The sequence below is a fragment of the Bos indicus x Bos taurus genome, chromosome 11 (assembly GCF_003369695.1).
Source record: "Bos indicus x Bos taurus breed Angus x Brahman F1 hybrid chromosome 11, Bos_hybrid_MaternalHap_v2.0, whole genome shotgun sequence".
In the NCBI taxonomy this organism is placed as follows: Eukaryota; Metazoa; Chordata; class Mammalia; order Artiodactyla; family Bovidae; genus Bos; species Bos indicus x Bos taurus.
Window position 1 is genome coordinate 90547180 of NC_040086.1, and position 288358 is coordinate 90835537.

The 288358-nt window shown below is 41.0% G+C and overlaps 1 non-coding gene across 1 annotated transcript; it reads left to right on the top strand.

Annotated features, from left to right (window-relative positions):
- Nucleotides 1–54004: 54004 nt before the first annotated feature.
- TRNAS-ACU lies at nt 54005–54076 on the top strand. The gene has a single exon. It is a non-coding gene; the product is annotated as a tRNA-Ser (tRNA).
- Nucleotides 54077–288358: the final 234282 nt, after the last annotated feature.

A 288358-nucleotide genomic window follows, 5' to 3' on the forward strand; every position in this document is an offset into this window, starting at 1 on the left:
ACAACACATAGCACACAGTCTAATTCCCTCCATTAAGATGCCCCTGACCTGCCAGCCTGAATTAGTTCATCTAAATGGCCTTTAATGTGATTTCACTTGTGACAATGTTTACTTTAATGCAGTAGTAGCTGATACTCAATAACTGGTAATCACAGGTAGTCTTCATTTCACATTCTCCCATGATCTGGTGGGTACTAAGATTAGAAATTTTCTCCTGCTTATGTTTGCATTATCATGGCACCTGACTGAAAATCATATGCCAGGGAGATTCTCAGCAAATGCCAATGAGTAACCTGAATCTTCCAGTGACTATTACGGCAAGAAAGGGCAGCAGGTTTGAGACTCTATGTTGAAGGATGTGACCAAAAAAAAAAAAAAGGAAAAAGAGAGAATTATGATTTTTCATGCTGAGGGTAATCCGGAACCAGAATTCATGTTTTTTATGCAGAAACTCTGATTAGCAGTTAGTTGATGGAGATGGTTCATTCTCATGCATCTTTTTGACTGACTAATAGAGACATCTTCAAATTCAAATGGAAGAGATTATATTGTTCACAGGCAGGGAAAGTAATTTTTTTCTGGATCAAGTTAGAAAAATATGACTGAGTGCCTTGAATACTTTGCATCTTATCGTATATTTAACTTTAGAGTAGAACTCAGTCCTAGACAGTGTATTAAAAAGCAGACATCACTTTGCCAACAAAGGTCCATATAGTCAAACTATGGTTTTTCCAGTCATCACATACAGATATAAGAGTTGAACCATAAAGAAGGCTGGGTACTGAAGAATTGATGCTTTTAAATTGTAGTGCTGGAGATGACTCTTGAGAATCCCTTGGACTGTAAGGAGATCCAACCAGTCCATCCTAGAGGAAATCAGTCCTACATATTCATTGAAAGGACTGATGCTGAAGCTGAAGTTCTAATATTTTGGCCACCTGAGGTGAAGAACTGACTCATTGGAAAAGTCCTTGATGCTGGGAAAGATTGAAGGCAAAAGGAGAAAGAGGTGGCAGAGGATGAGATGCTTAGCATTACCGACTCAATGGACATGAATTTTTTTTTTTCAAGGATGACTTCCAGGCTTTTTGTTTGTTCGTTTGGTTTGGTGTTTTTTTTTTTTTGTAAATTAATTTATTTATTTTAATTGGAGGCTAATTACTTTACAATATTGTAGTGGTTTTTGCCATACATTCACATGAGTCAGCCATGGGTGCACATGTGTCCCTCATCCTGAAACCCCCTCCCACCTCCCTCCCATCCCATCCCTCAGGGTCATCCCATGCACCGACCCTGAGCACCCTGTCTCATGCATCGAACCTGGGCTGGTGATCTATTTCACATATGGCAATATACATGTTTCAGTGCTATTCTCTCAAATCATCTCACCCTCACCTTCTCCTGCAGAGTCCAGAAGTCTGTTCTTAATATCCGTGTCTCTTTTACTGTCTCGCATATAGGGTCATCATTACCACCTTTCTAAATTCCATATATATGCATCATTATACTGTATTGGTGTTTTTCTTTCTGACTTACTTCACTCTGTATAATAGGCTCCAGTTTCATCCACCTCATTAGATCTGATTCAAACGTGTACTTTTTAATAGCTGAGTAATACCTTGTGTATATATACCACAGCTTTCTTATCCATTCGTCTGCTAATGGGCATCTAGGTTGCTTCTATGTCCTAGCTATTGTAAACAGTGCTGCAATAAACATTGGGGTACACATGTCTCTTTCAATTCTGGTTTCCTTGATGTGTATGTCCAGCAGTGGGATTGCTGGGTCATAAGGCAGTTCTATTTCCAGTTTTTTAAGGAATCTCCACACTGTTCTTCATAGTGGCTATACTAGTTTGCATTCCCACCAACAGTGTAAGAGGGTTCCTTTTTCTCCACATCCTCTCCAGCATTTATTGCTTGTAGACTTTTGGATTGCAGCCATTCTGACTGGCGTGAGATGGTACCTCATTGTGGTTTTGATTTGCATTTCTCTGATAATGAGTGATGTTGAGCATCTTTTCATGTGTTTGTTAGCCATCTGCATGTCTTCTTTGGAGAAATGTCTGTTTAGTTCTTTGGCCCATTCTTTGACTGGGTTATTTATTTTTCTGGAATTGAGCTGCATGAGCTGCTTCTATATTTTTGAGATTAAGTCTTTGTCAGTTGCTTCATTTGCTATTATTGGAAATTCTGGGAATAGTGGAGGAGAGGAGCCTGGTGTGCTGCAGTCCACAGGGTCACAAAGAGTAGGACACCACTTAGCAAGTAAACAACAACAAAGCACTCGGAGGAGCCTCAGAAACCTGGCAGTCCCAAATTGAGTCCCTGACCTGTCCTCTCTGGTTGTGACATCGGTTGTTACTCCTTCCCTCACTGCCTCGGTCTCCTCTGGGAAATGGTAACAGACATTCCAGCTACCAGTGGTGCATGTCAGCTCTGTGAAGTGTGTTAAGGATCTGGTACATCATGAGACATCACTTTGTCAACAAAGCTCCGTCTAGTGAAGGCTATGGTTTTTCCAGTGGTCATATGGATGTGAGAGTTGGGCTATAAAGAAGGCTGAGTGCCGAAGAATTGATGCTTTTGAACTATGGTGTTGGAGAAGACTCTTGAGAGTCCCTTGGACTGCAAGGAGATCCAACCAGTCCATCCTAAAGGAGATCAGTCCTGGGTGTTCATTGGAAGGACTGATGTTGAAGCTGAAACTCCAATATTTTGGCCACCTGATGCAAAGAGCTGACTCATTTGAGAAGACCCTAATGCTGGGAAAGATTGAGGGCAGGAGGAGAAGGGGACAACAGAGGATTAGATGGTTGGATGGCATCACTCACTCAATGCACATGGGTTTGGGTGGACTCCGGGAGTTGGCAATAGACAGGGAAGCTTGGTGTGCTGCGGTTCATGGGGTCGCAAAGAGTCGAACATGACCAAGCAACTGAACTGAACTGAGCTGAACATCATGGGTGCGTGTAAATGCTGATTTCTCTCTGATCTTCAAGCCTGCCAATCTCACAATGAATCACAAGATCTTTGCACTATGTCTTTGAGAAAGAACGAAATGATCCATTATGAAAACTACTCCATTAAGAAAAATAGTTCATTTTCGAACAACTGACAAGTTAGTCTAAGAGAATAATTTGGGAGTTTTGAACATACAGTTTTTCTGTCCTGGAAGAAATTCATACATTGTCAAGGGTAAATACCCCTCAGTAATTATTAATAGAAGATACAAAAGAAGAGCTGGCAAAGGGATGCACACTTGAAAAGGTGGTCTCTTGGGACTTGCTGTCTCCCTTAATATAATTGAAAAAATATTACAGTAAAACTCTTGTGAATATCTCCCATTTTAAAAGCAAGGCCTGTTAAGTGGTTCATGAATTGAAAAATAGAGATTACAGGGCAAAGAATCAGGCAAAGTTTTAGTATCTAAAGGGAGTTCAGGCAAAGCCTATACACAGAATTTACATACTAAGCTATAAAGGCAATAGTAGTCATTTATAAAGTCATATTGAGTATATCCGAGTTTTTACAGATGTTTTTTCTGCTTCTCCCTTACTTTGTTCACCCAAGAATAGATGTGGCTTGATGAACAGGTGCCCTAAGAAAGCTTGAACTCCATGAGGGAACACAATACTTGTGAAGCTTCAGTTCAGTTCAGTTCAGTTGTTCAGTCATGTCCGATTCTTTGCGACCCCATGGATGGCAGCACGCCAGGCCTCCCTGTCTATCACCAACTCCTGGAGTTTACCCAAACTCATGTCCATTGAGTCACTGATGACACCATCCTCTGTTGTCCCCTTCTCTTCCTGCCTTCAATCTTTCCCAGCATCAGGGTCTTTCTCAGCATCATGGTCTTTTCAAATGAGTCTTTCATGTAAACTTTACAAGTTTACATGAAAAATTTAGATGGAGAAAATTATTTACTATAGCACATTTTTACTGGTGAGAAAAGAAATTAGGACATGGAACCAGCATGTCTCATTTAGTTTGAGCCCATTTTGCATAGTTTTGGTTCTCAAAGTGTGGTCCCTGGACCCATTTGTGTTTTCTTGTTTTGTTCTTGTTTGTTTTCACTGTGGGCTATTTTAAAGTCTTTATTGGATTTGTTACAATATTGCTTCTTTTGTCTATGTTCTGGGCATTCGGTCACAAGGCATGTGGGGTCTCAGCTCCCCCATCCAGGGTGCAACCCCTACCCATCCTTGAGTAGCATTTGATTCTCAGCTTGAGCTTGAGAACACTGAATTCTGTTCTCAGGCTCTGGGCTGTTAAATCTTCATAATGACTAAAAGGCTTTCTGTATCTTTAAGGGAGTAAACTCGCTAAGTACCTCTTTCTAAAAGCAAAATATTTACACTCTTATTTAGAAGAGTGATTACATTAAAATCTTAGTCAATGTACAGTATGAAAAGCTTTCCTAGGAAAAATCTTGGATGTGTTCTCAAAATTTTTTTTATAAATTAATTTTTTTTTACCAAGCTTAATGAATAGAATTAGAAAGCTTAATTTATTTTTTTGTCTTCAAAGGCTTGCCTAATATGTGGAATGTAATGGATGTTCACACAGTTTTTTTAATTGAACAATTGAATAAATGAATACAGATCAAAGAAGCCATTTCTTATGAGTTGAGTCTCCATGTCTAAGCATTCATCCACGTAAGGCTACTTATCACATCACCGCCTGCGAGAAAAAGTATTATTTGATTCAACAAGTTACTACTGGATATCTACTGTATATACTCCACATAGGCTTCTAAACAAATAAATGTCAATATATGGTGATAAACATGTCAAAAGTAGTATTTACAAGGCAATGAAACAATGCAGGTGGTGTGATTGATTTTTTTCTGGAGGGTCAAAAAGTTCTTCCACCTGCAAATGAAATTGAAGCTCGGATTTCAGGGGCGTGTGCGAGTTGAGAAGGGCAGTGGGTGGAAGGCATTCCAGAGCAGGAAGCCTTGCTTGGAGGTGGAGGTTCGGAGGTGTGCTCCAGCAGGCGTCTTGCCCCCAACCCGCCGTGCTCCTTGCATGGGCAGCAGTGGTCCTCCTTCAGGAATCGAACATCATAGGTGCACTTCTTACACATTCTCGGGAGAATGCCACAGCCACCCACTGTGGTACCTGCCCCCAGCCTTCCTCTGACTATTCCCTTGGTTACTGTGTTCAAACATCTTCCCAGAAACCAACTCCTGAGTGCACACACAGCTCTTTAAACAAACTTGGCTACCTTATTCATTTGTTTGTTTATTTATTTTGGCTGCACCTCACAGTCTGTGGGATTTTAGTTCCCCTGGTCAGGGATCAGACCCAGGGTCCTTGGCAGTGAAAGCGGAGTCTTAACCACTGGACCCCCAGGGAACTCCCATAGTATTGCTTTAATAATAAACTACCTGATGTTCTCATTCCTCCCAGCACTGCTGTGGGCTTTTCCTGTAACTGTATTAAACACAAGTGTTCTAGGAACACCTTTCACTATAGTGGTTCTTGTTAAAAAGCCTGCTCTTCACATGTGTACCCAGACCTGCAAGATGTTGTCTCAATATCAATGTTGAATTATGAGATGGTAATGATGGATAATCTGGTGAGGAATAAGCAGATGTAAGCCAGACTGCAGAGACTGAAGGCCAAAGGAGAAGAGGACGGCAGAGAATGAGATGGTGAGATGGCGTCACCAACTCAACGGACATGCATTTGAGCAGACTCTGGGAGACAGTGGAGGACAGGGGAGCCCAGCATGCTGCAGTCCATGGGATCACAAAGAGTAGGACACCACTTAGCTGCTGAACAACAAAAGCCAGACTACGGATACAAATAAGCAAAATCTGAAGACTGAAAACCCACCGGTGAAGTCATGCAACAGGCATCAGGCTGCGTGTGGTCACCCAAAGAACTGCCATCAGGTTCATCAGGATAAAATATCCTCGGAGAAACACAGGGTCTCGTGACCAGCCTACACTCACACCAGGGAACAAGGGACCATGTTCTCTGATAGCGTAGACTCACAGAGGTTTTTATTACATTTAGAATTTGGAGAGATATTTTACAACATTCGTTACAAATACCACACAACACTAAATTGTGTTGTGCTTTTCTTGTGAAGACTGTCACCAAAACCAGTTGCTGTGCCACCGTATTCTGCAGATGGCTCCTTTGTGGATGAGATGAATTCCTATGGTGATAACTTGTAGCAAATGACAGATCTTCACTGCTCATGAAGTATGGTCTTTATCCCAGTGTACCAGGTAGACATGTTCATCTCATGAACAGAGGGCTCGCTGAGGTAAGTATTGCTTTCTTTATTTGAATAAGGGACCTAAAAAGCACAGGTTGTTGAACTTATTGAAACCCCAGTTAGTAAGTGAAAGAGCCATGGTCCAGACTCAGCTGATATCCAGGCTTTCCACTTGGCATTCTCAAGATGGCAGGGGAGGTGTTCTGTGCATGACCAGAAGCACATCTGTGTGTCTTCACCTCCTCATCCTTCTTCTTCCCTTTCATCACTTATCTTGGTTCTTGTCCTTATCTTGGTCCCATGTCACCTAACCGTTCTGAGCCCCAGTTTCCTTATTAAAAAAAGAAAAAAGGAATTAATAATTCTCATTGCACAGGGCTGTTCTGAAAGCTCAATGCATAATGCCTGCAGAAAGCCCAAGGAAGGCAATTGGAATTCCTTCCCTTCTCCATGATGTACCTATCACCAAATCTACCCAGAGGATGTGTGGCATGTGTTTCTCATTGCTGCTTCTAACTCTTTTGTGCTGCCCTTTAGGATTATCAAGGGTCCACCGCCTTCCAGGTGATAGGCTGGGTTCTGGCTACAGGAAAATAAACTGGGAGCTGCCCATGTCTTTGCAGTTTCCACGATGTGGTTGCATGAGCCACGGCAGGGCCTCTGGTGTGTGGAGTCTGTGCAGTCACAGAGAGGACAGCGCCTTTGCAGGCACATCTGAGCAAGAGGTGGTCCTGACTGTGCACACCCCCTTCCCTCTCTTTCTTGTCTTATGCTGTCATTTATTGACTGCACAGCCCTGGGAAGCCCTGGGAAAAGTTGATTACCAGGGCATTACAATTTGTGGAACGATTCTTCTCTGGCTCTTATTTTTTTTAAAATATATTGTTGGCTTTTAAAGTACACAAAGATAGAAACAGTTGGATCTCCTGCTTTAAACGAGCAAAGTAATAGCCATTTATCTGTTCCTTCTTGGCTATGTTAACTTATAGCTTCCATGTATCTGCAGACAACATGATTGTTAGGACTTTTAAAGAAAGAGTCTGGGCTGTACAGAATTGCTGACACTTGCTAAACAAAGAAACAAACAACCAAAAATGACGTCTCTCTCAAATGTACCTTTTCCACTATGGTTCCCATGATTCTGACCACATATTATTGCAATTTTGTTTTCTGTGTCATCAAAGCTGGGGCTTTCATTTTTGGCACTGGATACTTAGCACAGTGCTTCTCCGAGGCGAGCACCCACAGCTGATATACACTAGCCCCGCGCCAGCCGGCCCCCCACATCCAACGCCCTCCAGATGTTAATCATCTGACCCTGAGCAGGTTTGTAGCAGCAGCTTTATCTACTCTTGGGCGTGAGATAACAGAGTTGATTTTTCTGGAATAAAAGCTCTCAAAGGTAAACATTCCGCAAGCTTTGTATATATGGGTCTAGTTTTCTTTAACCTCAGATTGCAAACAGGCAAACATTTCTTGGGGAGTCTTGATAGCACAAGGGTGGTTTGCAGGGTAGAAAGGGTTTTTCATGTTACCATGGGGATACCTAAGTATGAAAAAAATATAACCTTTCCCTCCCCTTAGCCATAAGTGCAGAGCTTGAAGCCTTTTATCTGTGGTCATCTGTTTATTTTTATAAGAAAAAGCACAACCCGCTTCATTTTCTTTCTTTACGATTTGAGGAAAGGTGGTTTTTTTTTTTTTTTTTTTTTGCCGAGACAGCGGTGCAAGCTTTCACTGATAACGGCTTAGATGGGCCCAGCTGGGCTTCAGCTCTGCCTCTCACCCACGTCAGACCCCAGATCAGCGACCACCTTGCGAGGCAGGGCCATGAGCGAGGGCGGCTTCATGGGTGCAGGTAGAGGCACAGACATCCGTGTCCAAATCCTGAGGCCTGCTTCTTACAAGGGTCGCTGAGACTCTTTCTTCCTTGGCAACAAGAAGTTTGTGCAGAGCCCAACACAATCAGCTGTGTCGATAAATGTGAGTTGTAATAAATGATGTGCCTTTTGACTCAGTATAGACCTCAGCAGATGACACAATCACCCTGGACCCTGAGTCAAAAGAATCTGACTCTTTATAAGATTTCCTCCTTCCCCAAAGAGAAAATGCTGCCCTTCAACCCTCCTCCACCCCAGGAACGGGAACACAGAGGGCATTTGATAACTGAGGACCTCTTAGAAGCTGGATTTAAGAATATTTCTGTGTCCTGGTGAAATCCAGGCATCTCCAGCTCATTTGAGGGAACACAGAACATCTTAGGATGGTCAGCAGTTCTCTCAAGAAAGAGCCTGTTTCAGCACAGTGTTGGTCTAGATGTGCAGGTCTGTTTAATGAAATGAATCTGAATTTATGAATGAGGAATAAAGGATCCCATGCTTGAAAACGTTCGTTCCAGAAACATCTAGGGAGAATCTGTCTGTAGCGGAGATAAAGTGCAGCCGGAAAACGTGGCTCACGCCTATCAGGGAGAACACAGCTCTCCAGCGACAGAAGCGCATCTCGCAGTCCACTGCAGAGCTAACCGGCCACCAGGGAGACGCGGACACAGGACGCCGCTTTCCTTCGGCAGAGTCTGCGAGCTGAAGGGCGCTGATGCGAAGAGAGCCGCCCGCACATCCTTAGGGACCTCCGGGCCTAGTGCGCGCAGGTCACCGCGCAGAGTAACTGGGACCCGGTACCCACGGCGGGCCCCGCTCAGGTGCGCCCCCGGTGGCGCAGGTGCTGCTTGGCGGCTGCCCGTCAAGGGGGCCAGACCTCTAGCCTCCCAGAAATGGCCAGGGTGCTAAGAAGCTAGGGAGAGGCAAGGAGACCCCCAGACCCAGGGCATGAAAAAGCGCTTGCTGCTTCTAGGGAGGCTCAGATGTAAAGCCGTCTGTCCTGGGGGCGCGGCGGGAGTGAGGGGTCGGCGATGAACCTGACAAGAGGGAACTTGCTTCTTCATAAGGCAAGTGGGCACATCCGAGACGTCCCCAGGTGAGAACTCACACCAAAGAGCAGGCAAAACCAGAGGGCCAAGGGCAGGATGGGGGCCCCTGTGGGTGCAGGCATGGGGGTGCAGCCGGAGCTGAGAGGGAGTCGCAGCCCCGGAAGGAAAGCTCCCACTCCAAGCGCCCTGCGGCGGGTGGTTTTTTTCTGACGTCACTGACTTTCACAAATCAGGTTCACTCCCTTCTCCTTCTGGAAGCCGGCTAAGCCCTGTGAGTGCTTGACCCCTCCTCCCGCAGGATGTGTTCTCTGGGTACCACCCAGTCTGGGGGCAGTAATGATGGAAACGCCTGCTTTCTCCGCTTGGTCTGCACATGCAGATTTGAATTAGTTACACTGCTAGGTGCATTACATTTCTGTTGGGTTGTAGGTAGATGATAGATCAATATGGATATATAGATATTGCACATAATCTTGTTATATCGTTGTAATAATTTTAACACTGCATCATTGAGGAAGTATGTTTCATAATGATAATTATTTTCCATGAAGTGTACTTTGTCTGATATTAAAATTTATACACTAACTTTGTCTCAGTGGAAAATTGCCAGGATGTATTTTTTTCTCTGCTTTTTAGAGGGTTTTCTTGCTAAAATAATCTAGTGATGTTTTAATGATTTAGTCAGACTCTGTGCTTTCACTGCTGGGTTTCGTCCATTACTTTCATGATCTGGATTTACATCTGCGGTCTCCTCTGGTATCTCTCACAGCTGCCTGTGTTTCTTCTTCTCTCTTGCCTTTTTCGGATTGACTGCTTTTGTCATCCTTTTCTTTTCTTCTTTGACTTTGGGAGCTGTACTCACCCTTTCTCTTCTTTTAGTACTTAACCTGGAACTTACACACTGTGTTCTTAATTGGTCAGAGCATAAAATTTGTGGGTGCATTTATCCTCCTTCCAAAACAGAAAAGCCCTAGAATGTTTTAGTCCCTTTTATTCCTTTCCTGATTATATGCAATTTTTTTGTGTATTTTATCCATATTACATTTTTAACCTTGTAAAATGTTGTTATTTTTATGTCAAAGCTTATTTACATTCATTTAAATTAAGCTGCATTTAAACATGTAAATTTACATATTTATCACATTCTTTACTGTTTATTCACTGTCGTGTCTTAGAACTTCCAATCTGGGGTTACTGTCTTTCTATCAGAAATATAACCTTTAAAATTTCTTTTGGGGCAGACCTCCTGATGGAATAAATTCTCCCAGTTGCTTTGCCTTGGCATAGTCTTTTTTATTATTATTTTTGTCTGTAGGTTGGCAGCTGCTCTTCTTAGAGATCTGTTTCATTATTGATACTAAGAATCATGCCACGTTTCTTCTTTTGGCAGATGCATCATGTCTAGCTGCTCTCGAGATCTTCTCTTTGTCTTTGGTTTTCTGAGTTTTAACAAGACTGTGTCCCAGTGGACATAAGCTTTCCTTTTGGTCACAGTGCACTGTGGAGGTAGAGAGACAGTTGGCTGTCGACAGGTCCTCACGAGAGTCCCAGCTTTATGGGAGATTCTCTTGCATGTGACTCCTTTTGTCTTCTGCCCTTCACACCTCTTATACTAAGAAAATAAACTCACGTGCACCATGTCTCTAAATGAACTTGGGCAACCTTCAGACTCCCTTGGAGTCTTGTGGACGGCATCCTGTCAGCCCTTCCCTGTGTCTGAGTGTCCCGCTGATGGCCCAGAGCTGTAGGTTTCTTATTCTTAGTGGCTCTCAGATCACCTCCTGTGCTCCCCAGGTTCAGGTCCATTCTTCTCCTCTGGCTTCCAGAAGTCGATCTCAGATTCACACACATGGCTGCCTGCGGTCTCATGGGTCTTCAGTGCTTTCCCACTTTCCCGTAGGGCAAACGCTGTCCTGTGAAAGGCACACCCTGCCGCTCTCCTCCGCACCTTCCTGCACTAGCCTCTCTCTCTCTCTCTCACATACACACACACACACACACACATACACAGAGACTGCGGCTCCTGGTCTGTCTGGACCCCTCCTCTCTCTCAGTCTCTTTAGTTCTCTCTTTCTCCCTCTCTCTGCTTTGTAAACCTACTCATTTTTATAGGAATTAACTCAAGAATCTGTTCTTCCACAGAAGACTCTCCTTCCACAGAAGACTCTAACTCTGCTCCCAGTCCCCAGACCAGACCTCACCTGTCCTGCCTTTGGTGCCTGCAACCAGCTTGCTCCGGTTTTTCCTGCCTGGAATTCTCTTCCACAAGAGACTTTCAGGGATCCCCTTTGCTCAAATCAGAGCCTCTCCACAGTGCTATCCAAGGCAGCTCTCTTCCCATACTCTAGTTCCAGTTCCTGCACTCTTTTATTTTCCTTTCTTTATAGTTTGTAGTACCTGTGCATTGCACAACCCCAGACTGTAGCTGTAATTATATGCGGGAACAGTTGATGAGCTGAAATGAATTTAACTGTGCTTCATTTGATTTCTCTTTAAGTGGATCTTTGCTGCTGTTTAGTCACTCAGTCATATCCGATTCTTTGCTACTCCGTGGACTGTAGCCCGTCAGGCTCCTCAGTCCATGGGATTTTCCAGGCAAGAATACTGGAGTGAGTTGCCATGCCCTCCTCTGGGGGATCTTCCCAACGCAGGGATCAAACCTGGGTTGCAGGTTCTATTGCCGGCAGATTCTTTACCATCTGAGCCACCAGGGAAGTCCAAGAATACTGGAGTGGGTAGCCTATGCCTTCTCCAGGGGATCTTCCTGAGCCAGGAATCGAGCCAGGAATCAAACCAGGGTCTCCTGCATTGCAGACTGATTCTTTACCAACTGAGCTACCAGGGAAGCCCAAGTGCCTTGTTGTATCCTAATCAAAATGACAAAAGCTTTATAAATCTCTTCCCATTAAAAGTGGTATATATTATTTGAAATGTTGCAAGATACAGAAAAGCACAAAAAAGGAAAAAAGCTAGTTACCTATAGTTCACTACTCAAAGACAACCATTCTTTCTAGTATTTCTATTGATTTGTAATCCTTTTAGCACCTAGAGAGTCATCATTCTATCTAAACGTTTGTGTTTCTTGTACTTTTCTAGACATATGCCATATACCTTTCCTCGACACTGTAAACTCTCTATAAATATTATTTTAACACTTCTCCACATTACTCCACTAAATAGAGACATCAAAATATACTTTATCATTCTCCTGCACTTGGAACCATAGGCTGTTTCCAATATTTCATTAATCTACATGAAGTTGAGATGCAATGTTTTTTGCAAGATTTTTCCTATATTTGTATTTGTTCTTTGGGAGAGTCACATGTAAGTGTAATTATAAAAATAGTGATCATAAATGCTTTAAGTTTATTTGTATTATATACCATTTTTTAAAAAATAACTTTTTAAATGGGGGAAAACTCAAATAATTATGGAGCTCATTACTAATGGGCTTTTCAGGTGGTGCAATGGTAAAGAATCTGCCTGTCAAGGCAAGAGACTCAAGAGACATGGGTTTGATCCCTAGGTTGGGAAGAGCCCCTGGAGAAGGAAATGGCAATCTACTCTAGTATTCTTGCCTGGGAAATTTCATGGACATGGAGCCTGGCGGGCTACAGTCCATAGGGTAGAAAAGAGTCAGATAAGACTGAGTGACTAAGCTTGCATATTATTGATCCTATTTTCCTTTTTCGAGAACAATGAGTTGCTTTATTTGTATTTATGTGAATAAAATTATTAATACTGTTGGTTTGTTTACACAAGAGGCAAGATCAAAAAGAGATTCTGATTTTATTGTCTTGCTTCCTGAACTCTTTAGAATGGTGCAGACTGAGCAATCGACCACCTAAATTCTATCATAACTGTCAATATAACTACAGAGTCTCTACCTTTTCTTACCTTAACAGTGTTTAGCCAATGTTGATTTCAACTTTTCAATCTCTTTACATACTGCAGAGCTGGATGAATAAAATGTTTATAATATATTCTATGAATTTTATATATTTAATTTAATCTCTCCATTTACAACCTATATAATCTATAGTATATAGTTGTATTTTAATAAATAGGTGTCTATGACCTATTGATTCTACAAAAAGGGTTTTGTCTTTCAGCTGAACTAATTTCTAGGACATGACCTGCACAGAGAGAGTGCAAGCTTTTCTGAAATGGGTTCTACTGTAGGTGATCACAGCTGAGTGGGCATTAGTTAATGGCTTTTATTATCAAAGCCATAATGCATCATAAACAAGCGTAATTAGCTCAGGTTAGCTGGTGCTTTCCCAGTAGTTCTTGAGAGTCATCTGTTTTATTTTCTTTACATAGCTGAATATGGTGGTAACAGATCTGAATCTGAATCATCACTAACTGCATGTCCCAAGGCAAACTGGGCTGACGTGTAATCAATGGAAAATAAAGAATAAAAGCTATGGAAGTCATAAAAAGGACACATTTCTATAAATTACACCAAAGAAAAGTCAAAGTGTATGTTAGTTCCATTTTGGATAATGCCCAGCCAAAGCTTGTCATGAATAGTCAAGCATGATTTAATCCTCACTTGATTTACATGGTTAAGGGTGGTTTTGCCTTCCTGGCGTAATTTATGGGATAGTTTTAAGAATCTCTTTTATTGGATAAAAAATAAAATTAGAATGGTAAATGAAACTCTAAAGAAATACTTGAAAGTATCTTTTTTCATCTCTAAGGGAGGTTTTCCTAAGGGGGTTAAAAAAAGCCTCGCTTTGAAGTCATGAAATGAATATCCTATTGCACAATCTACATATAGTACTATATTTCTGAATCATATTTTTCCAGCTTTCTATTTTCAACCTCTATTTTCAAAAAGAAAAAGGAGCATCATTTGTATGTTTAAAAACCTGAAAATCACTTTTTCCAGTATTGTAAATGTATTGAGATGAGAAGTTGAGTAGCACACAATTTTTTAAGCAAGGGATTATGAATTTTTACCTTTATTAAAGAATATGTGAGTATTCAAAGAAGAGGGAATTCCTTCTTCTTTGCTATTAATTGTTGGCCTTAATGCCATCAGTCAGCACGCCATTTTTTTCCTGTTGTTGTAAACATCAAGGTCATTTTGAGGTTCTGCCAAAATGAAGATCATTATCTGCAGAGCAGGATTAAAGCAGAGTGGCTGAGGCCTGGGGCTGTCAGAAGCTCTGAGAAATGAGCCACTCAGTTAGCTCTGTTTTTCTACATATCAAGGCAGACTTCTGCTTAGGAAACATTCTTACAAAGTCAGATGAGCTGACAGTAACTACTACTGAAACGTCTCCACACTCATGCAAATAATTTGCACAGCACTGCTATCTCAAATTTTTTATTTTTGAAAGTCACTTAGTTGTGTCTGACTCTTTGCGACCCCATGGACTATACAATCCATGGAGTTCTCCAGGCCAGAATACTGGAGTGGGTAGCCTTTCCCTTCTCTAAGAGATTTTCCCAACCCAGGGATCGAACCCAGGTCTCCCGCACTGCAGGTGGATTCTTCACTAGCTGAGCCACAAGGGAAGCCCAAGAATACCAGTGTGGGTAGCTTTAACCCTTCTCCAGTGGATCTTCCTGACCCAGGAATCGAACCAGGATCTCCTGTATGGCAGGTGGATTCTTTACCAACTGAGCTATGAGGGAAGCCGAAAGCTACTTACTAATATACTGCATGCAAGTGAGAACACCCATGCTATGCTAAGTCACTTCAGTCGTGTCCGACTCTGTGTGACCCCATAGACAGCAGCCCACCAGGCTTACTCATCCCTGGGATTCTCCAGGCAAGAACAGTGGAGTGGGTTGCCATTTCCTTCTCCAGCCATAGCTAATGGATATTTTTAGAACATATGCAATTCTGTTATCTAAAATGTATACAAGTACTAGAAAATGCAGTAGAAAGCTCATCCACTCCATTACATTTTAGGAGTTTTAAAAGGTTTCCCCCTGGTATATCATATCAGTTAATAAAGGGATCCCCAACTTTGACCCCCAGACCAGTACCCCGTGTCAGATCAGCGGCAGCATCAAATTGGAAATAAAGTGCACAATGTGTGTAATACACTTGAACCATTTCCGATCTGTGGAAAAACTGTCTTCCACAGAATCTGGTGCCAAAAAGTTTGGGAACTGCTGAATAAATGTGCTGTTACTTTTTACTTTGTATTTTATTTGACCAAAATTAAGCTTTGTGTGTTGTGGCCCACTGAATAGTAACATTTTAGTTACCAAAATATACCTATGTAGATAGAAAATAATATAAAATATATGTACAGAGTACTACAATCATGTATATAGAAGCAGCCATTGTAAAGGACGAAGGAAAATCTGACTTAGCATCAAAAAATTTGGAATTAAATTCTAGATCTGTCTCCAAGATACTCACTCTGTGAGCGTCCATCTGTTTAGTCTGCTTATCTATCAAATACAAGTAACAGTCCTATGATGCCACATATCTATGTATATGCTCCTGAACTCTCAAACAGAAGCAGATCTACACCTCTCCCATCGACCTCTTCTTTCTCATCTGGTGTCTGAGCTCCATCCTCATCATAAACCTGTTGTTGTTGCCTAGTTGCTCAGTCATGTCCGACCTTCTGTGACCCCATGGACTGTAACCCACCAGGCTCCTCTGTCCATGGGATTCCCCAAGCAAGAATACTGGAGTGGGTTGTCATTTCCTCTTTCAGGGGAACTTCCTGACCCAGGGATCAAACCTGCTTCTCCTTCTTGGCAGGCAGATTTCTTTACCGCTGAGCCACCAGGCACTATCAGCTTACTTCCCTCTCTATCTCTCGTATCTAAAGAGCACACGTAATGGAAACTTTCTATAAGTTTCAAGACCAAAGAGCAAAGTGAACCTTAAATAAAGATAATTTATCACAACTGATGTCTTTCAACTTTGTGTTTCAAACACATTAAGTGCTTATTTGGTGTCACGAGCTCTTTAAAGCACTTTTACATGAAGTTCTTTAGTCCTAAGTTCTTGTCCTAAGACAGCCTAAGACGTAACCACTGAGGAGAAAGCAAACGCACAGAGAGCTAGAGTGACTGGCCCAGGTTACAGACACTTGATGCAGAGCTTTTGTTTTGTTTGCTTTTTAGTTATTGTTGTTTTGAAGTAAGGTAATTTGGTTTACGTCAGGGTGTCCCGACGAATGAACTAAAACATCATTCATGCAGCCACATAGGATGCTCACTGTCCAAAGTGTTAGGAGACGAAATGTCAGTTGAGAAATGCTCACTGCCAGTTATTTTTGTAAACATCCCCACACATTTACATGTGATAAGGAGATATCAAGATAAGGAGAAATCAATTTCGTTTTGCATCTTTACCTGAAATAACATTAAAGTTTGGTAAATAAATAATGGAAAGATATATTCTAAGGAAGGGTTATAATTAAAATAAATGATAGATATCCAAATCTGGAAGAGATTCATTTTTTAAAGTTACTTTTCTATTGAAATTGTGGATATCTGCTAAGAATTACCATTTCTCAAGCCTACATTGCTATTTTTCCACGAAATATTTCAGGATTTTTTTTTTCTCCAGAAATGCCTATAGACAGCCATTTGACAACAGGAATTCAAAATGGGAAGAAAAAAGAACAGTCCTCACATTGAAATTCCCAGGTGCATTTTTGGTTTTCAGAGTTATTCAATAATGAATGTATTACCCCAGTTTTTAAACAAATTAAATTATTTGACTAAATACATATTTATAAGGGGTAGACTTAAAATTTAAAACATTTGGTATTTATTTCTTTGGATTTCCTTGCTTTTTCTATGATCCAACGGATGTCGGCAATTTGATCTCTGGTTCCTCTGCCTTTTCTAAATCCAGCTTGTAATTAAAATAAATAAATTTATGTTAAATAAATAAATAAATCCAGCTTGTACATCTGAAAGTTCTTGGTGGTCCCTGGCACTCTAGAAAAGGTAGGCTCTTCTCCAAGACCCACAGACGGCTCTGAACCATCACATCCACCTTCTCAGCTTCTCCTCTCTTGATTGCTTGGCCACATCAGACCTTTGTATTCACAAGAGACCGCCCATCACCTGTCACAGGAATCAATGGCCAACATCCGTTTCAATGTGCACAGAGAGCCTCTTTTCTCTGCAAACTTAAGAGTCTCAGGCCCACGATCTGTGTGCTTTTGAGAAAGTGTGTGAATTTGAGCAGAGGTCAAGTGTGTGAATTTGAGCGGGTGTGGTAGAGAATCCTAATAAATTATTTGCCTTAATAAACATTTACTTGGTGTCCCTATGTCTAGAATTCTGACAAGTCTCTTTCCTTCTGGGCATGGTCAAGTGATACTTGTTTTCTAGGAAAAGGAGCTTTTCAGAGTGGATGACTGAAGGACAGGATGTTCAGAAGGAGGGTGCCCGCAGCAGCTATGTGTGTAAGTTAGAACCGGAAGCTTAGGCGCCCTATGCTTTTTTAGGAGTTTATACTGTGACCAATGAGCGATCAAGAAGTTTTTAAGGAGAAGAGATATGTATTTTCAATTTAATGTTTTTAACAGCAACTGCTATGCCAAAAAAAAAAAAAAAGATTGGAATTTGGGTGTGTTGTGTTTATTGATTAGATTAGACAAAAAGTACAGAAGAACTGAACTAACAAATATAGTTAAATGGTAGAATAATATTCATAAATTAGTTTGGTAGGAGAGTACTATGAGATTATTAAATGATGAGAAAAAAGAAGGGTCTTTAGGGAGAAAATTAGGAAGAGTGAGGCTTCTGATTTGAGTCAATAGCAGTAGAGACACTAACTAGTTGAAAAAGGAGATATTTGACAAGTCTTTAAGAGTTACTTCTTGGAACTGCACGTTGTGTTTTTGAAAGTTTAAATGAAGTTGCTATTGGAAATAAATGTCTATAGTTAGAGAGGGAGAGGTCAGCATATGAAAATCTGGGTATTGAGTAGTGAAGAAGGATTTTCAAATTAGATATGTATATATATATTAAAAAAACCCGTTTCTTAGAAATATACCTAGGATCAAAATAAACAAGTTATGTAAAAACATTAACTGATGACCCCTTTGTGCAAACATGCTGACCTTCAGTTTGAGAATTTGAGAATGTGCTTAAAAGATTTGCCGGATGGGAATCTGCTCCTCACAGACACTCCTGAGGCTCCGCTCTCCACACACAAACTCTGTTTAGTTGCTGACCCTGTCCTTTTTATTTCCATGCTTCCCACCTAGAGCAAAGGCTGTTTATTTTCCCCAAGATGTCTCACAGTTTGGCTGATGAGCCTCTGTCTTCTAGTCCGAGTTTCAACAAGAATATATCTTGAAATCCATGAAGAAATCTGACTCCCAATCAACAGCTTCCTGGCTTCAGCTATTTAAAATATCTCTGCACATTTGTACCATTTAATGACAGGAATATCTTCCTCCAGAACCTCCAGGGTCAAGAGAAAGGACCTCTCTGAATAGCACTTACCTGTACACGAGATGCATGTTAAACGAATAAGCAAAAATATTGCTCCCGTTTTGTGAAAGTAAGAATGGCTTACTTGACAGACGTGTAGATCTATTCCTGTTATTGAATCAGAGAACAGCCTTGATGTCAGCTTAAACTGTCCAGCTGAAGAAGGTGACATGAGATGAAATTTGCGGACCTGAGAATCCACCTGCCTAGGAAACACTGTGGAGCTGATTCAGGACCCAGTCGTGGTTCAAATGTGGCCCTTGTGAGAAGCAGTACTTGAAGAGAGAGGCAGGGATGGTGCTGCAGAGGCTCAAGGCGGGCAGGAGAACAGGGATATAGGGGATGTCGATGTGGCGGGAAGGAAGAGGCAACACAGTCAGCCCAGGGTGGCCAGATGCATCCGGGAAGGTCAAGTTCACAAGAAGTGACTCATTTTCTCAGGATGGTGTCTTGACACCTTCTGTCCAGACTTAAGAGGGACTCCCTAAATTAAAGCAAAACGAGAGTGTTTGCGGTGACCATGACAGCGTGAGCCCCCCTGAGGTCCAGCACCCTCAGGGAAGCCTCCCAGGTACGGCATCTGCAAGTGCACCTACTTCCACCAGAGCAGTTATTTTAGCTACATCTCCCTAAGTTCTTACTCACTTCCTGACCTAGAGAGTTCAGTACAGAAAGAGAAAAGAAAAGGTCATGTGTGTGCGTGGGTACATTAGTCTCTTCAGTCCTGTCCAACTCTTTGCGACCCCACGGACTGTAGCCCACCAGGCTCCTCTGTCCATCGGATTCTTTAGGCAGGAATACTGGAGTGGGTTGCCATGCCCTCCTCCAAGGGATCCTCCCGACTCAGGGATCAAACCCACTTCTCTTATGTCTCTTGCTTTGATAGATGGGTTCTTTACCCCTAGTGCCACCTGGGAAGCCCCAAATATGGCATACTAATGCATCTATGTGGAACTTAGAAAAGTGGCATAGATGATCGTATTTGTGAAGCAGAAATATAGACACAGATGCAGAGAACAAATGTATGCATACCAAGGAGGATGTGGGGGTGGGATGAATTGGGAGACTGACATATATACACTCTGATACTGCATATAAAATGGATAACTAATGAGAAGCTACTGTATAAAAAATAAAAATAAAAGAATTGCTTTACTAGAGCTAAAAAATAAATAAATACAGAAAAGGGGATTAATAGATCAAAAACCAGATTTCAAAAAATATATGCTATAACTTCTCAAAGCACAAAAATTACGTTTACCCTGATTGAATTTGCATCCAGAGCATTTAACAAAGCAATTGGTGCACAACAGTATGTGGGAAATGCATGTTGTATGTAAGAACATGCAATATATCTTTGCAGACTGTACCAATTTGCAGGGCTAGAGAATGTACGTTCAGCATGGTTACAGTATTGCTATTCTCCCTGGTTAGCTTTTGCTTTCATTCCATTGCTGTTCCATGTGAGTATTGAGGTCTTTCTTGTTTCTGAGCCCAAGGAGCATCAAACACTAATTGTTTCATATACAAAGCTTTCTCTGGTATAATAAGTACAAATTCATGTAAACAATACACAATTATCTGGCATAGGCTTTTTATGAGAAGATTTGTAATCTAAACAAGGTAGATTATCTAACTGAGGAAAATTTTTTCTGCCTCATTTCTTTATACAATAGTGACTGTAAGATAAATTGTAGATAATCAATATAATATTAATAAGCTATTTAAAATAAAATATTTAGAAGCTGCCACTAATTTCTATGTTAAACAAAGTGTGATTGGAGAGCCTCAGTTTGACTACTCAATCTGGGTTACAAAATATACAGAGTATGGCTATAAACATTATAGAAAGAAGTCCACATTACTTTGTATTGACACAAATCCTTCATACATGGTGAGGTGATGTATGTAAAGGTATCCAGCACATAGCCTAATTCATGGATGGTCAATATTAGTCAGTTTCCATCCCTTTTCAAGTTGGTCACCCAAAATGTGCCTCTTAGAAGTGTTCTTGGATTTCTCTCAGACGTGAGTTTGAACAAACTCTAGGGGATAGTGAAGAACAGGGAAGCCTGGTGTGCTGCAGTCCATGGAGTCACAAAGAGTCAAATACAACTTAGTGAGTGAATGAACAATAGACTAAAAATTCAAGGAATGAAGAAAATTATTTGTCATATTCAATGGTTCATTTTTCTTTTTTAAAACATCTTTTCAGACGTTATCTAAGTGTATAACATGCAATCATGCTATTATATCAATTACACATTGGTTATTTTTGCATTGGAGAAAATATGCATATGCATTTCCATCACTGCAGTTTTCTCCTTGACTTTCAAAAGAAAAAATGTATATATGTATATATATATATATACATATATACATATTACAATCAATTGTTTTTTATGAGCACCATGACTTTTGGGAATAAGTTTAAGTCAGACAAACTCTATAGCTCCTTCAAAATCTGTGACATTCTAATTTATTTTCTAAAGTCTTTTGAAATAAAAGAAAAACATTTAAAAACCAACCCTGGGAATAGTCTAAGAGATATAAAAATGGTTGTATTCAATGGTCTTTTGCAAACATAACCTCTAGTGTGTTTATGAAAAAAATGAATAAGAGAATATGATAGAAATGCAGAAAACATTTGGCCTTTGCATTTATCTTTCTCTGGACACAAATCTCCGCTGTACTTTGTGTCAACAGCAAAAATGTCACCAACGAAAAGCACATTAATCACAGGACACAAACTGTTCTTCCTTTACCTGCCTACCTCTCCCTCACAGACTCTGTGTAACTCCTACTAGAAGCAGCAATGAACATTTTTGTGGAAGGTTTATTGCCTGCTGGATCTTTTTTTTTTTTATTTTATTTTTAAACTTTACAATATTGTATTAGTTTTGCCAAATATTGAAATGAATCCGCCACAGGTATACCCGTGTTCCCCATCCTGAACCCTCCTCCCTCCTCCCTCCCCTACCCTCCCTCCGGGTCGTCCCAGTGCACCAGCCCCAAGCATCCAGTACCGTGCATCGAACCTGGACTGGCAACTCATTTCATATATTATATTATACATGTTTCAATGCTATTCTCCCAAATCTCCCCACCCTCTCCCTCTCCCAGAGTCCATAAGACTGATCTATACATCGGTGTCTCTTTTGCTGTCTTGTACACAGGGTTATTGTTACCATCTTTCTAAATTCCATATATATGTGTTAATATACTGTATTGGTGTTTTTCTTTCTGGCTTACTTCACTCTGTATAATAGGCTCCAGTTTCATCCACCTCATTAGAACTGATTCAAATGTATTCTTTTTAATGGCTGAGTAATACTCCATTGTGTATATGTACCACAGCTTTCTTATCCATTCATCTGCTGATGGACATCTAGGTTGCTTCCATGTCCTGGCTATTATAAACAGTGCTGCGATGAACATTGGGGTACACATGTCTCTTTCCCTTCTGGTTTCCTCAGTGTGTATGCCCAGCAGTGGGATTGCTGGATCATAAGGCAGTTCTATTTCCAGTTTTTTAAGGAATCTCCACACTGTTCTCCATAGTGGCTGTACTAGTTTGCATTCCCACCAACAGTGTAAGAGAGTTCCCTTTTCTCCACACCCTCTCCAGCATTTATTGCTTGTAGACTTTTGGATTGCAGCCATTCTGACTGGCATGAAATGGTACCTCATAGTGGTTTTGATTTGCATTTCTCTGATAATGAGTGATGTTGAGCATCTTTTCATGTATTTGTTAGCCATCTGTATGTCTTCTTTGGAGAAATGTCTATTTAGTTCTTTGGCCCATTTTTTGATTGGGTCATTTATTTTTCTGGAATTGAGCTGTAGGAGTTGCTTGTATATTTTGGAGATTAGTTGTTTGTCAGTTGCTTCATTTGCTATTATTTTCTCCCATTCTGAAGGCTGCCTTTTCACCTTGCTAAGTTTCCTTTGTTGTGCAGAAGCTTTTAAGTTTAATTAGGTCCCATTTGTTTATTTTTGCTTTTATTTCCAATATTCTGGGAGGTGGGTCATAGAGGATCCTGCTGTGATGTATGTCGGAGAGTGTGCTGGATCATTTTTAAGCTGTGACTTGATGATGCTTATGGGGAGTGGACTATCTTAGAAGATAGTTGAACTCAGGAATACCTAGCTTACCCAGCTGGTCATCTTATATTAAATAAGAACATCCTCTCAAAAACCCAGACTCCGAATTGATATTCATAGTTTTTCTGTGGCTTTAACCAGGTAACTCCTGAGGATTATGATTCTCCCGAGGTCCTCAGCTTTCTGGCCAAGTGCACATAGATTGAGTCTCCATTGTCTCATACCTATGGACAGTTAAGCTTCAAGGGCCAAGAAAAAGTCTCCTTAAGGCAGACTGAAATGAACAAAGGACTTGGTGTCGGGGTGGGGGACACTGTCGTGTCAGTGCAGGATAAAGTCAGAGTCTTAGTCTACAATTTAGCAAATTAATCCTACTAATGGTAGTCAATCTACTAGATGCTTACAGATGTTGGAAATAAGAAAAAAGTAGCCTTTGTTCTTGAAGATTCTAAGACAGTAGCATGGAAACACACAAAAATCATTAAAATGCAGTGTCTGCATTCATTAGGTGACAGATACAAAGAACGATGGTGAGTTGAGGGAAGGGAGACAGAAGAAGAGTCTGAGCTTGTTTGGAAAGATGAGTAAGAGATACCAAGTAGAATGTGAGGGAGAGAATTTCAGGCAGGTGTGGGGAGGAGAGCCTGTGGGTACCCATGATGGCAGGAAAGTTCTGGAAAATGTTTGAGTGGAACAAACCTAAGTATGGAGAGGAAAGAATGAGCCTGGGTCAACCTCATGATGTGTGAGATGAGACAGAGCATTTTGAGGATGATTATCCATGGCTTGAAAAATTGACCCAAAGAGCATGTATTTAATCGAGAGATTTCTGTCCCCTCACCCTCACAGTACTGTTCCATTTTAATCCATAAAGTTACCTGCAGGTCTGAGTACAGGCACCACTCAGCCATCTCTTAGGGGACTGGGCTAATTTCAGGTCAAACCTTGGCCAAGAAAATGTACGTCATATTTTCCCCTTTGGCCTGTGATTCTTAATCTGCTTCCATTTGGGGTCAGTTTCTTTATTGATGAAATATATTCTTTAGCCATTCCTTTATATATATACAAGAATATTTCAGTTAGATTTTTGAGATATGTGTAGGCTCACATGTGGTTATAAGAAATAATGAAAAATTTCTTCCACCTCGCCCTCAACTTTCTCTGATGGTACAGAGAACCACAACCAGGATGTCACCATGGACACAGTCCAGATAGAGAATGTTTCTATCCCCACAAGGATTCTTCCTGTTGTTCTTCTGTAGTCACACCCTCTACCTTCCTGTCCCCACTCTCTCTTTAATCCTGGCAGTGGATATTATGTTCTCCATTTCTACAGTTTTGTCATTTCAGATCTTATATGAATGGAATCCTACAGTCCTTTGGGGATTGGCTTTATTCACTTGGCACGATTCCCAGGGGATGCATCGAGGTTGTCACGGGCATTGATAGTCTGCTTTTTATCGCTAAGTGGCATTCCATGGTATGGCTCCAATGGGGATTGTTTAACCATCACCTGTTTAAGGGCACCTCCGTTGTTTCCTTTCTTGGCTGTTGTGAACAAACTCTTATGAACATTTGCATATGGGTTTTTGTGTGGCCTTGGCTTTTCAGTTCTCCGGCACAAAGGCGCAAGTGTGCAATTAACAGGTCTTACGGTAGTAGCAGTTTTGATCAAACAACAATAAGAAGGAAACCCAAGCTGCCTTTCAGCGTGTATACACCATTTTATGTTCACACCAGCAGTCTATTAATATCCTCACCATACATTCTCTGGGTGTTGTTACTAATTTGGTTAGCCATTTTCATAAGTGTGTGATAATACATCTATTATTGCAGTTCTTCCCCAGCTTTACTGAAGTATGATTGACCAATAAAGTGTGTTTGTTTAAGGTATACAACATGATGTTTATATACATATCTATATCTGTATCTATATACACATATAGATACACATTTTGAAATAATATCCCAAATCAAGCTAATTAATATATCCATCACATCACATAGTTACCATTTGTGTGTGTGTGAGTTTTGTTGTTGAAAACGTTGAGAACCACTTCCTTAGAAATTCATTGTGCTTATGGCTTCTATTGCACTAATGGCTAAAGTCGTGGGCTGAATCATATTCCTTCCAAATTCATATGGTGAAGCCCTAACCTTGCAAAACTCACTGATCCATCCTAGAAATAGTTTTGGTGTTTCATTCCTTCAGATTTTCTACATAGACAAACAAACCATCTGCATGTGAGCTTTTTTCCTTTATTTTTATTTTTTTTTCTTTTCAGTCTGCATGTCTTTTATTTCTTTCCCTTGTTAGGGTTACTGAAGGAAGTAAGTCCTCAAATATGTTGTAAGGGACAGAGACCACATGCATCCTATGGTACTATGCTGCATCATGAAACCTACAATTAGAGCACTCTTGTATTAGAAAGCTAATGCGATTCTTCACAATTGGCAGAGAAAGAGAGAGCTATCACTCATATCTCTATGACACTAGAACGACAACAACTATGAAAATATTGGTACCAGAGCATTTGGAATGTGTTAACATCCTCTTTCATGGGACTAGGGCAGTCAAGAAAGTGGAGTTCTGAATTTCAAGAAACTGCCTAGAATAGAATCAACTCTCCAGGATATACTTAACTACAGAAGCCAGTAACCTGTGTTCAAGTCCAAGTCCCCAGTGAGAGATCAGGACACAGGCACTGGGAATGCCAGCTTCTAACACCAAGTGTCAGAAGGACTGTGAACTAGGCACCGATCACAGTTGGCTTTGTCTTGGATATGTAAGATAAGCATCTTAGTCAGAACTCTCTTCATTGCAAATTACAGTAAACAACTCAGTTTGGTTTAAACCAAACAGGAAATACATTAATTCTAGAAATGGAAATGTCTGAGGAAGAAGCTCAGTGGGTCCAGGTGCTCAACTGTGGTCATTATTGTTCTTCTAGGTTAGATTATTTCCCTGTAGACCTTATCTGAGCATAGCGTCCATGGCTGTCAGCAATTCCAAGCTTATATTCTTTAAAACGAGTAAGCTTCAGCACAAGGAGAATGGTCATTTCCTAATATTTTCAGCAGAAGTGAGTGAGAGGCCTTCCTGACCTGGCTTTGGTCACATGACCCTCCGTGAACCAGTTCCTGTGGTTGCTGAATGCAATCCTATTATTAGACTAACATTTAGTTAAAATGCACTTGTGAAGAACTAATGGTCTATATCATTCTGTGAAAGGTTTTGTGCATGGGGGTTAGTGAAGGAAAACTAAGATATGGGGTTTCCCATTCACATAGAAACAATCTCATGTAGGGAAGTGCCAGCATGTGAAACACCTCCTCAGTTTCTCTCTGATTCTCCACACACAGCACGCTGAGTGTGAGCTCAGTAGCACACGAGACAGGCCGGCCACCTGACTGACAGTGAACACAGCACCCTCTGTTTGAGTTACTGTGTGCAGAGCGCATGGGAGGCAAAGACATCTTTATAAATGAGAGCACCACAGCTTCAAAATCAAAACACACAGCATTACATTTTATGGATCTGCAGCAGCAAAGTCAACATCTATGTGGAGTCATTTCCTCGAAAGACATGTTGCAAATGTTCAAGCAACCCTTCTCTACTTTCTAGAATATAGCACTCAGCACAGTAGAGGAGCCTTTGCAGGAGGGATCTGAATTTGAAAATGATCATGTCAATGAAACTTATCTTGTGAAGGGACGCAGCCCCTGAGATGACTGAGGACACTAGGAAAGGTCAAACTGCCTCCAAATTGCCAACATCGGCTAAAATACATCCTCACACTTTTTCCAAAGTTTCCATCAGGCGTCCTTCAGTGAACTGCAGCTGGCTGAGCCCATGATTCACAGAGAATCATGGGCTGAGCTGAGATGAACGATGCTTCCTCACATGGGCCAGGCCAAGCGCTCAGAGACAGCGTTGGGTTTTCCCCGTGAAAGCCGAGTACAAGACACACAGGCTTGTTGTAAAGTCTGAATGGCATCACCCACGGTGATCTACACAGCATAGTAGGTATAACACGGTGATTTTGAACATAAATAGTTCTATACCCAGAACAAAGAAATACAGAGATGAAAAAGGTTGTCTCTCCTTTGAAGGACCCACACTTGAAAGAGAGAGATGGCAAAAGTGACTGATCATGGACAGGAAGGATGCGGAGGATGTTCATACAGGAGGAGGAGAGGGCTCAGAGAGGCCTCCTTCCAGGAGGGAGGAGACCTGAGGCTTAACAAAGCAGAGATGGGAAGCAAGAGGGTTCAGGAAGATAGTAATTGTGAAGTTGCTCAGTCGTTTCTGACTCTTTGTGACCCCATGGACTTCCCACCAGGCTTCTCCATCCATGGGATTTTCCAGGCAAGAATACTGGAGTAAGTTGCCATTTCCTTCTCCAGGGGATCTTCCCTACCCAGGGATTGAACCTGGGTCTCCCGGATTGTGAGCAGATGCTTTTACCATCTGAGCCACTAGGGAAGCTGGTAGATGGATGAAACTACGGGGAAAAAGACACCGTGAAGGTAAACTGAAGGGTGCTGATAAGAAGAGGAAGCGTGGTGCATGACACGGCCCCCAGGGAATACGCTCAAGGTGCAGAAAGGCAGCTTTATTTTCCAGTGCCCTGGCGCTGAGTTTCCACGCTTCAGTCTGTGGGAAATTGGATGCAGAGGTGTGTATATTCCCCTTTGCTCCTGCATCCTTTTCCCTTTCTTCAGTTCAGTTGCTCGGTCATGTCCGATTCTTTGCAACCCCATGGACTGCAGCACGCCAGGCCTCCCTGTCCATAACCAAGTCCTGGAGCTTGCTCAAACTAATGTCCATTGAGTCGGCGATGCCACCCAAGAATGTATGTCTTAAGATGGGAGCCTTGGAGGCCTGAGAGCTTCATTTCAAGCCCTAGGAATTGAAAGCCCCGGGACTTCATTTCAAAGTCAGCGGGAGGGCAACAGAGTCAGGGTTGGGTGATGTACCTTCCACCTCATCTGATCCACAGGGAGCTGGGATGTTTGTCTTGTCAGATGGGAATTCAGGAAAGATTCAGACCTCATGACGTGTAACACCCTGAAGAGTGTGTCAGGAACTCCTAAGAAACAAGATCAGTGTCCCACTAACCATTCAGACCTACCATGTATATGTACATACAATATCTGTATTATATATAATGTATGCATACATATTATTACTAACAAAATATATGTACACGCATATATACATATACATGATATATGCATATATATGATATATGCATCTCTATCTATAATTAGTCTTAAGATGTTTTGTTTTTAATGAAACACAAGAGAAACATACTGATGGGTACCTTTGTTAATGCCAGTGACCTTCTGGAGAATTCACTATCAGTAACCCAGGCCCAGTGGTAAATTCCTGGAATCCCTTCCCACCTTGTGGACTGTCTTCTCTGGTGTTTGCTCATGTGAGAAATCACTTCAGGTCTTCCTGTCTGCACTGTTATTTCAGTTCCTTCCCAACAGATAGCCTGGCTCTAATTTCAGAAAGGAATTATAGCTATTCAGTTCAGTTCAGTTCAGTTCAATCGCTCAGTCGTGTCCGACTCTTCGCGACCCCATGAATCGCAGCACGCCAGGCATCCCTGTCCATCACCAACTCCCGGAGTTCACTCAGACTCACATCCATCGAGTCAGTGATGCCATCCAGCCATCTCATCCTCTGTCGTCCCCTTCTCCTCCTGCCCCCAATCCCTCCCAGCATCAGAGTCTTTTCCAATGAGTCAGCTCTTCACATGAGGTGGCCAAAGTATTGGAGTTTCAGCTTTAGCATCAGTCCTTCCAATGAACACCCAGGACTGATCTCCTTTAGAATGGACTGGCTGGATCTCCTTGCAGTCCAAGGGACTGTCAAGAGTCTTCTCCAACACCACAGTTCAAAAGCATCAATTCTTTGGTGCTCAGCTTTCTTCACAGTCCAACTCTAACATCCAGCTATACATCTCTCTGTGTAACTATACACATATATATATATATGAGAATAAATTTCCAGAAAGGAATGAATATCTATATGCATGTGTGCATGCTAAGTCGCTTCAGTTATGTCTGACTCTTTGCAACCTATAGACTGTAGCCCACCAGATTTGTCTGTCCATGGGATTCTCCAGGCAAGAATACTGGAGTGGATTGCCGTGCCCTGTTCCAGGGGATCATCCTGACCCAGGGATCTTTATGTCTCCTGCATTGGCAGGCAGACTCTTCACCACTAGCGCCACCTGGAAGGCCCATATATCTATTTGCAAGAGATGTAATAAGATTCATTTATTTATTATCACTCAGGCCCTTCAGAAGCTATGGTCTAGGATTGTCCTTGAATCTGTAAATTTTAAGATAAAAGCTGAACTTCTAAACCCACTGACAGTTAAAAAAGAAAAAATACACGTGATAGGCCAGTGGCCTAGGGAGAAATCAGAAGTGCTTAAATCTTCCTTCTAAATGATACAGTTTGGACCCTTTTAAAAGAGAACTGGGGAAAATAGCTGAAGCATCTCCTCTCCAAACTCTTTGCTGCTCTCTTCCACGAAGGCTGAACAGAGGCATGCGTGGTCACAGCCCACTGCATCCAATATGGAGACTGTGCACCTGCTCAGCACTTAGACTCATGTTTACGTGAAAACCACGAGTAAAGTTAATGAGCCATAAAGTTGGAACAAGCCAGGATCTGGTTTTGAAGCCAAGGTCCTATAGTAATACATTTGCTGCTCTGCTGTATGTTTTTAAAATTTGTATTTAATTATATTGCTGTTGTAATTATAGGGAGCTTTAAAATGCATGGGATGCTTGCAAAGACCTTCATTTACGGCCCCTAATTGCATCCTGAGCAGCAATGTCTTACATTCATCAAGAGGAGTGAGAAGAGAATGGATGAAGCCCAGAGGTGCTTGGTGATTCAGCTCATGCTGGACCAGTGCCTAGAGCCGCAAGCCTCTTTCTTTTTAAATATCCACCCTTAATATGTATCAAACTTAGAGATAAGCACAGTAGCCAAGAGAAAGATAGCATGTGCTGTATCTCTTTTTCCCTAAGTAGCATGGTCTCAACTGACCTCAGCATGCTGGCCCTTTAGAGTACTGATTCATTTTACCTCCATTCACAGGACAAGAAGGAACTCACTGGTAATTTAGCTCAGATTAGCAGTGAGTAGTTCTTTGCTGATAGTGAAAACCTTTACATATATTTAGTGGAGAGAGAATGGCAGTGACAGTCTACCAGAGCTGGGCATGATCCTCTACCAGGGACTTGATTTTGAGCATTCTGACTTTTATCATATTGCCCAGGCTTATATAAATGTATAAAAATATATATGTTAGACATCAACAAAAAGCCTCTCACTGGATCATTTATAACCCAAAGATCCTACCCAACCCAGGGATCAAACCTGAGTCTCTTATGTCTTCTGCATTGAAAGACAGGTCCTTTACCAGGATCACCACCTGGAAAGTCCCTTGAAGTATCCTGCTTGCTTTCACATGCACTTGAAACTTAGAACTACTACTGCATGAATGAATTTGAAATACATTTAGTGCTACCTGAGATAGAACCACTACCTTGATGAAGATGAGTACATTTTAAAGCAGTGTGGTCAATATTAGTATAATGATGATGGTGATGATGGTGGAGTTGATAGCTACTTAGTAATAACTATTTCTGTTTCCCAAGCCCCCTGATAAGCTCCTTGTATTGGTTCTATCACTGGCCTCTCAGAGTAACTTTATAAGATAGGAAATTTTAATGTCTTCATTTCATACATGAGGGAATTTGGATTCAGAAAGTGAAGATAATTTTCTAAGATTGCATATTTATTCATGAGTAAAGTTGGGTTAGGGTTTAATTCCAAGTCTAACTCTAAAGTGATAGGACTTGACCACTGAGACTCTGCTTACTTAAAAATCTACAAAGGCACCACCCCATTTTCACTCTATGCACACGCATTTATTTGGTCTAATGCAGCTTCGCTTTTCTCATTTTTCATCACAGGCATGTATCCAGTGATTCTCAATGTACCACACCAACCTTTATCCCCAACTTTTTCTGATTTCAACACAGACATTATATTCCAGAAATATACACTACTCTCCCAAAATATAACGGCTTCATTCCTTCCTTAACACACACACAGGATTTATGAATCAGTGTGCTGGAGCATTTTCACACATATGCAATTTTTCTAAATGTTTAAAAATACCAGAAAGCACGATGTCAAAAAGGCAATACCATGGAGACTTCTATAGGATCGTTCAGTTCAGTCGCTCAGTCATGTCTGACTCTTTGCGATCCCATGGACCGCAGCACACCAGGCTTCCCTGTCCATCACCAACTCCCGGAGCTTGCTCAAACTCATGTCCATCGAGTCAGTGATGCCATCCAAGCATCTCATCCTCTGTTGTCCCTTTCTCCTCCTGCCTTCAATCTTTCCCAGCATCAGGGTCTTTTCAAATGAATCAATTCTTCGCATCAGGTGGCCAAAGTTTCAGCTTCTTCTTTAGTCCTTCCAATAAATATTCAGTACTGATTTCCTTTAGGATGGACTGGTTTGATCTCCTTGCAGTCCAAGGGACTCTTCAAGAGTCTTCTCCAACACCACAGTTCAAAAGTTTACAGGATCAACAGGAGCTTATTCTTTTCCTGGGAGAAGAAGTCCAAGCGATGACAGTACCCTGAGGCCCGTGTGGGCTCACATTGCAAGGTCTCCAGGCCAGCAGCATTCACAGAGAGCTGGAACACCCACTAAGAGGGCGTGGCAACGGTGGGGGAAGGCATCCGACTGTGAATGAATTGTGAACAGCGCTGTAAAGTGGAAGGGAAAATGACCTTCGAGGCCAGAATCCTAGGCTGGCGGATTTTAGAGGCAGCTCCTTGGGAAAGTTCCTTAACCTCCCTCAGCTTGTCATTCAGAGAATGAAGTCTACCTATGTACCTTTCAGTGTCAGCAGGAGGATCAAAGCGGAGAATGGGTTTAAAATATGCTTCAAAGTCCAGAGGAATAGGCATGTGCTTGTTTTGTTGACATTGTTATTTGTGCATAGAGAGCCTGGGTCAGATAGTAAGGAATCTGCCTGCAATGCAGGAGACCCAGGTTCCATCCCTGGGTTGGGAAGGTCACCTGGAGAAGGGAGTAGCTAACCACTCTAGTATTCTTGCCTGGAGAATCACATGGACAGAGGAGCCTGGCGGGCTACAGTCCAGGGGGTCACAGAGTCGGACACGGCTGAGTAACTAACACACACAGTGAACACGTAGTACGCTGCACCTAGAAATGACCCCTGATGTTAACTCGTATCTAACATTATCTCTGGAGAAGGCAACTCCAGTTGCCTACTCCAGTACTCTTGCCTGGAAAATCCCATGGATGGAGGAGCCTGGTGGGCTGCAGTCCATGGGGTTGCTAAGAGTCGGACACGACTGAGCGACTTCACTTTCACTTTTCACCTTCATGCATTGGAGAAGGAAATGGCAACCCATTCCAGTGTTCTTGCCTGGAGAATCCCAGGGACGGCGGAGTCTGGTGGGCTGCCGTCTATGGGGTTGCACAGAGTCAGACATGACTGAAGTGACTTAGCAGCAGCAGCAACATTATCTCAGTCCTTTTTCTGTTATTATTAAATCATGGAGATGTCACTCTTAAATATGCTTTGATGAATTATAATCATGAAATTGGAATGACTGAATAATTTTATTTTTTCTCTCACTTAACTACCAAGCAGAAAATGATATCATATAATTGAGCAGATTCTGGGATTAAAAAAGAGCTAATTTGCTAGAAATAAAATTTCAACGTTGTTCCCTGAGAGAAGTTAACTTAACATTTGATAACTTTATTAAAAAACACCTGTAATTAATTTATAAAATTGTTAATTAGATTTTCACATTACACATTATTCTTATTACAAAGGGTTATAGGGAACATGTAGAACGCAATTGGAGACACATAGGAGGAAATTAAATACTTTTATCACTGATTTTTATTACTTTCTACACTAAGCTGACCTACAATTGTTTTTAATGCAGACATTTGTGTAGTTGTGGGTTCCTGTCTGTCAACACAGTCTCCTTGGTTTCAGTCACAGCTCAGGGACATCGTTATGCCTTTTCATACTGTCCATGGGGTTCTCCAGGCCAGAACACTGGGCTGGGTTGCCATTTCTTTCTCCAGTACTTTGGCTCCAATACTTTGGCCCCCTGATGCAAAGAGCCAACACCTTGGAAAAGATCTTGATGCTGGAAAAGATTGAAGGCAAGAGGAGAAGGGGTCAACAGAGTATGAGATGGTTAAATAGCATCACCTGTTAAATAGCAAGGGACATGAATTTGAGCAAACCCCCAGAGGTAGTGGAGAACAGAGGAGACTAGCAAGCTGAATTCCATGGGGTCCCAAAGAGTTAGACATGACCTAGTGATTGAATAACAACAAGGAGAAAAAGCAATAATAGGGACATCTGGTCAGTCTTGACTTTCAGCCCTGGTACAAACCTTGAAAATCTCTCACTTAAGTATGAAGCACCAAATTATATCATATAAGTGAGCATAGTCTGGGATTAAAAAAAGAACTAATTTGCTAGAAATCAACTTTCACCATTGTTCCCTGAAAGAAGTTCTCTCCCTAAGAGAACTCCATGGACAGTATGAAGAGGCAAAAAGATGTCCCTGAGCTGTGACCAAAACCAAGGAGACTGTGTTGACATGCATGCACCCACAACTACACAAATTAACTTCTCTCTGCTGCTGCTGCTGCTAAGTTGCTTCAGTCGTGTCCGACTCTGTGCGACCCCATAGACAGCAGCCCACTAGGCTCCCCCATCCCCAGGATTCTTCAGGCAAGAACATTGGAGTGGGTTGCCATTTCCGTCTCCAATGCATGAAAGTGAAAAGTGAAAGTGAAGTCGCTCAGTCGTGTCCGACTCTTCTCGACCCCATGGACTGCAGCCCACCAGGCTCCTCCGTCCATGGGATTTTCCAGGCAAGAGTAGTGGAGTGGGGTACCATCACCTTCTCCATAACTTCTCTCAGGGAACAACCAAGTATTGGAAAGTCTGGAAAATCTTGACTTTCAGCTCTGAATACAGATCTCTTTAGGCTCCTAGTAGTCTCCGTGGCTCATATGTGGCTCATATTCAACCTTCCTTATTCATATAATCATGATAATGAACAAAAAATGTCTCTTTGAGAAATACACTAAGAAAGAGAATTGCTGGGGTCATAGGTCACATTTTTCTACATAATCCCAACAGGCTGTCCAGAGTGTTTGCACCAACTTTTATTTTCACCAATAGAGTGTCAGAGTTCCCAGTCTTCCACATTGCATAGTACTTGATGTTAGAGACTTCTCAACGTATACCCATCATGGTGTCCTACAGTTTTAATTTGAATTTCCATGATCATAATAGACAAAAGGTACCTTTCCATTCATTTAATAGGATACTGTTGAAAATACAGTCCTCTCCTATCTGGTCTGCAATGCCAAAAATAACAAATGTCAAGAATAATACAGTTGGTATTAAAAAGATAAAAATGAGTAGAATATTTATAATTTTGAGTCAACTTGAATATTTATATCACATGGAAAAACTTCTAGATAACAAATAAAGCTAGGTCAAGAAAAAAACAGGAAACCCTAAATAATCCTGAATCCAATAAAATCACTGAATCTGAAGTTGTTGTTGTTCAGTTGCTAAATCATGTCCGACTCTGTGACACTATGGACTGCAGCACGCCAGGCTTTCCTGTTCTTCACTGTCTCCCTGAGTTTGCTCAACCTGAGGTCCACTGAGTCAGTGGTATCATCTAACCATCTCATCCTCTGTCATCCCCTTCTCCTCCTGCTTTTAATCTTTCCCAACATCAGGGTCTTTTCCAATGAGTAAGCTCTTCACATCAGGTGGCCAAAGTATTGGAGTTTCAGCTTCAGCATCAGTCTTTCCAATGAATAGTCAGGGTTAACCTCCTTTAGGATGGACTGGTTTGATCTCCTTGCAGTCCAAGGGACTCTCAAGAGTCTTCTCCAACACCACAGTTCAAAAGCATCAATTCTTCGGTTCCCAGTCTTTGTCTAACTCTCACATCCATACCCATGAATATGCAGTAATGTCTCACAAACAAAATATGAAGCCCAAAGCCTTCACCAGCCATTTTGTCAATTATTTAATATCAATTTTAAAGCTTTCAAAATTTTCCAGAAGCTGGAGAATGAGAAAGCCCTCCACGACTCATTTTATAAGGTTATCATGATCACTTTAATAAAAGAAAAATAACAAACAAGGGCACAGTGATGAAGGAATATTACAGACAAATATCACCAATGTTGACACAGGTGGAAAGCTATTAGAATATGGGCAATAAATGCAACAATATTTAATATAATGCAGTTACATCTCTCACCATTCAGAAAGGAAAACCTAATTTAACTTTTAAAAATCAGTAAACATATTGAGACAGATTAGCAGAGTACAAATCACAGAATGGGAGAAAAAATTTGTGACACAATGGATAACAGAGAACTAATAAAAACTACAGCAGACTATGTGAAAACAGCAGACTATATGACAACCAAACTATGTAAAAGCTATAGCACAACAACTTTAAAAAGAAAAATAGAAATGGGCACAAAAAGTTAATTTAATAAACCTGAAAAAGACAACTTTATGCCATTAGATGTATGAAAATGAGAAAAAGCATATGAGAATTAATAAAACTTATAATGCATTCATATGAAACACATACACGGGTCTTGGTAATAGAATAAATAATAGAATAACTACTTATTGTAATAGAATAATTATTTGGTAATAGAACAAACTCAGGATAAGTCCATCACCCGAGAAAGTGTATCTACAAAAAAGCAACATATACATGTATCTATTCTTTTTCAAATTCTTTTCCCATTTTGGTTGTTACAGAGTCTCCTGTGCCATATAGTAGGTCCTTGTTGGTTACCCATTTTAAATACAGCAGCGTGTACTAAAATCAATACGTATATATGTATAACTGAATCATTTTTGCTGTATACCTGCAACTAACACAACACTGTGAATCCACTGAGCCCCAATATAAAATAAAAAGTTAAAATTCATAAATGAAATATTTTAAGACATCTGCAGGAGCTCCTTCTCTCCTCCTTTCCCAAATCTTCTTATCTTCTCTCCCCTCCCTTTCTAGTCCTGAATCATTCTATGCAGAAACCATTGTTTCTTGACCAAGAAACTAGGCTTGAACATCTAGTTGGGGTGGATAGACAGTGGGCTGGGGAGAGTCAAGAGTGGATCTTAAAGGTTCTCAACGTGACAACAACAACTAAATGGTATTCATGTGAGGTGAAGGGGGTGGTAACTAACCATACTGTGGTTATCATTTTGCAATATATATGTGTATCAAAGAATCATATTTTGCATCTTAAACTTATGCAAGGTTACGTGTCAATCATACCTCAATAAAGTTGGATGAAAAAGGGAGTTTGGCTCTCAATGTTCACTGACTCATTTATAACCATTTAGTAGAAATTTGAAAGAAAACTGTACACAGAACTGCAAGAAAAAAATGTTTTCACTTCTTTCTTAGGTAACTACACTTTCTTACTAATGGTACGTGTACACTGCTGGACACTGCACAGTTTCTCAAACCTTGGAATTAGGTTTGGATACTGTGCCTCCATTGCATACTGTACATTATTTTTTTACATGGGACTTGTGTTTATCATATCTACTGATCTTAGTTTTGAAAGATAAAGCATCATTGAAAAGATTGCAGCATCCTTCAAGCTCATAGCTCACAAAGTGTCTGGCAGAATATGAATATCTGCCTTTCCCTTAAAATACCTTTTGGCATCCTTGTGGATTTACTGTGGTGCCCTGGGGCACCTTGGCACAGAGTTTGGGAACCGTAGTTCTACACCTATAACCAGAATCAAGTTCAGGTGGTTCCTGAAGAAACGGGAATGAAAGGGTACCCAGGATTAGATGCAATGCATGCCAGAAGAATTGCCAGATTCTGCCAATTTACACTGACATCCTGGGGGAATATGTGTAGGAGTGGTTTCTAAGTGAGTTAAATTAAGCCCTGCCCAAATGGCAGATCCATGTGCAAAACCACTCATTACTCTCATTTTACGCTACTACATTTTGGAGTGATTCATTACACATCAACAGATTACCACAAGTACTATTCCAGTGATAGTATTATATTTTCATTTTAGACAGACTGCATTGGTTTTGATGGAGAAAATGTATTAGAATGAGAGGGTCAGACAGGACACATGGGGATCAGGTCAGTCTTAGACACACATGACCAAGGGCATCCCTAAGCAACAGTCAGCAAATATTCATCAACACACTCTGCCGTGCATTGGAGATGTGGGGTGCATAGAACAGCCTCAGGCCTTATGGCTTAGAATTTATATTTAACTACAAAACTGGGTACTAGACAAGCAATTAAATAAATGTGAGAGACATTTTTACATGGCAAATGCAGCTGCCTAACTAGTCTGTAAGTCAGCGTAAGAAGCAGTGGTGTTTCATCTCAGGGGTTGTTATTTAACCTGATATCTTAAAGATCTGAGAAAGTGACCACTGAAACATGGTGTGCATGTGTGTGGGGATGGGGGCGCGATGGCAGAGAAGATGCTTCAGCCTCAGAAAAGAGCACAATGTCCATGTGGTTGTGTAGGTGGTACAGAGGCGTTCAGCACAGAGGAAGGGACAGCACGGAGAACTGAGGGGCTCAGACGGTAAAGAATCTGCCCGCAATACGGGGGACCCACCAGGTTTGATCCCTGGATTGGGAAGATCCCCTGGAGAAGGAAATGGCAACCCCACTCCAGTCTTCTTGCCTGGAGAATCTGCATGGATGGAGGAGCCTGGCGGGCTACACTCCATGTGATCACAAAGTGTCGGACACAACTGAGCGACTAACACTGACTGATTGACTGTGCCAGTCCTGAAATCGATTTCTGTGTAATCCTCCTTTCTCCAAACGTGCCAGATGAATGAAGCTATGACTGTAGTGGTTCTTTCTTTTTTTGAAAGGTTACTTCATGCAGACTTGGGATTTGGGGAGTAGATTTCACACTGGCTTTCCTTTCTATCTAAATGCGTACAGGAATGTCCTCTGAGTCCTTCCCATATGCCTTCTTGTCACATTAAAAACACTGGCAGTCACTTGTACATCTCATCAATCTCCCCCATTAATTCACTCAGAGCTGGTGCTAGACAGCAGATGGGCAAAAATGTGCTCCAACCAGCCAGCCGCTCCCCGAGGACTGTGGCTGTTACCGTCCCAAGCCCAAGAGCCATTAATCACCTGCACTGCTGTTGGAATAGGACCTGCTTCGGAGACCAAAGGCTGGCAGGTTCTCAGTTCTCCAAGGTTTGGGAAGGCAGTGAGTGACTTCTTTTGGAACCTTCCTGGTTCACTGCGTCTCTCAGCTTCCAGCCCTTCTGAGAACTATCTGTGTCTTATTGCCTGTAATTACAGTACAGCTCCAGAAGATGTTCAGGCTACCTCAGGCGTCACCCCACTCAGCTCCCATAGAAGATCATGGCACGTCATCTTAGGACCCATGGAACAGGCTTCAGAATTAAATAAGTGAAGTGGGCGTGAGGCAGGCTTTTCTGACAGTCTCAACCTGACTGTCAAAATAGAGGCAAGGACTGCAAAGTTGACTTGGGGAGCTGGTTGGCATCACCGCAAACCTTTCAGATGAGCTTGCTGCAGGATGAAAGTTTCACTTTGGGGAGAGCAGGTGGTGGATGCCTTGAGTGTGAGACCCTACCTTTGCCTGAGACCAAGAGAGGGCTGGAGAGTGGGGGAGCTTGGAACTCTCCTAGAAAGAGCTGGGTTTACGATGACAATCTGCAGTCAGCCTTTTCATTCATACTCCCTAAAAAGGCATCTCTATTATCTTTCCAGACATCAGTGAGAGTCAAGCATGGTGGAATACGTCTTTTCTCTGTGTCTGTTTCTCCATTGCTGCCCTGTAAATAAATTCTTCAGTACCATTTGTCTATATTCCGTATATGTGTGTTAGACTATGATACGGCTCAGAAAACTCCAACAGTGGCTCTGTATCAACCTAGAGGGGTGGGATGGGGAGGGAGATGGAAGGGAGCTTCAAAAGGGAGAGGATATGTGTATACCTATGGCTGATCTGTGTTGAGCTTTGATAGAAAACAACAAAATTCTGTAAAGCAATTATCCTTCAATAAAAAAAAAATTAAAAAAAAAAGAATGGTAGAATAAAGTGGGACAAGATAGGGACAGGGAATTAAGAGCTGTAGAGTACTATTTATAAGATAAGCTACAAGGATACATGGTACAACACTGGGAATATAGCCAGTAGTTTATAAAACTATAAGTGGAGTATAACCTATAAAGAATTGTGAATCACTATATTGTACACCTGTGACATATAATATTGTACCACAACTATACTTTAATAAAAAAAAAAATGTTGGAATGAACCAGCTAACCTGAGAGGTACCCTTCACACTACCCTTCTGTCAACTAGAATTTGGTCATGTTTTCAGTCAGGCTTTTGGGTTTTCTCTCTCTCCGTGTCAGTGAATTTTGACAGCACTGATCATGAAGCGTCACCGAGGACACAGACCCGCATCTGATGGCATGAGGACTCTATGTCCTGAGGAGGAAATGGGGCAGAGGACGCAGAGATCGCCGGCACTGGGTAAGTGCCCCGGAGGATGCCGCCCGGTGCCTTTAATGATCATTTTCAGGGAACTCGGAGTTGAGCGGAGTTTGAGGAGTGTAAGCTATGTGTGTCAGTAAATAAGAAACAGCCTCATTAAAATCAAGGGTATGTAAGCGTCCATGGCTTCTTACATAGCACGAATCCTTGTGTACACAATGCATGTCTGGTGTGGACCACAAGGGGACAGGAGACAAGACTGGAGACATCAGGGTCTATGACCAGGCTGTGAGGCTGCTTGACTTCTAGCGATTTCATCTTTTATTCTGTAGTCAGACTGTGTGTGTCTGAACAATGCTGAACAATGGAAAAATGGGGAAAGATTTCAATAATTTACAATTAATTTTGTTGTTGTTGCAGTTCTGTCACTAAGTTGTGTCTGACTCTGCAACCCCATGAACTACAGCACACCAGGCTCCCCTGTCCTCCACTGTCTCCAGAGTTTGCTCAAATTCATGTCCATTGAGTCGGTGATTCCATCCAACCACCTCATCCTCTGTCATCCCCTTCTCAGCCCTCAATCTTTCCCAGCATCAGGGATTTTTTCAGTGAGTCAGCTCTTCACATCAGGTAGCCAAAGTATTGGAGCTTCAGCTTCAGTTTTCCCCCTGAGAACCATGGAATCCCCATCACTGCCCTCATCTGAGATATATCCTGGGACAACTGTGTAATATTAATGGGACTACAGCAAAAGTAAGGTGTAGTCTGTGCTGTATTATGGTTTGGTGAAAAGAACAGAAGAGTCTCTTCTCACCTCAGAGGCTACATATCTCTGGTTTTCAGCCTGAGGACCCTCAACCTCCTGTGAATAGTCTGCCACTGGGTTACACAAGCCCTCTACTTAAAGTCAGAAAGGACCAGGAGACATCTTGCCTCTTTCCTACAATTAACTGGGAATTAACTCACAAACCAAGGCTTATGGGTTTGGACTGAAGCAAATCTGAGAGCTCTTAGGATAGAAACTTTTAGTTCTGCATCTGAGCAACTTTGGGAAGATCACTAAATATCCATCCTCTACTTCTCTGGCTCTGTACTTGGGATGAAAGAACACTTGTGCCATAGATGCGTGCTGTAAATGAAGGAGATGGTGCACAAAATGTCCTTAGTGTAGCACCCAGCTCATACAAACGGCTTACTAAACACATGTCACTCTGATACAGACAAATGCAAAGCACAAAATAATAACATTGTGTGTTCCCATATCAGCTTTTAAAAGGACCAAGTCTCTGCAGTGTTCTTTAAAATCCATGACAGCCTCCATGGGAGATGGTTCTAGACACTAAGTTTCTCAGACTGATGCCCGTTGCTCAACATAGACTCCTTGAGTGTGAAAATGTTAAGAATTTGCAACCAAATAAATGGAACCTAAAATACATTGCTTTTCAAAGGAGATATTTAGAGAGCACATGACTGATCTGATTGCCCTGGGCTTCCTGGGTAAGGAAGAAAGAAATAATTACCTTCCACAATTGAGCATGCTTGTAAGACCAGGAATAAAGTCAATCAAATGTCTAGAAAAAAACAGAGCTGCCTACAAGATTGGAATTCTTCTCTTCCTCTCCTCCTTACTACTTTCTTACTTTTTTTCCCACCTTTGCTTTTTCTTTCTTTTGCTTCTCCTGTGACTCTAAAGACTTCTTAGCTTGGTGTGAGATGGTTCTCTTACCAGCATGTCAAGTTGCCTAGTATTAACATGAGTCCATCAAAGGGCTAGTCAACAAGAAGGACAGAATTGGCTATTGACCTGTTAGTTGCAATTATAATCAACTCTGCTAATAGCTTAATGTGGAGAAGGCAATGGCAGCCCACTCCAGTACTCTTGCCTGGAAAATCCCACGGACGGAGGAGCCTGGTAAGCTGCAGTCCATGGGGTGGCTAAGAGTCGGACACAACTGAGCGACTTCACTTTCACTTTTCTCTTTTCATGCACTGGAGAAGGAAATGGCAACCCACTCCAGTATTCTTGCCTGGAGAATTCCAGGGACGACGGAGCCTGGTGGGCTGCCGTCTATGGGGTCGCACAGAGTTGGACATGACTGAAGCGACTTAGCATAGCAATAGCTTAATGGGAAGCTCTCAGAATAAACTTTAAGTTGGTCTGGAGACTAGAAGGGGTGAGACATAGGTTAAAGCCACACTATCCGCAGTCATCCAGCTTTTGCTGCTTCCCAGCTTATTTTCTCTAAATCCTACCCTCATGTTACTCTGATTATTTGTCACCTAGGTTGCCCATGCCAACTCAATTGACTTCCCTACCAAAGTATTTTCACAGTAATTCTCTTTACCTAATTCAAAGTTGAATCCCATCTGATTTGCCTTCCTCTCCAAGTTTTCGTTAGAATCTGGGCTCCCAAACCTGTGGAAGGTCACACTGGGAGTCTGGGTTCGAATTACTCTGAGGAGATGAATGGAACAGGTGAGCCAGGAGGTGTTCCTGGATTCCCGCCGGTCCAGGGATGTTTGGGATGAGGTCTCAAGGGTTGAACAAATAAGGCAGGTAGGAAAGCATCACCTGCTTCACCACGTGCCTTTGGCTGGTCAGTAAAGGGGGAAAGTCACCCTACAGATGACATAAGTGCCTCACAAGAAGCATCTGACCTAAGCTGTCACCTTCATGTGACTCTAGAAGTCAGAAGGGGGTCCTGGAAAGACAAGGAGGTCATCAGTGGCAGGATGTGGAAGGGAGGTGGTAAATGAGTCCCTTATGCCTTTGCCATGCAATATAATGATAATTATTTTAGTTATTATTGATATTATCATTTTTTTGCATTAATAAGAGTTGAGAAGGGTGCCAACAGCTTTGGAAATACTATTTTCTAAGCTTTACCTTGTGAGATAGTTTGTGAGTTACTAGTCCTCTTGCTATCCAGATCTTCTGTATTTTTTAACACTTAGAAGGACCCTCCAGCTTCTCTTTGAGCCACTCTGAAGCCATCAGGGTCACTCCAGCCTACAGATTATAAGGAGTCCTGTGTATCCTTTCCAGTCAGGGCAGTTAAAACAAGTGCAAGATGTTCTCATGATACTCAGCAGCCTCCTCTGATAGAAGGAGTCTGAGTCTCTGAGTCGCCACGTGGAGCATGGCTGTCCTGGGGGACTCTGACCTGCTTTGGACGTTCCAAGAGAAAAAGTCAACATTGATCATGTAAAGACACAAAGATTCTAAGATGTATTTATTACAGCAGCAGTCTGTCCTGAGTAATGCAAATAGAGGAAGCCATGACGTGTACAGGGTGAATAACTTAACCTAGGCCATGTGGTGAGCAAACTGTGGGACCAGGATTTGAAAGCACAGCCATATACCCCACAGCCATATACACAATCAGCGCTCTTTTCTGGATTCCTTCAGAAAGGGAACCAGCCCAGTCTCCAGGAACAGAGAAGAGTGAGAGCTCCTCAACCAGCAGGCTAGACATATGGACAGGTGGCTTCCCCGGCTTTCATGCACAAGACACCCAATGGGGGGATCCCACTCCAACAATTCTTCTTCCAGTTGGGGGACTTCTGATAGTGATTTAAGCCCATGTTTTCCTTAGAAATAATGTTAAAAATATGAGTTCATGACCTTTGCTAAGCTAATAGGTTATAATGAATGTGAATAACATTCAACATGTTTATTGTAGCTTAGAGGCAGAGATATTTATCAAAATACTTATAAACCAGTAAAGCAGGCGTGCCCACCAATCAAATGAGAGCTGCTTTGGTAACGTAACTACAGAATAACTGGTTTAATCTTATAAATACACACGGGTTGGATACCAGCACTCCCGAGAACAACTACAGACAACTATCTAAGAATAAGAGTGGAGATATCAAATATGTAGATCAAAGTAGAAAGTTAATAAACCCAGGATAAAATTGATTTTTTAAAAGTTGGCTTGCTTTTCTTTTGACTTTTAATATGAATATATTCAGAGTTTATTATTTCCTTTTCTATTCTAAAGGTCTAATGCAAGAAAACTGTCTAACTGATGATTTTTATTACTTGGATCCACGTAGATTACCATGTTGACCTTTTAGTGTGTATATGGTAAACGAATTTTTATTAATCATGTTGCTATAGCAATTTTAAGGAAAAGTCTTAACTTCTTATGTTCAAATGCATGAGAATTTAAAATATGTTATATGTGTGTGTATGCATGTGTGTGTATACCAAAAGTATATTTTGGAGATAAAATTCTTATAATTCAAGATTATAATGATGCATTAATCTGCCTTTTGCCATTACATTTAAGTTATAAAATGCCAAGTATCATTTAAATCCAATATTTAAACAGCTTGGGTCTTTCTAAATGGAGAATTGTGGCTGCCTCTTGATAACAGCACAGTTACTAGACAATGTTTGGGATATGCTGGAATCATCCATGACTACTAGCTCTCTGCCACATTCTGCTTTAGACTGGAAGATGGCAAGGTTATGTGTTGTTGTCTCTATGAGCTTGGTTCTCACTGGGGAAGGTGAAGGGACCCCCGCTTCCACCCTCCACAGATCACATTACGTAAACAGAACTGGGCCGCCTTCTTTCCTAAGAGCATCTGCTCCACAGATGGTCCCTCGTGTACCCATTTTGTTTTGTCCAAGACCGTGATCACGAGTAATGGATCGGGCTGAGCCCACTAATGCATGATGTAATTGTCAGAGGGATTTAATTATCAGCACATTACACGTGGGGTTACTGTGCCATGCAGTCTCAAGTTCACTCTCAGACAATTTAGAATCGGTGTGACTCACAGGAGGAGGAGTTCTCCAAAAAGCCCCTCATGATGCACTTGCTCCTCTCTTACCTGTCTGAAAACTTGGAATAGCAGTGGCTTGTTTAACTTGCTAATTTCAGTAGAAAATTTATGAGAGATTGCTGCTCCTCACATATCATCTCACCACTGCATAAAGACCATTCGCCTACCATGCAAGGCATTTTCAGGGCTTCCCTCTTAGCTCAGTTGGTAAAGAATCTGCCTGCAATGCAGGAGACCCTGGTTAGATTCCTGGATCGGGAAGATCCCCTGGAGAAGGGATAGGCTACCCACTCCAGTATTCTGGCCTGGAGAATTCCATGGACTGTATAGTCCATGGGGTTGCAAGAGTTGGACACAACTGGGCGACTTTCACTTTCAGACTTGAAGGTTATCACTCATTGAGTGCTGGCTACTCAACACAAGCTCCAAAAACAGTGATATCAAGAATCCTTTCATTTCTCTATAAACAGATCACTTAAATAATGAAGTATGACTCTATCTGGTTTTCAGATAAAGAAAGACTTAGTAATAAAGTTGTTTTATGTAAAAAATCCTACAATAATTATCGATATCAGCTATTGATAGCTGTAATTATCAGTTAATTTATAAATCACAATAGGTAAAGTGCTAGACTTAATTGTAGTAGAAGGTTTTTAAAAATTGAGTGCTTAAAAAAAATTGAGTGCTAATACTAAGTATGTATGTATGTAGCATATGGCTATATAGGTAGTCTATATATTAAATAGGTACATTCATAATTATTTAATTCATCATATAGATTAGGGCACAGATTCAGGAATGTCAGTTAATTTGTCAGTAGGAGATAAGAGATATGTAAGAGATATACAATGTATGTAAGAGAAATAAAGACAAAAGTCAGAGATTCACATTAAAGAATATAGTTAAGAAAATCAGCTTTTTATAATTTAGAATTTTTGAAACAGAGAACAGTTTGTTGCTGCTTTAAAAAAAAAAATTACCAAGCTAGTGTACAAATATATATCCATGCTCAGATTCGAAGTTTCTACTTTAGGATCTACAAGTCCTATACCATTTCCTTTCCATCCAAATTTCCTAACGCTCTTTCTCACAGGATAGTGCTCTTCTGTCTGCTAAGAAGCCCAAACAGGTTAATAACTCTATTAACCGAAAGTACAAAATGGATATAAACACGGTAAATCATTAGACAAATCATTAAATTTTTTTTCAAAGTAATGTCTAATTGAATGGAAATATAATAAAAATACATACTCGAGTAAAGAAAATAACCTGTTTATATATGAAGAGAAAAATAAGTTGATTTTTAATTATTCTTTACTGTATTATTTCAAATGTCTACAATGACTAAGTACTTGTTAATAACCTCCAGTAGTTAGTAAAATTAGAAAATATTTAACTTCATGTTTCATTCATCTTCTAATGTGTCACCTTATAATTCTCTTATAACCCAAATACATCTACAATTGTATCAATGCATATGTTTGTAATATATATCAATGAATGTAAATGTATATTTGTAAGTGCATACATGCATGCTAAGTCACTTCGGTAGTTTCCAACTCTTTGAGACCCTATGGACCTCTCCAGGCAAGAATACTGAAGTGGGTTGCCAGTTCCTTCTCCAGGGATTCCTGAGTTCCAGTCAGGTTCCTTCCTGACCCAGGGGTTGAACCTGAGTCTCTCACATTGCAGATTCTTTACCATCTGAACCACCAGGGAAGCCCCTAAACTAAGGTGCACTTTCCTTAAGCCAGAAGCTATTTGATCGGATCTTTAATTATGTTATCTGTTTAAGGTGCATGAATCAAATATCAAATAATGATTTAATTTTAGAATAACTTACACTCTTAAAATTTTAGATTCAAAAAGTAAAATTTTATTGAAATGCTGCTATGTTATACTGTTACTGAAATATTAGCACTAGCATAATGTCTTTCTGCTTCATTGAAGATATATAATATATAAAATCTCTCTTCTTGGATCCTATGTTCTAAGTTCTATAGTCCATAAACACTCTCTCAGTTTTTAACACTGGTAAGAAAGCCTGTGCTTAAACATCTTTGTTTTTTTAACATCAGTTGAAGTTTCATATACATAATAAACACTGGTTGATATGAATTTTGTTTGTTCTTTACAAAGTCAAGTATCTGTGAGCAAATTGACAGTACTTCTATTTATCTTATTATTCAGTTAATTCAGTCACCCAGTCATGTCCAACTCTTTGTGACCCCATGGACTGCAGCATGCCAGGCTTCCCTGTTCATCACCAACTCCTGGAGCTTATGTAAACTCATGTCCATCGAGTCGGTGATGCCATGCAACTTTCTCATCCTCTGTCGTCCCCTTCTCCCACCTTCAATCTTCAATCTTATTATTAGCTTCCATTAATCTTCAGCTTCCACAATCATCCATTTATTTTTTCACATCATTATGAGCCATCATTCCTGGAACTCTAAGTCTTCTATATTATACTTCTGGGAACCACTGCATTTGCTGCATTAATTTTCAGGCAATTCAAAGACTCATCACTTACTTGCTGCGTGATCTTGGGTAAGTCAGTATCTCTGAGCTGCAAAGGCCTCTGGAAGAAAACCCTCTGCCCATGGGGTTTCCAGGCAAGAATACTGGATATTATAGAATATAGGGACAATGCTAAAGAACTAAAGATGCTGTATCCTAGATAAATTCTTAGATAAAGGACATGAAATCTGAGCTGCTCAGGTAGGTGCAGGGATCAACTCCTCCAGAGGTATCCTGGGTCCAGGTCAGCAGGAATTAACAGGAAGACAAAGCATGGGGCTAAGATCAACAAGGCTAATGAACTGGATTTTGTGTACTTACTTCTCACACTTCAAAAATGCAAGTTCTTCTGTCGGCCTTCATGTGAATTTCCATGATGGTATGCTACCTGACCGTGTATCCCCATGCTTAGCTAAGGAAACCCTTGCTCACTTGCATTTCATCTATGGCCCAGGACAAGAGTTTTATAGTCACAGAGCTCAGGACTCAAGCCATAGATAGCTCTGTCTTTAATGGGCAGGGAGACTGGCAATTTATCTCTCTTAAACCATTTACCTCAATGTGACAACTGAGAATCCTAAATTTAGTTTTGAAAGGATGCAGTTTGACTTTAATATATGTGTTTATTTTCATTCATTTTCTCCTCCTTTGCCCCAGTCTTAGCATCAAAAGTCTCAATGATTTGTTTTTTAAAGACCAGATTTTCTGAAAACATAAAGAAAACCATGACTTTACTATCTGCTGCTGCTGCTAAGTCACTTCAGTTGTGTCCGACTCTGTGTGACCCCATAGATGTCAGCCCACCAGGCTCCCCCATCCCCGGGATTCTCCAGGCAAGAACACTGGAGTGGGTCGCCATTTCCTTCTCCAATGCATAAAAGTGAAAAGTGAAAGTGAAGTCACTCAGTTGTGTCCGACTCTTAATGACCCGAAGGACTGCAGCCCACCAGGCTCCCCCATCCATGGGATTCTCCAGGCAGAGTACTGGAGTGGGGTGCCATTGCCTTCTCAGTGCTAAACATGTACTCTGGGCCAAGATGAACTAGAAGAAAGTTCAAGGATGAATAGTCATTTATAGTCCTTGAGCTCATGGTCCTGCCACTGTTCAAATGGAATAAAGATGACTAGATTCCTTGTTTTAGGAATGGTTTATTTTTAGTGGCTAAAATGGAAACGACATGTTTCTTCTTTGGGAATAGCTTAAGGGCAGTGTGTCTTCCATCTGGCAGCTCTGAACCCTTGTCAATCTCAGCTCAGTCACTCCTACTTGAAGTCTTCTCTGACCCCCAGAAGTACAGGCATATCCTGTTGTGCTAACTGGGTTCTATTGCCGTATGTTTGCTCACCTTGTTTTGTGTGTGATCAGTCGTGTCTGACTCTTTGCAGGTTCACAGACTGTAGCCTGCCAGGTTCCTATGTCCATAGGATTCTCCAGGCAAGAATACTGGAGTGGGTAGCCAGTTCCTTCTCCAGGGGATCTTCCTGACCCAGGGATCAAACTCACATCTCTTGTGCCTCTTGCATTGGTAGGTGGGTTTTTTAACTGCTGCGCTACCTGGAAAACTCACCCACCAGTCGGCATAACTCTGGGGCTCAGACTACCATCCTAACTTGCTGTCCACTGCTTCCCTTCATATATTTTACTTCCCAAGTAAACTATAATCATGACAACATTGGGAAAAAAATATGGATTGACAGAGAAATTAATGAATAAAATGCTGAAGTAAAAAAAGGAAGAAGAGACTGGGGTGTGTTTTGACCAATGTCTGCTGCTGCTGCTGCTAAGTCGCTTCAGTTGTGTCTGACTCTGTGCGACCCCATAGATGGTAGCCCACCAGGCTCTTCTGTCCCTGGGATTCTCCAGGCAAGAACACTGGAGTGGGTTGCCATTTCCGTCTCCAATGCATGAAAGTGAAAAGTGAAAGTGAAGTCGCTCAGTCGTGTCCAACCCTCAGTGACCCCATGGACTGCAACCTTCCAGGCTCCTCCATCCATGGGATTTTCCAGGCAAGAGTACTGGAGTGGGGTGCCATTGCCTTCTGTTTCTTTAGATTATGTGCTGTGTTAGCAAGAGTTCAGAAGATAGCTCAACCTGTTTACTACACTTTGAAGGATTTTCTGTTTGTTTTATGTTTTGGTTAAAAATGTAAGACTTTAATAATTGAGAAATTGTATATTCTTTTGAGAGTCCCTTGGCCTGCAAGGAGATCAAACCAGTCAATCCTAAAGGAAATCAGTCCTGAATATTCATTGGAAGGACTGATGCTGAAGCTGAAACTCCAATACATTGACCTGATGGGAAGAACTGATTCATTAGAAAAGACCTTGATGCTGGCAAAGACTGAAGGCAGGAGGATATGGGGATGACAGAGGATGAAATGGTTGGATAGCATCACCGACTCAATGGACATGGTTTGGGTGAACTCTGGGAGCTGGTGATGAACAGGGAAGCCTAGCGTGCTGCAGTCCATGGGGTCGCAAAGAGTCGGACACGACTGAGCGACTGAACTGAACTGAACTGATATTCTCTTGGGAAAGGTAATTCCCTTTCTTATTATCTTCCTTTACACACTTTTCTTGTTTATTTTCTCTGTATACATTTCCATATTTTTCTCTACTGTTGCATTTATTAAATAGTACAGAGGTGAAGAGAGTTTGGATTTGGTATCAGAAAAGAAAATGAGGTATATAAAAGTCTACTTCATACTAGTTATATGACTTTTCAAAAATTATTTATCTTTCTCAGCTACATTTTCTAATTGGTACAGTTGGCCAGATTCTTCCATATTGATAGTTGAAGGTAGCCCCATAGACTCACACCACTTTGGGTGGGATCAGAAGTGAGGATCCAGGTCCTTACCCTAATGCACAGATGAGGTGTGTATAATGACCTTGCCTAAGATTCCACCCTTGTAGATCCCACATTTTTCAGCAGCCCAGACAGCTTTCTGTCTCTTCCCACTGTCAGGGTCACCCTCTCTTCTGAAGACAAGCTCAAGTGCACAGACTTGATCTTTCGCAGGTGTTCAAGATGTCCTCTCCTTATTGCAAAGTGCAGTTTCAGTTGCTTCAGGGCTTGTGTGCCTCAGCCTAATTGAGTGCTAACTGATGCAATACAGTCATAGCTGCTAGAGCTTAATTTGTGTGTTAAGTACTTCCCCTGAGCTTTGGGTACCTTGCTGCTGCTTCAGCACCAGGATGGATGGAGTAGTCCGCTCTTCCCCCGTATCTGACTGTGTTGCTGTCCTGTATGAACTCTGTGATTCCATTATGGCTCCTGACGGTGTCTGTGAAAGGGCAGGGGCTGGAAAGGGGTGGAGGGTGGTTTTGAGGATCTTATTCAAATAGTTTCTTCCTAACTTGCAGGTTTAGATTTCACTAACTAGGAATGTGACAGCGCAAATACAGGAAAACTATCTTTTTTTTTATAAAACCATCTTCAAGGATTTAAAAAGCAGCTTTTACAGGAAATAACATGAGCTTGTCTGATGTCAAGTTAATTTAAAATTATTCTCACCTTGTGCAAAGCCAGTATGAAGTCAGCTTCACTAAAAACTCTCAGCAGGAATAAAAAACTCCTCCCCAAATTCTTCTGTTAGGACTTTTTTCTGATTGCAACTACACCAAGCCATGGTGCAGAGAAGGCCATATCTAAATCAACAAGATTAAACGTCTAGATCCCAGGTTCATTTTTAGAACATGGTTTTCTCAGCTGGATTTTTAAAGCTTCTAGGTGAGGTCAATTTTAGTTGCACTTTCCTAAAGTTTCTTCATGAGTGTTAAACTCAGGTAACTGTCAAAGGATGGTTAACTCAACATCCCAGCCATGCTCTGAGTATGTGGAGTGCTATTCACACTCTAAAATCAAGTGGAATCTTTAGTCCCATGTTTTCCACTTGGCTTTCCTGGTGGCTCAGACGGGAAAGTGTCTGTCTGCAATGAGGGAGACCCGAGTTCGATCCCTGGGTTGGGAAGATCCCCTGGAGAAGGAAATGGTCACCCACTCCAGTATTCTTGCCTAGAAAATCTCATGGACAGAGGAGCCTGGTAGGCCACAGTCCATGGGGTCGCAGAGTCAGACATGACTGAGCAAGTTCACTTTCACTTTTCCACCTGCAGTACCATGGGATGAAATCAGTTTATCTCTGCAGCGCTGTCTAGAACTAACCTGGCACGTGGCAAGGGCCAACGATCATTGCTGTTAATACTATCAGCATCTCTGAAGAGGCACAGGATGTCCACTCACAAGTTCTTCCAAGGAAATGATGGCCTTTGAAACTCAAGTCTGAGGGCTGGAGAGGTTACCGGGTTGTGCCCCTCTCCCTTGAAGCCAGGCAGCACACCCACCATCTCCCAGGAGCTTGCAGGGCAATAAGTGCCCCCTGGGAGGTGGGAAGTGGGGAGGTGGTTGTCACTTGGCAGCATCCAAACCCAGGGCGTCTCCGAGGTGACCCAGCTGCCAGCTTCCAGGATGGGAGAGCTGGGTGGGTTTGTTTTTCACTTGAACTTATTGCATTTCATTCCCCAGTTGAGGCAGCCATGGTTCCCTGAGAAGGATGCCAGCAGAAGGAGGAGGCAAGGTGGGGTGGCCCTGGGAGCTTGGCCCCTCTGCTCCCGGTATGGGCTCAGCAGCAGGATTTCCTGGGAAGCACACTTGCTGGGGACTTTGCACTCGGCAGGCCCTGAGCCATGACTCCCAGCAACTCCCCCACCCCCTGCCCCCCGGGACCGGGCCCTGCTGGCTTCTGGCGCCAATGTGGCCTGCTCCCTGGTCCCAGCTGCACTCAGGAGGACCTGGTTTCCCCAACTGGCTCGGCAGGAGGAGGAAAGGAAAGGCAAGATGCCCAGGCCCAGGGGGCAGGAGGCTTCCCATGAAAGCAGTTTGATGGCATCAAGTTGATTGTTATTGCTTTTTATCCCTGCAAATCAGACCCTGATCAGAAACAGTGGTGCAACAGTAGTGCTCGAGGTGTGAAGGCAGCCATGGTGAGCGTGAGGAGGTGTCGGTGTGGAGGAGAGCAGGGCTGCGACCGTTCACCCTGTGTTGTGGGCCCAGCACAGCCACCTTCCATCAGCGTGTCTCCACCTGGCACTATTGATATTTGGGCTGGACAGTTGTGCGAGGTGGTGGCCACCCTGCACGTTACAGGATGTTTAGCAGCATCCCTGCCTCCACCCACTAGGTGCCAGCAGCACCCACTAACTGTGACAATGATGAAACATCTCCAGATTTTGCCAAATTTCTCCCAGGGGGCCGGGGACAAAATTACCCCTTTGAGAATGACGACATTTGATATCAGATCTCCTCTTTACAATAAGCCTGTGATTGACACATGCTTTCCCCATTCTTACATTATGGCTGAATAGCAGTGCTAATGGTATAAGAGTAGTGTGTGTATGTGTGTGTGTGTGTGTTAGCTGCTCAGTCGTGTCTGACTCTTTACAACCCTATGGTCAGTAGCCCACCAGGCTCCTCTGTTCATGGAATTCTCCAGGCAAGAATACTGGAGTGGGTTGCCATTTTCTACTCCAAGAGATCTTCCCGACCCAGCGATCAAACCCATGTCTCCTGCATTGCAGGCAGATTCTTTACCATCTGAACCCCCAGGAAAGCCTATTAAGTAGCTGCTGCTGCTGCTAAGTCATGTCAGTTGTGTCCGACTCTGTGCGACCCCAGAGATGGCAGCCCACCAGGCTCCCCCGTCCCTGGGATTCTCCAGGCAAGAACACTGGAGTGGGTTGCCATTTCCTTCTCCAATGCATGAAAGTGAAAAGTGAAAGTGAAGTCGCTCAGTCGTGTCCGACTCTTAGCAACCCCATGGACTGCAACCTACCAGGCTCCTCCATCCATGGGATTCTCTAGGCGAGAGTACTGGAGTGGGGTGCCATCGCCAATAGTAGCTAATACCCAATGGCTCAGTGGTGAAGAACCCACCTGCCAATGCAGGAGATTCAGGTTCAGCCTCTGGGTTTGGAAGATCCCCTAGCAAAGCAAATGGCAACCCACTCCATTATTCTTGCCTGGGAAATCCCACGGACAGAGTCGTCTGGCAGGCTACAGTCCATGTGCTCAGAAAAGAGTCAGACACAACTAAACGACTAAAGAAAACAGCTACAATGTCAGTTAAGGGAAGGAAGCATTCTGAAAGTGTTCCTAGCTGAAGCTCCAATACTTTGGCCACCTGATGCAAAGAACTGACTCATTGGAAAAGACCCTGATGATGGGAAAGATTGAAGGCAGGAGGATAAAGGAACAACAGAGGATGAGATAGTTGGATGGCATCACCAACATGAATCTGAGCAAGCTCCAGGAGTTGGTGATGGACAGGGAGGCCTGGCATGCTGCAGTCCATGGGGTCACAAAGAGTCAGACACAACTGAGTGACTTAACTGTGTCCCCATTATTCACTTGACCCTCTAAGAAGTCCTGCAAGAGTACTGGTGCCCCAAGTTAATGAACTAAGGTTAAAAAATCACCAACAAAGCTAGGCAGAGAAAGCTGTTTGATTCCAAACCCTTTCTACCCATTGATGCTGCTTCTTTGGAGAAAAAAATAATATTACTTTCATTCATGTTTATGAACCTGGACCACACAGTGTGTGATCTGAGTCATCCACTCCTCCTCTATGCAGTACCTGAACATCTGGAAATACGCTCAGGTACCCTGTACAAAAGCATGTCCTCTGTGGACACAGCCAGACCCCAGACGCACGCGGCTTTCCCTCCGTGTGTTGTCCCCACCTCCTCCACGTGCATGGAGTGTGGTTGACTGCCTGACTGAAGACCTGTGTGAGTGAATCCATGTGCAGAACCCGAGGATTCTTTCTGGTCTCCAGAGCATGCCAACAAGACTCAGGAGTAGGGTGGAAGGTATTTAAAGTCCCTGTTTGTGCTTTACAGCCCAGATTGGCAAGATTTTTACTTTCTCTCCTTCTGCCTCCCACTGCCTTGATTAACTGGTGTCATTGCTGTAAGAAAATATCATACACAAATGCACCAATGATTGCTGTTCTCTTAGAGATCCGTGCTGCATTTCAAAGAAAGTCTGCATACAGTTCATACAGCGGTTTCATTTTCCTAATAGCTCGCTAGTCCTTCAGAAGCCAGGCAGAGTTTTGTGAGTGTGTGTACGTGTGTGTGGACACCCCTGTGGGCCAGGCCAAGTTCACTGGCGCCACTGTCACTATTCACCGAGGTGACGGATGCTAAAGTGTTGTCACTCTATTCAGTCAGGAGCGGATGGGCTCAGGGCGGGGTTCCAGGGGGAACGGTTTCATGCGGAAGAGAATAGAATAGGGTTACCACTCTAAGACACGGACTTCCCTCATGGCTCAGGTGGTAAAGTGTCTGCCTACTATGCAGGAGACCCAGGTTCAATCCCTGGGTGGGGAAGATCCTCTGGAGAAGGAAATGGCAACCCACTCCAGTACTCTTGCCTGGAAAACCCCATGGATGGAGGAGCCAGGTAGGCTACAGTCCATGGGGTTGCAAAGAGTCGGACACGACGCACCTCCCTGGAACAGGACCACCAGGCAAGTCATCCCAGGAGATGCGATTGGAGTAGTGTCCTGACCGAGGATGCAGCAGTAATCAGGGAACCAAGCAGCAGAGCAGCATCTCTAAAATGAGAGCAGGTGTCAAAGTCGAGAGGTGTGCAACTTCATGGTGTGTGGAGGACACACAAGGAGTATGTGCCGTCCATCCGCAGTGGGGAGAGATGACAAAACGGGGCGGGGCTGGACCACTGAGGGCTGCCTTCCTTGTTTGCTGAATACCTGCTAGTTGCCAGGCAGGGTTAGACAGCAAACAGAAGAGCCAGAGCTGGGGAAGCCTAGCCGCAGGCCGAGTGCTGGAAGGAAAGAGGACGTCAAGGATGGCTGTGAAGTTCTCACCTTGGTCTTTGTCAGAGAATGTCTCGTCTGACTCAGGGATGTGATGTGCAGTTAGACAGCATGGTGGCTTAAGCCAAGGTGCTGGCAGAGGAGTACAATGATCCATCCTGAGGGCACCGTGCCTACTTTTAAGGAGCTTTCAAGGTGCCAAACAAAAGAAATTACTTTATATAGCAAGGTGAGGTCAATGGGGGAGGTGATGGGGGCAGAAAATCTGCTGGGTTCTCAGGTTTCATTTCTGGAAGCATTCACAGTGCATCTCTGTCTAAAGAGCTGTGCTAGGTTATGTGACAGTTCCAACATCAGGAGGCCATCTCTGCCCTCCAGGAATTTACTGGGTCAGAGGAGACAGAGACAGAGAGAACTGTTTGCAGCTCTCGTCCAGGGATGTGTCACTTTGAGATATACAGAGATAGACGTGGACATAGATATCCATCAGCGTCTCTTGGGTTATTGATGTTTGGGGCTGCAGAGTTTTATTTTCAGGGGGTGTCCTGGGCACGCTGGCTGTTTTCCAGTGTGTCTGGCCTCCACCACTAGATACTAGTAGTCTCTTCTCACCCGCCAAGTGTGACAACCAAAAACACTTCCAGATACTGGCCAGTGCTCCCCGAGGACAAAGTCACCATGAGTTGCCAACCAGAGACACATGGTCCAGATCTGGGTGGATGTATGCATAGATTGACATAACCTGTATCCACCCAGGGGGTATATCCAGTCCGCCTTCCCTCAAAACCCAGGCGGAGAAGGCTGAGGGAGACAAACAGACCCCCACAAAGGCATGCTTCCTGTGCACCAGAGACTGGGTGATTGGTCACTTTAAAGTAATGAAAGCAGAGCAATTGGCAGTCAGCAAAAAGCCATTCTCTCTCATTGGATTCCAGTCTAATTGTCATTGAGAAAATGAAGAGAACAGCGTAGGAAAAGGCAAGACACGTGGGGGAAGCAGACTGAGAGCAGGCGGGCGCTGATGACTCCGTAACTGGCAGTCAGCACGCAGAATACGATCTGTGCTGTTTCTCAAGTAAATCACAGGTGTCAGGAGTGTCCTTGAATATCTTCCATATTCAGACTCCAAAGCCAGAGTACACCAAGAATGAGAAATCTACGTTGGAATAAATCCGTGTTTATAATTATGAAATAATCTCTTGTCCCTAGGAAGAAAATGCTACTTTTTGATTTACCTTATCTAACACTAAAATGTCTTGAACTGCTTATCTAGAGAAAGGGTGCAGATGAACCTCCTTCCAGGGTAGGGATAGAGACACAGACATAGGGATGAATATGTAGACACGGAGCAGGGAAGGGGAGGGTGGGGTTAACTGGGAGCTAGGACTGTACATAGGAGTGTACACATGTACACTAGTATGTGTAAGTATAGTAGTGTGAAGCTAGTGGGAAGCCGCTGTATAACACAGGGAGCTCAGCTCAGTGCTCCGTGATGACCTAGATGGGTGGGATGGGGGTGTGAGGGAAGCTCAAGAGGGAGAGGGGATATTTATACACACAGTTGATTCACTTTGTTGTACAGCAGAAACTAACACAATCTTGTAAAGAATTATGCTCTGATAAAAATAAAATAGATATGTACATGATATCTATGTTAGAGCTCTTTCTAAAATAACTCTTTCAAAAGCCTTGGCTGTACCTTGCAGCTGGAAAGTTGGTGTCTCATAAGCACTTTAGAAAATAAACTATGCCAGGACACTAGACTCCACTTAATAGTAATAAGCGACCTGCATGATACGATTTGAATGAAACAGCGTAATCAAAAATGCCTTCCCCACCTGCCTTCCCAGCGGGGGAGGCATTTCTTTGGGTTAAGTCATTGTCTGCAGATGGTCCTGTAGAAATGTAAATATGATACTCAGAACAAGATAATGCATTAATCAACACATTATCACCAAGTTATTAATGAGGTAAGCCAATTAGGACACTCACTCACTCAACATTTATTGTAGGATTCCCATATGCCAACCACGGGCTAAATGCTGGGGACACAGAAGGGAAGCAGACAGGAGCTCTGAGGGAGGCTGCAGTTTATTGAGTCACACAGACTCCTGGTTCTATGAACTGCCATTGTGATATTTTATGCTTTCACTTAAATCATTAATTTTCCTCTAGTTCTGAGGCACCTCCAGTCTCAGTCCACCTGTCTGGGGTTCCCATCAGGGGCTGCACATTAGACTCTCCTGGGGTGCTCTTGAAACCTACAGATGTCCAATCTCCCCAGCTCCCAGCCCAAACAAGTGGAATCTGAATCTATGGGATGGCTGCTAAGCAACAGAATTTGTCCATTTCCCAAGGTGATTCAGTCACAGCGAAGGTAGGGAGACGCTGTTCTGCTTGGTCTCCCTTAGGTAAATACACTCCAAGTCAAGGATTCAAATTCTGAGTTTCCCAGTCTTGCTCACTTGCTGAATTATCATTTCACAAGCATCTCCCTAGAAGGACTAATCCAGTTCATTTGCGTTAAAACCAAGTATGCACTTTAAAAAAAGAGCCTCTCTGTGGTTCTTATGATGAGTTTGAAAATAACTGAGAAATATACTTGAAACTTCAAAATTGATTTCCACTGGTCAATAAGCTTAGCACCCTCTTCCATCAGCACCTGGGAGCTTACCTAAAATGTTCACTCCAGAGTCCAACATAATAGTCTACCTTACCCAGCACCGCTTCTCCCCTTCTCCCCTCCAGACATTGGGGAAGAGTCCCTATTCCTCTGATGAACTTCTCATCTCATCACCTCCCAGAGTGATGAAGAAGCTGGCAGCCCTCAGTGTGGCTGGAGTCTGCTTCTACCAGTGATGTATGCATTTCTTCTCAGCTTCAAATTTGGTCAAATTGGCTGTTTGAATTCAGCAACAGTGGGAGCATTTGCATCGCAGAAATTGGCAAAGACCACAGAAGTGGCTTTTCTAAAGGATAGGTGATAAGCATCCACTAATAACCACTGCTATCATCCATTTCCTCAAGGAGCAAGAGAGAGGTCCTTGCTGGAGTGCACTGGAGCAGTCAAAAAAGTCCAGAAAATGGGCATGGTGGAAAAACAGCAAACTTCTGACACTAGCAGTTGTCAGCATAGAGAGTGAATCCAGAAAGATGTATCACTGGCTTGAAATAGGAGCTTGCCAATGCAGGAGATGCAAGAGTCGCATGTTTGATCCCTGGGTTGGAAAGATGCCTTGGAGGAGGGCATGGCAATCCACTCCTGTATTCTTGCCTGGAGAATCCCATGGACAGAGGAGCCTGGTGGGCTATGGTTCAGAGGGTCACAAAGAGTCAGACACTACTGAGGTGACTTAGCAGTCACACAAACAAATATAAATTATCTATATCTTTATAATTTTTTTCTTTTTAATTGCTATTCTGCAATGACAGCTACTTTGTGATTGTAGCATTTCATTTGATGGTTTAAATCCTGAAAATGTTGTTTTACTCATACAGAAAATGTGGAGGCTAGTGGGGGCCACCCCTGGCATTCACAACAGTCTGGCATGACTGACATGTGTGGAAAATGGGGGAGAGGAATTTTTTTTTTTTTCTTGCTCCAACATGCCCTCCAGTCCTGTGTCTTTGCCATTCTAATATTTTCTCTTTTTCACATCAATAAGTAAATGGATGCTATCAGCCTCTATAAAATGTATAGTGACTATTATTGCTAAAGGTTTTCCAAAAAAATTAAATGAATAATAGCTAAAATGGAACGTGGTAAAATTATTATAGACAGAAGAACTGCCTAAGTATCAGATTGGTTAAAAAGTGGGTTCAAGAATGTTAGGGAAAAACCTGAACAAACTTTTCACCTAACCTGCTATTTATATCTTAATAACATTAAAAACTGCAAAAAAAAAAAAAAAAAAAAAAAGCTTCAGAAAAAGCATACATTTGAAATAACATAAAATAAACTATACTTGTTTAAAAGTCAATAAAACAATAAAAACTTCTTGGCAGTCACAAATCAGTAAAATTTTCTTGAAAAAGTAAACTTGGGAAAATGATTTCTATTATATATCTATATTTTATGAATTGGCTTTGCATTAAAATATAAATATAGTAAACCTTCTCTTTAAAATACATATGGTATTTCTTTAATAGTTAACTTTATTTGCACTTCAGTAAGAGCACAATGGAAAGAAAATAGAAATGACTTGCTGTGTTGTATGGAAATACAGCCTGGGAAATTGAGTTTAAGAGTATCCATCCTAGCAAATATTTAAGACAAAATTAATCAATGTAAGTATAAACTTCTTTTAACTTTTTGTATTTGCAAACATGTGGTGTCAACAGTTTTCTTGGTATCTAGTTTAGGGTCAAAATAGCTATTCTTATCTTATTAGGGTCAAAGAGTCAAAAATATTTGCATAATGATCTCTAATGGAATAAGTTCTTAAAAAATTTAATTCTCTAATATACTCAGTGTCGCTTTGCCTCATCAGTAACTGCGAAGAGGTCCACAGCTGGTAAAATAGGCCCATCTGGTCCCTATTTCAGCCCTTTGGTGGAGTGGGGTGGCCACATGGCACTGGTGAGACAGAGACCAAGTGACCTTGCGGGCACCTTGCATCCAGAGGGCAAATGGGCAGAAAACTCTTAGAGAAGAGTCCCTGAGCAAAATGGGATTCCTGGCACCCTAACAATTCTTGGTGGGAATATGTTACTCGTGTTATGTGATAGCAGGTAAAATATGTTACAGCAGGTACAAGCAGAGGCCCATCCTGGTGAAGCTATTATTCAAATTATCATGGTTTATTATTAAAGTGGCCCACAAGCTCCCAGAGCTTAGGGAAACTTAGTGACACGTGCCTCCAACCTCATCCACCGGCCCAGGCAGGTGAACACATATCCCAGATACATGGGTACTCTGGCTGGTATGTGTGCATACATGACAGAAGTATGTATGCATGTGTCATGTACGTGTCACTGTGCAGACCTAAACGTGAGCCAGGCTTCTCACCTGGCTTCTGTTTCTCAGTAGGGAAACAGGGCCTCACAGGAATGCTAAGTCAGCATTTTATCAACAGTCCGTTGCGGTGCGGTTAAGCCAAATTTAAGCAGATTTCCAATGGACAGAGGGTCCTCCATCAACATTTGTGCTTTTCCTACATTGCACTGGCCTCCTGGAGTTAAGGCTGAATGGTCCTTGGGGGGAAACTCGAGTCTCCCAGTTTACTATAGCTCATCTTTGATAGGGTTCTCTATTCAACAACAGCAAACATTTTTTAAGTTCCTACAGCATGTAAGCCTGTGTGCCGCACACTGTACACGTGTAAACCAGAATGACTCCCTGCCTCTGGGGAGTTAAATTCTGGTGGGCTTTCATATCGACTGGAGGTAATTCCACCCTCTATGCCGAAGAAGACAATTAGACCAGCATTTTCAGGCTGGAACAGTCAGACAGTAAAGGTCTTCGTGAGGCCCAACTAGGGCTTGTCTCACTGGAGCACCCCAATCCGGGACCTCAGTTCTGTTCCCCTCTCTCACCTTCTTCCGCCACTGTCCATCCCCTCTGGAGTGCCACGGCACTCGGGGGCCTCTGCTCACTACTGCATGTGAACAGATTCAGTTCAGTGGTCATTATCCATTATCTATCTCCCTGCTGGACTTTCATTTCCTTAAGAGCAGAGATTGAATATGTCTCCAAAGAATTCCCATTCTCGGATAGCCCAAAATAACAAAAAAGGAGACTCTAAACCTTCCTTTCAGGTAGAATTCACCCCAGCATCTCGTGGTTTTACACGTCTTCTTCCTTTTGGCCTTCTCTTTCTTTCCTTGACATCAGCACATGTCAAGTGCCATGGTTGCTCCTCACCTGCTGTCTGGGCCCTTCCTTCTTTTATGCTATGGGCACCTCCTTGGCTTGGTTTTCTGCGTAATCCATAAAGACTCCTCTGTTATTAATATTTTATTAAATTCATGTGTTTGAACTCAGAGAGGACTATGGTTACCATCTGTGCTCCAATTAGCCTGAGTTTTTTAATTATGGCAGAAGCAAAGACAATATTATAAAGCAATTATCTTCCAATTAAAAATAATTTTTTAAAAAACACAGTCATTTTAAGGTAATAATAGAAGATTATCTACAATAGGAATACAAGCCATATTTTCTGGAATAACTTTTTAGGGCTCTAGATATTTCAAGAAGTGTTTATTACTGTGAGCTGAAATAGGAAACTTTTATAGGGAGTGTTTGAGTAACTTCAATGTTTTTCCTATGCATTAGAGACTGTTCGATGCCTTATATTCTTATTAGATTGACTTTTTTCCATCCGTTTTGCCAGGTCAGTGTTATAACTACCATTGGCTAATGGGGGTTTAGGCTTCAGAGGTGTGAAGTGTCAGCTCAAGCTTATACAACAGAAAGGCGACAAACCCGATGCCCGGGGCTGTCCAGCTAGAAGCACGGCCCTTCCAGGGGCTTCCCTCCAGACTTCTCAGCAAATGCTTCAAGCTCCACCCAGCCACACTTCCACTCAAGGTAGGCAATCCATTCCAAATTCAATTCTCACTTTGTTACAGGTGCTAACTTCTAAATCCCTGATCAAAAACAGCTGCTAATGAAGACTCCTCAATATAATTCTCACCTCCAACACATGCTTCACTCCAAGCTCCCTGAAAAGACTGGAAATTGGTACGACCCCCCAGATAACTCTTTCTTCACTAAGATCACACTTTCTCACAGTGCTCCCTCTCTCCATTTGGGGGTAATTGTATTAGTTGTTGTGAAATTCACCATAACGGTCTACATGGAGATCGATTTTATGGAAAACATAACAATTGTGAAACCATGAAGAATAGATTTGGGCAAAGCATCCTCATGATAAGATTCCGTGTTCCCTCAATTTCTCCTCTAATTTTCTTGATGGCATGTCTAAAATGATAAGCAGGGGAACTTAGCAGCACTGGATTTGCCTCAGCTGTGGAAAAATAAGTATCTAATTATGAGATTGTCATAGATTTGTTGTTGTTGTTATTGTTAAAGTTAAAAGAAATAGCTGAGAAACCAAGAATACAAACTGACTAGTGAGAAACACAGATAATTAACTTTGCATACCTGGTATAACTTCCACTTTATAATAGTGTACTTTTTTTCTATATTGTTAGATGTAACTAACCAATATTTTGTTGAGGATTTTTGCATCAGAGTTCATGGAATATATTGTTATGTTGTTCTTCTTCCTTGCAGTGTCTTTATCTGGTTTTGTTATTACTATTAAGGTTATTCTGGCTTCATACACTGAGTTAGAAGAGTGTACCCTCTACTTCTGTTGCTAAGAGAATTAATAGAATTGAATTATATCAAGTGCTCAATGAAACTAGGAGGGGAAATGTGAGGAACTAGTTTTAAATGCCTCTTTCTCTGCATTTTGACATGGCTATATTGATTCCTTTCAAACTCACTGATACATTGTTTTTGCTTAGATATGCCCACTATGCTCCCCCGTCCCTGGGACTCTCCAGGCAAGAACACTGGAGTGGGTTGCCATTTCCTTCTCCAATGCATGAAAATGAAAAGTGAAAGTGAAGTCGCTCAATCATGTCCGACTCTTAGCGACCCCATGGACTGCAGCCTACCAGGCTCCTCTGCCCATGGGATTTTCCAGGCAAGAGAACTGGAGTGGGTTGCCATTGTTAAAGCCATCAAAAACATTCTTCATTTCTACTACAGCCTTATTTATTTGTAGCATGTCCTCTTGAGTTTTTCTTAGAATTTCTATTTCTACGGTTACATTGCCATCTTTTCTAATTTTTTTTATATTGAGCCCTTTGTATATTAATGATTAATGATACGCTGTGTACTCCATCATATCCCAACTCTTCGTGGCCCCATGGGCTGTAGCCACGAGGCTCCTCTGTCCATAGGATTTTCCAGGCAAGAACACTAGAGTGGGTTGCCATGCCCTCCTCAGGAGATCTTCTAAACCCAGGAATCAAACCCATGTCTCCTGCATCTCCTGCATTGGCAGGCAGACTCTTTACCACTGAGCCACCTGGGGAGCCAATATTAATGATAGCTATTTTAAATTCCCTATGGGATAATTCTAAAATTGAAGACAAATGCTGATGCTTGTCTTGTCTCTTCAGGCTGCTTTTCTTTGTATTTTTACCATGACCTGCATTTTTTGTTACTGTTGTTCTAAAGTAAACATGCCACATCAAGTAATAGAAACTGAGGTAAATAGACCTTCAGTGTGAGGTTTTGCTAATCTGAGTTGGAGCTGCGTATGTTTTAATGTCTGCTGTATCTGTAGGTGCCAAGGCTTCAAAGTCACTAGTTTTGCAACTTTTTCAGCTAACATTCAGTTATTACGTTGGAGCCCAGCTGTTGTGGTTTTAAGGCTCCAGAGAGGGGACGTGTTCTTTGACCCTACACACTTGAAAACCTCATGATTATATTTCAGAGTTTTAGTGTGACTGAGTCCCTGGGCTGTGGTCTTCAAAGATGTTTCTTAGGTCCCTCCTCCCCTAGGTTAGCTGAAAGGGTAAATCTAGAAGGGTCTGGAATTGGTGACATGCCCCTTCCCAGATGGGAGAGTCTCTGATAAAGTTTTTCCCTGGTGAGTAGGTCTTCATTATGGAGAATCCTCTGGTTCCCTGGCCTAGAGCCAGGACCGGGCCATTCTCTGGTCCTACCCAGGAGAAACTGGCAAAGTTCCTGTAGGTAAAACCCATGAAGTGTAGGGACCCCCCACAATAGCAGCTCCCCCATAGGCTCTTACCCTCATGTTTATCCAACTCAGCCCTCAGCAGTTCATAGAAATTACTATTACGTGTTCCTACAGCTTATGGCTCCAGCAACTTCTGCTCCAGGTGGGCTGATCTTGGCTGTGATGATCTGTTCACCTGTCCCTCCAGATTTCAGACTGGCAGCTTACCCTGAAACCTCAGTTCTCCAAAGGGTCCAAGAAAAGTTATTGATTTTCAGTTTGTTCAGCTTTTATTTTATTGTGAGGATGGGAGTGATAACTTCCAAACTCTTCACATGTCAAAGTTGAAAACAGGAGATATATCACTGTTTTAACTGTTTTATTATATCCCAGAGTTTGCCAACAAGAAAGTTTTTCAAATTAGCTTAAAAGATGTTTGTGACAATTAAAAAGAATTAAATGACAACTTGAATAGTTTTTTTTTTTTTATGTCAAGGGGCATTAATGTATATTTGCAAATTATTATTTATGGTGCTATGTTATATCCCATTTAAAGATACACATTTAGATCATTGCCTAAAAATATACTAGTGATAACACAGAACAGGAAAACCAAATCCAGAGCAAGTTATGCCATCTCTCTGCTAGATTCATGCCTTAGGTCCTTAGATAGTGACAATCTGCGATGTCCCAGGAGCTGACTGTGCATTTTGTTCAACTTATTCTCATTTGATCCTTTAAGAATGCCATGATAGGTTATTATGGTTATTTTCTTTTTACAGATGTAAACTTTAAAGCAAAGATATGTAATCTGACCAAGACCCTGCAGATTATATGAGATGGAGTCAGTATTTAAATACCTATGGATTATTTTATCCTTCCAGCTGCTCTGTGAAAGTAGGGCATTGTCAATCCGTTTCATTTCATTTTCATTCAGTTCAGTTCAATTCAGTTAAACACTGCTATTCAACTAGAAACTATTAGGTATTATGTGTGATCTATATTGGAAATAACGAGATGATTAAAAATTCCCTTTGACCTCAGGAGACCCCCAAGTGGAAGGGGGACAGCCATTGTTGATATCTTTCAACCTCTTGCTCTGGATGCAAAACTAAGGGTCACAAGCATTTATAACTGAGAGAGCAATGAAGTCTTGAAGGATAAACAGCAGTTCTTCCACACAGTCAGGTTAGAAGCTGGCAGGATGTCACAAACAGCGGAGAAAGAATGTCAGCAAAGACATAGAATCATAATGCATGGCATGCCAATGTTCTAGGAACTCAGGGCATTTGGTAAGACAAAAAAAGGGGGGATGGCTAAGCAGCAGTTGATAACAAAAACCAGAAAGGGATATATCATTTACAGTTTCAAGTATCAGGCACTTGGGTTCAGGAGAGTTTGACAAAACCTTGTTTAACTGTATCCAATCTGAGTTTTTGAAGCCTTTGTTTTGTTTTTGTGCTCAGTTTCTCAGTCATGCCTGACCCTTTGCTACACCACCGACTGTAGCCCCCCCCCCCCCCCAGGCTCTTCTGTCCATGTGATTTTCCAGGCAAGAATATTAAAGTGGGTTGCCATTTCCTCCTCCAGGGGATCTTCCCAAACCAAGGATCAAACCTGTGTCTCTTGTGTCACCTGCATTAGCAGGCATATTCTTTACCTCTGCTACGTCCTCCTTATAAGAAGAGGGGAGAGGACCACCTCAAGGCAGAGGCAGAGGGCTTCACTGGTGGTACCGTCGCTAAGACTCCCCCACCATTCTTTTAAACACAGATGCAAAACTGAAGCTAAAAAAGATAAGTGAAATTCAAGTTTACACTGTAAATTTCTAGAAGGTGCCTGTGTATAAGTCCAGGACTAGATAACCAGGTATCAACAGGCTTATTTAGTGGTCAACTCTTAGTGATATTTCTTCCATTTTGTATAAAACTGTTAATGTAGTTTGCATTTTAATGGAATCTTTCTTATTTGAAAAACATCAAGATCACATTATAACAAAGCATGTGCATAGAGAATTTTAAAGCTATTTAGTTGTAAAAATCTCCAAACTGAATCAAAAGGTCTATTACCCTCAAGAGAATTAAGACAGTTGAGTGATTAATGATCAGATATGTGTTTATGAAGATTTGAGATTTTGAAGAGAAACTCAAATAATTATCACTATTGTTTTTGCTCCAAATTAGATTTTTACTCATGTTATTATCATAAGCACAAGTTCTGGCATCTGCACTTGTAAAATCTTTGAGGAAAACATATTAATGGCTTCATGTTTTTCTTAGCTAATAGAACTATTACTATTCAGTCACAAACATTACTGATATATTAATAAAAAGAGATATAGTAAAACAGATGAGCAGGAACACTTGAGATGAATATCTAATGACTTCAGAATTTCATAGCTCTGCTGTCTCATTTACATTATACCCTCTGGTATGAGAATGTTGGGAAAAATTTCTGTAAGATAAAAAAGCTGGTCTCTAGTGCCAATGTTATATATGAACCCTTAATATTGTTATCTAATCATTCACTGAAAACTGAAATAGGTAGCCATCCTTACCTTCAAAATATCTCTAACTTAAGCCTCAAGCTCCAATAGTTTGGCCACCTGATGTCAAGAACTGACTTGCTGGAAAAGACCCTGATGCTGGGAAAGATTGAAGGTGGGAGGAGAAGGGGATGACAGAGGATGTGACGGTTGGATGGTATGACCGACTCAATGGACATGAGTTTGAGCAAACTCCAGGAGACAATGAAGGACAGGGAAGCCTGGTGTGCTGCAGTCCATGGGATTGCAAAAAGTTAGACACGACTTAGTGACTGAACAACAATGAACAATTCTTGTTTTAAATGTATTTTTTTAAGCCATAAGATTGATGCTATATTTGAGATGAACTGAAGTTTGAAGATTGGAATTCTGCAGTGTCATTTTTTTTTTTCTTTACAACTAAAAATATTGCTGGTACTAAGGTGAGCTAAGAGTACAGCCAATGCCTAGAAGCGTACTGTCTGAGACCAGAATTCGCTCTGCCTCAGACAGGGCTTGTGTCTTTACTGAACTTCACTTCAGCTTTCTTGTCTGTATAACAGGGACAACAAGAGAAACTAAATTTTGGAGCTGTGGTGAATATTACACTAAGAAAATTATTTAGCACAGTACCTGACTTTCCTTCCAAATTCAATATATGTTACTATTCTTTCTGTTATTATTTTATTATTCAGTTACTGATATTGAGATGAATAGGTTATGGGCAGTTTTATTGGGCTGGTTCTCAACTGGGGTTGTTCTAATACCTCAGAGGACCCTGGAGACATATTTGGTTGTCACAACTGAAATGATGGGGTGGTACTGGCAGGAGGTGGACAGAGGCCAAGGGTGCAACAGCCCCCAGGACTGCACCCTACAGAAGAGAATTATCTAGCCCACAGCTGTCAATCATGATAAAGCCGAGGAAGGCTGCTTCATTGTAAGCTTCAGCCCAAGGCATCATCCCTGAAGAGTAAAAGTCACAATCTTTAAATCCTCACTGTTGATCACAAGGGATGTGTTTCATTCCTTTCTTTAGTCATTGATTTCCTCCTTTAAAACAGACATTATTAAACCAGACAGCATACTGTCTCCTAGAGCTTGAAAGATCAATTCAACAAACTTTGCCCTTAATCAAAGAATGTGACGTCATACAAGGAGACCAATAACGACCAGGCATTGAGACAGGTCAGTCGTGATTACAGGGCTATTGCTCTTGATGAGAAGGACACAAAGATGGGGCTGAGAGAGAGAATGGAGCCAGGTCGTGCATGGTCCTGCTGCCTCTGAGAGTCTGCACACGTTGCTTTCTGGGCCAGGGGAAACAGATCTGAAAGATGCTGAGCAAGGATTAACCCTGAAAATATGTATGTTTTAGAAGGTTTTTCTAGTGTGAGTACATACGAAGGATGAAAAAGGAAAAATGGGAGAAATAGAAGCTAAACACGATGAAAATGTGGAGGCTAATGATGGTGAAATGATAACCTATGATAGGGTAACGGGAAGAGAGGGAGGGTAGCCGGGCTTGCCTTAATACTTGGTGATGGAGCAGATACAGAGGAGGAGTTGTAAGAATTCTGAGTCCCCATGTGGGAGACCAAATCTGTAGAAACAAGGGGTCTCTGTGGAAAGGAAAGAGGCTGAGGAGAAAGGGCAATGTGGTCAGTTTGGATGGACAGAGGAGTGGTCAGTGCCTGATGGTTACAGAATTCAGGAGAGGAACCACTCAAACGAAGCACAAAGAATAGAAAAAATCACCAATAGGCAAATTCAGTTACTGGGAGGGGGCAGCAGCCAATGCAATAAAAGCTTCAGTCTCATTAGGTTATGGTCTGGTCGCCTTGGGTTTGATTTTGTTAGCAATTCGATGTCGTTTAGGGTTTGATAGATGAGTCTGCAAAGCTCACATGAGAGAAGTTGGTAGGGATAGTATGAATATCTTTACTATATTCTTCTGAATCCACAGTTCACAGGCATCCTTTTTGTCTCTTCCACTTAAGGTATTTCCTGCAATTATTGTTCATTAATAAGCAATAATATTATTGTTCATTGATAAGTATTTATTGCTCGTTAATAAGGAGAAGGGGACAACAGAGGATGAGAATGGTTGGATGGCAACACTGACTCAATGGCCATGAGTTTGAATAAATGCCAGAAGTTAGTGAAGGACAGGAAAGTCTGGCATGCTGTAGTCCCTGGGGTCACAAAGAGTTGAACATGACTTAGAGACCGAACAAAAACCAAAAATTGCTCATTAACTGTTTGTTGAATAAATAACTAAATGACCTAACATAGGAAAATTACTTTCCTCAAGATTGACTTGCTCAGGCTTAAATTACATGTGTATTTGTACATATACATGTATATGTGCAAACACATTTGTATATATATATTTACATACATATGTTGGCACACATACAGAGACTACTTTTCTTGAGATAATGTTCAATCCATAAGAATGTGTGCTGAGTTAGCTCTTGTCAAGTGAGATGATGTGTATCTTTAAAGTCAAAGATATAGTGAAACAGTCCTGCATATTATATTAATATATCCCTTTAGTTATATACAGTTACACAAAACAAGGGAAAGGGAAACATAGTTCGCCTAGAACCTCAATCAGTGCACTGAGGAATAGTTAACGTAAGGGAAGGCATGGTAACTCCTTAAGGAAGAACCGAGGCTCAGACCCCAGGGGAGAGCTCTGCACACCTCCTGGATCCCGGGTATGTGTTAGCCCTTCAGATAGACGCCTGCGGGCTGCGTCTTCAGGCAGGTGTCTGCTCTCCAGGAAGCCTGCGCCTGTAAGTATTTCGGAGTGTGCTTGGCAGAAGAAGGGTATCCCAAAGTGTCTGAGGCCCGAGAAGAATGTGCAGATCACGTTATGTGTCAAGAACATTCTAAGCTGCAGTTTGGCATGTGTGCATGCTAAGTCACTCAGTCATGCCTGACTCTTTGCCACCTCATGGGCTGGCTGCAGCCCACCAGGCTCCTCTGTCCATGGGATTCTCCAGACAAGAATACTGGAGTAGCTTACGATTTCCTTCTCCAGGGGATCATCATGACCTAGGGACCGGACCTGCATCTGCTTTGGCATAAGATAAAATAACAGCTCAGGGCCATTTAGTATTTGACCAAGAGGTTTCAAAGGCAAATTAATTTTTTGGTGTGGATACTTGGAACAACTTTTCACCTTCTGATTCAAAGGATTTCAGAATAAGAGAGCTCCCCACACCTTTTCCAAGCCAAGCTTCACTGCTGGGAGGTGCTGGTCACTGGTTCTCGAGCTGAGACTCTGTCACTCCACAGCCTCACTGGACACTGTGTTTCCCTAATTCTGAGGTTCACATTCATTCAAGGGTCCCTTCTTCTTTCTCATAAAGGAGCTATTTTAGGGAACTAGACTCTCCTGTGTGGCTGGCTGAGATGTTCCTGGTGAGGGATGCCTGGCTGGCTCCTCAATGCTTTGCTCTGTTGTTCAGTTCAGTTCAGTTCAGTTGCTCAGTCATGTCCAACTCTGCGATCCCATGGACTGCAGCACCCCAGGCCTCCCTGTCCATCACCAAATCCCGAAGTTTACTCAAACTCATGTCCATTGAGTCTGTGATGCCATCCAATCAGCTCATCCTCTGTCATCCCCTCTCCTCCTGCTTTCAATCTTCTATCTTCCAGGATCAGGGTCTTTTAAAATGAGTTAGTTTTTCAAATCAGGTGGCCAAAAGATTGGAGTTTCAGCTTTAGCATCAGTCTTACCAATGCATATTCAGGACTGATCTCCTTTAGGATGGACTGGTTGGATCTCCTTGCAGTCCAAGGGACTCTCAAGAGTCTTCTCCAACACCACAGTTCAAAAGCATCAATTCTTTGGCACTCAGCTTTCTTTTTAGTCCAACTCTTACATCCATATGTGACTAGTAGAAAAAAACCATAGCTTTGAACTAGATGGACCTTTGTTGGCAAAGTAATGTCTGCTTTTTAACATGGTGTCTAGGTTGGTCATAGCTTTTGTTCCAAGGAACAAGCGTCTTTTAATGTCATGGCTGCAGTCACCATCTTCAGTGATTTTGGAGCCCCCCAAAATAAAGCCTCTCACTGTTTCCATTGTTTTCCCATCTATTTGCCATGAAGTGGTGGGACCGGATGACACGATCCTAGTTTTCTAAATATTGAGTTTTAAGCCAATTTTTTCATCTTTCACTTTCATCAAGAGGCTCTGTTGTTATCCCCCTATAATTAGGTAGCTCATTTGCTTACTTAACAGTCATCTTGAATTCAGGGTGTAAAGTCTGTGCAAACACCCTTGCTTCCAGGACTGGGACTTCTCTGGGCAGCTGCTTCGGGCTCGTCTTCCAATTGTCCCACCTGAAGGGAGAGCCTGGGGAGAGCCACTGAACTCATGATGCCATGCCTGTGATGAGGCAAGTCCAGCAAGTGAGCCATGAGACAATATGAACCAAAAACGAAATGTCTGGTTATTTCCCAATGACGGTTTAGGGAATGTCCTGGTTGGGATGTCATGTTTGGGGCCTGGCTCCACCATTTGGCATCTATGAAACTGGGACAAGTCTCAGCGAGCCTCTGAGTCCCTGCTTCTCATCTGTGAAAGAGGATGATAATTCTTGTCCCGCCTCCTTAGAGAGTTACGAGGACAATTGACTGGGGCTGTGCTGTGTGGACCTCAGGCCTGGCCCTTGCTGTCAGGAAAGGTGGGGTGCTCTGGAGCCAAACTCCCAGCTCTGCCTGCCCACTGAGGCTGGTTGTGGTGTCTCTCTGTGCCCCAGGTGATTTTGGGGGAACAGGGTGATTTAAGGGCATTGTCTATGCTATGCTTTTTAAAAATAAATTGTAGTAAAATGTATTTAACCTATAATGTTGTGTTAATGTCTTCTGTACAGCCAAGTGACTCAGTTATACATTTATATATATAATTATTTTTCAAACTATTTTCCATTAGGTTTGTCACAGCATGTCAATAGCTCCCTGTCCGATATAGTAGGACCTTGTGGTTTATCCATCCTGAGATATGTTACACTTTGATGTCAGTGCAGAGTAAGCTCTCAGTAAGCGAAGGACTGTGGTTGGCACCCAGGCTGCATCTGAAAGCAAAGACAGGGTTGCTGTCCTCGTAGCCAGTTTGGACTTGATTTAGAGACATCGTGGCAATGGCAAAACAACGTCTGTCTTTGTGTCTCCTCCCTCGGGCCTCCGCAGTCTCTCTCCAGGCTTCCTCTCCCTGGTAGAAGGCCCTTCGCTGAGACCCTGCGTCTCTGGGGAGGATATGAGAGGAAGGGAGGTGCTCACTCTGCACAAATTCAGTCTTTGGTTGAAACTGGAGAAGAATGATCCCTCAGACCTCCCAGGTGGCTCAGTGGTAAAGAACCACCTGCCAGGAGATGTGGGTTCAATCCCTGGGTCGGAAAGATCCTCTGGAGAAGGAAATGGCTACCCACTCCAGGATTCCCTGGAGAATCCCATGGACAGAGGAGCCTGGTGGGCTACAGTCTGTGGGGTCTCAAAGAGATGGACACGACTAAAGTGACTTAGTACACACGCACACACTCACTCATGCACACACTCACTCATACACACACTCACTCATACACACACTCATGCACACAGTCACTCAGGCACTCACTTAGGATCCTTTGGAACACCTCCATGTTATGGAGATGAAGTTACAAAGTTAGGACTTCGTTTATGACAGAAGTTACAAAGGAAATGGACACCACTGCTTTCTTGACCCACTGGACACAGTGTCTAGGTCTCATTAGCAGATGTTTGTCCTGTTGAGGAACATGGCCAGGCTGTACCTTTCCAACTTTCTGTGTTTATTATTGTTATTACAAACAAGCCAAACACTCAGCTTTGGGAATTAAGTCTCAGATTCCATTTGCAAAATAAATGTTGTACTGATGTGAGGCCCTAGATTTTTCACTCTCAGTGGTTGATGCCTGATCAGTTTCCTGGCATACCTAAGGTACATATTCTACTCTGTATTTTTTGCACAGTCAGTGGCTAACAAGTGAACAGAAGGGGCTCCTGGAATAATGGTTGGACACCCCCTTGCTCAGGTCATGGAAACCCTGAGACCTGGAGCTCCAGCCATGGAATTCTGCTTGCGATTTCAGTTTGATGTGTTTGTGTAACTTTGTTTGAAGTTTTGCGTGTGTGTGTGTGTGTGATGATTTATCTCTGTGCACACCACATCCATGGGGTTGCAAACAGTCGGACACGACTGGGCGACTGAACGGCAACAACAGCACAGCCCTTTGTGCACCTAACCTCAAGAAGGAAAATGAATGAACTACATTTCCTGTTATCATTAAGATCTGCTCAAAATTAAAATTACTTCAGGTATATAAACATTTTGGTTATATCATCCTCATTGATGAGAATCTAATATTTTACATAATTTTGAAAGTACCATGTTAAGTATTTGGTGGGAAAAGGTTACAAATTTGCATTGTAAGATGTAAGATAAAAATTTATTACACATCAGCTACATATCTGTGCATATGTATCTGGTATACACATTCACATATATACATATATGCTCTAATTATAACTGTGCATATATATGTGTACACATATATCCTGTAATTATAACTGTTTTCATCTTTTCTGATTGCTTTATCATAATTTATGTGTTGGGAAAAGTCACATCTATTTGAAAATATTTTAAATGCCTAACATCTATTAAGTTAATATAAATGCATCTGAACAGGATTCGGGGCTTACGCAGTTACACATGTGCACACTCCACAATTATGTTGCACACACGGAACAAGTTCTGTAAGAACCCAGTTGTATATTCACACATCATTTGTCCAAAAGCTCTGGAGATTGTTGTCTCTTGCAGAAGTGAATTTTTTGGATGATTGAACCTTGGTATTTCAAGTACAAGCATTTAGTTTTAAATATCTGCCCGGGAACCCCCTGTGGTTTACTCCCTTGAGTTCTTAGGAGGATAAGCAGAGCACACTGACAAGTAGGAAGGTTTCTGTAGATTGAGTGTGGACTACAGGGCAGTCACTTTACACCTTATTATGTGAGACAATCTTTGAGACTCAGTAAACTGAGTGTTCTCATTCATATTCAACTGCTGAGCAAAGTGGGATGCAGAGAACTTAAGTAACAAGGTTTAAGGCCGTAAAACTTAGAGGGACAGATTTAGTATTCAAAGCAATGTCTTTCTCACTGAAAATTCTAATAATGACTTTCCAAAGCATCATCTCCCAGTGAATGAATTATCACCCTAGGACCAGCGGTTCTCTGTGGGTTGTTACAGAACAGAGTGGCCCAAGACCTGTCCCCTGATGAGTCTCCTGCTCTGCGTATTTCTTTCAACGTGCTCTGCATTGCTTAATAAAAAAGTGAGAGTGATTAAAAAAAAATTGCAAAGCATATTTGGTAACCTGAGGTATGTGTTAGCTTTTTCTTTTTTAAAATATATTTTGTGTCAGTTTCTGTTTTCATAGCAATGAAGCTGCTGGGAAGCCTGACTTTAAAGCAAGCAGGGTTTCCTATATTTGTGGAGCTATATTGTACTTGCTAGCCATATTGTACTGAAAAGAGATATTTAGAAGGAGATGCAAATCGAGAATGACACGGCAATCTCCATAGACTGTGCTTTTAGAAACACTAAATACTGCAGGTCAGTTTGAGTTCTCCCAAAATATGTTCCCTTAGCAGCTACTTTCCAAATTGTTTCAGAGCTTCAAGGGAAATGTGTTAATAAAAACAACAGGCTTTCTCCCTCCGTCTCCTATTTTAAGAGATGTGTACAAACCACTACAGATAATATGAAGGTTTTATCTATGTGTTTCTGTAACTGGTTTGGCTTTTTTTTTTTTTTTTTTTTCTTTTTGGTAAGAGTAGAAAACAAATCTCTAGTTTCTTTGTAGCATATAATTGTAACAAAAGTCAAAGAAAAGAAGGGGCTTTGAGAGAGGAAAGTCATTCCTTAAAGTTTGAGGATTTAGCTGATTATGAGGGAAAACGAGCTCAGGTTCAAAGGGTTGTTAGAAAAATCTAAGAGGCCCTGACAGCAAGGCGTCTGTGTTGCTTTTCATGCACAGACTTCAATGGGCAGTGTGGAATATGAAATAGGATTTAAGAGCTCACTGATAAGAAGGACACAGATCATTGCAAAACTCCCTTTAATTAAATGTGGAATTTGGGTGGAGGGTGATGGGTTTGAATAGTGGAGGGATTTGCAGGCCCAGCTTGGTGATGAGAAAGCTTCATCTGTTCTCCCGAGGAGAATTTTACTTTTTCGTAAAGAAACGTGTTCAATTTTCAGATAATGTATTAAAATAACTTTTAAAAGACACACATTTGGTCCTTTACATCTCTTTATTTTTACTAATTTTTTTTTTTATTATCAAAATGTATTCTGACCAAAGTAAAATTTTACAAATCGGTGGGGAAAAAAAAAAAAGGTCTACGCAGTTGCATGCATCTGAGTCCACATCCACATGTGTTTGTTTTCATAGCCACCTTTGCAGGGAAACCTCACACTGCTTTTCAGATCAGTCAAGATCAGGACACTGAAGTAGAAAGCAGTTCTGTGGTTCCTGTATTCTGCTTGAACCCTCTTCAGAAGCGCCACAGTCCTCATCCCCTCGGCTCTGTGTTCCTGGGCCATCTCAGGGGATAGTGCGCCTAGAACATCCGTACTGACTCCACAGTTCTGTCTTTTCCAGAATGGCATATAGTATCATACAGTATGTAGCCTTTTCAGATTGGCTTCTTTCACTTAGTAATATGCATTTAAGTTTTCTAAGTTTTCATGGCTCAATAGCTCATTGCTTTTAAGAACTGAATATTCATTTATCTAGGTGTTGTTTCTCAGTTGCCAAGTCAAGTCTGACTCTTTGCGACACCAAAGACTGTAGCATGCCAGTCCTTCACTATCTCCCAGAGTTTGCTCAAAATCATGTCTATTGAGTGGAAAATGCCATCCAACCATTTCACCCTCTGTAGCCTCCTGCCCTCAATCTTTCCCAGCATCAGGGTCATTTTCTTATGTTAGTATCATAACATTTTCTTATGTTAGTATCATTGATTCTGATACTAACATAAGAACCTCTTCTTCTTAGGTTCCACCTAGCTTTTTTTTTTTGCTTGTTTTTTCCTCATCAGTTAATAATTTTCTGAAAGTGTGATTATTTCACATAAATGATTCAGGAGATAAAGTGTTTATGTTCAGGAATTAAGGAATTTACTCTCTCCTGTTCTTTGTCCCTTCCAGCTGCTGATTTGTTCAGGAAGTAGAATTCCAGGGATGAATATTTACCATCTTATTGATAAGACTTAAGCATGATGTCATTTATTTGCATCTGAAAACATTGCAGTATGTTGAAACTGAGCACTTGTGATGACTCAGCAGCACTTTGAATCAAGAAGGATGCTCCAGGAGCATCTCTGAGTTCTCCTTGACACTATGCAGGAACTTTCTGGAGCTTCCACTTGATTTTATTTGTGTAAACCAGTCAGCTGCTCTAATTAAAGAACTTTGAAGACAAATCTCAGAAAACAAATTCAATAAGAAATCAATATGGAAAAAATATTATATCTCCAACATCTTTGAAAATTCCATTTGAATTTCTTTATATTTATCTTTGTAAGTTTCAAACTCAAAAGCACTGGTAACTCAATGATGGATATCTAAATTCATAAATCTCTTGCTTTTTGAATATTTTAAACTATAGATCAGATCAGATCAGTAGCTCAGTCATGTCCGACTCTTTGCGACACCATGAATCGCAGCACGCCAGGCCTCCCTGTCCATCACCAACTCCCGGAGTTCACTCAGATTCACATCCATCGAGTCAGTGATGCCATCCAGCCATCTCATCCTCTGTCGTCCCCTTCTCTTCTTGCCCCCAGTCCCTCCCAGTATCAGAGTCTTTTCCAATGAGTCAACTCTTTGCATGAGGTGGCCAAAGTACTGGAGTTTCAGCTTTAGCATCATTCCTTCCAAAGAAATCCCAGGGCTGATCTCCTTCAGAATGGACTGGTTGGGTCTCCTTGCAGTCCAAGGGACTCTCAAGAGTCTTCTCCAACACCACAGTTCAAAAGCATCAATTCTTCGGCACTCAGCCTTCTTCACAGTCCAACTCTCACATCCATACATGACCACTGGAAAAACCATAGCCTTGACTAGATGAACCTTTGTTGGCAAAGTAATGTCTCTGCTTTTGAATATGCTATCTAGGTTGGTCATAACTTTCCTTCCAAGGAGTAAGCGTCTTTTAATTTCATGGCTGCAGTCACCATCTGCAGTGATTTTGGAGCCCAGAAAAATAAAGTCTGACACTGTTTCCACTGTTTCCCCATCTATTTCCCATGAAGTGGTGGGACCGGATGCCATGATCTTCGTTTTCTGAATGTTGAGCTTTAAGCCAACTTTTTCACTCTCCTCTTTCACTTTCATCAAGAGGCTTTTTAGTTCCTCTTCACTTTGTGCCATAAGGGTGGTGTCATCTGCATTTCTGAGGTTATTGATATGTCTCCCGGCAATCTTGATTCCAGCTTGTGTTTCTTCCAGTCCAGCATTTCTCATGATGTACTCTGCATATAAGTTAAACTATAAGATATCTTTAAACTATAAGATAAACCATAAAAGTGTGTGTCCAACTCTTTGTGACTCTATGAACTGTAGCCCTCCAGGCTCCTCTGTCTTTGAGATTCTCCAGGCAAGAATACTGGAGTGGCTACCATGCCCTCCTCAATGGGATCTTTCAAGGCAGGGGTGGAACCTGCATCTCCTGTGTCTTATGCATTGCAGGTGAATTCTTTACCCGCTGAGCCATCGGGGAAGTCCTATAAAACACATAGCAGAGTTTTAATTATGGATGGATTCTATAAGCCTGTTTCATGCATGTCCTTCCACTAAATTTTGTGTCATTCTAAAGGCTTGAGTATGTCAAGGCTGTATATTGTCACCCTGCTTACTTAACTTATATGCAGAGTACATCATGAGAAATGCTGGACTAGAAGAAGCACAAGCTAGAATCAAGATTGCCAGGAGAAATATCAATAACCTCAGATATGCAAATGACACCACCCTTATGGCACAAAATGAAGAGGAACTAAAAAGCCTCTTGATGAAAGTGAAAGTGGAGAGTGAAAAAGTTGGCTTAAAACTCAACATTCAGAAAAGGAAGATCATGGCATCCGGTCCCATCACTTCATGGGAAATAGATGGAGAAACAGTGGAAACAGTGTCAGACTTTATTTTTCTGGGCTCCAAAATCACTGCAGATGGTGACTGCAGCCATGAAATTAAAAGATGCTTACTCCTTGGAAGGAAAGTTATGACCAACCTAGATAACATATTGAAAAGCAGAGACATTACTTTGCCAACAAAGGTCCGTCTAGTCAAGGCTATGGTTTTTCTTGTGATCATGTATGGATGTGAGAGTTGGACTGTGAAGAAGGCTGAGTGCCGAAGAATTGATGCTTTTGAACTGTGGTGTTGGAGAAGACTCTTGAGAGTCCCTTGGACTGCAAGGAGACCCAACCAGTCCATTCTGAAGGAGATCAGCCCTGGGATTTCTTTGGAAGGAATGATGCTAAAGCTGAAACTCCAGTACTTTGGCCACCTCACGCGAAGAGTTGACTCATTGGAAAAGACTCTGATGCTGGGAGGGATTGGGGGCGAGAGGAGAAGGGGACGACAGAGGATGAGATGACTGGATGGCATCACTGACTCAATGGACGTGAGTTTGAGTGAACTCCGGGAGTTGGTGATGGACAGGGAGGCCTGGCGTGCTGCAGTTCATGGGGCCGCAAAGAGTCGGACACGACTGAGAGACTGAACTGAATGTAACTGAAAGGCTTGTTTACTATTAAATAGAGCTGTTGTAGTGTCTTAATTTTCCTGTTTGCATGACTACAGATAAAATACTTTAATATGATATTGACATACTCAGATGCTGGAACCAGAGAAACCTTTGTTATTCTGTCATCCCTTGTTATTCTGTTTCTATTGGGAAGCCACCAAGTTATTCATTTCTTTTTGCTTCAGTTTTCTCATCCAAAAATGGGTTTTAGTTATTCTAACATGACATGATAAAAGCATGGCATTCACAGGATTATTTTAGAAATAAAAGAGGTGATGCTTCTGCCACATTTTGCACATTATCTGGCAAACAATTCTGTCTTTAAAAACATATCTCATCATTATCATCATCATCTTCTTTGAATATTCTTTAATTTTGTGGTTTAGGTGAATCAGTTTTACTATTTATTGTAACTACTTTTCAAATAAAGTTTGGAAAAGTTTGACTCAGTTTTGATTTTGGTAAAATGTTTTTGTTGAAGACAGTATCAGAGGTGGAGCCAAAATTGGGCCAATGATGATTTGAATATTTTTTAGATGCTTTAAACTTGGATGATGCATGAAAGATTATTGGACTGAGCTGGGTTGTAACTGCAGTTCTCTTTGAGGTATTCTTGCTGTCCATTTGATCTGTGGACGTTGACATAAATATACACTGTCTATAAAACATGGTTGACAGACACAAGAAGGAACAAGAGCTTCCTTGAACAGCTTCTATTTTGATTTAATTACTTTTGTGTGAGAAAGTAAGTTTATCCTTAATAACCGATGATTCAAAATGTCATTCTCATTTTGCTATGAATTCTTTCAGTTTCTATCCACTATATGCTGTTCAACAATGAGTAAGATCATTGTACAATATTTTCATTCATTCTTAGTAATGAAAGAGCTGCTCTAATCATTTAAATATTATGGTTCTTAGAGAGAGAGCCCAAGGTTTCACATTTCTGGAATGACTAGTGGCAGAGCTGTTTAAGCAAGTTTGAAAAAGTGGAGTGTATCATTTAAATGCTGTTGGGCTGAAAAAAGAGCTGTGTGTGTATGCATGTATGCTCAGTCATGTCTGACTCTTTGCGACCCCATGGACTGTAGCCCACCAGGCTCCTCTGTCCACGGGATTTCTCAGGCAAGTATACTGGAGTGGATTGCCATTTCCTCCTCCAGGGGATCTTCCCAATCCAGGGATCGGCCTTGTTTCTCTTGCATTTCCTGCTTTGGCAGATTCTCGAGCACTAGTACCACCTGGGAAGCCTGAAGAAATGAGCTAATTAGGAAATAAACCCATATAGTAGTAATAGCTGCTGCAAACTAATTTATCTACTTTCTAAGTATCTTTGCAGCCATGAAATTAAAAGACGCTTACTCCTTGGAAGGAAAGTTATGACCAACCTAAACAGCATATTCAAAAGCAGAGACATTACTTTGCCAACAAAGGTCCGTCTAGTCAAGGCTATGGTTTTTCCAGTGGTCATGTATGGATATGAGAATTATACTGTGAAGAAAGCTGAGCACCAAAGAATGGATGCTTTTGAACTGTGGTGTTATAGAAGACACTTGAGAGTCCCTTGGACTGCAAGGAGATCCAACCAGTCCATTCTAAAGGAGATAAGTTCTGGGTGTTCTTTGGAGGGACTCATGCTAAAGCTGAAACTCCAGTACTTTGGCCACCTCATGCGAAGAATTGACTCATTGGAAAAGACTTTGATGCTGGGAGGGATTGGGGGCAGGAGGAGAAGGGGACAACAGAGGATGAGATGGCTGGATGGCATCACTGACTCCATGGATGTGAGTCTGAGTGAACTCCGGGAGTTGGTGATGGACAGGGAGGCCTGACGTGCTGCAATTCATGGGGTTGCAAAGAGTCAGACACGACTGAGCAACTGAACTGAACTGAACTGAAGTATCTTTACACACAGACAAACACACACACGTAGGTACCTTTGTTCACCTTTCCCATGTCCGTGCCACCTGGCTCCTTCTTAGGAGGAAAGAGGTATGTGAAAGGTTCCACATCCCCCTATGGAGACAGGTTCCTCCACATCAGCTGCCTTGGCATTTCCTCCATCCTTTCAGACCTGCAGGATGCCTGGGCTCCTGGGTGTATAAGGTTCATAAAAATGAAGTGAAACTGGTCTCCTTTGTGTTTCCGTGAGGTGGCACAGCTCTGTAAACATTGTAAAGGTCAGTAGCCATGCACACTATTTCACAGGGTTATTTAATGAATTGAATTCACTGTTGTCTGCAACTAAATGTTGCCTTAAATTCACGGCAACGTATGGAAAACTTTGCAGATGCTCGCTTTTACCCTTTGATATGGAGCAGTGTGCCCTTCTATCCTACAGTCCTCTGATCCTGTCAATCTAGACACTGGACAGTCCAGCCACCAGTGATTTCCTGGAGGCTTCTGGGTGCACTGTGGCTTTTAGGTACTGTTCAAGTGCAATGTTTCTATTTACAAAATCCTTTTCACCCCTTGAAAATATTTTATCAATGCCAATTCTGTGGGACTGTCCATGAGAAATGTGTGTGCAAAGTGTGGCCATAAACTAACACGTTTGGCCCAAGAAACACTCCGAAGTTGTGTGATGTGTATCAAAAAGATCCATCCCTTCAAAGTGATCATCTTGGGGTAAAGATTATATATGTGTATATTTCAGTTGTAATTTATCAAGATATCTTTAATTATTTGCTTTGAGTATGACCTCAGTAAATTGAGAGTCATGTTAGAATTCCAGTTCCACCTCTTAGTGAATAGGGAAAAGTTACATACACTTCTTGAGCTATAGAAATTCATCCATCAAACAGGATTTCATTCTAAGGATGATGGCAGGAGTGGTACACAGTTACTTAGGTGCTAAAATAAAGACAAAATAAAAGGAAGGAAAGATGGAAAAGGGATAGAAGAGGAAGAAAAGAATAAAAAATCAGTTCCCTGAGACAAGTGTTTCAGGATCCCTGTGCCTTCCTTGCTGGGAGGGACACACTTTATCTCCTGCACCAGGAGAATGAGGCATTCTTTGAGATAGGACAAATTATCCTTCCTCTAAAATCAAATGATGCATGTTTCCTTATTTTATGAGATGTTTTAGCTGGTAGACACTGGCTTCTACAAACCCCTCTTAAAATGTTGTCATTTGCTGCCACTGGTTTCTTCACGAAGGTTAGCAGATAATAAAACAAATGGACAGGTTGCAAATGAATAGTAATGTTACAGTATGAAGATATTATTTTAATTTTTTACTCTGATTTAAAAATATATTTTGGTTGTTTATATGTTTTATATTTTCTGCTAGCAAGACTTTTTGTTTGAGTGGTGCAATGAAATGTATCCAAATGTCAACTTAAAAAGAATGCCCACCATGAGAGTTGCAAGTTAAGTTTTATTTGGGGCAAAATGAAGACTGCAGCCTGGGAGACAGCACCTCAGATAGCCCTGAGAAACTGCTCCAGATAGACAGGGGGGAAGGTCAGTATATATGTGATTTTGGTGAAGAGGAGATACATGCAATCAAGCACATATTTTTCCAGAAGGTTTCTGCTGGTCACAAGGAACAGTTATCACCATGAAGAATTTTAGTGCTTTTCTAGATATGGGGAGATACAAGAATTGGGCTCATAAAATCAGCTCCTGAAAATATCTAACTGTCTGAAGACCTGTCCTGCCAGTTTTTCCCTTGAGCACAGAACACCTCATTTCCATCGTGGACTCCTTCTAGGTGTGTTGAAGGTTAGCAGCTGCAGAAGCACATGATTCAATCCTTGTAGAGGTAGATGGCAAGTACTCATGACAAGTGCCAATTTGTAGTTCACATGAGTATCGCACAATTTCACAAAAAAAATTCACTTCCCCTCAAACAAGGAGTTTAACTGCTCTTTAGGAATTCAGAAGCTCAGGGACATGCACATGTGAAGGGTCAGGCAGTCTTGACAATAGTCCAGGTACATGCACTGTTGGTAGAGATGGAGGAATAGAGATGTTTTGTTTTCGTTTCTTCTTTTTTTTGGGGGGAGGGGGTGGGTAAAAGCTAGACAGCATATTAAAAAGCAGAGACATTACTTTGCCAATAAAGGTCCATTTAGTCAAAGCTATGGTTTCTCCAGAAGTCATGTATGGATGTGAGAGTTGGACATCTGAGCGCCGAAGGAAAGCTGATTTAAAATGTATTTTTAAATCAGAGTTAAAAATTAAAAGAAAGAAAGCTGAGCACCTAAGAATTGATGCTTTGAACTGTGGTGTTGGAGAAGACTCTTGAGAGTCCCTTGGACTTCAAGGAGATCCAACCAGTCCATCTTAAAGGAGATCAGTCCTGGGTTCATTGGAAGGACTGATGTTGAAGCTGAAACTCCAATACTTTGGCCACCTGATGCGAAGAGCTGACTCATTTGAAAAGACCCTGATGTTAGGAAAGATTGAAGGCGGGAGGAGAAGGGAACGACAGAGGATGAGATGGTTGGATGGCATCAGAGACTCAATGGACATGAGTTTAAGTAAGCTCCAGGGGTTGGTGATGGACAGGGAGGCCTGGCATGCAGCAGTCCATGGGGTTGCAAAGAGTTGGACACGACTGAGTGACTGAACTGAATTAAACTGAACTGAAAAGTATTAGACTCACGAATATCAGAGAAAGGTATACAAGTGGACAGTAAGAGTAAATTTTTGCCCAGTAACTAGACATTGAATACTCTTGCCTGGAAAATCCCATGGACAGAGGAGCCTGGTAGGCTGCAGTCCATGGGGTCTTGAAGAGTCGGACAGGACTGAGTGACTTCACTTTCACTTTTCACTTTCATGCATTGGAGAAGGAAATGGCAACCCACTCCAGTGTTCTTGACTGGAGAATCCCAGGGATGGGGGAGCCTGGTGGGCTGCCGTCTATGGGGTCACACAGAGTCAGACATGACTAAAGTGACTTAGCAGCAGCAGCAGCAGCAGATATTGAGAATTAAATTTCCCATTTTAGTTTAAAAAGAGGAAATTCTTGAATTTCTTTCCTGTTCTAGTACATGTTAGGATAAATGTCCAGAGACATTTTCACTCATTTATTCAACAAATATATTTTAAATGGTACAAGGTAGGTTTAGAAATGAGACATGTTATCAGTGAAGAAAACAAACAAGAAATCTCTATCATCCTGAAACTTCTGATTTAACAGGGGAGACAATTCCTATATTGACAAAACAGATAAGTAAATTGTATGCATGGAAAGGTGATAAGTGCTATGCAAAAGAAGTCTGCTAGAGTAAGAGGATCCTAGCAGACTATCCTTGGAAAGAGTGATTTACAATTTAAATAGATGAAGGGGGGGGGTGGGGGGCGGAGGCGGGGTAGAATCAACCAAGAAAGGAACAGTTGACAAGAATCTGAGGGAGTAAATCATCAGTCAAGCAGGTATTTGCAGGAAAAGCCCTGAAACAAAAGCATCATTGGCATGCCAGAGGAACAGAGAAGAGGCTGAGTGTGTTCCCAAAAACAAGGAAAGACAACGGAGAAAACTTCACAGAGGCCAGACCTGGGAATCTTTGCTGGTCAGAGGAAGATCTGTGGCTTGTACTCTGAAAGAAATGGGAAATCAGAGGAGGTAGTGCACTTTCAGAGTACAAGCTACAACTCTTCCTCTGACCAGCAAAGACTCCCAGGATCTGGACACAGACTCGACCACAGTTACGCTGAATGGTGTGTGGAGACGCACTGTTAGGGGCAAACACAGAGACCAGTTAGGAGGCTAGTGGAATTCTGCAGGTGAAGATGGTGGCAGCTTGAATAGGGTGCTCACAGTGAAGGTGATAAGTTATGGCAAGATATTTGTGTCAAGGTCAAAAGGATTTCCAGATGGAGATGAGGGTTGGGTGAAAAAGTGGTCTGTATTAAATCTGAAAAGAAATCTTAGATAACATCTGTTATCAGATTTAATCTTCATGACAACCATGTGATTGTACTCTTTTTATAAATAAGAAATCTAAGGTTGAGAGCACTTAAGAATTTTATCTCAGTCACAAAGCTAGTAAGTGTTATAGCTTAGATCTGAGTGCACATGTATTTAATTATAAGTTGGTCAAGAGGTGTTGTTCAAAATACCATTTGTTCCTTTGTCCATTCAACAAATGTAATATACATTTGTAACATGTAAGTGGCTGGATATTAAAATGAATAGGATTATAGGTCTTTTTAAAATTTTTTTTCACTTTGGACTTTTTTATATTGACCACAAAAGTTCAGTTCAGCTCAGTTCAGTCACTCAGTCATGTCTGACTCTTTGTGATTCCATGGACTGTAGCACACCAGGCTTCCCTATCCATCACCAACTCCAGGGGCTTGCTCAAACTGATGTTCATTGAGTCGGTGATGCCATACAACCATCTAATCCTCTGTCATCCCCTTCTCCTCCTACCTACAATCTTTCCCAGCATCAGGGTCTTTTCCAGTGAGTCATCTCTGCATATCAGGTGGCCAAAGAATTGGAGTTTCAGCTTTAGCATCAGCCCTTCATCCCCAAGAAAAAGAAATGCATTAAAAAAAAGCAAAATTGTTGTCTGAGGAGGCCTTACAAATAGCTGTGAAAAGAAGAGAAGCGAAAAGCAAAGGAGAAAAAGAAAGATATACCCATTTGAATGCAGAGTTCCAAAGAATAGCAAGGAGAGATGAGAAAGCCTTTCTCAGCTATCAATGCAAAGAAATAAAGGAAAACAATAGAATGGGAAAGATGAGATCTATTCAAGAAAACTAGAGATACCAGGGGAATATTTCATGCAAAGATGGGTTCAATAAAGGACAGAAATGGCAGGGACCTAACAGAAGCAGAAGATATTAAGAAGAGGTGGCAAGAATACACAGAAGAACTGTACAAAAAAGATCTTCATGACCCAGATAATCACAATGGTGTGATCACTCACCTAGAGCCAGACATCCTAGAATGTGAAGTCAAGTGGGCCTTAGGAAGAAAAGCCCACTATGAACAAAGCTAGTGAAGGTGATAGAATTCCAGTTGAGCTATTTCAAATCCTAAAAAATGTTGCTGTGAAAGTGCTGCACTCAATATGCCAGCAAATTTGGAAAACTCAGCAGTGACCACAGGACTGGAAGAGGTCAGTTTTCAGTCCAATCCCAAAGAAAGGCAATGCCAAAGAATGCTCAAACTACTGCATAATTGCACTCATCTCACATGCTAGTAAAGTAATGCTCAAAGTTCTCCAAGCCAGGCTTCAGCAATACGTGAGCCATGAACTTCCAGATGTTCAAGCTGGTTTTAGAAAAGGCAGAGGAACCAGAGATCAAATTGCCAACATCCGCTGGATCATGGAAAAAACAAGAGAGTTCCAGAAAACATCTATTTCTGCTTTATTGACTATGTGAAAGCATTTGATTGGGTGGATCACAATAAACCGTGGAAAATTCTGAAAGCGATGGGAATACCAGACCACCTGACCTGCCTCTTGAGAAACCTATATGCAGGTCAGGAAGCAACAGTTAGAACTGGCCATGGAACAACAGACTGGTTCCAAATAGGAAAAGGAGTACATCAAGGCTGTATATTGTCACCCTACTTATTTAACTTATATTCAGAGTACATCATGAGAAATGCTGTTTGGAAGAAGCAGAAACTGAAGTCAAGATTGCTGGGAGAAATGTCAACAACCATAAGGATGACACCACCCTTATGGCAGAAAGTGAAAAACTGAAAGCCTCTTGATGAAAGTGAAAGAGGAGAGTGAAAAAGTTGGCTTAAAGCTCAACATGCAGAAAACTATGATCATGACATCTGATCCCATCACTTCCTGGCAAATAGATTGGGAAACAGTGGAAACAGTGGCTGACTTTGTTTTTTGGGACTCCAAAATCACTGCAGATGGTGACTGCAACCATGAAATTAAAAGACACTTACTCACTGGAAGGAAAGTTATGACCAACCTAGACAGCATATTAAAAATCAGAGACATTACTTTGTCAACAAAGGTCCATGTAGTCAAGGCTATGGTTTTTCCAATAGTCATGTATGGATGTGAGAGTTGGACTATAAAGAAAGTTGAACATAGAAGAATTGATGCCTTTGAACTGTGGTGTTGGAGAAGACTCTTGAGAGTCCCTTGGACTGCAAGGAGATCCAACCAGTCCATCTTAAAGGAGATCAGTCCTGGGTGTTCATTGTTAGGACTGATGTGGAAGGACTGATGATATTGAAGCTGGAACTGCAATATTTTGGCCACCTGATGTGAAGAGCTGACTCATTTGAAAAGACCCTGATGCTTGGAAAAATTGAAGGAAGGAGGAGAAGGGGATGACAGAGGATGAGATGGTTGGATGGCATCACCGACTCAATGGACATGAGTTTGGGTAAACTCTGGGAGCTGGTGATGGACAGGGAGGCCTGGCATGCTGCGGTCCATGGGATCGCAAAGAGTTGGACACAACTGAACAACTGAACTGAACTGAACTTCCAATGAATATTCAGGACTAATTTCCTTTAGGATTGACTGGTTTGATCTCCTTGCAGTCCAAGAGACTCTCAAGAGTCTTTTCCAACACCACAGTTCAAAAGCATCAATTCTTCTGTGCTCATCTTTCTTTATAGTCCAACTCTCAGAACCATGCATGATTGGCACCTAAGTCCATCCATCCCTCTAATTCACTCATTTAATCCATTGGTTTAATTAATCAATAACCCATTTGCTCATTCTACAAATATTCATTAATTTCAATAAATATTTTCACAGCCTCATCAATGGCTGGGTCCTAAGATATGGAGGCCAAGTCAGGAATAAGGATATGAGTTCCTTATATAGAGTAAATGCCTATGGAGGAAAAATGGGGAGATATCCAGAGGGCTGGATAAGCTATCCAAGCACAATGCAAGGTGGACTCTGAGTGAAGGAAAGTTTGGCCAGGCCTTTGGGGAGTCCTAGAGCCAGTACTCTTGCCTGGAAAATCCCATGGACAGAGGAGCCTGGTAGGTTGCAAGTCCATGGGGTCACGAAGAGTCAGACAGGAATGGGCGACTTCACTTTCACTTTTCACTTTCATGCATTGGAGAAAGAAATGGCAACCCACTCCAGTGTTCTTGCCTGGAGAATCCCAGGGACGGGGGAGCCTGGTGGGCTGCCGTCTATGGGGTCGCACAGAGTCGGACACGACTGAAGCGACTTAGCAGCAGCAGCAGCAGCAGCAGAGCCAGTGGATTCTGGAATCTCCCAGGATCAAGGGCATTCCAGTCCCTGACACCCACTCTCTAGCCCAGAGCATCCTGTGGGTTTTAGAAACTGCAGATGGAGTCAGGGGCCAGTGAGGTTTCCCCAGTCCAGGAGCTAGAAGGAACACTGTCATAACTGCCAGGGGAGACAGAGGGCCAGAGTGTAACATTATTCCGCCTTTTTTAAGCATCGCCACCCCCTGAAGAGCCCATACACTCTGAGAAATATCATATCATATGCCTGCACATTCCTGCTTGCAATGAAGAGGGAAAAGCATTACTGTTTAGGAACTGGATGAATAAATTGAGATACTGTTGAGTGGCATGAGTAGTCAATATTCATCTTGGAGATGATGTAGCCAGAATGCACTTCATAGTTTGGTTTCCAAACTAAAAGTTGTAACCAAGATTAATAGGCTTAAAAATAGCAGTAAATTGGAAATTCTTATCCTGAGTAAAATAAAACAATCACTGTATAATTTTTTAGCTCAGTACTTAAAGGTGCCACAAGTTTAATACTGCTATGTAAAGTCAGTACACCTAACCCAGCCCTGAGGATTGTTCTTTAGCCAATAATTTTATCATGTGAGCAGCAGGAACATAAAAGCGTGCACATGGAAGCCTAGATTTTCTCATGTATTGTAGAATGGTCTTTGTAATGTATTACAATTAGAGCATGCTAGAGTAGTCTACTAAGTATAATGGGGGTCTCAGTAGAAAACTAATGTGTTTTAAATGACAATTCAGTGAATACAGGTGGTGAATACCATGCCTATAGATGTGCTTCTGGAACATTTACCAGATGCCAACATGACTTTTAAATTTGTTCCCATTCATCTAGCTGGGGCACAATTTCAGTCAATAGGAAAAGAAGGCAGCAGCAGGAGAGTGATTAAATAAAGGAGTCAAATATCTTCTAAGTCATATCTAGGTGATGTAATCCAGTCTCCTGCCCAATGGGTGATGTGGGACAGCGATGCCAAACCCACCACTCCAGTTTCGCCTTCTCAGCCCGCCCCACCCCAAGTCTGTACCCATTAGCTTCCCTGCCCCTGAAATGCGGTGTTCTATCTTACATGTGTGTGCCTGCTAAGTCACTTCAGTCGAATCCAACTCTGTGTGACCCTATGGACTGTAGCCCGCCAGGCTCCTCTGTCCATGGGATTCTCCAGGCAAGAATACTGGAGTGGGTTGCCTTGCCCTTCTCCAGGGGTTTTTTCCCACCCAGAGATTGAACCCACCTTTCTTATCTCTCCTGCACTGGCAGGCCGGTTCTTTACCACTAGCGCCACCTGGCAAACCCTTGTCTTAACACAATAACTGCCACAGAGGAGACCCATCTTTTAAACAGAAGAACAAATAAGGTAGTTGTAATGGAGAGTGATTGCAATAATAATGATTCTAGGAATACAACACTTCCTCCTATATCTCCTAGAATTAACTGTTTGCATATTCTTGTGTGTGTGTGTTTTAATTTTATATATTTTAAAAACTTTATTGGAGTGTAGCTGCTTTACAGTGTTATGCTAGTTTCTGTTGAACGGCAAAGTGATCAGCTATATGTGCATGTACATCCCCTCTTTGTTGGATTTCCTTCCCAATTAGGCCACCACAGAGCACTGAGTATCAGTGGAATTCTCTGAGCTGTATAGCACGTTCTCATTAGCTATCTATTTTGTACACAGTAGTGGATATGTGTCAATCCCAACCTCCCAATCCATTCCACCCCCCACTCCACCTTGGGGTCCATACATTCGTTCTCTATGTCTTTGTCTCTATTTCTGCTTCGCAAATAAGATCATCTGTACAATCTTTCTGCTGCTGCTGCTAGGTCACTTCAGTCGCGTCCAACTCTGTGTGACCCCATAGACGGCAGCCCACCAGGCTCCCCCGTGCCTGGGATTCCCCAGGCAAGAACACTGGAGTAGGTTGCCATTTCCTGCTCCAATGCATAAAAGTGAAAAGTGAAAGGGAAGTCACTCAGTCATGTCAGACTCTTCGAGACCCCATGGACCGCAGCCTACCAGGCTCCTTTGTCCATGGGATTTTCCAGGCAAGAGTACTGGAGTGGGTTGCCATTGCCTTCTCCGTACAATCATTTCTAGATTCCACATATATGTGTTCAGTAATTGATATTTGTTTTTTTTCTTTCTGACTTATTTCATGTTAGATGTAGGCTAGCCCCTCTCTCACTGGGTCAGATTGATGTCACATGGCCTTGGCATGAACAAACTGGGTTCTCATTTTCACACATGAAGCCCACACTCACCAAGGGGAGCAAGGGTTTGCCAGAGCTATATTTGCACACCGCAGTTTACGGGGGCTGTGGACATGTCACAACTAATGGATACTTCACTCCGGTAATCTGTTAAAAAAAAAAAAAAGTCCTTGATGTTATACAACTGTTTTAATTGGACAGAATGTTCATAAATGAATTACTGTCCATGGTCAACACTAAGTTTTTCAAACTTGGAGAGCATTTCTCAGGAGAATTGATTTAATTAATGAAGAAGGGATAGGTTGCTTGGACTATGTGAAACAAATATTAATTTGTGAAGATGCATGTGTGCCCATCTGGACTGCCAAAGCACTTACTCAGAAAATGAAATTATCGTTTATAGAATTTCTTAATTCTCAAAAGGAGGGGAGAGAAGATAACAATTACCTGCGTGGAAATATCTTATTAGTGCTTTCACCCAGGTCTGACCCATTTCACTTGGAATGGACACTACAGGAACCATGCATACATGAGCCTTGAGTAAAGGGGGAGAATTCTGGCATTATTTTTGTTTTCTCAAAAGGGAGGCTGAGATTATGTAAAGCAATTAAACATGCTGATTCTAAGTAGATGTCAATTTCTAATAAGTAAATGGAACGTTTCCAAGAAAAGTCTGTTTTGAGAAGATGGAATTCTTTTCTGTGGCCCTGGCTCGTCTTTAAGCGGATGAAATCATAACAGAAATAAGATCACTATTGAATTTAAAAGACGGGCATGCGGCTCAGTGGTCCACAATCTGTCACGCTTTCATGGATGCATGAGATGAGCTGAGTTATCACTGCGCACCCTGCATCCCACAGAAGCGGTTAGCAGCCCCCCACAGAGGAAGCATGGAGCAGTATCACTGACGGGGGGCGGGCGGGGGGAACCCTCTACCTCCCACAGACCTGCAGACACGGAACTGGCTGGAGTGCAGCTCCAGCCTCAGGCCCGGCTCTCAGAACACTGGCTTTTCTCTTCTCCCGGAGCGTTCGTTACACTGCAGCTGTCAGATGGCTCTGCCTGATTTTAATCCTATTGCCTGTCAATCAAGCACAGCACCCCGGTTCTGGGGGAGCAAGGGGGCTTGCATTTAGCAAAGTATGCTGGTCAGCTGTGGCTTGGTTCTGATTTGCTCCAGGGTAGATGGTTCTTTTTGGCTTTGAATGTGCTTTAAAGACTCTGGGTCCAGAGTACAATCAAAGGATAAGAAATAAAAGAATGGAGGGAAGAGGGGGTGGTCTGCAAGGCAGGAAGGAGCCCCTACTCGACACAGACAAGAGGGCCTGGTTCTCTGAAGGTGTGTGGTGTGGCCAAGGCCCCTTAGTTCCTGGGATATATGGAGCTTAAAGACTTGGGTTCACATTTAAGATGCAGGGAGATTCTTTCATATGCAGAGAACTCAGCATGGGGTGGCTGCTCTGGCTGGTCTTCCTGATGCTGGGACTGAAGTCCCATTGCTGGGCCCCCCTCATGACACACCTGTGGCAGGTGGAGGGCTCATCAGGACAGTGTGGTTTTGGGGAGCTTTTGCTCAGAGACCCCAACTCCATACTGTCCCAACTCCTGCAGTAGGCCCCCAACTCCATGCCCTTCACTGCCTTTCACCCAGAAACATGGGTTAAGTGTTTCAAGCTCACTCAAATCCCAGTTAGATGTACTAAACCTCCACTGCAATGATGAAAACCATGTCTCTGCAGCATTGCTTTATTTTAATAATATTTTGAAAGACACCCTATGGGAACCATTTTTCGCTCCCAAGGACCCACTATTATGTATTAACATGAACTCACCTTCCAGTGCCGTGATCTGTTTCAATATCAAAGTACAGTTTTAATTCTATAATACTGTGAAAATTTTACTTTATAAGTAAACTTTATATAGACTGGATGAGCTGGGTCAGGCTAACATGGAAAAGCTCTGCATAGGAAGCACGTGAGGGAGTTTGTGTTTTTATAAATAAAAGTCGTTCTGCTTCTCTTATAAATTAAGCACAGGAAAATAGAAAATACAAAAACATTATTTTGAATTATATAATGCTACAAAACACAGAAGCTACTGTTAATAGTATATGTCCCACAAGAGAGAGCTTCCCTGATAGCTCAGTTGGTAAAAAAAATCCGCCTGCAATGCAGGAGACCCCAGTTTGATTCCCTGGGTCGGGAAGATCCCCTGGAGAAGGAAAAGGCTACCCACTCCAGTATTCTTGGGCTTCCCTTGTGTCTCAGCTGGTAAGGAATCTGCCTGCAAAGCAGAAGACCTCGGTTCAATCCCTGGGTTGGGAAGATCCTCTGGAGAAGGAAATGGCTACCCACTCCAGTATTCTGGCCTGGAGAATTCCATGGACTACAATCCATGGGGTCACAAAGAGTCAGACATGACTGAGAGGCTTTCACTTTCTTTCCATACGAGAATTTCTTAATTCCATTTATAGTATGTTCTAGTTGTGTGTGTATGTAGCCGACACATACCGTCAAATTGCTGTAAATAACTAACTAGCTTTACCTCCCACCAGCGTGAATGAATCCGTTATTACACTGAACTTTTATCATGTGTGTGTGTGTGTGTGTGTTATCAATGTGTTCTGCTTTGATAAGCAAACATGTGTTTCTCTGATTTTTAGGGAAAGTGAGCATGTGTATTAACTGGTCTTGCTTTTATGAATCATCTGTTCATACCCTTTGCCCATTTTTTCAGGCCATATTGATTTTCATACAATGTTTCATAAGCTCTTTATATGTCTATTAATTTTTATCTGCTTTAATTAGATTAATTTAATTTTATTAAAAGTTCATGTTTTTATAAATTCCATTTTTAAATAATCTCGTGTTATTTCTATAACTTAGAAACTTATAGCTTTTAAGCCTATATGCTAGAAAGTACTTTTTAAATCTGCTTTAATTTGATTAATTTAATTTTGGCCATCTCATGCGGCAAGTTGACTCATTGGAAAAGACTCTGATGCTGGGAGGGATTGGGGACAGGAGGAAAAGGGGACGACAGAGGATGAGATGGCTGGATGGCATCACTGACTTGATGGATGTGAGTTTGAGTGAACTCCGGAAGTTGGTGATGGACAGGGAGGCCTGGCGTGCTGAAATTCATGGGGTCACGAAGAGTCGGACACGACTGAGTGACTGAACTGAACTGAATTTTATTAAAAGTTCATGTTTCTATGAATTCCATTTTTAAATGATCTCGTGTTATTTCTATAACACATGTATAGCTTCTAAGCCTATATGCTGGCTGGCTGGCTGGCTAAGTTGCATCAGTCGTGTCCGACTCTGTACGACCCCATAGATGGCAGCCCACCAGGCTCCTCCGTCCCTGGGATTCTCCAGGCAAGAATACTGGAGTGGGTTGCCATTTCCTTCTCCAATGCATGAAAGTGAAAAGTGAAAGTGAAGTTGCTCAGTTGTGTCCAACTGTTCGCAAGCCCATGGACTGCAGCACACCAGACTCCTCCGTCCATGGGATTGCCCAGGCAAGAGTACTGGAGTGGGGTGCCATCGCCTTCTCCAGCCTATATGCTAGAAAGTACTTATTATATAGTCAGTGTCTTCTGACCCAACTGGTTGTGAAAATCCTCAGGCAAACCTGCAAAGGACTAACCGTGTGTTTTATGTCAGGTCCAGCCCACTGTATAATGGCTTTTATGACCTCACTGAACTGGCAGCTGGGTTGTGACCCTTGATTGCCTCCCCACATCCAACTATCAACCTGATCTCACCTCTTGTCTTAATACCCTGAATACTCCTAGGTCAGACTTGTTTGGATGTGGGGCAGGCTTTCGTTTTCCTGATCGGTTCCTGTGAAAAGTTATGGTAGGTTAAGATTACTTTCTTGGACCTGTGACAGGTGTTCTTAGCAAATTTCAGAGTCATTCCCAGGGAAATAGACACCGGTTGTTGTTGTTTGGTTGCCAGTCATGTCCATCTCTTTGCCACTCAGGGACTGTAACCCACCAAGTTCCTCTGTCCTTGGGATTTCCCAGGCAAGAATACTGGAGTGCGTTGCCATTTCCTCTTCCAGGGGGTATTCCTGACCCAGGGATTGAACCCATGTCTCCTGCATCTCCTGCTTGGCAGGCGGAGTCTTTACCACTGAGACTCCTGGGAAGCCCTATAAACATGGTGTGCAAATGAAATATTTATTGCTGCATTGTTTTCACTTCAGTTGTCAAAACATCCCACCTGCCTGCTGATACATCATCTCAATGAGTTTCCGGTTAGCACAGCACGTGTTCTGAGTTCCACCCACAGCTTATATCATTTACTTTCCAGTAAGTTTCCCATCTCTCTCCACTGGGTTTTAGCTGTATCACAGCAAACCCACCCACGTTGTCCCATGGGTTGCAGTACCTTTTGTTGGTTTCAAATTATTTGCTTTCAGTATTAATGGAATTATGTGATGAGAAAAGGCCCTCTTGAGATTCTGCCTTTAACTTCATTCTGAATTTTGTCTTTCAGGGAAAACCAGAACATTTTGGGGCCTTTCCCCATTAATTCTTACTTTCAGTTTGAAATGAATGTGAATTGGTGCTTGAAGCACTGAGGAGATCCTCATACCATGGAAGACAAAACTGGAATTGTCCAGCGGTCGGCCATGTAGCCTGGGAAAACCGCAATATTTGTTCTGTTTATTTCTTTGTAGAATGCATGTGCTGGGGCGAAAGCACACGGGTGGTGTGGGTGGAGTGAGGTTGGATCTATGTCTTTTGCTGGTGGAAGCCTCTGTGTCAAGGTGTGTCCGAAAGAGGATACGATGCGAAATTTTTGGCCCCTCTTGCAGATTTTCTAGAGTTTTGTACTTTTTACATGTTGGTATTCTTAAAAAATGCTGCATTTGCAGCAAAACAGAACCAAAGCACAAAGCACCTCTATGAGAAATTCGAAATAAATTCAGAATGTTGATATTGTTCTTACTTCAGAAATCCTTGATAAATCCAAAAGATGCTATTGGATTTCATCCGTGTGCCTTTCCCAGCCTCCCTGTTGGCGGAAAGGCAGTCTGAAGACTTTAATGTAAATTAACACTATGGAACAGTGAGGGTTCCTTTGCATTTTAAATGAAGAAAATGAACATCAATCATATTCCATTGCTTGGCTATCTCGTATTTTCTTGGACTTTTGGTGGGAATGTAAATTGATACAGTCACTATGGAGAGCAGTATGGTGATTCCTTAAAAAACTAGGAATAGAACTACCATATGATCCGATAATATTTTGGAATCTTAATAAAGTTTTCTTTTTGGAGGAGTGAGAATTTGAGGTGAACTTTTCCTTGTTTTTTTTTTTTTTTTCCCTCAATCCCTGCTAATGTCCTTTGTTAAATGTTCAGATAAATAAACAAAACTTTAGCTGGGAAAAATATGCATGGTATCCTTTTCCTAATATTCTGGCCAAAGATATCATTGAGTTATTACACATGGCAGCAGCATCCATGCTGGTGACGATAACCTGCAGGGGAAGAGAAGATTGTCTATGCCTGTCAAGTATGATGAGTTCTGATCTGATTTATCAGTCATGTACTTAGTTTTTCTTTTATTTAGAAATATAGAAAGCTTAGTATCTTTCTTTAAGAAGATTTTAAGTTCCTATTAAGAATCTGATGCACACAGTTTTAAGAGGAATTACATATGATCAAAGATCTCTCTGTAGATAACTTTAATGTGCTTGAGTAGATTCGTATCATGGAATCTGACATAAATTAATGCAGGGTAGGTGTGTGTGTGTGAAAACCATTTGCTGATTTGTTTCTTTTTTAAGCCACAGTAACATTTTATGTCATGACATCACCACTCAGAACTTAATATGTAGCAGGTGATAAAACTCATTGATTGAAATGCTCTACTTTAAGATATTTTTCATTTATGAAGACGTTACCACTTTTAAATTGAGATAGTGAATTTACGTTCTTTGGTTACATATCTTTATCTATTATACAGACTCGAAATATACTATGTTTAGTTGGAGAATATAGATTATGTTTTCATTGTATAGGTTTTTATTTGTTTGCTTTATAGTTTAGTTGCTCTGAACCATTGTCATCAGATAGAAGTGCTTATGTATTTAGTTCTCTTTTGTGAAATAAGCTCTGTATGCTTCATTTAAGAGTTTCCAAGTCAGAATGTGCAACAGCTATAGAAATTCTTGAATAAACTGAGAAAGCCTCAATTGCTTCCATTTTGTCTATGACATTATTGAATGTTTGGGATGGATCAGTTGGCGAAGAGGATGGTCAATTTGAATTGGAGCCAAAAAAGTGTGAAATGAGAAACTGGCTGCTAGAGTGAGTGATCTATGAAATTTCACTCATGAGCTTCTTCCCCAGGAATCCAAATTATCTCTGTTATAACTTTTTTAAAGCAGAAAATGTATGTCTTTTATTCAAACATCAAAATTGCTTTTTGAAAGAGAACAATCCTTGAATATTGAATAAGTGGAAATTAGTAGCAAGGTTAGTGATGTTATCCAGAATAATTCTAAGTAGTGATGGAATCTGTGTGCTAGCCCACACAAAACTTGTAGTCTGGTGAACCGCCAATTTTGTTTCAAATGATAACATATCCCTGTGTGATACAGAAATCCCACAGCCCAGAGAAATCAGTGGATACACTTTTTAAATATGTTCCTATTTGAAGTTGAAACTCCTGTCACCAAAATATAAATGTTTGAAAGCATGAATTCAAACTGGAGGGTTTCCAAAAAGAGAATATTCATCTTCTTGTCATATTGAAATATGAGAAAGGTAAGATTTAAACATCATTCTTGGGGCAGAAGGCTCAGGGGTGTTGTTTGCTTTTTATTTTCATCAGACTCTGTCTTTTATTTACACATATGGATAGAATGTAACGTGCTCTGTGGTCTTACCCATCTCACACAGCACACTGAGCAGGGTCTCCTTCTGACACAAGCAAGTACTTCTTTATGCTTGACACTGGGGAGAAAAAAACAGACTCCAGGGGGCATGTCTGGAGGATGAGGAAGACATTGAACAACCAACATCAAACACATAAAATATATGTACAAATAGTGACAGGTGTCAAGAAGACCATCAGCTCAGACCTTGCTATTGATCAGCCAGATGTCAAGAGCTGGTCACACAGTGACGAGGTCAAGGAATTAAACTATTAAACTCTATGGGTGAATTTTGGTCTCAGTCCACAGCAAAACTATCATTTTCTCTATTTTTTTCATGATCTGTCTTCATACTTGTTTCAGCCCCACCTTAGCTATCCTGGAAACACCATTTTCAGGTTCATCTTCTTTCCTGGATTTTGGGGTCAAGTTCCTGGCAGACCTTGCCTTGCTGATTACTAATAAGAAGTTCAGATCTCATCAGCATGTGGTCCAAGAAAGCTGCAAAGTGCAGGTGTCCGGCTCCTCTTCAGATAAATGGGCCCCTCCTCAGTCTTTCATAGACCTGCTCTGGGGACAAGCGTGACAATACAAATCCTTAAATCTGTTCACTGTTCCCCCATTGATGGAGCAATGGATTGAGGGGTAGGTCAATCTGTTACCTTGATGGAGTCTAAGCTCAGCTCACGTACATTTTCCCACTTGAATCTGAAAATACGGTGAGGGTAGAAAGGAGAAAAAAAAAAAAAAAAACAAACAGATGTGGGGGTATAATTTTTGGCTAGAGATTTGGGCCAAGGGCAAGTTTATAGCATTTGCTTGATTTTAACCCAGGAGTTCCAAACTTTGGCTACACATTGAAAAATCTACAGTACCTGCATTCCACCCCAGACCAACTAAGTCAGAGCATCTATCAGGGCTGCAGGTATTCTTCACATAGATAGATGATACCACAATTTGAAATTAAGACTTAGAGACACTCTCCCCAGGGGGACATATATGAATTAAAAGAACATTGTTAGGAGGTGGTGACATTTACCAAGTTGAGAATGGGGGATTGATAATATTTTGAGAGATTTCATTGGAATGGTTAGCCCAGCCTAGGAAGAATGAACTGGAGACAAGAATGGTAGCCTCCTGATGGATGGTTTCCAGTTGGCTCAGAGGTAAAGAATTTGCCTACCAATACAGAAGATGCAAGAGACATGGGTTCAATCCCTGGGTTGGGAAGATCCCCCAGAGAAGGAAATGGCAAGCCACTCCAGTATTCTTGCCTGGGAAATCCCATAGACAGAGGAGCCTGGCGGGCTACAGTTCCTGGGGTCACAAAAGAGTAGCACATGTCTTACTGTTTAAAAACAGTAAATAGTGAAGTGGAAGCAGAGAAAAATTTTGTAGAGCTCATTTTTAATGCACTAAAACCTGAAGATGTGAACATTAGAAGAGAGGAGTATGGAGGGGAGAACTCTAAGTTGACTGCATATTTCCTCTAGAGGACCTGGAGTATCCATTATGCCATCCCTCAAGATGAAGCCCTCTGTCTCTTGTTCACTAAAGCAAAGAAATGGAAATGGATTCAGTTAGGCAGAAAATGCACATAGGATACAGACTGGGACACAGATTTAGAAATTAGGAGATATATATTGTCATTATTTTTGTGAAAAAATGGTAGTTAAAGCTCTAGAAGATGCTCAGTTCAGTTCAGTCGTTCAGTTGTGTCCAACTCTTTGTGACCCCATGAATCACAGCACACCAGGCCTCCCTGTCCATCACTAACTCCTGGAGTTCACCCAGACTCACATCCATCGAGTCAGTGATGCCATCCGGCCATCTCATCCTCTGTCATCCACTTCTCCTTTCCCCAATCCCTCCCAGCATCAGACTCTTTTCTAATGAGTCAACTCTTCGCATGAGGTGGCCTAAGTACTGGAGTTTCAGCTTTAGTCCTTCCAATGAACACCCAGGGCTGATCTTTAGGGTGGACTGGTTGGACCTCTTTTCAGTCCAAAGGGACTCTCGAGTCTTCTCCAACACCACAGTTCAAAAGCATCAATTCTTCGGCGCTCAGCCTTCTTCACAGTCCAACTCTCACATCCATACATGACCACTGGAAAAACCATAGCCTTGACTACACGGACCTTTGTTGGCAAAGTAATATTTATGCTTTCTAATATGTTATCTAGGTTGGTCATAACTTTCCTTCCAGGGAGTAAGCATCTTTTAATTTCATGGCTGCAATCACCATCTGCAGTGATTTTGGAGCCCCAAAAAATAAAAGTCTGACACTGTTTCCCCATCTATTTGCCATGAAGTGATGGGACCAGATGCCATGATCTTCGTTTTCTGAATGTTGAGCTTTAAGCCAACTTTTTCACTCTCCTCTTTCACTTTCATCAAGAGGCTTTTTAGTTCCTCTTCACTTTCTGCCATAAGGGTGGTGTCATCTGCATATCTGAGGTTATTCTTGAAGATGCTAGAATCAGTTAATTTCCACATTAAGATGGAAGAATAAAGACTCGATGGTTACGATGCAAGGGAACACCAATATTTAAGTGATGGGCAGAGGCAGAGAGTTAAAAAATAGAACCTTATATGGCTAATATCTTGGGCACTGAGATCTTGTGATTTAAGCACTCAGGAAAAAATGATTCAATCCCATAAGAAAAAAGAAGGGAAAGGTTTTGATTTTAAAATGACTTCATGGCTAACTCAAAATTGTACTGGCTTACTTTCTTTGTGTTCTCATATGTGATGACCAAAGAGAGAACTCCCAATGTGACTGCACTTTTCTTCTCCATGAGTAATCAAATCTCTACAGTGATTAAACATCCTCATGACATATGTGTTTCTCTGAGCTTTAGCGTAAAGAACATAAGCTGATTTATAAAGCCTCCTCACAACCACAACCCAGAACCAACTGTTAGTAACACTGGAGTGAAAGCCAGAATATAAGCATTCTCAAAACCAGATCTCTCCCCAGTGAAGTTTGAAATTCTCCAGGAGCCCAGGACTTGACAGCATGCTGGGGCAAGGACGAGGGGTGGAGTGGGAGGTCCCCAGTGATGAGGTGTTTCTTTGATGGTTCATTGTAAAACTGAGGGCAGTAAACAGCTCTCTGTGACAGTTTCTCCAAACTGGTTAGTTATCGGAGACTCCTGTCTTTACAAGAATGATCTTTGAAAATATATTTTAATTATTGATTAAAACTCCTACAACATTCATTCATTCACTGAATAAACATTCTAACATTCCTTCCATGTACCTGAGCAGCACAGGGTCCCAAGCAATTGTTTGTCTTTCCTCTAAGCCTTTACTCCTCCATGACTTCCACTTAGATATTTCATCCTGCTGCACAGTTTGTAGAAGAAACCCACTTCCTGACTCAGTTATTCACGTTGACAGCATCAGGCTCCCAAGCGATTTGCCCAGGGTTTGCAGCAAAGCTATGGCTAAAGGCAGAGGACAGTTTCACATGGCTGGTCCGTGACAGTCACAAGGAGGTCTCCACCCCCTGATGCCCCGTGAAGGCCAAGGTATGTGGATGACACTGAGTCTCCTCAGACGGGTCCCAGTTTCTCTGGACTAGCAGAGCAGCAGAGACGACACACTCCTCTGATGTATGCACCAAGATGGTACAATTTTTTTTTAATTTTAATATTGAATCAGAGAGGTATTTGGTGAGTTCTCTTGTTGCCCCATAGCAGATTTACCTGCTTTATGACTGAGAGCATTTGACTCTGCATTTGGAAAGGGTCTTATTACATCTGATTTTCAGGCTGACCTGTCTCTTGAGCTTGTGCGCCATAGAAATGAAAGCCTCTCAAATGGCATTTATGTGCCAGTCTGTTGAATATAAAAGGCGTACAGCAAAGGCATCTCTTTCATTCAACGAGGGTTCTGCTTTCCCTGAAAGAATCACAAAATCAGTTCTGACGATTTCATGGTTATATAATGTCTTAAAGAGGTGCCTTTTCTGCTGAAGTGGAAGCTTGACTACAATGTTTTGGGGTGCATGTCTGTTCACACATACATACGTGTGCATGTGTGTATTTGTGTATGCAAGCATGCAGGTGTGTGTGAGAAAGTAAGCCGTCACCTGCTTTGCTGTGTGTTTAAGCTTTTAATAACACTCTACATCTGATCAGTCAGTTTTATTCACTCCTGGTAATAGATTGTCATTAGGGCTCTAGTGCCTGAAATCCGAAAGAGGGAGACTCAGGTAAAACCCTGTTTGGTTGGATGTTGCTGTCTTTCCTACCAGCTATCCTTCTGAACTTAAATATGCTGTGCACTGTCCCCAGCCCCATGAATATTTCAAAAGTCTTAAAGCTTGTGTACCCTTTGACCCAGCAGACCCAAATCCAAAGACATGCCTAGAAAAATCACAGGGATGTGTGCAAAGATTGGATAACAGGGATCTTTTGCATAAATACCTTCCTATAGAGAATTGGTTACATAAACTATAGTTTGTTTCATTTGCGTACTGGATTTACTTTTAAAATGATTAAACATGAGAACGTAGGAAACAAATAAAAACAGATGTAAACTATGTGGGCACTCCAGCTGTCTTCTAGAAAAGGAGCACACTAGCCCGCCACTATCAGAGCACTGCACTGGTCAATCAGTTACTAAACCGCTTTGGTTATGGCGGCGCTTCATAACAACTGGAAGAAGTGAAGTCGCTCAGTCGTGTCTGACTCTTTGTGACTCCATGGACTGTAGCCTACCAGGCTCCTCCGTCCATGGGGTTTTCCAGGCAAGAGTACTGGAGTGGGGTGCCATTGCCTTCTCCAGAGGATCTTCCCCACCCAGGGATTGAACCCTGGTCTCCCACATTATAGGCAGACACTTTACCTCCTGAGCCACCAGGGAAGTCTTAACAACTATAAACATACTAATGCTTGAGGACATATATTGCAGATTCATTTACTATATATACCTCTATAATTGCCAAAGCTTTTGATTTGAGTGGAAGATGGGGATGGAATTCCATCTTCTTGTTAATCTTTTTTGCATAAATCTTAGCGTATTAGTTTGTCTATTACTTTAAATTTGGAGGTTTTTGAAGCAGAGTGATGACATATAGAATTTTAAAGAATTATGAGTGCAGAGCCATATTAAGCTTAGCATTTTTCTCCAATATTTAGTTACTTTGTTTACACATCTTTGAACAGGGATTGTCCTTTCCCCACTCCCACTCTAGAAGGAAATGGCAACCCACTCCAGTATTCTTGCCTGGAGAATCCCCATGGACAGAGGAGCCAAGTGGGCTATAGAAGAGTCAGACATGACTGAAGTGACTCAGCACACATAGAACTAACCTCCCAATATGTGGAAGATGTCAGCATTTTCTATCCCAAATTAAAGGAACCAGAGAAGGTCTTCAGGAAGATTACCTGAGGCCACATTAAAGGAACCACAGAAATTCATCAGATTACCTGAGAGCAGATTAATGTCAAGCAGGAGGCTCTGTGTGTGTGTGGGAGCTTAGTCACTCAGTCATGTCTGACTCTTTGCGACACCATAGACTGTAGCCCACCAGGCTCCTCTGTCCATGGAATTTCCCAGGCAAGAATACTGGAGTGGGTTGCCATTTCCTTCTCTAGGGGATCTTCCTGACCCAGGAATCAATCCTGTTTCTCTTGGGTCTCCTGCATTGGCAGGCAGATTCTTCACAACTGTGCCACCTGGGAAGCCCTGAATGTACCCTAATCTCAGCAACCCTACTGTAGAACCATTTACTGTAAAACTTCTCACCAAATCCTCCCAGGTTGGGACACACAATTTTTGTGTACCTCTTTGCATGGCAAAGCAATAAAGCTATTTTTTTTTTTTCTACTTCAACCAAAACACTGTCTCTGAGTCAATTCAGCACTGGTGTACAGAGGCTGAGCTTTTGGCATCAGTAGAATTTTGTGAAATTTCATGATATCTCTTTCTTAATATTCTCACTGTTAAATAGGGATTGTATCTGTCCTTGTAAGGTCACTGGCAGAAAAACCCATGCCGGTCTCACTGAAGTTACCTACAGGATGCTAACTGCTAGCAGAATGCGGCTATCACAACTGTGATAGTCCCCGGATGCTCTGGGGCCTCGACACTTCCCAAACTCCAGTGAGAGCAGCCTGCATGGTGAGAGCAGAGCAGCTGGGCTGCTCTTCCAGCCCTGAGCTCTCCTCCTCCATGCACCACTGTGCAAACTCATGGGGTCTTTCTCAACCTCCATCCACTACCTGACCAAATTCAAGCACCTAGTTAAAAGCTCAACAAGCCATAAACTGATAAAATGTTAAAACTTAAAAGCAGTCTTTGATGTCATTGAATCCAGCATCTTCATTTCACAGAGAAGGAAACTGAGGTCCAGACATTGGCTATGGTTTTCCAAAATTCCCTTAGTGTGGCTTCGAAACTCCAGTTTCAGGGTTTTCAGTTATTATCCAGAGGAAGGTCTGCAAGTTTCCGTGTTGAAGTAGTGAACCAAGGTCTTCTCTCTGCTTCTCCCTCTTCCTTTCAGAGTCAGAGGTTTCCAAAAGCTTCTTTATTTTACAGAGGAATTTCTGTAAGTGACTGTTCAAGGGTAGGAAGAGGGGTGAGAGTGAAGAGAGGGTTGGGGGATCACAAATCCGTTGAAAACAAATCACGAAAATGAAGTCCTCTTCAGATCAAGCCTTCTGCCTTCAGAAGGCTTCTAGGGATGAGTCAGTGAGAAACTTGCTAGAGAAGTGTTAACATAAAACCCTTGTTCACAAGAGGCCGTTTATTCATATTAATGCCTCTCTCTCTCTCAAAGCTGACATTTCTGTACATTACTCTTACCACTAGTTTTCAGGTTGTTTGCAGGTGTGTTATCTATTTGGCAAAATAGGACATTGAAAATTAGGAAGGTGAATAAAGGGATTTCAAATTTAGATTATTTTTTATCTTTCCTTAGTAGTGAAGAAAAGAGTCTCAAAAGCCAAGAGTCTAAAAAGCAGATGGTAGAGCTGGTATCTGGACATCGCAAGACACACTTGATCTGATTTCCTCTTGGTCAAGGGCTTAGAGGTCTTCTTGTGCCCCCATTTCTTGTGTAGTTCTTTGAAATGTGGAGTATATGTGAGCCAGATTTAGTTCATAACATAAAATCTGGTCTGGAGACCATGATTTACAAAATTATCTCCTCAAACTAATTGATAGCACACAAGATCTCAGTGTACTATCAAACTAAGAAGTCAGCAACAAAAGAATATATGGGAAGCATACACGTGAGCAGACACATCAAAGAACCAAGCAGCATCGTCTTTAAGAAATGAGAGCACCTGACCTCTAGGTCCCAGGACTAGTCAGTCCCTGACTAGCAGTCTTCTAAACCTCTTACCTGGAAGAGCGTCACATTGGCAGGTCCTTGACTGCTAGACACGTCCTTGCTGTGTGAAATGGACTGAACGTGTCTGCCCCAAATCCGTAAGGTGCAGCCCCAACCCCCAGAGGAAGGCATAGGGCCTTTGGGAGTTAGTTAGGGTAAATGAGGTCATGAGGATGGAGACTCCCACGATGGAATTAGTGCCCTTGGAAGAAGAGGCCCCAGAGCTCTCTTCCTGCCAGTTGAGCAAGGACACTGTGAGAAGATGGCCACCTGCATCCAGGAGCAGAGGGGTCCCCAGAATCCCATGGTGCTGCCCCTGATTGTGGACTCGTGGGCTCTAGGGCTATGGTACACAAGTGTCTGCTGTTTAAGTTGCCCAGTTGGTGACATTATGTTACAGCCGCCCAAGCTGACTAACACACCATGCTTTGATCTCAAAGGTCTGTGCCTAATTTTTTCTGTGTCATTTGACTACAGCAGCTATGGTCACCACTCAATGCAATACAGGTCACCTCAAGGCCCTTTTCAGTGTTTGCCAGAATAAACAGTTTGCCTAAATATGCAGCTTTGGTGTCTTTCTCCCATAGGAACTGAGAGACTTATCAGGAGATGGTTAAGCAGCTTGAGCCCTCCCGAATTTCCCCAAAGGTAAGGGTCAGGGGTCAAGATGGATGGATTCTCAAGGCTTCTTCACCCCAGACCTACTTCTGTAAATATATTCCTTCATCACTTAGAATAAACTTTTTAAAGAGTGAAAGAGGAACAGATTTTATATTTCAAAGTCCTTTCAGAAGACTTTTATCCCATTATCAAGAAAGTAAAAATGGATTAGCAAGCTTTTCTTAAAAAGGGAGGAATGTGAAAATCCTCATCTTCCTCTGGACTCTGCAGAAAGGTAATCCATTTTAGATCAAAGGCTATTGGTTCATGACTAGCCATTGGTATTTCCCATTAAAACAATATTAGACTGCCACCCAGAAAATAACATTTAAGCCATGTTTCAATTTCCAAGAAAAAAACTTACAGCAAGGGCAGCATATTAATCAGATTGTGCTTTGGGGAGCTGAAGCTACAGTTATAAATATTTCCTCAGGATATATTGTATGAGACAATTCGGTCACTGATGAGGCATGAATACTTCTAATGGCATCTTCTGTAGGGTGATTTATTTTAATTGTCACTCTGGGACCTGTTATTATGCAGTGTGAGGATGGGTCACTGCATTAGAAAATTAAAGCTGATGAAAGGCATTCGTTTTTAGCCTGTTTATAAATTCAGACTTTGGGGATAAAGAGATGCTGAGTGTATGTAAATCCTGCTTGACCATCACTTCACCATTCACTGTATCTGGTGTCAAAGACTGTCAGAGTGATGCAGCCACGCAGCTCTGAACTCCTGGGGCCTTCTGTTCCACCCCACAAGGACTGTGACAGCCCGAGATCCTGCTCACCTGGACGCTGAGCCCCACTGGCTCTCTGTGGTCACTGCCAGGTAGGTGCGAGGTGGAATATCCAGAATGGAACCAGAACTGGAGAAGGAAAGGCAGCTAGGGTTTATCAGACCCCAGTACGTGACAGATGCGTTGTGCATTATTTTAGTACTGTTCTCATTCTACTTCTAATGCCTCTTAAGATTGGTAAATGTCTCTATTTTAAAAAGAGAGATTCAGGGAGACGAAATTGGAGAATTTTGCACAGTTGATGAAATACAGTGCCAGAAATGATTTAGTTTGCAGTGAATACTCGTGGGGGAAAAATAGACACTTCATATCACTTTGTTTTTTACCTTTTTTGATAAACATTGCATTGCTTATTGCACAAGAACAGAAGTAGCATTAACAGGAAGGTTCTTACCTAACACCTATATTATGGCCTTAAACCCTAGGTTTAATCTTTTTCAGCTGGTCAGCTAGGGCCTCTGGCCATATGTAGAAGGTATGGAGAGATGGAGAAGACGAGAATGAGAAATGTCCAGGTCTCAAACTGGAGTTCTGAGTGAAAACTTCCAATTCTATAAATCTTTTAAGCTTACACAATAGAAAAAAAAAAAATAGATGCATTTTGGAACTCAGATATGCAATTAGTCACTCTAATTTTTGCTTAAATGAATCCATCTTTTGTGTGTGCTGAAAGGAGCAAATTGCCTGCCGTGTACGTCTAGGCAGCTTCCAAAGTAGAATAAGAAAGTGAGATGTCAAAGACTGTCTGCTATTTACATCATCACCAGATTAAGAAGGAATTGTGTTAATGCAAATGAGACTGTGAGTGCCTGCCATGTGGAGGCTACCCAAGTTACACCCAGTCAGTCTAGAGAAATTGTTCCTTTAGTGTCATCGTAACAATATAAAGCTTCAAAATTTGAGAAACTAACTAGACAAGGTATAGCTATTTTAGCTGGGGAGCAAATGTACCAGTCTGCCAGTCTCTGGATCTGGTCTGTTTCATAACTTAATAAGATTTCCCCTTGTGGTAAAGCTTTATCCTCCTTAGCTTGTACACAGGTATTATGCTGTGTTTAGCCAGTGTAGTTTTAATTGTATTTAACAAACAGATCTTGAATTGTTCAGTTAGTGATTTCTATTAGCAAATCTAAATTAAGCTCTTAATTTACCATTGCAACTCACTGTGGTGATAGCAAATTTAAAATCTCATTGTTGAAAAAGTTGAAAAAAAAGTTGATCTCATTGATCAAAAAAGTTGAAAAGCACAGTCTAATATCTTGTTGCTTTGAGATTTTGAACTCATGGAAAACATGCAAAATGCTGTCTTCCCTATTCAAATAAAGCTTCCTTGGTGGCTCAGTTGGTAAAGAATCCACCTGCAATGAAGAAGACCTGGGTTTAATCCCTGGGTCAGAAAGATCCCCTGGAGAAGGAAATGGCAACCCACTCTAGAATTCTTGCCTGGGAAATCCCATGAGCAGAGGAGCCTGGTGGGCTGTAGTCCATAGGGTCGCAAGGGTCTGACATGACTTAGCAACTAAACCACCACCTATTCAAATGTTGCCTTATTTTCATATTTAATTGACTCATTTTGGAACTTACGTTGCATCCATCACTACTTAGTTACTATTACAAGTATGTGAGTGTGAAAATCACAGCCACCATCTGAGGTTCCCTGGATATACTCCTACTTCTATATGCTGTGTTTATTTCCTAAAATGGTGACTCATTAAAAACCCCACCAAAGAAATTCTGCTATGTTCTTTTGAAATTTCCTTAAATAAAACTGTTAAAAATGGAGGATCTTTTCTAATTAAATTAACACTGGCAATGGGACTGTGGCTATTTGCATTGTTGAGCTAAATACACCCCTGTTGGTTTTCTGTAGCAAAGTTAATCAAGAGTTATCCTCTTTCCCAACACTCTTTTCCTTTCTAACTCTTCTACTTCCATCTCCACAAGAGCTATTCTTCTGGGCCCTCCTGTTCTAAACTTCTCAACATATCTGACAATTGCTTTTCTCTTCTGCCCCATGGCCAAGTCTCCCTCAGATCAGATCAGATCAGTCGCTCAGTCGTGTCCAACTCTTTGTGACCCCATGAATCGCAGCATGCCAGGCCTCCCTGTCCATCACCAACTCCCGGAGTTCACTCAGACTCACGTCCATCGAGTCAGTGATGTCATCCAGCCATCTCATCCTCTGTCGTCCCCTTCTCCTCTTGCCCCCAATCCCTCCCAGCATCAGAGTCTTTTCCAATGAGTCAACCCTTCCCATGAGGTGGCCAAAGTACTGCAGTTTCAGCTTTAGCATCATTCCTTCCAAAGAAATCCCAAGGCTGATCTCCTTCAGAATGGACTGGTTGGATCTCCTTGCAGTCCAAGGGACTCTCAAGAGTCGTCTCCAACACCACAGTTCAAAAGCATCAATTCTTCGATGCTCAGCCTTCTTCACAGTCCAACTCTCACATCCATACATGACCACAGGAAAAACCATAGCCTTGACTAGATGGACCTTTCTTGGCAAAGTAATGTCTCTGCTTTTGAATATGCTATCTAGGTTGGTCATAACTTTCCTTCCAAGGAGTAAGCGTCTTTTAATTTCATGGCTACAGTCACCATTTGTAGTGATTTTGGAGCCGAGAAAAATAAAGTCTGACACTGTTTCCCCTGTTTCTCCATCTATTTCCCGTGAAGTGATGGGACCGGATGAGTCTAATGATCTTCCCTTTAAGTGGATTCTCCGATTCACGCTGCTTCCTACATTTCTTACACTCTAACATCCTTATTATTTTATACCAACCGTACAACACATGGGGACCTACCTGCCTCTGACTTTGCTGTCCACCTGCCCTTCTCTCCACCCTCTCCATCACACTCTCTAATCTTCAGGGTCTTCCCTCAGGGTTTCTCCTATTCCAGCACCCATCCTCAGAGCCAGCAGATTCTGTCAGCACCTCCTTTCTCTCCCTTTGTAAGCCGTGGATGCTTCTAATGGAGAAGGCAATGGCACCCCACTCCAGTACTCTTGCCTGGGAAATCCCATGGATGGAGGAGCCTGGTGGGCTGCAGTCCGTGATGTCGCTAAGAGTTGGACACAACTGAGCGACTTCACTTTCACTTTTCACTTTCACGCATTGGAGAAGGAAATGGCAACCCACTCCAGTGTTCTTGCCTTGAGAATCCCAGGGACGGGGGAGCCTGGTGGGCTGCCGTCTATGGGGTCGCACAGAGTCGGACACGACTGAAGCGACTTAGCAGTAGCAGCAGCAGCAGCAGGCAGCTTGGATTTCAAGCTTAAAGGACACAGTTGTATCAGTTTCTGGTTTAGGCTGCGTAATTTCCTGCAACAATGAGTTTTCTGTCTGCAACTTTCTTGGTTTTAATGTGAAATTGTACAAAATAGAACTAGATTTTTTTTTTAAGTCTCAGTACTTTTTAAGTACCTCCCTTACCTCAGTCCTCATCCCCCACAGGAGGCACAGTTAACCATAACGTCATCCATCCTTTAAGTTGAAAGGGCTTTTACAGGTCACAGCACTCAAATTCCCTTAAAATGCTGAAAACTCCTGCCTAGCTTTTAAGACAGATCCTGCTTTTTCAAAATCTGGGGATCTACCTATGTGTGGATTTGGGAGTTGGACACAATAATTCAAAGTCCAATGAGGCTACTTACTGTCTCTTTGATAGCTCATAGTCTCCTTCCCATTTTTTTTTTTTTTTTGAAAAGCAAAGCTGAAGATTGCTACAAAGATGAATATTTTAGTAATTTACACACTGACCTGGGCTTTCCTGGTGGTTCATGGGTAGAGAATCCACCTGCAGCGTGGGAGACCTGGATTCGATCCCTGGGTTGGAAAGACCCCCTGGAGAAGGGAACGGCTACCAAATCCAGCATCCTTGCCTGGAGATCCCCATGGACAGAGGAGCCTGGGGGGCTACAGTCCATGGGATCGCAAAGAGTCAGACATGACTGAATGACTTTCCCTTCACTTCTTCACTGGTTCATGGAGATCATCAGCCTTAAGCACATCCTATCCCCTGTAACGTTTAGCTCCCTTCTTCCCTCATCAGAAAACACCCAAGATGGATTATTAACCATATGTATCTGGTGCTAGCAGTGAGTATCTTATTCTCATGATTTTGTGTATTTTCAAAAACTAGAAGTCATTATTTTATACAAGGGCATGATGACTTTACTGCCAACTCCAGGGAATGACCAGGAAGAGACTGCACGTGGGTAGAAATTGCCGCTACCACAAGCAGGGACTGAGGGGACATGACCACCTCTGTAGGACGCACTCAGCCCCACAGGCATCTTGATAAGTTGGAGGGAAGACTTGTTTACTGGCGTATGTTTCATCACCCCATGCTCCACAGATTGCCATCAACCCTCGGGGAGCCAGGCTTGGGCAATTTGTTCCTGCCGACACACATCTTCATTTCATCTTCAGGCAGCATTTCCCGGGGCTCCTCTTGATTTCTGAGCCCTTCACCCCAGAAAGCACAGTAAAGAGAACCTAGAGATGGTGAAATTGCTTCATCAAACTGTTCTGGAACTGGGCTGGTGGATAAGAGGTGCCAGTCCCACCAACTGTGCTTAACTGGTCCTCTGCGGCAGAGACTGACCTGACTTCAAGGGACAGAAGCCACTGGTTGGGAATCTGTAAACCTTTGCTGTCCGTGGATGACTGTTCCCTGAGCTTGTGCATGAACTTGCATAAGGAGAGAAGCATCATGGCATTTATGAAGGCTAATGCAATATACATGTGAAATTTCCCCAAAAGGAAATTAAAATCTAATTTCAGACTTTGATATCCAATGGCTGTCTAAAAAAAGCAAAAGGCACAACAAATTAAGCTGAAATAATCAACTGCTGCCTGAAATCATTGATTTGAATCATACAGAACACGTAATTGTCTCAATTGAATAAAGTCGCAATCCAAAAACAATCCAGTTTTAATAACGAGCCATTTCAAATGAGTCACAATCATAAAGGCCCAGCTGCGGCTGGATTCACCCTCGGATGAGAACATAATCTTCTGTCTCTAGCAAAAAGCAATTCTGTTTATCCTTTCCTGGTGCAACAGAAATAAATAGGGATTTTAACAGGGCTGATCTATAGTCAACATGTACGGACTGCAGAGCATCTTCATAATCATTGTGATTTCATAGTTGTAGCTACCAGCTTGCAGCTCTGATTTTTTTCACTAACTTGAGGGGTATAAAATTGAGAATTTTATATGCAGCATCCGGCTTTGCCATGTCTGAGAAGGTAGGAAAGGTCTTGTTCAAAGCCACAGACTTTCCTGTGTGCACTGGAAGACACTTTATTTGGAGTAGAAATGGTCAGAGAAACTGTGTGGGATTCATGGTCTATCACTTATTTAATGCCTATCTCAGGGACTTTGGACAAATTACCTAGCCTTTAAAAATTGGTCTGTGTGACTTAAAAAAAAAAAGTAAAAATAATATTTCCGAAATAGCAACACACATAGTCCTGAGCACATGGAAGATACCCAAACTCATTTATTTCCTTTTAATAAATTAACATATAACCTTTGCTTATTAATATTTAGCACATGCTTGGCCAAGACCATGCTCATTTATGAAGCAAATTATACAAATGGGAAGACAACGGTTATGAATGTCAAGCACCAGTCTCTGGATCCCAGGAGTCTGACTCAGTGTTTGCAACATTGCCTGAATGACAAAATCTAGGGATCACTAAACCAGGACCCTCAGGAAACATTATTGCAATAACTTTTAATTGGGAAAATAGAAACAGAGAAGGCAGAACTAGCTCATTTAACGTAGGCAACAGGCTCAAGCTGAATCTTGAGAATCTCTTCCCAGAATGAATGGATATGGCTCCTGGAGCATAGATGTGAGGAAAGCTGTTCTATTCACTGAATGACTGTGTACTCCCAAAATACACTTTCAAGTCTTACCCACTGATGTGTATTGGGAGGTGGGGCCATTGGGAAGTGCTTAGGTCATGAGGGTGGGACCCTTGTGAATGGGGATTAGCACCCTTTGTAAGAAGAGCCACCAGGAGAGAGCCTGTGTCCTCTCTCTCCCTCACTGTCCTCTGCCATGTAAGGAGACAGACAGACACAGCCACCTGCGAGCCAGGAAGAGCTCTGAGCAACAGTGCACACTCTGGCACCTTAATCTTGAGCCAGCCTCCAGAACCGTGAGGAATAAGTCTTTCTAGTTTAAGCCCCCCAGTCTCTGAGATGTTTGTTATAACAGCCTGAGCTGATAACTATTCCCAGAAAGAAGTAACTCCATATAGATTTTTACTCAGAAATCTCCACTTTGCGGAGATGGAATATGTAACAGCACCCTTGATTGTTGGCAGGGCGGGCATCCTGACCTGGTACCACTGCTTATTGTTTAGCTAAAATCAATGCATCTGAAAACTGGAGAGTGTTCCCACATGTTGTGCAATAGGAATCTTTTGATATCTTTTGGATCTCAAAGAAGCATTACCTGACTGCAACTGAGTCCCACTGCCCCACAAGTCTGAAATCGCTGATCTCAGAGGTCATAGAGGTGATGACTGGGAGGGTCTGGCACTCAGTAACAAAGTGACAAAGGCAAAAGCCACCATACACTCCACGGGGCTCTGCACACCTCCTGCCATGCGGCGGGCCCTCAGAAATATCCCTGAATAATAATAATCCCTGGATAACAGACCAGATTATTACTTCCTAGAATGGCAATTCAGAGGGAAAAGCCCAGTTTTCATGGTATATTGACTGTCTCATGACACTGTTCCCAATTCTGTTGAGCTGTATGAACTTTCATAGTATCACACACACACAAAAATGTTTCTCTGTAGTCTTGGAATGATAGCTTTCATGTAATTTTTATATTACAAGAAGATAACTTTCATATCTAGTAAATCATCAACCACAGACATTATAAAATGCATCCCAAAGTTGGCAGTCGGAATGATATTTTATAGGTTTTTCATTAGAGAATCATAGTTCACCATTATGTCAGACTTAAGAAATTGCTTTTCCAAACAGTTAAACTCAGAAGCATTTGGCTTATCATCATTGTAAAGCTGTTTCTGTCTTCCCCGGGGTCCACTTTCTGCTGGGGTAGATCTCTGGGCTCTCCTTCCTGTTTCCAGGCTCCCGTCTCCACGTGGGAACTGCTAGAGCCACCGTCACTGACCAGGGAAAGCAAGGAGCTTTCAGTCAATGGACGGCAGCTTCCTCTCTGAGTCAGCTGACTTGCTGAGGGTCTGCTCTGTGCCTCACACAGTGGGTCTCACGGCACTGCTTACATCTTGTTATCTAAATTAAACAGTCTTGGAGCAGGAAGTAGAATGTCCTTTTTTTTTTTTTTTTTTTTTTTGTAAATGGAAGAGGAAACTGAGGCTCTGAGAGCTTTGGTGACTTACGAAGTCAACAAGACTCCCACGAAGCTGGTGGAGCAGATGGGAGCCTGGTGTTATCCCTTTGTTTTTTCCCTCTTCCAAAACTAAGAATAGTTTTTGTATGTATGTTCATGTTTCCAGTCAGAATGCACAAACTACCCTATTTCTCTTTTTTCCTCAAGAGAATTAAAAATAAACTCCAGATAACCAGGAATTGGAGGAGCATACCTGGAACCGTAGGGATGAGTTACCGCCCACCCCACAGGGGAGGAGCTGCTTCCATTCAAGCTGAGACCTGAGAGTCTGGACTCTGCAGCTGGACCAGGCCAGTGTGGGGGGCAGGCACTAACACAGAGTGTGCGTGCGTGTGTGTGCACACATACCTGTGAGTACACGTGCACATCTAGTCGTGTATGGAACACAGGGCAAGAAGGAGCTCGTGTGCATTCTACCTGTTGGTTTTTTAATTCCTTGAATCTTTAGTTTCCTCGACTGACAAGACAGTTACAGAATGAGAACATGGGAAGCAAATGCTGCTTGGATTATGAGTCATCTTAATCACAGGTTTCTTTTTTCTTACCTTTGTCATAGGATGAAATGTACACAGAATCTTGTGTACTTTCTTTCATACTCATTTCTGTGAACTCAAATCATTTTATATTCATATTCGCATGGTATGTAAAAACAAGTAAATCCTATTGATGAGGTATATTTATATTTCCAAAGGTTAAAAAGAAAAAAAAATGAATCAATTATTTTTGAAGCTTTGACAGTGTATGAGAAAATGGAATTATGTTATCAAGATCACATTAGTAGTTCTAATTTGGGATATTTCCAACCTGAAGTGCTACCAATTTACCATAGTGATTATACTAATCTTAAATGCAGCAACATACAGGTGCCAAATCTTACATTTATTATATGGCATATTTGACTCTCTAATAAGTGTATTGTCTAGTTCAAAAATGCATTCATAATTAAAATCTATCAATTAATTAATTTTGACAGAAAGCAGATTTTCTAATTTCTCTATATATGTAAAAGAAATACAAAAAAAAAAAAAAAGAAATACAGGGGTAAATAAACCTGTATTTCAGAATCAGTGTGAAGATTATAGATGATGCATGTAAATTTCTCAGCATTGTTTAGTAACTCACATCTTGCAATTCTTGCTTTATTTAGGACAGAGAGTGCTGTAAAGTTCACAAGGAAAGGAGAATTTCTGCTGACTATTTAGTAAAGGAGGAAGATGAGATAAAAGGAAAGAAGAAATGTTTATTCCAATAAACTAACAAACACAAGAAACAAAGAGTGTCATTATTTTTCTGTCTCCTTGAGGCAGACTTGAAATTCAACAATTTTTTTCCCCCACTGTTAGCAAGTGTTCGTGGAGGGTTGACTGTCAAGTGGCCATGGAGCTATGATGAGGACATCTCTGAAAACGTACAGCTGGGGCCGGGTACCCACCCAGCCACCGGGAGAACGTCCTCGGATGCTGTCAGTGATGTTTCTAGGACTTGATTCTGCAGGTGTCCTTAATTATTTCAAACATTGAATGAATTAGTCACACAATCTTTAAGAGCTAATTTTTTAAAGCTGTACAGTACTTGTATAAGTTCCTTAATACATTTTCTTGACTCTTGCCAGCCAAGAGTATTGAAGTAACCTGGTCAAGATGCAGTTTCTCATTGCAGTTGTCATCTGAATGCTCATCCAAAACCATCCCTTCCAAAACAAAGATGTTAAGTAGTGAACACACCTAGAACTTGGAGGTTTGTGCAAGGGGGGTGAAATTTCAAACCTGCCCTCGAAGAAAGCCACACCTTTGATAAATTAACAGACTTCTTGACTCTCCTCCTCTTCTACAAAGTGTTCCTAGAAAGACCAATCTTCCATGATAGTAAAGAGGATTAAATGAGATAATGATGCTTGAATCTGTCTACTAAGTTAAACTTTATAGGAGACACACACATATGAGTAAGACAAATATACTACCTGTTCCAGGACAAAGGTATTACAGTTCTGGCAGAAATATACATAGAGAGATGGATGGATAGGTAGAGACTCTGATGCTGAAGCTGCAATGCTTTGGCCACCTGATGAGAAGAGCTGACCCATTAGAAAAGACTCTGATGCTGGGAAAGATTGAAGGGAAAGGAGAAGGGGGTGACAGAGGATGAGATGGTTAGACAGCATCACTGACTCAATGGACATGAATCTGAGCAAACTCCAGGAGATAGTGAAGGACAGGGGAGCCTGACGTGTTGCAGTCCATGGGGCTGCAAAGAGTCAGACATAGAAAGTGAACAAAAACAATGACAACAAAATATAGGTATATCTTCTTTCAAAAAAGGAAAGTCATTCTATTTGCTTTGGATACAAATGGATGGAGTTTCTGAGATAGACTGAAATAAATCTTAAAGGATAGTAGCAACTTAAAGGACAAGGATGAGGAGGAAGGAGGGATATTTCAAACAGACGAAATGTTGTAAAGCTTGATTTCTTTGGGCACAGTACAATGTTCTGAAATATTGATCTATGTGGTACTCATGAGATAAGAGATCGGCAGAAACCAGGATTATATTTTGAAGGGAGTTAAATACCAACTAAGACATTTGGGCTTTATTTGCTAGAAAACATGTAATTATTATGGAATTTTGTGTGAAGGTAGAGGGCACCATGACTTGAACTAGACTTTAGAAGGAATGATGAAAGAGCCTCCCGAGGAAAGGGTTCAGTGAAGAGAGGTGAAGGGAAGGGCATAAATCCCATGAAGAAGACCAGCGGCGTGTTTACTACCAAACACTTCCTAGCATTTCCTGGAAGAGTCTCAGTTCCATCTACTAAGAACAAAGGCTATGGTTTCTCCAGTGGTCACGTATGGATGTGACAGTGGGACTGTGAAGAAGGCTGAGCACCGAAGAATTGATGCTTTTGAACTGTGGTGTTGGAGAAGACTCTTGAGAGTCCCTTGGGCTGCAAGTAAAACCAATCTATCCTAAAGGAGATCAGTCCTGGCTGTTATTGGAAGGACTGATGTTGAAGCTGAAACTCCAATACTTTGGCCACCTGATGTGAAGAGTTGACTCATTGGAAAAGACTCTGATGCTGGGAGGGATTGGGGGCAGGAGGAGAAGGGGACGACAGAGGATTAGATGGTTGGATGGCATCACTTGACTCAATGGACATGGGTTTGGGTGGACTCTGGGAGTTGGTCATGGACAGGGAGGCCTGGTGTGCTGTGGTTTATGGGGTCACAAAGAATCGGACATGACTGAGCGACTGAACTGAACAGAACTGAAGAACAAAGAATAAGCAAATTTTCCAAGTCAACAAACCGGTAGGTGCTCATTTGCTCTCCAAGTTAGTACAGATCTCAGAAAAAAAAAGAAGAAGGTTGATGCATTTTAAATCTAGAGAGGAAACAAAGAGATGAGGAAGAGGTACTTGTAGAAATCATCAAAGCACTTGTGAGCTGAAGAAAAATCAAAGCACACAGATACAGGCGAAAGTTCCCTATAATGCTTTAATAGTCTTTGTCCAAGGGCAGATCTTTCTCACCACTTGAGACATCTCCACATCTTTCCTCTCTAGATTAGATTCTAGAATAACAACTGCAGAAGAAACTTTCATTAGGGGATAGTCCACTTGTGTTTTCAGAGCCTAGCCCATACTTCCCTTTGTCAATTAGCAGAATGGAATGTGACAAGATTGTCCACTCATCCTCCATGGGATCAACAGAGCTCATGATGGAACCAGGATGGCTGCCTACACTCTTCCATGGAAACTCACTTCTCATATCATTCACCACCTGAATGCATCCCAAGCCATTCCCTGGAATCCAGGGTAACAGGATTGTGCCGTTTGCTCTAACATATTCCTTAGTTGAACATTTGTTATATTAATGTCAGCTGATCATTTTTTTTTTTTTTTGTATCCATAAAAGAAGGATTTGGGTAAGCAGAACATCAGAGAAATTCTGAACAACCTAAAATCCCCTCCAGAATGTGTTCATGTTCAACATGCATTTTCCAGGGAGAAGATAGTTTTCAGCCTTCATCACCTTATTTGGGCTTTGGAACAAAAATTTGACAGTCTCCATCAATAGAATGGAATGTTTCCCTGGGAGAATGTGGTGCTAACAACAAAATCACCTTCATTTCATGTCTTTAAAAATGTCAATTAAGTTTTCACATGTGTATTTCTTTACTCTCTAAGATCTGAAGGGTTACGTGATGTCAGTCTCCAGCACAGGCTGTATTTCCTTTTCACATGGTATGTAACTCTGGGGGAAGCACCGTTCTTGAGATGGGTCTCTCTAGACATTAATTAGCAGGCAATGCAACCTTCACGTTCACACCTGTAACCCAGATGTTGCTGATACAGTTGCTTCTACAGTGGTTCACACGTTGCTACCACACTTGTGAGCTTGTACTTCATTCTGCTGTGATTTTTTAAGTAGGATAATAATAGAAAGTCTTTCAGCAGCTGTCAAGGTGGCAGAAACAACACACCATTGCGTAGACGGTGCTGACGATGTTCAGCATTAATGTTCTGGAACCCTGCCAGTCATGCTGCACCACTGCCCTGGAACTCAATCTCAGAATAACGTGGTTGAAAATGGTCTAGTGTAGACCTGAGGTTAGAGAATCCGCAGCTTGGTGGCAGTGATCTATCCTGAGAGACGTTTTGTATTTACACCAACATACTGTGGTGTATTGGAAACTGAAGGTACCAACAAGCACGGCCATGCCAAGTGCGTGTCTCCAAACTGTGCTTTTCCTCCAAGAGGAAGAAGAGCCTGAACCTATCTTACAGCCACGCTGGGTATCAATTGCATGGGAATGCAGGCATTGGAGCAGTCAGTCTGCCCCCAGAGATACACTCCCCAGTCTTTCTGCTTTCCATATTTTTATCCATCCTGCATGATGCTATGGTTTTCCTGACACATCACTGGCCTCTTATTGGCAGCTTAAGAGAATAATTATTTGGGAACTATGGGGAATATTAACTACTCCTGTAGAGGAGAAAAGGCATGGACTTCAAGAGAAAGAGAAAGCTCAAAGTAATGGTTATACCAACATCAAACAAAAGGAAAGGAAACTTTAGTCGCTGGATGACAAGCACTGTAATCATTGTTTACTTTTCTAACAAGATCCCCTGCTTTCAGTTTAATTAAGGGAAAAGTTTAATATGCAATATTGCAAAGTCAATATAAAGTATTCCAGAGATTCATCTCAAGTCTTTCTAGAAGATTTGAATTTAACAAAAAAGAAAAGAGTCAATTCTAATGTGAATACGCAAACTAGTTCAGCTCAGTTGCTCAGTCATGTCCAACTCTTCGCAACCCCATGGACTGCAGCATGCCAGGCCTCCCTGTCCATCACCAACTCCCGGAGTTTACTCGAACTCATGTCCATTGAGTCAGTGATGCCATCCAACCATCTCATCCTCTGTCATCCCCTTCTCCTCCCACTTTCTAACTTTCCCAGCATCAGGGTCTTTTCAAATGAGTCAGTTCTTCACATAAGGTGGCCAACGTATTGGAGTTTCAGCTTCAGCATCAGTCCTTCCAATGAATACCCAGGACTGATCTCCTTTAGGATGGACTGGTTGGATCTCCTTGCAGTCCAAGGGACTCTCAAGAGTCTTCTCCAACACCACAGTTCAAAAGCATCAATTTTTCAGCGCTCAGCTTTCTTTGGTACGCAATCCAGTACCATACCTAAAAAGAGGTTTACAAAGCATGTAATTTGGACTTCCCAGGAAACTCAGTGGGAAAGAATCTGTCTCCAATGCAGAAGTTGCAGGTTGGATCCCTGGGTTGGGAAGATCCCCTGGAGAAGGAATGGCAACCCACTTCAGTATTCTTGCCTGAAGAATTCCATGGACAGAGGAGTTTGGCAGGCTACAGTCCAGGAGGCTGCACAGAATTGGACACAGCTAAGTGACTGAACAACAGCAACAATTTGTGTATATTATTCAGACTTGTTTGAATATCATAACAATTTTTAGTGAGTTTGTGAATCTGTGGGATACAGATTTTAGTAATGAATATTAAAAGAATGTCTTTAGAAATGAACTTGGTGAAAAATTTGGGAGAGAAATCCAGTTGAAGCCAAGAGAGTAATGACTTAGTCTGCAGGGCTTAATTAGGAGAATAAAGATATGGCGGTAACTTCTATAAAAATTACCTCCTTGCCCAAACTGTGAGCCTGCAGTGGCCTGCGAAAGGAAGTGGACTGTATCCCAGTGGAGACACAGTATCTTTCCCATGGTTGGTACACATGAACAGTGCCCTTTAATTTTTCCTTTAAGAAAACCTCATTTGTTTTGTGGATTTGCAGCTCTAGAGGCTAAGGATCAAGTCTAAAGTTTTTTAGAAGGTCCCTTGGGTTTAATACAGGGCTACCCTGGTGGCTCAGCTGGTAAAGAATCTGCCAGCTGTGTGGGAGACCCAGGTTTGATCCTTAGGTTGGGAAGATCCCCTGGAGAAGGGAATGGCTACCCACTCCAGTACTCTTGCCTGGAGAATCCCAAGGACAGAGGAGGCTAGTGGGCTACAGTCCATGGGGTCGCAAAGGGTCAGACATAATTGAGCAACTAACAATTTCACTTTTGGGTTTAATGCAGTGCTTGCACAAGGTAGCTATACAATCCATCTGTCATAAAAGCTCTCTCTGGACCAAAGGGCTGGCTCTGCAGGGATGCTGCCCAAACACACAAAAGTTCTGTGTCAGACATTTACCCTCAGAAACATTGACATGGTTTTCGCCTTATCATGGGGTAGATCATTTCTCCAATTACGAAAATTTAAGTCTAAAATCTGTCTCTCAGTTTTCATCCTAAATCTTTGTTTTCATTCTAAATATGCAGTATCTATGTTTCTGCCTCCTTACCATCCACCCCCTGTAGCGTGCTGCAGGGGAAGGGGGTATTCTTTCAGACTAGGAAACAGTAAGCAAAGGTGGGGCTTTGAGAAACATGAAGGCTCCTTTTCTTCAGTATTAGATCCCTACATCTTTCAGACAAGAGAGACTGTGTAAGTCTAAATATCAATTGTCATTATGGAAAGGGGGCTGTAGTGAGAATCGCAAATTGCTGGAATGAAACAAAAAAGGCAGATGTTCCATTGTGATCATCTTCAACAACAAGCTTGATTCCTTTCCGGTGATGGGGAAAACAGTGTTTAAGACGGCCCGGGTTTGGAAACGTTCATTCCGCCCCACCCCCACCCCTTGGCCCTACAATTTGACGGGCAAGCTCAGGGTTCCCTGTTCCCCTTTAGACAAATCTGCAAAGGTAGGCGGACAGGGCCAGCAGACGGGCTGCAAGCACTGCCGGCTGTCCTGGCCGCCTGCCGCCCTGGCCAGGAGCTGATAACAACGGCTTAATCACACGCCTCCCTCGGGCCTTTATCTGGTGGGGCTGCATCATGCCCGCTGTCACTTGGTATGTGGATCACGTCTCCCAGTTCCTAGTACCAATTTGAAAATGATAACATTCACAGCTATTTTTATTTCTCTCCAATGGCACAGCGAGATTTCTCCCTCTCCTGCCTCTCACTCTTCCTCACATATATTCCAAGAGTGGCCTCTGGTTGAACTCCTCTGCTCCAAACAGTGCCTTCCTCTGGGGGTTAGCTCAGCCACAGAAATGCTTCTGTGAAGACGGTGAATTCACAGGCAGATAAAGGTGTCTTCACCTAAAGCTCAATATCTAAGCATGATGCGGAATTGCCAGCTAATGAAGAGGGAAGGAGTGGATCTTGCAATTAGCCATCTCAAATCTCTTAAAGCTTCAAGTTAGGACATTTATAATAAAGGGAGGAAAGCCAGCTGCCTATTTGAGGCAAGAAGATGTGACTGTGAAAGTGAGCGCTGTGTGTCAACACGAGCTCCCCACAAGCAGACAGGAGGGGTTCTTTAAGCTACTTTCTAACAGCATTTGCATTTGCACAATTCCTCCAAAATTCATTCTATTCCTGAGTCAGGAAGATCCCCTGGAGAAGGGCATGGCTACCCACTCCAGTATTCTTGGGCTTCCTTGGTGGCTCAGCTGGTGAAGAATCCGCCTGCCATGCGGGAGACCTGGGCTCAATCCCTGGGTTGGGAAGATGCCCTGGAGAAGGGAAAGGCTACCCACTCCAGTATTCTGGCCTGGAGAATTCCATGGACTGTATAGTGCATGAGGCCGCAAAGAGTCGGATATGACTGAGTAACTTTCACTCACTCACTCCAAAATTCATTAAGGCCATTTCCATGGGTTTCACTAGATTATCTCTTCCATAAGCAGGAACCAGAGAAGCTTGCAGGCCAGCTCCTCCCATTTACTCCATAAATCACAGCCGGCCTGGCTTGTCATAAGCAAAGTACCAAGTAATTTATGCCGTTTCAAAACTGATCCATTTCTAAAGTCAGTTTGAGAAGGATGACGGCATTTGCTCAGATCCTGGAGAAAAGCTTTTTCTCTTGATGAAATGAGAGGAGAGAGGGAGGTTGGAGACAGGGCTGATTAACTTGCAGTCTGGGAGCATCCTGAAAGAGACACCTACCCTGGAGGATGTGTGGGAGGTGGAATAATTACACTACAGAGTGAAAAGGCTGATGTGAAAGGCGAAACTCACATCTATGCTGCCTTCTCCTGCCTCCAAATTGAAGTAAGGACTGCAGAGTACATTTTAAAGGGAAAAGATCCTGGTTTAAGGCAATGGAAAGTCATCAAAAAGAGCTGCCAGTCTATGGAATGAACTGCCTAAGAAGCTGAGGTTGGGAAGGAGAGATGGTTTCCTGGAGTCTCTGGTTCTCCACTTAGTCATGGTCACTGGAGGAGGGGGGAAATTTAACACAGGGAGAGGCAAGACCACAGGCTTCCTAAGGAACATCCAGGAAACACAGCCAACAGGAGCACTTCATGGGTGGCAGGAGGCTGGTGAACCCCTAGATTACAGGTCTCTTTTTTGTCATTCAGTCAATGATGTTTAGGTGTTTGAACAGATCACCAACACGAGACATGTCACCAAGGGATGCAAAACTATATATATATATTTAATTTTAAAACCTTCTCAAGATTGAAAAGTCAGCAAACTAATTTTTATTTTATAAAATAAATTTAAATTTTATTTTAAACTAATTTATTTTATACTCATCTTAAATGAGTATCAACATGAAGTCAAGTCGAAAATGATTTCCTAAGATACATGCTTTACACATTTTTATTTTGAAAATTAAGCATTTATTTGAATGCATTAAAAAAAACTCCTTTGTTGAAATTATTTTCATGGATGGTTTTGCTTAGATTGAGGTTAAAGGTAGAAATGTGGTGCCTGAGAACTAACTATGGAATGAGTGACTGTCTGGAGGATGCAAAGAGAAGACAAGATAAAGGGGACGGTCCGTGGGTGCCTGTAAATGGTGAGGTGGTTTCCACAGTCCCTGGAAACCTTGGCGCTGAGCAGGTCTTGTACTGAGACACAGAAGGCCTGGCTTCTCATTAAATGGGATCATATTTTACATTATATGGGAAATTGATGAACTTAGGTATTTGTGAAGAAATGATGAAAGTTTCAAGCTATATTAATTACAAAAAATATGTTTAGAATAGTACTTCACCTATTCTTGGTAATGATTGATATCTTCAACGTAAATTTACTTCATATGGGCTTCTTTTCTTTTTCTTGTCTTATTTGTATTGAAACACTAAAAAAATGCAGAAGCAGTTTAGAATCTCATACATATTTGCGCCTTTTACTTAGAATCAAAACCATGATATACCACCACATTTAACAAAGTCAAAACTGGCATTGCTTTGAGCAGAGGCTGCTACAGAACTTGCAAAGTTCTATGCAAAGAAAAAGGTGAGTCCTCACATCTAAAAAGCAAAAAAATGTTGCCATCAAAGCTGCTAAAATACATAGTTTTTCCTTTCTTCTGAAAAACTTACGATATTTTTTATTTGCTTCTTTACTCTTCTTAAAGAAGCTTCCCTAGTGGCTAAGTTGGTAAAGAATCTGCCTGCAATGCAGGAGACCTGGGTTCAATCCTCTAGTCAGAAAGATCCCCTGGAGAAGGAATTGGCAACTCACTTGAGTATTCTTTCCTGGAGAATCCCGTGGACAGAGGAGCCAGGCAGGCTACAGTCCATAGGATTGCAAAGAGTCCGACATGATGTGCGACTAACTTTCACTTTCACTCTTCTTAAGTAGTAATAATTTTAACTGTTAGCCATATTTCATCATTCATCCTTACATTGTTCAATGCTAGCTTTAAGTGCAAATGTCAGAACATTTCACTTGTATACAAAATCACCAACATTAAGATTAAACACAAAGATTGGCAAAGGTATCTTTTCTTGGAAGTACCAAGGTTTATGTATAAATTGTAAATTTATCCAACTAATGTGTTGAAATAATCCCAACAAATTGGAATAGATAAGACCAACCATATCCAAAATTTATATTTTGAGTCCAAACTACAGATTCCCCCAATATAGACGTGACCTCGAAGTCTCAGCCCCAGTATCTGTCTATGTGGGTCTGTTTCCTAAACCTGCTAGATTTTTCATCTTTGTTAATGTTATTACAAAGAAATTGCTTTTCTTCTGTTACTGTTCTGCTCAATCATCTTCATATACACTTACTCCTTAGTAGTCATGTGTGTTATTTCATTTTCGTGTATGTGTGTGTTTCATTCCCCTTAGTATACCAGTGTTTTGTTGCTGGTTTCTAAAAACTCATTTATGAGTAAAGATGTTAACCATTTGTCATACAATGCAAATGAAATACCATGTCTTCTTGCCATTGATATACTGTGATGTGTTGTATTTTGGTATTAAAATATAACCATGTTCTGCTTTTTAAAAAGCAAACAGAGTCATCCAAATTACACAATTGATATCACATGACTCACATGTGCATATATATTTGATTCTTACCAAGACAGTGCAAAGGCAGCACAAAACTCTGTCTTTATTTCACTTCTTGACCTACACACATCCTCCCAACAGTCTCCATCTTAGGCTCAAGGTTGAGAGGAAAACTATGGGCTGTCCATGTTTCCCTTTCGTTCTACTATTTTCCATGTAAGTAGCAGCAAACACAGAGAAATAAAGTGAGTGAGAAAGAACGGGATAGGCCCCCGATCATCCGTGTTTCTCAGAACCCCATTGCCATCTCTCTACATGTAAGCAAATTCTGGCCTCTCAGGGCTGCCAGTGGCCCATTTACTCTGTAGCGTGGCCCACACTGCTTTGAGCCTCCTGCCCACACTCCAAGCCCTGGGTCCTCAGAATACTATGCTCATGGCAGCATCATAAACACCCTTGGAGAATGGGGAGGAAACAGACAGACACAAATGTAAGCCCATGCCGTCTGTCTGTCCTCTGACCACCTGCCTGCTAGGCCTTTCCAAAGAACGTCCCCTACAAAACAGAAGCTCCAAGATGAAAGTGTTGTGAATTCTGGGACAACAGAGCATGCAACCAAGCCTACGGTCCTTCTCAGTGTAAGGTCGGTGTGTCTTCACCAGTTGCACTTTTATAAAGCCGGCACTGGCACAGAAAAAAAAAAAAACCTAAGCAAAGCCCGGATACAATTAAAACACTGAAACAAACATGATGCTTCAATATTAGAATCAGGCTGCTGAAAAACTGGAGCCATTTTTTAAAAAGCCCAACTAAAGGTCAAGAATTATTGTACATATCAGGACTTCATACACTTAATAAAGTTCTTTCTTTAAAAAAAGTATTGCGTTTGTCTGAGTAAGCTGTTGATCTGGGATTTCACATCTTGACTTGATTTAAGGTAATTACTCAAGACAAGATGAGCAGGGCAACTAGTGAATGCCGCTGCGAAGTCCGTTCATTACCTGTAAGTGGTCCATAACTCACGCTGATTCCTGAAGTGTAGAAGTTATGGGTCTTGCTAAAATGTTGCCTCATCAACTTGATTGCAACATCTGCACCATCTAAAGCCGTGGCTTTGACAAGACATTTCATCTGTTTATACGTCAGTTGAACTGTGTGATTTTTAAAGACCCCTGAACATCTAACTTTTGAAAAAAAAATGTTTTTCCATCTTTCCTGGGAAGGATCCTTTTTAATAATTGACTATTTCCTGTTCTGAGCCACAAATAAGATAATCGTGATGTTTTAGTTCACTACTAACATCATGCCTCAAACAATCTTATCAGCTACAAAAGCAAACTGAGTATCATGAATGCAAATAATGTCACTAAACTGTATACTGAAAAATAGTTAAAAAATAGCTTTATGTTATATGATTTTATTTCAGTAAGAAAGTTTTTACAAAAAATGGCAGATTGATGCTGGTGGCTTCTGCTTTTCCAAAGATAAGATTTATGTATGCATCATAACACGTGATTCTCAACAATTATTTTGAATAAGAAAAACAAGTGATTTCTTCCCATTTCTTTAGATAAGACAAGGGAAGCAGATGTGACCAGTTGGTAGTGGAACCAAATGGGAAGCTTCTGAACTCCAGTTCAATGTCTTTTTAGTGTTCTGTTCATTGGAAAGAACTATGTAGTTGAGTCAGCATGTTTCTTCATAGTTAAAATAGGGAGAACTAGTTCACAACAGGTATTGTAAATCAACTGTTTCTGTGTAGCTTCTAGCTATGGTACATGAAGAGTAAACAAACAGTTTTTCTGTTTCTCCTTTCCTGAATCTATGTCCCTCGATATTTCCATGTTGGTTGACATTTGCTTTTGAGTTGGTTTTTGTTTGTTCTGGTGATAAATGATGCCTTGCAAAGCTCAATTTAATTTTCCACACTATTCAGACTTCCTAAGATCCATCTTTTCTTAATACCTGTCGTGGCAATGTTTTTCTAGTTTCTAAGAAGACTGAAAGTGATAGGAAAGTCGCTCAGTCACATCTGACTCTTTGCAACACCATGGACTATAGCCCTCCAGGCTCCTCTGCCCATGGAATTCTCCAGGCAAGACTACTGGAGTGGGTTGCCATTTCCTTCTCCAGGAGATCGTCTGGACCCAAGGATCGAACCCCTGTATCCTATATCTCCTGCACTGCAGGCAGATTCTTTGCCTGCTGAGCTCTCAGGCAAGACTAGAAAAGCTCATATCATTTTTTTTCTGTACAAGCAGAGCCATTGTTCTAAGTCTTGTGTTGTAGACACCCTTCTGATTCTCCTCTTTGAATAAACTGAGTCCTGCAGTCATTCCCAAGAGCAGCTGAAGGGGGCAAATTTCAGTTTCTTCCAATGGCTGATTAAAAATAGAGGCAATACAAATTGTGTGGGCTTCCTAAACCTACAGCTGCCAGCAAAGCCTCAGTATGTGTTTGTTTTTAACTCAACCCCTCATTTGGATTCTTAAAGAGTCTAGAAAAGTCTGACTTAAAGTTTTTTATGTCCTGGTGGAGACTCAGCTCCCATCGCCATGTCTGTAGAGTGAGAACCACAGATTCTCACTAGGGTCAACCTAGTGATCCTTATGCCAAGACGCCCTTCACTGGTGTTCTACAGGGATGCAGTGAAGCAAAAGAGGATCCCATGTGTGCAAACTCCACCCTAAGAGTCACTGTGTTCAGAGAGCTTAAAATTAATAAATAATCACAGAGAAAACATTATGGACAATAAGAGAATAATTTACTAAATATACGACCATGAATTTGAAGACCTATTTAAAAGTTGACTTTTAAAATGAAAATATTAATAGTATAAAGACCACAGAATAGAAAAGAAGCAAGATAATTTGTGTGAAATACACTGAATAGAAAATCAAAGGCTTATTACCACACCAATAGAACTATATAAGGGGGGTTTGTCAAACTTTCAAAAGTAGATAGTGTCAATAAAGCCGACTCATTCGAGACTTGATGAAAAGAAAAAATATTGCTAATATTCTCATGTACATGTATATTTAACAAAAATAGCATTTCAAAAAATCTGACATAGAATATATAAAAACAGAAAATATCAGCATGATGCTTCCAATTAGTATGTCACAAGAACAAAATTGTGTTCAGGCTTAATAAGAGAATAGTGTGTTAAAGTTTCAGATGCTATAATAAAGGCCCTGACCACGAATCTTTTATAGAACAGGAGTTTACTTCTCAGGTAGCATTACAGCTGATCAGACTGGTGAGCCTGGTCTTCCTCTTGGGTTACTCAAAAGCCCACTTCTTGTCCTTTCTCATTCCCCCATTCCCAGTCTCTGTCCTCTGTGTCTGCAGACATCAAGATTCACCACCACATTTGGCTCCAAGCCATGGAGAGGGGAAAATATTCTTTATCAAGAGCAGTGACAGTTCCATACATAATTTCTGTTTGCACTCTATTGGCCAAAACCTAAACATGGGCCCACATCAACAGGAAAACTGGGAAATGTCAGCTCTAGCTGGGTGGCCATGTGCTCAGAAAGAAACAGAAAACTAAGGAAATGGGTTATGAAATAGCTGTGTAGACTCTTCTTTCTGTACCTGATGGACCCAAGAAGCCCAAAGCAGGAAGGTAAAACTATGGAAATCATGAACATCAGTGGTCTCCAGGTTTTAGAGGAAGAGAGAGACGACTAGATGAAGCACCAAGAATGCCTGGGGCACTGAAACTATCCCTTATGAAGCTGTAATGATGGATATACATAATCAGGCATTGTCAAAACCCATAGAGTATACAACACCAGGAGTGAACCCCAATGTAAACTAAGGATAATAGATAAAGTGTCATCCATGTTATCCATACATGTAATCACACATGTGTTCGAACTCTCATCATTAACATTAACACTTGATTTATTTGGGTAATGTAATTAGTGTAACTTTGATATATGTTTTATATTTTATAAATTTTTAGAAGTGATTATATATTGCAGTCATCTGGGGAAATATTATAACAGTAATAAAAGAAATTGTCTCTCCTAAAAAGTGATTTTCTTTGTAGTGGTTTTATGAGAAAACATACCACTTTTGAAGCTTTTCCACTTTTTGAAAATATCAATTAAAATAAAGCTGTTTCATTCCACTATTCACTTGAAGAACCAAGAGCAAGGATGTATCTCAGCAACTCAAAATGATATTTTCTGTGAAAGTGATTTTTTACATTTTTGAAGAGCCTAACATATTAATATTTGTCTCTATAGATATAAGTATGATTTAAAACCTTTCCAAATCACTTTCAATGATTTATTTCAATGAGTCTACACATTGGACTCCAAACATTAGAAATTTGTCTATTAGGTAAAATATCATTATACTTTTATTATCATGCTCATTATTGTCTGATGATGGATACAGTTCAATGGTACCAGCCAAAAGTTCTCATGGAATTCCCAATTGGCCTAAATCTCCCAAGTATACCCCAGAAAAGTATATCTGAGTAGACAGGTGTGTCTAAAGCACAGGGAGTCACAAAGCCGCTGGCTGTCAGTGGCTGTCACTTGGGGTCCTAGGTTACAACAAAGCCCTGCACGAAAGCCCACTTCTTTAGCATCTGGCCTACTCGGACACGGGGAGGAAGAGAGCCCAAGACTGGCTTCCATCCCAAGTCTCCAGGGGTGACTCGAGAGGGCGCTGCCCCATGGCGGCTGCACCAAGGTCCACCATCTAGGTCTTCACCCATCACCCGGGCACCCCTGAGCACCCCTGAGCCCCCTGCTGCAGCTACCACGCAGTCCTGAGCTGAAAAAGCATCCCAGGAGCCACTGTCCTCAGGCCGGATCTCCAGCACCCCGTCTTTCTGCTCAGCTAGAATGGACGTGAGTCCACTGACCAGAGGCATCCTGTGCTCCTGAGGACCAAGGCTTTGTGTCTGTCACCACTTCCAGGGCTGACTGCTGTACAGGCACCATGGACTCGAGGAAAAGAAATTCCCGGGACTTTTATGCTGGCTTCCCTCATGGCTCAGAGAGTAAAGAATTTGCCCTCAATGTGGGAACGCAGGGTTCAATCCCTGGGTTGGGAAGATACCTTGGAGTAGTACATGCCAACTCACTCCAGTATTCTTGTCTGGAGAATCTCATGGACAGAGGAGCCTAGCAGACTTCAGTCCATGGGGTCACAAAGAGTTGAACACAATTGAGCAACTAACACTTTTTTTTTAATGCTGGCAATTTACTTTTCTATTTTTACATTGCATTCACAGGCTTCCTACAAATGAGACTCAGAGGTGAGAGGAAACGTATTTTACCATTTCCCATGTGGGCATCACATCCGTGTGAGTGGGCATCATTTTGTCCCTCTGTGGCCAGCCCTCTTCCTCTGAAGAGCTTCCTTTTTATTCTCTTATGGCTAACTAAAAAAATAATGCTTTGTTTTCAACCAACCCATCTACTCATTGTTTAGAGTACAAAGTTATTCCACTTACAGTAGGCATATTTTACCAAGGAGATGTCTCATACTTAAAAAAAACAAACTTGCTATGCAATACTTTAATTGTACATGTGTCAATCACAACTTTCTCTGCCTACAGATGTTGTTCTCTTATAATGAAGCTGCTGAAAAACAGAAATTGTGTGGGATAACATCATACAATATTAACAGTGAATAAACATATTAAAATTTTAAATCAAGCACATCTACTAATTGCCAGTGGGTTCCTGTAATAACAAAACACACTTAATTTTCTAGGAAGCCGTAGTATCACTAATGTGTAATAACGTGGTTTAATTTGGCTCTGTTTAGAAATACAACGCCAGTGAGCTTCTGGCTACAGTCTCACTGGTCAGAAGTCATGGCCTTCATCTCAGACCCGGGTCCTAGAACTCGTATCCAGCCTGGAAGCCACTAGAATCTACCAGATGGAGAGAAATATCTCTTAAGGTTTCTGAACACTCTTGGAATCCTGAAGACCTGCAAAGTATAGCACCACAAATCAAATATATTGTTAATTTTTTTTTTAGTTTAGGATTTTAAAACTTGTCTGAAAGAGATGCTCCAAACGACAGTGAGAGGAGGAAAAGAAGATAAAACTTTAAGAAATCACAATTAAAAAGAAAAAAAAGGTGAATCTTGCTGGATCAAAGCATTGACAATTTGTTCTACGTATCTATTTTAGAATGCTTTGAGTACACTCAGAATACCAATATATTTATTCTTAGTGCCCTGCCAATTCAGGAGTATTTTCTTTTAATTTTTCCTTATCAAACTGTTGGTAGGATGATATACATATATAACCCTGTGTTTTTCCATATTCACTACAACTCATAATGCTTTAGAAGTATTAAGGTTTAATAATTGAAAGATTAAAGCTTTAATTCTGGAAATAGTATGCCATGAAACACTAATTTTTCTAATCTATGAAATAAAGAATTCAAAGGAAGAGTTAAATTCATTCTTCTTTAATTCTTCTTTAATTTAAGAATTAAATTCAGGGAAGAAATGCAAAATTATTGGCTATACCCTGTTGTAGTCAACATACCATCACTGTTGTTGACATTGAAGACAGTCTTCCAAACAGTCTCATCTGTGTGTTAGTGGAAAAGCGTAAATGAAGAAGAGCCTCTTGGATCTCATTCTAGTTCAATTTCCTTGTTTTAAATAACTTCAAATAAATAGAGTCCTTGAAAAATCATGCAAATAATTACATTTGCTTATAAATAGGGAGAAAAATTTTAGAAGTAATTAAATCTAAGACAAGGAAATAAACCAAGCTGTTCCAGAGCCTGTTTGCTTTGACCCTTGAACTTTACCAATAATTCGTCTAAGATCCCAGTTGTGCTTCTCAGTACAAATTGTACTCGACCAAAGAGAGCATGCCTGAGCTCAGTAAACGGTGGGCCCTTCCCTTTTCATCACAGGATTCTGTGTTCTATTAAAGCCACAACTGGAACACAGGATCAAATGACAGCAGCATATAGAAAATAAAATGAAACTGTCTCTTTTCCCTTTGGTTGTCTTCAGAATGATTCTGAGATGCAAGAAGCCACACAGTGTCGAAGGAGACAGCTATGGAGCCAGACTGTCTTGGGACATTTCGCTCGTTGAGTCACCTTGATTTTTGTTTCCATTTCTTCAGATATAAAATGGAGATAATGATGGATCTGCTTATGGAATCGCCATATGGAATATATGTCAGTCTATGGAAAATATTTAATCAGTGCTTGGCACTGGCATAGAGAGGGATATATTTTTACATTATTTTATTATGATTTTATGTATTATTGCTATTTTTATTTTGTTTCATATGTCAGATGAGAAATTTATTTTTATTCTTTACCCTCTTTGCATTGGAGTGCAGACTTAGGGGGCCCACCTCAGTGCCATGTATTATTATGTTTTTTTGCCTTGATGAGTTATTGAGAAAGGAAGAGCTTTGTTGTGAAGAACAAGGCGTCAGAGAATGATTAGAGATAATAATATAAAATCATCTTATAGTTAATATGTATTTATTATTAATTCAACATTAATTCAACATTAGCGGCTTCCCTAGTGGCTCAGACGGTAAAGCGTCTGTCTGCAATGCAGGAGAACTGGGTTGAATCCCTGGGTTGGGAAGATCCCCTGGAGAAGGAAATGGCAGCCCACTCCAGTATTCTTGCCTGGGAAATCCCATGGACCGAGGAGCCTGGTAGGTTACTGTCCATGGGGTCACAAAGAGTCGGACACGACTGAGCGACTTCACTTTCTCTTATACTTGTCAAATTTTCATGAGGCTTTGGTTGGTCCTCATATTAACTCATGTGAAGTGAAACTTCCAAGAAGGAAACAGAGAAAGAGTTTTGGAATTCACTCAGTCATCAGTCCACTGAAGTCAGAAAGACTGAAAATCAAGCTGGAGACAAACAGCTTTAGAACAGTGGGGCTGGGACTCCAACCCAGGTTTCTTGGCTTCTTCCCCGGTGGCACCATCTCAATGAAACAAGAGTCACATTTCCTGATCCTTCATAGTCCAGGCTTGACATTCTCTCAGATGGATGGTTTGAACACAGGAGTCCAAACCACAAAAAACATACACATAAAGAGTTTTCTCTTTCATAAGCATCATCTTCGCTAAATAGAAGGCTTTGGAACAAGCAGAGTAGAATGACCAAATGCATAATGGAAAACACACCCACAAAACAGGTGAGTGTATTAGAATTCTCTTGCATAGGACAGGAAAGGGATCAAAGGAGAATTTCAGGTGATTAGTAAGGTAACATTTTTGTGACTTAGGGAAGGCAGTGATTTCCTCCATTTTAATGGACCATATGAAAATTACTCTTTATTCTGATGGCATACTTTAACTAATGCACTTATTAAATTTTCCCAAAAGTTACAAGCTACATCCTACTTTATAGTTTTATCAGATTTGTCTCATGATAACATGTCATTGCTATAAATACTTTGTAAAAATATTGAGATAAATTTAAAAAAATTATAACCAGGTTCTGAAGGAGATTGACTATTAAGAAAAAGGGAAAGTTCAAGAAGTTCCTGCAGCGATGAGTAACAGATTTCTAATATGTAACACAAAGTACACTTATATATGTCCATGATAAAATCACACGTTTATTTGTTAGTAGTTAAATATTTTGAAAACACCTATGTGAAATGTAGATAGAAGTCATCTGTATTCTCTTCATCTCAAAACTTATTACAGCTCTTATGATATATATTTATGCTGCTGCTGCTGCTACTAAGTCACTTCAGTCGTGTCCGACTCTGTGCGACCCCATAGACGGCAGCCCACCAGGCTCAGCCATCCCTGGGATTCTCCAGGCAAGAACACTGGAGTGGGTTGCCATTTCCTTCTCCAATGCATGAAAGTGAAAAGTGAAAGTGAAGTCGCTCAGTTGTGTCTGACTCTTAGCGACCCTATGGATTACAGCCTACCAGGCTCCTCCATCCATGGGATTTTCCAAGCAAGAGTACTGGAGTGGGGTGCCATTGCCTTCTCCATATTTATGCTTAGAGGATATAAATGGGTTCATAGTATATAACCTGCTTTATAAGCTATTTTTATTCCACTCAGGATCTTCATATATGTGAATACATTTATAACCATGGTATAATTCTAAATGGTTGCTTAATGTCCTATTTTAAATATTCACAAATCTCTGCTACATAAAGTATTTTTTTTTTCAATTTCTCTTTGTTAAAAACAGAACTGCAGTGAATATCCTTGTAAGTAAATCGATATGCAAATTCCTATTTATCTTTAGGATAAGATCCTAGTAACAGAAGACCTGGCCATGCACTGGTATGATGAATGTTTCCAAGAAGGGTGTCAAATGAGCCTCCATGAAGTTGTTCACCTTCCTATTCAGAGTGCAGGGTGCTTCAGTTCTCCTGCCAATGTTAGGTACTTTCAAAGAGTCTGTCTAGTTAAGTGCTGTCACATTTTGATAATAAGCTTTAATGAAACTGTATAACCATGTGTTTCTGTGTGTGTATGTGAATATGTATGTATGTATATATGCATATGGTTATACATGCAAGTGTACTGCTTGTTTACATACGCGTTTATGTGTGTGTATGTATACACGTCTTAGTTTTCCCTATTTTCATTCTCCTGTCCTTCCCCATTATTGACAAAATTAAGGCTTACCTAGGTCTCTAAAAAGTTGAAAGGCTGTTGTAAATTTCCAGCTTCTGCTTTCACAAACATATTTTAAAAGGCCTGTTACAGTTGTTTAATTAAATCATTACTTCTTCTTACCTGACACCATTTCCATAAATAAGCATTCTCACTTTTTCCTTCTCATTTTCAAGTCCATCTTTCCTGGAGGGCTAGAAACTTTGGGCTGGAAGAAGCACAAGCTGGAATTAAGATTGTCGGGAGAAATATCAATAACCTCAGGTATGCAGATGACACCACCTTTATGGCAGAAAGTGAAGAGGAACTAAAAAGCCTCTTGATGAAAGTGAAAGAGGAGAGTAAAAGAGTTGGCTTAAAGCTCAACATTCAGAAAACTAGGATCATGGCATCTGGTCCCATCACTTCATGGGAAATAGATGGGGAAACAGTGGAAACAGTATCAGACTTTATTTTTCTGGGCTCCAAAATCACTACAGATAGTGACTGCAGCCATGAAATTAAAAGATGCTTACTCCTTGGAAGGAAAGTTATGACCAACCTAGATGGCATATTCAAAAGCAGAGACATTACTTTGCCAACAAAGCTGAAGTCTAGCCTAGTCAAGGCTATGGTTTTTCCAGTAGTCATGTATGGATGTGAGAGTTGGACTGTGAAGAAAGTTGAGCACTGAAGAATTGATGCTTTGAACTGTGGTGTTGGAGAAGACTCTTGAGAGTCCCTTGGACTGCAAGGAGATCCAACCAGTCCATTCTGAAGGAGATCAGTCCTGGGTGTTCTTTGGAAGGACTGATGCTAAAGCTGAAACTCCAATACTTTAGCCACCTCATGCAAAGAGTTGACTCATTGGAAAAGACTCTGATGCTGGGAGGGACTGGGGGCAGGAGGAGAAGGGGACGACAGAGGATGACATGGCTGGATGGCATCACCGACTCAATGGACAAGAGTTTGGGTGAACTCAGGGAGTTGGTGATGGACAGGGAGGCCTGGCGTGCTGCGATTCATAGGGTCACAAAGAGTCGGACATGACTGAGCAACTGAACTGAATTGAGGAGGGCTAGAAAGACTAGGCTCCCTTGTGGCTCAGCTGGTAAAAAGTCCGCCTGCAGTGTGGGAGACCTGGGTTCAATCTCTGGGTTGGGAAGATCCCCTGGAGAAGGGAAAGGATACCCATTCCATTATTCTGGCCTGGAGAATTCCATGGACTGTATAGTCCATGGGCACAAAGAGTCAGACACAACTGAGTGACTTTCACTTCACTTTCAGAAAGACCAGGAGGAGTGATGGCTGTAATGTTGCTTCACCAGGACCAACCCCACAGACATTCTCCTGTGAGTGTGTGCCATGGGTCTCTTACGATGCCCAGGGCTGAGGGCAAGTTCCCAGGCTCTAGCTTTCTGTTAGTTAAAGGAAACTATAAGCAAGGTGAAAAGACAACCTTCAGAATGGGAGAAAATAATAGCAAATGAAGCAACTGACAAACAACTAATCTCCAAAATATACAAGCAACTCCTACAGCTCAATTCCAGAGAAATAAATGACCCAATCAAAAAATGGGCCAAAGAACTAAATAGACATTTCTCCAAAGAAGACATACAGATGGCTAACAAACACATGAAAAGATGCTCAACATCACTCATTATCAGAGAAATGCAAATCAAAACCACAATGAGGTACCATTTCACGCCAGTCAGAATGGCTACAATCCAAAAGTCTACAAATAATAAATGCTGGAGAGGGTGTGGAGAAAAGCGAACCCTCTTACACTGTTGGTGGGAATGCAAACTAGTACAGCCACTATGGAGAACAGTGTGGAGATTCCTTAAAAAACTGGAAAATAGAACTGCCTTATGATCCAGCAATCCCACTGCTGGGCATACACACTGAGGAAACCAGAATTGAAAGAGACACATGTACCTCAATGTTCATCGCATCACTGTTTATAGTAGCCAGGACATGGAAGCAACCTAGATGTCCATCAGCAGATGAATGGATAAGGAAGCTGTGGTACATATACACAATGGAGTATTACTCAGCCATTAAAAAGAATACATTTGAGTCCGTTCTAATGAGGTGGATGAAACTGAAGCCTATTACACAGAGTGAAGTAAGCCAGAAAGAAAAACACCAATACAGTATACTAACGCATATATATGGAATTTAGAAAGATGGTAACAATAACCCTGTATACGAGACAGCAAAAGAGACACTGATGTATAGAACAGTCTTTTGGACTCTGTGGGAGAGGGAGAGGGTGGGATGATGTGGGAGAATGGCATTGAAATACGTATAATATCATATATGGAACGAGTTACCAGTCCAGGTTCGATGCACGATACTGGATGCTTGGGGCTGGTGCACTGGGACGACCCAGAGGGATGGTACGGGGAGGGAGGAGGGAGGAGGGTTCAGGATGGGGAACACATGTATACCTGTGGCGGATTCATTGGATATTTGGCAAAACCAATACAATATTGTAAAGTTTAAAAATAAAATAAAATTCAAAAAAAAAGTGATGCTGTTGACCTTAGGGGTTTGGTGCTCAAGTGTATGGGGAGTGTGCACACACATGCCTGTCTGTGTGTGCATATGCATGTGAGTGCCTGCAATGTTATAATGTGCCAGAACCATGCTTGTGCCCAGCCACAAGCAGAGCAGACTCTGGGGGCACAGAACAATTGCCTCCTCATGAGGGAGGGGCCTTCCTCTGTTGTTGCTCTCCCCGCAGGCTTGGGCTAAATTCCTATTCAAGCATGCATGTGTGCTGTCATTTCAGTCGTGTCCATCTCTTTGCAACCCTATGGACTGTAGCCCACAGGCTCCCCATTCATGGGATTCTCCAGGCAAGAATACCAGAGTGGGTTGCCATGTCCTCCTCCAGGGGATCTTCCCCACCTACGGATCGAACCTGCATCTCTTACATTTTCTGAATTGGCAGATGGGTTCTTTACCACTAGTGCCACCTAGGAAGCCCAATTCATATTCGTAAGGAGACAGTAATTTAGCTCTGGGCCAGTCCAGTCTGAGACTGGAGGGCTACAGATCTTATTCTACTGAATTCCTGACTCTCCTTCACTGGCCATAGGAAGTGTAGGATTGTCTTCATGCCATAGCGAGTTCCAGTACATTCAGGAGAACTAGGTGATGGACTCATTCTGGACTTTATTTTTATAATTATCCAAACACAGGACTGAAGGTCTTTAGGTATTTTTTACCCATGAAGACATTCACAAGCGTCTATTTGTATTCACATCTCACTTTGATCTTTTCTTCCCTCTTGTGAATTCCAAAGGCTTCCTTCCCTACCACTTTACACAACCACAGATGTCTGTAGAAATGAGTGTTTTGTGTACAGCAGAATACTGTTGCTTTTACATGAGACGGGGCTCCATGTGTCTCACCCTGACCCTGACTTCCCAGCTTACAATCGCCATCCACATGGACAGGTCACCCGGGAGCATGGTAGCTGGTCAGCTGCCAATTCTGTGTTGTGAGCACATTGCTAGGAAAGGTCTCCTTCCCTTACTCAGGAGCACAGACAAAGAGACTGATTTTCATGGAGTGTCAGTCTGACCACTGCTGCTGCTACTGCTGCTAAGTCGCTTCGGTCGTGTCTGACTCTGTACGATCCCATAGATGGCAGCCAACCAGGCTCCCCGTCCCTGGGATTCTCCAGGCAAGAACACTGGAGTGGGTTGCCATTTCCTTCTCCAATGCATGAAAGTGAAAAGTGAAAGTGAAGTCGCTCAGGCCACCACATCACTCTCCAACTCAAATACCTCAGTCACATTGTAGCGCCCAGACCAGATCGCAGACCAAAGCCCAGTGGGGTGAGGAAACGTGTTTCTGGGCCCTTTCTCCCCTTGCATGCCTCTTCACTTATCATTTTAACAAGTCTCGCCCTTTGTTGCGATCCCTTGCCTTTGTGCCTTTATCCACTCTACAGCGCTTTTTCTCCTGGGAGGGCCCTTCTGCTTAGCACTCCAGTCTCCATTCCACACTTTCTAAGGATATTGCAGAGGCCTCTCCCATCAGAGACCTCCTGCGAGTCTCAGCATCAGGGTGCCAGCCCTCCCCAGTGAAAACCAGCGTCTTTCTCCTCTTTAAAACTAATGCAGGTAAAGACTTTAGAAGCACACTTTAAAAAAAAATTGGAATATAGTTGCTTTACAATGTTGTGTTACTTTCTGCTGTACAGCAAAGTGAATCAGCTAGATGTATACATAATCCGCTCTCTCTAGGACTTCCTTCCCATTGAGGTCACCACAGAGCTCTGCATTGAGCTCTGCGCTGTACAGTAGGTTCTCATTAGTCATCTATTTTATACATGCTGCCGCTGCTAAGTTGCTTCAGTCGTGTCCAACTCTGTGCGACCCCATAGACGGCAGCCCACCAGGTTCCTCTGTCCCTGGGATTCTCCAGGCAAGAACACTGGAGTGGGTTGCCATTTCCGTCTCCCAAATTTATTCACAGTAGTGCGCATATGGCAGTTTTGCTCAACAGGTGGACTGTGCAGTGAAGTGGAGTGGCGAGAAGCTTTGGGGTGTATTTGACTCAACCTGGCTATCCTGGGGGCTTTGTAATGAATTTGCGCTACAGAAATCTTCCTTAAGTTCACACCTTTCCATGAAAATTGGGATAATAACTACTGTGGCAGGTACTGCTGGTTAGTTGGTCCAACCCTGTTTAGGAGTGTAGATGCTGGAGAGTTGAAAAAAAAAAAAAAAAAACCAACTTGATTTTTCAGACTAATGGAAGCAAAGATACTAGATGCACCATTTCTTCTGTCCATCAGACTTACTTGGAATGTTGGATTCGCTGTTGGATCATAGGAGACGGAGGCAGTAAGAGACACATTCTGTGATGTTCTCTTGGAGCGGCCAACCACATCATGGGTTCTTGAACCAGCTGTGATGTCCTGAGGCTGCAGGCAAAATCTGTGTGTTATCGAGGTAGTCAACCCTGAAACCTCAGCCTAGCGTGGCTTCTCTTCAGTGCTTTTGACAATCAGTAGCTCTTGCCTGGAAGATCCCATGGACGGAGGAGCCTGGTGGGCTGCAGTCCACGGGGTCTCGAAGAGTCGGACACAACTGAGCGACTTCACTTTCACTTTTCACTTTCACTTTTCACTTTCATGCATTGGAGAAGGAAAGGAAAACCCACTCCAGTGTTCTTGCCTGGAGAATCCCATGGACGGGGAGCTTGGTGGGCTGCCGTCTGTGGGGTCGCACAGAGTCGGACACGACTGAATTGACTTAGCAGTAGCAGTAACAACCTGTAATAAATCTCTTTGCTTAAATAAACTAAAACATTTCAATCCGTGTGATTGAAAGCAGAGTTGTATAATTTTCCAGGATCCTTGTGGCAATTAAACTAAACAACACCTTCGTTTACAGACAATAGGCTTCCCAGCTGGCGCTAGTGGTAAAGAGCCCACCTGCCAATGTAGGAGACAGGAGACGTGGGTCCAATTCCTGGGTTGGGAAGATACCTTGCAAGAGGGCATGGCAACCCACTCCAGTATTCTTGCCTGGAGAATCCCATGGACAGAGAAGTCTGGCGGGCCACAGACCATAAGGTCTCACAGAGTCGCACAGAACTGAAGTGACTTAGCACGCACTGCCTACAGTAAGCACTTGCATAGACAGAAGGCATTACCTAATTTTCCAATTAAAAAACAATCTTTGTTAATCCCATGTTTCTTAACTGCGGGATACTGTACAAAAGCTCGTTGAGGATGAGACCCAGGGCTGATACATCTATCCATTGCTCTAAATACTCAGCACAATGTATTTCTATGTGGCTGATACCCACGATCACATTTTGAATGGAGAGAAGTAAAGAGTAATAAGGAATGTTTTCCATGCCACCAATACATTTTAAACTAATTAGACTGTCAACGAGCATTTTTTTCCCATTTAATAAGGCAGGAACAGAAAACTTTGTGATATTCTCTTAACCTCAATGACCAAGTAAAAAGCTGAAAACGTGATGTTCACAGCTCAGTTTTAATTAACTCACTGGATGCTTTTTCCACTGATGGTACATTTCAATGACAACCTTTGTTTGGCCTTGTTTTTAGGAGAAGTGCTTTGAAGTCCTGTCCTACCACACTTCACGTGAAACACCAGAGAATATTTCTATAGAGTCAGTGAGTGCTTAATTTAAATATGCCAAGAAGAAGACAGGAGACCCATCAGTGGCCCTACCAGTGACAAGGGCTCACGGTCAGTCCTCGTGCACTGGAGATACCCCAAATCTCATTTGCTAATTGTCCTTGCCTCCTCAAGGGCATAGCTGACCTGCTTATGTATAGATCCAGTAAAGTGGTGGAAAACAAGCCGGATTCCTATTAGTTTCTTAGGCTTTGAAAAGCATTATTTATTGCTTTTATGGGAATGTGCTTCTCTCTCCTCAGACTGAGCCTTAGCATTGTGCTTCTGGAATGATAATAATCTATTTCTTTCCTCACACTCCTGGGCCCGCAGTGACCCCGTCTGACCCAATTGAAATTGATTTTGTTGTTGAACTCCTCACTGGTGCAAATTAATCTTAGATCCATACGAGATCAGGGAAGCAAGGCAGAGAGTACAAAGACCTCAAGTACTGGGGGAAAAATTAGTTCTGGGGAAGGTATTTTAAGTTTGGCAAGATAAATGGTCACAATGACTTGCTTTGATAGAACATCTGTAGGAAGGGGAGAACAGACTGACAGGGCCTCTCGGAGAAAGGCTGTAATTTAATAGCCTAATTTCCTGCCCGGTCCTGCAAAAATATCTGCCTGCTCCTGACAGTTGAAGAAAATCACCAAGGGTGATTTGGTCCCTAGTGAGCAAACAAGCTGGGACCTATCTTCCCCCCAGACCCTTGAGGCAACAGGCGAGCAGGCGAGCTTTATGCCTCCTCATTATCCAATAAAAATGCGAAGGTTTTGTGCAGCTTGTCCCTGACGCCCAAGTGGGACAGGCAAAGCCTGTCTGCCATAAGACACCTATCTTCATCCTCCTTCTGGTGGAGGAAAGCGATGTTGTTTGGGAGAGCTTCCATAACTTACCATTTCCCCTGATAAACAAACACAGCTGTGTTTCTTAACAGTTGAAACAGGAACCCCTCTCTTTAAAGGGGTCCCCTCGCCTAAAGCTAAGCTCTGCTCTCTTTGTAAATCTTCCCCACAGCTACTGAAATAGCTCTGGTACATATTTCCTGATTCTTATAAAGAGACTGTTCTAATTAGTTCTCTAACACACTGACCTAATTTCCAGTATTTGCGTGTTTCCCTCTGAACAGTACCCTCTTTTACTGGCCTTGGAGAAATCTGATACACGTGGTCCTGCTGCCTGTATTGGATTATGAACACCCCCTAACTCCTGACTCCTGGCTCAGAATACCATGACCAGAGGGACAGACACATGCTCACGGCACCTACAGGCTTCTTAGCTGAAATTTCATGTTTAAAGGAATGAATTCTGCAGTCACTCTTTCACCAAAATGGAAATCAGGGCTCCACTGCTCCCCTAATCACCCCAAAATAGCATCTTCACACAGACACTGGAATCCCCTTTTACTTTTGATCTAACAACTTTTACGTAAATAAATTTTCAGAAACCTTTGAGTATACTAATGCCATGTTATAATTAAAATGTCATGATGCTGGAATTTTCTTAGTGCTTTTAAACTTATTTGTTTCATAATAAAGTTTAGCTGGCAAATATCAGTGTTTTAAAGCTTATCTTTTTCCAATTAATAAATTTAATTTAGCTGAAGCAAAATAATATATTGTTTTTTAAAATGTTTAATGTAATCTTAACCAAAGAATTTTCATTTGGTGTGTGTCTGTATGCCTATGTATGCTTAATATGTATACATATTGTTTAACATAGATGTAATCATAGTGGAAAATCTGCTCTTTTCATAACACAATATGTTACAAGAAAATATGCTACAATTTATATTCTTCTGTATGGATTCTATAATCATAATTTTTAGTGTGCTATAATATTCCATATATTATTATTTATAGATTAGAGGAACATATCTATTGTATTTATGTTTTTATTAAATGATTAGTTTTGAATAAATTCTAGGAGTTCAATTTATGGACTATAAATGTGTACAAATGTAGAATATTCTTGCTAATAGTTGACTTTTTTCTTTTATAAAAGTGTTGCATCAGTTCTCGAGGCCACCTGTTTAGGCTGGCGTGTGTGCATACAGGACCAAATTGCATGCATTTGTATTGATCCTGAAAATAAGGATGTGCAGTACCTTCCAGACTTCTTATACTTGAGAGTGCCAGAGAGTATTTCAGAGGATTATTGCCCTACTCAATCTTCCACCAGTGAAAAAATCATTTAAATGGAAAAGCTCATTGTAGTTGGGGAGGATCTGGCATAAAACCTACAATTCATGGCTTGGAAATTCTATGATGTTCTTATTCAAAAAAATGATGTCTTTGTAAAGCCAGATATGACCTCTGACTTTAATGCACTTAGGAGTATTTATTTATACTTTTAAATAGGTCACATATTAAGCTTATCTTAAGGGTATTTTAGAAGAATGAAATGAAAACAGGTGAAGTTAGAAGACACATTTGAATTCCTAGGAAATGGATAGAGTATAAAAATGAAACTATGACAAAACCATTTGAAGAAGGAAAGTACGTGGCAGGCTCTTGGATTTAATCATTAGAAGATTAAAGTATTCTATTTATAGAAAGGCCTTTCTGCCTGAGAAGTAGTCAGTCACCGGATTAAATGCCAAATGGACTTGCTTGATTTCAGAGGATTCCATTCACTTAAAACTGAAAGTTATTTCAAGACAGCTAAAGAATTAAGATCCTTTTTTAATTTAAGAGCAATAGCACAACTTGAACAACATCCCCCCCATCCCCCGCCCATGGATGAACATTTGTGAGCGCTCCATTGGTTGAAGATGTCAATTCCAGGTGGGGCTGCAACGCTCAGTCTTGAGGCTGCTCCACTATTTTTCTAAAATGAATCTGAAACCCAAGCCTACATTTTCTTGCAATGAAGGTGTATGTAAACAATGCTTCTGTATTGGATTTTCCTCTAGAAAATTCTGGTGAGAAATACTAAGCAAATTATTAGAATTGCTCCTAAAGATCTAAGGTACTTGATGAGAGTAGGAGTGTAAATGCTAAGACCAACTCACTTATATGTCTTTTGGCTTTTGTTTCTTAGCAGACAAAAAGAAGTCAAAGCATTCTCAATGTTAATCTGTTAATCCAAGGATGCATTTCACCTGCGTTGGGAAAGATGAGTTCTACCTTGAGCATGAAGTGATTCTCACAAATCCAAAATATCTTATGATGAGCTCAGGATGCATGAGCAGTTACTCTCTGGTTACTAACCGATACAAAGTGCTAGGGATCAATGACATGTAATATTTACTGATTTAACCAGGCAAAGCAGGTTATGTTCACTTGAAAGTGAAAGTGTTAGTCGCTCAGTCCTTTCCAACTCTTTGCAACTCCATGGACTGTAGCCTGCAAGGCTCCTCTGTCCACGGAATTCTCCAGGTAAAAATACTAGAGAGGGTAGTTGTTCCCTCCTCCAGGGGATCTTTCTGACCCAGAAGTCAAACCCAAGTATCTTGCATTGCATGTAGATTCTTTACCAGCTAAGCCACTAGGGGAGCCCGATTTTCACTTAGTCAGGGACTAATCCTTCAGAGATAATCGATACTGTAATTACAATATATAAAGAAACAACAAGGAAAAGGAAGTCACAATAACTTACTGTAAACGATGTCTTTCTGGTGTCTCTGGAACATTTCCCAAAACAATTACAGCTCATTTTTCTACATTGCACTTCACTCTGCAGATTCAGCATATAAATCAGATTGATCATTTAATTGGATTTGGATTCTTTCAAAAATTGTTAAATGTGTACTTCTCGCATCATGTTTGGGAGTCATGATACATGAGAAAATGGCTGGGTGCATAATTAAGGCTCAAGAATAGAGTATTTGTTGCTGTTGTTTAGTCCCTAAATTGTGTCTGACACTTTTGCAACCCCATGGACTGTGGCCTGCCAGGCTCCTCTGTGCATGGGATTCCCAGGCGAGAATACTGGAGGAGGCTGCCATTTCCTCCCCGAGGGGATCTTCCCAACCCAGGGATTGAACCTGAATCTCCTACTGCAGGAAGGTTCTTTACCACTGAGCCACCAGGGAAGCCCAAGAATAGAGCATATGTTACCTTTAACCTTGCAAGTAGAAAGATTAAGGTGGAGAGTCTGTTTAACCTTGGTTTTAAGACCAAATGGTTAAAGCACCTGCTAACAACAAAAAATGTCATTATAATCATAATAAAAGATTTACTGAACTAAACTCACGTGAAATTAAAAGTTATCTCTATATTACAATGTTGTCTACTAATATCATATCCTTTAGAAGTTTTTTTTAATATATGAGAATTGACTGGAAAATAATTTTATAGGCATTGATCAATAATATACTTTGAAAAAAAAATTTTAAATAGGAATATACTTTATTATGTTACTCTGTTTCTCTGCCACTGACTTTCTGGTTTACTTTGAAGAACATCCACTCGTAGTGGAAGAACATCTACTATCTGTTTGTTCATTCAGGTCCATAGTGAATCAGTGAATCACGTGGCGTATAAAGACAAAGCGCTTTGGGGACCGTTTGGGGCATTAATGCATCCTGGAATTTCTGTCCTGTAATCTGTATGGAATATACAGAACACACAGCCATTTAGAACACATTCTCTTACAATGTAGCTCAATGTTGCTCATCTGGGAACACGGGAAAGACCATGACCATGGGCATTCTTCCAGGCTGTGATTCCATGATTTAAGAAGACAAGGGAGCGCAAAGGAAGAGAATCAAATAATTAACGTAGAAAGGCATCACTTACCTGACACAAAGGGCAGAGAGGACTGGGGTGCTGGGAGCAGCAGCGACTCATCCCCGGCTCCTATCACACGATCCACCGTCCCCCCGATGTTACTACAGCCCCCGGCGGGCCACCACAGGACACAGCCCTTCACGTCTTCCACTCGGATCTTTCTGGCCAAGCTGCAGGCCTTGTCTCAGCATCCTTACCCCTGATGTGCAGCTAATAACGTGCTGATCTCAGAGGATGGCTGTGAAAAGGCAGCGAGAACTCTTCACAGAAGATGTTGACCTCAGTGTCTGCCCTACTGTGAGAAGCCAGCTACTATTATTATCACCACTGCTGGCTGTCACTGACATATTGCGTGCGTGCTAAGTCTTCGGTCGTGTCTGACTCTGTGCCACCCCATGGACTATATACTCCATGGGATTCTCCAGGCGAGGACACTGGAGCGGGTTGCCATGCCCTTCTCCAGGGGGTCTTCTCTACCCAGAGATATACTTCTGTATCTTCTGCACCTTCTGCTTGACTTCCCATGTCTCCTGCATCTCCTGCATTGCAGGCAGATTCTTTACCTTTGAGCCACCCGGGAAGCCCAGACAATGCTTCTACCTTCCCCAAAATCTGTATGCTAAACCCCTAATGCACAAGTGATGATATTAGGAGTTGGAGTCCACAGGGTTCTATGGGAGGTCCCTAGGGCATGAGAGCAGAGCCCCCATGATGGGACCAGTCCCCTTATAAGAAGACATGAAAGACAGAAAAACAGACAGGGAGACAGACAGACAAGGAGAGGACCAAGGGAGACAGCAGGACGGACTTTCCCTCCTTCATGAGAGGACTTGGTAAGAAGGTGGTGGTGGTGGTTTAGCTGCTCAATCATGTCCAACTCTTCACGGCCCCATGGACTATAGCCCACCAGGCTCCTCTATCTGTGGGATTCTCCAGGCAAGAACACTGAATGGGTTGCCATTCCTTCTCCAGGGGATCTTCCAAACCCAGGAATCGAACCCGGCTCTCCTACATTGCAGGCAGATTCTTTACCAACTGAGCTAAGAGTGAAGCCCCATTGGTAAGAAGGTAGCCGTTTGCAAAGCTCTTATTGAGGACCACCGTCTGACCATGCCAGACTTCCAGGCTCCACAACCGTGAGAAATTAGCTTACATCGTTTACAAGCTTCTCAGTCTATGAAACTCAGAGATGAGAGATGAGGACCATGTCAGGCCTGAAGGGGAGAGGTCGAGGGAGGTGGCTGGAGAAGCAAGACCTGGGAGGCTGGAGGGCAACGTGCGGCATGCACACCTGGTGGACGTGTGAGAGGCACACGCATGCTGAGGTGGGTTCCTACGTTCTCCGCCCTTCCTCCTGAGTGCCCAGCCTTCTGGCCATCTTGGGTCTTTTCAGTTGAGCTCGTTCTTTAGTCACCTCACAGTTCTTTTTGGAGACCTGCCATGGACCAGGTGGTATTCTGCTCATCCTGGTTGAACAAAAGAGAGAAGTCTCCCTCCCTCAAGGAGCTGGCAGGAGCTCCATGCCCAGGGATCCACAGAGAGAGGGAAGGTGAGGTGGCAGAAAGGGAAAACCACAAAAAGCAGAAAGATGGGGGTTGGGTGACAGAAGATGTAAGCAGAGGCAATATTTCTCTTTAACTCAGGAATATGCAAGTCAGATGAATTCAGGGCTGCGTCCGTGGGTGATGGATCTCTCTCTCTGTCTCTGTTTCTGTGGGCAGAGGGAAAGGGACAAATTCTACTCCATCGGCACCTGAATTGCACCACTCCTGGGTGGGTCCATGCTGGGCTACTGGCTTGGCAGTGGGGTAGACAGTCCCTTTGCAGGGCCCCTGTGTGGCTGTTCATGACAGAGTCTGCATTTTGCTCTTCTGCCGTTTCATCTCTACATCTGAGTCCCCCAGGGTATTCTCCTGCAATCCTGCCCAGAGGACTTCACCACTGAGGCCACGTCTCTCATACACAAGGATTAAACCAGGGCAGATGAAGTTCTTGACTATTACTGACATTTTTTATTTGTTTCACATTTGATTCTCAATTGGCATCTTTACCAGTTGGACTTGCCTGGTGGCTTGAATGGTAAAGTGTCTGCCTACAATGTGGGAGAGCCGGGTTCAATCCCTGGGTTGGAAAGACGCCCTGGAGAAGGAAATGGCAACCCACTCCAGTATTCTTGCCTGGAAAATCCCATGGACAGAGGAGCCTGGTAGGCTACAGTCCATGGGGTTGCAAAGAGTCTGACATGATTGAGTGACTTCACTTCACTTTGGCATCTTTACAAGTCTGGAGATGAGGGCAGAGGGTTTTCTTACATAGGGATCACTTCTGACACGTGCAGGGCCATCCTTCAGGCCCCCTTCTGCTCATGGCCAGGCGGTTCTTCACACGGAGAGCACGTAGAACAACGGAGGCTCTGTGTCCTGACCCTTTACTCTGACCTTGACCTCTGCTCTCCCTCCATGGCACAGAGGAAGCCTGACTGGAACTAAGGCCATCAGATGAATATATTGCCATTTCTCCACCTGGACCTCACTGACCCTTACAAAATGACCAGACCAAAGACAGTTGGAGCCTGGATTCCTCAATCCTAGACTTCCTTCATCTGTCATTCTGATGTCTGGGTCATGTGGTTTATTACTTATATACATATATATATTTAATTATGGAGCCTCTTTTAGGTCATGTGAAGCTGTGGAATTGTCCTTGGTGTGGCCACCCCCCTTTTACCAGCATGCAGAGCCTTTACCCTCCTGCGCACACCCTGGGTTTGCAAGGTAAAAAGAAGAGAATCTGTATGAACAGTTGACCTTCCCAGGGACCCTGGATGCAAATAGACCTTTGCCTTGTGTGTTTTCCTGTTGCTTGCTGCCCTGAGGATCTACGTAGGTTTGCAGGAATGTGTGGAAGGATGTGAGTGTGTCCGGGATCCAGAAGAGCCACATAACCAACCCTCGTCTTCATTATACCCATTCCTCACTCTAATGAGATCCTCGGGGGCAGAGGCAGTTAAAAATGAAAAGAAATAAATAAGCTGGTCTCCGGTGGCCACACAAGAGGCAAACCTGAGACCCGTCCTCACTATAAATTGGGTCTTTCAAATACATCCCTGTACAAATATAAGGCAAACCACTAGAAACCCTGTTTTTCAAAGGGATATAAAAAAAATCGTAATATACCTTTGGATGCTTCCAGAAAACCACTACATTTCTAAGTACAAAACAAAACTGGACTCGTGCCTGATTCCCAATCCATTTCTACAATAAAAAAGCCAGTGTCCTCCAGAGACAAACTCCTGTCATTGGTCACTCTGCAACTAAGAGTCATCATATGTTGATGGGTGCCCAGCACACTGATAAAGTGTGGGTTGCTTCTAGTTATGTTGCTCATCATTTATAGTTAATTTCTTGGTTTCCTCTCTTTTCTCCTTCTTTACTACTGGGGGAGTGCACATCAGAACACAATTCACAATGAAATCACTCACATCGAAGCTTTCAACTATAGAGTATGTGATAGGACAGTCTATCACACACAGAAAGGCTACCACTCAGAGATTTCGGTTTTGTAGCTTAAGGAACTTTGACACCAAGAGGCTCCCTGTTCGGCCCTAAGAAAAAGAAAATCTGCAAAAATCAGTCCATCTGGGCTTTCAAGCAAAATTACACTTTGATTTTTTTTCTAGTTTTATTGAGATAATATGTGATATAAGTTTAAGGGATACAGCATCATGATTTGATGTGCGTATATCCTAGGGGCTAATGACCATGTTAAGATTAGTTAGCGTCCATCATTTCACATAGTTAGAAATTTTATACTTTAATTTAAAAAATCGGTGAGAAAGGGCACATTAAGATGAAGACCACTGATGTTTTCCACTTCCCTTTCCAGGCTAAATACAACACCAGGGGATACAAGATGTCATTCACACAACTTCAGAGCTGAGCCGAAGGTGGGGCCGGGGTTGATGAGCTTCCTGAGAGCCAGTATTTCTGAATCGAGCATTTCCAAGGCTTTCTGGAAAACAGAGGCGGCCACGCAGCACCTCCCAGACAGCCCGATGGGCCGGTGGGCCCAGAGAAACAGGCAGCAGTCTGGAGGTCATTCCCCTCTTTCCTTTGCCCACCCCACCCCAAGGAGAGAGTGTGGGCTACACGGACACCCACTCGCATTCTCCTCAACCTTACATGGGGCCGGAAAGGACACGCTACTGCCTACCTTTAATCAACAAAATAATTCTCGTGTGAAGGACTTTGGAGATTTGGCTAATGTTTTCTTCTGCAACATCCCCACATCTCTTGGGGAAATGCTCACACATTTCTGCCTTCATATCTGCCTTGAAGCAATGGATTGAAATCTTGATATGAATGACATTTGATCCCCAGAAAAGGTATTTTTTAAACATCTTCAGCTTTGGGGAATTTGGTCCAAAAAAGAGGGCATCTGAGAACTCAGAAACCCCTGTGGAGTTGCGCGCCTAGACCTGTGTATGGAATCCTAGACTTAGAACTCACATAGACTGCAACACTTTTCTTACAGCATTGGGAGACAATGTAAATAATGTCTTTCAGTTCAGTTCAGTTGCTCAGTTGTGTCCAACTCTTTGTGACCTCATGAACAGCAGCATGCCAGGTTTCATGGCTGCAATTACCATCTGCAGTGATTTTAGAGCCCAGAAAAATAAAGTCTGACACTGTTTCCACTGTTTCCCCATCTATTTTCCATGAAGTGATGGGACCGGATGCCATGATCTTAGTCTTCTGAATGTTGAGCTTTATGCCAACTTTCTCACTCTCCTCTTTCACTTTCATCAAGAGGCTCTTTAGTTCTTCTTCACTTTCTGCCATAAGGGTGGTGTCATCTGCATGTCCGAGGTTATTTATATTTCTCCCAGCAATCAAAGGAAAATTTGATTCCAGCTTGTGCTTCTTCCAGCCCAGTGTTTCTCATGATGTACTCTTCATATAAGTTAAATAAGCAGGGTAACAATATACAGCCTTGACGTACTTCTTTTTCTATTTGGAACCAGTCTGTTGTTCCATGTCCAGTTCTAACTGTTGCTTCCTGACCTGCATACAGGTTTCTCAAGAGGCAGGTCAGGTGGTCTGATATTCCCATCTCTTTCAGAATTTTCCACAGTTTATTGTGATCCACACAGTCAAAGGCTTTGGCATAGTCAATAAAGCAGAAACAGATGTTTTTTTGGAACTCTCTTGCTTTTTTGATGATCCAGCAGATGTTGGCAATTTGGTCTCTGGTTCCTCTGCCTTTTCTAAAATCAGCTTGAACATCTGGAAGTTCACGGTTCACATATTGCTGAAGCCTGGCTTTAAATATGGACAATTGGCTCTTTCTTATTTCTCTGCTGTTATGTATAGCAGTGAAATTACATTTTCCCAGTTTAGATTGTTTCTGATTTTCCATTACATCTCTCTAGGAGATAATCACCTCTCTTACTGAAAAGATACCTTTGTCTCTTGGAAATTAGAGACCAATTTGTTGATGAGGGGCATGAATCGAAAATCTTGAGCTTCACGGTCAATTGATCATTAAAAATTGATCTAGTACTGGGACGTGGATCCAGAGCAAATAAGACGGCAATGGTACTTCCAGCTGTGCTAGTGAGTGGTGTGAGGGGGATGGCAGGTCTTCAGGGTATCCGGCCTCATCCCATCACAACCCAGGTGCCCATGGTCCCAGCGGGTTTCTCCACTTGCCACTCAAAGCAACAGTTCAAGAGTGATGCATGGCATAGGGTGTGTTTTCCCCAACAGACAGATTACCATTTAGAAATTATCATTCTAGGAAATTCATTTAAGTTCAGTTGCTCATTTGTGTCCAACTCTTTGCGACCCCATGGACTGCAGCACCCCAGACCTCCCTGTCCATCACCAACTCCCAGAGTTTACTCAAACTCATTCCCATTGAGTTAGTGATGCCACTGAATCATCTCATCCTCTGTTGTCCCCTTCTCCTCCCACCTTCAGTCTTTCCCAATATCAGGGTCTTTTCAAATGAGTCAGCTCTTCTCATCAGGTGGCCAAAGGATTGGACTTTCAGCCTCAACATCAGTCCTTCCAATGAACATTCAGGACTGATCTCCTTTAGGATGGACTGGTTGGATCTCCTTGCAGTCCAAGGGATTCTCAAGAGTCTTCTCCAACACTAAAGTTCAAAAGCATCAATTCTTTGGTGCTCAGCCTTCTTTATAGTCCACTCTCACATCCATACATGACTACTGGTAAAACCACAGCCTTGACTAGACGGACCTTAGATGTGACAAAAAACTTCCACATGATGGACCTAGAGACTGTCATATAGAGTGAAGGAAGTCAGAAAAAAAATCATACATTAGCACATATATGTGATATCTAGAAAAATGGTGCTGATTAACCTACTTTCAGGGCAGAATAGAGACAAGGACATAGAGAACAAATGTATGGACACCAAGGGGAGAAAGCGGATGGGACGAATTTGGGAACTGGAATTGACACATACACAGCTGAGATTGTATCTATGTTCAGTATATATACATATGCATTGTACATTATACATATATACTATACACTATTGATACTATGTGTAAAATAAATGACTAAATGAGATCCACTCCAGAGCACATGAAACTCTTCAATGCTCTGCAGTGAATTAAATGGGAAGGAAATCCAAAAAAGAGGGGATATATGTATACGTACAGCTAATTCACTTCGTTGTTCAGCAGAAGCTAACATAACATTGTAAAGCAACTATACTCCAATACAATTTTGTTTTAAAATCTCCGTGCAGCATGAGGAATTCTTTTTGAAAATAACACTTAGAACAATCACAGTTTCTTCTACATCTGAAGATAATCCATTGTGATGTTGTTGGGTTTACCTGAGCATAAAAACCAAAACACAACTAAAATATTAGATAGATCATCAAAAAATGCAGCTCACACAATGTCACCAAGCCTTTCAAATTAGATACACTGATTAAATTCCATCCCTACGCCACCTGTAACAAACATCTTGTTGGTGTCAGCCATTTTTTGGAAGTTATTATTATTCTAAAATCAGCAAATTTTCAGTGTCTTTCACATTACTGCCAGGTTTTGATGAACTCGAGCACAGAGATAACAAGAATTGGTTTTGACTGGCATTTTGTTTTTGAGGAGAAAATAAATCCACAATTTTATCTGGTCTTCCACCACAAGGAAACAGATTTTAGAAAACTCACACTCAGATTCTACTTCATGCATTAGGCTGCAGTTAGCTTTCAATGCCTGAGACACTCACATCCACAATGGTGTATGATCATAACTGTAAGCATTTTGCAGCCCTTCAGGATATGTAATATTACCATTTTCACAGGCAAATTCCATTACCTTCTCGGATGCTAATTACCACCAAGAGGGTTCAGGTTTATATTCTGGACCTTTGGAAAACAGACACTAGAACTGGTGAATCTTCCTGGGTGTCCCTGTAGATGTCAGAAGCTGGAATGCTAATCATGGCCTTCATGCTGGCTACCGCATTGTATGGTGGTCTGACTTCTCTCAGCAGAAAATCAGAGCGGGGGACGGGGTGGGCGCTGCGCTCTGTGTGTTCCCACATCCCATTCTTCTGTTTTCCCAATTGTTCCAAGATGTAGGCATTATCTTCACCCACATTGTACAAGTGAGGCAGGGGAGGTTTCAGGAAGTGAGTTCTAGTGACCACACTCAAAACCACGAGGATGAGAAAAGATGCCTCGAGAGACACCTTGTGTTCTGTGTGACCCCAAAGTCTGAGCTCTGCTGCTCTGCAACCACACCCATACCTGGCTGACTCCATCACTTAGGTTCTGATGGCCCAGGGCATGTTTGAGAGTGGAATATTTGTGAGATGCATGGCTGCAAGGACCCAAGTGGAAGACAGGTTTTCATCCACCTTCCTGGAGAATATTCAGCTCTATCCACCTATGTTTGTTGTTGTTTAGTCGCTAACTTGTGTCCGACTCTTTTGCGTCCTCATGGACTGTAGCCTGCCTCTTACCCAATGTCGGCCACCAGATGTAACATCCATGCGTCTCACAAGTACTCCGTTCTTAAACTTGCCCCAGGGCTGCAGAACCTAAGTCGTGGAGCTGGCCGGATATGGATGTGGTTTCGGGCTTCCCTTGTGACTCAGCTGATAAAGAATCCGCCTGCAATGTGGGAGACCTGGTTCGATCTCTGGGTTGGGAAGATTCCCTGAAGAAGGAAACAGCTACCCACTCCAGTATTCTGGCCTGGAGAATTCTAAGGAGCTTGTAGTCCATGGGGTCACAAAGAGCTGGACACAACTGAGCAACCTTCACTTTCGTTTTCAGACAGCATAGTGACTTGTTTTTCTTCTTGCTACTGCTGAAAGTGGGAGGAGTAGAGACCTTGGTCTGATTTTTTTTTTCTTCAGTTATAAATATTGAAAACAAACTATTTTCCAGTGTCCTCTGTAAACACTTCTGAAATGCATTATTTTTTAAGAAGATGACCTTAAATTCCTGGCCACACCTAAATGGTCCCATAACAAACATTTGATCTAAACTAAAATGAAAACTCCATCTCCCAGAAATGTGGGGAAGGGAGAGCGGAGAGGAGCAGGTGTGAGGCCAATAATAAATGATAGCAGATAGTGGAGGCCTCTGAACGCGGCACCAAATGCAGGACTGAGCAGCTTGGACTTTGTAAATCTCACAGTAAACGGTGAGAACACAAAGGTCCCTCAGCTCTCTGTCTACAATATTTATCTTTTACAAGATCTGGCTTTCCACGCGCACACACTCGCGGTAATTCCCAGGCAGACATTTACTTTGCTCTGATTCTCTGAGAGTTTTCTGACCTTTGTGTAACTGCTGGGAGGAGGCTGCTTGTCTGTAACACTGTGTGTCTCTTAGAGTGAGGACGGATGGGCAGGGTGTCAGGAAGTGGAATTTCAGGAGCTTTGTCTGCATCAAATGCTTCTAATTTTGGAGCAGGGCATGAGCAGAGAACCAGCCGTGGGGGCCAATTAAGAGGCGGCCAGTGGACTCCAGGGACGTTTGGCTGAAGCTGTATGGCAGTGGGGGCTTGTCATCTCTAGACTGGCCTGTGATTGTGCAGCCCGCTTCCAGGGTGAGCTGCAAGGAGAGAAGATGAAGATGGGAAGGACATGTCCCAGGGGAAGAAAAGAAAGAGCATCCTCAAAGTGACACTGTGCTCAGACAGGCTGAGAGCTCAGGATGCTAAAGAGAGATGAGGTCTGCTCGTCAGTTCCTCTGGGTTTTGCTGTCAAAAAAACAGAAGGGGAGAGCCTCCGTCTTCATAATGGATTATACGTGCGGGAACTTTCCCGTGTCACCTGAGAACAGAGCACGTTCCCCTCACATCCGGTCAGTTCTTCCACGGAAACTTCTGTCAGGTGATGCTTAAAATGATGCAGAGAAAAGACCAGAATGTACACAGTAGATTCTACCACCTTCCAAAGGCATCAGCTGAGAAGTTAAAAGAAATTCCCTCAGCCATGCTTTCTAGATTATACTGCGCCCCATGGCCCCAGGACAGTTTATCTATTCATTACGCTTTTTTTTTTTTCTTTTTGCATGTCCACCTTTCTGCTAAAAATCAACTTAGGCAAAAAGACTCTTATAAGTTCATAGGGGTGATAATGCATGCTGGGCTGATGAGGGGTAGTATTGATGACTTTGGAGAAGGGTAGTTTAGTGCCCTCGCACAGGTTCATTTGGGGCAGGGATACTTTTGCTCCCTTCCAAAGCAGGTCCTTGGTAACAGGAAGGTGTGCTTGTCGTTCTGGTCAGTGTGCCCTGCTGGTTGAGTTTCACAGCATGACCTGTTTACTTTTGGTGAACCTGCTATTTTGGGAAAAGTTCATTTCATTTTTTGCTTAGAATTCTTTTTTTGCTAATGATCAGATCAAATCAGATCAGTTGCTCAGTCGTGTCCGACTCTTTGTGACCCCATGAATCGCAGCACGCCAGGCCTCCCTGTCCATCACCAGCTCCCGGAGTTCACTCAGACTCACGTCCATCGAGTCAGTGATGCCATCTAGCCATCCCATCCTCTGTTGTCCCCTTCTCCTCCTGCCCCCAATCCCTCCCAGCATCAGAGTCTTTTCCAATGAGTCAACTCTTCGCATGAGATGGCCAGAGTACTGGAGTTTTGCTAATGATGGATAATCTCAAAGTGCTATCAGGGATCAGGAAGAGAGATTGTTTCTTGAGTGGATGGATTCCTACAAGAATTCGCTTTGATCCTTTGGGACTTGTAGAGATCAAAGCCAATGACTTTAGTTATTAGACAAAATACATCACAAAACAAGGTTCCAATAACTATACATTTATCACTAGATGCTGCCAATAATGGGACTGAACTAACTAGTCTCCACTTAATAAAATGGCTGAGCAATGTGATATGTTCAGGATATTAGTCACACACACTTGTGCATTCACACACACACACACACACACAATGTGTTTGCATGCAGCATCTGAGACAGTATTGTCCCATTACAGACACTTCTGTGAACCAGGAAGGATTAATTTCAAAGTTAAACTCTTTAGGAGTGAAATAATTGCGTCAAAATGAGGAGCTCTGGCCCATGTTTACCGGGACTTGGTCACTGATTTGTCCCAGTGAAACCTGGATGAGGCACTGTAATCACACTTAGTTGACTTAGTCTTTAGAAGGAGCTTCCTGGGACTCAGACAGTGAAGAGTCTCCCTGCAATGAGGGAGACCGGGTTCAACCCCTGGAGAAAGAAATGGCAACACATTCCAGTATTCTTGTAGGCGGGGCGGCGGGGAGGGATGGGGCCGGCGGGGGCGGGGGCGAGAGATGGGAGGGGCGGCGGCTGGGAACTTGGACAGAGGAGGCAAGCTACAGTCCATGAAGATGCAAGGAGTCAGACACAACAGAGCGACTAAGCACAAGCACAAGCGATGCTACTATTCATACTATTAGCTTAATCCTTGCTCGGCTACTTATTCTTTCTCTAAAGCTCTTTCCACCTGTTTTCCTGGATGTAATATTTGGTAGCTGGAAAGTTATCATTTGAGAGAGGAACTCACTTTATACCCATATGAGAAGACTTGTATTAAACAGCAGATGCTGCCTATACATCAGATGATTTTGTTTTCTTTGTAAAGTTCCTCAAATGCAAGGGAAAACTTTTCTCTCCTGGAGGTGTGTTATTACTTCTGGCAAATATTGCACCAGTAAGCAGCCTATTAGGAGCAGAGGGCCTCAGAGGATGAGATGGCTAGATGGCATCATTGATGCAATGGACATGAACTTGGTCAAACTCCCGGAGATGGTGAGGGACAGGAAGGCCTGGTGTGCTGTAGTCCATGGGGTCTTGAAGAGTAGGACACGCCTGGGCGACTGGACGAGCAACAAGCAGCTGCTTCCAAAGGTAAATAAAGGTGTTCCCGGGGAGCAGGCAAGATGTGAAAACACTCAAAGAATTGTCAGAAACATCTGAGTGTGTCTAATATTAAATGAAACTTGCAGGCTACATTATTATTTCTTTTAGAACAACATTTTAAAAATTAATTTCCCTCATTGTAATGATTGGTAGATTATCAGTGTAATTGAGTATCAGATGAAGACAGTATTGTGTCTTGGAAAACTGCAGGGGAGGGAAGTGAAACAGATGATGGGAATTAACATAAAATACAAAATCAGGACATTTGAGACACGGCAAAGCCATTCTTGGGGAATATGATGCCTTAGAAAATTGGGCCATTTGCTGACTAACAGTAGTTGTAACCCCTGTGATGACAAGTACCTCCTGGTAAATAGCAAATTACAGGAATAGACCAAGGGTCACAAAACCAGTTTCATCAGCAACTTTGTATGTTACTGTGAACAGTCCATATGTAACCTCCTGGGCAAACACGTATTACTTTCTATACAGAACTATGCTTGTTTACGTAATCCTTGTTTGTGCTTGTTTATGTAATAAGTTGCACATTTTGAAAAATAAACCTCATTTTTTTTTTCGGAAAAAGCTTGTAATTTAATACACTAGAAAGTGAAAGGAAGTATGATACAGTGATTGGTAATGAGGTTTTGTAAACATTACATTTTTTATAGAGTGAAAGAATACGCTATATAATTTGAAACTGTAATTTCCTTTTTCTCTCTGCCGTGTGTTGTGGCTGTATTCAGTGCCAACTGTGGCCTTGGACTGTGCTGTTTTGTGGCTTCCCAGGGTTGCATTCAGGTTGTCCTCCGCCCAGGGACAACTGTAAAGCATTTGAGAGGTCTTGTTTGAGCTTTGCTTTTCATACGACTAATATTCCCCTGAACACGTTTTCTACGTATTCTTCCATGTTTCCATTTCACTGATCTTTAATTCACAATGAGTGTAGACTAGATGCGCTGAAGAACGTGCATGTTTTTAATGCATTAGGACTCACATTTCAGTGAATGGGCCCCTCTCCCCCGGTTCCCTAGTGAGCCTCTCAGAGTGAGCCCCACTATTGGAACAGGTGTCAGCCTCTCAGCACTGAAATGTCCTCATCCTGTAATCACCGGGGTCCACAGCCCCATATCAACAGCACTGGCTCTGAAAATAATCTGATCATGATTATCCAGGGTTCACTTTGCTTTTAATATTCCAGGATTATAATACATGGTTCTAATATAATCATTTCCTGTTATAGACTTTTAATAGCAACACAGCTTTCCTTCCTAGGAACACCTGCTAAAGGCCATTTTAAACATGATGTGCTGTCAGTTAATATCACTTAAAAATAAACTCACAGTTGCCACCAACATAAATTTTGTGTTTTCTATTTATTGTGATATCCAAAACAACCTATTTCATACTAGATAGAAGAGACCAAAGATTTTCTACAATTTTGGTTTTATATGTTCCTGAAACCATACCTAAAATGTATAGACATCATGTGTTTATAATTTCAGAGAGCATATTGCAGCATGTAAATTTCTAAACATGTTTCAAGCCTACCACCTTCATGTTAAGAATTATGGAATAAAGAGAACACTTGAACCATGAAGTAATCTATTCTGAGTCCCATACTTCTCATGTCTAAAGTGAAATACCAATCCCTGAATTTAGACATAAGTTCAGAGAGAATGGCTTTGTGTGTAGCATAATCCTTGACTTTAACTTTGAAGAGAAGTTCATGCAGAAGAAATACGCATAATAAGTTAATGAAACATTGTGAATAAAATGCTCTAATTTGAACATTAGATGCTTTCAAACTGTGGTGCTAGAGAAGACTCTTGAGAGTCCCTTGGACAGCAAGAAGAACAAACTAGTCAGTCCTAAGGGAAATCATGCCTGAATATGCATTGGAAGGACTGATGCTGAAGCTCCAAGACTTTGGCCACCTGATGGGAAGAGCTGACTCATTGGAAAAGACCCTGGTGCTGGGAAAGATTGAAGGCAGGAGGAAAAGGGGATGACCAAGGACGAGGTGGTTGGATCGCATCACCGACTCTATGGACATTAGTTTGAGCCAACACCCTACTTCCAAAGAAGGCTGCATTCAGAGGTCCCTGGGGTTGGGACTTCAGAGCATCCTTTGTAGAGACACAACATTGCCCTTAACGCGAGGCTATGTCTCCTCAGAAATGAGAGTCCCTTTCTGCCTCAGGACCTGCATACAGGCTGTATTTTCAGTCTGGATGCTCTCTCTCTCTCTGTGTTCTTCTCCTGATGAGCTTCTTTTATGCCTTCATGCCTCATCTTAAACATTTCTGGAACAGCGATGTCATTTCACCACTCACCACCTGCCTCCCACCCTGCTTTATTCCCTGGAGTCCTGATCACCTGTGTATGTTGTTTTACTCTTTATTGTAGGTGTCTGCCGCTAAGCTCTTCTCAAAGGAGAAGGAATGATATCTGTTCTGCATTCTCATGTATTGAACATGGGACTGATCAATGGCAATTACTTGATATGTGTTTGTTCAGTGATTACATAAAGGATTCCTCTATTTCCACTTTCCAGGGCTGTGTGGCATATTCTGGGTCACATCTTGAGCCATTGTCATTTCATGTAACATGGAAGAAGCTAGAGAGTCAGTCTCCATGTCTACTCACTGTCCCCCAACTGTAATTTCCCCTCCACACATCACTGTAGTCCATGAGGGGCCAGATTTCAGCAGGCAGATGAACAGTTACAATGAGTCCCAAAGAGAACAGAAGATTTCTGCAATCCAATCTAGTTCAGATGCTGGGGGTCCTCAAGGAACAGGTGGTCTGGCCCAGGCTTTTGAGGGAGCCTCCCAGGCCGTTGGTTAGTGAATGCCTCAATACTGTGTTCATCCTTAACGTCTGAATGCCTCTAGTTTGTGTACATATATCATTGCTCTTAATCGGTCTTAGTCTAAAATGTAAGTAAGATGGCATTATAACCATTTTACAAGTAAAACAAAATGCCTAAGAATCAAAAAACTCTTGCTCATGACTCATCTGTCCGCCCCCCTACCCAATTTCCCATTTAATCCTTTTATGGATCAAACATGTTAGGAGGGGGTTTCTGTCTGTTGAGAGTTCTACAAGCATTCCATTCACACTGACCCTTGCAGAACTGGTGCTGCTTAATATCAAGAACTGGAGTGAGATTAAGTGTGCTTCCTTTGTCCTTAGCTCTTTCTTTAATTTATTATTAGGCCACAGATTATGCCCCTATAAAAATAACAGAATGCTCTGAGACCTCCCCTCTGAAGAGATTGCACCTGATCCAATTTACAATTTCCCTGAAAAATCGCTAAAGTAGGGAGATGCTCATGGTCTCAAAGGCAGGCTGCTGCAAGCGTTCTGACAGCCATAGATTCAGGGCCCACATGTTCACAGCATCACAGAGATAGCCAGTCTTTGCCACCAACCTGAAAAAAAAATTGTTGCATAAACAATATTGTTAATGAGCTCCTAAAGTGAGGAAGACATATAGAAAATCAGAAAAAAAAAAGAAGAAATGAGAAAATGTTGCAACCATTTATCATGGTAAGAAATAAGAAAGCATGTACCTTATCACAATTGTCTTCAACATTATGCAACTAAAGGAAAGGAGCTTGTCAACTCCTCTCTAATTAAATTCATACATTTGTTCCACTTCAAAAATGGCCACGCGCTCCATCTGCTAGTGCAGAATGTTGGGTTTTGCAGCCAAGATTCTCATGCTAAGCTGTTCCACTGAGTTGAGGTGCAGAGGGTCCCTGGACTCGTAAAGAAGCTGCCCCAAAAATATTAAAAGAATGTCTGTGTGCCGCCGAGTCATTTGTCTACAGTTTTATGTTAAGAAGACGGAATATTGCAGGAAAGTTAAATCATCAGAGGGTTCAAGTTGCAGCCTCAGCAGTGACAGGCTGACGAGCATTTTCGGTGGTAAGATAATTTGGTCGAAATGCAGTGATTCGTTTTAACAGCTCATATTAAATCAGAGGAGTTGTTAACTCGAGCCACCCAGAAAGTCCCAGACGTTTCCTGTGCATTCAGGGCGCGTGTGTAATCTGCACTCTGGGTGCCTGTGTTTCACGATGAGGCACAAACCTGCAGCCATGGCTTCTCCTTCCTGAAGGATGGGACGTTCGGCTTCTCCTATGCCTCTTTGACTATGACCCACTCCACTTGCCTGTGTAAACCCTCGTGCAGTCCTCTTCCAGCTGCAGCTCAAGTGAAACCTCCTCTGAATCCCTAGTACCTTCTCCACAAGTGCCAGGTCATTCTCTTCCCCTTCCATGCCCAGCACTCATTATTGCTCTTTACTCCTTCAGTCTGCAAATGCAGGGGAGATTTTTATGCTCCAAGCCAATCCTTTTGGAAGAGTTTAAATCTCTTCTTTCTCTGGATTCCAGGTACTTGTTATATTCATTATCTGTGCTTCATTTAGCTTTGAAACATTTGTGTGGTTTTATTATTGGTTTCCATATAAAATTTGTATCAAAACACGATACAATATCCCATTAGATAAACTTTGTGTGCTGTGCTTAGTCACTCAGTCCTATCCAACTCTTTAAGACTCCATGGACTGTAGCCCAACAGGTTCCTCTGTCCATAGGGAATCTCTAGGCAAGAATACTGGAGTGGGTTGCCATGCCCTCCTCCAGGGGATCTTCCCAACCCAAGGATGGAACCCAGGTCTCGTGCATTGCAGGCAGATTCTTAACCTTCTGAGCCACCAAGAAGCCCATGAATACTGGAGTGGGTAATGTATCTCTTCTCCAGGAGATCTTCCCAACCCAGGAATCAAACCGGGTCTCCTGCATTGCAGGCAGATTCTTTACCAGCTGAACTACCAGGAAAGTCTCGAGAGGTAAACTTTAACCATTATTAGTTATTACTATTATTATCCTAAAGTCTGTAATAAGTGCTCAATAACCTGGCTGGAAGATTATTTTTGTTCTTAGAAGATATCATTGGGCAGTTTCAGGCAATTTTCTCAGTGAGCTATATGTCATACTAGCCAATTCCACATACTTGCAGGCAACATACCAACTCCTCAGTGTGCCTAAGTGGCACAGCCCACCTGGGTGAATCACATTGCACCTTCTCACTCCCCCTTAAATGTTAAATAAAAGCTTCTTCCTTTGCACAAGTCCATTGCAATTTTATTTGATAATTTCAGGAAGAAGTCAATAATTGTCTCTGATTTATACCAGAGAGTTGGCATATCCATCAACTTGAAGATTCGTTGGAAGGACTGATGTTGAAGCTGAAGCTTCATACTTTGGCTTTTAAACTTTTATACCTGATATAAAGAGCCCACTCACTGGAAAAGACCCTGATGCTGGGAAAGATTGAGGGCAGAGGAGGAAAGGATGACAGAGGATGTGATGGTTGGATGGCATCACCGACTCAATGGACTTGAGTTTGGACAAACTCCAGGAGATAGTGAAGGACAGGGAAGCCTGGTATGCTGCAATCCATGGGGTCACAAAATGTCATACATGACTTAGTGACTGAACAACAGTAATATGTTGGTAGCTAAAATCTGAAGACTGAGAGACACCTGAAGAGGATGCTCTGGTCTTCCCTGTCTGAGCTCTGAGCAGACTCACATTTCCTGGTCCTTTTCCTCATTATTTGACACTAAACTTGTTTGCAACTTAGTGTCAAAGCATGAAGACTTCTCTGGAAGCCTTCTCTCCAGTTTCCACCTGCCAGCCCCTCTTCTGCTTCCAAATGGTCCTTTCTTGGGGTGGTCCCTCCACTGTGTCCAGACCCTGTTAAAGACATTCCTCCCACTTGGGGTAGGAGTGGGCACAGGTGTGAGCTGGGTCTACCTGACCCAGGAGTGCAGGCTGTCCTCACAAACAGGGTCTGAGTTGTTTCCTTGAGGTCACATGTTCTCTGTCCCAGCAAGAAGCCCATTCAATGTGCATTCTTTTCAGTAAAGATGCAAAACACAACTTCAGATCTGAGCAGAAAATTTTATCTTCAGTAGGCTTCTTGGGCCAGTCACACGTGTACATTGATCCATGCTCCTTTATGCTGTTGCTCTGTAGATCAGAATTATTATCACCCTTTCTAGAAGAAGGGACTCGAGTTATGGTTGCCTCCTGTAGATATCAGACATCCCACCAACTCTGGAGGATTTCAAAGGATCTTAATCTCATCTCTGCATCCAGCCTGCTGAGTGGCAGAAGACCCAAACCTGAAGATAAGAGATGCACACAGAAGACAGACTCCTGGGGGAGAGGGGTGCACTGACCTAATTCAGGTAGAAAATGTTTCCTTCTGATCAGTCGTTACCTGTTGGCACCAACCACATGCTAAGAGCTTGTTTTCCTCTAGTCCCAGGAAATGGACAGTGAGCTATTTACCCAAACCATGCAAAGTAGCAGAAGAACAAAGCTTTGTAGTATCTGAGTCTGTGTTTTACTTTTCAAAAGAGGGGAGATGTAAAAACAGCAACTCACTTTACTCTGAGGAGACATAGAGCCAAGCATTTCAAGGCCACCTGTCATATACAAACTCATTGCTAATCAAGCAGCTGTTAGGAGTGACTTCATTTCAGTTCAGTCACTCAGTCATGTCCGACTCTTTGCAACCCCATGAACCGAAGCATGCCAGGCCTCCCTGTCCTTCACCAACTCCTGGAGTCCACCCAAACCCATTTCCATAGAGTCGGTGATGCCATCCAACCATCTCATCCTCTGTCATCCCCTTCTCCTCCTGCCCTCAATCTTTCCCAAAATCAGCATCTTTTCAAATGAGTCAGCATCAGGTGGCCAAAGGATTGGACTTTCAGCTTCAGCATCAGTCCTTCTAATGAACACCCAGGACTGATCTCCTTTAGAATGGACTGGTTGGATCTCCTTGCAGTCCAAGGGACTCTCAAGAGTCTTCTTCAACACCACAGTTCAAAGGCATCAATTCTTTGGTGCTCGGCTTTCTTTATAGTCCAACTCTCACATCCATACATGACCACTGGAAAAACCATAGCCTTGACTAGACAGACCTTTTTTGGCAAAGTAATGTCTCTGATTTTTAATATGCTGTCTAGGTTGGCCATAACTTTCCTTCCAAGAGTGACTTAGGAAGGAATTTTCTAGAAAGATATAAATTTTGCATCAAAATCCTTTGCAGGTAGCAGCAAGTTTTTGATAGCAAAAGCATTGTACTTATGTCAGTACCTAACCAATCATCCTTTTGAAATCACATGTTCTATTAAAAATATTAATAAACAATTACTGTGAAAGAATTCTTGGTAGGATTTATGGTCATTCATTTGGAGAAAGGGAATAGAAAGAGAAAATAATTCTTGCTGAATTTCACAGTGTAGGTAATCAGCAGGGTTTTTATTTTATTGAATAAATTTCACATGCAACATTGTATAAGTTTAAGGTAGGTGATGTGATACACCTGTATATTGTAATACCACTGATGCAGCAATGTTTATCACATTATGTTATTATAATGCAATATTATTGTCTGTGTTCATATAGACAGACAATTAACAATTTTATTTCTATGGATTATTTACTACTTATTTACAATACGTACTCTTGAAAGAATATCTTCTTTTCTCAGAGCTGGTAATATTCTGTTGTATAATACATACCACATCCTTTTAATCCATTTATCCTTTGATGAGCACATGGATTGTTCCCATATCTTTGCTATTGTTAATAACACTGGGTAGTTATATACATTTATTAATAATCCCATGTTTCAAAGCCTTATCCTCATTTGAAGGAGAATCTGAGGCTGAGAAATTTTAGTAACTCACCATGTTCACAGAGTTGAATGGACACACAAGGACTCCACCCTGGATAGGTCTGACCATAACACTGTTTCTCACAAATCATTCCAGAAGAAATATGCAAGCTATTTGTTTAAGTGGCAAATCTTTGTTCTAAAAATTCAAGTTGTTGCTTTGTAAGTTTTCGAGAAGTATTTCCTTATTATCACGGACTGTAGTATGTCTTCCATAAAGCAGTAACTAACTATTCTGTTCCAAATGTTACTGCTTTTACCACATCAGGGCAAATGCCAACAGAATTTAAAAGGCAAATTGCATGTTAGGTTTCTGTTAAAATACTTTCTACCTCTCAAAGTCCCTGAAAACATCTCAGGGACCTGTCCTCCCCTGGGGGTTTGAGTGCAGATACCACTTTGGGAATCACTGCTGTAACCACAGTTTTTACTTTAGGTATAATCAAAGAAATATAGATTATTTTTTAAATGACATCATCTTTTTCCCCCTGGGTTAGTAAGATTTATTACCATTGTAAGAGACAAAGTAAGCAAATTCTGAAAATTTTATTCCCCTACCATTTCTTCTCAGCCTCAACTGGGTCTACTGTGAATAATTATAAAGTTATTTAAAATAGTTTGGGGTCAGAGAAGAGTGATATAAATTCACAGAGTCTATTTTTTTTTTCCTCATGGAGATGCTATTATAAAAGAACTTCTTAAACTAAAAAGCTTATGGATTAAACCACTATCTAGTGTTCTAATTCTTCTGACATGGTTCATGAAAATTGATTGATAAAGATGAACACTGACAAAAAGGGAAAAGTTTCAAAAGTTGTAAAAGTGAAAAAGTAGGAGAAAAAGGACTTTGATCAATATATATTTGTTCAGGTAAATTAATATGTTTCAGATAAACAAGAGCACCTGTGTGTTCATTTAAACACACACACACAGAGCAAAGTTTCCAGTCTCATTCCTATCATGTGCAACTTATATGAAGATAGACAACTGAGTGTCAAATACTTTTATGTCAATTGCCAAAAAATCCCAGATGCAAATTAAAAAAACTGAGAAGACCAAATTCAATAATATAAGCAAAAACCATTTTGATGCTATTATAATGATTACTGTGGTCACCATGGGTGTGTCTGTGACTCTAGGCCTTTAATATAATAATTGCACAGCATGTGTCTTAAGTGATGTTTCCAATCTCATTGGTGGTTCTCCCTGATGACTCCATGGTCTTGTCAAATTTTATTATGAGTAATGAATCACGTTGTGAAGATCACTGGTTGGAACCATTAAGCAGATCAAAACTTGGCAATCTTTCTACAAACTGAGCAAACAAGATGCAGTGAGGGAGTAATAGTCCTCCAAACTCAAACAGCAACAGTGCATTAATTTGGGGATGATGGCAATTAGAGTGTTAATATAAATTATTGAATATTTAAAAGACATTTAATAATGGATTAATGTTCTAGCAAGTTCTAAGCATCCATCTCTTTACATATGTAGCATGCTAGAAATATTAGAGCATCAGAAAAATACTTCAGTTGATTGATCCTGCTAGAAATAATTGCATTAAGTCTAAAGTGAAAGTGAAAGTTGCTCAGTTGTGTTTGACTCTTTGAGACCCCATGGACTGAATTCTCCAGGCCAGAATACTGGAGTGGGTAGCCTTTCCCTTCTCCAGTGGATCTTTCTCACCCAGGAATTGAACCAGGGTTTCCTGCATTGCAAGTGTATTCTTTACCAGCTGAGCTACCAGAGAAGGGCATTAAGTCTAGCAGTTTCTCAGATGGTCTTGTTTTCAGTAAACTGCTGCGTGCATCTGTGGGAGAGAGGCAGCACTGGAACAGTACTTAACTTAGCATAAACACAGGCAGAAGCACATATTAGGGGCATCACCAGTCTTTCTAGGAACAATGCGAATAAAGGACTTTCTAGAGAAAGAACAGTTCTGTAAAACGGGCCACGGAGCCAAAATAGCTTGGAAAGGAATGTGCAATGTATTTTATTATAGAATTATAAAACATTCACATACTTGTTGGATCTCCATCAGTGAGACTGGTGTGACATTTCCAGGATATTTTCCTTACCCAATGTTTGAACAAGTGTGGTCAGAATCACCTGGGTCTCACCTGCAGAACACTTAAATCGGTGGGGTTGGGATGGAGCTCGGGAAGAAAGAAGCAAATCTGCTGATTCTAATGCCAAATATACATATGCTCAGGATACAGTGCTTCTGTGCTCCTTTTGGAGGAAGATTATTTGAGAGTTTCTTGGTGACCAGAGCTAAATTATTTGTCTTTAAGTGGAGAAAGGAGAGGAGCTTCCCAGGTGGCTCAGTGGTAAAGAATCCACCTGGCAATCCAGGAGACACAGAAGACACGGATTTGATCCCTGGGTCAGGAATATCCCCTGGAGAAGGGAATGACAAACCACTCCAGTATTGCTGTCTGGGAAATTCCATGGGCAGAGGAACCTTGTTGGCTACAGGCCATGGGGTCACAAAGAGTCAGACATGACTGAGAGACTGAGCCTGCAGAGACAGAGGATACATAAAATCTCAGTTCATTATAAATGTCACATCACAGTTCTTCATGCACTGCCTATTAATAGAAGTTATATAAACAAATGCATTTTTATTACATCTAGGATGCTGATAAATATGGTTAAGTTCTAACTCGAAGGTCAACCTCATTTACTAGGAAAGGAGTGTTGCATAAGTGGTTAGATTCACAGATTCCAGAATCAAAATCTTGGGTGAAAATCTTACCTGCACATTTCTAGATGGGAAAATTCTCAAACTTTGCTGGGTTTTCTAAACTGCAAATTGGGAATATTAATATACCCTTCCTCAGTGGGTTGTGATAGGCATTAAACAAGATACAACATAACACATCTGGTGCATAGTGAATGGCCCATACATTTAAGCTGTTTTTATTACTGTTCATATCTATAAACTTTTGTGAAACTTCACCCTAAAATTCATTGCAAACATTTTTATTTTGCTTTTAGCTAATTCCAGACACTCTATAGCTTCTGGGGATAAAATAGCAAATAGAAAAGAAATGTACTTTCAGTGAATTACACAAGTACTGTGGGAAAAAAGAACAGAAAATAAGCAAATACACATATACTATAAAGTTAGAACTAGTAAATGCAATGGAGAGAAAGAAAGCATAGTGAGGCAGGCACAGAGAGGACAGGAGGTCTACTTTAGAAAGTTGTTCAGTGTGGTCGCTCCTATGGAAGAAATACTTGAGCAGAAGATTGACTGCATTGGAATTCTTCAACTTTAGATAGTTCCCTGGAAATGCCACGTGTCCAAGTGTGAGAGTATGCCTCAATCTCATTCATCAAATCAGTACATTTAAGACATCAAGATATCTCTGACACATGTGAGTAAATGGTAAAGAACACATGTGCACATGATTTGTCTCAGCAAATTAAATATATCTTATACACCCAACATTATTAAAATCCACATTGAATGAAAAGTTTTCTTGATGTCGAAGCACCCATACAGTAGAGTACACAAATAGACATCTCTCTGTAGAAAACTGCATATCAAAATGTACTTTCTTATTTAAATGTTCATCAGACTTATTAGCAAAAATTGAAAATCAGAATTTTGAAAGCTCGGTTGGACAATAGTAAATGCAACATTTTAATTATTTTATTTATTCTCCTGAGGCAATACGCACTTCTCGTACTTTGAATCTTTTCAAATCGTTGGCAGCAAGTACTCTGCAACATCTAAAGCAGATGGCCCACTAATTTTAAAGTCCCATGTTAACCAAAAATATTGGAATATGGTAAAAGTTGAATTAATAAAATTATATGCAAACATCCAACAAAAACCAATGCTTGTGCCAAATTCAATAAATACTCAGTTGGAGCTCTCCACTGCTAGATGCTGCACAAGCAATAATAAATGTATTCTTTAAGGCTTCCGCAGGCCTCAGCAGGGAAGCCAGATGGAAGTTTTATTGAATCTGGCCCTATTAAGATGGAGCATATTTCTATCCCTCTTATCACATGACCACGTCTAAGCTTAAACTCCAGTGGAGACAGGTCTAAGAATTAACTCTGTGTAGTCATTTACCCAAAATGATACAGAACGTAGGGCACCATTTTGAACTGGATCATTCTTTATTGTGGATGGTGGCTGTTCTGTATATTATTGGGGTTTAGCAGCATCCTTGGGTTCTACACTAAGTACCAACATCATCCCCTTAACCTCTAGTAGAAGCAAATGAAAATGTCCCCTGATTTTGTTTAATGTCTCCTGGAAGACGAATGCTTCTGATTGAAACCTGCTGCAATAGCACTTGCTTGCAGGAGATGGAGGATAACTGCATCTGTAGAGACAGGATCCACCAGACACACTGCTTCAGTTCAGTTCAGTCGTTAGTCGTGTCTAACTCTCTGAAACCCCATGGACTGCAGCACATGAGGCCTCCCTGTCCATCACCAACTCCCGGAGTTTCATCAAACTCATGTCCATTGAGTCCGTGATGCCATCCAACCATCTCATTCTCTGTCATCCCCTTCTCCTCCTGCCCCCAATCCCTCCCAACATCAGGGTCTTTTCCAATGAGTCAGTTCTTCACATCAGGAGGCCAAAGGATTAGAGTTTCAGCTTCAGCATCAGTCCTTCCAATGAATATTCAGGACTAATGCTGCCTCTGGGGTCGCACAGAGTCAGACACAACTGAAGCAACTTAGCAGCAGCAGCAGCAATTTCCTTTAGGATGGACTGGTTGGATCTCCTTGCAGTCCAAGGGACTCTCTTGAGTCTTTTTCCAACACCAGAGTTCAAATGCATAAATTCTTTGGTGCTCAGCTTTCTTTATAGTCCAACTCTCACATCCAATCATGACTACTGGCAAAACCATAGCCTTGACTAGATGGACTTTTGTTGGCAAAGTAATGTCTCTGCTTTTTAATATGCTGTCTAGGTTGGTCATAACTTTCCTTCCAAGGAGTAAACGTCTTTTAATTTCATGGCTGCAATCACCATCTGCACTGATTTTGTAGCCCCCCCTCCCCGCCCCAAAAATAAAGGCTGTCACTGATTCCATTATTTTCCCATCTATTTGCCATGAAATGATGGGACCAGATGCCATGATCTTAGTTTTCTGAATGTTGAGTTTTAAGCCAACTTTTTCACTCTCCTCTTTCACGTTAATCAAGAAGCTCTTTAGTCCTTCTTCACTTTCTGCCATAAGAGTGGTGTCATCTGCATATCTGAGGTTATTGATATTTCTCCCGGCAATCTTAACTCCAGCTTGTGCTTTATCCAGCCCAGGATTTCACATGATGTACTCTGCATATAAGGTAAATAAGCAGGATGACAGTACAGCATTGATGTACTTCTTTCCTGATTTGGAAACAGTTTGTGGTTCTATGTCCAGTTCTAACTGTTGCTTCTTGACCTGCATAAAGGTTTCTCAAGAGGCAGGTCAGGTGGTCTGATATCCCCATCTCTCGAAAATTTTCCGCAAATTTTCCATGAAAAGTTTGTTGTGATCCACACAGTCAAAGGCTTTGGTGTAGTCAATAAAAAAGAAGTAGATGTTCTTCTGGAACACTCGTGCTTTTTCTATTATCCAGTGGATGGTGGCAATTTGATCTCTGGTTCCTCTGCCTTTTCTAAATCCAGCTTGAACATCTGGAAATTCATGGTTCACGTACTACTGAAGCCTGGCTTGAAGAATTTTGAGCATTACTTTGCTAGCATGTGAGATGAGTGAAATTGTGCAGTAGTTTGAACATTCTTTGGCATTGCCTTTCTTTGGGATTGGACTGAAAACATCTTTTCCAGTCCTGTGGCCACTGCTGAGTTTTCCAAATTTGCTGGCATATTGAATGCAGCTCTTTCACAGCATCATCTTTCAGGATTTGAAATAGCTCAACTGGAATTCCATAACCTCCACTAGCTTTGTTCATAGTGATGCTTCCTAAGGCCCACTTGACTTCACATTCCTGGATGTCTGGCTCTAGATGAGCGATCACACCATTGTTATTATCTGGGTCATGAATATCATTTTTATACATTTCTTCTGTGTGTTCATGCCACCTCTTCTTAATATCTTCTGCTTCTGTTAGGTCCATACCATTTCTGTCCTTTATTGTGCCCATCTTTGCATGAAATGCTCCCCTGGTATCTCTAACTTTCTTGAAGAGATCTCTAGTCCTTCCAGTTTTATTGTTTTCCTCTATTTCTTTGCACTGATCACTGAAGAAGGCTTTCTTATTTCTCCTTGCTATTCTTTGAAACTATACATTTGAGTAGGTATTTCTTTCCTTTTCTCCTTTGCCTTTTTCTTCTCTTCTTTACACAGCTATTTGTAAGGCCTCCTCAGACAACCATTTTGCCTTTTTGCACTTCTTTTTCTTGGGGATGATCTTGAACCCTGCCTCTTGTACAATGTCACAAACCTCCAACATAGTGCTTATCACACATCAATACCTTCAAAGGTCATTGAACTTATATTAGAATGGAACATTTAAGAAAACATTTATTTGGCTTCCATGAACTACTTTACGTATGGAAATGGAAATCAAAATGCCTATAAATGTTTGAAAGAAAAACTGATGAATCCAAATATTTCTTCCATCTCCCCACCCCCATCTATTTATACATTAAGGATGACATATAGATATAGATACACACACACACACATATATATATATATATGAAAAAGTGAAAATGTTAGTCACTCAGGTGTGTCCAATTCTTTGTGACCCCGTGGACTGTAGCCCACCAGGCTCCTCTGTCCACGAAATTCTCTAGACAAGAATACTGAAATGGGTTGCCATCTCCTTCTCCAGGGGAATCTTCCCAGATCAGGTATTGAACCTGAATCTCCTGTATTGGCAAGTGTATCCTTTACCACTGAGCCACCAGAGAAGCCCATGGATACACACACACACATACACACACACACACACATACACATGTTTATGGCATAAATAAATAATTATAGGACTGAACCAAAAAAATAAATCCCCTACTCTTTCTCTGCCTACCACTTCCTGAATCAGGCTTCAGTTCAACATCTTGCAAGTTACCTGGTCTCGTTGGCACTAGAAGCAATGAATACCTTCCAGTGAGGTGAATATGCAGTTTAACACGGTGAACTGACTCCTAAACCTATGGACGAGCAAGAAGGAAGACATAATCTTGTCCCTAACACCAGTGATAGAACTCTTTAATCAGTCTTTCCACACAAACATTCTAGAAATAACAACTTTTTAATTTATACCCAATTGGAAGACTTAACTCTATTAGTAGAAATAAATTATTGCTATAGGCTCTATGTTTTTAAATGAGAAAAATGCTCACATAGGTAAATGTTTTTTAAAGGAGTGTGTTAATTAATGTCAAAACCAGACTGAAAACATAATGCTCGTCATTTAGAAAAAGTTAACCTCTCAGGAGAGAGTGTTTTCTATCTGGCAAACGCAACTGCGCTGAAAGAGAACAAGTGGGGCACATGCGTGGCTTTTCTGAACAATCCTTTATCTACACTCTGATTCCCAGCAACTCACAATTTCCGGGGACACTTTTCAGAACTGGTACATTGATAAATGGTGGTAGATTTAACCCCAGTGCCAGTTTTTCTCTGTGCTCAGTCACTCAGTTGTGTCTGATTCTTTGTGACCTCACAGGCTATAGCCCAACAGACTCCTCTGTCCATGGAGTTTTCCAAGCAAGAACACGGGAGTGGATTGCTATTTCCTTCTCCAAGAGATCTTCCCAATCCAGGTATTGAAGCTGCCATCTCTTTCATTGGCAAGTGGATTCTTTACCTCTGTGCCACCTGGGAAGCCCAGTTTATCTCTTGGGTTTTCAAAAACAAAGTTAGTGTAGTGGAAAAATCTAAAACAGATGCGATGGTGTGGTCTAAAGCTGTAAGCGTTGACTATCATGATGCTAAGCTTTAGAATTGATGGGTGGGCATCATTAAATATTCCTCCATGTCTCTCCTCTCCCACCAAATTCTGACTTTAATTCAAATATCTCAGGAATTTTGAGTCACATAAGAAATGTTGTCTAAGTTATTTCACAACAAAAAGACAAATTTACCACCCAGACTAAAACTAGTTTTTACATAGTAGCAGAAATAAACTACGGATTTTCCTTTCCAATTCCTGTTCTATAAAACTTACGTGATGGATGCCTGACAAGTGTAACAGGACTGGGGTTTAGCGTCAAACAAACTAGACTTGAATCTAATTTCTGTCAGGAGATTTGGGTATGAATTATTTGACTTTTATGACTTGGAAATGAATGTTTGCAATATTAAAACCTGACTATATTAATAGCATCATTAATAACACAGTAATATATTTAATACCACTAATGAGATGTGACCTATCAGACCAAAAAGTGAAGTTAGCAGCTCTAGGACCTTCCTAAGCAAGTGGTTTAGGCAATTAAAGACTGAGAGCAGGTACTAACATTCTGAAGTTTCCTTTGGATCCTGTCTGGTAAAATTAATGGTAATCCTGAATTAGTTTTATGGTTGCAAATTGATGATTGTTGTGATATGTCTTTGAAATGTGAATTTTATTTGAATTTAACTGTGGTCACATCAAAGATTATATCATATGAACAGAATAAAGCTGCATCACCCGTGCGCCAATTCCCAGTTGCCATAGAGACACTGAGCATCCCTAGGTCTCTACGCATAAGCCGACCTCTCTCATGCTCCTGATCTCTGTGTGCTCTTGCCCAAACACCCAACAGGTCACTCTGACTCCACGTGCACAGAAGTGGATTAACCTTCCTCCACCACCGTCTATCCCTTTTCCATCTCAGATATGGGCACTGGCAGCGGGCCAAGCTGGAGAGCTGAGGCTCACACAGAGGTCTTCTCCACCACCCTCCGCAGTCCACCTGACAGTACTGCCCATGACACGTCTCTGATTCCTCCTACACACGCTGAGCTAGACGGCTCCTTCACTGTCTCTGATGACTGTCTGATTGTTTTCCCAGGCCCAGTTTCACCAACTCTAGTCACTCTATGCTCTGAATGCTCAGGTCATCTTTCAAAAGCATAGATCTGATCACACCAGTCTCTTCTGCAAACCCCTCTGTTGGTTTCTTATTATCTGCACAAGAATTTTCATCCCCCTCAAGGGGGCATGCATGACCCTCACCATCCGGCTCCCTCTCAGTGTTTCATTCCACTGGCCCCATCCCACCACGTGTGGAGGGCACAGAAGTATACAATGCTTGCCTTTCCACAGGAAGGCCATTCTCTCCCCTCATCCAGGGTTTGCAGTCTGCTATCTCTGTTTACTTGTTCTTCCCTTCCCCCATGCTCTCTGTCTCTTTTGATTATAACTAGTGTTAACTCTGCTACATATTGTGGCCAGGTATCTGCCATCCTGGCTGTCACACATTCAAATCATTTCCTGCATCATCACCTGCATTGAGCAGCTATGAAAGGAGGGTTCAGAGAGATTTTCTTCCCAAATGTCATATGATTAAAACACAAGTTTCTGACTACACAACCTGGCTACTTGTCTTACACCAAGCTGCTCCTGTCAAAATCCAAATAAATATCATTTCATCTGGGAAGTCTATCGAGATGATTGCTATAGACTGAAAGCCTATGTCCTTCTCAGGTGCATCTGCTAGAATCCTAACCCCAAGGTGATTGCATCAGGAAGTAAGGTTGTTGGGAGATGACTAGGTCCAGAGGGCAAAGCCTTCATGAATGGTGTCAGTGCCTTCATAAGAGACCCCCAAGAGCTCCCTTGCCCTTTCCACCCATGAGGACTCAGAAGAAGATGCTGTCTTTGAACAAGGAAGAGCACCCTCACCAGACACTGACTATGCTGATGCCTGATCTTGGACTTCCAGCTTCAGAAATGAGAGAAATGATGCTTGCTGTTTAAGCTTCTCTATCTATGATGCCCTGTTGCAGCCGCCCAAGCCAATGAAGACAATAACTTCCATCTTCTGTGGTCTCAGAAGACCCAGCACATGTCTTGTAACAACTTGCTTTGATCAGCTTGTCTGTGTGTCTGCTCATCCTGCTGTGAGCTCCGAGAGGGAAGGGTCTGTGTTGTATTCATCGCCCCCACCCTCATTATCAGAACGCTAATAACAGGAACTTGAAAATACTGAGTGGTTGAATGAGTAAATACAGAGATAGGACAGAAGAGAAAACTGAAACAGAGAATGAATGATGGTTTACAATCTGAACACTTTAATGGCAAATTGATGCTCTTTTCTGCCCTAAAGACATGCATATGCCTACATATTCACACCATATTCAGAACACTATTTTTTCATAAGGCAATGAACTCCTGGTGTTACAAAAAGAAGATGTACTGATTATATAATCTGATGATATATTAGGGAGACATTTGGGAGGAGACAGTTGTTGAAAATTCAGACAGGGTCTGCATTAGCTCTCTGCTTTCTCAAGTAGCTTTAATTAAACCCTGTACATACCGCTCCTCTTCTTAATAAAAGCTGCTCTGATTCTTCTTTTTCTGTGTTTAGAATTTTGTCCCAGACTGTGGAAATATATTTCTAAATGAAATCTCTAGCATAGGTGCATTAACCAGTGAGTCAGTGCTTTTAGACAAGGGTCTTTGGCCACCTCATGGGAAGCGTTGACTCATTGGAAAAGACCCTGATGCTGGGAGGGATTGGGGGCAGGAGGAGAAGGGGACGACAGAGGATAAGATGGCTGGATGGCATCACCGACTCGATGGACGTGAGTTTGAGTGAACTCCAGGAGTTGGTGATGCACAGGGAGCCCTGGCGTGCTGCAATTCATGGGGTCGCAAAGAGTTGGACACGACTGAGTGACTGAACTCAACTTGCTTTGTGGTTCATATCATCTCTCTTGACAAACTTGTATCCTTTCAATGTAATTTCTTCCTTCATCTTAACCATACCCACACACTTACCACAGATGGACATCTTTTTCTCAGTATTGCACTGAATTACACAATTGATCATTTTAAACACCCTCACCTGTACACGTCTCTTCAGACTTTTCTTCTTGGAGCTCAGAAATGCCCATTAAAGAGCTTCAAGGTTGCTGTCTAATGATTTAACTCCAGTAATTGTCCTTCTAAAATCAGAAAATGAAACTGTTGAGGGTCAGATTTGTGAATATCTCTGCCGCTGTGAGTTAGCTACATGGCCCATCATCTCTAAACTCTGATTTAATGAGAAGGCTCTGTGAAGCAGGCAGTTATGCAACTCTTACTGATTTGAACTGAATAAGCCAGTCACTGATGTTTGTGTCTAGGAGAGGCCTGCATAAAACTAAAAGCCCACTGTTTGTTTTCAGGTATCCCCTGCCCGCTGACACCACGTTTTTCCACTCCTCCCATATTCCAGGTCTGCTGCTTTCATCCTTGACCTTGGCTTCTCAGTGCATGCCCTGTGGTCAGCCTGTGTCCCAGGAGGCTCTGCCCTTGTCTCTGAGCTGTCACTCCATTTTCAGGGTTCTGCCTGCAGTTTAAGGACTTGGTAGCAGTCATGAGCACAGGTTCAAATATTTATTTAAGTATTACCTTCCCTGGCCTTGCAGATCTCTCTGGATTGGTTTTAGCTCTGCATCCAGATGTGTCTTATGGGTACATCATCAACACACAAGGTGTAATCTACTGATGGGAATTATAAGGACCACAAAAGTCCACTGAAAAAGTGGAGAAGCAAGCAGACCTGTGAATGAGGCTTGAATCCTCACACTGTGTGAGTCGCTCAGTTGTGTCCTACTCTTTGTGACCCCATGCACTTCTCCAGGGCAGAATACTGGAGTAGGTAGCCTATCCTTCTCCAGAGGATCTTCCCAACCCAGGGATAAAACCCAGGTCTCTCGCATTGCAGGCAGATTCTTTCCCAGCTGGGCCACCAAAGAAGTCCAAGAATACTGGAGTGGGTAGTCTATCCCTTCCCCCAGTGGATCTTCCTGATCCAGGAATTGAACTGGGGTCTTCTGCATTGCAGGCAGATTCTTTACCAGCTGAGCTACCAGGGAAGCCCCGTGGAGTGACCACAGCACAGGAAGGAAGGAATAAAGGAAGCACGGATTGTCATTTGTGTTTAACTGCATGAGGTGCCCGGACACAGGCATGTCTTTTGATCTTATCTTTTCCTTCCTGGTTTGCTAATATTTAACAATATTCCTCTAACTTATCCATGCTCTTTTGAAAGAGAGTCTTGCAGGGGATGGGGGGTGGGGAGGGGATGGGGTCTTCTCTGATAGTAAAAATTTATGCCCTTGAAGTTAAGATAGTGTCTGAGTCCCCACACCTTGGACAAATCTCTGTTCCCCTCTGGGTTTTCATTTCCTCATCTGGAAAATAGTAGCTGAAATTGAACTCTGTAATATCTACGGTTCTTTACAACTTTAAGTTTCTTGGGGTAAATTTTCATTATCTGGTTTCATAGACCTAGGTTTATAGGAACTGCATTGGGCTAAATCAGGAATGTATGAGTGAAGGTGAAGACAGTTTAATAGATGCAAACATTGACATGTAAAGATTATTCCAGTCACTTGTATTATTATGAAGATGTTTATGTAACACAAATAGTCCGACTGGTCATCATAGGCAAAGCTCATGAGAGCATGATGTAGGAGAACTACCCCCCACCCAGAGCATGGGGTCCAGTAGAGAGTGAAGTAGGGGCACGTTCATCACCACCATGAGACAGCCCTGCTAGGAGGAGGAGAGGCTGGCAGGAAGGCTTCTGTCTGCAAGAGTCAGTGAAGCTTTCAGGCTGGAGGAAGTGTGTGCCCTGGACCTTGAACGTGAGTACAGAATACTTGTGGGAAGTAGAACCACAGCTTCCCACATTGAGTAATTCGTCTATGCCAAGTCAGGAAGGGAAAACATGTGGGAGGAGACTGGGATTTGTGTAGGAGCTGAGCGTAAGGGGTGGGAAACCAGGGAGGGTCTGATTGAAAAAGTCTCTGCTCCAGGGAGAGAGGGAGATCTGATGGGACAAGAGTGTACAGATGGTTGTTTTTAAAAATATTGTTGGTTTTCTACAAATAAGCAATCAGATATTAGTATAATTTGACTGAATCAGAAGTAAAACTGTGAGAACTTGTAAATAGGCCTCCATACTTCCTATCTGTAAGAATTGTTCTTGTTGATATTATTTTGGCAATTATTAAGCAGCCACAAGCTTACCCCCTTATTCAACTTCTCTGCTACTAACAAACACTCTTTTGTTCTCTAGTAATAAATATCTAAAGTTTACCTGGCTTTTAATTTGATTACACAAAATCTCCAGATTCTGATTTTTTACAATATGATATTTAAAACAACAAGTCTACTTTACTTTGGGAAAATAAAGACATAGATGAATGCTTGTTCACCAGACCAGAAACCCCAGTGTACGAGCTGTAATGATCCTGTGTCATTCTCTGTGCCATCCAACAGAAAGCAAAGAAGCATCGTTCTTCGGGATTTGTACACACAGCCATGAGAAATTTGGCTTTTATGAATGTTCAAGGGCTGAATCATATGAATTATATTAATTGCAGTAATCTTGCTTCTTCAGCATTGTTATTGATTATAAACCACTCAGTTACACTTCTAACTAATTTCTCTGTGCAGTCAAAAAGTCACTATCATTTTGTTTTCTTCTAGAACCTAGGGACTATTGGTTGATACCATAAAGACTTTCATAGAGCGTTATTTTTTTTTTTAAGTTAAATCAAGCTTAAAATTATTCTTATTTTTTAAAATCCTGCAAGCCATTTTAAAGTCATCAATATATCAAATTTAAGATCATTAATAATGCCATTTGCAGCAACATGGTTGGACATAGAGATTATCATACTAAACAAAGTAAGTCAGACAAAGACAAATATCATATGATATCATTTATATGTGGGATCTAAAAAAATGATACAAATAAGCTTGTTGACAAAATAAATAGGCTCACAGACATAGAAAACAAACTTTCCAAAGGGGAAACCACTGGGGGCGATTAAGTTAGCATGTTGGGATTAACATGTAACCACTACTTTATATAAAACAGCTATAAAACCACTACTTTATATAAACCAACAAGGACCTATTGTATAGCACAGGGAACTCTACTCAGTATTTTGTAAAAACGTATATGGGAAAAGAATCTGAAAAAAGAATGGATATATGCATATGTATAGCTGAATCACTTTGCTGTAGGCTTAAAACTAACATAACACTGTAAATCAACTACACTTCAATATAAAATAAAAATTTAATTTTAAAAATTTAATCAGAAAAGATAAATCAAACCTTAGGCACACAAATACATTGGCAAAGCATTACACAAATCAAGCTAACATGTTGGATTTTATGTCTACACCCCTGGATACAAGTAAGTGTCTTAAAATGTGTTGGTTAAACCACAAAGCTCCTGTCTTCATGAACACAGATGTCTTTGCAGCATCGTGAGAGGAAGCTGCTTCTCTTCGCGTTCCCTTGACTTTCGTGAGGACTCGGACTGGACAGGAAGCAAGAAGGGGCCCTTTGTTCCTAAAAGCTCCTGTTGTTTTCACTACACGTCCCCTCAGATGGTGTTGGTGACACTCATCACTGAGAATTGCTAAGAAGGGCCAGAGAGAGATGTGTGATTATAAAGAGAGCAAGAAGGGAGAATGGAGGATCAAAGGGTGCTCTGGGAGGTGATAAATGGTCCATTCGTAAGAGTTTCTCAGTCTCCTTTCTCAAATCATTCCTCTGAAACAGCTGTGACAGTTTATATAGGAATCTAATTATAAAAGAAAGATTAAGAGTTTAATGAAGATTGTGCATTAATTTAAGGACAAAGTTGAAAATAAAAATAGCAAAATTCCTGCCAGAATCCTGCCTTTGTTCTAGCAAGACATTGACTACACTCAGTCACTGAAAGCAGATCTAACCATCCATGCCCTACATTGCCAAATCTTGGAAACCTTCAAACTGGATTTTCACAGGATTTTGGTGTAATAATGGAGTGATAGATCGTCCCTGCAGAACACCTGCCTTCTCTTTTATTATTAAATTCCAGCTGCTTTTAAAATTATGTATATTTTCACACAATCCCCTCAAACATACATATATTAGCAATAATTATCCTAACCACTTTAATCACTTGGTGCCATGGACAGTTTAAATATGTAAGCAGAATAATATAGATGCTATTTTACTATACAACATTTTAGTGCACTCACAATTGGCAATGTGCTTTTGATTGCAAGGATGTCTTTTTATATAGTGATAAATCATATTTTTAAGACAATAGCAACATTTAAACATGGCTTGCTTCAGAGGGGAAAAAAAATCTTAAAAATATTCTAAAAAGTTAAGAAACAAAAAGACCTAGTATTAAGTTGAAGTTATATAGCAGATTTCCTGGCTGGAGGATTGCTTCCATCAGTGAAAATAGAATGCTAGAAAATAATTTTGTTTTATATTCTTAATAGAAACATTTGTTTTTTTCTGGTGTCCCTGAATCAGACAGCCTTTTTATACTTAAACCATGAGGTTTCCAGAAGAAAAGGCAGCAACTCTTCTCTTCAGATTTGGACAGGGAGAGAATGACCCAGTGCTAGGAGAGGTGTCCCTGGAAAGTGGCCGAGCACAGTGGGAGCCAGTCAGCTGGGCAGCTGGGCAGCAGTGCCAGGAAGAGCAGTCTGCTTCTAGGCTTGGAGCAGATATTGACTCAGTAGACAAATGAGTGCCTTGTGCAATGTGGGGTGAGAAATGGAGAGCTTAGAGCCTCTGTGAGGGAAAAAAAAAGTGTGCAAGACAGGAAACACAGACAAAGAAGCAAAGGAGGCCACGTCGAAAGCAAGTGTGCAGATTTGCAGCAAGAGGAGCAAAACCCTAGTCCTAAGCAGATCTTGTTGATACAAAGACAACGTGTAAGTTTCTGGCAAAAGACTCTTTGTATTTATTCTCCAGTAATATGCAAACCTCCACTGTTTCCTAACTAAAAGTCTATTTCAGGTGTCCTGCCCAAGGCATGTTTTCTTCCTGTTGTATATGCATCCCTCCAGTGTCTGTGCAGGGCCAGAGCATCTACTAGAAGTTCTGGGTGAAGTGTAGTGAAGTGAAAGTTGCTCAGTTGTGTTCAGCTCTTTGCAACTCCATGAACTATACAGTCCATGCAATTCTCCAGGCCACAATACTGGAGTGGGTAGCCTTTTCCTTCTCCAGGGGATCTTCCCAACCCAGGAATCAAACCCAGGTCTCCCGCACTGCAGGCAGATTCTTTACCAGCTGAGCCACAAGGGAATTCCCAAATCCCAGGGGCTTATCTAAATGTCTGAATCCTGAAAATCTATGCTGGATTCAAAATTTGAAGTGAAAAACAGTAAAATTATAATCAACCAATGTTATATCTGCAAAGTATACATTATGCCAACTTTCTCGTTTACTATATATATATAATTCATAATTTCTAAAAAAATATTATCTTCATACTATTTCAGTTGTTACATTTTCTTACTTCCATACTTACTTGGCTAATTAGCTATAGTAATTGCCAAGAAAGCAGAGTCAATCAAAAGGAATATCTTCTAAGCAAAATTATAACAATAAAACTCTCTAAATATTAAAAGCAGTGCTGGAGCAGTGAACGGCAAAGAGGAAACTCAGCAGTAGCCACAGGACTGGAAAAGGTCAGTTTTCATTCCAATCCCAAAGAAAGGCAATGCCCCAAATTGCTCAAACTACCAAACAATTGCACACATCTCACACACTAGTAAAGTAAGCCAGGCTTCAGCATATGCAAACCATGAACTTCCAGATGTTCAAGCTGGTTTTAGCAAAGGCAGAGGAACTAGAGATCAAATTGCCAACATCTGCTGGATCATCGAAAAAGCAAGAGAGTTCCAGAAAAACATCTGTTTCTGCTTTATTGACTATGCCAAAGCCTTTGACTGTGTGGATCACAAGAAACTGTGGAAAATTCTTCAAGAGATGTGAATACCAGACCACCTGACATGCTTCTTGTGTGCAGGTCAGGAAGCAACAGTTAGAACTGGACATGGAACAACAGACCAGTTCCAAATAGGAAAAGGAGTATGTCAAGGCTGAATATTGTCACCCTGTTTATTTAACTTATATGCAGAGTGCATCATGAGAAATGCTGAACCAGATGAAGCACAAGCTGGAATCAAGATTGCCAGGAGGAATATCAATAACCTCAATATGCAGATGACACCACCCTTATGGCAGAAAGTGAAGAAGAACTAAAAAGCCTCTTGATGAAAATGAAAGAGGAGAGTGAGAAAGTTGGCTTAAAACTAAAGATTCAAAACATAAGACCATGGCATCTGGTCTCATCACTTCATGGCAAATAGATGGGGAAACAGTGGCTGACTTAACTTTTCTGGGCTCCAAAATTACTGCAGATGGTTACTGCAGCCATGAAATTAAAAGGTGCTTACTCCTTGGAAAGAAAGTTATGACCAACCTAGACAGCATATTCAAAAGCAGAGACATTACTTTGCCAACAAAGGTCCATCTAGTCAAGGCTATGGTTTTTCCAGTGGTCATGTATGGATGTGAGAGTTGGACTATAAAGAAAGATGAGTGCCAAAGAATTAATGTCTTTGAACTGTGGTGTTGGAGAAGACTCTTGAGAGTCTCTTGGACTGCAAGGAAATCCAATCAGTCTTTCCTAAAGGAGATCAGTCCTGAGTGTTCATTGGAAGGACTGATGTTGAAGTTGAAACTCCAATCCTTTGGCCACCTGATAAGAAGAGCTGACTCATTTGAAAAGACCCTGATACTGGGAAAGATTGAAGGCGGGAAGAGAGGGGGTTGACATAGGATAAGATTGTTGGATGGTGCACGGACTCAATGGACATGAATTTGAGTAAGCTCCGGGAGTTGGTGATGGACAGGGAGGCCTGATGTGCTGGGGTCCATGGGATCACAATGAGTCGGACACAACTGAGCAACTGAATCGAACTGAAACATTTAAAAAAATGTTTTTTTTTGTGGACGTGGATTATGGAGTATATCTCCTGAAATCTGTGTACTGAGTGTGAGTAGGTGGTCTACACAGAGGCCTTGAGGATCTGGAAACACGTCCACACCCCCTGGCAACTCGTTAACAACTCTCTCTTCAACAGACTAGATGTCCAGGTGTCAGCTCCTCTCAGAAGCTTTCCTCATGTGTGCATGTTTGGTCATGGCCAACTCTTTGAGACCCCATGGATAATAGCCCTCCAGGCTCCTCTGCCCATGTAATTCTCTGGGCAAGAATACTGGAGTGGGTAGCCATTCTCTTCTCCAGTGGATCTTCCTGACCCAGGGATCAAACCTAAGTCTCCTGCATTATGGGCAGGTTCTTTACCTGGGAACTCAGGTTCTTCCCTGAGCCACCAGGGAAGCCCACGTCTCTTATACAAGTACACAGTGGAACTCTATGGCAACATACATAATGCACATGTAAAACTGGAAATCTATGCATGTATGAAAGAGAAGATTTCTGAAACCAAATGGTTTTAACTAAAATCCCAGCTCTATCTCTTAATGACTAAATGACCTTGAGTGTGCTCCTTCAATATTCTGTGCCTCAGTTCACTCATCTGTGTGGAGGAACTGGTACTAAAGACCTCCTGAGCTATGGGTCCTGTCCTTGAGCCTGCAGTCTGCTCTGTCCAGGGTCTTTGCAAAGACAGTGTGATCCCTGTGGGCAGGAATGCTTTCCTGTACTCACCTTTACATGTTTAAGGGGCTCCTGAGGTCGCTCAGTGGTAAAGAATCTGCCTGGCAATGCAAGGAGACACAAGAGATGTGAGTTTGACCCCTGGATGGGGAAGATCCCCTGGAGGAGGCAAAGATCCAGGTGATCACAGAAATTTTGTTGAGACCTGTTCACAAAGTAAATGTTCGATGTAGGAAAATACTAAGAACTTTTGGATTAGTTTGAATCTGTCTGTCTGATCTGCCCTCTTCCCACCTCTTCCACTCCCTTCATCAAAGGTCAAGCTCTCTGGCATTTCCTCGGGTCACGTTTTCTTTTCTGACTCTGCCCTTGGTCACTTTACCCTTGCTCTGTTCATGATGCTTGAAGCGAGCACTGTTTCTCTGAGGCCTGTTCTGCTAAATTCTGCAGCTCATTCCAGCGTGCTCACTTCATCCGCAAGCATCTTCCCTCCCCACTCTTAGGCTCTAAGAGTTGAGGATGAAGCATATGTTCCCTGGGCCGGCCCCCCAGACCCCCGCACAGGGCCTTGCGCCATGTGTGTGTAGCAAGCATTTGTCCTAACAGGGCTGTGTGTACATGCTGCACGTCACCCAGCTTACCCTGACGTCCTAAGTCCGCGATGATGACTGAGCTCTATGCTTAACTGTGTCATCTTTCTTGGCTGATTTAGCATCTTGTGAGGAGAGGGGGCTCCTTTCTGTCACATGCTTTTTTGGACAGTTCCTGCCTCGGGCTCACTACAGGTTTTTCTCTCTCCTGCCTGCCTTTCCCAGCTCACATCCTTAGCTCGCTCTTGTTTTCCTCTCTCTCAAACCAAAGGAACTCACAAGAATTCTTCTTCACAAGAACCAGTTTGCAGCATTTCAAGGAACGCCCTCGAAGGAACTGTACCAGCAGAGAAGCTATTTTTGTCATGAAGGAAGACACAGTGAGTCAGACCAGACCTGGATTGGTCTTCTCTCTAGTACATCAGAAGGCAGGTGACTAGGGGTTTACCAGTTTCAGCCTTAGAGGAAATCAACAGATGACACGCTCTGAAAGGTTTAAAAGACTTAAAACCACATCAATACCTGTATGAAATATTTTGATAAGAGGCGTTCACAGAGCCTACTATCTGATTTTTTTTTTTTTTTTTGAGAAAAATTATCTTAAAGAACAACTCTGAGGAGTTTGGATAACTATTTTTTATAGAAAATTCCTCAATAAACCATAAAAGTCTATCAAATTCATAGATTATCAAATTCATAGACTTATCAAATTCACTTGTTTTGACCTTTTTAAGAGAGATGGTTAGTGTTTAGAGGCAAATTCTTCCAAGTTCAAGAATGACTCAGGATTAGCTGAATTTAAGGATTGGAATTTTTTATTTTGGTATTTCTAAGTCTATTTATTAAACTAGTAATGGGATTCCACTTACAATTGAAGAAACCAATACCATGAAATAATCCCTAAGTAAAGCAACAAGATACTTTGGCCACTATGACTGCCTGATGTGAAGAACTGACTCCGTGGAAGACCCTGATACTGGGAAAGATTGAAGACAGGAGGAGAAGGGGACAACAGAGCATGAGATGGTTGGATGGCATCTCCGACTTGATGGACATGAGTTTGAGCAAGCTCTGGGAGTTGGTGATGGACAGGGAGGCCTGGCGTGCTGCAGTCCATGGGGTCACAGAGAGTCAGACATGACTGAGCAATTGAACTGAATTGAAAGCAGCAAGGAAAATAAAGATAAGTTTTAAACATAACTTAGAAGTTTGAGGGTATAATTATTTATTTTCTTAGTTAGCTTTTAAAAATTTCAATATGCTTTCTAATTTAGTCAAGGAGTTGGGGGCGGGCAGAGCATTAAGAAAAAATAACATCAACTGCTATGTAGCACCATCTTAAACACCTGTCACTAGAGGTGGTGTTTTCTTTGAAAGACATTTAGGGCATTGGTGCTGAGCATTTTCTATTACGTCAGACAAAAACGAGCATTGAAGAAAAAGACAGTGAGGAGCTAAAAATCTTTATGGAACTATTTATGCCCAAGATGCTTACATGTGACTACACTTTGAACTGAGATGTCCTCGGGGGGATGAAGGGAAGGACAGTCTGCGGTTGAGAGCATGTCGGTACAGAGAAACCTCGGCTTTGGCCTCACAGTCAGATGACCTCTGGAGCTGCACCTTACAACACAGTGATGGCAAAGAACATGGGCTTTGGGGTCAGACATCATTAACTTGTGGCTTCAGTGTCATCACTTATTGAGAGGTTGCCGTTTTCAGCAAATTGGCTTCACCAGCAAAATGAAAACCTCACACCATGTCTGATACCTGGCAGGATCCATTACTGGAGGCTGATCACTTCATTTAAGTGGATGTGATATCTTGGTTTTCTTCTTTTCTACTTCTTTCTCTAAGCAGAGGACACAAACTTGAGGGCAAGGACCCAGTCTACCTACCCTCGTGTTCCCTGCAGCCCTCAGCAGAGAGAGTCCATGTGGACTGGAGCACATGGATTGGCTTTATAGCACCAGTGCTATACAGATAGCCCGCCAGGCTCCTCGGTGCACGGGATTCTCCAGGCAAGAGTACTGGAGAGGCTTACCACGCCCTCCTCCAGGGGATCTCCCCAATCCAGCAATCAAACCCAGGGCTCCTGAATTACAGGCAGATTCTTTACCATCTAGAAGCCTGCTTTTCATATAATAGTTACTAAATAATTTTTTCTTCTGTGGCCGAAAGAAAACTTAGTATTGTTTTCCATATCTGGACAACTTAGATTTTTGAGCAGCTATGTTTTAAACTGAAGTGAAAATTTTCCTAAGAGTTTCTATCGGTCTTGGTTTAATTCTTCAGGCTGGATAGCATGTCTTCTTCTTCTTTTTCTTGAGCACCCTTGACATATAAATTTAGCTTTTAGTATTTTCCTCCAGCTGTTTTCAATCAAGCTGAGGGGTTGGATTTTCTTTAAATAATTCTTAAAATATATGATCTAAGAGAGGAAGGAAATGGCAACCCACTCCAGTGTTCTTGCCTGGAGAATCCCAGGGACGGGGGAGCCTGGTGGGCTGCCGTCTCTGGGGTCGCACAGAGTCAGACACGACTGAAGCGACTTAGCAGCAGCAGCAGCATGATCTAAAACATGTCACTCTTGCAGCCACTCATAGCTGCATAGCTTCTCGTTTTCTGAGATCCCTCTTCATGTGTGGACCTGGATTCATGAAGAATTTTGGCTGGAGGCAAAAGGCTCTAATGCATGAGACACAGCCCTCCCTCAACTTAATGCAAGATGTTTGGTACTTTGTTGGCTGATGAGTGATGGATAAACCACCAGAGAAGAGAAAAACAACTCATATACTGTGGAAAGTAGCATCAGTGTAATTAGTAGCATTACTCAGATGTCTCTAAATCATCAGAATGCCTCTGTTTTTACAGAGCAGGGGTTTCCAGAGGGAGAATGAGGAGTCTGAAAAAGATGTTAACTGGATTTGCCCATTTCAAATTTTAGTGAGTTTTGAGCAAAATGAAAACTGTCCATGGAATGCTGGATATATTTAAAACTTTTGTGACAGTTAAATCCCTAAATGTTTTTAAGTAACGTACACATTCATGCTGGTAAGATGTAACAGTATTTAGGTTCAGCCGTATAAATGCACTGGACGAGATGCTGTGTGTGTGACCGGGGGTGAGCCTTGCTGAAGTTCTGTGAGCATATGCAGCCCCACCTGCATCCATGGGCACACCTTGGGAGCCTGCCTTAGGGAGGTGATCTGCCCCACGGTGTTTCTCTAACTTGGCATTTGTTCACAAATGATGCTATTTTATTATAGAAAAAGCAACCCAAATGTAGGATTTCATAAACACAGATGTGCAAGCACAACTAGGAAAGTGGGAGAGTGAAAGCTCTGTGGAACAAGCACAACCTTGGACTTATATTCAGCTTGTTTCTAATCACTTGTGTAACTTTGGAAAGTCTCTAGAATACGTGAGTTTCATTTTGCATGTATGTGAAAGGGGGATGACATCTCAAGAATCTCTAGGCGTGCATCTGTAACACTTCTCCCACCAAGCTTCTTTGGTTCTTGTGAACAATTCTGGGTGACGCCACTCACACCTGGTCTTCAAGTAACAAGAGAACATATCATGTGAAGGAAGCAGACACTGAAAATGTGTCTTATTTTTACTGCTCAAGGAAAATGTCAAGTCAGTACATTCTTTTGAAACAAAAAAAGAAAATCACATCATTGTATTTTAGCTTATAATAATCCTTCCTAGCATTACTGCATGCAAGGCACTGCTCCCGTTGCTGAGAACACAGAACAAAGAAGACAAAACCAGAACTTACCTCCTAATGAGTGCAGACTGATCATACACAAGTAAACACACTAGGAGGGTGGCTTGATATTGACAAATTTAACACACAGATGTAACCTGGAGGTGGTACTTTAGATTAAGAGGCCAAAGGAGAGGAGATGACACTTGAGATGAGACCTACATGGAAACGAGTCATGGTAAATACTGGAGATAGAACCATCTGTCTCCACGGATTCACAGTTTATTGGACCAAACATCCATGATAAAAATTTATAAAAATTATTATAATGTATTGTCACTGTGAATGAATTTGACTCTTGCTTTTGGTGGGCCCAATGGACCATCCATACCAAAGGGAGCGTATTCATGGTGGGCAGAAAGGACCAGCCACAGCTAAAGGAGCATATTTTAATACAGTGAATGAAAGAAGGATGTACAGCTAAGTGCACCTGGACAAAAAGCCACTTCCTGGTTGTTGAAAGCACAGACATTTAGTGAAATGGACAGAAGCCAATTTACTGTGTGACTGGTATGGACATGTTATTTTTTTGCAGAAGACTGTTTTTTCTCAGTTTTAAAATAGACGTTTTATTTTGTTGCAAAGGTTTGCTGAGATTATATTCATAAACTACTGTACAATTTAAAATGTATGCATCATTATATATATATATATATACACATGCACATCCACACATTTATTAACATACATGGACACACACTTTGTGTAAAATATCATATATTTTTCATTGAGGTAATGTAAGCATTGAGTGAAATAAACATATTCACACAACAGGCCTGTAAACGGGGTGGCTTTCATTGAAACTGCTGGTGAGAAGCCTGATTGACTAAGTCCAGTTGGAACCTTTATCTTCAGCATTTTGCTGGTTTATCTACTGGTCTAAAGAAGATAATCCTCACTCCTTTGGCTCTTACATGATGATGAAAAAAAGAACAAAATTCTTTGTGATCTTTGTGATAATATTTTTATGACAATTCAGGACTATCATTATATATATTCCTTTTCCTTTTTCTTAAATAGTGAATTTAAAGAAAAAAAAACAGAATTTCTATGAAAAGTGATAGAAGCAAGGTCCGATGCTGTAAAGAGCAATATTGCATAGGAACCTGGAATGTCAGTTCCATGAACCAAGGCAAATTGGAAGTGGTCAAACAAGAGATGGCAAGAGTGAATGTCAACATTCTAGGAATCAGGAAACTAAAATGGACTGGAATGGGTGAATTTAACTCAGAGGACCATTATATCTACTATTGCAGGCAGGAATCCTTCAGAAGAAATGGAGTAGCCATCATGGTCAACAAAAGAGTCCGAAATGCAGTACTTGGATGCAATCTCAAAAATGACAGAATGGTCTGCTCGTTTCCAAGGCAAACCATTCAATATCACAGTAATCCAAGTCTATGCCCCAACCAGTAACGCTGAAGAAGCTGAAGTTGAACAGTTCTATGAAGACCTACAAGACCTCTTAGAACTAACACCCAAAAAAGATGTCCTTTTCATTATAGGGGACTGGAATGCAAAAGTAGGAAGTCAAGAAACACCTGGAGTAACAGGCAAATTTGGCCTTGGAATACTGAATGAAGCAAGGCAAAGACTAATAGAGTTTTGCCAAGAAAATGCGCTGGTCATAACAAACACCCTCTTCCAACAACACAAGAGAAGACTCTATACATGGACATGACCACATGGTCAACACTGAAATCAGATTGATTATATTCTTTGAGCCAAAGATGGAGAAGCTCTATACAGTCAGCAAAAACAAGACCAGGAGCTGACTGTGGCTCAGATCATGAACTCCTTATTGCCAAATTCAGACTTAAATTGAAGAAAGTAGGGAAAACCACTAGACCATTCAGGTATGACCTAAACCAAATCCCTTATGATTATACAGTAGAAGTGAGAAATAGATTTAAGGGCCTAGATCTGATAGATAGAGTGTCTGATGAATTATGGAATGAGGTTCATGACATTGTACAGGAGACAGGGATCAAGACCATCCCCATGGAAAAGAAATGCAAAAAAGCAAAATGGTTGTCTGGGGAGGCCTTACAAATAGCTGTGAAAAGAAGAGAAGCGAAAAGCAAAGGAGCAAAGGAAAGATATAGGCATCTGAATGCAGAGTTCCAAAGAATAGCAAGAAGAGATAAGAAAGCCTTCCTCAGCAATCAATGCAAAGAAATAGAGGAAAACAACAGAATGGGAAAGACTAGAGATCTCTTCAAGAAAATTAGAGATATGAAGGGAACATTTCATGCAAAGATGGGCTCGATAAAGGACAGAAATGGTATGGACCTAACAGAAGCAGAAGATATTAAGAAGAGATGGCAAGAATACACAGAAGAACTGTACAAAAAAGATCTTCACAACCCAGATAATCATGATGGTGTGATCACTGACCTAGAGCCAGACATCCTGGAATGTGAAGTCAAGTGGGCCTTAGAAAGCATCACTACGAACAAAGCTAGTGGAGGTGATGGAATTCCAGTTGAGCTATTTCAAATCCTGAAAGATGATGCTGTGAAAGTGCTGCACTCAATATGCCAGCAAATTTGGAAAATTCAGCAGTGGCCACAGGACTGGAAAAGGTCAGTTTGCATTCCAATCCCAAAGAAAGGCAATGCCAAAGAATGCTCAAACAACCACACAATTGCACTCATCTCACATGCTAGTAAAGTAATGCTCAAAATTCTCCAAGCTAGGCTTCAGCAATATGTGAACCGTGAACTTCCTGAAGTTCAAGCTGGTTTTAGAAAAGGCAGAGGAACCAGAGATCAAATTGCCAACATCCGCTGGATCATGGAAAAAGCAAGAGAGTTCCAGAAAAACATCTATTTCTGCTTTATTGACTATGCCAAAGCCTTTGACTGTGTGGATCACAATAAACTGTGGAAAATTCTGAAAGAGATGGGAATACTAGACCACCTGATCTGCCTCTTGAGATATTTGTATGCAGGTCAGGAAGCAACAGTTAGAACTGCACATGGAACAACAGACTGGTTCCAAATAGGAAAAGGAGTACATCAAGGCTGTATATTGTCACCCTACTTATTTAACTTATATGCAGAGTACATCATGAGAAACATTGGACTGGAAGAAGCACAAGCTGGAATCAAGATTGCCAGGGGAGATATCAATTACCTCAGATATGCAAATGACACCACCCTTATGGCAGAAAGTGAAGAGGAACTAAAAAGCCTCTTGATGAAAGTGAAAGTGGAGAGTGAAAAAGTTGGCTTAAAGCTCAGCATTCAGAAAACGAAGACTATGGCATCTGGTCCCATCACTTCATGGGAAATAGATGGGGAAACAGTGGAAATAGTGTCAGACTTTATTTTGGGGGACTCCAAAATCACTGCAGATGGTGACTGCAGCCTTGAAATTAAAAGACTCTTACTCCTTGGAAGAAAAGTTATGACCAACCTAGATAGCATATTCAAAAGCAGAGACATTACTTTGCCAACAATGGTCCGTCTAGTCAAGGCTATGATTTTTCCAGTAGTCATGTATGGATGTGAGAGTTGGACTGTGAAGAAGGCTGAGCACTGATGAATTGATGCTTTTGAACTGTGGTGTTGGAGAAGACTCTTGAGAGTCTCTTGGACTGCAAGGAGATCCAACCAGTCCATTCTGAAGGAGATCAGCCCTGGGATTTCTTTGGAAGGAATGATGCTAAAGCTGAAACTCCAGTTCTTTGGCCACATCATGCAAAGAGTTGACTCATTGGAAAAGACTCTGATGCTGGGAGGGATTCAGGGCATGAGGAGAAGGGGACGACAGAGGATGAGATGGCTGGATGGCATCACTGACTGGATGGAGGTGAGTCTGAGTGAACTCCAGGAGTTGGTGATGGACAGGGAGGCCTAGCGTGCTGCGATTCATGGGGTCACAAAGAGTTGGACATGACTGAGCTACTGAACTGAACTGAACTGATGGAAAATGATCATTCCTTCAAATTATGTAAAACTTTTAAAGTCGTTTAGATTTCTCAGATGATTTTAGCCAAGAAGTTCAATATTAAATCACACTAAAATAGATTTGTGTTTTGCACAAATATGCAAGCATATGTATTTTTAAGGACAATCACATTTACGGAGAGTATAAAAGAAGTAAACATGTGCGTAAATAATCAGACCCTTAAAATATTTAGAAGATGGCAATTTTTAAATAACAAACCATCCCCATGAGCTCTTGAAACTGCACACTCAGGTTTTGGTATGCATATTCAAGGCTTCAGATCAATACTGGGTAAATACATGAGGTTTCCTTAGACCTTAATCTTGAACTCTTCAGATCATTCTAACCTGAAAATAGGCCTCCTTAAAACTGTAAAGGATCCTACAAAAGGATTTCAGTCCAAAGCTGATGGTGTGATAACATGATTAAATCATTGATCTTGCTGAGTAACTGCAGGCCATTAGGAAAGAAACTACTAGTGAATGGAATCAGCAAAACCCTTTAATTACTGATTAAAGATACAAGCAAGTGACAGGGGCTTCCATTCTAGCTGTGGGCCTCATCATCTCTTCTTGTAACTGGTAGACTTCTACCATGGATCTCTATTTCAAATGATTGTTTAGTTTAAAAAAAAAGAAAAGAAGAAAGTAAAGCTTTTCAATTTTATAACCATGCCATCCATAAACACATTATTATATCTGTTTATCTATCTATTGACAGAGAAAAAATGAGCATGCCTATAAAATACATAAGATAAATACAAATACAAAATAAATAAAATACTTAACAGAGAGCTTTGAATGGAATATAATAAGATCAAAACAGCAATTTTCTTTAGAAAGTGAAATTATAAGCAATTTTTATCTTGTTATTCTTTCATAATAAAGATATATTATTTTTATGATTTGAAGAAAAGAAAATTCTATTACCATTTTTTGCTACTATTTCAGACTTCCCTTACACACAGAAATTCTTCAGCTCTAAACATTTTGAAAACAATGTAATTGATACAACCCTATTTCTGATATTGACAAGTGTCATATCATATTTGAGATTAGAAATGTATTGTTATATGTAAATCAGTGTCAAAATACATGATGTATTCTTTTGTATTAGTATTATATCTTTAAATTTTATTTTAGAGTATAGTTTTGTGTTTATTTCAGACATACAGCCAATAAAAAGAAGAGATATCTGTATATGTATAAGTGATTCACTTTGCTTTGCCCATGATATTTTCTAAAAATTACTAATTTTGTGTTTTTCCTGAATCTCTAGTAGGTATCAAGTACTGCCCCACTCTCCCTGACAACTCGGTCTGTTTAAACAGAAGAAGAGTGTGGCAATCTTCTAGGCAGGTCATAAACATACCAGGAGTCGTGTGAGGTGGGAAAGTAAACTTACTTTCACTGTTGGGGATGCATCTTTAACACCAGTCATCTGCCTCTCACTTGCAAGGAAGTCATCTGGATGGGATAAGTCCAGAACCGGGGACAGTTAGTAAACATTTGACTTTGTTCTACTCAGTGACACACCTGTTTCTCTCTCAAGCTAGTTATTGCATGACTGGTTATTCTTCTGTTTGTGATCTGTGTCCCTGAGTCTGTGACAAGCTCCTTGGGAGAAGGAACTGTGTTTCCTGCTCTTGGGGCTGTGATTCTGTCTGTCATCCCCTAAGACAAGCCCAACAAGTGTTCTCATAAATGAAAAGATGTCATGTTGTCTCATTCTCTGTGAGAAGTTGCTGTAAAATGGAATTATCTGTTTATTGTGAGAATATTTTTTTCCAGGAAATAGCATCTATGGAAATCTAGCTTCCTTCTTTCTTTGTAGGAATGTATTTAAGCTACTGGCTCAGTTTCTTTATTGTTAAATAAGTATTCTTCCTTTCATCTCATTCATTTTGAATTAACTCTTTTTTAGGAGTTTCCTCGTTTCCTCTAAGTGTTCAAAATGATTGACATAACTTTTTTTTATGGCATTTTTCTCTTATCTTTTTCGAGTTAGCTGGTTATGTAGCCAAGTTCCATTTTTCATCATCAATGCTATAATGTCTCTTTATTTTTTGGATGAATCACACCAGAGGTTTGTTGGTTATTTAAACAAGTTTTTAAAAAATGTTTGAATAGTTTTAGTTCTTCTAGATTTGCAGAAAACTTGTAAATATATTACAGAGAATTCCCATCATCCAGTTTCATATATTTAAATATTCAAATAAAAATCTAGCATGAGTACATTATTTTTAACTCAATTGCATAGATTATTCAAAATTTACTTTTATTTTTTGAAAGTGAAGTGAAAGTCACTCAGTCATGTCCAAGTCTTTGGTACCCCATGGACTATACAGTCCATGGAATTCTCCAGGCCAGAATATTGGAGTGGGTAGCTTTTCCCTTTTCCAGGGGATCTTCCCAATCCAGGGATAGAACCCAGGTCTCCCACATTGCAAGTGGATTCTTTACCAGCTGAGCCACAAGGGAACCCCAAGAATACTGGAGTAAGTAGCCTATCCCTTCTTCAGCAGATCTTCCCAACCCAAGAATGGAACCAGGGTCTTCTGCATTGCAGGTGGATTCTTTACCAATTGAGCTATTAGGGAAGCTCTACTTTTATTTTTTAACAATGTCCTATTTTATGTCCCAGGATTTCATTCAAGACACAACATTTTATTTAATCATGATATCATGTCCTTTTAGCCTCCTACAGTCTGTAATAGCTTTTCAGACATTGCCTGTTTTTCAAGATCTTGATAGTTTCAAGGCCAAGTATTCTGTAGAATAATCCTCCATCTGGATTTACTTGATACTTTTCTTATGATCAGCCTGGGGTTATGGATTTGGGGGATGAATCCCACAGAGAAGTACTGCTCACCACATTGCATCAAAGGTCTCTGCTATCTTTATCCACATGACATCCCATGGGTGTTCCCTTGGCCACCTGGGGATGGAATATAATTGCTAATTTTTTTCACTATAAAGTCCTTTTGTTCTTCTCCTTTCATACTTTTTGAAGCAAGCTACTAAGTATAGAACACACTGGGGAGAGGGGTGGAGAATGGGAGGTGATATGAAGCGTTAACTCACCTTATCTACATACTTGCCTTGGGGACGTACTGGTGGCCCAGTGGTTAAGACTTTGCCTTCCAATACAGGGAATGTGGATTTGATATCCAGTCAGGGAACTAAGGGAGAAGGCAATGGCACCCCACTCCAGTACTCTTGCCTGGAAAATTCCATGGATGGAGGAGCCTGGTGGGCTGCAGTCTATGGGGTCACTAAGAGTCGGACCCAACTGAGCGACTTCACTTTCACTTTTCACTTTCATGCATTGGAGAAGGAACTGGCAACCCCCTCCAGTGTTCTTGCCTGGAGAATCCCAGGGATGGGAGAGCCTGGTGGGCTGCCATCTCTGGCATGGGATCGAGACTTAGCAGCAGCAACAGCAGCAGGGAACTAAGATCCCACATGCCGAAGAGCAACTAATCTCTTGTCATGCCGTGTCTCAACTAGAAAGAAGCCTGCAACAAAGCCAAGTAAATACTAAATTAATTTTAGAAATGATCTAAGGAAAAAAATTATCTCTTTTCCCATAATTATTTACTTATGCAGTCATTTATTTACACCACTGTGGACTCAGGATACATAATTTATATCTTTGGTTTTAATTTAATACTATGTTATTTATCTCATTTCTCTAATTGTTCTATTTTGGCCCTTGGAGGACCCTGGAGTCCCTTTAATAAATTCCATTATTTTCTGAGCACTCCCTTCCTTTGGAGAAATAGATGGTTCAGGTATATTTTTCTTTTTATGACCCAGATCTAGAATCAGCCATTTCTCTAAGGAGCCTGTGGACTTTTATTAGTTCTGATTTTCTATGTGTAATTAACTTTTAATTTAATGCTTTGCTTTCAGAGGATGCACTCTGTACTATTCTGTTTTTTTTTTTTTTTTTTTAATTTGTTAAGTCTTTCTTTACAGCCTAGCATCTGGCACCTTTTTGTAAATGTTTGACATGTGCTCTGGAACAGCAGTAGATAATTACTGGGTACAATAGTTTATGACTTATCTCATAAATCAAGTTTATTGATGTTCTTTTTCCATTTTTATGTAACATTTTAACTTTTGGATGCCCTTAACCTACTAATTGCAGGGAAGGCAATGGCACCCCACGCCAGCACTCTTGCCTGGAGAATCCCATGGACGGAGGAGCCTGGTAGGCTACAGTCCATGGGGTTGCTAAGAGTCGGACACGACTGAGCGACTTCACTTTCACTTTTCACTTTCATGCATTGGAGAAGGAAATGGCAACCCACTCCAGTGTTCTTGCCTGGAGAATCCCAGGGACAGAGGAGCCTGGTGGGCTGCCGTCTAGGGGGTCGCAGAGTCAGACACAACTGACACAACTTAGCAGCAGCAGCAGCAGCAACCTACTAATTGAGAGACAGAGAGATGTATTAAAATCTTCCAATATAATGCCGGCATGATATTTATGTTGCACTTCTATCATATTTTCATTTTTGCTCATTTGAGGCCACTTAATCAAGTGCATCCGGAGAAGGTGATGGCATCCCACTCCAGTACTCTTGCCTGGAAATCCCATGGATGGAGGAGCCTGTTGGGCTGCAGTCCATGGGGTCGCTAAGAGTCGGACACGACTGAGCGACTTCACTTTCACTTTTCACTTTCATGCATTGGAGAAGGAACTGGCAACCCACTCCAGTGTTCTTGCCTGGAGAATCCTAGGGATGGGGGAGCCTGGTGGGCTACTGTCTATGGGGTTGCACAGAGTCGGACATGACTGAAGCAACTTGGCAGCAGCAGCAGCAGTCAAGGGCATCCAAGAAGGGCCTGTCACATACTATGCAGGGCCTAGGGTGAAAGAAAAGTGTAGGACCCTGGTCCTGAGCAGGGTGGTTAATACACATAGAGATGAGAAGTTGGTATCTGACATTTTCAGATTTGGGTGGGAGGGGGGCAGGAAAAATAGGAGTGAGAAGAAAAATCATCAGAAGCAGGAGAATATAAAAAAAAAAATCCCATATCATCAAGATCAGGACAGAAAGTTGTTGCAAAGAGTAGACTTTGTGGGACTTTTCATAGTACTATTTACCTAATTGCTAAATATATGGCAAATAGATTTTCTTTTCCTCTTCTTCTGAATGTACCCAAGAGAAAAGACACTCACAGTTGTATAAATGGGTAACTGTCACTTAAGCATAGCTTATGTTAACTTCCATGTATTATTTTGCTGTCTTACATTTCTAAGATTTTCATGGTATTCAAATGCTTAATGCAATGTTCATGTCACCCAGTGTATTCACTGCTGCTGGAAAAGGTAAGGGAATTACCTTTTCATTTCACAGAAACCTGGCATGGATTTCACTGGGGTGGAATCAATGTACTGGACGTGCATTGCCTTCTGGAGGCTGTCAGGAGAATCCATTCCTTTGCTTTCCTAGGTTTTAGAAACCATCTGCATTCCTTGGATAGTGGCCCCTTCCAGCTTCAAAGCCAGATATGGCCACTGAATCTTAAGTCACATCACTTGACACTGTTCTGCCACCCTGTTCCACATGTCGAAACCCTTGTGAGTAAAACAGGCCCACTGGAAATGTTCGGTATAATCTCCTTATTTTAAGATCTAATGATTACCAGACCTAGTTATATCTTCTACCAGAATTTCCCTTTGCCATGTAAGTTAGCAAAGTCACATATCCCAGGATTAAATTGTGTGTGAATGTCTTTGGGGTCTGTTATTCTGCTAAACTCATGTACTTATTGTCTCATTCACTGTTTAATAGCTATTTATGAGACCTTAGGAAACCAAATTGTACACATAATTCTACTGATTTTTTTTTAACTGAAAAAGTACAGAAATTTTAATGCCTTTTATTTGGGAAGATTTTTATGAATAACAACTACATTGTATAAAAAAATAATTTCCTACTTAACTTTTATTAATCAGAGCATGCCAACATCTTGCAAATCATACCTTTGACAAAAACTTCTCTAGGGAAAAGTTTCTGAAAAGCTGTTGATGGAAGTGACCCCTCTAGGGTAAGAAAAAGATACACTTTTTTGTGTTGTATTATCTGTTGAACTGCTTGATGTTATTTTTTTTAACATAAATATATGTAATTTTCATCATAAAATTGACTTATTATTTGCTTGCTTTAATAAAGAATACTCTTCTATTTTACAAAGCACTCTTGGTATATAATACAATGATTTGATCCCCATATCAGTTTTTATGGGTTATCATTATTTTGTTGTTGAAAAACTTTGAAATATATTTCAGAGATGTGAAGTAATTTGCCCAATTTAGCATATCCACTAAAATATTAACAGTAGAATTTGAGCACTTATCTTTTCACCAGAGAGCTTTCTCTTTCTACAGTGCCATTTTATTATTATAATATGCAATTTGGAGCTAAGAGTTAAAGATACTGTCAAGTCTGCATGATGACTTATTTTATGATATTGCCTAAGAGGCCTTAGAGTCATGGAAATTGGCTCTATTCACTCTATTCACTGGAGACCCACAATTAAAGCTGATTTCTGAAAACTGTATATTCTGAGTGGTCCTGACAGCTGATGCAGGCAGATGGGTTTCCTCCTGTTGAGAGGTGGTCTCTATTATTAGAAGCAGCACAGGTACCTCATATGGAGCAACTGGGAAACATTAACGCACCTCCACCACACACCCATCCTTTTGAGAGAAAAATATCATTCTGGTAAAGGAGAGACTGACTTCCAAAGACAAGTGAGGGGAATGTATTTTTGTTCCTGTTGTGTGAAATACATGTTTAAAACTGGATGTTTGAGAGAAACACATCACCTTTGGAAATATTCTGAAGAAACACCAGTATGTAAATTTGTTTTTTCTACATGTAGAGTATCTGCTTGGTTTTTTGGTTGAAGCTTATAATACACACTTAATAGTTAATTAACGAAGATCAAGTGGGTCTTAGGAAGCATCACTAGGAACAAGCTAGTGGAGGTGATGGAATTCCAGTTAAACTATTTCAAATCCTAAAAGATGATGCTGTGAAAGTGCTGCAATCAATATCCCAGCAAGTTTGAAAAACTCAGCAGTGGCCACAGGACTGGAAAAGGTCAGTTATCATTCCAGTCCCAAAGAAAGGCAACGTCAAGGAATGTTCAAACTATCGCACAATTGCACTCATCTCACACGCTAGCAAAGTAATGCTCAAAATTCTTCAGGCCAGGCTTCAACAGTACATGAACGCTGAACTTCCAGATATTCAAGCTGGATTTCAAAAAGGCAAAGGAAGCAGAGATCAAATTGCCAACATCTGTTGGATCATTGAAAAACCAAGAGAGTTCCAGAAAAACATCAAATTCTGCTTTATTGACTATGCTAAAGCCTTTGACTGTGTGGATCACAATAATCTGTGAAAAATTCTGAAAGAGATGGGAATACCAGACCACTTGACCTGCCTCTTGAGAAATCTGTATGCAGGTCAAGAAGCAACAGTTAAAACTGGACTTAGAACAACAGACTGGTTCCAAATCAGGAAAGGAGTACATCAAGGCTGTATATTGTCACCCTGCTTATTTAACTTATATGCAGAGTGCATCATGAGAAATGCTGAACCAGATGAAGCACAAGCTGGAATCAAGATTGCCAGGAGGAATATCAATAACCTCAATATGCAGATGACACCAACCTTATGGCAGAAAGTGAAGAACGAAAGAGCCTCTTGATGAATGTGAAAGAGGAGAGTTAAAAAGTTGGCTTAGAACTCAATATTCAGAAAATGAAGATCATGGCATCTGGTCCCATCACTTCATGGAAAATAGATGGGGAAACAGTGGAAATAGTGACAGACTTTATTTTGGTGATTTTTATTTAGTGTGCCTGCAGCCATGAAATTAAACGATGCTTGCTCCTTGGAAGACAAGTTATGACCAACCTAGACAGCATATTATAAACAGCAGAGGCATTACTTTGCCAAGAAAGGTCCGTCTAGTCAAAGCTATGGTTTTTCCAGTAGTTGTGTATGGACATGAGAATTGGACTATAAAGAAAGCCAAGCACCAAAGAATTGATGTTTTTGAACTGTGGTGTTGGAAAAGACTCTTGAGAGTCCCTTGGACTGCAAGGAGATCCAACCAGTCCATTCTAAAGGAAATCAGTCCTGAATATTCATTGGAAGGACTGATGCTGAAGCTGAAACTCTAATACTTGGCCAACTGATACGAAGAACAAACTCATTTGAAAAGACCCTGATACTAGGAAAGATTGAAGGTTGGAGGAGAAGGGGATGACAGAGGATGAGATGGTTGGATGGCATCACTGACACAATGGACATGAGTTTGAGTAAGTTCCAGGAGATGGTAATGGACAGGAAGGCCTGGCGTGCTGCAGTCCATGGGGTCACAAAGAATCGGACATGACTGAGTGACTGAACCGAACTGAACAAAGATCATGGCATCAGGTCCCATCACTTCAAGGCAAATAAATAGGGAAAATGTGCAAACAGTGTCAGATTTCATTTTCTTGGAGTCCAAAATCACTGCAGATGGTGTCTGCAGCCATGAAATTAAAAGACACATGCTCATTGGAAAAGTAGCTATGACAAACCTAGACAACATATTAAAAAGCAGAGACATCAGTTTGCTGACAAAGGTCTGTCTAGTCAAAGCTATGGTTTTCCCAGTAGTCATACATGGATGTGAGAGTTGGACCATAAAGAAGGCTGAGCACCAAAAAACTGATGCTTTTGAACTGTGGTGTTGGAGAAGACTTGAGAGTCCCTTGGACTGAAAGGAGACCAAACCAGTCAATGCTAAGGAAATCAGTCCTGAATATTCATTGGAAGGACTGATGCTGAAGCTGAAGCTCCAATACTTTGGCCACCTGATGCGAAGAGCTGACTCATTAGAAAAGACCCTGATGCTGGGAAAGATTGAGAGCAAGACAGGAAGGGAGCAACAAAGGATGAGATGGTTGGATGGCATCACTGACTCAGTGAACATGAGTTTCAGCAAACTCAGGGAGATAGTGAAGGACAAGGAAGCCTGGTGTAGTGCAGTCCATGGGGTCACAAAAAGTTGGACATGACTTAATGACTGAGCAACAACATCAACAAAAACAATTTCTAATTCCAAAAAAGATTTGAAGGACCTAAGTAAAATAAGAGGTACATACAGGGCATCAAGACAAAAACAATTACTGAATAAAGTTGTTAATAAATAGCCTATCATAAATTAGCTGTGATCCCTTCTCTTCAATTATAATCTGATCTGGGCCATGATAGTGCTTTCCCCCACCCCTTCTCTCTTTTTCATGAGTTTGTTTGCTTGTTTAACTTGACCAAGACAGCTGCTTGGGTTTCTAAAACACAGTCTTGGACTGCATTTATGTCTCCTTTCATGGTAGAAAACTAGAAGAAGACTCATTAAGTATGGAAGGTTAAACATTCACAAATTTAGAAATGTCCTTCTCAAATTATTTTTCAATACTTGAATCATGTCCAGTGTAATTCCTGGATTTCAATATCTTAACTCCCTTCAGTATATTAATGCTGACCAACATTTTTCCCATTGGAAAGCCATGGAAATGAGTTGCCACATCTGTAGCCATTGAGCAAATGCCATAAATGTACATGCATGTGCTCCTGGCTCTTATAAGGGCTGTGCACACAGGCAGGAGTGGGAGCTGGTGCCTTAGAAACATTCAGTATGTTTGCTTTTGACAATAGGTCGTAACTCCGTCCCTGGACTTCTGTAAGTGTGTTATTATTCCACAACCTCTCATTTCTATTTATATGAAACACAAGAGTCATGTGAGATATGATGAGTCAGCCTCTGTGAACAGCCAGAGGTAAGTGTTTTAGGTTTCATGAGTTTGCTGCAGGAGCAAGAAAGTGACATAGACAGTATATGGGAAGAGTGCAGCTATGTGCCAATGAAACTTTATTTTCAAACACAGGTGGTGGGCCGGATTTGGCTCAAGGGCTGTCATTTTCTGACCACTAGGTCATACGCACCCGAGTAACATAAGCAATTTTACCTTACAATAAAGCAACAGAAACTCATTTGTCTAAAAAAGCATAGAAACTCATTTTTGTCTAAAAAACTCATTTGTCTAAAGCATATTGAAAAACACAAAATAAGACATCAGAACTAGGTGTCAGGAGGCTGGAATGCACTGTGATTTCATGAGTGGGGAGGAATACATAACTTCTGTTCCTTGTCTTGAAAGAGAAATCTCGAATGCAGATGACAAGTTCTCTAACCTTAGCTAGAGTATCTGAGCTCCATATAAATCATTCTAAAGCCACCTTCTGGAAGAGCTGAGATCTGCTCTACCTGCCTCACTGGAAGCTAAGACCCCTCCTCTGGGTCTCCGTTTCTCATTATATCAATCAGGGTCCCAACAGGAAACAAATGAAATCCACTGGACAGAGAGGAGAGTTTACTGAAGGTATTATTCAGAGGGGTACAATCAGGGTCAGGAAAACCAATAGGAATAAGGAAACAACTTAGAGATGGACACAGTGGAAAGACATGACCAGCCCTCTACCAGAGGGAAACCTGAAAAACCCATTGAAGGAATTCAGCACTGGGAAGGAATGGAGAGAGAAAAAAGGAGAGCGGTCAAGCCAGACTCTGAGCTCATCAGCTGTGTCCTTGTCAGAAGCTGTCACAGCAGCTGCTCAGAAGGAAGGTAATGGGCCCAATTGTCAGCAACTCTGCCAGGCCTGAAGAGCCAGTTCGAGAACCATAAAGTTAGGCATGAACAAGGGTGCCTTCTAGAGGATGTCAAGTACCATTTGCATAACTTTTTGCAGGAAAATCAGTTGACCAAATTTTTCCCAGGTTATGAACAACGGTGTTCATCCTAACTAAACCTCGTCATCAATTCAGTTCAGTTCAGTCGCTCAGTCATGTCCGACTCTTTGCGATCCCATGGACTGCAGCACGCCAGCCTTCCCTGTCCATCACCAACTCCTGGAGCTTACTCAAACTCATGCCCTTCGAGTTGATGATGCCATCCAACCATCTCATCCTCTGTTGTCCCCTTCTCCTTCTGCCTTCAATCTTTCCCAGCATCAGGGTCTTTTCCAATGAGTCGGTTCTTCACATCAGTCAGCCAAAGTGTTGGAGTTTCAGTTTCAGCATCAGTCCTTCCAATGAATATTCAGGACTGATTTCCTTTAGGATGGACTGATTGGATCTCCTTGCAGTCCAAGGGACTCTCAACAGTCTTTTTCAACATCACAGTTCAAAAGCATCAATTCTTTGGCGCTCAGCGTTATTATGGTCCAATTCTCATATCCATGCATGACTACAGGAGAAACCATAGCTTTGACTAGATGGACCTTTGTTGGCAAAGTAATGTCTCTGCCTTTTAATATGCTTAGGTTTGTCATAGCTTTTCTTCCAAGGAGCAAGTGTCTTAATTTCATGGTTGCAGTCACCATCTGCAGTGCTTCTGGAGCACAAGAAGATAAAGTCTGTCACAGATTCCATTATTTCCCCATCTATTTACCATAGCTGAGTATAAAATTTTCAAAAAGGATCTCTAAAAGAGTTTTATTTATTTTTTTTAGTTTTGAAAATATCAGTGAACAAACTGTGGTGAAGGCAATACATTTTAACTTATTAAGAGCTGTCAAATGAGAATTATTTTGTTGAAAAATCTATATTATACCATTTAATGTAAAAGCTTAATTGCAGAGCAGCCTGAGTTTGCTAATAGCAATTCTTTAACTTCCTAAGGGTTTAACTCTATGCCTAAGTTGGAGTTGAAATACAGCCTCCAATTTATTATGTGGTAAAATCAGGATGCATTGTGACAAAAAAAGCTGAATTTCAATTATTTCATTATAAGGTCAAAGATTTTCATCTTGGATCCTGAAGAAATGTATCAACATCACAAGCATGCTAAATATTTATATTTTTAAATGTAACAAGCAATTCAACAAATTAATTTATCTTATCACATTCACTTGCTAATTCTATGCACATATTATGCTAAATACATTTGGGTGTTCTTATACAGGTACCATTTAAAATTAAAAGCATATAAAAATGTTGCTAGTTCCTCTGTCAAGTTTGACTCTGCAACCCTGTAGACTGTAGCCCGCCAGGCTCCTATGTCCATGGAATTCTCCAGGCAAGAATACTAGAGTGGGTAGCCATTCCTTCCCCAGGGGATCTTTTTGATCCAAGGATCAAACCTGGGTCTCCTGCATTGCAAGGCAGATTCTTTACCATCTGAACCACCAGGAAAGTCCTAAAAGCATAAGCTGGAACATTTATCACATCTTCAGTTCAATAAATACCTCTCTGTATGTAAAATGTGTGTTGTAGAAAAGTGTTTTCTTTTCTTGTGACATAAGCATTAATGTTAAAAAAAATAACCAGAGATAGTAGCTAGACAGAAAAATCCTAGCAATATGCAAACAGGCAATCCAAATACAGACAAGACAAACACTTTCCTAAGACCAAGAATAGAGATATTTCTTGGAAAGTTTAAAGTATCTGAGAGGCAGTGTTCTTCTGCTATCATTTCACTTATAAGTTTACTTCTTGGCTCTCTAAGATATCATGTAATTAAAGATCTGAGATATGCATTTAAAATGAAAGCCTAACTCTGCAGAACTAAAAGCATGAAGTGACAGGATTACAAGACATTTGCAAGATCAGAGGATAGCTTAGAAATTGCAAGGCAGAGGAGCTAGAGAGAAGAGAAGAGGGCAAGTTCCTTGAGAAGAAAGTGGATGCTCTCTGGTTTTACAAACCTTGTGAAGAGAAAGTTGCTTCCCTGATGGCTCAGTGGTAAATAATCTGCCTGCCAAGCAGGAGACAAGGGTTCACTCCCTGGGTCAGCAAGGTGACCTGGAGAAGGAAATGGCATCCCACTCCGAGATTCTTGCCTGGAGAATCACATGGACAGAGGAGTCTGGTGGGCTGCAGGCCATGGAGCCACAAAAGTCTGACACAACTGAGTGACGAAACAACAACAGCAGCAGAGAAGGCCCTCGTTTCCTTGGGCGCCCACCCTGTAAGGACTTACCCTGCACCAAGCATGGTGATGTATATTGATTACTGATTAGCTAACCCACTGCAGCTCTGAAATACATCCTTCGCCCAGTCCTAGAGATGAGGAGATTAGGTTAGTGAACACTTTCCAGGACTGGCACCTGTGTTTCCAGTTTCCGCAGCTCCCTGCTCCTCCCATTACACTTCCAGGGTAGTGGTACTCTTTTAGTGTGTCCGTCAAAATCATGATAATTATTCAGTAAAATGTAATGGCTAGAATGAAGTTCTGCATTAAAATGTTCTGGGGGTGAGTATAAACATGCTCGCTAACTTGGAACACGCAGGTTCAAGACACAGAATGTGCCATCCCAAGCCCCCAGCCCCTCCCCGTCAGCACCCCTTCAGACACAAACAATACACAGCCCTGAAAAAGAGCAGGGGCAGCCGCAGCAAAGATCAGTTTAGAATTTGGAAAATAGAAGAAAAGCAACAGGAATCGGGGCATGGCAATGATATTGTCTGGCAGGAAATCCTGCCCTGGATGTGGGGAAATCCTAGACTAGGCATGGATTCTGCTTTTTGAGCTGAATGATAAGCCTTCTGCTTTTCTACTGACCCCTCTCCAGGGGACTCTTCCCTAACCATTATCCTTACTGGGATTATCCTGTGTGTGCCTGCTCAATAGTGTCCGACTCTGCAACCTCAGGGACTGTAGCCTGCTAGGTTCCTCTGTCCATGTGATTATCCAGGCAAGAATACTGGAGATGGTAGCCGTTCCCTTCTCCAGGGGTTCTTTTTGACCCAGGGATCAAACCCACATCTCCTGCATCTCCTACATTGGCAGGTGGATTCTTTACCATCTAGTGCCACCTGGGAAGCCCCAGGTATTACCCGAGTGGATTTCAAGTAGGATGCTGTCCTTGAAAGTGAATGGAAGTCCATGGCTCAAGTGTTCAGACATTGTTTTGACACTGTGACAGTGAATCACAGGCTCTTAGTTTCTTTAGGAAAAGACTAAGAGACAGCTGCCACATCTCCTTGCAATCTGCTTCTTGCTGCAGTAAACATATCAAAGTTCTTTCTGAGACGTGATCCTCAAGCCTGATTGATGACATTACTTGCTTGTCCTCAACTCCCTTACCCTTGAGTTAATGGTGGAAACCGAAGCCATCAGCCTTGACTCAGAAAGCTGTGCCCTCGTATGATCCTTCCATTGGGTTGAGTGTTTGCTTCTGTTACATTCACTCATTTTTTAAATTATTTTTTAAAATTCACATAAAAAATGACATCATATAGTATTTCTCTTTCCCTATCTGACTTATTTCACTTAGCATCATGCCCTCCAAGTCAATCCATGTTGTTTCAAATGACATTACTTCATTATTTTTTATGGCTGAATAGTATTCCATTATATATAGGTACCACACTTTGTCCATTCATTTGCGGATGGACACTGAGTTTGTTTGCATGTCTTTGTCATTGTAAATAGTGCAGCTAGGAACACTGAGGTGCATGTATCTTTGCAAGTTAGTGATTGGACTGATTTTTAATGGCCATTCATAAGCTATTTTTGCAAAACTTTCCTAGTCATGTTTCTTGATCAGCTTTCTTAAATACTTTTTTAATCAGCTCCATTCAGGGATTCCAGTTGGTAAGAAAACTCTGCCACCTCAACACACAGTTTCCGTGTTTGCCTATAGTACTAACATCCAGCCATTCTGGATATGAGGAAGAAGGTGAAGGTTACTATGGACATATGTGGAAATACATAACATCTGTTCTGTTGGTATTCTTTCATCCAAATGGCCACATCCCACTGCAAGGGAAGCTGAAAATAGTTTTGTCTTCTTCCCAAGATTAGTGGAAAACTTTAATTCAAGAGCTAGTCAGATAGCTGGTTCTACCTGAAATGTAAACCATTTTGCTTACAATTCTTCATATTTTTGCAGATAGCTGAATAGATGCTGAGGACACTTCTTAATATCTAAAACTCTTCTTTTTTCCTTTGAGAAAAGTCTAAGCATGACATCAGAATTTATCTTTTAATGTGAATTTATTTCATCTCTTATTAGAAACTAGTTTATCAAGTTCATTGACAAAAGCATCAAATATTTTATAATACCTCTTCTATTATAAATATTTTCATCTAAGCAATGTTCATGATAAAAATAAGTAGCCCCAAAGTGTAATAATGAATAATCTCCCTCTACTCTCTAGCCCTGCCCTCCTTTCCGTTCTCGAGATATTGTCAATGTTAACTCTTTCAGCTCTTTCTTTCTGCTGTTTTCATTCCATCTCTAAATAACACTGCTCTGATTTTTGTTCTCCACCTGTAGACATTCTCTCTTTACTTCCTTACAAGACGGGAGTTTTCTTGGTTGCTTTTCCCATACCTCCCTCTGCCATCTGCCCACTACAGTTCCATTTAGTGCTTAGCCACTTTGCCCTGTCGTGTCGGATTCTCTGTGGCCCCATCGACTGTAGTCCACCAGGCTCTTCTGCCCATGGGGTTTTCCCAACAAGAATACAGGAGGGTGTTTCCATTCCCTCCTCCACGGGATCTTCCCAACCCAGGGATCAAACTCTTGTGTTGCAGGCAGATTCTTTACCACTGAGATACCTGGGAAGCCCACCAGTTGCATCTATGACAACTTTATTTCCAAGTAAGGTCACATTCTGAGGTACCAGGTTAGGGCTTCAGTGTAACTTTCCAAAGGATGCAATCCAGACCATGATACACCCTTTCCTGCTTCTATTTTGTTGTTATTCCTCTCATCTTCTCATCCCTTTCTCCTTCTACATCGTAAGATTTTTCTCCACTTTATTTTCCAAAATGCTGCTCATATTTTTACCTTGGGCATCACACACTTGATTGGTAGCAGCTTGTTCTCAGTCTAAAGCTGTCCCTTTCTGTTCCTCTCTTGATTTTTTCCTTCAAAACTCTCCACATATTCTACTTAGAATAATACTCATTTTGCCTCTACTGCTTCTAAATTATTAGTCTTTCTGTTTGTTATCTTTTATCCCTTTTTACTCTGAGACATTCTCCCTAAGTCTTGGATGACCATTAGGTGATATTTCATGATTAAGTGAAAAACCTGAGAAAGTGGTTTTACCAATCTACGCGTATGAGCGGAGCTTCTTACATGAGTTGCACTTCCCTGTAAACTGACATGTGCTTCCCGCTCTTTTCATCAAATGGCTTTAAAATTTTTACAGTTTTGCTATCGTTACAGTGTGACCCTTGAAAGGACAATATATAACAGGATTATTGATAGATTTGATGTGTGGATTCCATCTACCGTATTTCCTACCACTTTTGAGGATTCTGATAAAAATGACACAAAGAGATACTCTAGTTCAAGCCTAGAATTTCATTTAGACTTCGTTATTTCTTACTTATTACAAACCAAAGCAATAAGACCCCAGAACCTGGAATCTGTAGACTCTGATACTTTTATAAAGATTTACAAAAATGACATCCACTTTGCCTCCCTAATTTTCATATATTACCATGTGCTAATCAATTCAGTGTTTGACACAACAAAATGATTTGAGAAATACAACTACAGAATTATCATTTTCTTCAGAAGAGATTCTGCCTAGTGAGGTTCACTCATCATATGGGCCAGTCTGATTTTGCCCATCAGGAAAGACTATTGCTTGAGTAGAGAGATCTTCTTCATGCATTTAAAGAGAAATGTTACCACGGGAAGATTTTGATTAGCTTGTATCTGCATGTTGACTGAGAGGGTGTGGTTTCTGATCCTCACCAGCTTCTCTGTGATGACAGAAAAAGAATAAGTCAGGACATCACATTTCCATCTGTGAGCTCTTCTGTAGACCAAGGAGGTGGGATTCCATTTTGCTCCTAACAATAAAGTACTGTTTGGAGGGTTAACTATACTTGGTTTCACAAATGACTTGTCAAGGCTGCTTTATTAATGATATTGATGTTACTCACATGTGTTACTTTAAAGCATTCTTTGCTCTTCTCTTGAAACCAGAAAGAGACAGAACACATGTAAAATAATCTGACTCCAGCCTGGCAATAAAAGAAATATAGTTGAAACAAATGACAACTCTGGTAAAAGATTACAAAGTGTTTGCATTTAATCTGTTTATTTTCAGTTGTGGCTTTCTGACTGTTTAACAGCATCATAAAGAAATCCAATGTTTGCTCTAGAACTGGGATTGAATGAGGTCCAACCTGGAAAACAAAACTGATCAGTAAACACTATACAGAGGTTATCATTGCTACCAGGGACATCTATATAATGCTCTTAAAAAGGGTTCCTTTAAGCCAGCAGAAATTCAGCTTTCATAAACTCTGTTCTCTGCACCAGGCAATGAGTGGTCTAATTTCTATAAGCCTGGAGCTCACACCAGACAGACTTAAGGCGGAGCTACACTCTCGGACAGCACACAATTCTCTCTGGGCTCTCACAAAGAACTCAGAGTCAACACCATCAGCCTTCTGTATCCGCAAGTGGATTCAACCAACTTGGGGTCAAAAATGTGTTCTAAAATAATCTTTGAAAGTCTTAAAAAACAAAGCTTGAATTTGTCATGCACTGGCAACTATTTAAATAGTGTTAACAACTATGTTACTTTTATTTTATTCGGTGGTATAAGTAATTCAGAGATGATATAAATATACAGGAGAGTGTGTGTAGGTCATATGCAAATTCATCACCCTTTTATATAAGAGTGTCTGGATTTTGGTATCCACAATGTCCTGGTACCAGCCCCCCAAGGATCCCCAGAGACGACTGTGTGACACGAATGTAGCTGGCATTGCTAATGAGATTTGTCCAATTTCATTTTGAAGACTTCGTGTCCAAGTCCGTCAGGTTCAGAAGACCTCAATCTCTCAAGACAAGGTACCCTATAACTATGCAGAGTGTCTAAACTCAGACCCTTTGCCAACCAAGGGTTCATACATACAACCATGCAACTTTCAGACCCTCAAGGCATATTTGTTGAACTATGAGAGCATTAACTGAGTAATATCTTGTCTTGGGGTTCTTTCTGAAAATTATGCCTAGACTTTACCTAGTATCTTGCTGTATGAAAATTTCAGGTCTTAGTCTGTGGGATGAAAGTAATTTAAGACAGAAGAGACTTCCATACGTGTCTTTAAATTCAGAACAATGTTGGGACAAGTTGCTGTCATGAAAAAGTGTTTATGACACGCAGACACTCATGTTTAGAGACGATCCAGCAGAAGGTGCCTTAAGTTGTACAAGCAGTAAGCCTGTAAAATAACAATTGATCATCTCAACTGCTTACTAGTTACAGAAACAAACATGAAAATAAAACACCACATTTGTGATTCAAATGGCAAAGGTTACTGAAAAGATATTTTCATATACTGTTGGTATGAATGTAAATTATAGCCACTACTAGAGAAAAGTTAGGGGAAAAAATGGTAAAAGAACTGCGTGTTAAAATGAAGATATGCACTCATGATGTATTAATGTTAAAATGTATTGTGTATATTAATAAAAAAGGCAGCACAGATATAGATGTAGGCTATCTGAATTTGTATAAATATTATTTAGAATAAATTAGAAAGATATATAACATACCTCGTGACAGTGGGTTATGGGAAATTTTATTACTTATTAGTCTTCCACAAATTTTCATTCATTCTGTGTATACCATGATAAGAAAAAAAAATTAAACTATTAACTTCCTATTAGGCAATTTGTGTTATCATATGTAATGTTTCTTCTGTGTGTAATATTTTTTTCCTGACCTATGAGATTTTTGAAATTGTACTTATTCTTCAAAGTACAACTGAAAAGTAGTCCTCTCAAAATATAATACATAGAGTGCAAATAAATAAACTAATATCTCCAAAGTTAATTATTTTGTTAAGGCTTCCCTGATTGCTTCGGTGCCAAGCAGAATTAAATACATTTTAATTTTTTTTTCAAGCACAGTGTGTTTACATTTTTCCATATTTCTTGTAGCTCACTCGGTAAAGAATCTGCCTGCAGTGCACGAGACGCGGGTTCTATCCCTGGGTCAGGAAGATCCCCTGGAGAAGGAAATAGCAACCCACTCCAGTATCCTTGCCTAGAGAATCGCTTGGACAGAGGAGCCTGGCGGGATACAGTCCATGGGTTCGCAGAGTCGGACACGACTTAACGACTAAACCACCGCTACAGCAGCTCACCACAGGGCAGCTGACGGTGAAAGCATTGCCTCTTCCCCTGGACTCCAAATTCTCAGGAGAAGGATTTATAAAATACTTATGATTCTGTTCTCCAAATGATCTCTTACAATGACTTACAAAGAGGGACTATTTCAATAAACATTTTGCTAAGTTGAAATCTTTTGCTTTTCTAAGAACAAATAAAACCTTAGTTATATGTCAAAATCTAGTGAGCAAAGTGAAGAAAATTAAAAACTGAGTTGGCAAAGGATATATTTTTCTTTCAAAGGTGATTTTTAAATTTTTTTTTCAAGAAAGCCTACATGTATGGATCTAGTCACTAACATGTTCCATTTCCAGAAATGAGACAAAACGGTGTATATGTGCATTCAGTTCTATATAATTATGTATATTTAAGTTTTTTTTCCCATTTTCCCCATAAAATCTAAACTAGCTTGAGAAGTTATTAGTAAACTACTGCCCTCCACATCTAGTTAAGCATGTAAAGGTTGATGTTCAGTGAACAAAATCTCCACTATAGTCTTTTTATATTTCTTAAAGAAATAGACTGGAGACATAAAGTCTCCAAGATTATTTGCAGTGGAAAAACAGATATTCTGTGCACAAAGACATATTCAAGTTTTAATATTATATGTATATATAACTTTATTTAATGCACTTCTATATTATCTTATTAGAAACACATGCAAACCTGTGAGACAGGTAATTTTACTATTAACTACACATTAACGCAGAGGAAACAGTTGACAGGAAGCTATTTAACTAGGACTGTTTTATTTTGGGCAAATAGCAATGGTCCAGTTGAATTAAGCTGACTTGAGAAAGGCTCTTTATTACAAGGAAACAGGAATGGGATGGGCTTTGCAGGTGGCTCAGTGGTAAAGAATCTGCCTGCCAGTGCAGGAGGCCTGGGTTCGATCCCTGGGTCAGGAAGATCCCCTGGAGAAGGAAATGGCAACCCACTCCAGTATTCTTGCCTGGGACATGCCATGGACAGAGGAGCCTGGTGGTATAGTCTATGGGGTCAAAAAGAACAGGAATGACTGAGCAACTCAGTACACAGCACGCAGGAATGAGCCCCAGAAGCAGTTCTGCAGTCGTTCCCATCACTTGACTACCATTCCTGGGCTCTCCCTCCATCTCCTGGTGGGACTCTGTCTCTCTGAGCTGTGTGGAAGGTCTGAGACTCCCCCGTGCGGGCCTTGTGGGCATCTGAACCCCGTAAGCTGACCACTGGGAAGGCCAGGAGCTGCCAAACAGGACAGAGACTAATTTTGAGACCTGAACAGATTGTGCAGGGGGAGATGTACAAACAAACTTAGGAGAGACCAGAAGGAAGGCACAGGATGCGAAGGAAAAGATTTATTTTCCCCAAACAGGAAGTTTTCCATGAGGTATAAGGGCAGACCAAACCAGCAAGACCTGAGAGCTGCTGGAAGAATCTGGAGGACCAGGTGTTAAGGAGCGGTTGAGAATTGTTTGACAATGTAGCCAGTTGAGTCAGCATCCAGGAGAACTCTGAACAGAGGACAAAGTTGCAGGACACAGATTTTAACCTCACCACACTGTCCTCAATATTTCCAAAAATAGAGTCTTAAAGCCTGTGCATTTAAAATTGGTTCATTAGGTCATAATAAGGAAGGATATCTTTGGTACTGAGATCGGAAACTGAGCCTCCATTGTGATTCCTGTTTAAAATTAGTAGATGGAAGACAGGGCAGCTTCAGACACACAGAGAACATCAAGGTCGTGTGTCCTGAGTCTCCGCTCTGATTCTACTTATTTAATTAGCGCCGAAGGAAACCGCAATTACAGAACTGCAGTGTGTCCCGTTGGCGATTGACTTTATGACAACGTGCCTCCAAACGAAGCTGCCTGTAAAAGACTGCTGCCAACAGCCTGGATGTGAAAGTAACGACCGTAAGCGACTGTCACCAGTGTTCTTGCCTTGCTGGGAATTAGCTGCTGAAAGTCAGGCCCTGTGTTCAAAGGTCATGATTCTGTGACTCCGGCTCACATTTATCACAGGGCTAAGATAAGACCCGCGCGGCCAGGAAAAGGTCAGCTTCAGAAAGAGCATCAGGAGCAGCGAGCCGGCTGGTCTCTGGTGACTTTATTATGTGCTCACTCACGTCCTTTACAGCTGCCTCTGAAACCACCTGTCTGTGTTCTTCCTGCTTCTGACAGCAGCATCTCCACCTGCCCAGGGAAACGGCTCCAATTAGGACTGAGCTTCACCTGCCGATACCTGGCTGAGGCATGTCACCGGCCACTGGGAAGCAGAGGGGGTGGTGCCGTTTTCATAAACGAAGAGAACTCTGCTTTCCCAATAGATAATCAACAGCCTTCGAAGAAGGGTTAATGAGAGGCTGTCTGATGGACAGAGTGAATTCAAACGCAAAAGGAAGTGTCAAGAAAAGCAGGCATCCGACTGATGCTGTTACCCAACGTGAAGCATCAGAATACAACCATCCTCTTTCAGAAATACGTTGAAGCTCTAAATAAAACAACCCTATTTTAATTGGGTTGTATATGAAAATGGATTTTCCAGTGGGTTGTGTTTTTGGATACAGGCTACAGTTGAGCATCACTTAAGAAATTTGCTTTTTTAAAACTTGGGGTTTAGTTGCTCTGCAATGTCGTGTTGGTTTCTGCTGTACAACGAAGTGAACCAAGTATATATATACATATATCCCGTTCCTCTTGGACCTTCCTCCTACTTCCCTATCCCACCCGTCTAGGTCACCACACACACACACACACACACACACTGTAGAGATTCAGGTGACATATCAGAGGCAAAGAATCAAGTCTCTAACTTAAACTACAGCCTTTAAGTAGTGGAGGTCCTTTATTCTTGTAATTGATAATTGAATTCAAGCTCTTGGGACCCCATGGACAGTAGCCTGCCAGGCTCCTCTGTCCATGGGATTTTCCAGGCCAGAATACTGGAGTGGGTTGTCATTTCCTTCTCCAGGGGATCTTCCCAACCCAGGAATAGAACCAAGGTCTCCTGCACTGCAGGCAGATTCTTTACCAACTGAACTATGAGGGAAGGTCTGTTAATATCTAATATTGCCTTATAATCAATTTGATACAGAGATCCTGAGAGAGTTGTTAAAAAAAAAAAAACACTCAAATAGACAATTTGAAATAGACAGTTAAAATTGCACATCATGGGAGCATCTCTGCAAAGAAATGAAACAACTTTTTTTAAAAAACCTTCCAACTTCTAATGTAAGCACTAAACAATTAAACTCATTCCTCTGCTGACAATAACGCATGATCAATCCCCATTTGGAAAACTCAGAATTTCAAATGTGAGTTTGGAACTTTAATTCTGGCTGAAATAAGTATGACTTCAATTCAAACTATAGGAATAGTTTATTTTACATTTTTGATGTACTAAATATTATTCATCTCCTTATGATTCAAATTTTTTAAGATTTTATTTAGGTGAAGAGAAACTGGAAATTGTGATCAACTGGAAGAAATTGAAATTTCCTTAGGAAATTGCCTCTTTTATTTGCTTTATAGACACACATCTGTCATGAAATATGCACTTATCTACATGCTACCCAAATCATACAAACCATATTTTTAAAAGATTCTTGGAATGTTGTTTTGCATTTCTTTGGCAGTAGGGTAATAGATCTAATTTTAAGTAACCTTTTAAAAATCTGATCACCCATAATAAATTATATCCAAAACAGTATAATTCATATTTGTTTTGAAAGTTGTTTTTGTTAATAAACCAAGTATTATTAGCTCTTGAATATTTAAACCAGTTCAGTAGCTGTTCTGCTTTACTTGTCAGAGTATGTTCAAATTTAAAGTAAGGTAAGTTTATACAAAATTACACAGAAGTTGAAATAATTTTTTGGTTACTTTTTCTTAAGAGTTTTCATTATATTTATTTATCCTTTAATTGTTAATAAATGTTTATATAAACACACCAATCTTCCTTAAAATTATCCTTTATTTTCTATTAATATTCTACTTACATATCGAAAATTTCAGTCCAAATTAAAATATTTTAACAAAAGACTATAATTCCCAATTAAAATTTTTGGAAAAGTTTAATACAGATTAAGCTTTCCTCTAAGACTTTTGTAACTAAAAGCCTCCACAGTTAAAATAGCAACAAACAAACAGTGAACTTGTCTGAATTATGCTTAAGCATTATATAATAATCACTGAGTTTATCTTTTTTTAGAATAATTGACCATATTTTCAAGTTTTCTTTTCAAGGAAGCATATGGTGAAAGTCTTAGAAATATTCTTATGTTTAAGGACAAAAGAGTTCAGAAGTAAGAAAAATTTTAGAACATAGGAATTTTCAAGAAATAAATAGAAAATGAAAATTGAATGTGATTTCAGGTAAAAATCTACAAAGTTACAAAAGCTAGTCATGAATAAAAATGCTACTTTATCTTTCTTAATGCATACAGTACAATGTTTAAAGCTGAATTATTAACTGGAATATGCCGTTAAGATATTCTGTAGTTGTGTTATATCTCTTTATGATCACACGCAAGTTTTAAGATCAAATTAGGGGTATGCCATTTCTCAACATAGCTAAAGCAAGAGTATTTAGTTTCTTCCCATAACATTAGGGGGCGACCTTCCCCAGGGGACAGCCTGCCAAGGAGCTCAGTGAGACACAAAGCTCAGAAGAGCAACCTCTGCAACATACTGTCTGTCAGTAGAACAATTGTCTGATGCTTTTCCCTGATCTCATTCTGTGGCACGAGTGGAATAGAGACGAGCCTGGGCAGTGTTGAGACTAGAGGTCAAGGTTGCTTCGGGAACGACTGAAGCCACTGATCTGTGCATTTGTCAGCCAGACACCTCTTCCCTGGAAGCAGAGGGTGAGGGCAGAGGAAACAGGGTATGAAACCCACAGATACGACTGGGGTTTGTGAGCTTCATATACATGAGTGTGCTCCACGTGTGTGCTCAGTTGCTCAGTCGTGTCCAACTCTTTGTGACCCCGGGACTGTAGCCCTCTAGGCTCCTCTGTCCATGGGATTTATTGGAGAAGGAAATGGCAACCCATTCCAGTGTTCTTGCCTGGAGAATCCCAGGGATGGGAGAGCCTGGTGGGCTGCCGTCTCTGGGGTCGCACAGAGTCGAACACGACTGAAGCGACTTAGCAGCAGCAGCAGCAGTGTAATAATATATTAATATATGCCATAATATATATGGAAGATCCCTTGGAGGACGAAATGGCAACCCACTCCAGAATTCTTCCCTGGGAAATCCCAAGGACAGAGGAGCCTGGAGTGCTACAGTCCATGGGGTCACAAAAGACTTGGACAAGACTGAGTGACTAACACATACACACACACACGAAACCTTACACATCATGTAGTAAGTGTGAGACAGGAAGGATGCTATGTTGATGACTGAATCAATATTGCATAACTACCCTTCAGTTCAGTTCAGTTCAGTTCAGTCACTCAGTCATGTCCACTCTTTGTGACCCTATGGACTGCAGGACTCCAGGCCTCCCTGTCCATCACCAACTCCCAGAGTTTACTCAAACTCATGTCCATTGAGTCGGTGATGCCATCCAACCATCTCATCCTCTGTTGTCCCCTTCTTCTCCTGCCCTCAATCTTTCCCAGCATCAGGGTCTTTTCAAATGAGTCAGCTCTTCACATCAGGTGGCCAAAGTTTTGGAGTTTCAGCTTCAGTGTCAGTCCTTCCAATGAATATTCAGGACTGATCTCCTTTAGGCTGGACTAGTTGGATCTCCTTGCAGTCCAAGAGACTCTCAAGAGTCTTCTCCAGTACCACAGTTCAAAAGCATTAGTTCTTCAGTGCTCAGCTTTCTGTATAGTCCAACTCTCACATCCATACATGACTACTGGAAAAACCATAGCCTTGACTAGATGGGCCTTTGTTGGCAAAGTAATGTCTCTGATTTTTAATATGCTGTCTAGGTTGGTCATATCTTTTCTTCCAAGGAGTAAGCATCTTTTAATTTCATGGCTGCAGTCACTATCTGCAGTAATTTTGGAGCCCCTCAAAAATAAAGTCTGTCACTGTTTCCATTGTTTCCCCATCTATTTGCCATGATGTGATGGGACCAGATACCATGATCTTAGTTTTCTGAATGTTGAACTTTAAGCCAATTTTTTCACTCTCCTCTTTCACTTTCATCAAGAGGCTCTTCAGTTCTTCTTCACTTTCTGCCATAAGTATGGTGTCATCCGCATATCTGAGGTTATTAATATTACAAAACTGACTACATTTATATTCACTGCAGAACAAGGGGGATAAAAAGGAAAGAAAAGTTAGATGGATAACTACTAAAGAATTGAGTACTCGTGGTAGATGCTGAAGAGGCTTGCAGGGAGCAGCTCTATTCTTTAAGACTCATGTCATGACTATACAATTAATTCCCGAGATTTATTGGAAAACTATTCGACACTGAATTAAACCACAGTATACAGTTAATGTCTCAGTTTTCACCAGGTACTCAACACACCAATGTGAATGGCTTTAGAGGTGTTTACATAAGTTAAAAAATGGAAATGTCATTTATTATGCATACATATATGATTTATACATCTTATCCTTATTATATTTATAGTTGTGCTTACTTCCAACAACTCTGTGAGGCAGGTTTTAATTATTTCAACTGTGTGTGTAAAAGCTGTCTCAGAAGGTATATATGTCAGAACCCAGGACGTGCCACTTACATACACTCATGCTGAGACTGGAAAACAAATTTTCTAACTCAAAACCCAGTGAAGTATATGGACATCTAGCATAATCCAAAATGCAAAATCTTACATTCTCGGTGAACTAATGTCTCTCTTACTCATTGTCAGTACTCTGCTGCTGCTAGTCACCCTACAGGTTTCGGTATGTTTGTGTTGATTCATATCAGTTTCTGGGATCTAAGCAGGAGGAATCATCACAGAGACTCAATTAAGTGGGGCACATGTACAGAGAGTCAGCTTGAGGAAAGAGTGGAAGCTAGATACTTTGGGGCAAAGCAACAAGCAATTGAAAACAATCCGTGCGTGAGACTCGGTTCTCATCTAGATGCGGCCACCAACCAGCTCTCCAGTCTGGATCATGCCATCAGGACATGACCTTCTCCTGTGAAATGCAGGATACAAGGCCAGGCTTGCATATGTCCTTCTAGTTGTCTAATTATTCAAATGTATGTTTGTCAACAATCTGAAGAATGACATTAATAAAGTGGTTGAAAATTTTGACAGACCACAGTCTGAATCTTGAGGCAGCTACCTGTTTAGCTATGAGACTTCTGGGCAGGTTATATAATTCTTTTAAGCACTGGATTGTTCACTTAGGAAGTTAGTGATAACTACTTTATGGATTCAGAGAAGGCAATGGCAACCCACTCCAGTACTCTTGCTTGGAAATCCCATGGATGGAGGAGACTTGATAGGCTACAGTCCATGGGGTCACTAAGAGTCAGATACGACTGAGTGTCTTCACTTTCACTTTTCACTTTCGTGCATTGGAGAAGGAAATGGCAACCCACTCCAGTGTTCTTGCCTGGAGAATCCCAGGGACGGGGGAGCCTCGTGGGCTGCCATCTATGGGGTCGCAAAGAGACAAACATGACTGAAGCGACTTAGCAGCAGTAGCAGCAGCAACTTTATGGATTAACTGAAAGGATTAGGGACAGTGCAGTCTACTGAGCAGTGTCTCAAAGTGGATAGGAGACAGGCAATTATTGTGGGGCTGATCATTAAATGCTTCTGTGATTCAATTGTTTATCTAAAGAGTTCACTTTTACCCCTGAAGATACCCCCAAATCTCCCTTCATAACTCATTCTCATCTTCTTAAGAACTTAGAGTTCATAACACACAGCTCTCTTTCTGTTTTATCCTTTCAGCAATTTAACGATCAAAATCAGGACTGGCCTTTCTGTTGTCAAAAAGCAACCTGTCTGATAATCCTGAAATATCAGCACCATCTCTCTAAGAAAAAAGCTCTTTTAACTGAAAGAACCTCCTTTTAAAAGCACAAGTTCCAGAGAGAGACCCCCCCACCTTGAATTTTTTGTTTAACTTTAGCAGAATCAATTAATGGGGACAAAGCTGTGCATTTGGAGAGAGGGAATTAGGGTTCAGAGGGAAGGATGGAGTGAGAGCCTCAAACGGAGGAGGAAGCAGCATGGATTCTACACTTCTCTGGCCTGTAGAATAGTTTTCTTCCAACCTCTTCGTCTTCCTTGTGGACCCAAGTCCAGAACCAGGTGGAAGAAGCTTCAGGTTTGGAGATTTGGCTCAAGAGTTTAAGCTGTCATTCTCCCAGGAACCTATTCCTTGACCTTGAACATAACCTTGAACTTCCAGGACAAAGTTTCTTTTGGTAAGATTGGTGTCACCTCTGACCTATTTATCTAAAAATTTCAAATGTAGTTCAAAGGAGATGAAATATATGGAAACGTTTTGCAAATAGAACTCTTTATGCAACAGTGAGATATTTTCAATATTTTAAAACACATCTTGTACTTTTTGCCAACTTCTTGCATTACCCAGTTTCTTCCAATAGTGCCAATTTTGGGGGGAACTCGTAAGATTAGACTACATTATCTTTAGAATTTGGTGTATTTCTTATGCAAAATTAGTAAGATTGTATGGAAATGCAAATATATGTAAATATCATGCAAATGGAAATTCAATGAGTCGTGTTGAGCTCTCTATAGAATACAAAAAAACAGACATGGCTCCACTTACAGGAGCAAGCATAAGCCGAACATACAAATTTTATGGCATAATTAATCATATGCAATATTATATCAGTGGTAAGCTAAATTTCCAGTAAATAAAAAGTGAATTATGAGGCACCTACACTTTTAATTTGATCAGCTGTCTTGGGGTTTGTGATGCATGTTATCAGGGAGTTGAGTGTGTTCTCTTGTATTGGAATTAGGACACATTGGGGTCAGAATGAGCAGCAGAAATAAAAACTAAAAGGGTTCCCAGGTAAACATATGAAGTCTTTAATGAATGGTCTCTAAATTGCTTTGATCCGTGGTCTACTACAATATCTGTATCCCAATAGATCTTCCATCACACCTGCTGGTATTTAGTATTCTGTAATAAATCATCTTGGACATATTTCTTCAGTAGAGGTTTGATGATTATTTAATATGCACAAAATGGGACACAAAATATTAATACAAAAGGGAGGTCTTTGCTTCCCTGAAGCTTTTGGATAAGAGAGGCAATACAACAAGAAGAAAATTCTTTAGGATTCATGGTATAAAACCAGAATAGGTTCAGGATGGCTTTGAGGAGGTAGTGGTTTGGGATTGGGATAGTGAAAGATAAATAAAAATTTTAACCCTGGTTTATATTTAGGATTTTGTTATAACCTCTTTTCAGAAAAAAATTTCAGACTAACTTGACATCAAGTGGCCTTCATGAAATTTTTGCAGGCTTGGTTTTCTCTTTAAAAAGAGGTCTTATTATCCAATATACTCTGTGGTCTCTAGATATTCCATTTATTAGACAAATAATTTTTATGGTTTTTCCAGTAGTCATGTTTTTGAACTCTGCAGGAGATGAAAGCCGAGTCCTCTGCTCTTGTAAAGCGCGTCCCTACCAGCCTGTCTGACACGCAGCACTTCTTCTCTGTGGTAATTGAGCAGCAACCTGCTCACCTCCACCACTGCCTGCTCGCAGTTTTGAGATCTGTTGCTTTTAAGACAGAGTCGTAAATGGGATCATGTGCAGAGACTGAGCGTCACCTACTGCATTTCTACTCCCGAATCTAAGTGTGAACATAATTTGATAAATATTTTTTTTTCAATTCTATGAAATCCTCTATCACATTTATTATTGCTAATTTGTTGGGTGCTGTCATCTAGACCTCAAGTATTCCTTTCAAGTGACTCTATTAGAGAAACTGTCCATGAGACCAGGATCAAAAAGAACTTCACTTCTGAGTGACCTGTTTGCTCCAATCATATGGAGATTTAATTCAAGTAATCACCATGGCTTATCTTTGCTTTGACTGCTGGGGAACTTGCACTCCATCTAGGATACGATTTTAAGTGCAGTGTTTCTGTGTGATGAGTTTACCCTTAGCTGTGAATGACTCCCCTCTTACATTTCTCCACCCAAATGCATCTTCATTTTTTATTGTCTTATTGAGTTTTTTCACATAAGTATGCTATCTTATTTTTACGATGAACTAAGCAGTTTGCATCTACAACTATTGCTTAAATCTCACAAGTTTGCATTGCACTTATTTTTTATTTTCTCCCTATTTTGTTCCTTCCCCATTCTCAATAATTTATATCTATCTTTTGCCTACATCTATCATTGCTTAAATCAGAATGTTTTGATCAGAGGAATAAGCCTTAATAAGCTATAAGCAGTCTTTCCTCTGTGAAGATGGTGGATATTTGTCCTGTCATGGATTCGGGACCTTATTGCCAATACAGAGTCTCATATCTGAAGAAAATGAAAGAGGATAATTTTTTTTATCAAGAACAAATGTAGACCAGCCCTTTGGGACATCCAGGTACCAGGAAGATCTTGTGAACTGCTAATTGCTTTAAATACACATCTTGAAAGTGGTCCAGGGGACGATGAGTCTGTACAGTTTCTTATTAGCTGAATCAATATCAGTGCTTTAAAAATTGGCAAGAACATGAAGACCTTGAAGCTTCTTCTGTTACAAGGAAACCAAAATGGAATATTAAATATTTAAAAAGTAGGTCAGACTTAATAAATGCATTTTCAAGTAATCCAGCCTTTAAATTAAGCCACAGTATGGAAGAAATGGATTTGAAATGATCTGCCAGTGGCCACACCAGTCTACGCCGGTGCTCTTATTATGTCAAAATTCTATGTACACAGAAATAGCTTAATGAAAATGGACATCCAAAAGCCACAATAAGGACCCAGAAAATTAAATGCCTAATTCTCAGCAGAGGCAAATGTTCAGAGAGGGTGAGGACTATGCCAAGACTGGTGTCATTAAGTCTGGGGAGCATGGTCACCGAGAAGAGCAGTCGTAACAAGCACACACACACTGTCACTGAGCTGTCAGAATCCCCATCCTGCCTCCACTGCAAAGTGACAGGATTCTCCCCACTGTGTTGAGAATGATGTTTTCCAATCGCTGCTAACAGGCTCTGGGAATGGGGTGGTTTTAATACACCCTGGGCTCTGCAGTCTTTCAATGTACCAGATCGGAGGGTGTATATCATAACCTTTTCTCTGTCCCCGTCGCTGGCATGGTGCTGCTGGCTGCGTGCCATGAAGGTCGTCTTCCCGGGGAGGATGGGTGGGCTGGAGTTGTCAGCGCCTGTCTCTATTTGAGGCGAAGACCAGAAGACGCGGCCGATGCTTGTCTCTTGGATAAAGCAGTAATGAACGAGGCATGGATCAACCCTCTGTTTAATCTCTACCAATCTGCTCCCAGTGCTGGTATCAGGCCTGCCGGCCATGCAGCCAGCCCAGCCACACTGAGTTGCTTTAACTTTGATCAGTACGAGTACCTACAGAAAGTACCAGATGCATCCAAGGAGAAATACTTCTGGAAATCAACTAGCATTAAGTGTTTCTGAATTCTGGATGCATGTTAGGACAATCAGGGAGTATTTGTAATCCTGGCTTAGAAAGAACCTCACTCCAGAGCAGTCAAAACTGAAGCTCTACCTTTGGGGTCCAGGCATCTTGTAGTTGGGGCTCCCAGATGGTGCAGTGGTAAAGAATCCACCTGCCAGAGCAGGAGGCTCAGGAGACAAGGATTCAGTCCCTGGGTCGCGAAGATCCCCTGGAGGAGGAAATGGCAACCCACTCCAGGATTCTTGCCTGGAGAATCCCACGATCAGAGGAGCCTGGCGGGCTCCATCCACAGGGTCACGAAGAGTCAGACTCGACTGAACACAGCACAGCATCCTTTTGTAACCTGCATCCCAGGTGACCCTAATGTTTAATCCAAAGTAAGAATATTTCAAGTTCTATTCTAGTGAAGAGGCTCTTTAGCTTCTATTCACTTTCTGCCATAAGAGTGGTATCATCTGCATAGCTGAGGTTGTTGATATTTTGCTGACAATCTTGATTCCAGTTCGTGATTCATTCAGCCCAGCACATATACGAAGACAGACTTAAATGTTGTTGACAAGAACTTGTCTACTCTGTAAGAATTATTTCACTTTGTAACCTACTACTGCAAAAGGTAGGCAGTCTATTATTTCCATTTCAGAAAACTCTAAATTCTCTAAAGCAGATCCTTATATTAAACATCAAACAAACAAACAAACTTTCCCCCAACAGCACAGACTCTCTGGAACCACAGATAATACATTTCACCTCATTTTCTGAATATAATTGTCAGTATCACAGCTACCTTGTGTTTCTTTTCACAGGTGCCTCGATGTTCTTCTGCTTCCACGCTGTGTGTCCAGAGGAATGGATGCTTCCGAAGAACTCTTGAAATGAACACTTAAAGTGAGGAAAGCCCTGGGTCTGATGGTTAAATGTCCTTAGTTACATTTGAGAAAGGTGTTTCAGAAGAACACTACAGGTAGACACAGGAGAAAAGCCTTAGAAAAAAACCAGCAAAAGCAAGAAGGCCAGCCTTCCACAGGAATATTCCTATGGAACACTTTTAACTAAAATTACCTTATATGAACTAGGCGACTGAAAACTCTGTGGCCCTGAACTGAAGTAAGTTCTTTAATCTTCCAAGGTAATCACCCTGCTTGTTTCAAACTCTTGTCAACTATGGATACATTTGGAAAATACAGATTCACAGTCCTTCCCTTATACCCCTGTGCTATTTGAAGCTATAATAAATTAAAAACTCTAGTACCGATAAAATTCCATCTTATTTGCACTCACCAGTCTTCCCATATTTTCAAATTTGATTTTAAAACATTATAGGCTTTATTTTCTAAAAGCTTCACCTTGAGGAAAGTGTAATAAAACATAAAGAGAAGCCAAAGTTCTTTGTTGTAATGCATCTTTTCTTTAGCTGGAAACAACAAGACGATTGTGTGATTTGAAAACAAACATTGACTTATGTTTAGAGTTTAATTATTTACATGGAGTGCACAAAACATAAATAGGGCTTATTATGATTATCATCTTACAGATGTGAATAGAAAGCTTCAGAGAGGATAAAAATTTAAGCAACCCAATAAATGGTGCATCTGTATTGATTTTATTTTATTTTTTTTAATTTTATTTTATTTTTAAACTTTACATAATTGTATTAGTTTTGCCAAATATCAAAATGAATCCGCCACAGGTATATATGTGTTCCACATCCTGAACCCTCCTCCCTCCTCCCTCCCCATACCATCCCTCTGGGTCGTCCCAGTGCACTAGCCCCAAGCAACCAGTATCGTGCATCGAACCTGGACTGGCATCTCGTTTCATATATGATATTATACATGTTTCAATGCCATTCTCCCAAATCTTCGCACCCTCTCCCTCTCCCACAGAGTCCATAAGAATTATTTTAATTCCAAATTGATTAATCTTTCCACATTTTCAAATAAGCCAAAAAAAAAAGCATTTCTAATGAGAGAGTTATCATTCTCTCCTCTCAAACCTCAAATGCCTCCTACATGTGCATTCAAAAAGTGAGAAAAATAATTAATTACTACATCTTCATGGTGAGAGCTGTGACGGATATTTAAATGAAATGTATCTTTACTGAACTTCCTCAAAGCTGGAGCTATGACCACCTCTTAATATATTTGTTTTCCATATTTACATGAACATTTAATTTCTTCTACTAGGTCACTGATGACCACTGATGTCTAGAAAACAGTATCCACTCATCTTTCCTTATAAATTATGTATTCATAGATAGTCTCATCTATGCAGAACCTTGAATTTCAGAGGCCCGAATAGTCCACAAATTCAAGGAGGCAGAGGCTCCCAGCAAGGGCTTTCTGTTAAAGGGAGCATCTTGTCCACTCTGTCACACACCTGTCTGTTTCAATTGAGAATTTCGTCTTTCCTGTCATCTTTAAACTACAATAAACTTTTCTGTATCTTTCATTAGATTCAAGATCCCAGCCACCAGGGGATCTACCTGCTCACCTGTGCTTACCTTTTAGCCCAGGAACCCAGCACTGGGTTCCCAGTACTGGGACCTGCAGTCATGGACACTCAGTAACCACCTGTTAAATAAATAAATGAACTAATGAAAGTGCAAACTGGGACACATCATAGGGGTGAGAGAACCAGGGCTTCAGTTAGAACCCCAGTTGACCTTTACTTCCATGACGACAAGACTCCTGTCATAAAAACAGAGTGCAGAGGACTCCGAGGAGGGAGAGGGTACACACAAAAGGCAGGATTCTGAATTTGAAAATGACCCTGATCAATCTCACATGGAAATGACAAAACAAAATTCATTATGAGACGTGCACATTCATTCATTCAGTCAGTCACAAACAGGTGCTGAATGGCGGCTCCATCACAAGTATGCCTCCATGCTCCGGGACACCCAAAGGCATTCCTGGAAACCAGACAGCTGCCATAACCCATCTGACCTCTGAGGGTATGGTCCTATCCCAAACCTACATAGATAGAATCCTTTCCAGGCAGGAAACAAAGTTCATGCTCTTTCTCATGGTTCAAAACCCAGCAGGACGTTGGAACCAGAGGGCTGCGGTTCACTGAGCTGAAATCTGAAGACAAACAGACAAGAAAACAAAACTTCTTGATTTCTGAAAAAAAAATACGTCTGTACTGAACAAAAGATTTTTAAAAACAGGGTGAAGGAAAATTAAAAAACAAGCAAACAAATGTTGGTGACATATGAGCACAGACTAGAATGGCATTAGAGTACAACAAAGAAGCCATTGCCTGGGTGCAGCCAAGGTGAGGTGAAGGGTTAATCCCTGCTGCCCTGGGTGGAAGGGCAGAGGTCCTCAGAGGGCATCCAATTACCAGTGCAATTGATTTTGTCCTGGTGATACTGTTCCGAGAACATGTGGTATGTGAGAGGTGAGTGTCAGGGGCACCTGTGTGTGTGTGGGTATGCATGTGCATGGGGGTGATGGTGGCCACCGTGTCCCTAGAGCCACAGACCGTCCTTGCCAGGACTGCATGGCAAGAGCCCAGGGTAGCAGCAGCTCTGACATCGCAGGCAGAGGCAGGGCGAGGTGTCTTGCAGAGCTCTGAGACCATGGCTGTCACTCAAGGCGTCATTAGCAATGAAAGGGAGGTGGTAAAGCCTGTTGTGTTGTCATCACACAGTGATAAGGTTGGCTGCCGACCAAATTAGCTTGCTTAGGGAGTGTGAATCAAAATGACATGTAATCTGAATGTTAATGAAAATTTTCTCTTGCTCCAGGCTTCAGATCCCATCCAGAAAGCTGTCATCTGGAAGACATTATCTTCCTCCTCCTCCTCTCTCTCTCGTTTTGATTTGCATTTCCAAGTTTACATACACTGTAAAAATAATTTTTAGCCAGCAGTGCTTGGACAACTGATGCTTAGTCAATTAGATAGCTGAGTCAGTGATGGAAGACCTTCCCCGAGGAGGAGAGAGATTTCAATGTAGTAAGATAGTTCTTTCCTTGCATGTGTGTCTATGAACTATGACAACTCGAATCCCAAGTGAAAATACTTAGAGAAGATAGGTCCAAGCATCACAGTTAGGGAAGATGCATTTCCGTGTCTTCCCACACATTAGAATACAAAGTGTGTAACATCTCATGTGATGAGGTGTTAGCGACTCTTGTTTTAAAAGAGGTAACCATGTGGAACACCTAGCAGTGTATTTATTTACCACAAAAGCCTCTCTTAAATTATTTAATATCAAGATCGCTTATGGATTGCTATAAAATACTTTAAGAAATTTGAATAAAAAATAGTAAAATTGGGCAACCAGAGACAGGCAGGTATGGGAGAATGTTGAAGCAATTTATTCACACACTGATCTATTAGTATTTGTTAGTGGAGATAAATTAGAGTCAATAGTTCTAAGTTGAAAATATAGCAAGAAGCCTCCTTGATTAGCAATCAAGGGCATGGGAGTATTAGAACTTGCTCTGAGGTGGGTGAACTACATTTCTTTCTCTGTTACACTCAATTCCTGTGAATGTATAGAAGTTGGATTATAGGAAAGTAATTCCAAAGTTTATCTCGGAGAGAAACCATAATTGAGCCAAAATTGTTTCCTGAGTCTTCATATCAAAAAATAAATGAAGATATGAAAAAAATGCAATCTATTCTTATTCTACCCAATACTGTGGAACATTAATACATTTTTTTTTAATGGAGACATCACTTGTCTGGAAGAAAAGAGATCTGGTATTCCAGGTCTAGTTCCACAATTATTATCTAGCTATATAAAATTTGAAAATCTACTTATTTCCTACATTATAATATAGAATGCTATGAATAATTATTTTAGATGTTTGTAATTCCAAAATACTAACAGAAAATTTAGGGTCCATAAACTTGTATAATAATAATGATAATTATCACTTTATCATATACCAAGGACTGTTAAATATCTACTAAGCATTATTTCATTTAATTAAAATACCATCTTTGTTTTCAGTTGATAAAACTGAGGTTTAGAGAGTTCAAGTAACTTATTAAAAAGCACAAAATGATAAGCAGCATATTTTGATTTGAATCCAAATCTCCCTGATTCCCGAATATATTTTATTAATGATACATTCTGCTGCAACCTTTAGTGGTTTACAACTTGCCAGTGTTTCCAAGGAAATTGTTAATATATATTCTTTAAAATGTTTTGAATTGTGGCAAATTTGTTATCTGAAAAAAATGAATGTAAAAATCAAATTAATATGATAGATGGCCATGCTTTAAATACCATTTTATTCAATATCTGTATTTCAGCATAATTCATGAATTTTTCCCCCCTATGGCCCTGGGGGCCAGTCTAAAACTACTATATAGTAGTTTTAGCTATGGAAGTATAGGAATAATTATCAGCCATCTTCTCCATGCCATAACTGCACTATGAAATTTTAATCCTCCCAACAGCTCTACCATAAAGAAGACAGCACTGAAGAATCGATGCTTTCAAATTGTGATGTTGAAGACTCTTAAGAGGCCCTTGGACTGCAAGGAGATCAAGCCAATCAATCTTAAAGGAAATCAAACCTAAATATTCATTAAAAATACTGATGCTGAAGCTGAATTCCGATACTTAGGCCACCTGATGAGAAGAGCCAAGTCATTGGAGAAGACCCTGATGCTGGGAAAGACTGGGGACAGGAAGAGAAGGGGGCAACAGAAGATGAGATGGTTGGATGGCATCACTGACTCAATGGACATGAATTTGAGCAAACTTCAGGAGATAGTGAAGGATAGGGAAGCCTGGTATGCTGCAGTCCCTGAGATCAAAAAGAGGTGGACATGACTTAGTGACTAAACAACAACCATAGCTCTATGGAATAAATATAGAAATTTAAAAGAAAAAACTAAGATATAGCTGGAATAAATGAGATATATTTAGAATAAGCTGCTAGAAAAAAATACTCCAATAGGACTTTTTGTCATTAATTTTTAATTAGGCTTTATTTTTTTTAGGAGACTATTAGATTTTCAGGAAAATTGGGATGATAGTACAAAATTCCCATATAATCACACAAAGTTTCCCCTGTATTAATATTTTACATTACTTTGCTACCTTTGTTATCATTAATGTAAATATACTGATAAAGCATTATTAACATAGCCCATATTGTATTCAGAGTTCCTTAGTTTTTACCAAATCATCCTTTATCTGTTCCAGAATCCCATTCAGCACAGATTATTTATCAATACTGTTATATTTATAATAGTTATTGAAAACTTCACTGAGAGCCAACTACATGCATCATCTCATTAATCTTCCCAACAACCATTTGGAACAGATATGATTACAGTATCACACTCATTTTGTAGCCAGAAAACTGAAAGTTCAGACATCTGACAAATTTTTATAAATGATCTTTATTGCCGTTTATCTCTAATTTTTTAAAAAAATTCTCTTGAGACTTATTGGACCCAAATGTTACTATAGAAGTGCTTTGTTTGATTTCCTGGTATTTGGGATTTCCAGTTTTCTGTTATTGACTTCCAGCTTAATTCCAGAGAGTTCTTACTCTTTGTGATTCTTATTCTTTTAAATGTGTAAAGTGTGCTTTATAGCCCCGGATTGGTCTTTTTTGGTGAATATTCCACAAGAGCTTGAGCAGATTGTGTATTCTGCTGTTCTTGGATGAAAATGTTCTGTATCTGTCAATTAGATCAAGTTGATTAATGATGCGGTTTAGTTCAACTAAATCCTTATGGATTTTCTGCCTACTGCTTGTATCAATTACAGAAAAAAAGAGGATAGAAGACTCCAATTTCCTTAGGGAATTTGCCCATTTTTTTCTTGCAGATCTCAGTTTTTGTCCCCCATATTTTGATCCTCTGTTCCTGGGTGCATACATTCTAAGGACTAAAGTGTTTTCTTGAGAACTGACCATTTCTTTATCTCTGTGATCTTTCTTGTTATGATGTCTATTTTTTCTGAAACTTCATTAGCTACTCCAAATTTACTTTAATGAGTTTTTTCAGGATTTATCTTTTTCTCTTTCCTTTCTCCTATCTATGTCTGTATATTCAAAACAGGTCTCTTATAGACAACCTATAGTTGGGTCTAGCATTTTCACCAATCCTGACAATCATTGCTTTTTAACTGATGATATTCATTCTCTTCTCCTAGCATATCAGCTATATATTTTTTAAAGTTTGAAAGCTGTATATTTTTAAATTAGAGTCAGAATATTTGTAAGATAACTGCATTACACATTCAAATCCACATGTCCCTTTTGCCCAGCATCTGGTTGCTCAGAACAAATATGTTCATGTGGAATGGCTTCTTCTTGAAGATAATAAGGTCAGTTGTGCACGTGCAGTGACGGTCAGCCTGCTCTTCCCACAGTTTCCAGATGACCCCTGAAACTTACCAACCATTTTTAAACGAAGCTGACTCAAATCGTTTTGAGCTCCTGGTAAAACAGATCTTTAAGCTACGATATTTTCCTCAAATAGCCTCCTTAAAATCATTTTATAGAATATATGTCCTTATGTTTTGAATAAAGTGTCTGGAGATAGTGATAATATTTAGCATTATAAGGCTAACGACCACCGAACATTCAATTCAAAGATGGAATTATTTTACTTTTTAGAAAAGTAAATCACAGTTCACAGGAGTTGAGATGAGTTAGAAGTAAGCTGGTTTCACCTCATGTATGAGAATAATAATCTACAAAGTGGCCATGAGATGTATAAGGAAATGCCAAAATTATTAGAAAGATATTCTTCCATTTCAATATTTCTATGGGTTTTGACTGCTTTATTCTCTTTACAAATAAGAAACATTGTCTACCCTTGTAAAAAGTATCAACACCAAAGCAATCACTTTAAAATTCAATTCTGTGTAGATGTGGGACAGAAAAGAAATCCCTGAGGAATGTGTGTGCATAACATTTGACATGTTAATATTTCTGTGGGAATGCAGTTTCAATATTTTTTCATAAAGAAGCAATCTCTACATTCTAACAACTAATATCTGAGGCGATAACTGTGGAGGAGAAAACTGGGCAATTTTAAAAATAATTTGACCCTTAAAATCCCTGCTGTGGAAGACTCAAATTATCTAGATTGGTTGTCATGGAAACCAGTGATCAATTTAGATAGCCATCTCCACTGACAAAGGAAGTCTATAGAGTCAGAGCAATCATCTATGCAATTTTAGCCAACTCCAGTCCCTCCCCCAACCACACAACCTACACACACATCCACGTCCCCAGTTCCCTTCCTGGTTTTGAGTAAATGACCTCACTATTTAGGGTAAGAGAGAAATAGAAACTGGCATTCACACAAAGATGGACTGTTTTTGCCTGCCATCAGAGACCTAGCCTGAGAATTGATTCAAAGTGTCAGGAATTGATTAGCAGACTGCCACTGCAGCCACTTAACCTGGACTCTGCTTGTAAAAACAAAAAGTGAGTATGCAACATTTCATAAGACATGCGGGAGTTTGTCTTATTTCAGTTTTTGCAATTAGAAATCCAAATTTCTATTCAGAGTAAAATTTAAAAGGCTGTCAAACATGAATGTTGTAAATGAGGTCCAAAGAGAGAGGAAAATTAACCTAATTGGAATAGAGCTGGGATAACCACTTTCTATGGGCACACTTCTTTCTGACACAATGCTTATTTAAGCACTGTGCTTATGCCAGTCTCCTGTTTATAACCCAAATCATTCATCTGTGTTCACTTAAAATAGTGTTGGAAGATGCTTAACACATTTTTAGGGTACTGTTAAAACAGCACCTGTGAGGTTAAAATTCTATACTTTTGTTTGTTGTAGTGATTCTCTATGGAACTAATTAGAGGAAACTTTGGATTTTTTATGGTTTTCCCAAATTATATACATAGCCCCAAGTGGACTTTACAGAATTGTTCGAATAGTAAGAACACTGTGTGTCAGCTTCTAAATAAATAAATAGTCTGATAAAAAGTATAATGGATTTTAGATGTTAATATACAAAAAGAAATTTGAGGCTAAATGAAAGTAGAGATGAAAGTGTTGAAATTTTCATGAGAAAGGATGCCCTGGGTGAGGATAATGGGATCTCTGCATTTGAACAAGTCTTTTTGTCTCATTGTACAGATACATGAAAAAATTGGAAAACAGGATGGACGTTTCTTGACAACTTTATTTTTAATCTATAGTTTACTAGGTAGAGTCTGTAAACTTTTTAAAAGATGTGAAGAAGATAAAATTTATATCTACCAATATACAACAATGGAAATTTAATTAGGCCTATTTACCTCCTATAAGGGGCTTCCCAAGTGGCTCTGGTGGTAAGGTACCCAACTGCCAATGCAGGAGACATAAGAGACGTGGGTTCAGTTCCTGGGTTGGGAAGATCCCCTGGAAGAGAGCACGGCAACCCAGTCCTGTATTCTTGTCTAGAGAATCCCACGGACAGAGGAGCCTGATGGTCTACAGTCCACAGGGTCACAAAGAGTCGGACATGACTGAAGCAGCTTAACAAGCTCACACTTTTAAATAGAGGATGTAAATGCTAAAGTCATAGGACATATATTATGCATCTTAACTTAGTGTTCACTTCGGCATCATATTTCCTGGAGACCAAGATAAAAATGACCATGTCACCATGTCACTTTGCTATTCCTATCTTCTGACTTAAAGAAGAAATTAGATTTTCTAGAAAATAGAAATATTTACATGGAGCCCAAATGTTCAAGATAAAAATGATGATATTGTACTACATAAAGAGGTAATAAAATATCACAGTTTAAATAAATATAATAATATAAAAATGAAAAAAAATTGACATAAGTAAAAGCTAAGGATATGATTTGAATGTCTCTATGAGTCACTATTTTTGTGAGGTTATAAATAAGTAGACTTATTTAGTTTCCTTATTTCTAATAACAGAAGAATAAAACCAGTGGACTATGTCCTGTAGTATGTCAATCTGAAAAACAAACATTTTCTGGTCAATGATTTTGACTTCGTAGTTACAGGAAATCTTCAGATTCATAGCACAGTTGCTCTTCCTTGCTAGACTTGCGTTTGACCCAAGATAAACATAGTTAGTATTCCTTGAGTATAAAACACATCTCAGAAGGGATGTTTAGGGTCTTGGCTCTGGAAAAGAAGAATTAAACACATTTCCCTTTGCCTTTTCCATTAAATGCACCTATGAACCAGGAACAAATTTCTGAATCAGCTATTTGATGACTCGATAAAGTAAACCGTTGCAAGTGACTTGAAGAAGAAGGCCGGAACTGAAAGTCCCACTGAGTTGGTATTGAGTTTAAAGCTTTATTTCTCTTTTTGGATTTTCTAGCTGGGAATTGAGGCACCTAGAAACCCAGAAGTGAGCACTGATGGAGAAATAGCCCGGTGGGAAGAGCCTCCTGGGTGTGAGGAGTGGGAAGGTGGCTCCTTGGCAGGGCTGGCTGCCCAGGGGCAGGGTGCAAGGAAGTCAGACTCAGGGAGGGCGGCCTCCTCTGCAAGGGAGGGGCGCGGTCCCAGAGAGCCGGCAAACGTGCTGCCTCTTTTCCGTCTCCGTGTTTCCATTGCTAGGTGCCAAAAGAAGGTGCAGTTATGAGAAAGGAGGCGGCACAAGCTAAGTAGAGCCCCCAGTTTATAGGAGCAGCGGGGGAGCCCCAGGAAATGAGAAGGAACCAGAGAGGGCATGGATGTTGGAGCCCCTGGCAGTCACCCTGAAACCCTCACTGAGTATCATCATCGGGGCTCATCAAAATGACACAGGCAGGAATCTGGTCCTAGATAGCAGACCAAGGACCCTGAGGAATGAGCTACAGGGCAGCTTCCAGATCCTACACTGAACCCTCGGAGATATACCTCTGGGAAGATCTGAAAGGCACTGAAAAGCCTGAAAACTGAACACAACTTTGCAACCTGGAGCTACCTCAGTCGGTGGCCGCCTAAACCAAAACTACCCTCATTAAACAAGTTTCAGATTGTACAGGGTACAAGCTAAAGGTACTCATCATAGGAAAAACCGCAAATACTTCAGTTAGTGGGGGAAAAAAAAAAAGAAGAAAGAAAAAGTCAATTGACAGACCGCAATTACCAGATGATACAGATGTTGCAATGATGGAACAAAGACTTTAAACCAGTTGTTATAAGAATGTTAAAACAGCTACTGGAACATGATTGAAACAACATTAATTTGGAAAGCTTTGTAAAAAAAAATTAAAGAAGATATCACAAAGATGCAACTGCAATTTAGAAATATAAAATGTGATAATAAAACTGGATGAAATTGATAGAATATGTAAAAGGAAGGAAAAAATAATAGAAATATTTTCAGTGTGAAAAATTATTGCCTTTCTGTTTCAGCTCAGTTCAGTTCAGTCACTCAGTCATGTCCAACTCTTTTGACCCCATGAATCGCAGCACACCAGGCCTCCCTCTCCATCACCAACTCCCGGAGTTCACTCAAACTCATGTCCATCAAGTCGGTGATGCCAGCCAGCCATCTCATCCTCTGTTGTCCCCTTCTCCTCCTGCCCCCAATCCCTCCCAGCTTTCTGTTTAGCTCTATGATATTTCTCAAGAATACTGGTGCAGGTGCGTTGCAAGCTGCCAGTAAGATATCATGAGCCTAACCCCCAGATGTGAGGGTCTGAGTGATTTTGTCTTTATTACAAATCAATGACATGACACATTATTTTATAAGTTAGAAAATGTACTGCAATTCCAGAGAAAATATTTCAAATACTGGTGCACAGTGAATGATCTTTCCTTTAAAAATATCATGACACCTCTAGGGAACAAATAAAATTTTCTGCATACTTTCTAGACTCTTGTAATCTCTTAATCAATACTAGTTTGGAGCTGATGAATTTAGGATTAATTGAAAGGAAACAGATTATTAATGCCAGACATTCACCTTAGCCTCATAGTCCAACAGGATTCATTTTTGAGATGAGCAAATTAAAGATTAATTCCTATGGCAGTGAAATACCCAGTCAGAAGCCACGATCTATTTATATAGTGCACCTTTCCCTTTAGTCCAAAAAGCATGTAGATTAGCTAATGCATTCAAGCATAGACCAAAAAGTCAAGTATCTAACTGTACCTTTTTCAATAACGCAATGGTATTCTATTATTTATCCGGGGCTAAATTTCACCAAGGGTAAAGTATAGACCTAATAGTTCCCCTCTTATCCAGGGAAATACAGAGATAAGCAATTTTAGAAATTCCTATCTAAATGATGTACAAAATTTATTCCTGTTTCCATTGTTCTAGCTCTTTGACTGGTGACATGAACAGAATCTTTAGGTTCAATGGGACAGGATTGACATGGGCACTCAACAGGCTTTTTAAGATAATTTGTAATGTACTTAAAAGAGGAGCTAAATTGATTCTAATGATACAGAATAGTTGGATAAATAGTGTATTAATCACAGTTCTCCAGAGAAATAGAACCAATAGGACATATATCCTCATACATATGAGGAGATTTATTATAGAAACTGGGCCACACCATTCTGGAGGCCAGGAAGTCCCATGGCCTGCCATCTGTAAGCTGAAGAACCAGAAAAGCTGGTGATGTAATTCAATCAAGCCCTCAGGCTAGTGACCTGGGGCGGGAAGTAGGTGGGCAATGATCTAAGTCTCAGTTGAAGTCTGAAGGCCCAGGACCCAGAATCACCTAAGTCTGAGAGCAGAAGAAGACAAATGTTGCAACTCAAGCAGAGACCAAATCTTTCCTCCATTTTTTGTTCTATTCCCAAGATCATTGTATTGGCTGATGCCCGCTTGCATGAGTGAGGACCATCTTCTTTACTTATTATACTAACTCAAATAATGATCTCCTCCAGAAACACCCCACAGACACATCCAGAAGTGATGTTTTACTGGCTATCTAGATATTACTTAGCTAGATGGACAGAGAGTCACCCAACTGTACACTGTGAGCTCCCATCCTTCCTAGAGCACTGGCAGTTACTGCAGTCAGTGGTGGCTTTGAGAGAAAAGAACTTATTACAGTCTTCATGGTTGCTAGGTACTTCCAACTCCATCACATCCTCTAACACATAACTGTTGTGAGTTGACAGATATCCATGATATGGAAGGATTGATGCTGAAGCTGAAGCTCCAGTACTTTGGCAATCTGATGAGAAGAGCCAACTCATTGGAAAAGACCCTGATGCTGGGAAAGACTGAGGGTAGGAGAAGAAAGGGGCAACAGAGGATTAATTGGTTGAATGGCATCACTGACTCAATGGACATGCGCTTGAGTAAACTCCGAGAGATAGTGAAAGACTGGGAAGCCTGGCATGCTCCAGTTCATGGGGTCACAAAGAGTTGGACACAACTTAACAACTGAACAACAGCAACAATGAGAGGTCACACAACCCATCTAAGGTCACACTTACAGTTGAGTGATCAGGTCTGGAATCAAATCTTATTTAAACCCCATCAGAAAACTGTTGCTCCTTCTGCCCTATGGAATCATCTCTGTTTGTTTGAGTAGATGACCCACATGTATGACACAAAATGCAAGAGGTACAGTAAGATATAGGGAGAAAAAAAATCTTTCCTTCCATGGTCCTATTCACTCTGTTCCCTTCCCAAGAGTTATACATTATTATCAGTCAATTTTATATGTTACAGATACAAATCATGCAGGTATATTTACAAGTGTATTGACATACATAGGTTTTTTTTTTCCCCCAAGCACAGTAAATCCAAACAATGACTCTTTTTCAAAATATCTTAGAGCTCAGGTCCATATATCAACAATTACGAAGTTTTCTCGTTGCTCTTAATAGAGGGATAGAATTTCATTACAAAGATAGACCGTAATTATTTAACTAGCTACTACAAATTTCTACTTGTTTCCAACTTTCCCTCTCCTCTTTTGAGTAAAAACACAAAGAACTGCCTTTTAAACTTACCATTATTACGTGGTTGGAGGATAGAAGCAAAGGGGAGCTAGAATAAGGGAGGCAGTACTGCCACTCATGACCTCCTGTGTGTGTGTGTGTGTGTGTGTGTGTTAGTTGCTCAGTTGGGTCTCACCTTTGCAACTCCATGGACTGTAGCCTACCAGGCTCCTCTATCCAAGGGATTCTCCAAGCAAGAATATTGGAGTGGGTTGCCATTCCCTCCTCTACTTGATCTTCCCAGGGATTGAACCCATGTCTCCTGCATTGGTAGGCAGATTCTTTACCACTGAGCCACCAGGGAAGCCCTTATCTATGTGTAGTAGACATAAAAGTATCAATAATATCCAGATGAATATTATTTTAAAAATGATTAATCAGAAGAAGCATCTGCATTCTGAGACATGTGACACAATGAAGTGGAGTAATGGTCTGAATAAAATGCATGAGAAAAGAAAAAGGAAGAATGATCTAGGTGACACGTGGCTAAAGTTTGTTCTTTTATTCAAGAGATAAGCTGTGTTTTTTTTTTTTAATTGCATCTGAGTTAGTCACAATTAATTTGCAAGAAATACTTACACATTTATTTTTAAAGAAAATTATGCAATCCAAATTTCAGGATTTCACTCACTAAGACAGTAGCAGTCAAGAAAGGAAGTAGACAAATTACAGCATCTTTAGGGCTATCTGTGTAGTTAAGATAAAAGTCTGCATGGTTTAATCTTTGAGGAGGTGAGGGTTGGAGAGAAAAAGAGACAGAGATGGAGATGCAGATGGAAAGAAATAGGGAAGGCAAGGAAAACCCAAGTAAGAAAATCATTCTATTAACTTGGTCATCCCCTTACTACTTGTGTTTATTTTGTAATGAATGTGTAGCACTCAACTAGTTAGATTTCACTCTGGCTGTTGTTCAGTTCCTAAGTCATAGCAGCTCTTGGTGATCCCATGGACTATAGCACACCAGGCTCCTCTGTCCTCTACTGTCTCACAATGTGTGTGTTATATCACTTTAGTCGTGTCTGATTCTGTGCGATGACCCTATGGACTGAAGCCTGCCAGGCTCCTCTGTCCATGGGATTCTCCAGGCAAGAATACTGGAGTCCCCAGGCATCAAACCCATGTCTCTTACATCTCCTGCATTGACAAGTAGGTTCTTTACCACTAGCACCATCTGGGAAGCCAAAGTTTGCTTGGATTCATATTCATCAAGTCAGTAATGATATCTAACCATCTCATCTTCTGCCGCCCACTTCTTATTTTGCCCTCAATCTTTCCCAGCATCAGGGTCTTTTCCAATGAGTGGGCTGTTCGGACCAGGTAGCCAAAGTATCAGAGCTTCAGCTTCAGCATCAGTCCCTACAATGAATATTCAGGGTTGATTTCCTTAAATATTGACTGGTTTGATCTCCTTTCTGTCCAAGGGACTCTCAAGAGGCTTTTCCAGCACCACAATTTAAAAGCATCAATTCTTCGGTATTCCGCCTGCTCTATGGACCAACTCTCAACCTACTCCCTGAAAGACAGTCACTTTGATGAGCTCTCTGTTTTTCCATGGAAATAGTCACCATCATATAGGAAAGTACCATACAGTGAAGTATAGTATATGACTGTCAAATGACTATTCTCGCTTAACATAATTTCTGTGCATAAACACTGCCTGATGCTGCTAGCCAGTAGGACCAGTTAATACTAATAGCAGACTTTAGTGAATTCAGCTGTAGCCACAGAGCTATAATTATTTACGGCACAGAGGTAATTAGAAGATCAGTTGAGAAAGTGAAAGTATAGGAAAATATCCAGCATATTTCACTAGTGAACAAGAAAACAGTTTTTTTTTTTCTATATTACTATTGGTCATTGTGTTTTATATACACATTATTTCTTTGAGAGACTGCAAATGAACACTGCCCTGAAGATATAGCATTGCAGAGATGTAGCTAACATAATTCTCTGGAAACAAATTTAATTCAAAAGGATTAAGTATATTCATAGAATTTAAACCAATCAAATCACAAAGCCAATTTCTGAATTCATTTTCCAGCTAGCTTAATTATACAGCCCCCAGCTCTGACTTCTCATCCATTACTGAGTTGTAAAAATCCAAGCCCAGTTCTAGGAAGTATTAATCAACACATCTGATATAGGACTTTACTTTAACACACTTTGCTATGGTCTCTGTGCTGAAAATCAAAGCAGTCACCACTGTTGATTTAGCCATAGTCAACTTAAAGAAACATTAATATATGGATTACTCTCAAAGTTGCACTGGTTGAGCAGGCAAAACAGCAAAGCAGTTACGAAGCAAGAAAAATAAAATGTGCTAGTGACTGAGCATCAAATGAGACAATTTTTTAAAAGCAAAAGAAAAATGTCAAATAGGAGAGGTTGCAAGTAGAAGAGCTGTTTAAACGTGGTAAAGAAGATGTAAAGCCACAGGATCATTAGCGACCCTCTCAAGAAAGACTCCACGAGGCCCCCTGCCCTGCCCCAGGCGATCTCAGTGCATCTGGTACTCAGATGCGGTTAAAGGTCAAAAGCTGGTCCAGTGCCGAGGGTCTATGTCAACTCATGCCAGTGTCTATGTCATCTCTTTAGGGAAATTTCCCACCAAATAGGTCAATGATGGTGTGTTACATGGATGTCAACCATACTTCAGGCAAGTTAAAAAGATGAAAAACGCAGTTAGTGAGAGCCCAGTAATTTTGCTCTGCTTTTTCTCTGTTTGTGGCAAGGCAAACGTGCATGACTCAATAGATTAGAGATTTTTAATGTACAAAATTGTCAGATATCAGAAATTGGTGATCTACAGTTTGAAGAACAGAAGAAAAACAGTTTTGGAAAGGGATGGAAATTAATTTCAATAAATAAAATTAAACATGTGTACAAACTGGTATTTTCCAGAGACACATGACATTTGTGCCGACCTTAAATGAAATAAATTTTATACAGTTAAAATTTACATAGCACCTAGAGATGAACTCAAAAGAACTTTCAAGATGCTATGAATTTCACTCTTATATCCCCTTTTTATGACAAGCAGAGAAGCCTTAAAATTGACCAAATACTTACGATACAACAAAGAGCACTGTATTTAGTAACTTGTATATAATAGAAAAGAATGTGAACAAGAATATATATATTAGCTCAGATGGTCAAAGAAGGCAATGGCAACCCACTCCAGTACTCTTGCCTGGAAAATCCCATGTACGGAGGAGCCTAGAAGGCTGCAGTCCATGGGGTCACTAAGAGTCGGACACGACTGAAATGACTTAGCAGCAGCAGCAGCTCAGATGCTCAGTCATGTCTGACTCTTTGTGACCCTATGGACTGTAGTCTGCCAGGCTCCTCTGTCTATCAGATTTTCCAGGCCAGATTACTGGAATGAGTTGGCATTTCCTCCTCCTGGGGATCTTCTTGACCCAGGGATCAAACACATGTCTCTTATATCTCCTCCATTGGCAGGCGGATTCTTTATCTCTGAGCCATATGGGAAGCCCATATATATAAGTGACCCAAATATATATATATATATGTATATATATGGGCTGTATCTGAAATCACTATACTATACATCTGAAACACTGTGGAACTATATGTCAATACTAATCATAGTAATAATAATAAAATCAACCAAAAATGTCCATTTTACAAACCTCTCTTCTCTTTGATTTCTCTTCACTTTCGTTGAAAATCTAGTGACCATAGAATGAGAAAACAATAAGATAATATATTTGATATTTACTGTCTAAAATAGGAAAGTAGATAATTTTTTTGTTTGTAATTTAGAGTCAAAAGTAACATTTAGTCCTGGCCAGGAAGTAGGTTAAGTCCTCTCCCTGGTCACAAGGTCCATACCAGCTAAAAGATAACATCTCCTTCCTGGGACTCCAGAAGGATTTCAGCAGAACAGAACGCCCTCCTGCAGCAAAGCTCCCAGCCCCTCCTCCTCCCACTCCCTCAACGTTCTTGGTCACTTATCTTTGGAAAACCAGCTTCCTTCCTCCACTTGCCCATTAACACCCGTCTCAGATGATCTGAAAGCTTAAGAGATGTGAAAATTTGTTCTTGCTCATACAGAGGATAAATCAAAGTGGAGAAATTTCCATGATGGTTCCATCTGACAGAGGCCAAGGTGCCAGCTGCACAGACTCACCCAGACACCTCTACTCTGACTTCTCATTTAGGTTCTCTTGAAAGTGAGAGTGTTGGTCGCTCAGTCCTGTCCGACTCTTTGTGACCCCATGGACGGTAGCCTGCCAGGCTCCTCTGTCCATGGAATTCTCCAGGCAAGAATACTGGAGTGGGTTGCCATTCCATTCTCGAGGGGATCTTCCTGACTTAGGGATCGAAGCCTGGTCTGCTGCACTGCATGCAGATCCTTTACTGCCAGAGCTTTGATGGTTGCTATCTGCTTCCACAACCCCAAAGACTTTGCTTTTTCATTTACTTCTTCTGGTTCCTCCTCTACACTCTGCCTGTGGTAGTCATGGTAAGAACACGTTCTGTTTGATGAAAGCAAGGCTACTGGATCTAACGTATTTCTATATAGATTTTATTTTTTTTATATTTTTTTTCTATATAGATTTTATACCCACATTACCATCCCATGAGCATGAGGAAGAGATGGGTTATTCAAAGGTGATAAAAGGTAGGAGCTACAACTACATTTAATTCTCATAACTATTCTCAAGACTGGGGTCCTCACTACACACTAAGACAAGAGGAAACTCACCTTTGAGATGATGTACATAGCCTCAATGTGTTTCCTATTCCTTCATTCTCTTTCAGTCCATATTCTACACACCATCCACTGATTTACATCTCAGTTATTTCCTCTCATTATCATCTGAATGGTGATTCAGGGAAGGCAGAATTCTGTTAACACTAGAAAAATAATTTTTTAAAAATGTAAACATTGGTGAGTGGCTATGCATGCATGCTCAGTTACTCAGTCATGTCCAAGTTTTTTGCAACCCCATGGGCTATAGCCCACCAGGCTCCTCTGTCCATGGAATTCTCCAGGCAAGAATACCAGAGTGGGTTGCCCTTTCCCATTCTAGGGAATCTTCTTAATCCAGGGATTGAACCCTCATCTTCTGCATGGGCAGGCAGATTCTTTACCACTGATCCACCTGGGGAGCCTCAGACATTTGTATATAATTATAAATAATTTTGGAATTTAAATGTTACATTATTAAATAAATGTATCTGATTATATAGTTGATAGGTTATGGAGGAAACAGCTTTTACCTTTCTTGTGTTTTATAACTTATAAAAAGCATGAATGATTTTACTAGAAACTAAGAAAACATTATTTTTTAAGAGATAGCTGTCTTGAAGGGCAAATTGTTCACTTTCCTCAGTTCAGTTCAGTTCAGTCGCTCAGTAGTGTCAGACTCCTTGTGACCCCATGAACCGCAGCACACCAGGCCTCCCTGTCCATCACCAACTTCCAGAGCTCACTCAGACTCACGTCCATCGAGTCAATGATGCCATCCAGCCATCTCATCCTCTGTCGTCCCCTTTCCTCCTGCCCCCAATCCCTCCCAGCATCAGAGTCTTTTCCAATGAGTCAACTCTTTGCATGATGTGGCCAAAGAACTGGAGTTTCAGCTTTAGCATCATTTCTTCAAAGGAAATTTCAGGGCTGATCTCCAGGGTGGTGTCATCTGCATATCTGAGGTTATTGATATTTCTCCTGGCAATCTTGATTTCAGCTTGTGCTTCTTCCAGTCCAGCATTTCTCATGATGTACTTCAGAATGGACTAGTTGGATCTCCTTGCAGTCCAAGGGACTCTCAAGAGTCTTCTCCAACACCACAGTTCAAAAGCATCAATTCTTCGGTGCTCAGCCTTCTTCACAGTCCAACTCTCACATTCATACATGACCACAGGAAAAACCATAGCCTTGACTAGATGGACTTTTGTTGGCAAAGTAATGTCTCTGCTTTTCAAAATGCTATCTAGGTTGGTCATAACTTTTCTTCCAAGGAGTAAGCGTCTTTTAATTTCATGGCTGCAGTCACCATCTGCAGTGATTTTGGAGTCCCAAAAAATAATGTCTGACACTGTTTCCACTGTTTCCCCGTCTATTTCCCATGAAGTGATGGGACTGGATGCCACGATCTTCATTTTCTGAATGTTGAGCTTTAAGCCAACTTTTTCACTCTCCTCTTTCACTTTCATCAAGAGGCTTTTTAGTCCTCTTCACTTTCTGCCATAAGGGTGGTGTCATCTGCATATCTGAGGTTATTGATATTTCTCCTGGCAATCTTGATTCCAGCTTGTGCTTCTTCCAGTCCAGCATTTCTCATGATGTACTCTGCATATAAGTTAAATAAGCAGGGTGACAATATACAGCCTTGACATAACTCCTTTTCCTATTTGGAACCAGTCTGTTGTTCCATGGCCAGTTCTAACTGTTGCTTCCTGACCTGCATATAGGTTTCTCAAGAGGTAGGTCAGGTGCTCTGGTATTCCCATCTCTTTCAGAATTTTCCACAGCTTTTTCCACAATCCAGTGGATGTTGGCAATTTGATCTCCAGTTCCTCTGCCTTTTCTAAAACCAGCTTGAACATCTGGAAGTTCATGGTTCACGTATTGCTGAAGCCTGGCTTGGAGAATTTTGAGCATTACTTTACTAGCGTGAGATGAGTGCAACTGTGCGGTAGTTTGAGCATTCTTTGGCATTGCCTTTCTTTGGGATTGGAATGAAAACTGAACCTTTTCCAGTCCTGTGGCCACTGCTGAGTTTTCCAAATTTGCTGGCATATTGAGTGCAACATTTTCACAGCACCATCTTTCAGGATTTGAAATAGCTCAACTGGAATTCCATCACCTCCACTAGCTTTGTTCGTAGTGATGCTTTCTAAGGCCCACTTGACTTCACATTCCAGGATGTCTGGCTCTAGGTCAGTGATCACACCATCGTAATTATCTGGGTGGTGAAGATCTTTTTTGTACAGTTCTTCTGTGTATTCCTGCCACCTCTTCTTAATATCTTCTGCTTCTGTTAGGTCCATACCATTTCTGTCCTTTATCGAGCCCATCTTTGCATGAAATGTTCCCTTGGTATCTCTAATTTTCTTGAAGAGATCTCTAGTGTTTCCCATTCTGTTGTTTTCCTCTATTTATTTGCATTGATTGCTGAGGAAGGCTTTCTTATCTCTTCTTGCTATTCTTTGGAACTCTGCATTCAGATGCTTATATCTTTCGTTTTCTCCCTTGCTTTTCGCTTCTCTTCTTTTCACAGCTATTTGTAAGGCCTCCTCAGACAGCCATTATGCTTTTTTGCATTTCTTTTCCATGGGGATGGTCTTGATCCCTGTCTCCTGTACAATGTCACAAACCTCCATCCATAGTTCATCAGGCACTCTATCTATCAGATCTAGTCCCTTAAATCTATTTCTCACTTCTACTTTATAATCATAAGGGATTTGATTTAGGTCATACCTGAATGGTCTAGTGATTTTCCCTACTTTCTTCAATGTAAGTCTGAATTTGGCAAGAAGGAGTTCATGATCTCAGCTACAGTCAGCTCCTGGTCTTGTTTTTGTTGACTGTATAGAGCTTCTCCATCTTAGGCTGCAAAGAATAGAATCAATCTGATTTCTGTGTGGACCATCTAGTGATGTCCACGTGTAGTCTTCTCTTGTGTTGTCGGAAGAGGGTGTTTACTATGACCCAGTGCGTTCTCTTGGCAAAACTCTATTAGTCTTTGTCCTGCTTCATTCCGTATTCCAAGGCCAAATTTACCTGTTACTCCAGGTGTTTCTTGACTTCCTACTTTTGCATTCCAGTCCCCTATAATGAAAAGGACATCTTTTTTGGGTGTTAGTTCTAAAAGGTCTTGTAGGTCTTCACAGAACCGTTCAACTTCAGCTTCTTCAGTGTTACTGGTTGGAGCATAGACTTGGATTACTGTGATATTGAGTGGTTTGCCTTGGAAACGAACAGAGATCATTCTGCCGTTTTTGAGATTGCATCCAATTACTGCATTTCGGACTCTTTTGTTGACCTTGATGGCTACTTCATTTCTTCTAAGGGATTCCTTCCCACACTAGTAGATATAATGGTCATCTGAGTTAAATTCACCCATTCCAGTTCATTTTAGTTCACTGATGCCTAGAATGTTGATGTTCGCTCTAGCCATCTCCTGTTTGACCACTTCCAATTTGCCCTGATTCATGGACCTGACATTCCAGGTTCCTATGCAATATTTCTCTTTATAGCACTGGACCTTGCTTCTATCACCAGTCATATCCACAGCTGGGTATTGCTTTTGCTTTGGCTCCATCCCTTCATTCTTTCTGGAATTATTTCTCCAGTAGCATATTGGGCACCTACTGACCTGGGGAGTTCCTCTTTCAGTATCCTATCATTTTGCCTTTTCATACTGTTCATGGGGTTCTCAAGGCAAGAATACTGAAGTGGTTTTCCATTCTCTTCTCCAGTGGACCACATTCTGTCAGACCTCTCCACTATGACCCAACCGTCTTGGGTAGCCCCAGGGGCATTTTTTAGTTTCATTGAGTTAGACAAGGCTGTGGTCCTAGTGTGATTAGATTGACTAGTTTTCTGTGAGTATGGTTTCAGTGTGTCTGCCCTCTGATGCCCTCTTGCAACTCCTACCGTCTTACTTGGGTTTCTCTTACCTTGGACGTGGGGTATCTCTCCAGGGCTGCTCCAGCAAAGTGCAGCCGCTGCTGCTTACCTTGGACGAGGGGTATCTCCTCACAGCCGCCCCTCCTGACCTTCAACGTGGAATAGCTCCTCTAGGCCCTCTTGCGCCCGTGCAGCCACCGCTCCTTGGATGTGGGGTAGCTCCTCCCAGCCGCCGCCCGTGGTCTCGGGTCGGGGGTAGCTCCTCTCGGCTGCTCCTGCGCTGTCGCAGTCTGGCACTCTCGGCTGCCGCCCCTAACCTCGGACGTGGGGTAGCTCCTCTCTCCTGCGCTATGTTCGCCGTCGCAGCCGCCCGCGCTAGCCCGCGTTCACTTTCTTAGTTGGTTCAAATTAAATCGAAGCTTTAGAATACACATTTTAGTTGAAAAATTATTGAACTTTAATATAATGTGTGAATATATGTATGCCCTTTAAATTCAAAGAGATTTGAATCAGTTTGTCATATAGAATGTATATAGTGAATAATGTGAAGGACTGTATCTTCAGACAATGATCTTTCACTTAATGTCAGCAATATCTACTCACTGTTAATTCCTTTATCCATAAAATGGAAATAATAAATCCTCATAAGACTACTGGGATAATTCAATGACTTTAGCAAAAGTAATATGAGTGAAGAGATTAGTCAAGTATTTGGCATATTAGAAACAGTATACAGAAGCTATTATTTTATAAAAAGTGAAAAAGCATTAGAGAGGGTTCTTCATTTATGAATATTATGGAATAGTTTCATAAGTGATCCTGTGATCTTTGTGCAGGTTTTAGAAGAGTGAGTTAATTTTGGAGTATATAATTTCAGGTCTGGAAAAGACCCTGGAGATAGACTCTGGTAATTTCCAGTAAATAGGTGTGGGCCAAAGGCTAGGCAGGTGATCATGGCCTCATACCAAAGAATCAGAATGTTTCGGAGATGGATACTTGCAATTTGAAAAGTATCTTCAATTTACTTACAGTTTATGTGAAAAGATAGACTTAAGAGTCCACATCACTTCCTACTCTTATGTGTAAATGAGAAAGCACAAACAGACACGTGTGTTACAAACCAGGAATGGTAAGTAATGTACTGCAGCCCCAGAACTCATTACAGCCATGCAGAAAGAGCCCACACGGACTTAGGACTTCCGGCCTCCTCGGTCCCTCCATCCTTTTAAAAGGACCATTGCATGACAGACTGCAATCACTTCCTCTTACTATCCACCAACACTGTTTGTACTACTCTCACCAAGGGTTTATAGACAGCTCTGAAAAAAGATGGTTTTTAAACAAAACTTGGCTTAAATGAGCCCACAGTACACCTTTTGCTCTGTTTATCTAGGGTCGTGGCTGCATCCTGACAACCACAGTGAAGACCTTGGTTCAACAGAGAAGGACCATCTCTGATCTCAGTGGGGAAGGTTCTTTTTAATCACCACTGGGAGTAATTTCAAACAGCAGGTATTTTTGGCTTCATCTGAAGGCTACAAGAAGTGTGTGTGCTGCGTGCCTGTGTGTAGGTGGGGTATGTGTGTGTGTTTGTGTGTGTGTGTGTGTGTGCATGTATATGTGTGTTGTTTATGTGTGTGTATCATGTATGAGAGAGAGGGACCTGGCTATCATATGTGTTTACTTCACTTGATCTATTTTTATGCATCTGTATCCTATAAACTCTGGGAGTTGGTGATGGACAGGGAGGCCTGGCGTGCTGCGACTCATGGGGTCACAAAGAGTCGGACACGACTAAGCGACTGAACTGATTCTATAATCTGGACTTCCCAGGTGGTGCTAGCCATAAAGAAGTTGCCTGCAATGCAGGAGACATAAGAGATGCAGGTTTGATCCCTGGGTCGGGAAGATCCCCCAGAGGAGGGCATGGCAATCCACTCTAGTGCTCTCACTTGGAGAATCCCCTAGACAGAGGAACCTGATGGGCTACAGCTACAGTCCACAGGGTTGCAGAGTCGGATATGACTGAAGTGACTGAGCACGCACACACATGTTGTATAATCTGCCAGATTACACAACAATTAGTTCAAGAGGTAAACAGCAGAGAAAACTAAAATAGGCTTTTTATTAATTAAGGTGATTGTTTCAATGTATCCTCATAGGTATTAACACCAGATAATATGAAAAAAACAATCAGGGAAAAAACTCACGTACTGAATTCAAGCTGTATGTCTGTACTGGGAAAAGATTGCCTTTTCCAAATTAGATTAACTACCAGTAAATGCTCTTTTTATTCAAATAACACTTGAGTACTTCTCTGTTTCCTCATTTCCTGAAAAATAGATTTTAAAAAAGCATTAGGCTCCCTTCCAGCAACAGGAACTCATAGGAAGAGAAACAGTCCCAATAATAAACTGGTTGGAAAAGTGATTGTTCTGCAAGGAGCTGCCTTCTGGTCCCAAAGCTCCCCTCCCTGTAGGCGGGTAGAACAGAGCTGGTGGAGTTCACTCTGTACTCAGGGATAAGGGACAGAGTCCTGTTACCTCTGCACAGATGCTCACCTCTTGGGACTCACCGACTCTTCCACTGTGCAGTTAGTATTTTAATTGGATTTCTACAAAGTTGTAAGTATCTCATCCATAAGATTGCATGATTTTGTTAATAAGACACAAACTTTAAGGAAAATAAAACAAAAAGTAAAAAAGCAAAACAAAAAAAAACACACATATACTTGAGCCACTAGGTGAGAGAGGAAACTCCTCTTGTTTGGTCTTTCTTAGTAATCTGCTGATAAAAATATGAATAAATGGAAGAAAAAAGCTCCTTGCTGCAGTTTACAACAGCTTGCTGCTTCTGCTGCAAAGTTGCTTCAGTCATGTACGACTCTGTGAGACCCTATGGACAGCAGCCCACCAGGCTCCTCTGTCCACAGGATTTTCTAAGCAAGAATATTGGAGTGGGTTGCCATTTCCTTCTCCTTTACAACAGCTTAATTGTCCGCAAAGCTGTTTAAAGGGATTGGAATCAGTCCTTCTTTCCGTCCCCAGCAAAGCTACTTTCTAAGAAGCGACCTGGGATGAATTGTTGGATGTTTCAAGGTTCAATTTCTTCATCTGTGAAACAGGGTGATTTGCAGGAATGACTTTCCAGGCAGTGTTTTGCTGGAGTCCAGCTTCTGGATGCTCCCAGAGCCACCACGTGCCTCTCTTCCAGACTGCCTTCTGTGATGTCACACCAGGAGCTGGAACTTTGCCCATGGTTGGGATTTTCATACATTAGAAATTGGCAGATTCTAATTTTTTTCTAAAGATGTAGTTAAACATTTGCCTGATTTAAAGGTTGTGATAAGTTATAAATGATGAAGATTTAGCCTGGTTTAATGATTTATGTGCCTGGTCACTGAGTCATGTCTGGCTCTTTGCAACCCCACAGATTGTAGCCCACCAGGCTCCTCGGCCCATGGGGATTCTCCAGGCAAGAATACTGGAGTGGGTTGCTATGCCCTCCTCCAGGGTTTCTTCCCAACCCAGGGATCGAACCCAGGTCTCTCACATTGCAGGCGGATTCTTTACCAGCTGAGCTACAGCTGCCACTTTTTGCCCTGATGAAATTAGCACTCGTTCTCCTCTTCTCTAAACAACCTTCAGGTTTTAGCCTGACAGCTATATAACTATCACTAAAGAGAAACCAAAAGGATTTGAGTCAAGGGGGGAAAAGGTACAAGAAAAATCTCAGCTGCACACTTAATGTGTATCTGATGTGACCACAAAAAATTTTGGCCCTGCTTAATCTGTGTTTCCTCATCTGAGAAATAAATAGGTAAATACTTCCTCACAAAGTTTGTGTAAAGAAAACTGAGAAAGCAAAATTAAAGGTCCTAGCTTGCAAAGCATTTAAAGAAGACAATTTAATTTCCCTGCCTTTTTGATCTGGAGATTCCAGGAACTTCAAATAACTATAATGACAAAATACAATGCATTCCATGGTACTCAATCCCAGAGATGCCTGTTAGGATGCCACATGTGTGTGCTTAGTCACTAAGTTATGTCCTACTCTTTGCGACCCCATGGACTGTAGCCCACCAGGCTCCTCTGTTCATGGGATCTCCAGGCAAGAATACTGGAGTGGGTTGCCATTTCTTCCTCCAGGGGATTTTCCCAACCCAGGAATGGAACCCCAGTCTCCAGGAAACATCACAGCTCTCAGGTGACTCTTGTTCAGGGAAGTACTCTGTTCACTTGCTGCTGCTGCTAAGTTGCTTCAGTCGTGTTCGACTCTGTGAGACCCCATAAACAGCAGCCCACCAGGCTCCCCAGTCCCTGGGATTGTCCAGACAAGAACACTGGAGTGGGTTGCCAGTTCCCTCTCCAATGCATGAAAGTGAAAAGTGAAAGTGAAATCGCTTAGTCATGCCAGACTCTTAGCAACCCCATGGACTGCAGCCCACCAGGCTCCTCCGTCCATGGGATTCTCCAGGCAAGAGTACTGGAGTGGGGTGCCATTGCCTTCTCCGACTGCAAATATGAGGCAGTGCTAAGCAGACAAAACATCAGATAAGACTTCCCTGAAGGGAGGAAGTGTTTGGAGAAAAATTTAACTCTTAACCTGTCGAATAACCACTTTACACACAGTAATAAAAAAAACAATCAAATACTGGCTATTATGACTTAATTACAATAGAAAGAAATTTAAATTTGCTTGTCAGTGATGCAAAAGATGGTGTTATGGTCTTTGGTAAATAAAACTCCATACATCAGAAGAATATGCTCTGTAAATACTGAATGGAAACTAATCAGTGATTTCTGGGGTACTTGTTGCTTTAGGTTAAATATCTTTCATAATAGTAATTTGAGCTTGTAATTTTTTTGCCCCAACTTGCAAAATATGTGTTCTGCTTGCAGATGAAGTCCTAGATGTGCATAGAACAGTCATCTTATGTATAATCCCTGGACTGTTTTAAATTTTAGTTTGGGTCTTACCTACTGTGACCCAGCCCACCCACTGCTTATTCGTCAAGGGCTATTTACAGAAAAATAAGGGGCTACAGAGAATATACATCCTATTGGAAATTTGTAATAAAACAATGTAATTTACAAAGCCGTTTTCTCTTATGAAGGCATTTGGGGAGCAACATAATGAAAAGACCGCATTAAAATTAAGAGAATATATTTTCTAATCTCATTTGAAAAGTTAGCTGAGATCTTAACATAATATCTGTGTTATTTTTATAGTTTTTCTATTCTTGTTTTTCTTCATACATCCTATAGTCTCCTCAATGACTTCTAGTCATTTCTTTGTACTGTTAAATGTAAAGTGTTTCTAAATGTCTACATAAAGGACTGTTTGAGAAGGGTCACGCCATGCAGTAAATGACCATTCATATGTCAAGTAAGGATTGAAATGAACCCTACTGCTTAACTTGAAAAACCATCAAGAGAGGTATTTCTTTTTTTCATTTTGCCCAAACAAGTTGAAAAAAGAAAAAATCAAATTGATTTATATAAATCCTAAATAGTCACTCATTTATTTCCCATTGTATATACCAGTAACTGAGCCCCACCCCCACTCCCAATTCCCAAAGGACAGCATCCAGAAGGTTCATGACCTCTTTCTGAGTCCCAGGGAGAATCCAGTGCAAGCATATAACATCATAGTAACTGTTACAAGGAAAAACTATGGAAGATATTGTTTAAAGTCATATTAAATAAAAACATGTTCTTTAAAATTGGAAGTCACTTAGGAATCTGCACAAGAAATAGAAAACACTACAGGGATTTAAATAGAAAATAATGATCTTAGAAAAAAATGTGGTCGTTCAAAAAACATTTTGGAAAAAAGTGTGGTGAGTTTCCAGGAATGAATTTCAGAGTGAGAAACACACCCGTGATCTTATTCAGGGAGCCCACTACAAGAACTGTCATGTTCAAAGACCCACATCAGAACTCTGATCTAGGAAACTGGGCCGCTAGACACCAGCAGTGTGCACCGCGGGGGTCACTGGAGCAGCTGCCTCCGGTCACTGGGATGCTTGAGTGTGACATCCATCGCATGCCCTGCAGAAAGAGTGCTCACCTCGACAATGCTGCTCAACTCTCAGAAGCAGCTCAAGGCAGCAGGGAGACACCTCCACTTCCTTACTTCTGTGTTTCGCTTTGTGAGAGCATCCAGAACTCAGCTGCAAAGGGAACTGAGAGTCCAGTTTTGGCTTTCTAATCTTTGCAGTAGCCAGCAGGATGGGAATGGAAGGGACTGGAATTAATCAGTTGATGCATAGCATCCACACACCATTTCCCTGGTTCAGCACATGAGCATTCACATGTATCAGGTCTAATCTTCACAAACCTCCCTGTACTTGGAAACATTCCCCAGATATTCAGTTCAGTTCAGTAATTCAGTCATTTCCAACTCTTTGTGACTTCATGGACTGCAGCATTCCAGGCTTCCCTGTCCATCACCAACTCCTGGAGCTTGCCCAGATACTGGGAATGAGGAAATGAGATTTGGCAAAAAAGAAGGTGGGGAGATTATGCTTACTGAACACCTACCTATGCCAGACAGAGTTCTAGATGCTTTATATCCATTATAAATCACAAGGATTTCCTTAATCCTTCTAATAGTTTAATAGTTATAAAATAGCAAGATTATACAGATGATACTGAGGCTGAAAGAGGTAAAGTATAGTTACCTGTGTAACACACAAGTGGAAAATTTGCCATTCAAATCCTTGTTGTCTGACAGTAAAACCCATAATCTTTTCATCAATACGTTTTTAAAGATACTTTAAAAAATGCCATTGCTGTTTCCTTTGTTGTTAAGCATACCATGAAGTGATCAAAATAACACATTGATTTATTGATAAGAACTTTCTGAATAACTGCTCTTGAGTAAGAACATGGCTTTGTTCATTGACGGTTAATTCCCCTCTAGTCTAGAAAACACATTGTCTAAATAAATTGTGTGCATGGGATCATAATTTTTATACAAATACACACATGTTGCAGCATGTGTTCTCCTGCCATTTTATCTTATACTCTGAGAATTGTTGCTGTTGCTTTGTCACTAAATTGTGTCCAACTCTTTTTTGACCCCATAGACTGCAGCCCACCAAGCTCCTCTGTCCATGGGATTTCCCAGGCAAAACCACTGGAGTCGGTAGCCATTTTCTTCTCCAGGGAATCTTCCCAACCCAGGGATCAAACCCGCATCTCCAGCTTTGCAGGCAGGGTCTTTATGAGCTACCTAGGAAGCCCATACACTGAGAATAGTAACTTTTAAAATATTGTCTTTATCTTACCAGTAATTCTCAATTTTTTACAGCAACTAGTTAGATACAGCAATAGAGTTAGATTATTGAAGTCCAGGAATATATGTGCTAGATTTTTGTGGCTGAAGAATAATTTTATTTCAACAGCATCATTCTTACAGTGAGAAATGACTCTTCCAACCCTGACGGCAGAAGACTGAGAATGAGGAAATGTGACTTTATCTTGAAAACACACGTCTGACTTACAGAGAGAACAACATGAATACCTAAGTACCTCTTACTCTAAGAAAGCATCCACATCATTCCCTTTCTGGCCCTTGTGGGCTCAGCTCACAGGTTTAGTGGTGATACAAGTGTGTGTGTGTGCGTGTAGTCGTGTCTGACTCTGTGACCTCATGGACTGAAGCTCACCAGGCTCCTCTGTTCATGGGATTTTCCAGGCAAGAGTACTGGAGTGGGCTGCCATTTCCTCTCTAGGTGATCTTCCTGATGCAGGGATCGAACCTGCATCTCCTACATTGACAGATGGGTTTTTTACCACTGAGCCGCCAGAGAAGGTCTTCAAAAGAATATAGATGAGATTAATGGATTGAGGCATTTAGCCTCTATAAAAAAATTTAAACAAACAAATAAACCAAAAGCAAAATCTGACAACTGACTGGGGATTTTATCTGGAAGGCCAGGACTCATGAACACTATACTCTGACAAGACAGTATTTTTGTGAAAGAGCAAAGGTGGATGACCCATGAAATATGCAATCTGGACTGGCAGGAGCCCAGAGACCTGGCTGAGAAGATATTAACACCCCTTTCCCAGGCAAGCTGCCAACTGAGTCTAACAAGGAAAACTTTTTTTTATTTTTCCTTTTCAGTTTCATTATAGAGCAGAACTATTAACCACACTGACAACTAGAAACAGTCTGTTTCCCTGATAACTAGCCTAGGTGTTAAGTTAGAGATGTCTAATCATAAAAGCAGGTAGTTGTATCATGGGAGAAAGATGGCAAGACCTGTAGCTACATAGGACGTGGTACCAGACCACACCCGATTACAGAGAACAGAAGCAACCTGAGTTTTAATTCCAAGCACCTTTCCTTGCACAAAGATTGGAGATCTGTTTTTCCTTGGGATGAAGCTTTGTTTTATGTTCTTCTGTTCCCTACCACCACCCACCTCAGCCCCACAGCATGCTCCAAAAAATTCTTTGCCATAAGAAGTTCAGTGTTCTTATGCATGCAGTTTTGGAAATAATTAAGGCATGTTGTCTTAAGGTTCTCCAGAGACATGAAAGCTTGAACATATGTATATATATGAAGAGGGGGCTTCTAGGTGGCACAGTGGTAAAGAATCCATCTGCCAATGCAGGAGACCCAGGTTCAGTCACTGGGTTGGGAAGATCTCCTGGAGAAGGAAATGGCAACCCACTACAGTATTCTTTCTTACCTGGAGAATCCCACAGACAGGGGAGCCTGGTGGGCTACAGTCCATGGGGTCACAAAGAGTCGGACACGACTTAGCAACTAGGTGCATACACACAGATGTATGTGAATGAAGGGGAGAGGCTGACTTTAAGAAATTGGCTCACATGATTATGGAGATGGGCAAGTCCAAGTTCTGCAGGGTGGTCCAGCAGACTGGAAACCCGGGATAGCAGTGATGTTGTTTCAGGCAGAACCCCCCCTTGCTGGTGGGAGAAGGGAGTCAGTCTGTTCTGTTTGAGCCCATAACTGATTGGATGGGTCCCCACACACACCATAGAGTGCAATCTGCTTTACACAAAGCTCACCAATTTAAATGTTAATCATGTTCAAAACACGCTCGCAGAAATGTCCAGACTAATGTTTCACCAAATGTCTGGGCACCGTGGCCCAGCCAGGCTGACACATAAAATTACCCACCACACATGCTACCAATAAGAATATTTTTGATAGTAAAACAGGGTTAGAGTAATATTTGGATGAAAAAGTAGCTACTTTAGGGTAAAATGAAAATATATGCAAAAGGAATTAGCACATTCCTTAGATTATTGAACCCAGTGAGAAATAGAGCAGTGGTTGGTAGCTGGGTCACCAGGCTGGCAAGCAAAATCAGTACCATGTTCATCAAGCTGTTGACTGGCAAAAATGAAGAAAAAATCATGAAATACTATATAAAAAATAGAGTTTATTTTTTTAAAAGAGCTCATTAGGCAAGAATGCTTTATTTAAATAGAAAAGATTAAAATATTGTTTCTTTAAACCCTTTTCAAACTGCCCTGAACTTTTTTGGACCCTCTGTAACTGAAGCTATTTTTATAGACTCATTCCACAGAGCCAGCAGAAGAGAAATATAGTTATATAAATATAGAGTCAAGGTAGTGAAAATTGTTGACTGTGAACATTGGAACAGCCTTACATAATACATAAGCTGAATCCCTACTTCCTATAAATGAAGAGTAAAAAGCCCATACAGGTGAAATGACTTACTTTAGGTTATATAACCAGATAATTTTAATTATACTGATTTCTAGCTCGTACTTTCTTCATTAAACCTGAGTTTTTACAAATAAATCTCCAAATAGAGTATTTTTCAATAATAATTCAGACACTATTCTGGGTAAATTGATTGAAGGAGCCTATATCATTGCTTCTCCTGCCCTGATACCTGACAAAATGAACAAAAATCAAACCAACAGGATCTAGTAAAATACTATAAGAAAATGAAGGGAATAGAAATCAATGATCTTTAGAAACAAGAAGAAACAATTTTGATGTGGCTCAGTATTATTTCTTCCTTCTCCCATTTTAAAAAGCTATTCTTTTGGAAAGATAAAATATAAAAAATCTTGAACTTTGAAAGACAGGGGAAAGGAAGAGAAGTAAAGGAAGGAAGAAGAGGAAGAAGCAAAAGAAGGGGAAGAAGAAGGGGGAGGGGAGGGGGGAGGGGAAGGGGAAGAAGAGGATTCCAAGCACCAAACTTTTCCCTTGGGAAGTTCAGATGAGGTAGGAACTACCTGAGAGCCTTATTCCTTGCCAGGTCATCTAGCTGAAATGGGAAATAATAAAAACTCTGAAGGTATTCTCATGGGCTTAGCTGATGCTCACAACTCTGAGGATTGAATTTTGACAAAATGTATTGAAAAGAATCTCAGAGGGAGAAAGTAGAGCTATATACTATCAAGAGCTGCTGCTCAGAGTGCCACCCTTAACCCCTTCAAGTGTGTATTGAGAGGGAACCAGAAAATGATGAGGAAAAGGAGAACTGCACCGTATCAAAGAATGGCCAGAGAAGGCTAGGCATATGAAATGACCATACGCACACTGGCCAGAGAGGAAACAGACTGTATTTGTTTTACTTAGCTAAATGCCTGGAGCGTCTCCCAATTGATGCTTTTAATTTGGTTCCCACTCCTGTAGTTCTTATACTGACAGAATTTTTCCTCTATACATTTAAATTAGTAGGTGCTTTACTATCCTAGAACTACAATCTTCAATCAGCAAATCAGACCCTAAATAACCCAGATGGGGACCACAGAGGATGAGATGGTTGGATGGCATCACTGACTCAATGGACATGAGTTTGAGTAAATTCTAGGAGTTGGTGATGGACAGGGAGGCCTGGCGTGCTACAGTCCATGGGGTTGCAAAGTCAGACAGGACTGAGTGACTGAACTGACTTAACTGACTGACAATCTTCATACATTTTGCTGGTAAAGTTTTAAGCCCCTACCACTCCAACACACATACATATACACTCACATATAACACGCACACACTCACAAATACACACATAGATACACTCACGCATAACACACACATGTACACACACACATACATATATGCACATGCACACACATAGACTCATACATACACACTCACACACTCCACTCCCATCATGGTCACATGTATTGGCAGTGCCTTCAGGACAGGAAACCACAGCTTCATAATTGTTACCTTTTCTACTTGGTGGTTTTTCAAATTATGCCTTCCTCTATCTTGGGTATGCTTTTGGAATTTTACCAGTTACTGTAAATCAACAGGTTGGTATTTTTTTAATACACTTGGAAAATTCCAGCCAAGATTCTTTCAATCATTTTTATGCCTCATTTCTCTAGGATGGTAATTTGAATTTGTTAGGCAACTTCCAATTCTTTCTTGAAGTTCTCCATTTCTTCACTCATTATACCCATCTTTTTAACATCTGGGTTACTTGGGGTCTGACTTGCTGATTCACTGAGTTTTCTCTTAGCTAGGAGCTACATTGTATTTCTTCTTCATATTTCTGAAAAGTCTTGATCCCATGCTGGACCTTATCTCTGAAAGTACAGTAGAATTAGCAGCAAGAAAAAGCATTGAAATTGTTAGCAATATGCATATTTTAATGATCTTTATCATTCATTCAATGGACATTTATTTAAACCTCATGATGTGAAATTCTCTTCATATAACAACACTCCAGCTGTTCAATGTCCATTGTCAGAAATAAGAGTCTCAGGACTCCCCTGGTGGTCCTGTGGTTACAAATGCGCCCGCCAATGCAGGAGACATGGGTTCGATTCCTGGTCCAGGAAAATCCCACCTGCCTCGGGGCAGCTAAGCCTGTGCATCATAGCTACTGAATCCACATGCCCTAGAGCCTGTTCTCCACGACAAGAGGAGCCACCACAATGAGAAGCCCTTCCACCGCAACGAGGAGTAGTCCCTACTCTCCATAACTAGAGAAAGCCCACACCCAGCAACGAAGACCCAACATAGCCAAAAATAAATAAATAAAACTTAAAAAAAAAAGGAACTATGGACTCCAAAGAAATTATTAAAAAGAAAAGAAATGCGTGTCTCCAGTGCAGGTGGACACGGAGCTACAAATGCCTTAGAGGGGACTGCAGAGACTCAGAGGAAATTATGCGGCAGTTGTTTGAGTGCATCAACATTCCTGTGTATCATCACCAGCTTACTCATGTCCAACTCTGCAACACCATGAACTGTAGCCCACCAGGCTTCTCCATCCATGGGGATTCTTCAGGTAAGAATACTGGAGTAGGTTGCCATGCCCTCCTCCAAGGGAATCTTCCCCACCCAGGTATCAAACTCAGGTCTCCTGCATTGCAGGTGAATTCTTTACTGTCTGAGCCACCAGGGAAGCCCAAGAATACTGGAGTGGGTAGTCTGTCCCTTCTCCAGGGGATCTTCCCCACCCAGGAATCAACCAGGGGTCTCCTGCATTGCAGGTGGATTCTTTACCAACTGAGCTACCAGGGAAGCCCCTTTCAAGCGTCAGGTTATCTTAAGTCAGGAAGCACCTTCACATAAAACTATATTTAGGTGTATAATTCACAAAATGTGAGAAAGATACATTTAGTACTACCTCTACCCTGAACTCTGGTTGTAGGGAGCAGGGCTCTTTAAGGAAGAAATCATTGATATCAGCAATGTTTTGTTAAAAGTTAGACTGTCCCAGGACTTCCCTAGTGGTCTAGTGGTTGGAAATCCACTTGCCAATGCGGAGGACACGGGTTTGATCCCAGCTCAAGGACGGTTCCACACGCTGTGGGGCAAATAAGCCCACAGCTACTGAGCCCACACACCGCAACTGCTGAAGTCCGTGGGCTCCAGAGTCCACGGGCCGCAACTACTGAAGCCTGTGTGCCCTAGAGCCCCTTCTCCGCAACGAGAAGCCACGGTGATGAGAAGCCTGCTCACCCCAACTAGAAAGCAGTCCCCACTCGCTGCAACTAAAGAAAGCTCATATGCAGCAACGAAGACCCAGGGCAGCCAAGCTTAAATAACATTAAAATGTTTTTAAAGTTAGATGTGTCCCCATTTGTGTGGAAAGTAAAATTCAATTTCCTATTAAAAAATGCCCAAAGTATTTCAATAAATTTATATTTTTTGTCTATAGTAATAAGAGTTGAGGTGTTTTACTACTAAAACCAGAGACTAAAAAGAAAAAAAAAATCAAAATCTGTCCTGTAGATTAACACTTTAGCTTTCACAGATTTCAAGGGATCTTTAATCCAAAGAAGCAATCTAAGTGGGTACAGAGTACCATTTTATGATGAATCCATAAAAATAAATCTCCAGTATGTTTGCATGATTGGACACTGGGCTTTTCCTTAAACTCCAAAATCAAATGGTAGGTCTTATGATACTGTTCAACCTCATGAGAAAAGAAGAACAAACAGAAGCAAAGAGAAAATGAAAAATGACTCTCGGTAGAAACCAGTTCCATAGTCTACCAGCTATTAAAGTAACTCTGCCTTTTATTTTCCCTAAATTTCTCTTTTATACATTTACCTACCTAGTATTTATCTACCTAGTATTAATAATCTGAAATTTATATTATATTTTTCTTTAATCAGTTTACTCAAAAACTTTCCAATCAAAACCAAACCAACTATTTATTAAAAATCTAGGGGATGAAGTACACTTTAATGACTTTTACCTAAAAGTATTATAAGATAGTTCAAAATATGTTAAAATCAAAAGTTCTATGAATTTTGATTTGTACAGTGATACTAAAGATAATGAGTACTTTGTGCAAGTGCTTGTATATAGATATAAAACTGCCTTTCCAAAATACTTTTTACTCAGACCTGACAATGTTTGGCTATTTATATGATGTTTACAGAGAAAGTCTTAACTTACATATTAATATAGAATTAGGTTGACACATATGAAACACATTTTAATGCATATTCTAATTTCAAGGAGGATAGAAGAATCATTATTTTCTAGGCAAACAAAAGTACTTTTCCAAGATTTCCCATTATTTTAAACAAGGAAAGATTCTGTCAAACTTAAGGAATGTTTCTCAAAGCATAGACAGACATGGCAGATGTCATTCATGTTCAAGGAAGGTGTGAGTTTAACAAACTACCAAAATAGCACCCTGTTTGAGTATGTTATGTGTATAAAATGCATAGACAGTGATAATAGTGTCTGAAGACTTTTATCAACAGTCTGAGTTGAAGCAAATGCTTCACATATTGTTATCTCAAGAAAACAGAAGTAAACCTTTCTGAAATTAACTTGCCTTCACATGCATGGAGCAGTATGTGTATTGGAGAATGAGGAGGACTTGTCTTCATCTTGTCTTTCTGTGTTAGCGGGGTCTGTGTACTTGGAGACACAGTCATGCCAGTCAAACGTGTCTGTCGTTCAAGTCACCGTGAAAGAATTGCTGTTGCTCACTTTGTACTCAGAAATCATCCCTGTGGTGCCAGCTTCTGAAAGAAGCAGACTAGGTTTTTGGCTTATTCCAAAGAGAGCGATTGTTCAAAGAAAAACTTTAATGCAAAGCATTTAGGGTAATGTTATGTAAATAAGCAGTAAGACTGGAGCCCTGGCTCTTTTTCTCTTCATTTCCTTAGCTCTGTGATTTTCGCCTTGAAAGTTTTTACTTCAAGTTTCATATAGCCTCATTATTTTTCCTTGGCATTTTCTTTAAAACACACAGCAGCTGCACAATATTGATAACTCTAAGAGGGATAGACTATATACTACATTGCTATGGCTTCAATCTAAATGGACCATATATAGAAACTCTGAATTTGCACTATTTGTGTTGCAAAATCTTCACCTCTATTTTATATTTTAAAAATTCAGGGTCTGAAATCTCTATACAGTAAGTCTCTCAGAGTGTCTTTATTCTAATGTAATAATCTCCACATTTAGTATATTACAACTGAATTGGATGATAAAATTTCAGTCTCAGAAATGATTAATAAGTAGTCAAAATGGGTCTAAAAAAAATTCTTCCCCAATAATGTCATTCTTTTTTTTTAAAGTTCTTGTGTCTTTCAAAATAAATCCAAACTGTCCATTGAGATCTTATTAAGAAAACCATATCAAGAAAGGGACAGAATTGCCAAGCATAAAATTATGGGTGACATCACAAAAGAAAAAGGAAATGATATAAATTTCCAAAGTGAAATCAGGAATAAGATTCATTTAATAGAAACAACATAAATGAATAAGGAAGACCTGAGGAATATCTGCAACAAGTATTCAGAGAGAAATTGTTTTTTTTTTTTTAATTGCTCTTTAAAGGAAACACACACAAATGCTAATAGAAAAATGGAAAAATGGACAAAGGAGATGTCCAGCCAGTTTACAACAGAACAGGAAGTACAAAAAGTAGGTGTATAAAATCCTACAAACTCATCAATATTCAACGCCCTCTAAGACAAAACACTGTTAGCCACCAGTACTGAGGTGCAGAAAGACAGACACCGTCGTCCCTGTCAGTGAGACCATCAGAATGATTTCCATATCCTTCTAGAGGAAAGTTGCTGATGAATAGTATGAGCTTACCAAGATCATCCTGAATACTCGTGGTTTTACATAATCCACATAACAACTCTGTGAGTTACTGACAATCTTGCCTTTGCTGTACCTGTGATGAAATGGACACAGAGATGGTTAAATTGTTTTCCAAGTCACAGGAGAAGGGAGCCGACAGCAGGGACAAAGCTAGGATTTAAATACAAGTCCCTGATTCCAGAACTCATGCTCTAAATTCCATGCTCAAATGCCTTTGAGAAGAAACAGGAATTTGGAAGTGGGCTGGGGACAGTGGGCTAGAGTCAGACGGAAGGGCTTTTCAGAGATGGGCATCTCTCAGGAAAATCAGACAAGACAGAAGCACTTCGCTGGGGTATATGAGACAGTCAGTGGCTGCAAATGCCCAGCCCAATCCACTTTGACTGGCATGCAGTTTAATTTTCAGTTTTAAGAGTTTGCATTGTTTTCGATCTCAGGTGTTGCCCTAACAGCCATGTTCTTTTATTAACAATGCTAACAATGCTCTACAGAATGAAGGAATGGGAGATGTGCTTGCTTACCACATCAATTTCATCAAGGCTTTCAGTTTAGTTCAGTCACTCAGTCGTGTTCGACTCTTTGCAACCCCATGGACTGCAGCATGCCAGGCCTCCCTGTCCATCACCAACTCCCGAAGCTTACTCAAACTCCTGTCTGTTGAGTTGGTGATGCCATCCAATCATCTCATCCTCTGTCGTTCCCTTCTCCTCCCACCTTCAATCTTTCCCAGCGTCAGGGTCTTTTCAAATGAGTCAGTTCTTCACATCAGCATCAAGAATTTAGGGAATAATTATTCATAAGAACAATGAGCTCTTCCTGAAGCACTTGGATGTTTGTTGTATTTTTTTAATAAGATGTGTGCTCCAGGAGGACGATGAGCCACTGCTCCTTCAGCTCCTCTGTCTTCACCCCCAGAAGAAAGGATGTCCTTAATAAGTTCACCCATCTTGGGGAGGTGGCCTATGCCACTGTTATATTCAAGGGGTTCTGCCTCATTAGAGTTGCGATCTTCAAATGTACACAGGATTTCACTGAAGACAGACCTGGTAGAGCAGTCCTGAGGGACCCAAAGCCCTGGCATAACTATATAGGATAGAATTCCTTACTCTGCACGAGCAGCAAGAATGAGGCACACAGGAAATGAAGGTACTTTTAAGAGCATCAAAGACATCTGATACCTTTGGCTAATGTCACTTGGGCATCATATCATTTTACCTAGCAGCAAAAGTCTACCTAGTCATGTATTGCTTGATATTGTAAACTATGCATGCCATTCAAATCAGAAAATAATAATTCAAGGTATTGGAGTTTCAGCTTCGACATCAGTCCTTCCAATGAAAATTCAGAACTGATTTCCTTTAGGATGGACTGGTTGGATCTCCTTGCAGTCCAAGGGACTCCAACACCACAGTTCAAAAGAATCGGTTCTTTGGCGCTCAGCTGCTTTATAGTCCAACTCTCACATCCATACATGACCACTGGAAAAACCATGGCCTTGATTAGATGGACCTTTGTTGGCAAAGTAATGTCTCTGCTTTTTAATATGCTGTCTAGGTTGGTCATGGCTTTCCTTCCAAGGAGTGGGCATCTTTTAATTTCCTGGCTGTAGTGACCATCTGCAGTGATTTTGGAGCCCAGAAGAATAAAGTTAAAAAAAAAAAAAAAAAGAAAATAATAATTCTACGAACAATAAATACACTGAGCAGGAGAGGTAGATGTGAATTGTGATGTTGCAAGTTCAGGCATCTTGTTGACCATTTACTGAACAGAATAGTCAAGCTTTACCTTTTCACTTATTTTTTTAATGTGTCCCTGGGGGTGAGAAAAAAAACTTCAAGCTTAACCATTTTCTTCTTGTTTTAGAAAAGATGGAAAAGACATGCTTTTCATAGTTTCCTAGGAAGTGTAACTCGACTATCATTCTACAACGTTAGTTAGTTAGCAGATCAGGTCAATGCCAACCTCTCCTCACACACCTGCCCTCACACACCTGTTGCGATCTGTGTTTGTCATCACTGTTGTATGGGTGTAATTTTTCTGTTCGTTTTTTAATCAAATAACTACTGACTCTACATGCACTGTATGCAGATACAAAAATCAAAGACTTCCTCCCAAGTCCTCTTTCCAGGGCTCATTTTTAATAAAGGAGGTAATATAAACAATCTTAATACAAGGCAGAAAGCGGCTCATGACACTGACTAATAAAGAGTAACTTTGTGAGTATCAAGGAATTAAAAAGATGTAAAATCGTAGAGTCTACTTGACCGCTGAAACTGCATGTGGGCAGCACAGTCACCCCCCTATGTGTATTCACTGTGTGAATGAGTAACTTAATAGCAGGAAGGTGTTTTGAAAGACAGATGGAATAAAGTACATTAAAGCAGTCATGCACAGCACATAGTAACTGCTTCAGAAGCGCATGCTCGTTTGTCACCATCCATTTCATATTGCACATACTTTAAAACATGCACCTAAACATACTATTAATAGATGTACCTAGACCTTTTCATGCATTGAAGAAAATACTTCTGATTTGTGAAAATAGGTGTGCATTTCTGTGCACACCCCCATGAGAAAACAGAACTCTAATGAGGCAATTTAATTTGCACTTACAATGTACTTAATGTATGGGCATTTATAGAAATTAGTACAGTTCATAAGGAATTAAGTGTAGATCATGGTTGTATTGACAGCCCCCAGTCAAAACAAGGTGAATATTTGGTCTTTTTTTTTTTATTAAAGAGTAGTTGATTTGTTAATGTTATGTTAGTTTCTGCTGTATACTAAAGTGATTTGCTGCTGCTGCTGCTGCTAAGTCGCTTCAGTCGTGTCCGACTCTGTGCGACCCCATAGACGGCAGCCCACCAGGCTCCCCCATCCCTGGGATTCTCCAGGCAAGAACACTGGAGTGGGTTGCCATTTCCTTCTCCAATGCATGAACGGGAAAAGTGAAAGTGAAGTCGCTCAGTCATGTCCGACTCCTAGCAACCCTATCGACTGCAGCCCTCCAGGCTCCTCTGTCCATGGGATTTTCCAGGCAAGAGTACTGGAGTGGGGTGCCATTGCCTTCTCCAAAAATGATTTAGTTATATACATATTTATATATATTCTTTTTCATATTATTTTCCATTGTGGTTTATTACAGAATAGTAAATATAATTCCCTGTGCTGTACAGTTAGGACTTTGTTGTTTATCTAGTTTATATATAATACCAACCTGAAAAGTTTAGTCTTGAATGAAACCCCTCATTGGCTCCCTAGATAAACTGAGGCTGATGAGCAAGGCATATATAGGATTCCTTGGCGGTGGGTGCCCTAAGTGGGTTCCAGTCTTTAGAACTTTCTGACATTCTTCACACGTGTCAGGTGGCCACAGAGTTCTTCTTCCCATCCCAGGAAATCCCTCTGTCCTCTCTCCCCACAAGCCTGTAACTCAGTCTCCTAGTCAACACTCACCTGTCTCTTATACTTGGATCAAAAGCTGCTTCATTCATGAAGACCCCTGCTCCAGATGTTTGATATCTGTAAACACTTTCTTCAAAGAACATGCATCACTTTATTAAAAATGTGGGTTTAGAGCTTTATTTTTCTTTCCCTTTGAAGGAGAGCTTACTCTGTGTTTCTTGTTTGTAGCCACATTGTCTGTCATGGGATCTGTGCACATAATATGCTCCAAGTAATAACTGAGATGAGTGTGGATGGATAAAGGAGTCAATGGATGAATGAATCAGTGAATGAGGGCTTTCTGTGGCATGTACAGAATGAAGAAGAGGTTGGGAAATGAGTGGGGGAGAAACGTGACCTTTTAGAGTCCACCGTAACAAACTTTTCCAAATTTTGTTCTCAAAAAATAACACAACACAGGATTTTAGGGCTAAATGGTGTGAATTTTGCATAAAGAATAAATTCATCCCAAGTGGAAGAGACGATGTCAGATGGTTACTAATCTTGACCATAGATATATTACACAGAAAAATGCACCTTTATCAGATAATATTACTAAATCTTATCAAAGCAAAATTTACATATACATTTTACTCTAGTCGTGAAATTAGTCAATGCAGAGAGGATAAAATGAACCTAAAATGTGAATCAGTGTAGCCCTGAGAAGGGCTGTCAGTGCAGTGGGCTCCACGCTGGTGATGTATGTCATCTCTCTCTAAAACTTTCTAGCCGTGTCTTAGAACTACATAATGACGAGCAGTTAGCCCTGAGAAAGTGCCAGACTGTGTTCTAAGTGCTTGCTACCACATTTTACTCAACTTTGCAACAGCCTAATGAGATAGGCATCGTTAGACCCCATAGTTAGATGCACGTGTAGAAATCCATGTTCAGAGAAAATGAACTGGCCCCCCACAGTATGCAGAGGGAGCAGGGAGGCTCGTCTGTGAAACCAAGGTCTAAGCTCCTAGTCTCTGCCCTCAGGTCCTTGGTGACTCACAGATCTGGTTGCCCTGGGTTTCATTTTTGTCATCTCTAACACATAAGGGAACTAAGAATTTCAAAACTTCTCTTAAACACATTGTTTTCTGTTTGTTTTCTTTCTCCTCTGGAATGGAGATTAGCCAAAGTGGCTCTCACAGAAATACTGTAACTGAAGATAGACGCACATTTTTGTCATATATGAAAACACTCTCAGAAGTGGCCGCATACTCAGACACTGTGATCATCTGTTTACACAGGATAGGGTTGATGAGGGTTTAACCTCGCTGTCAGGATAAAGATCTTTGATTGTCTCACCCTTACAGCTGTAATTTGACTTGGTCTGTTTCATATTTTCAGGGAAACCTTCTCTGTGCCACTGGAGACATGCTATGGTGACACTTCGTTTGGGAGGGATAACTCATCAGAACAACATGGTAAGCATCAACGATGGGGATTTTGAAAAAACTTGCAATGATATGACTCTCATTACCAGATTTTTTATATCATATAATTCAATTAAAATATGAAATTCATTAAATGTTATGTCTGAATTATGGTAACAGCTATGAAAATTATCTCTCTGTCTTCACCCTTGTGTCTTTCTAATTCATTCATGAGACTGTGGAAAAAATGATTTTTAAAATTCAAATATAGCCATTCTGTTCTTGTGTTTAAAATGTTTGGATAAATTTTACTGTCTTCAAGGTGTCTAAACTTCTCATCAATACCTAAACGTCCATCAAGACCCGCATTTCTATTTTTATGTTTTAAGAAAGCTCCAGACCGTTCTCCATAGTGACTGTACCAATTTACATCTCCATCAAGAGTGAAAGAGGGTTCCCTTTGGCCCACACCCTCTCCACGCTCTATTTGTAGATTTTTTGACAATGGCCACTCTGACTTCTTCCAGGAGATTCCTCATTGTAGTTTTGATTTGTATTGCTCTAATAGTTAGTGAGGATGAACATCTTTTCATGTGCTTTTTGGCCATCTGTATGTCTTCTTTGAAGAAATGTCTATTTAGATCATCCACCCATTTTTTATTGGGTTCTTTGTTTTGTTTTGATATTGAGCTGTATGTGCTGTTTGTATATTTGGAGATTAATCCCTTGTGAGTTGCTTCATTGCACATATTTTCTCCAGTTCTACAGGATGTCTTTTTGTTTTGTTTATAGTTTCCATTGCTGTTCAAAAGCTTTTAAGCTGCAGGAATCCCACTCTTAAGCATGTACCCAGAGAAAACCATAATTTGAAGAAGCATGCACCTCAGCGTTCATTGCAGTACTATTTACAATAGCCAGCAAATGAAAGCAACCTAAATGTCTGCCAACAGGGGAATGGATAAAGGAGATGTGGTACAAATATACAATGGAATATTACTCAGCCATGAAAAAGAAAAATTAATGCCATTTGCAGCAATATGGCTGGACCTAGTCACACGTACTGAATAAAGTGAGTCAGACACAGAAAGACAAGTATCACAAACTCTTTCATATATGGAATACAAAAAAAAAGGGTACAAATGAACTTGTTTACAAAAGAGAAGTAGAATCACAGATGTAGAAAACAAACTTATGATTATCAGTGGGGATTGGGGGAAGCATAAATTGGGATATTGAGATTGACACATGCAAGCTACTATATATAAAATAGATAACAAGAACCGACTGTATAGCACAGGAAACTTTACTCAGTACTCTGTAATGGCTTAAATGGGAAAAGAACCCCCAAAAGCATGGATACATGTGTATATATAACTGATTCGCTTTGCTGTACACCTGAAACTAACACAACACATTGTAAATCAACTCTACTTCAACACAACATTTTTTGAAAAGACCTGCATTTCTACTTGCTTTGCATGGCCCTTTGCCTCCTTGTACCTGATATACAGGAATCCTGAGTGGTGTTTCTCCAACATTTCAGTCTCAACATTCCTCTCCTATCTGCCAGGAACCCCTCCCTACATCTTCGGTTCAGTTCAGTTCAGTCACTCAATCGTGTCTGACTCTTTGCGACCCCATGAATCGCAGCACGCCAGGCCTCCCTGTCCATCACCAACTCCCGGAGTTCACTCAGACTCACATCCATCGAGTCAGTGATGCCATCCAGCCATCTCATCCTCTGTCGTCCCCTTCTCCTCCTGCCCCCAATCCCTCCCAGCATCAGAGTCTTTTCCAATGAGTCAACTCTTCGCATGAGGTGGCCAAAGTACTGGAGTTTCAGCTTTAGCATCATTCCTTCCAAAGAAATCCCAGGGCTGATCTGCTTCAGAATGGACTGGTTGGATCTCCTTGCAGTCCAAGGGACTCTCAGGAGTCTTCTCCAACACCACAGTTCAAAAGCATCAATTCTTTGGTGCTCAGCTTTCTTCACAGTCCAACTCTCACATCCATACATGACCACTGGAAAAACCATAGCCTTGACTAGACAGACCGTTGTTGGCAAAGTAATATCTCTGCTTTTCAATATGCTGTCTAGGATAGTCATAACTTTTCTTCCAAGGAGTAAGCGTCTTTTCATGCAGGACCAATTCCTACATGAGAAAAAAGCAGAAGAAAAATATAATTTAATAAAACTCACGAACATATTTGAAAAACTTTGAAACTATGTTAGTAGATACAATCCAGAAATATGCATGTGTGCTAAGTTGCTTAAGTTGTGTTCAATTCTTTGTGACCCTATGGAACCCCCCAGGTTCCTCTGTCCATGGGATTCTCCAGGCAAGAATACTGGAGTGGGTTGCCATGCCCTCCTCCAGGGGAATCTCCCCGACCCAGGATGGAACCCGTGTCTCTTTCATCTCCTGCATTGGCAGGCAGGTTCTTTACTACTGCCCCCTGGGAAGCCCAATCCAGAAATGTATTTATGATAAAACTGGGTTTATGTTAGTAGTTTACAGTGAGTTTGACATTGTGAGATGTTTTGGTATAAATCACCATACATATTTTCATCAATTCATAAAAGATTAATATTATGTGATCATCTCAGTATATCCTGCAAAATAGTTTAATAGATTCTGCAATGATTTACAAGGAATGTCATAGGAAACAAGGAAAAAAAAGAAACTACCTTAACCAGAAAAATTTATATGCAAAAAAACTATAAGCTACTTAATAGTAGAATGTTAATTCAGCATAAAGTCAGGATTGTTAGTCATGTATACTTCAGTTCAACATTTCACTGGAGGCCCTAGTCATACAAGAATTCAGAAAATAGTAGGGGTTAAAGTTTCCAAATTTTGGAAAAGAAGACCCCAGGTTGTCACTCTTTGAGATGATACAATTGTCTAAATATGGCTGCTAGAAAGCTTTTACGTTAAATACAACCCAATGTTTATTTTTGACTCTGAGGCTCTGTTAACCCTAGGAGTAGCATAGCTGAATTGATAAAAAAAATTTTTTCAACATATTTACAACTCATTTGAGGCACCCCAGTAATATGGGTTTGGTTTACCAAAAATCACAAACAGTAGAAACAGATTGCTAGAATTTAAAAGTAAGCAGCAGGGGATGCTTTATCGTCCCTTCCCTGCATTGGCATGGGAGACATTCCTGCAGGGTCACAGGGATGGCCAAGCCCAGGACACCCAATATAGGAAAGCTGAGACTGACAGTTGTGTATTCAACACAGAGGCTCAGAGCCTGGGGAGGGGGACAGGGTACATTACACAGGCCACCTGGGAGCTGTGCTTGGGAACAGAGAGAATAACCAGGGCTTACGGGGGCAGGCTCTGTAGGATCAATGAGGTCAGATACCCCTGGTTCCCACAGGAGGATGTGGTTGGTTTGTTTGAATAAGCCCATGGGCTGGCAGGAAAGCAAAGCCACTTCTCCAGGATGAGCGAGAACAAGGCCTGGTTCACTTCATAACAAGGGTTTGTCTAGGGTTCCTTGTCTTCTGGATCTGAGTAAAGATGAGGCTCGCAGGTGGGATTCAAGGTCTCCTGGTTTTCCCAGATGTCAAGACAGCACATAATATAGGGCCTTAGTTTTATATTATACCACAAGGGGACTACATGTAAAATCCTTATTAAATAGTCAGCTACATTTCTATAAATCGACTATAGTATTGGAAAATACAAACTTTAAAATACTTTTTACAAAAGTAGAAACAAGCAGAAAGAAACCAATACAACTATCAACAGAGACTCAAAACCTTTCTGAACATAACTATAAGCCTTTATTTGTGTGTGTGTTAGCCACTCAGTTGTGTTTGATTCTCTGGAATCCCATGGACTGCAGCCCACCAGGTTCCTCTGTCCATGGAATTCCCCAGGCAAGAACACTGGAGTGAGTTGCCATTCCCTTCCCCATAAGCCTTTTTTTAAAAATAGTCAAATAAATAAAAAACATATCCATTGATTGGAGGACTCCTTGTAAAAATACCAATTCTTCCAAAAACTTGTTTGAAAAATTAATTAATTTTTTCATGAAACTTGAAAAGTACTTTGTTTAATTATATAGAATTTGTAGAAGTGCCCATTTATTGAGTCAGGTGGAAAGAATCACTCTCCTTAAAATCATGATTTATTATAAAAATATAATATTGAGGATGGCGTGGGCTCTCATAGACTTACAGAAACAAACCAGAGCAGAAAGAAACACAATACACAGCCCTGAAAGGAAAACAGAATCACTTCTGAATCTAATGAGAAAGCACTCTTCAATTAACAGGAGAAGGACCATGATCCATACGCTTTTAAACAGTGAAATAGATCCTGATTCCACCTCTTACCTTCTCCCCCAAATTAATCCCAAATGGATCACAGAATTAAACTCAAAGTCAAGCTTTAAAAAAATGTTTGAAGGGAATTGACAGAATATTTTCATGTCCCCAAAGAAAGAAATTCTTAAGTCTGCAATGCCCAACCCATGAGGAAAGCAAGCAATTATTAGCTTGTAAATTAATAAAGTATATTAAACAAAAGATAATGTGAATACACAGACCCTGGGGAGAAGATATTTGCAAAACATATTAAAAAATTGTTCATTTTCATAATAAATTAAAAAAAAAACTGGTAAGAATGAGAAAAGGGCATGTGAGCATACACACAAAATTAGATAAAACAAGCAAAAGGTTTGTGCTATCACTGTACAGAAGGGAAAACAGAAATATCCATTAAAATATGGAAGTAGACTCAACCGTCCTAAGTAATCATGAAAAGGATGAATAAAAGCACAATGAGATAATACTTCACAATCGGTAGTTATCATTTCAGTTCAGTTCATTTCAGTCTCTCAATCGTGTCTGACTCTGTGACTCCAAGGACTGCAGCGCGCCAGGCCTCCCTGTCCATCACCAACTCCTGGAGCTTATTCAGACTCACGTCCATTGAGTCAGTGAGGCCATCCAACCATCTCATCCTCTGTTTGCCCCTTCTCCTACCAGCAGTATAAAATAATTTTAAAGTGCTTTGGCATTTCTTAGAAATGATGGAATGCACACATGCATTTCCACTTCTAGGCATAAGCCCTGGAAAATTTGCTGTATGATGCAAGGAACTCAAATCCAGGGCTCTGTGACAACATAGAGAGGTGAGGTGGGCTGGGAGGTGGGAACGAGGTTCAAGAAAGAAGGAACATCTGTATACCTATACTATGGCTGCTTCACGTTGATACATGTCAGAAACCAGCACAACATTGTAAAGCAGTTATCTTCCTGTTAAAGATAAATTTAAATAAAAAAAATAAAATGCGACGAATTGTTAAAAAAAAAAATGGAACTAGATGATCAGCATGAGGAGACCTGCATCTGTTGTGGGTCCTTGCCACCCACCCCCACATCCCCACTTTCTTGCCGGCTTTGTGTGAACAGGGACGAGTCCAGAACACAGACCTCTCCGGCAGCTGGCTGCAGGTGGGCTGCGTCCACGGGGAGAATGAGAGAAGGTGGAGGCCGTCTAGATGTGGCAGGGAAAGGGTGTCTTTCCGGGTTCTCTCCGGCTGTGTTTACCCGGCAGCCCACAGGTTAGCAAGCCAAAAACCCGGCAGCCCGCACCTCTGCGGCCCTCAGGGGTCAGCTTCATCCTGAAACCCCCAACGAACACTTCACCCCCTGGAGAGGACTGTCTCCGTGGAGCTCTGCCTGCATCTTCCCGCAAGCATCCTGCTCATGCCAAATGCTGCCTTCCGGCTACGATACCTTCTCCAAAGAGGCCGGGGTCCCAGCCTTGCTCTCCCTAGTCTCCCCCTCCGAGCAGTAGCTGCGGTCTGCCTTTGCACCTGCTCTTCTCCTTCCCATCCTTCCTCACCCTTCTTTTGTAGTGAAGAGTATGTTACCAGTGACCAAGTCTTTGTATTAAATGTTCGCAGTTCTCCCTAGTGGATCTCAGCTGAATCCTAATGTTTACATGTTTAACAATGTTTATAGCAGCACGTTTTATAGATGAAAATATATTGGAAAAATAAATATTCGTCAGTGGTAGATTATAAAGTTAAATTTGCTACACATATGCAAAATAAAACATAGGGCAGTGAAATAAACCACAGCTATATACACAAATGTGTGTGCTTGTTAAATTGCTTCAGTTGTGTCTGACTCTTTGTGACCGCATGGACTGTAGCCCACGAGGCTCCTTTGTCCATGGGATTTCCCCAGGCAAGAATACTGGAATGGGTTGCCATGCTCTCCTCCAGGGGATCTTCCAAACCCAGGGATCGAACCCGCGTCTCCTGTGGCTCCTGATTGGCAGATAGATTCTTTTGTTGCTGAGCCATCGGGGAAGCCCACACATAAGCATAAGTGAAACTAGAGTATCATGTTGATTAAAAAAAAAAAAGCTGTGAAACATTGCGCAGAGACTGTTCATACAGGTACATTTTAAAAACTGGCAAAGTCAAGTAACATTTTACTTAGAGATACATCCCTCTTTGTAAACTAAAATAATAAGAAGGAAACCCTAAACAGAAAATCGTTCATCACGTCTACCCTCTGGGGACAAAATGACAAATGTGCTCAGCTGAGTGGCGCCAGGATTACTGCTTCTTAAGATGAGCCGAGTACATAGAGTTTCTTGTTTTAATATTGTGCTTTTAAAGCATGTCTCTCTCTCTCTCTCTCTCTCTCTCTCTCTCTCTCTATATATATATATATATGTATATATATACTAATTCATCTTTTTAAAATAGGGCAAGATTTGCTAAGTCTAAAATCAAGAGAAGGTATCACAAGTTATAATAACACCAAAACTAAGGCTTAGATTTCCAAATCAACAGGCAAATATATTACTACAACTATGAGCAGTAAATTAATAGACAAAAATTATAGAGACTATATGATGAATATAACTGTAAGAGAAATAAAACAATGTAATTACAACTTATATCAATAGGTGATTAATAAATGAGTCAAGTGTTTGAAAACAAAAGTAAAAAAGTAATGCTAGAGATCACATCAATACTAACTGTTACAACATCGTATGTTCCTTTACTTAGTTACATTGTAAATAAATGAAATTGGCCTGATGCCAGGCCAGTAAGTATTTGGATTGCAGTTGTGTTTGTTGGAAGTATATTACTACATCTTCTTATCTGACAATAGTTACTAGGAATTTTTAAAATATCTAACTTTTACTTCAATAAATCAATTGCTAACATAATGGTTTCTATGCAAACATTTAGAAATAATATACATAATAGCCCAAACTAGAAACTTCTAAAAGGTGCAATGTAAGTGGCTTATCCATATAATGAAATAACAGAATTTCTCAGAATGTTGTTGATGAAAAATATTTAATGGTGTGGAAAATAATTGTGATACAATGCTGATCACATAGCATTTTAGCACACACATGTGATTATACATATTAAAAAAGAGACATTGCCAAAATGCTGATTGTCTTGGTTCAAAATTAAGAGATTTTGGAGTGACATTTTTCCTTCTGTCACTGATTCATATTATTTATCGTCAATGCTTTTTTGTGTTTCCTTACCTTCGGTGTTCACTACTTTGACAACTAATAGAAATAAAGTAAAACAAATAGTATCAGCACAAGTGGACATTTTTATGTGTACATATATCTAATGAGAGTAGAATTAATATTTTGTCCTCCTTGAGTACATAAGGATTTCCAGTTTAGTTAAGATGAGAGACTGAGGTATCCATGGCCACAAGCTGCTTCCATTCATGGATTCATGGAAGGTTTGCCTAAAAGAAAACTGCTACATTTAAACTATTTGCAGTGGGGAATCCATTCTTTTCCCTTGCCCCCTGTAACTTCCTCTAAAAACCTGTCTTCGTCCTTCAATCATGGGTACAGTTCATGTACATCACCAAACGGAGACATCCTGGAGCAAAAGGTCTTTGTGCAGTGAATCAGAACTCAGCTCACGTGTTTCAGATTACTGCACATGCCTTTATACCTGGCTCGGCCTCACTGCTTTTTAAGCATGAATTTTCAGCTTTGTGGAAAGTGGAAAAACAGAGGACTGCAGTGATTGCTACCTGGGTCTTTGTTCCAATTTGAATTTTGTATAGGTCTTTTGTTTTGAAAAATGTCCTCTGATATAAGTCAGCCTTCCCGGGAGTCTGGAGACTGGTGTTGGCTCGTATTTTTTCTTACAAACCTAGAACTTTCCTTCCATCACTACAGGGAACCTGGAGGGCCACCTTGTACAACAGTTCCAAGTATGAATAGTGACCAGAAGTTCTGGGAAGACAAAACATAAAAATCCAAGAACATCAGCTAGATAATTGGATAGGTGTTCGGCCCACTTTGGGAACCGTTTCACATTTTCTGATCAGCAAACACCTCCAGGTCTAGTAACACAGCTGGTGCAAGGTGGACTTCACTAGGTTGGGCGCTCATGTTTTTAACGCAGGAGTAGCTGAGATTCAGGCTGCAGTACTTAAAATTCTGACATTTAATTTTAACACAGCAGTGAGGCCATTTGGTGCATGATTGGACAGGGAGCACCCCCACAGCTCAGCCTGGAGTCAACCATTCTGCACATCTCATGTCTTTTAAGAAAAGTCTTTTCTGCTTGGAGTAGACAGAGAAGTTTCATTGTTGTAACAGAGAGTTCTGTCCAAGAAAGAAACTGGCCAAGCCAACTGCATGTAGAAATAAGGGGCCCAAGGAATATTACTCTGGGGGAATTTTCCCCTTCATTCCCATGGAGCATATTAAAGGCATTCATTCAGAAATTAAGCAAAAATCTTAAAAACATATCATCACTTTCTTCCTTCCCTTCTTATTTTCCTTCTTTCATCTTGACTGTTTTTCTTTCTTTCTTCCTGTCTTCCCTCCTTCTTTCCTCCTTTCTTTTTTCTTTCTCCCTCTATTCTTTCTTCCATCATTCCTTTTTTCTTCTTTCACGAGAACCACAAATTCAGAGGTCCACAATAATAGAAAAGCTGAATACCCAGGGCCAGGCTAGATTCTGGAGACTGACTTCAGTGAACGCTATCACACAGGAAAGCTAGTTTCATCCAGGAGCCTGAGTTACGCCGTCACAGTGTCTTTCTCCAGTGGAGTGGCTGGGACCTGGCGTGCCAGCTGGGTGAGCAGGAGTGCTCGCCACACCTGCTTCAAGGTGAGGGAAGGCGCTGAGCCGGAGGCACTCGGAGACGGGACTCACACTGCCGCTTTTCAGGCCCTGAGGCAGCCGCCACCTCGCAGCCCTGTGTCTGCCTAGGGCACGGGGCCCAGGGCTTGTAAGCCCTGTTCCAGAAGTAGGTGTGCAAGGTCGCTGCTTCTCAGCCTATCCATGAGCTGCAGGCACACGTGGAAAATTGAAGAAATCGGCCAGTAAAGCTTCCAGTCCCTTCAGGCGTAAAAAAATGGGAGATGAGGAGCCTGAAATTCCTTTTCTTACCTCTCTCACTGTGGGCAGACTGCAAAGTGTCAGCTGCATTTCAGAATCTTCTTTTAGCTTACACGTTTTCCTGTATGAACTTTTCTATTGTAAGTTTCTATATTTAGAGTCTGACTTTGGATTGAGATGCCTTGGGCAAAGAGAGAGAATAAAAACCACTTCTTAGATTTTCTAGCTAGAATCCAGTTCAGTTCTCTAAGCCTGCCTTTTCCCAGCTGTGAACGGCATACCCAACTTCATTCAGATGTACAGAGCCCGTGAGACGACCCATCTGACAGCTGGCATAAAGTCGCGGCTCAGCCAATGTGTCGGGTTTCATAACCATGTGTAACTCTATATATAGAACAGTAACTTTCCTGTACTTATTTGTACGCTCATTAATTTAACACTCAACTTCTAGAAGGATGGGAGTGCTGTGGAAAGGCTGTTGGAGGGCACAGGAGGTTTTAATCTAGAAGTAATGTCTTCAAGGAGGCACAGAAGCAGAGGACTGTGGACTCAGATGGGCAAGAGTGATGGTGAAATAATATCATTCTTCCTCTGGGGGCTACAACCACTTCAGCTTCCACTATCCCAGGACTGATGAGGAGCCACAGACCCTCTGGAGGGAAGGGAGGAAAATTACGGAGGTGAATTTGAACACGTTACAGTCTTACAGCCTCAAATGGAGGTTACCTGCTGGCAAATAGATCGCTAAGACTGTATTATTTGCTACTGGTATTAATCCCTAAGCACAGGTGAGCATCCTGTTCTTCACAATCTCCTAGAGTTGGCTCAGACTCATGTCCACTAAGTCAGTAATGCCATGCAACCATCTCATCCTCTGTCGCTCCCTTTTCCTCTTGCCTTCAATCTTTCCCAGCATCAGGGTCTTTTCCAATGAGACTGTTTAGACCCTTTTATTAACTTTTAAGTTAAGCTGATTTCTCATTCTCGTAACGGTCTATAAATGACTATAGTCTATAAATGACTCTCAGAGTCTCTTGTTCGTTAGCCCATCTCTTCACATGTATCTCGTGGGGAAAACAAAATTTAGAAAGATGGAGAAATGGGGAACAATGACTTCCTCAAGTGATTCAAAGGCAGAAAAGTTGATTGAGAATTATCATAATTATCTCCCTGACCACACTGCACCCTGTAGGTGGAGAGGTATCAGCTGTAGCTACTTCTCAGACTAAAGGGACTGAAGTGTGATTTTTCACATTTGAGGTCAAGTTTCGGTAGATGTTTTTAGGATGCTGACATTGGACCAGCAGTGAGCAGAGGGCGCTCTAAAGAAATCCACTGACCTCTGTCCCCTTGGTGGATGTATTTGTGTGCATCTCAGATAGGAAAGCGCTGGATTCCACCTGGGTTTGTCCACACTGAAGATGCACTGGGGTTTGGTTTGGCATGGACAGCACCTTCCTTGTCTGTGTTGCTTTTCGATTTCTACCTACAGAGATTCTCGTTCCTCCAAATCCTGAAGGATCGTTCACTGTTAGCTGCACGTGAGAGATCAGAGTAGTGCATGCCGATTAAAACTGTGTATTTTTACAGAGTAATAAGACACCAACCAGTCACATATTTTTAATGCAACATCTCAGGAAGGTTTATGTGGGGGGATTCCAATGAAGAAGACAAACAGATTGATTATGTAGTAGTCACATCCCTAGGGAAAGAAACAACAAACATCAGTTACTGTTAGTTCCTATAAGGTTGCTGCATATAAACCATCTCTGCCTGAATTTTCTTGATTGGCTTGAAGCAGATTTGACTGTGTGAGAGCGCTGGATGGGGGGAGAGGCTGTGATCACCTTCCTCATTGGAAAGTGCAAGTTCCCTGAGCTGGCAACTGTGGGGGATGCTTCTTGTCTCTCTGAAGGCAAAGGGAGTCAGGCTCCATGTCTGGAGGCAGGGAACCCGAGGGGAGAGGAAGGAGGAGCTCTCGGAGGAGAAGTGTGTACACGCCTGGAGGTAGGAGTGTGTGCAAGCATGGAGACCGCTCTCCACTGTGACTTGGAAATTCGGACGCACTCGTCCAGTGAGGATCATCATCAAGTGATTCTCAGCAAGATGTGATGCTGCCTTCTTTCCCCTCCAGTCCCCTGCAGCTTTTGGAGAGTGTTGAAAGGGTCCTGAATTTTTATGCTTCACAGGAAAGAACCATGGAGACTAATGGGGGAGCGGGGACAAGATATACAGTCCAGCAAATGCAACCCTCATCTCTGAAAATAAGATGGGAGTATATACCTAGACTGGGGCTAATCGGTAATCTGTGTTCACATCTGAGACAGTCATTTGTGATGTACATGACCAAGGTGGTGGTCCCCACAGGCAGCCACGTATCATGCACACAGAAACCACCATGTACCATCGACAAGAAAGGACCAGAGCTACATCAGGAATTCATTCTATCCCCAGGATTTGGCTAGCCACCCCTGCCCCGTTCCCCTTTCTTCCAGATGAGAAGACCTTGATGGAAGGTGAGGATACTCCTCAAGGTGAACCATCCCTCCCCATCTCCAGGCTGCACAAGAGACAGCAGCCCCAAACCTGGAGGCTAGGGTAACATTGTTGTGCTTAGTCACTCAGTCATGTCCAGCTCTTTGCAACTCCATGGACTGTCACCCTCCAGGCTCCTCTGTCCATGGGGATTCTCCAGGCAAGAATACTGGACTGGGGTTGCCATGGCTTCCTCCAGGGGATCTTCCTAACCCAGGGATCGAACTCAGGTCTCCTGCATTGCAGGCAGATTCTTTACCATCTGAGCCACCAGGAAAGCCTAAAAATCAAACTGAACTCAGAAATCAAACTGAACAGAAGTTTGTGAATTCTACCTAGATATAACTCTAGGATTGGGAAATTTCTTGCAATGTTGCACAGATGAATTTGTGATTAGAAAAAGCAATAAATGTATAATCATAAGATTATTATGATGATCAATTCCCAACTATTCTGAGTACTTACAATATATGGACACTGATCTTGAATCTAAGTGTAAAAAGATAAATTCCCCAGGCTCTTATCTCCTGAAATGGCTACTGCAGGCAGATAGTCAATTACAATACAGCTTGATAAGTGTCATGGGCATCCTAGGTGGCTCAGTAGTAAGGAATCCACCTGCCAATGCAGAAGATGCAGGTTCAATCCCTGGGTTGGGAAGATCCCCTGGAAAAGGAAATGCCAATCCACTCCAGTATTCTTGCCTGGGAAATCCTGTGGAGAAAGGAGCCTGGTGAGCTACAGTCCATGGGGTCACAAAGAGTCAGTCACGACTCAGTGACTGATCACCAACAATGTGTCATGATATGCCAGGTGTTGTTACTATCGGTAGACAATCCCCAGACAGACAGGGACGATTACCGGAAAGGGTTCCTTCTAGAGGGATGCTTGATTGGAGGTTTGAGAATAAACTAGCTGTTGCATCACTTTTTAGAGAGCATGAAAAAGTGGGGAGGGAGCCGAATAGAAAAGGCGGAATGATGATAGCACATGGCTTCTCAGGAAACTGAGAAATCCTTTCATTAAATCCAGAGCAGAGTATGTGAGAAAGAGGGTTGGCAACCGAGAAAGATGAGGAGATCCTGGTCAGAGAAATGTAAGTGGAGTCCCCTGAAGTGTTAGAACAACTGAAAGACCCTTCAGTGCAGACACCAACTGAGACTGAGCAGAAAGGATGTGTGTCTCGGTTGCTCAGTCGTGTCCGACTCTTTGTCTCCCCGTGGACTGTAGTCCGCCAGGCTCCTCCGTCCATGGAATTCTCCAGGCAAGAATACTGGAGTGGGTAGCCATTCGCTACTCCAGGGGATCTTCTGGACCCAGAGACTGAATGAACCCGGGTCTCTGGCACTGCGGGCAGATTCTTTTTCGTCTAAGCCACCAGGGAAGCCCAGAAAAGCATAATCATGACTAAATAATAAATGCATGCCAGATTCACTCTGGGCCTCAGGGATTCATGTCTTAAATAATGAAAAGACCTCCAGGTGAAAACCCCTGTAAGGATTAGAAAAATAGAGTACATATAAAAATGTTGAACTAGGCAGCCATTGTTCAAATGCATTCATTTTTCAATGCGATAAGTGCTAAGTCTGAATTAAGTAATTTCCCAGAACCATTTGCTACCAGAAGCAAGTGTCTGATGATACTGAAGTATGACCTAGTGAAGCCTGTAAGAAAGGTTAAACCAAGACTGAAACTGCTGGAAGGATTAAAGTATGAGATTAGTGACAATAATTCCCATAACAGGCTTGCCTGTAGCTATATTGATCCTCAGACCAGTCCCCTAGGAAAGGCCCAGTTAAAGAATGGTCCCTGTGTTGAATATTTCCCCAAGAAAAAGAATTTTAAATGGTCTTTATTCTCTTGCTGGTCTCCTCCTTCCAAATATTTTTCTAAATGTTTGGTATCTATTCAGTAAATATTTATGCAGGATTGACAGTTTATTTGGATACTGTGAGTGGGATGAACAGCAATGTTCAAGATTGTCCTCACATTCAAGAGCTTAGACACCTACTGAGAGAAGCAGAGCCTAGATAAATAGATCCGCTGTATTGCATCATAGGTAGCATACCACCGAGCCCGGGATGGAGGAGCTGGGTCATAGAGGCGAAAGACCGTTGCTTAATTCTTCTCTTACAAATCCACCCTTCCTCTCCCAGCAAAAAGTAGAGGCTTCTTGTCCACAACAACACATCTCAGGGGTCCATAAACTCAAGTGACTTTACTCTGCCACAATTTGGTTTCAGTTCCTTTAAAAAAATATATTGTATGCAAGGTGTCTTCTCGTGATGTTATAATGAAGTACAAAATGCATCGCTGTGTAAGTTTCACTGCCCTAATGACTTTGAGATTTTCTGTTCTTTTACCCACTTGGTCATCTTTTTTTCATAACAGACTAGACGCTGTGGTATTGGGTGATCTATCTTGGCAATGGTTTGCTGGTAGTAACCAGTGAAGAATGGTTAATAGGAAGCTAATTCTGAAGGACAGATTAATAAAATAGTGCTTCCAACATCTCCGAGCAATCCCACAGTTAAAGAAAAGATGTAGGTTTTTTGGTCTCTAAATCTGCATTTATGCCATAATCTGCCCTCTGACTTATATGCTACTTCATTACATTTGAAAGTACTAAAGCACTAAAATAAAAATTGCCTAATTCACCAGCCTGAATGGCCATCAGTGCCAAACCCAGTTACTGCCTGACATTATCTGGGTAAGCATATTCTAGAGTGGTACATTCAAGACACAAGACACTAAAGTCCTATAGAACTGCACTATTTTTTAAATGAAATATTTGATATCTATCAAATAAGACACACTACATCTGTGTATGCTATGAAGCAGAATGCTTAAGTATAAAATTGTATTTAGAAATTTTAAATATAGCATACTGTCAATAAATAAAAGTTCTGTTCATGAGAAAAATGGAAACAGACCAAAATAAGAGAAAATGCCCAAGTGAGTTTGCGTTAACATTTCTTACTAAATTTATCTTTTCTCCATCAGAGCAGAAAGAGAATGTTTTTGTGCAAATGTCTCACTAATTCTAATCATTATTTCCTTTCATTAACATGACCAGATTATTCTTAAAGATTTGCCTTTAAAGATTGTAAATACTCAATGATCAAAATGCATATTAATAGGCTTGAAAATCTTAGCAATTGTTAATGTTTCCCAAAATAACATTTTTTTTATTATTTTTTTTATTCAATTTTAATTTAAAAAAAAATTATACATGTGTTCCCCATCCTGAACCCTCCTCCCTCCTCCCTCCCCATACCATCCCTCTGGGTCGTCCCAGTGCACCAGCCCCAAGCATCCAGCATCGTGCATTGAACCTGGACTGGCATCTCGTTTCATACATGACATTTCACATGTTTCAATGCCATTCTCCCAAATCTTCCCACCCTCTCCCTCTCCCACAGAGTCCATAAGCCTGTTCTATACATCAGTGTCTCTTTTGCTGTCTCGTATACAGGGTTTTCGTTACAATCTTTCTAAATTCCATATATATGCGTTAGTATACTGTATTGGTGTTTGTCCTTTTGGCTTACTTCACTCTGTATAATAGGCTCCAGTTTCATCCACCTCATTAGAACTGATTCAAATGTATTCTTTTTAATGGCTGAGTAATACTCCATTGTGTATATGTACCACAGCTTTCTTATCCATTCATCTGCTGATGGACATCCAGGTTGTTTCCATGTCCTGGCTATTATAAACAGTGCTGCAATGAACATTGGGGTACACGTGTCTCTTTCCCTTCTGGTTTCCTCAGTGTGTATGCCCAGCAGTGGGATTGCTGGATCATAAGGCAGTTCTATTTCCAGTTTTTTAAGGAATCTCCACACTGTTCTCCATAGTGGCTGTACTAGTTTGCATTCCCACCAACAGTGTAAGAGGGTTCCCTTTTCTCCACACCCTCTCCAGCATTTATTATTTGTAGACTTTTGGATCGTAGCCATTCTGACTGGTGTGAAATGGTATCTCATAGTGGTTTTGATTTGCATTTCTCTGATAATGAGTGATGTTGAGCATCTTTTCATGTGTTTGTTAGCCATCTGTATGTCTTCTTTGGAGAAATGTCTATTTAGATCTTTGGCCCATTTTTTGATTGGGTCATTTATTTTTCTAGAGTTGAGCTGTAGGAGTTGCTTGTATATTTTTGAGATTAGTTGTTTGTCGGTTGCTTCATTTGCTATTATTTTCTCCCATTCTGAAGGCTGTCTTTTCACCTTGCTAATAGTTTCCTTTGATGTGCAGAAGCTTTTAAGTTTAATTAGGTCCCATTTGTTTATTTTTGCTTTTATTTCCAATATTCTGGGAGGTGGGTCATAGAGGATCCTGCTGTGATGTATGTCAGAGAGTGTTTTGTCTATGTTCTCCTCTAGGAGTTTTATAGTTTCTGGTCTTACATTGAGATCTTTAATCCATTTTGAGTTTATTTTTGTATATGGTGTTAGAAAGTGTTCTAGTTTCATTCTTTTACAAGTGGTTGACCAGATTTCCCAGCACCACTTGTTAAAGAGATTGTCTTTAATCCATTGTATATTCTTGCCTCCTTTGTCAAAGATAAGGTGTCCATATGTGCGTGGATTTATCTCTGGGCTTTCTATTTTGTTCCATTGATCTATATTTCTGCCTTTGTGCCAGTACCATACTGTCTTGATAACTGTGGCTTTGTAGTAGAGCCTGAAGTCAGGTAGGTTGATTCCTCCAGTTCCATTTTTCTTTCTCAAGATCGCTTTGGCTATTCGAGGTTTTTTGTATTTCCATACAAATTGTGAAATTATTTGTTCTAGCTCTGTGAAGAATACCTTTGGTAGCTTGATAGGGATTGCATTGAATCTATAAATTGCTTTGGGTAGTATACTCATTTTCACTATATTGATTCTTCCAATCCATGAACATAGTATATTTCTCCATCTATTAGTGTCCTCTTTGATTTCTTTTACCAGTGTTTTGTAGTTTTCTATATATAGGTCTTTAGTTTCTTTAGGTAGATATATTCCTAAGTATTTTATTCTTTTCGTTGCAATGGTGAATAGAATTGTTTCCTTAATTTCTCTTTCTGTTTTCTCAGTGTATAGGAATGCAAGGGATTTCTGTGTGTTGATTTTATATCCTGCAACTTTACTATAATCATTGATTAGTTCTAGTAATTTTCTGGTGGAGTCTTTAGGGTTTTCTATGTAGAGGATCATGTCATCTGCAAATAGTGAGAGTTTTACTTCTTCTTTTCCAATTTGGATTCCTTTTATTTCTTTTTCTGCTCTGATTGCTGTAGCCAAAACTTCCAAAACTATGTTGAATAGTAATGGTGAAAGTGGGCACCCTTGTCTTGTTCCTGACTTTAGAGGAAATGCTTTCAATTTTTCACCATTGAGGATAATGTTTGCTGTGGGTTTGTCATATATAGCTTTTATTATGTTGAGGTATGTTCCTTCTATTCCTGCTTTCTGGAGAGTTTTTATCATAAATGGGTGTTGAATTTTGTCAAAGGCTTTCTCTGCATCTATTGAGATAATCATATGGTTTTTGTTTTTCAATTTGTTAATGTGGTATATTACATTGATTGATTTGCGGATATTGAAGAATCCTTGCATCCCTGGTATAAAGCCCACTTGGTCATGGTGTATGATCTTTTTAATGTGTTGTTGGATTCTGATTGCTAGAATTTTGTTTAGGATTTTTGCATCTATGTTCATCAGTGATATTGGCCTGTAGTTTTCTTTTTTTGTGGGATCTTTGTCAGGTTTTGGTATTAGGGTGATGGTGGCCTCATAGAATGAGTTTGGAAGTTTACCTTCCTCTGCAATTTTCTGGAAGAGTTTGAGCAGGATAGGTGTTAGCTCTTCTCTAAATTTTTGGTAGAATTCAGCTGTGAAGCCGTCTGGACCTGGGCTTTTGTTTGCTGGAAGATTTTTGATTACAGTTTCAATTTCCGTGCTTATGATGGGTCTGTTAAGGTTTTCTATTTCTTCCTGGTCGAGTTTTGGAAAGTTGTACTTTTCTAAGAATTTGTCCATTTCTTCCTTGTTGTCCATTTTATTGGCATATAATTGTTGATAATAGTCTCTTATGATCCTTTGTATTTCTGTGTTGTCTGTTATGATCTCTCCATTTTCGTTTCTAATTTTATTGATTTGATTTTTCTCCCTTTGTTTCTTGATGAGTCTGGCTAATGGTTTATCAATTTTATTTATCCTTTCAAAGAACCAGCTTTTGGCTTTGTTGATTTTTGCTATGGTCTCTTTTGTTTCTTTTGCATTTATTTCTGCTCTAATTTTTAAGATTTCTTTCCTTCTACTAACCCTGTGGTTCTTCATTTCTTCCTTTTCTAGTTGCTTTAGGTGTAGAGTTAGGTTATTTATTTGACTTTTTTCTTGTTTCTTGAGGTGTGCCTGTATTGCTATGAACTTTCCCCTTAGGACTGCTCACATCCTGGGCCATAAAGCTAGCCTTGGTAAATTCAAAAAAATAGAAATCATTCCAAGCATCTTTTCTGACCACAATGCAGTAAGATTAGATCTCAATTACAGGATAAAAACTATTAAAAATTCCAACATATGGAGGATGAACAACACCCTGCTGAATAACCAACAAATCACAGAAGAAATCAAAAAAGAAATCAAACTTTGCATAGAAACGAATGAAAATGAAAACACAACAACCCAAAATAACATTTTTAATGCCATTTAAAAATGCTTTAAAAACTGGATATTGTGCATATGGATCAAATATTTGGATAAAGTATTCTTTCACTACAAAGTGCAAATGTATTAAGCTGGAGGATACCTTAGGGTCCATGAAAGATTTAACTTATTTTACAATAAGTTTTCTTGGGACCTCAGGAGCATAGCCATTATATCAAATAAGGTAGAAACCTTATACTTCCAGATGACCAAAATATTTGGTTTAGAACCTCCAAGAACACGAAATAAGGGGTAAGGCTAGGAGTCAAAAAATAAGCAAGAACTCAGAGTGAGACAGGTATAGTGATGGTTAAGAGCCTGCATAGAGAAAGCAGCTAGACCCCTTGGAGCTGGTTCTTGTGTGATGTTTCCAGGTTGATTACACACCTCGAGAAGCCTGTAGGATAGGGATGCTGTTTTTCAGCTCACAGGGTGAGGAAAGAGTGTGTGTGCTTAACCACTCCAGCCCTAGGTGGGTACAGGCTAAGCCGCTTCAGTTGTCTGACTCTTTGCAACCTCATGGAGGATAGCCCACCAGGCTCCTCTGTCCATGGGATTTTCCATGCAAGAATGGTGGAGTGGGTTGCCATTTCCTTCTCTGCCAGCACTAGGTATGTGATGGCTTTTATGTCTGCTCCAGAGAAGCATTGTAGTCCCAGCTTGCAAGAATCAAGCAGAAGCCATCAGAAATCTGAAGTGTGGGGGACCGTGGGCTTCATGTGTGTCTCCTGGCCACCAGCCCACATCTGCTAGTATTCTAGAATGTGGCAGAGAGGACAGGAATTTGGCCCCTAAGTTGTATTTTGACTGTATCCTCCTATAAGCAGGTCGTGAGTCCCTTACGGGTATGATAGCATGTATTTTAAGACTTCACTAAGACTGGACATAATACATGCAGAACACCTGGTACAAGGCTTGTCCCTGGGCAGCGTGCAGGTGGCATTACCATCATTACAGGGACAGGCTCAGCATCCATCAGCTCCAAAAGCACCTCAACCCCTAGCGGAGGTGGTTTAACAAAGCAGGAACTTAGACCGAAGCTACATGACCCACCACAAATCCTGCCCACGTGGTGATGGTGAACCTGAACTGCTTTCAAAAAGGTTCCATACTCTAATTGTGGTATCAATACTTACAGAGCAGAGCCCTGAAGTTCAAAGTCAAGGTTCAATGACACAAAGATAATTGCCCAGATTATGAAGGCAGCCTTGATCACTGGGCTGAAGACGTGAGTGGGTGATGATGTGAGGAAGAGATGCACAGGGAGGTGGATTAGAAAAGATATGCACGGGAGAGACGGCCAGTGATGTCAGGGTGCACCCTGATCAGGATAGCAGCCGGCTGCCAGCTGCTGGCCAGGGGTAACAGGTGGCATCTGGTACAGCTGCAGAGGACATGCAGAAGAAATCAGCAAAATCGACGTGGTGACAAAAGGGGAAAACGCCATTCAACCAGGTGCACAGGGGAAGAGAAAGGCAAAATGAGCTCAAAAATTGAGTCCTGGTGTGTTCATTCAGTAATTTTGCCAGTGCATGGATGTTGGGCTCAGACCACTGCTTGATACCATTCCACCTGTCAGGACCCACTCACCTAGTGTATATAAGACACATAATCAACAGGAAACTCTACACAATATTCTGTGATAATCTCTATGGAAAAGGAATCAGAAAAAGAATGAATATACGAGTATATAAAATTGAATCACTTTATTGTACACCTGGAGAAGGCAATGGCACCCCACTCCAGTACTCGTGCCTGGAAAATCCCACAGACAGAGGAGCCTGGTAGGCTGCAGTCCATGGGGTCACTAAGAGTCGGACACAACTAAGCAACTTCACTTTCACTTTTCACTTTCATGCATTGGAGAAGGAAATGGCAACCCACTCCAGTTTTCTTGCCTGGAGAATCCTAGGGAAAGAGGAGCCTAGTGGGCTGCCGTCTATGGGGTCGCACAGAGTCAGACACGACTGAAGCGACTTAGCAGGAGCAGCAGCATTGTAAACCTGAAACTAACACAGCATTGTAAACCAACTACAATCCAATAAAATTTTTAGAGAAAAAGAGTAGATCTCATCCCCAATTCCCTTGTTTATAAGACAAGGCTAATAATCAGCATCTTATGTTTGGTTGTGGGAATTGAATGTGATTATGCATATTAAGAAGCAGCTGCAGCCACTACGCATAGCAGGTCCCCTAATTCTAACTTTAAAACCAGTCGATAAAGTTCAAAAGTGGAACACATTTTGCGTTCTCTATGCCCCCCTACACACCAAATCTGTATAGCCTAAAAGAATCCAATATTTCTGGACAAACTGTGATTTTATTGATGAGAACAGCAGTAATGAATGAAATGCTGATCTTCAGACATTAGCCATATTATTGCAAACAGGAAAATGTTGGAATAATCTTTAAGCAAGTAAGTCAAGAGGCCAAGATTTAAACATTAATCCTAAAATTCTAACTTATAAAAATAGTTTCTATCATCAGTATTAAATCTTTTGTAACAACACAGTTCCACTAACTTGACATGGTGATTTCATTTTTCTATTTCTTTGTCATTCTTAAATGATATAGACACTTGTTTTTGCACACAGTAAAATGTCCATGTCTTCTTGTGTTTTACTGATATGATTTAACATTGTGTTTTTTAGAATCACCAACAAACAAGACAATGTCAGAAAGTGATTTAACCCAGAACAGCAAATGAGCTATTTTAAAATAAGAACCAAATAAGAGGGCAAAGAAACACTCCTTTAATTAACATACTGCTTTATGACATGATAGTATTTATTTGTCTTCCTGCCTTTTTCTTTTTGGTGTACATTTTCAGGACAACCTAGATGGAGTCAGCACAAACATAAGGAAGTAAAATCAGATGGAGGCCTGGGCTGCAAGTTTTGCAACTCCAGGAAACAAGGCATGATACCCTGGTAGACAGGCAGGCGGATGTTACCGCTGTGACCTTGCAGCCATAAAGCGTTCTGAATGCCATCAATAAATCACTCCCTAATAACCTTCCCAAAGAGCAGAGTGCAGTACATCTGGCTATGTTTAGGGTAAAATCACCATAAAAGAATGTGCATAATCAGAGCTATGTTGGAAAAACTTTGGCATATACAGCAATAGATGCAGTAATGGTTCCAACAGTCAACTGTAGACGTTAGCAACACTTTAAAATGTATGTATATGGACTTACAGGAGTGCCACTGAAATCCACCAGCAACTGTGAAGTATCTTATTTTAAAAATAAAAAAAGGAAATCAACAACAAAATAACACACTTGAAAGAACTCTTGTGTAACTGAAAGCAAAGTCTGGATGTACCTGATAAATTCTCACCTTTCCATGTTACTTTATATATATGAGCCTCAGCTTCTAAGCTTTAATTTCATATGAAAATGAAGCCGATCTCATATTACAATTAAGAATACTAACTGAAAAACTATTTTAGAAAAATGTTTTAAATTCTATACACATATTTAGTATCATCTTAAATAATTTACACAACCATAGGTTATTTATCTTGTTTATTTCATCTTTAATAGAGCATCTCATCCTAAGAAATATATAAAACATCTGTGTTTAGTATAGTCTGTACTTCCTGAAATAGTTACATGGTAAAGGACTGATAATGAATGAAAGGGGGTTATTTCAGTACTTCTCTCTATACATTTTGCTGCAATACTCAGTTGTGTAATAATTTTAGCTCTGTAAGAATTAACTCAGAAATAGAAAGAATGGTGAGCTTCCCTGGTGGCTCAGTGGTAAAGAATCTACTTCCCAATGCAGAAGATGTGGGTTTGATCCATGGGTTGGGAAGATCCCCTAGAGAAGGAAATGGCAACACACTCCAGTATTCTTGCCTAGAAAATCCCATGGACAGAGGAGCCTGGTGGGCTACAGTCCATGGGGTCGAAAAGAGTCAGACATGACTTAGAGACTAAACAATAAAGTAAGATGTACTGATTCAGAATGTCCCCCATTTGCTTGATCTCAATTTTTGTACCAGGGTCTATTTTGACTAATCCATGGTAAAATAAAAGTTAAACAGGTTGAATTCAATGAAATACAGAATTTTTAAAAGGTCATTATTCATTTGTTTTTGTTTTTTAACGAACTGAGTTTTCTCATTCTTTTTCATTGAACCAGAAAAGATAGAACACTTGAAATTCACTAAACAAAAATATCATCAGTGGTAGATCAATTTAAACTGCATCCAGATGTGTCATTAGAATAGTGTACCATTGAGGAATAGTGATTCATGGAGAAAATTGCAGAATTGCAGATGCTTAGCTGTGAAAGAGGATTCTCAAGGTTTGGGCAAATATCAGAAAGACCATGGGTTGGGCAACCTGCACTTGTTCACAAGTAACCTGAGAACTCACCTGCGGAAGAATATTTAGATGAAAAATGTTGGAAACAAGAAGTCAAGGATACAGGAAAATAAGCTTGACTCGTTTTAAATTGTTTTCATGGGACAGAATGAACTAATGGCTTGGCATGGGATTTCTGTTGCTAAACAGCAGCATATCGAAATACAGGGTCTTATAAGCTGAGTGACTTTGGATGAGTTGCTCAAGCTGGGACTTTGATTTCCTTACAGGTGAAACAGTGTGAAAAGTGGAATCTGTAAACTATCTGATAGGATTAAAAAAGAAATTATATATAAAGTGCTGAGCAAAGAGACTGATGCAAAGTAAGCACTCTGTAAAAACTGCCTGTAAAATTAGACCTGAAAATAATACATAGATCCCTTTTAATATAGGTATTAAATACATATTATTTTTAAAGAAAATCTTCCCTGGTAGCTCAGCTTGTAAAGAATCCACCTGCAATGCAGGAGACTCTGTTTTGATTCCTGGGTTGGGAAGATCCCCTGGAGAAGGAAATGACAATACACTCCAGTATTCTTGCCTGGAAAATCACATGGACAGAGGAGCCTGGCAGACTACAGTTTATGGGGTCACAAAGAGTCAGACATGACTTAGAGACTGAACTGGACACAGTCATAACAATAAGCAGAACCACATTATTGACTATTGTATTTTCGATCATTTTCTAGCTGTTTAAATTATAATATGAATATTTGCATCTATATTCATAAAGCATTTTTTTTCTTACAATGTCTTTATCTGATTTGAGTGTCAAGGTAAAGCTGAACTCATGGAATTAGTGTGAAATTATTCTTTCTTCATCATTTTTCTGCAATAGTTTGGGTAGCGTTTGTGTTATTTCTTGCTTAAATACCAGTGACACCAGATATGTGTCCAAAAAACTTTAAGGAGAAATTTTAAACAACACTTTTAACATTTAAATAGATGTAAAACTGCTCAGTTAATCTGTTTCTTTTGGAGAAAACTTTGGAAGTTTGTTTCTTTCAAGGAATTAGTCTGTTTTACCTAGGCTGTTAAATTTATTACTATAAAGTTGTTCACAATATTTATTATTCTTTTAACATCTATAGAACTTGTAATGCTTCCTCTTTTATTCCTGATATTAATTCTAAGTTTTATATTATTTTCTCTTACAGGACTAGCTAAAATTTGTTAATGCTAATAACTTTGCAGAAGAAACAAATTCTGGTTTCGTTGTTTTCATCACTTGCTTTTACTTCTATATTTCACTGATTCTTGCACTTGTTATTTTTATCCCTGCTTATTTTGTATTTTTAAGTTGAAAGTGGAAGCCATTGCCTTGAGTTCCTTAGTGTGAAAAATTCCTGCTGCTGCTAAGTCGCTTCAGTTGTGTCCAACTCTGTGCGACCCCATAGACGGCAAACACTATTAACACCCATGACAATTTTTGATACGTGTTTCCATTTTTATTCTTTCAAAGATATTTTCTGATTTGTTCATTGGTCTACATGTTATTTAAAAATGTGTCTTTGAGTTCCTAGAAATTTGGGAGTTCTGCAAATATCGATCTTTAACTTTCAACTTAATTCTGTTGTACAATAAACAAATATATTAATATTTTATATTAATAAATATAACAATAATAAATAAAATTCATATGATCTGAAACTTTTTTATTTATTGAGAATTGTTTTATGATCCAGAATACAGAGTATCTTTGTTCAAACTTGTAAAGATTATGTGTTCTGGGTTGGGTTTAGGTTTTCTATAAATGTCTATGAGGTGAATTTGATTAATGATGCTGCTCAGATCTTAAATATCCTTAATGAATGCCTATTTAGTTCTTCTATCAGGTAATGATACAGGGATGTTGAAATGTCTGACCTTAATTGTGGGCTTGTCTATTTCTTTCTCCTTGCTTTTGACGTATGTATTTAGAAACTCTGATAATAAGATGCATAATCATTTTGTGTCATTATGCCCTCTTGATGTTATCACTTCTTTATCATTCTGATAAATATCATTCTGAAATTACCATCTTAAATAAGATTTTTGCCCTGAAGTCCACCTTGTCTGATTAATGTAGTAACTTAAATGTTATTTCTTTCAGATTAATGTGAATGTTTTCTTTGGTCCTTTTATTTCAACCTATATTTTATGTCAACATTTATATCTTT